General features: G+C 60.2%; 2 protein-coding genes across 3 annotated transcripts; both read left to right on the plus strand.

Moving 5' to 3' along the window:
• Nucleotides 1-15,832: 15,832 nt before the first annotated feature.
• KAZN (kazrin, periplakin interacting protein) lies at nucleotides 15,833-130,696 on the plus strand. 2 transcript variants are annotated; one of them, XM_062193098.1, is made up of 14 exons: nucleotides 37,704-37,895; nucleotides 78,584-78,720; nucleotides 80,116-80,286; nucleotides 83,441-83,630; nucleotides 86,396-86,526; nucleotides 90,024-90,074; nucleotides 90,991-91,114; nucleotides 113,292-113,497; nucleotides 113,898-114,016; nucleotides 119,239-119,470; nucleotides 120,767-120,868; nucleotides 121,282-121,448; nucleotides 128,890-129,004; nucleotides 130,447-130,696. In XM_062193098.1, the coding sequence occupies exons 1-14, from the start codon at nucleotides 37,760-37,762 to the stop codon at nucleotides 130,609-130,611; spliced, it is 2,046 nt and encodes a 681-aa protein (XP_062049082.1). In that variant the 5' UTR covers nucleotides 37,704-37,759; the 3' UTR covers nucleotides 130,612-130,696. The 2 variants fall into 2 exon arrangements, with proteins under 2 accessions (XP_062049083.1, XP_062049082.1); XM_062193099.1 differs by lacking the exons at nucleotides 113,292-113,497; nucleotides 113,898-114,016; nucleotides 119,239-119,470; ... (2 more) ...; nucleotides 128,890-129,004; nucleotides 130,447-130,696 and adding an exon at nucleotides 15,833-16,040 and having other exon boundaries at nucleotides 90,991-91,492.
• Nucleotides 130,697-219,081: 88,385 nt separating this feature from the next.
• Nucleotides 219,082-222,620, plus strand: TMEM51 (transmembrane protein 51). The gene is made up of 2 exons (XM_062193100.1): nucleotides 219,082-219,620; nucleotides 221,571-222,620. Exons 1-2 carry the CDS (start codon nucleotides 219,277-219,279, stop codon nucleotides 221,977-221,979), a joined length of 753 nt encoding a protein of 250 aa, XP_062049084.1. The 5' UTR covers nucleotides 219,082-219,276; the 3' UTR covers nucleotides 221,980-222,620.
• The last annotated feature ends 12,136 nt before the right edge of the window (nucleotides 222,621-234,756 follow it).

Below are 234,756 nucleotides of genomic sequence, written 5' to 3' on the forward strand. Positions count from 1 at the left end.
CGGGAGGTCAGCGCAAGCCAGGGAGGAGCTCCCACGGGCTGCCAGTCCCCGTGCCCTCTCTCCCCGGCGGCTGTGCGGCCAGCGTGCCGTGCAGTCCGGGGTCCGGCAGATCAAACCGAAGCATCATCCGGGTCCTGCAGCTTCTGGTCGGCAGATCGGGGCTGAGGACGGGAAGCTGAAAACTGTGGGTTTGGGAAGTCGTGGATGGACACGAGGAAGCCGAGGGGGCCTTGCTGCGTTGGGAGAAGGGACGGGAGCCTGCGGGCCTGCAACAGCACCTGCAGCTCACAGGGAGCAGCAGGGCCGTGCAGGGGTGCAGGTGCACGTGCACACGCAGGGGTGCAGGACTGGCAGGCAGGCCCGGGGGAAAAGCAGTGTTGGGAGAGGCTGGCTGGTGCTCCCAGCTCAGCGTCAGCTCCCAAAGCCTCAGACAGGGCAGGGGCTTAGCGCCCAGAGCGTGACACCTGGTGGCTTCTCGTAGCTCTTCGTTGGACGAATGACCCTGTATCCTCATCCCCCTAAAACCGCCTGGCAGCCGTCCATCCCGTGGGAAGACCAGGCCCGCGGGCCCCTGCCAAAGCGACCACAAGCAGCACTTGAAATTCAGGACATCCGCGGCAGGCTCGTTTTTAAGTGGCTAATTGTGAACGGGCCGCGGATGGTGTTAACAATATCCAAACAGCCCTGGCAGGAAGAGCTCCCCAGCCCCGCAACCACGAGCGCGTCCCAGAATGGCCCGTGTGTGAGCATCCTCACGGCATCTGCCAGATTGTCCCCCGAGCCCGAGCAAGGCACACAAGGCCGCCAACTGCTCTGGACCCCTCCCCAGATGCTGGTTTGCAGCCAATCACTGTCACCCGAGGCTCAGCTCTGTTCCCTGAGGGGCCATCACCGGGAACCCCCGAGCAGGTGTGCCGAATGAAAGGCTCAGGGACCCAAAGACCTCTGTGCCAAGGTCAGGAACGTGGAATGTTCCGCCAGGTCAGGTTCACAGATGTAGCCAGCAAGGCAGGTGGCCAAAAGCAAGGGTCAGGGAGCCTGGGGCCTCCGGGCCGCAGCCACGCCTGGTGATGTGTCCCCTCTGGTCCCCTCCTGCTGACAGAGGCCACAGCCCTCCCCGCCTGCGTTTCGCAGGAGATATGCCGCTGGTTGAGACTGTGAACCTGCAGCTGGGCCCTGAGCGAGGACTTGAGTGATGAAGTCCCCGGCCGTGGCTTCCGGTTCTGCACGTGGGATTTAGGGGCCAAGCCCCTGCCTCACGTCCTAGCTGGGCCCTGGCTCTGCACAGGTGGCTGTCCTCAGGCACCCGAGAAGACTCAGAGAGGAGATCGGCGTTTGTAGCCAAGATCGTGAAGCCCCTCCCCTTCCATTTGCTGCCCCAGGCTCCCCTCCCTCCGCTGTCTCCTCCCTAGGGTCCTCAGCCTTTAGCGGAAGGGCAGTGGCTGTAGGCAGGGGAGCCTTGTGCTCTGACTGGTCGTGCCTGTCAGTAGAGAGCGGACAGAGGTGGAGCCACACGGCCACGTGAGAATGGCTGTGGCTCACGCCACGGTAGTGGCACCTGGGGCACAAGACGCTGGCGCACTCAAGAACTGCTTGGAGGTGAGGCCCACAGGACACAGCAGGAGATGCCCCCCAGGCGGCGCACGGCCCAGGCGGGGTCGGGAGGGCTGTGAGCCCCGTGCCCGTGCCGCTGCCCTCAGGGGTGACCAGGGTGCCTCCTCTGTCTGTCTAGCAGGAGTCCAGAGTCAGGGGCTGACATGTTTAAGGAGACACTGGGAGGCCCCTCTCTTCCGGGGGGACTGCGAGGGTCTCCAGCAGGGGCCAGGCACTTTGCGCTACTAAAGCCGACACAGGAAATGTGCAAGGTGCGCAGGCACACATGGTGGGGGCCACCCCCCAGCTCCTTAGGGACACGCGGGGCCCGGCAACGGGTGACGCCCCTGGCGAGGTGACGCCCCTGGCAGCCGCGTGCATGCATTGCAAAACACCACTTCCCCGGGTCCGGGCTGGGGGCAGGCGAGCTCCGAAGACGCACTGTGACGGACAGGAGGCTTCGCGGGTGCAAAGATTCCTCTGGTCTGACAACTGCAATTTTTAAAGTTTCCGTGCTGCTTCCAAGGAGCGACTCATGTATAGCTGGGGCCAGGAAAATACAGGTCCTCTGGCCAGCTGGGCAGACGTTTGGGAAATGGCGCCGTGGCGGTGAGAGCAGTGGGCGGCAGGCCCAGGCCCCGGCAGGAAGGTGAGGCCAGGGAGGCCCAGGTGAGCCGGGCACAGCCGGGCCCTCGGAACGGACGGCGCCCGGTGTTCTGTGGTTCTTGCTGTAGTTTTCCAGAAGCTACACAAAACGATAAATAAGCCTTCACCCCGCCCCCTCCACGTCTCTGAACGCTGGTCTCTCCAGTCATCCACGAAGGACACTGGATATGGAAAAAAACAGAAAAAGACAAAAAAAGCACCAGGCCCACAGCATCTCCACGCTTGTCACCTCAAACGCTGGTCCGAGACCCGGTTTTTCAGGGCAAGCGATTGGGATGTGGTGCATTTTGTGCAGTGGCCCTGGGACCAGACAAGCAGCAGCCACGATGCCCACGCCCCTGCACGTGGGCACCCAGGGGCCCTGGAGGCCGGGCAGGCAGCCTGCTCCAGGCAGGTACCCAGGCTACTGCTCTCCGCCGGGTGCCCCGCCTTGGGCTTGGCCGTGGGTGGGGCACTTGGGAGACCCCAGTGCACCTGCCAGATGGGCAGAGACACAGGCGAGAATGGGAGCCTGGGGTCCACTCTGTTGTCCCTGTGGCTAAAGCACGGGATGGCCGGGGATGGCTTGACCGGCTCGCCACACCGCCCCTCTCTGGCACAGGCTTCATAACTTTGCTTTATAAATCGATTTGGAAACTTTCCATTAGAAACCAGGCTGAGTCTGACCACTCACAGTCCCCCTCCTCTGACATCGAGAAGTGCGGTGTACTGAATGCTAATTCTGTAGCAGGCATGTGTTCACTCACTTAGCAGGGAGAGGGAGGCGTCATTGTTCCATTTTACAGATAGGGCAAATAAAGCCCGGGCAATGCTAAGTACACTGCTGAAGGTCACACAGCTAGGGCAAGAGCCTGCCCCGGGCTCCTCCTGAGCAAGTTGGCTGGAGGTTGACTGGTCACCTGGTCGGGTAGTTGGGTGGTTAGCGCGGCTGGTCCGGCAGCATCACAGAATTGTTAGAGGCCTGATTTTGAGCTGTCACAACCAAGTCCCGACCTCAGCTCAGCCACTTCCTCGTTGCGTGGCCTCCCCGCAGGTGCCTCGTTCTTCCTCATTTACAAAAGGGGCTTAGCACTTCCCCCTCCCCCCACAGGGTCTGCACTGGGGATCGGAGGAGGGAAACACATCTAAAAACCTGGCACCGGATGGGTGCCAAGCAAGTGCCGTAATGCTGAGCTTTGGCCGTGGGCACGGCTCTGTGAAGCAGCTCCCACGGCAGAGACACCTGCTCCGGGGCGGCAGTCCCCAGGCCTGTCCCTGCCAGCTCCCCGGGCAGCAGCCCAGCCAGGCTCGCGTGCTGCCTGTCGCGTCCCCAGCTGGAGAGGCCGCGGCTCAGGTCCCTCCACCAGGTGCAAACTGAGTTATTTCCCAGCGTCTGGGATGGGGACCTCTTCCTTCCTGGTCCCCAGGGCGGCTCTTCTCTGTGGCACAGGAAAGGCATGCTGGGAAGAGAGACTCCGGCTGGCTTGTCTCGAAGGCACCTGGGAATGACCCACCCACCTTGGAGACGAGCCCCTGCAGCCCACACCCGGCACATCGTCCAGAGCCCACTAGCCCACGTTAGAAACAAGCATAGGCCAGCACTATACCAGCATTTCAACAGAAACCGCCCAGCACATGGGCTCAGCTCGCTGCCCAGTGCCCAATGAACCTGAACGTGAACGGTGAATGATTCAGCAGCACAGAGGGTTAGGTCGCAGCTCGTGGCACCTGCGTCACCTCCGAGGGCCAGTCTGAGTCCCAGCTGCTCCACTCCTACCCAGTGGCAGCCACACGGGAGACCCGGATGGAGTTCCAGGCTCCTGGCTTTGGCCTGACCCAGCTCCTGCTGTTGTGGCCATCTGGGGAGTGAACCAGCAAGTGGAAAATCTCTCCCTCTCTCTCTTTGGGACTCTGCCTTTCAAATAAATAAAAATAAATCTTGAAGAGAGAGAGAGGGAGAGAGAGGTGGGGGAGTGGAGGAAGGGAGGCAGATAAGGAAAATGAAATGCTCTGGACACAAAGACGCAGGCGTCATGAGGTTTCTGCCCGGCCTGCCCTCATCTGCTCCCGGAAGCCGTGTCCTCTGAGCTGGAGTGGAAGCGGAAAGAGCAAGGGCTCAAATGAGACGGCGACAAGGATGCTCCAGGCCGGCACAGAGTCCTGAGACATTTTTAAAGATTTATGTATTTATTTGAAAGTCAATGTTACATAGAGAGAGAGGAGAGGCAGAGAGAGAGAGAGAGAGAGAGAGAGAGAGAGAGAGAGAGAGAGAGAGAGGTCTTCCATCTGCTGGTTCACTCCCCAGTTGGCTGCAACGGCCGGAGCTGTGCCCATCCGCAGCCAGGAGCCAGGAGCTTCTTCCTGGTCTCCCACATGGGTGCAGGGGCCCAAGGACTTGGGCCATCTTCTACTGCTTTCCCAGGCCATAGCAGAGAGCTGGATTGGAAGTGGAGCAGCCAGGACTCAAACTGGCACAGATGGGACGCTGGAGCCACAGCCGGTGGCTTCACCCACTGTGCCACAGCGCCAGCCCTGTCCTGAGATATCGAAGAGCCTGAGGGGGTGGCCAGGGGCTCCAGAGAGGCATGTTGTGGGGGGGCACCTGCTCAGCTGTTTCTCGATGGCCTCCCCCACCCCCCGCCCCGGCTTTCACCAGTGCAGAGAGGCCTTTGCTGTGCCAGGCTGGGCTAGGACTGCAATGTGTAGCTTCTGGGCGCTGGCTGTGCTGGCACAGTGCGGGCGCCTCCCCCGTCGGCAGCCCTCTTCTGCGGTCACAGGCCCTCTGCCTCCACGGGTTCCTGCCACCTGCTGATGGCATCTGGTCTCCGTGCGTGCCTCTGACACTGTCGCTGCTACTGCATCTTGTGCCCTGTCCAGACGGCCTCGCTCGCATCTCTGCCGTTCTGGGTTGCGCCTGTCACAGGCCGGACCGCCTACTGTCTCTGCTCGGGAGACTGCAATGCTCTTGGCCTAACGAGACCCCTCTGTATCCCCAGGACCCCTTCTCTGCTGGTCCCCTCTGGGCCAGGGCCACGTCGTCCACACCCTCACTTTCTCCCACCACACTTCATGCCGCTTTGTATGCAGTTGGCGCTTAATAAATGCATGGTGCATGCATGCCCAACCCTGGCCTTATTCCAGCCACTCAGACCCTGGCACCCAGAGCAACGCTGAGGCCTGGGGCTGCCCAGACTGGCTGCGCCGCCCCCCCCCCCCCCAGTCTTCCTTGACCATCAGCCTGAGTGGCCGCCCCGCTGTCTGCTTTCCCAAGAGTGCCATCGAGAGGCTGCTCCGAGTCCTTCTCAGTCACCCGGGGGACTCCATCCGCAGGGCCAGCACCGAGGAAGCCCCCGCTGTGCAGCTGTCCCGTGCACTCTCAGAAGCTGAGCCAAGACCCTGGTCCCACCCACTGGGGTGCCAACAGCACCGGCCTCCCCAGCTGTCCCAACCACACTGTCCCCCCACCATGGCCCAGGGTCCCCTGGGCGGGAACTGCCCCTTGGTTGAGAATCACTGGGAGCTGGCGCTTATCTCACAAGGTTCGGGATGGGAGAGGCTGTGACTTTAGCCTTGGGGAGGCTGTCTGAGGGAGGGGTGGGCACAAAAGCAAGAGGAGCGGGGACAGGCAGTTACGCCGCAGCTCGGGACCCCGTGTCCCGTCTCGGAGGGCTGCATTCAAGTCCCGGCCGCAACCCCGCTGCCAGCTTCCCGCTCATGTGCGCCCCCGGGAGGCAGCAGGTGACAGCTCAAGGAGTGAGTGCCCGCCACCCACGTGGGCGACCTGGGTGGAGCTCCAGGCTCCTGGCTTGGGCTTGGCTCAGCCCTGGCTGCTGTGGGCATTTGTGGAGTAAGCCAGCGCTCGCTCGCTCTCTCTCTCTCTCTCTCTCTCCTCTCTCTCTCTCTCTCTCTCTGCATTCCAAATAAACCAGTAAATACAAGTGAGGGAAGGCCAAGCATGGTCAACGCCCCTGCCCCGCCAGTCGCTGCGGGGCAGAAGGTGTGGCCCAGCTCCTGTTAGCTCTTGAGGTCTTTATATTTTTCCCATTAGATGCCAGAAATGCTGACTTTGATGTGAGTTCTGACTCTCCCATGTTGGCAGCTCACGCACATTGTTAAAACCACTGCGGGAAAAACAACACGTATGGGCGAGCCAAGCTCGGGCTTCCAGCTGCCAGCTCTGCCACCTTGCCGGCAGCCCCACAGCAGCCCCGAGTCCGCGCCTCCCAGGGGTTTGTGTCCCTGGCACCCTGGACAAGCCCTGTCCGGGCCAGGCCTCCGAACTGGGCAGGCAGCCCGTGCCCACGTGGCCACCCCCACCCGCTTCTGAAGTCCAGTGCCAAGAAGTGGGCGGGATCTAAATTCCCAAAGGGAGAGAGAGAGCGAGAGCACGGGAAGTCCCCCCAGGAGGCAGCTCAGGAAGATGGAGTCTTGTCCAGCTCTGACGCTGACTTGCTGTGTGGCCTTGGAGAGCCGCTGCCCCTCTCAGGGCTGTGGAGGGCTCATCAGGGAAGACGGGGAGGCTGAGCGCCAGCTCTCCGTGTCCCTGGGACTGCGTGGTGGCACTGAGTCCTGGCTGGCTTGCCCAATGCCCGGCACACACTCTTTACCCCAGGCTGACCCGGACAGGGACGAGCCGGCTCCACCTCCCTGCTCCGGCACTTTTCATTTCTTACTAGAGCTTGGGTCATGCTCCAGGCAATTAGATTATTAGGGACCAGAGGCTGCTTCAAGGCTGAACCCCCCCTCCGCCCTGGTCGCTTGGCCTCCTGCTGGTGCCAATGGCAAAACTCTGGATCAGTGGGACAGGGAGGTCCCCCTGCCAGCCGGCCCTCGGGGCCACAGGACAGCTCTGGTGGACAGCCTGCCCGGCCTGTCCGGAACCCCTGCCTGTTTCCCAGGGGGCTCTGCAGCTGCCAGGAGCCTTGGTGAGGCCAATAGGAAGGAAAGGGGCGTGGCCATCTTTAGGCCACACCCCTAATTCTATAGGTGAGGGCCAGGGGAGAGGAAGTGTCCCCACAGGTCACCCAGCCACAGAACACCCACATCTGAGCCCCTGCCCAGGGCCCCTTCCCACCTGCTGCAGAGGGGGCTCCCAGGAGGGCGCACTGGCAACGTGCCCCGGACAGACGGGCAGACGGGCAGACGGATGGACCACAAAAACATCTAAAGATCTGAAACCTGGGGTGTATATTGGCATAGGATAAAAACGTGGCAGGGGCCAGCGTTGTGGCACAGGGGGTTGAGCCACTGTCTGCGACTCTGGCATCCCATGTGAGTGCCAGTTCATGTCCCAGGTGCTCCACTTCCAAGCCAGCTCCTTGCTAACATGCGTGCCTGCCTGGGACAGCCAAGGATGGCCCAAGTCCTTGGGCCCCTGCACCCATATGGGAGACTCAAGTGAGGCTGCTGGCTCCTGGCTTCGACCTGGCGCAGCCCCAGCCATTGTGGCCATTTGGGGAGTGAATCGGTGGATGAAAGATTTTTTCTCTCTCTCCCTCCCTCTCTTTCTCTCTCTCTCTGTAGCTCTGCCTTTCAAATAAATAAATGTAATCTTAAAAAAAAAGTTAGCAACTAGCTTTTAGAAAGCTTTTTTTAAATAGAGTTCTAGGAAACAAAAGAACATTCACAGGCCAGGTGAAGCCCTTAGGGCCACCAGGTCACAACCTTTGCTTGCCTTGCTCTTAACCTCAGTATACTCAGCTTTAAAATGGGTTTGAGATTAGCAACCACGTCAGATAGGGCGGTGAGAAATCACAGGAGACAGCGCGCCGAGGGCTTGCGGTGCCGACGGCTGCACAGCAGCCCCGAGCTGTTGCTATGGGCTCACACGCGAGATGCTGTTCTTGGGCGAAACAGGAAGGGGCTGGAGCCAGAGCAGGGGCTCGCTGAGGTCAACGCGGGGCGCGAGGACAGAGCATGTGCGCAAGTGCACGGCGTGTCCCCGGCGCTGTGGGCTTGTTCTTCACCCCAGGAGTCCCCACGCACGGCCTCCGCTGCGCCAGGGGCAGAGACACACATTCCACTCTCAAAGGTCAAGGGTAAAGACGAGAACACAGTCCCGCTTGCTTGCTAAGGGGCCCGTCAGGGGGCAGGTGCCCAGCCCCCCTCCAACGAATCTGCCTCCCGGAGCAGGTTCCAAAAATACCCAAAGGACAGTCGTGGGAAAAGAACGCAGGACCAGTTCTGATTGGGCCCCTGGGGACTGAGCTAGTGCCTGCCGGCTGCCTCGCTCCCTGGCCTGGACCCACGCAGACCCCTCCCCACCTCCCTGGGGGCCCCCGTGGCCCTGGACGCCCCGGTCTGCCTGTGCCGTGGAGGGCTGGGTTGGGACGAGGGCCGTTCGCGCTCTGCCTTTAGGGCCTTGGAAGCCGGGAGTGGCTCCGGCCGCTGTGCCTGGGTCCTGGTGGGCAGAGGGGCACAGCCGGTGACTGCCGAGAAAGCAGCCGTGCGCATGTGCGGACAGGTGGCCTGCTGGCCCCAGAGGGCCCCGGAGTGTGGGCTGTCGGGGCAGAGGAGGGGCGTTACGTAACTGTGACGCCCCCACCCCGCACCGCGACCCTGCCTGGTCCTCGGCTTCCCCAGCCCCACCTCTAATTCAGGAACGGCTGGGGGCGGTGAGACCCTGCGCCTCCCCACACGCAGCAGTCAGTCCTCCCGATCCCTGGGTTTGCTGTGTGTCCCCATGGGAAGTGTCTAAGCCTCTCAGAGGAGGAAAGCCAGCCCCATCCTCCAACAATGGAACCCACCCCGGTGTGGGGCACCTGAGCCCTCCCTGCAGGAGGCAACCAGGTTTCCCATGAAAAGCTCGCGCCTGATGGCACAGTGTCCAACGTGCCCTGGCCACTGGGGAGCACTTTGAGCCTTCAGGGAACCCGCCAGGCCGGCGTCTCAAGGCCCCATCACTCACCTGGCAAGAATCCGGAAGCAGGCAGGCCTTGGGGTCATTTTGTCTCCTTGGGGCGGTGAGTGGCAGAGGCTCAGCACAGCGCCGGTGGCAGGGTGACAGGGTGACAGGCACCCCTGCTCCGGGAGTGGGGACCCAAGTCACCATGTGCTAGTGTGTGTCCTTTCTCACCTGGACGTCCACTAGGACCATGAGCACCCCACACTCGGGGGTCTGCTCTCCCCTCCCCCCCGCCACATACAGGGCTCCTGGCGGAGGCCAAGGGCAAACTGACGGAGTAAAAGGACCAGCAGGCAAAGGAAGGATCCTAGGACGGGCCTGTTATCCGTGGGCCCGGCGCTCCACGCTTCTGTGGGTTTTCCACCCAGAACAATCCTCGGGGGGTGGGCAGGCAGCCTCAGCCCCCTCTTACACCTGGAGAGACAGGCCCGGGGGTGGCCAGCCTTGTCCCAGCCTGGCTGCGCCCCCAGACCCTCGGCCTCACCACAGCCTGCCAGCTCCATCAGCTACCCGTGGGCACCCTGGCAGGAGCCGCTCTGTGCCCTGCCCGGCCTGGAAGTAGGGAGGGGGAGAGGGGCGCAGGCCAGCAGGGAGCAGCCGAGCAGAGAGCAGGAATGGCAGGACTTCGGGGCGTGGCCCTGGGTCCTCCCGGCTCCACGTGCGCACAGGCACACCGCAGGTGCCGGCGGCCGCAGACTCCAGCGGCTGAGCTCTGGGGCACGGCTGGGGCACTGTCAGTGTGTGTTGAGTCAGCGGATGAATAAGCAAAGACAGACTTGGTTAAAGTACTGGGGGAAGAATACTAATTATTATTATGGTACTCACGCCATAGTAGTGAATAGACAGGCTCTGGGGCCCCAGCCACCTGTGTTTGAACCCAGCTTCTACGACCTGCGTGACCTGGGACAACATCCTGAACCGCTCCGTGCGCATAATCACCATATTTACAGAGTCTGCCTGGGCAACATGTGTGAGGCAGGTTATCTGATATAACGAATAACCCCCTCCAATTACGGCCCTGTGTCTGCGCTCCGATTCATCTAAGGGCCTGGCACCGAGGCGACAGCGCTCAGGACACGCCTCCCCCACCCCAGTCTCAGATCACCTGCGGGAAGTGGAGACGCCAGGCCCACCGCTGTGGCTGTGAACACAGCAGAGCCATTCCGAGTCTCTGGTTCTCCCCGGAAGGTGAAGTTCCGCTGTTGGACACCAGGGGCAGCAGAGTTCCTGAGTCCCGTCTTCAGGCTGGCCCAAGCAGTGACCTTTCGCCGCTGCCCACGGCGGGCATTCCCAGCGGTCCAGCGTGGGATGCAGCTGGCCAGAGCACCAGGCTCCCCCGAGAGCCAGACCCCCACCCCGGCACTTCCCACCGTCGTCATTTGGGCTCCCTGCACCTCTGTTTTCTCACCTGGGACGTTGGGGCTAGGGTGGTGTGCAGGGTTGAAGGGGCACAGAGCACAGTCTTGGGGTGATGGGGTGCCCGGCCAACCACGCCTGCCACTGGGGTGGCATCACGGCTGTCGCTGGGCCCTGTGGGTGTGGCTCCTGCCTCTGACTCACAGGCTGTGTGACTGTGGGTAGGAGACTTGGCCTCTCTGTATAACAGTGGCACACTTCTCTCTCAGCCCTGTCCGGAGGACTGGGCTCCTACGACAGTGTCTGGCCCATGGCACCTGCTGTCTGAATGTTGGCCCACGTTATTATACATTGTAGTATTTTTTTCTGTTACTGCTTTTGTTTTGAGTACGTTAGAACGTCGTAACTTTCTGACAACAAAAACCTCCCTTCTTTTTAATTAAGACTTATTTTATGATAAAAGCAGAGTGAGAGAGAAAGAGAGATCTTCCATCTGTTAGTTCACTCCCCAAATCCTGCAATAGCTGGAACTGGGCCTGGCTGAAACCAGGAGACAGAAATTCTATCTGGGTCTCTCATGTGGGTGATGGAGGCCCGAGTCCTTGGGTCATCACCTGCTGTCTCCCAGCCACATCAGCAGGAAGCTGGACCAGAAGCAGAGCAGCCGGGACTCGAACCAGCGCTCCAACATGGGCTCTGGGCGTCCCCAGTGGTGGCTTAACCAGCTGTGCCATGCCAGCCCCAACCTCCATGCTTTGAAATGAATTCCCCAAGAAAAAAGAGGCTTGGAGGACAAGGGCGAGATGTGGTCCCTGGATAAGGAAGAACTTGATCCTTTTGTTGCCTTAAAGAATGTGACGTGGGGCCCAAGGCTGCAGCAGGCAGGGCACGGAGGCCAGCTGCGCTCTGGGAGAATGCTGACTGCCCTGCTCGGCTCAAGGCCTGGGCTAAGCTCCTGCCTGAGGCGAGGCCCTTTGGAAGTCCCTGGAGGGGCTCAGGATCTCTGCCAGGCCACTGGGGTTCCCGGGAGGACTGTCAAAGGGGCCCGGCAAGCCAGTGACAGGCCCACAAAAGTGCCCAGCCTGGCCTGGCCAGATGGCAGGATGGACCTACCCCGAGGACAAAGGTCTAAGTAGCTGGGGAGGCAAATCCCACTCTAATCCTGCGTGCTGCACCTGCGCTCCAGAGTCCTACTGGGACGGGGGGGAGGAAGAGGAGTCAGCACTGAGCCTGCTGGGGTCCCGGCTGCAGAAGCAGCCCGGGCTCTGCCCAAGGGCCCAGAAGTCGCTTTGGAGTCCCCAGGAGCAGCCCAAGCACTGCAGGTTTCTATGGAGCTAGCAAGAAGTGCTCTCCTTTGCCAGGAGCCACGGGCGGGTCACCCTGGCCTCCCCCGAGAAGTCCCTGCAGCCTGGTTTTTGAGGGTTCACTCCATGCCAGGCTCTCCCACCCCAACCGGACAGGAAGGGGCCGTGGTCACTTCCACATCACAGAAGCACAAGCTGAAGCTGCCAGGAGTGAAATGATTTGCCCCAGATCACAGGCTAGTGAGTGTCGGAGCCAGGACTTGAGTGCCGGTCTCTCTGCCCTCAGAGACTGCACGCCCACCCCCCTAGGGCAGAGGCGGCATCCCAGACAGCCCCCCCCCCCGCCCCCGCTCTCCACCTGCGGGCGTCTGCACCCTCACTTAACCTTCCAGCCTCGAGTGTGCTGGGGACCTGGTAGGAACAAAGCAGGGAAACCGTGACACGGTGCCTTCCCCAAGGTTAGGTTGCCAGGAGGCCGTGCCTCCTGCCCTGCGCGCGCACCTGCTCCCTCTGGGCACCCCAAGTGGTGGCTTCAGTGACAGTGCCTGCCCCGGCCTTCCTGCTTTGAAGGGAGTTCTCCAAGACACACACTGCTTCTTGGAGCCTCCTTCCTGCCGCTTTGCCAGCAAATCCAACAGCCAAAGCGAAACAGAAGTTCCCACCCAGACCCCCTGGGAGGACTAAACCCACCCAGCACGGCACCTTTAGCTGTGCAGATACAGGAAGGCACTTCTCCGTGGCCACACGCGTGCTGGGGGCAGTGGGAGGCCTCGCGTTGCGGCTGAGGTCTCTAGACCGCCCCAGGAAGTCTTGCCCAGGAGTTCACAGGGGGTCACAGGGTCTTCAGAACCAAGACTCCCACCCCAGCTCTGCTCAAAGCATTCGGAGCCGGGCAGTCACATGCTGGCCGGAAGGGCTCAGTCATGTGTCTTCCACACGGGTTAAAGGCACAGCCCAGGGGGGAAAAAACCTGAAAAATTCCAGTAGGCTCAGGCAGCTGCCAGACAGGCTGGGAGCTCCTACTGCGATGACTCTGGTCTTTGTTCCTGCAGGCAAATGCGTCTTGTAGTCTTCTCCCGCGAGCTGGGGGATGCTCTCCTGGGAGCAGAGGGGCGCTGGCCCCTGTGCCCCGGCCTCCAGCCTCCTTTGTGTTTCCTGTGTGGCAGGCTGAGGTCAGGGTCAGGGGGACGCTGTCTGCCCACAGAGGCCAGAACTACAGCTGCCTCCCCGCCCCCACCTGGACTGCCCATCACCACCCGCCCCCGCCCGCCCCGAACTCCTGTGATGCCTCCGATGCCTCCGCTCTTCAGAATAAGCCGTGGGGAGGACTGAATGAGGGCACTTCCTGATGCCTCTCCTGACTCCCAAATCCTCCCTCCTGCCGCCCTGCAGAGGCTGGGCACATGCGCCCTGGGAAAGGACCCAGCGAGCTGAATCGGTTCCCAGGGGTCTTCTGGGAGCAGGCCTAGCTACATAGTTTGCAGGTCCCCAAGCAACGTGAAGGGCACAGTCCCTGGTTCCAAATAAATAAATAATAAAAATTTCCGAGCAATGACAGCACAGCATTAACCCAAGTGCAGCGTCCTTCTGAGCACAGGGCCCTGTGTGACTGCACAGGCCAAACCCTCTGGAGTCAGCCTTTGGGTAGAATCCGCCCCGAAAGCTGGGGAAGGTGGAGCCAGCTGGTATCTGAAGTCCTGATCTCAGTGTAGGGAAGAGAGAAAGAGAGAGAGAGAGAGAGAGAGAGAGCGACGAGAGAGAGAGAAAGAGAGAGAGAGAGAGAGAGAGCGAGCCAGGGATGAACTCTGCTGAGTAAGGAGAGCAGCAGAACTCCCCCAAGGCTGTGGGCTCAGGCACCAGCCTGGATCAGCAGGGGCCTTTGGAGAGGTCGCAGAGGGGCCGAGGAAGGCGGTCGTGGAATATGGGATGCACAGAAACTTCTAGAAGCGTTTACTTTGTGGCTCTTCCTCCTCTTCCTTTTCCTTTTTCTTACGTTCCCGAGTGTTGCCAACATTTCCAACTCAGGTTCCACCTAACAATCCCCTTGTCCATGTTCCTGCATGGGTCCCCCAGGGGTCTCAGGTGGAGACCCCTGGACTGCACGGTTCTGAGGTCCCAGCTTCAGCACGGGGAGTCAGGACGCCCCCACCGCTCTGCCGGTCACTGCAGCAGAGGTCCAAGTGGGGAGTCCCAGCCTCTCCCGTCACCCGGAGCAGGGTCACCGGCCTTCCTCCGAAGCAGTGTGGGTCTCTAGCCTGCCGGCCAGCTGGGACCACCACCAGGATTTGGCCTGGCCCTCTGCCCTCCACCAGGGAGTCAGGGCTTCCAGAAAGTCAGAGGCCGGAGCCAAAGGCAGCCCCAGTCCCTGGGAAGGTGGGCAGGAGGTGTGTGTGTGCGTGTGCGTGTACCTGTGTGTCTGTGTGTGTGCCTGTGTGTCTGTGTGTGTGCCTGTGTGTATATATGTGTGTGCCTGTGTGTGTATATGTGAGTGCCTGTGTGTCTGTGTGCATGTCTTTGTGTGTATGCGTGTGTCTGTGTGTGTATATGTGAGTGCCTGTGTGTCTGTGTGTGTGTCTCTGTGTGTGTGCGTGTGTCTGTGTGTGTATATGTGAGTGCCAGTGTGTCTGTGTGCATGTCTGTGTGTGTGCGTATGCATGTGTGTCTGTGTGTGTGCCTGTGTGTGTATATGTGTGTGCCTGTGTGTCTGTGTATATGCCTGTGTGTCTGTGTGTGTGCCTGTGTATATGTGAGTGCCTGTGTGTGCATGTCTGTGTGTCTGTGTGTGTGCCTGTGTGTATATGTGAGTGCCTGTGTGTGCATGTCTGTGTGTCTGTGTGTGTGCCTGTGTGTGCATATGTGTGTGCCTGTGTGTCTGTGTGTGTGGTTGGAAGCTGACAAGTCCATGGCCATTGGTGGCTAGGCCACTGTGGCCAGGGAAAGGCAGGGCTCCTTGCCCCGGGTGGGACAATGAGGAGGGGAGGTTCAGACCTGGGGAGACAGTCTGGTTTCACAGCTTGTCTGGGAGCTGCAGACACTCCCAGACCTCAGGCCTGGGCCAGGAAGAGGAATAAGTGGGGGGTGCAGGCTCGGTCGGGTGGGTGCCTGCTGCACTGGGGGTGAGTCCTCAGCGGCCTTGCCCTGGGGGTCCACAACAGAAGGGAGCCGAGCACAGGGGGTCACTGGTCACTGGGGGCGGGGGGGGGGGGGGCGCTAGGGCTGCGCACTCCCTGAGCCGGAGCACCGCAGGTGGATTGAGTCGCCCCGGCTTCCATGGCCCTCAGGCCTCTCCCCCACCTCCGCCGCCCACTCCCGGGGGTCCGGGCAGCACCCGCACAAGGCTGCCGTCATGGGGGGCTCCAAGCAACACTGAGGAGGGGCAGGGCGAGGACACTGAGGCTGGGGGAAGGAGGCGAAGCCGCAGGGTCTGCAGGCCCCCGCTCGCAGCCTCACTAGCGCGCGGCGCTCCATTCGCTCCAAGCACTCAAGGCTTAGGGTCACAGCCACCACGAGTGGCGGGCTGGGCCCGGGGCGGCCACCCGCTCCCGGCCGGGTCTGGGGAGCTTCAGCCCTCGGCCAGGGCTCGGGTGCCTGCACTTCCGGCTCTCGCGACCGCTGTTTTCCCAGCAAGGACTCCGCGAGGCGGTACCGGGCGACCGGGACCGGCGCTCCGCGATCCTCCGGGGCGGGCGGGGGAGCGGCGGAGAGCCAGGGGCGGGGCGTGGGCGGGGCCGGGGCGGGGCGAGCGGCCGCCCCTCGCCAGCCCGGAAGCAGCGGGAGGAGGAGCCGCGGGGCCCGGAGTCGTTCCCACGTGAGAGGCTCGGCGGCCGAATTCCTCGCGCGCGGCGGCAGCGGACGGCCAGCGTCCGGCCGCACCGAGAGCCCTGGTCCTGCGCGCGCGGGCAGCCGCGCCGGCGACGCGGACGGCGTTCGGCTGCGCCCCGATGCGGCGGCGGCCCCCGCGGCCGTGAGCCCCCCGCCCGCCGTGGGAGCCCCCCGCGCCGCCGCGGGCAGCGCCCCCCGGGCACGCGGCATGCGGGCGGCCGACGCGGGCTCCTGGGAGCGCGTCCGCCAGCTGGCGGCGCAGGGCGAGCCGGCGCCCTGCTGTGGGGCGGGGGCCGGGCCGGCGCGCGCCCCGGGGCCCGCAGCCTGCGAGCGGTGCGCGGACGCGGTGGGGCCCGGCGATGGGCCCCGCGCCGGGGCGTCCTCTCCGGGAGCCGATGGCGCCTGCAGCCAGCCGGGTAGGTGCGCGCTGGGCCGGGGAGTGGAGGCTCCGGGGCCGGGCGCGCGGGGGCGCTCGGGGCCGGGATCACGGAGCCGCCGGTGGCAAAGTTCTGGCGGCGCGCGGAGCCGCGGGCGGGGGATGGCGGGGCGACGCGCGGGGCGGGGGTCGCGGGGCTCCGCGGGGCTGGGGGCGGCACGGCCACGCCTGCGCTCAGCTCGGGGCGCGAGGCTGGGACGGCGCCCGCGCGTCTGCGCTGCCCCTCGGAGGAGAAGCCGGGGGCTGGCGTGAGCCGGGGGCCCCGGAGCTCCGAGCCCTGCGCGAGGAGCCGATGCAGTGCTAGGGACGCGCGCGGCGGGGTTAGATGTCCCCGGCGGGCGCGCCGGTGCCATCCCGTTTGGGTGAGGTCCCGGGGCGCAGACGCGAGTGGCTGTCCCCGTTCCTTTGAAGTTCTGAGTACTTCTCCAGAAAAACTGGGGGAGGGGCGCCAGTGGTGGGCTGTTCCTCCTGGCTGCTTGGTGTGTGGGGGTTAGTGCCACGGAGTTGGAGCGAGGCTGTGTCATCTCGCACAGCAAAGCCCCCAGGCCAGGCCGCTTGCCCTGGCTCCCAGGGCCGGCGGCCAGCGCTGGACCTGCAGCCTGTGTCCTGCTGGCCCAGGCCCTGGCCCCGGACTCCGGGTCCCAGGCGGCAGGCTCGCCAGCTGGGGTGCACATGGGCTTATTTACCTAGCAATTATTTCTTTCCTGTGAGAAACAGCCCAGAGCCGCCTGATTCTTGAGTTGCTTGCTGTGGTCTCCCTGGGAAACGGATGGCTCCGGGTCAGGGCAGGGTCCCATCCAGGCGTGCACGGTGGCCACCCTCTCCCAGACTTGTGCGAGCGGTTAGAATGCAGGACAGGTAGGCGCAGAGTCAGCAGCTGGGAGGGCCTGGGCATGTCGCATCCTCCTCGGGGACTCAGTTTACCCATCTGTAGAGTGGAAATAACCTTAGTGAGGAGTGGCGATCTGGGTGGGTACTTGATGGACATTCGTCCTGGGCTCCCTCCCAGGGGCCAGAGTGGCTGGATGCAGCTTCCCTCGAGGTGGGGACGGGATCTGCCCATCTCCACCCTGGGACCCAGAACCCTGCGGCTGATGACTCTTGTCTGTGAAGGGCTTAGGTGGGGGTGGAGCGTTGTCAGTGGAAGTTGTTATTATGTAAACACGTGCAGCCAGGGCTGTTTACTCTGGGTCCTGCAGACTCCATTCGTGTGTTCATAACAACAATACCCTGATGACCGGGTGCAGCTGGGGAAAGCCCGCTCTCAGGTCTGGGGGTGGTGGTTACCCTGCCGTGTCTCCCTGTGCGAGGCGGGGGGATCGGAGGTCTGTGCCGATTTTCGGGTGGTTCCCCTGGCCTGAGACAGCATCAAACCGGCAGCTAAAACCGGAAGTTTGTGTTTTTTTCCACCTCCACCCCACTACACTTCACTTTGCTGTCTCTGTTTATGAGAGACACAGAGAGAGACAGGACACGCTCTCATCTGCTGGTTCGCTGCCCCAAATGCCCACCATGGGCTGGGCCGGGCCAGGAACACCAATGACTGGAGCCGTCACCTGCTGCCTCCGGGCTGTGCGTTTGGCCGGGAGCTGGGGCCAGGAATCGGGCACAGCACTCCAGCGTGGGACCGTTAGGCTCCGCCGAATGCCTGCTCCCTGTCTGGGATTCTCAGCTTCCGCGTGGGTCGGATGTTGGGGACAGCCCATCCCGGAAATGGTTTCTCGGAATCTTTGCTGTTAGGAGGGCTTTTGCTCTGGGAAGGAAATGAGCACGCTCTGGCTTAGAACCACAAGCTGAGGTTATTGCTGAAATAAACATTTCGGCCTGACCGAGAGGTGAGAGTCTCAGCTGAATGTGGCACTCAGCGAGAAGCGCCCGGTTGGACAGGCGACTCTGGAACCCGGCCCTTTGGGGAAGAGAAAGGATGCTTGCTTGGCGGGATGCGAACCGGGACACCCTGAGACTGCCCAGGGAGGGGTCCTGGGAGCAGCAGGGTGACGGGCCCAGGATGGTGACAGCTCGGCAGGGTGGGTGACCCAAGGGCTGGAGCAGCAGGTGCAAATGTTGGGTGCTGCTGCAAACACTCCGCGCTGCTTCTGCCTCGATTCTGCTTGACCTTGACATTCTTTACCACGCGGCTTCCCGGTTGACACAGAGGGAATGACTGTTTGACGGGCAGCTCGCTCCAGAATGCCCCCGGAGGGAACCAGGGCCCACCGGCACCTCTGAAACTGGGGGCAGTGAGTTCTTCCAATCAGCCGTTGTCTGTCATTCACTCACATTTCTTGGGCACCTACTCCGGGCTGGGCAGTGTCGTAGCCGTCAGGGACACAGCAGCAAACAGACAACCGCGGCGCCGGTTTCCATGGAGCTTGTGTTCTGTGGGAGGAGCTTCCCAATAGGCAGATGTGCACCGGATATGTCCGGGGACGGTGAGTGCTGTGCAGAGAAATCGAGCCGTTAGGGGTCAGAAGGTGGGAGCAGGTGCTGGTGAGGATTTAGGTGGGGCCATGGGGGGAGGGGGTGGAAGCAGTAAGGTGTGTGGGTGCTTAGTCCCCAGGGCAAGGAGGTGTTGCCCAACAGCTAAAGGAACTAAGTCATTTTTTAAAAGGTAGCAGGAAATGAGAACCTTGTAGACGGAGCGCCGATCGATCTGACCGCAGCTGGAGCCTCTGAACTGGGTGCAGTAGCTGTGGCCCTGGACGCCTTTCTCCTAGCCCTCTGCTCAAGAGTCACGCACCTCTCCCTGCGTATTATTTATTATGTCACCGTCACTGGGGTTCTTAGAGCCTTTTATATAAAACCCGGGAGGCGGGGGGGCAGAGCGCGTGTGTGTCTGTGCGCTGGCTCCCGGCTCCGCACCCCCTGGAGGCCGGCATGGGGCTAACTGAGCAGGGCTGCTTCGTCTCAGTCTCAAGTCAGCCCCCCCTTCCACAAGCCAGGGCAGGCGAGTGGCTGATCCCACCCACGGATGGGGCAGCTGGTGCTAGGCGCAATGGAGGGACTTGCTCAAGTTCACGGTCACTGGGTCTGGCAGCCAGGAACCTCTCCCTGACTGTAGACCTCAGCCAGCTATTGCAAGACCTTGGACTGCTCTTAACCAAGCAGACCCCACCCCAAGTTTCAGGCCCGTTTTCCCCTTGACATTTTCTGCAGACGTGGTCTGTCCTGACCTTGACATTCTGTGTTGTGAGCAGCCCAAGCATTCGCTTGTCTCTGCTGGTGAGGGGTTTCAGCAGGAAGTCAGCTCTCGGAAGGGGCTTCCGCCGGGGTGGGGCCAAGATCCCAGCTCTGCAGAGTGGAATGAGCGATGCACTTGGACGAGGCCCCCGGGGGCCCATGGGTGCATTCCCGTGAGTGTCCTTCAGCCAGCAGGGTGGGCCGGACGGACAGAGGTCTCACTCTGAGACCTGGCCCCCTCCACGCTATGTTAGGAAATGGATGCTGGGCTGGCAGGTGGCATCCCGTCACGGGTACAGGGCACCAGCTTTGCAGTCAGACACAGCCCCGTTGGAATCTCCATCTCTGCTACTTACGAGCCACGTGCCCGCCCGCAAGTTACGGAACTTCCGAGCCTCAGCTTACCCTTCTGCGGCCGACGGCAGAGTTGTTGGAGGTTGGACCAGAGTCTGTGCGGTTCGCATCCTGCCTCTTGAGAGGGAGAGGAGGGAGTCCCGCGTACCTGCAAGTGCGTGCGTGTGCGATTGAGGTGGGAAACACTGGGCTTTGAGCGACAGGTGACTCTGGAGGACGCCGGCTGCCTCTATGGCCTTCTTGAGTTGTCGGGGGTCTCTGTGGTGGACAGCAGGCTCCTTTCTGGTCTCTGAGTTCACTGGGGGGTCGGCCAGGCCCCGTGGCCGCCCTGGAGGAGGAAGAGCTAGCTGTGCTCTGAGTCATCTCAAGAGCTGCACAGCGCGTGGCTCAGGGAAGACAGCGTCCGTCGCCCTGGAGTTAGCCTGTATCACCCAAACACAGCCGCTTGGCAGGCCTGGAGGATCGGCCTCATTTGCATGTAGACAGATTCCGGCCCCAGCAGAAAGGCACGGCCGAGCCGTTGTTAGTGCCGGCTGCTGTGTTTGCCGCGAGTCGCCAGGGCCGGAACTCTCCGGAGAGGCCAGCCCTGGGTCTAAGGTGTGCAGTTATGTTCGTGTGTCTGCGCTCCGTCAGTGCGCTGGGTGCTGGGTGCTGCAGATGAGCACCTGCCCGGGGGGGTCCGGGTCAGCTCTGCCGCTGTCTCACGAGGCCCAGCCCCTCGGCACCCCTTGTGGCGGCCTCCACGAAGATGGGGGCTTCAGGCTTTCTCTCGTCTGCTGTTTAAATGCCTTCAGGAGAGGCTACTTAGAGGGCGCAACCGATCGTGGCCGTTCCTCGGAGCCCTTGGCCAATGGCATTAGCGCACCAGGTGCCAAAGCAGCCCCAAGTTTGGAAGGAATTCCTGGCCAGGAGGGTGTCACAGGTAGGCAGGTCCTGCCTGAGGTCTTACCCTGGACCCTGGGCTCGGGACCGGGGGAGCTGTGGGTTCCGGGCGGTGACAGTCCTCGGTCTCCATGCTGAATTTGGGGGCCAGTGCCCAGGAACACCCACCACCACCTGGCACCTGGCGGCTGCCCTGCAGGTGCCAACGGCTCTGCCTTTTGTGGCTGCTTGGATTTGGAGGCTGGCTCAGGCTCCTCCGGTTTGGGCTGTGACTTTATCACAGGCATTGAGTGCCGCTCCAGAGAGCTGTCCCCGGGGGCTCGGGGAGGAGTGAAAACAACCTGTGCGGTCCCTGGCGAGCTTCAGCCTCTGCCTCTGGCATGGCGTTGCCACGGCGCTCTGGACTGTGGAGTCCCGTGTGCCGGGCGGGGGGTAGGGGGTTGGGATTCATCTCAGTTCACTCGGGCCCTGTTAATGACGAGCGCTCAGGAGCCAAGTGCTTGGCTGTGTGTTCCTGTTGATGCCCCTGTCTCTTGCGAGGCAGCCAGCTTTCTCCCCACCTTGCAGGCGGGATGCTAAGATTCGGAGAGGGTGGGCAGCTGACCTCCGTGGCTGTCCTAGGCTCCCCTCCCCAGGGCTGCCAGGGCCCAGAGCTGAGGTTGAGGTGCTGGGAGGGAAGCACGTTGGTCTCCCAGAGCCAGAGGTGGGTGGGGGTTGAGCCTTGGGGGCCCAGGACACCCCACCCTGACCATGTGGTCTAGCCAGAACCCAAAAGGTAAACTGGCAGGTGCTGGGCGACCCCATGCAGGCCGTTTGGGAACACAGAGCTCCAGATCCTTAGGAGGGGACTCTCGGTGGGCAGGGGGCCCCCACTCTGTCTGCCATCTGAGATCCTAAGGCCAGGGCAGGGAAGGGAGCCTGCTCCAAGATGCCACGTGGGGGTGCGTGCAGGCTTGGATGTGAAGACCGATAGAAGGCTCACGAGGGTCTTGGCAGTGCCGGGAGATTTTACCCATGGCCCTCTTCCCCATTCCTTTGGGGGTCACCGTAGCCTGGCCTGCTTGCTCGTCTGCAGAGTCTCAGGCTCCCCCACCCAGGAATCTGTGTGTGCCAGTGCTCTGGGCGATTTGGGCACAGAGCTCCTGTGAGCCGACTTTGAGGAGCTCTGCCCTTTGCCTTCCTAGACCCTGGCTAATTTTAGACACCACGCACTGCCTTTGGCCCCTGCATCCCAGCGCGAGTCTCAGCAGCGTCCTGGGCACGCCCACAGCTGTGATGCTGACGAAGGGGAGGTGGACATCCAATTAGGTCTCTCCGCTTCTTTTCTATTCCGATCTGCCCGGGCACGTGTTCCCAGGATCCCGCAGGAAGAGGCGCATGACCTCGCTCCTCCGTCTCGCGAGCTCACAAGACTGTCCTGTGATGAGAGCGGCCAGCGCCGGGCTGCGGTGCCGCTGCGCGGGCCACCCCAGCATTTGGTGCCTTCCACTCGGTTAACACGGCTTTATCCGGGAGGCCAAACTCCTGTGCAGTGACTCACCCACATTCTCAAGACTTGGGCCCCAAAGCTGCAGGGCAGGGGGAGGAGGCAGGGCTCCCGACCGGTCCCCACCTGCCCTATCCCCCAGGGGCCCCTGAGGATGTGCCCTTGGCCACTGGGGCGTTCGGCGGAGTGGCTTCACTGGGCTTCCTCCTGGCCTCTTGCCCCGGCATCGCCTTGCACAGGAGAGCAATGATTGACTTCATCCCCTCAGGGGTGGAAAACCCAGGGCTGTGTGATGGGGGGGGGGACCTGCCTGGGGCCCCCTGCCACGCCTGGACCCTGAGCTCAGTGGGCTCACATGCAGATTCCAGGCCCCCCACACTCCCCACCCCCAGAGATTGATTCAATAGGTCCAGGGTTCAGCCAGGACCCAGCACTGTCTTTTTATTGTGGCAAATTGTTAGCAACATGAAAGTTACCATTTCGCCCTTGAATACATCCATGTCCATTTCTAGAGCTGTCATCACCCAGGACCGGCTGCGCCCGTCCCACAGTAACACCCCGCCCACCCCTGGGGACCCCTGCTGACCCTCATCCAAGCAGGCTCTGTCCCTGTAGGGCCTGCACTTCTAGCACCCCGGGGTCCCAGAACCACTCCTCCCCAGTCCTGGATCCTCGGTGTTTCTTAGATTCCTTTAGAGCAGAGCCATGCGGGCGGGCGACCTGGTGGGGTGTGGGGGAGGGGCGCACGCTCCGCTCGCAGGTGCCTCTTCCCTGGGACTGAAACCGGGCATGCCATGGCTGTTCGGAGTTCGTCTTCCTGGGGTGTTTGTAGCCGCTGAGCCTAAAGACCCCTCCTTCCCCAGGGATCTGCGTGGAGCCCGAGGGCAGAGGAGGAGAGACTGTCTGGGAAGGGGCGCCCGCCCTGGGAGCAGGAGCTCTCCAGCTGTGGAGCCCCCCCTTCTCAATCCCGGGGGGGTTGCTCCGCTTTCCCTTCGTCTGTCTTCAGGGACCAGCAGGACAGCTGCCAGCTCCCAGAGTCCTCTGCTGTATCACACCTGTCCCGGTGGCCGGGAGAAGGATCGCTGGATCCATCAGCCTCCCGATTGTGAGCCCAGCGTGCCTGCTCACTCTAGGGCCTGCACAGATGCGCGCGCCCATGGCCAGCCTCCTGGCACTGCCAGGCACACTGAGGCCAGCAGCCGCAGCTGGCTCCTCGTGGCCTCCCCATCAGAGTCCCGTCTTCCGGTGTCTGGAGCGTGGCCATTGGCCCGGGAGATGACCAGAGGTGACTGGAGCTCGTACCCAGCAGGCAGGCAAGAGCAGCAGAGCAGGAGCGGGCAGCCCGAGAAGATAGGAATCTGGCACAAGGGCCAGGTGGGCTGGCCTCTGTGCTGGGTACCCGTTGGAGGAGCGAGCTCCCGTTGCTAAGTTAAAGCAGGTGCACAGGCTCAGGTCTCTGAATGTGGGGACAGGGGAGGCCCTGTACTGTGTGCTCAGGGTCACAGAGCCAGACGGCCTGGGTGCAGATCAGTGTTGGTTGGAGGAAGGGAGGAGGCCGTGAGCAAGCTACTTAACCCTTCTGAACCTCACTTCCCTCATCTGTGAATGGGGGGTGCTGTCCCTACCCAGTGTGGGTGTGTAGAGACTAAATGAGATAATATACGCACCATGCCCGGCACACATCTCTTGTATTAGTTCTGTACCCGGATGGGGGCTGGAGTGACAGGAGGCTCACTGGGGAGATGCCCAGGGCAGTCAAGTGCAGGGTCAGTGTCAGCGGGAGGGGGAGGTCAGGGCGGCTGGGAGCGAGCATCTGCCATCGGGGTGGCAAAGCCTCGTGCGCCACAGGAAGCCCACACTGGAGACCCCTGGGCAGGCAGCTGCCTCTCCGTGGGCCTCAGTGTCCTCACCTGTACAATGGAACGATGGTAGCCACCTGCGGGGCCGGTGTACCGCACAGGAAGGACTTCCTAGGGGAGCTGTCTGAAACGCTGCATGGGGTGTGCTGGGCTGCAGGTTACAAAGCCGTGCTTGTTAAGGGGTGGGCACTGGCCCCGGCAGTACAGGAGGTGCCTGTCTTAGGGTGGGTGGGATGGGGGTGGGTCTACACATACACACACACACTTCTGACCTTGGGAAGTCCAGAGCCTTGACCGTGGCTGAGCTTCTTACTGTGTTTGTGACACAGGCTCTGTGCCAGCAGAGAGAACAGGAGGTCCACACAGGGGGAGCCCAGGCTGCCTGTGAACCCCAAAGTCCCAGGGAGCCTGGGTTGGCCTTGGGGCAGTCACCCCTCCCAGCTTCCGGAGGGCGGGAGCCTTCCCCCAGTCCTGCCTCCTTCTGTGGCCCTGTAGCTCAGACTGCCTGGTCCCTGGCTGAGCGGTGGCTCGGCAGACCGTGGATCAGGTGCCCGTTCTGGTCCCATCGGCTGCACCTGTAAGTGTGGGCAGGGCCCTGGTCCCATCGGCTGCACCTGGAAGTGTGGGGCGGGCCCTGGTCCCATCGGCCGCACCTGGAATGGTGGGCAGGGCCCTGGTCCCAGAGAGCTGCCTCCTTCCAGGCTATGGGAGAGTCGGGAACTTGGGGATCTTGGGAACTCAGGATCCTTGCCGCTAGGCAGGGAAGATGCGTGATTGCCTTGTTCCTCCTAAGCGTGAACACCTGTGGGGGTTGGACATGCACTTCCTCCCCGGCAGCCCCCACAAGGTTTTGTGAGTTTTAAGTGTCTGTTCACTGTGGTGTGGAGCCCAGTGTGGCTCCCAGGGTGGCATCTGCCTGTTGGCCCGTGCTCTACTGCTTGAGGGTCTTACACATTGAATCTGCTTCCTGGACAGCACGGGTGCTGGGCCCCTGGGCCCCAGTGCCTCCCTGGACAGCGCCCCGGCATCCCTCCTCCAGGCAGGCCGTGTGGAGGGTTCTGGGTGGGCGGGAGGACAGGCCCTCCTGCCTTGATTGGCACCGTTTGACCACACTTAGCCCTCTCCGTCCCTCTGGGAGCCCTTGGGGAGGACGGATGAATTACTGGAGCCAGAATCTTCCCCACACAAGCCAGGAGGAATGTCTGCAGCTTGGTGTTTGTGTAGAGGACCCTAGAGACAGCAGGCAGGGAGAGAGGCCGGTGGGGGTGGCTGTGGAATGCTGTCCGGGCAGGTGGCGCACCTGAGCCAGGTGGGGCATGCAATGAGACACCATGCCCCTCTGCTGCCCACCTGCACCCCGACCCTCGGACCAAAGGAGCCCAAAGACGTTCAGTTCACCTCCTCCGGGGCCCACGAGCAGCATCCATGGCCGTCCGACCACCTCTTGGCAAGGAGGGGCCCCTGGATGTTTGCAAGCAACCAAGAGATTACAGAAAGAGGAGGGGGCAGGGAGGGAGAAAACAAAGCCTTCAGGGCCACCAGCTGCAATGGAGACTGCGCCTCCCCCACCTGGGAAGGTTCACCTGCCTCCCAAGCCCAGGCCAGCCCGAGGAGCGTTGCAGGGGCGTGTCCTGGCCTGCCCCCAACTTCCGCAAAACGAGCTCTTGCACGTGTGCCCGTGGAGGAACTGCTAACTCAGGGGATGCCTAGCCTTCTCCGAGGAGCCGCAGCCGGAGAGTTGCCAGGGCACCAGGGTTCTGCTGGGTGCCTGTGCACGGCCAAGGGGCTCTCAGCTGAAAACCCGTGGGTCCTGCCCGGAGTCGTGGTGCCCACGCGTCCACGGCAGGACCAGAGCCCGTGGCCTCCTGGGGTTGGGCTCTTTTGTCCCATGCATCAGGGCTGCAGACTACCCAGAGCTTGCCTTGTTTTGTTTGCTTGTTTTAAGGTTTGCTTATTGATTTGAAAGGCAGAGGTTCAGAGAGAGAGGAAGAAACACAGGGAGATCTTCCACCTGCTGGTTCACTCCCCAAAGGCCCACAACATCAGGACAGGGGCCAGGCTGAAGTCAGGAGCCTGGCATCCCATCTGGGTCTCCATATGGGTGCAGGGGCTTACGCACGTGAGCCGTATTCCACCGCCTTCCCAGGCGCAGCAGTGGGGAGCAGGAACAGAAGTGGAGTAGCTGGGACACGAAGACAGGCACGCGGGCTTTGCGGGAGGGGTCTTCACCTGCGACGCCACAGTTGCGGCCCCGCATTGTTTTTTCTTTGGCGTGCTGGGCTTTGGGCAGCCCTGAGCGGTCCCCCTGGGGAGGTGGGGTGGCCTCGCGGGCCTGGTTGGTAGCTGGTGACCAGCCTGTGATTCCAGTGTACAGCAGGGGCCAGGTTTGGCCGGCGCAGAATCAGCGTCTACAGCGCGGCAGCGAGCGCACAGCGCACAGGGCCTCTTCTCGTCCCACGCTGTGACAGCGCAGACACCTGCCCCGCTCGGGACGCCCGCTTCTTCGGCTGCCGTATCTTCTGTTGCTTTGCGATCGGCGGAAGCCCCGCGTGTTCGTGGTACATTCTCCGTGAACTTTCTCAAGGCCCTTTGTGTGCCTGGATTGGAACCTTGTTTTGCACCCAAAAACTCCCCTCTAAGTGCGTCTTCCATGAACTGTGGGAAGTGCCCTGGGGCGGTTTGAAGTCTGTGGAATGGGGAGAGGGAAGAGCAGAGACCCGGAGGCCCAGCCACAGAGAGAGGGGCAGGAGGAGGTGGATTTATGGGTAGGAAACGGAGGCTGCCGACTGTTGGTCCCCCGCGCCTCTGCTCACTCCGATCTTCCCGTCAGCCAGGCCCGACCCTGATTCTGCACCCGCCAAACTCGGCCCCTGCTGTCCTCTCTCTGGGGTGCTGCCTCCTTGTCCCTGCGCTCGTGGCCTCGGCTGGCTTTCGCTCCGCAGATGTTTCTGGGGCTTCGCACGGGTCAGCGCCGCGCCCCACCCCACGTACCTGGCTGCTCCTGCGGGGGGGGAGGGGGGGCAGGCCCAGGAGGACCTGGAAGGATGCCGTCCGCTGGGACTGTCGAGGACTGTCGGAGGTGGACAGCCTGGAAGCAGGTGCGGATTCTGTCCAGCCCCATCCTCCCCGCGCCTGCTTCCAAGGCCACGGTTCTGCGGCACCGCACCGGGTGTGAGCTGTGTGCAGGGTGGGGGCAGGGCGGAGAGCGGTGGTTTTTTTTCAGTTTACATTTTTCGCATAGTTTTCTCCTCTGCTCTCCCAAGAGGCTGCTCGCCGCTGGGGAAGCAGGCAGCCGGCGATGGCTGTGATACGCTGGTGGCGACCCACAGGGAGGTTTTCCATGGGAAGGAGCAGGAATGAGAGCCACCTTTTTCTGTGACCTGGAGAAAGCCAGCGTGTGTTTGTGACACTGAGTCAGGGGCCAGGCTGGGGGGAGGGGCGCCTGTGCTGGGGTCACCACCTCGGGATGACACAGGCGGCGTTCTCAGCCCCAGGCTGGAGACCACTCAGTAACAAGATGCCCAGCCCGCCATCTCCCAGGGAGCTTGGATCAGGAGCGTCCAGAATCCCTGGGACCTGCGTCCTTGGGGTGGGGGCGCGTGGCTGGGACCCGATCCCAGGCAGCCAGCCCTGGCGGCCTCCCACGCAGAAGCCAGGATGGCTGCGGCCCCTGCACACAGGACCTGCCGCCCTGGAACCGGGACCGTGAACAGACGGGGCGGCCCACAGAGGCCGAGCTGAGGCTGGACAGCGGGGTGGGCCTGGGCCGGGGGAGGAACCAGCGGATGGCCAGGCTCCCTGAGCACGCTGGGCCCTGGGCTCACGGCCCTTTCACAAGGACAGGCCAGCCCAGGCTGGTCTCATATTCCCCGCCCCGCCGTAGGACAAGGAACCTAAGAGGAGTGACGGTGCCCCGCACGGCCTCTGCCCTCCGAGGCTTGTCCTGTCTAGGCTGCTCGGCCTCCCCAGTAGCTACAGTTGTTAGGACTGGGATTGGTGCTGAAGTGCATCCTGGGAGAGAGTTCGCGGGGAGGCACCTGGCCGCCCAGATGAGCCTGGCCCACGCAGCCTTCTTAGTTTTTGTGCCTCAGTTTCCTTGTCTGTCCGGCAGGAATAACACAGCCTCCGGGGGCTGCACAGGATGTGTGCCCAGCCCAGGGTGCCTGGGGGGGTCCCTGGCACGCAGGGTGCAGCTGCAGGCCGACCAGCACCCTGGCGTTTCCTGCAAGCCGGTCCTCCCCGGCCTGGGCCTGCGCTTTCTCAGCCCAAGGTCATTTTTCAATTAACTTGATTGGCTGGAACCTGGGGTGCCCTGGAGTGTGGGAAAAGGTCCGCGGGCCGGAAGGGCCCTCCCCTCCGCCCCCACTCACGGGAGGCCTGGTTTCCAACGGGAGGATCCGGTTTCACTTCAGGACACCAGGATGTGGTCCCCGGTGCCCCTGGAAGAATCCCAGATGGCGCCTGCTGCAAGCCCCGGCAGCCGGCGCCCCACCTCCCCAGCCCTCGGCGGGAGCCTCGAACCCAGCTCATTAGCGACTTTGTTGCTAAACAATGTAGGAAGGAAGCCCGGCCAGTTTTCCTAAGTGAAACATTTCAAGCTCGCAGTGCGTGTTTGATTTCTCCCTGGAGCAGCTGCGGACAGCAGTGGTCAGTTATGGGGGCCTCTGAGCCACCCACCGAGGAGCCAGCATCCCCTGTATCCCCTGCCATCCCACAGGCCACGGAGTCTGAGGGTCCTAGGGTGGTCTCTGTGATGCAGGCGACACAGCAGCCCTGGGAGGTGCGGAGGCCTGCAGGGGGAAGCAGCCGCCCCGGGACAGAGCCGGCAGCTGAACCAGCTTGTCCGGTTCCGGCGCCACTGTGTGTCAGTCCTTGCTGTCACTTTGCAGGTGACCAAGGGAAGGGGCAGAGAGGTCCTGAGACAGTGCTGTTGTCCATGTCCCAGGCAGCAGCTGACTCACTGCCCCGGTGGGGTGGGACGTGCAGGGTCAGCTGGGCTCAGGTCGCCCCCTTGTCCCTGTGGCATTGTTAACCTATGGGGAGTGGGGGCGGGGCAGGCTGTACACACTGAGACCCGTCTAACCCGGAACTGGTGTCAAGACTGGCAGTCCGTGACAGCCAGCAGCCTCACAGCCAAGGCCCGAGCTTCCTCGGGACCTCAGTGTGTCGGTCTGGGAAATGGGAGAAGTGCCCGTTCTTTGCCCTGGTCCTCACCTGGAGCTGGACCCGGGAGAAGCTGCTCTCCACCAGGCGGAACCGGCAGCTCCGTCCTCTGGATGTGAATCCCGGTCCTGGGTGGAGGAGGAAGCAGGCACGGGGTGTCGCGCTGCTGACTCAGGCCCGGGGCGGGGTTAAAAGGTCACGCCGGTGCCCCTGGTTTTGGATTCGCGTTATACTGACTGTGGAGGGTTGTGTCTGGAGTCAGTGGCTTGTGGCTGATGTGCCGCCTTCTTTGTTGGTTTGTTTTTTTTCCTGGAGGGCGGAGTGGAGGGAGGAGGGGTGGAGGTAGTGCTGTTCCTCTCTGGTCACCTCCCTTTAGGAACCTGGCCTGGCGGAGGGAGGGAGAGGGTTGTTGCCAGAGCCAAGGCGACCCAGCCGTTCTTAGCAGAAGCCCAGGATGCCCAAGTTCAAAGAAAGGTGCAGGTTCAACGCTGGGCCGACTGGTCAGCCGTTCCAGCCTGGTGTTTGGTTCAGGAAATGAGCGTCGGGCCGGGAGCTTAGTTGGAGGGACACAAGCTGTGTGCCAGCCAGACTTCTGAGTCAGGTTCTGACTGTACCACCTGCAGCAGCTCTGTGACCTTGGACGAGGGAGGCCCCCCGCCCCGGCCTCCATCACTGCCTCTACAAAGTGGGCGGAGCATGGGCCAGCACGCTCCCGTGGGACTCCCGCAGGACTCCCGCAGGAGCTGGAGCCCTCGGCCACCCTGGTTAGTGCCTGAACCCCACCTCCCCCAGTAGGAGTAGAGGGGAGGGGCTGGGTGGGGCAGGAGCAGCTCAGACATCGCCGGGAGCCGCTGTGGGGAGGCGGGCACTGGACGCCGCGGCAGGTGCGCCCTGCTTCTGTGGGAGGGGAGGCTCTCGTCCGGTTCTGCTCATCTGGAGTCTGCGAGCAGAGTGGCAGCTGCTCAGCTGAGCGGTGTGGGGTGCAGGGCACCCGGGAGACGGTCCCGACAGCTCTTAGCAGGACTCTTCCACCCGCAAGGGACAGAAAAGGGAACTCAAACCGGCTTAGACACAGAAGGGAATGTGTGGGCTCGTGGGAGAGAAAGGCCAAGGTCAGGTCCCGGCTTCAGGTGTGGTGCTGGCTGGGACAGATATCACCTGCATCCTGCGTTTGTCCTGTTGGTGCTCCCCTCATGGTGCCAAGGAGGCTGCAGCGGCTCCAGGCTCTGTCTTCACAGCTCAAGACCATCAGTAAAGTGAGCACCTGGTTGGGCCGACTTGGAGGGTAGGACGTTCAGTGCTTTGATTGGCACGTTGAAGTCACGTGTCTGACCTTGAACCACAGGTGTTGATGGTGAGGGCTGCCCAGAGGGAGGGAGCACCGATGTCGATCAGACAGAACTGACCACTCCATCCCATGAGCAACCTGGGAAAGACCAGGCGGGAGGGGCGGCACTCAGTGGACTCTCATCATGATGGGCGTGCTGTGACCCCTCCTCATTCCTGGGGGGGGAGGTGCCGGGGCACCCCTGTGGCCCCACCAGCCTTGCCAGACTCACCATAGCTCCTGCTTCTGACCCCCAGCTGGCCAGGTCTCCTCCTGCCCAGGCTGGCACTCAGGAGGCCCCGGGGGGCTGGGCTGTGGGGCTGAGCCTCTGCTGCTGCCCGTCAGGGACCCGGCCCCACGGGGGGCAGGCAGGTGCCTGCCTCTCCCACCCCCGCGGGTCTCTGGAGCACCCCCTTCCTCCCGGTGCTGGGAGCACCTGCTGAGGGATCATTGCATCAGCCACTAAGGGGAGGCCCAAGCCTCCTCCAGGCCCAGGCGGGCCTTGGCCCACAGCGCCCATCCTCGCGTCAGATCGGCCTGATGCTGGGGCCCCATGTGCTGCGGGTTTGCCATCCTTGGCTTCCCAGGGCCCTCCGCTCTGGGGCCGTGACGCCCCCTGCCAAGGCGGGTCCTGTCTCCACTGCTGGTGCCCGCACCGGCCAGTGCTTGGTGAGGGGTGCGGGAGGTAGCAAGATGGAGGAAGGGCATCAGTTTGACTGTCTGGGGCCCCTTGACCCGGGAGGCTCTGGCTGTTGGGTCTGTTTGGGGAGCGGCTTCCACGGTGCCCAAAGGCGGGGAATTGTGTGAAATACGAGGGAAAGCCAAGTCCGCCCTGTGGCTCCCACACCCCTGGAGTAGGAACTGGAAATCAGTGCCCCCGCCCCCGAGAGGGCTTTGTTCTTCCAGAGGGGACTGGGGACTGCTGGGTCACCTCCTGTCACCCCCAGGGCTGGGACAGGCCAGAGAACAGGACATCTGCAGCCAGTGTAGCCCCAGCCGCTGCTGCCGGGCTGCCCTCCTGGGCCGCCCTCCTGGGCCCGTCTCCATGGCAGGGGCTGGGGCTCGGGACGGGGGCGGAGCCATGCAGGGCAGGAGCCAGCAGGGAGCCTGGACTGGGCCCCAGGGGTGGCCGGTGGCGGTGAGCCCTGGAGGCTGCGCTCCCCAAGGCGCTGTCTCTGCACACAGGCGGCTAGCTAGCGCGTCCACGTCCATCGGGAGGGGCCTTGCTGAGTTGGGGCCCTTAGGAGCTGGGGCTGCAGCGAAGGGGCGCCCGTTGCCCCTCCTGGGGCCCCGCTGGGAGATAGGGCCAGGGCGCAGGTCGTGGTGACGGCCCCGGGAAGCTGGGCGGGCTCTGCCCGGCTGGCGGGCGTGTAGGTCTGCCTCGGGGTGCACCTGGCGATGTGGCTGCTGTCCCCCCCCACCCCCCGGGAGGAGAGGCGTGGCTCGGTGATTGCTTGTGCCGGCCTGGCAGCCGTGCCACCTGGGTTTGACCATGCAAGTTTGTCTCCGTGGCTCAGTTTCTTTGTGAGATGCGGGGGCGTCCCCTAGGAGCCTGGAGAACTGCCGATCAGGGCCCGCGGAGACCCCCGGGGAAGACCCCTGAGGAAGACCCCCGCCGGCTCGGCCCTGGGTGGGGGGCTCTGCTTCGACCCTCCCCGAGGCCGTGCCCAGGTCCCCCTCCTCCCGGGGCGCCCGGCATCCACTCCTCAGAGCTCCAAGGTCATGGCCAGGAGGAGCCGCGTCTGACCCCCGTGGAGCCCTCAGGTTTCCGCTGAGACGTTGTTCGCTTTGTTTAGTGTTTACCGCAGGCTTGGGAGCCCGGCCTCGGCCTTGGCCCCGCCTGCAGACAGGCGAGCAGCCGGGAAATGGAGCAGCTGACCCGGCTGGCCGCTTCCAAACCTGCCTGACCTGTGTGTGCAGGTGCGGGGGGCCGGCGCCCGATCAGGGTCCCAGCCGCGTGGAACGGCCAGGCCGACTCCACGGCCACGCCTTTCTCCAGGAGCTGTGCTCCCTGGGATCCGTGCGGGCAACTGGAGCAGCTCCTCCTGCTGGGGAGGGGGCGTGCCTTCCCCCAGCCCCAGCCTGGTTAGGACCTGGGCTCTGCCCGGTCAGGCGACCTGTGTGTCACCCAGGGCCTTGGTGACAGGGGGCCGCGTGCCCTGTGACGTGCTGTCACCTGGTGCCGCCCGCCCCGTCTGTGCAGACACATCTTGGGATGTGCACCCCGTGGCAGGGTCACTGCGTGCCTGTGGGGTATAGACACGGACGGCGGGCCCTGGAGCTAGGCCACCTGGGTTCATGCGCTGGCCCCGCTCTTGGCTCTCTGTGACCTTGGCCAAGCCACTTCAATCCTCTTGGCCTCAGACAATGATGGCATCCGCTTCATGGGGTGACCCTGAAGACGTGAAGGCTGTGTGTGTGCAGCCTACAGTGTGTGCCCCCAGAGTGTTAGCAAGGGCGTATTGCTGCATTATAACCTGATGGTAGTATCACTGTTGGTCGCATAACGCATGATTGTCATATGATCGCTCTTTGGGCCTCGGCTGAGGGAGGCCAGACTTCTACACCCAGACCAAGAGCCTTTGGAGCCTAAGTTGCCTCCTTGTGACAAAGCGTCTGCTGCAGCTCCAGCCATTGAGTCCCCTCTCCAGACAAGAAGATGGGGAGAGGGCCAAGTCCTTTTGTCTGAAAGGACAGGTCTCTTCAGGACCTTTTTGTGCCTCACTGGCCAGGACTAAGTCACGTGGGCAACCCTGGAGGCCAGGAGGCTGGGAAGTCAGCCATGCTCTGAGAGAGTGGAACTGGGTGTTCTCGCAAACAATAAACAGTGGCCTGCAGAAAGACAGGGCCTGCCCAGCTGGCGTCGCCCTCCCGTGTGCACCCTTCCTCGGGTGGGTGCGTGGCTGCCCCGCGCCCTCGGTGAGGAAGCAGCCAGGGGCCTCTGGGCGCCCCACCGCCAGTCGCACAGTCGCCCCAGGGCAGCACTGGAGGTAACTGGCAGCTCCCCTGGGGCGGGAGAGCCGCGTCTCCCGGGCAACGCTCACCTCTGGCTCCAGGAGACCTCGGCGTGGGTGGGAAGGTACACAGCTGAGCTCTGCTGCTTTTGTCCTTGGCCAGGGGGCAGGACTGTGTCTCCAGGAGCAGCTCCTCCGCCTTTGGCCGTGGCCTCCAAGGCCGCGTTGCGGCAGGTGCATCCGAATCCCAGCCCTCCTCCGTCTCACGTCGCCGTGGGGACCCGCAGGGACCGGGAGCACCCCGCGCGCACCTGGCTCCTGGTCGTCCCTGCGGGTCCCCGCACCCTCGCCCCCAGCCACGGGTGTGCATTTGAAATACGGCTGGGGCAACGGGCACCCGCGTTCATCTTACTTCATTTTAATTGATTGGCGCTCAGAGGCTTCCGTCCTGAGCGGGGCAGCTGTAGGCTGGGGCGCTGGGCCTCTCTGTCCCCCGGGGAGGAAAGACACATTCGTCCAGGGTCGTCAAGAGTGGGTGCCTCCAAGGACACTAGCCTGAAGGCCCAGAGAAGGGCAGCGGCTCGCCCGAGGTCACACAGCAAGGCAGACGCTCAGGGCTTCCTGGTTCTGCCGACTGTGGCTGAGCGCGCACGCGGTGGTTGGCCTGCTGGGCGTCCACGTGGTGCTCTGTGTGTGGTTGTTGTTGCTCGTTGTGGTTTATGCTCCTTGCCCCCATTTCACAGGTGAGGTGGCTGAGGCCCAGGGAGCAAACGCGCCTGCCTTGGGTGTTGGAGCCTCCTCGGGCTTCCTGTGATGCAGAGCCGGGATTGCGTCTGCTCCTGGAAGGGCCTGGGCCTGGTGATCAGGGCCCCCCCCCCCGTCCCCCCAGCGGGGCAGGTGCAGTGCGGAAGCTCGGGGAAGGCCCTCTCTCCCCGTGGAAGCGTCTTTCTGGCCCGGCCTCCTAGGATTTGGCTCCCACAGGTGCCGCACCTGGCACCCTGCCCTCCCGGCTCCTGTGTTTTGCTCAGATCTCTGCTGTGGGGGAGGGGTACACGCCCTGGGTGTCAGGTACACCTGTTAGGAAGGTGAGTGTGGGAAAAAGCCTGCCTTTGCCACTGTTGGCCAGGGAGCGCCTGTGGCACGAGCCCCGCCTTCCTCTCTGCCTGCCTCCAAGTTCAAGGCAAGAAGAGACTGAGCCTCCCCCACCCCCCACCCCCCACCCCCCGGGATTGCCTCGTTCCAGAATCCCATGGGATGGGAGTGGTTTATGGAATAAATTCCAATTTCAGACCAATCCACCAGGAAAGAGTCAGTTTTCAGTGTAAGTGTCTCCCATGCCACGTTCGGGACACACTCATCCCCTGAGTGACCGCTGTCTGTCGGACATTCAAGTTTAACTCTGCGTCAGGGAAAGCAGTGGAGGATGGCCCAAGTCCTTGGGCCCCTGCACCTGCATGGGAGACCTGGAAGAAGCTCCTGGCTCCTGGCTTTGGATTGGCGCAGCTCCAGCTGTTGCAGCCAATTGGGGAGTGAACCAGCAGATGGAAGACCTACCTCTCTCTCTCTCTCTCTCTCTCTCTCTCTCTCTGCCTCTCCTTTTCTCTGTGTGTAACTCTGACTTTCAAATAGGTCTTCCGTCTGCTGGTTCACTCCCAAAATGGCTGCAATGGCCAGAGCTGGGGGCAGGACAAAGCCAGGAGCTCCATTCAGATCTCCCACATGGGTGCAGGGGCCCAAGGACTTGGGCCATCTTCTACTGCTTTCCCAGGCCATAGCAGAGAGCTGGATCGGAAGAGGAGCAACCGGGACTCGAACTAGTGCTCATGTGGGATGCCGGTGGCACAGGTAGAGGCTTAGCCCACTGTGCCACAGCTCTGACCGGGCTGAGGCCTTTTAGAATCAGGCCTCTCCAGCTTGTTCCTGCTCCGAGCACTGCCCATGTGCTGGAGGCTCGGGGCCACTTCGCAGCCCCCTGACCTCACGCTGCCCTCCCGTGCTCCCCGCAGCAGCCCCTCCGTGTGCAGCCCGCCTCGTGCACCTCCCCTCTCTGCAGGTTCTTGAGGCCAAAGCAGCTCCCTTCTCCCCCGCGGGAGCCCCTGCACGGGCTGGGGTGGGGACGGCCCGCCGTGTTTGTCTGGAATGAGGGCGAGGGAGGGGAGCCCCCGGAGCTCATCTGCTTTGATGTGTGGCTCAGAGATGTGGCTCAGGGGGCCTGGCTGTTTCTGAGCCCCCCTGCCCCTGCGTCCAGCAGTGGAGAGCAGCTTGGCGCTGCCTACACACGCCCTGCCTCCCAGGCTCAGGGCTTGGGGGTCTTTCCGATAGGTGGCGCAGAGGGGTCTGGGTTTCACCGAGCTGGGGGCAGGGCCTGTCTGCGACACTCCCCCAGAAGCCCCCACGCCTGGAGTGGCAGCTGGCAGGGGACCGGCACCTGCCAGCGTGTGCTGGGTGGACCGAGCCACTCGCAGGTGTCCCCGAGCACGTGTGGCGCGTCATCTGAGCATGCGCGGCCGGGCAGTGTGTGCGACGGTGCAGGTGCAGGACAGAGGCCGGGGCGCTGCTCTCCGGAAGCCTGCCGTGCCGGAAGGGGCTGGTTTGGGTTGGCTGATGTGCTGGCACAGCTGGCTGGGAGGGTGCCCGCCTCTCCTCAGGCTGAGGCCATCGGGCTACAAGGGCCATGCGAGGAAGGGCGGGAGCTGCCCCACAGGTGACGGCACTGCCCAGGCCCTGATGGGGTAGAGTCTGCCGCCTCAGGGAACTGAAAGGGGCCGGGGCCGGGGAGGCATCCATGGGACCCAGCAGGTGGCAAGTGCCCCTGGCGGGGTGGGGGCCTGGACCAGGGCCTCAGAAGAGGAGGTGGCAGGTGGATGAGGGCGCGGGCAGGACTCCTCACTTCCATTCCTCCAGGCCCCTGGGGGGTGGGGGGCGCCCTAACCCCCTGGACCTGGCCTTGCCTGGCTCAGCCTCGAGGCCAGAGGGTCCCCCAGGAGGGCGAGCGGGTGCTGACGGTGGATGGTGAGGTGCTGGAAGTGGTCCCGGCTGCCTTGATGGTGTGCAGAGGATGGCGCCCTCCTGGATGGCCTTGGTGCCCCGCCACCGCATGGCGTCACGCCCGATTTCCAGCCCGGGGGTCTGAGGCTTGGCCGGGGAGGGACTTGCTCGCTATCACTTGCCCGGCCTGAGACCGGGCAGCCCCAGTGCCGTGCCAGCCACGCCCCTTCTGGGACCCTCACCTGCCAGGACTGTACCCCCAGCTCCCGGGAGGATGTGCTACCCTCGGCAGCAGGGAGCCTGGCTGCTGTCACCACACATGTCCAGTGTGGCCAGAGCTGCCCCTGCCTTCCCCATGCCCCACCCTGGTGCCCTTGTTAGATTAGATGGCAGGGCCAGTGGGCAGGGAGAGGGAGCCGCCGGGTGGCCCAGCCCGAGTCGGGGAGCCGTGGCCGCTCAGTCAAGGCAGCTGGTGGCAGGTGCCGCCGTGGGCGTGGGGACCCGGCCCTCGTGGTCCTCTGCTGTGGCGAGTGGCTGAATGCACAGAGCTGAGGATTGAGGGAGACAGAGGGAGGAGGGGCCAGGGACACAGGGCCAAGTGCGCTGCGCTTGCTCCCCGCCACCTGCATTTCCCATACAGTGGGGAGCACTATGCAGGCAGGTGGGGCGCCTGGAGGAGCCGGGCGGGTGTTCCAGGCAGAGGCACCACTGGGGCCCTGTGTTTGTGGTTGCCCGGGAGCAGTGGCCTCCGGGCGTGACAGGGCCAAGGATACTTCCTGAGCGCACGTGGCCCTGCGGGCCAGCGGGGACTTCCCCAAGGCACTGCTGTTCTCCCAGCCTCCATCCGGGGGAGTCCTGCACACAGGGGCAGGTCTGAGTGGGGAGGAGACGCTGCCCGCGGTGTCGCTGCTGTCACCTCCCTCGGGCTCCGCTCTCCGGGACGGTCAGGCGTGGACATCCGGCCTCGGTGCCCACGGGGGCAGAGCTTGCAGGCTATGTGCTGTGAGCTGTGGGTTCAAGTTCTGCCTCTGCTGTCAACTGACTTTCTGGCCCGCTGGAGTTCAGTTCTCCGAACCTCCCCGTCCTAATCCGTAAAACGGGGCTGTGAGGGTCCGAGTCCCGGAGGGTCCTGGGCGTTACCTGAGCTCACGCCTGTCAAGCTTAACTCGGCTGGCTGCTGGCTCGTGGTGGAATCCAGACTCCTCGGCCTGCCGGCCATCAGGTGGACACTGTCCGAGCAGTGACATCGGAGGGAGGCCCTGAGAGTGTGGTGAGGGGGCCCTCGTGCAGTGCATCTGGGCGGGGCTCTTCGGAAGAACTTGGCGGTGGCTGGAGTTGGGGGCGGGGGTCTTTCCACGCACGCGGCCAGGGAAGGCTCTGAAGGCGAGCCTGGAAGGGGTGAGCGGCAGCCAGCGCCCCCGCCCTCTAACCGTGTGCCTCTCTCCCGCAGGGCTGCTGCGAGAAGAAGTGTCCCGGCTCCAGGAGGAAGTCCACCTTCTCCGGCAGATGAAGGACATGCTGGCCAAGGACCTGGAGGAGTCCCAGGGCGGCAGGGCCTCTGAGGTCCTCTCGGCCACCGAGCTCAGGGTCCAGCTGGCCCAGAAGGAGCAGGAGCTGGCCAGAGCCAAAGAAGCCTTGCAGGGTGAGTGATGAGTCAGCAGGCTGCGTGATGAGTCAGCAGGCTGTGTACTGAGTCAGCAAGATGAATGATGAGTCAGCAGGCTGAGTGATGAGTCAGCAAGATGAGTGATGAGTCAGCAGGCTGTGTGATGAGTCAGCAAGATGAATGATGAGTCAGCAGGCTGAGTGATGAGTCAGCAGGCTGAGTGATGAGTCAGCGGGCTGAGTACTGAGTCAGCAGGCTGCATGATGAGTCAGCAGGCTGAGTGATGAGCCAGCAGGCTGTGTGATGAGTCAGCACCGGCCTTCCGCCCAGGGCTCCGCTTGGCAGTGGTGATTCGGTGGGGGTCTGCGGATGGACTTGGGTCTCCCGGCACCCGCTCCAGCCAAGGCGGCCGTGTCCCCTGGGTGCAGCTCTCCTTCCATGTGACTGCTGTGTGTCGTCCATGGCGGTGTGAATGGCAGGTGGGCATCAGTGCTGGACCAACACTGGGTCCCTCTGTCTCCTGGCAGTCCCGGGCTGCATCCGTGGGGCAGTGTGATGCTCTGGTGTCTCTGCTCGTGATTCCTTGGTCCCATGTCACTCTCGCTCACTGTGGTGCCTGGCACAGGGCAGCCCCCTCCCCCCAGGAAGTCCAACATCCAGTGCCCGGAAGCAAGAGTTGGAAAACAACACGGTGTGGGTGCCCGCGTGCTCCCTTGGTGAGACAGACCGTGGCCCCACGACCACTCTGGCCAAGAATTGCTCGAGGCAGGAGGAAGCCAGGGGGCCACGTGCTCAGCCTGGTTCGCCTGCACTCAGCTTTGATTCTCTTGGGGGAAAAGGCACCGAAACCTCGCACAATGCTTTCGCCCTGCCGATTCCTAGAGCGACGAATGATTCCTTCTGAATGACGTCCTGAAGCCGAGCAGGTTCGTTAGTTGGGCGGATCCAAGCTGCTGTCCCCGAGGGGCCCCAAACAGCGTGGCTGGGGAGCCTGTGTCTGCCCCCCACCCGCTCCCGGTGAGCGGTTCCACAGCGGCAGGCGTCTCCCCTCCTCTGCGTCCGTGAGAGCCGGGGACAGAGCCACCCCCTCGGCCCCGAGACTTCCCGTGGCACCGGCTCCACCACGTGGCCATGCCTGGCTGCAGGGGGCTGGGCGCTGTCTTGGCTCTGTCAGGGAGGATCCAGGAGATCCAGAGATCCGCTCTGTGGGGGCAGGGTCCCCAGCCAGTGCGCCCTGGGAAGCCGGGCAGTGGTCGCGGAGGGTGGGCCGAGACCCAGAGCGCTCAGTAGCCTTTCTCAGTTCTCTGCAGCCACACGTGGGCGCCCAGAGGCGGGTGGCAGCCCTGTCCCGTTGAGGGTGGTGTTTCCATTGGCCTCGCCGAGACCGGACTCTGGGCGTGGGCAGTGGTGCGCGCCAGGGCTGAGCCTGGGAGGCCTGCCCAACACACTCACTTTTTCTTTGCACAGCCGTCCGGGGGTCTAGATAGACGTGGCTGAGCCGCGCTCACTCCGGCGTCGTCCAGACACCCTTCCCTTTCTCGGGAGTCTCCTGGGAGAAGGTCGGGGCCTGGGTCTCACTGAGCTTCCCTGGCACAGGAAGCAGCTGCCTTCCCCTACGTGTGTGCCAGGGACGAGAGAAGCCAGCCTTCCAGGTCCTCGGCCAGACAAAAAACGGACCCAGGTTTGCCCCGCTGTCCCCGTCAAGAGGAGAAAACCCTCTCCCCACTGCTCTCGGGCACGGAGGAAAAGGCAGGGGAACCGTGGAGGCTCCTTTGCCCCCTGCTCTTTGGACACAGCAGCCTTGCCTCTCCAGACCTCAGTTTGCTCATCCGAGTCATGGGACAGTAGTGCAGATGCCATAGGAGATTGTGAGAAGCCAAGAAGAGGGCGCAGGTCCTGCTGTCCTGCGTCTTTCTCCATGGTGCCCACGAGGCTCAGGGCCGCACGTAGCTGAAGCGGCAGCGCCTGTTCCACTCTGACCGCATCCCGTGCCTTTTCCTGAACGCAGCGTTTCATTCATAAATTAGGCCCAGGAAGAGGCTAACGGCAATAACCCATCATAAAAATAGAACGATGACAACCATATACTATTGTAGAAGTTATTTAAAATGTATGAGTTGTCTGTTTCTGGAATTTTCCATTCAATATCTGTGCACTGCGGTTGGCCATAAATAACAGGAACCACGGAAAGCGGACCGTGGGTGGGAGGGAACTGCTCGACTGTACGGGAATCCTTCTGACTCTGGGCTGTGAGTTCCTGTCTGTCACTAAAGCCCCCCCCCCCCCTTCCAAAAGGCAAGAGATGCGCCTTGTGGGGCCGCTCTTACGGAGGAGAGTAACCAAGGCGCCAAGGACCGGGCAGTGCCCAGGGGGAGCTTGGCTGAGCACCCGCCCTGGGCCAGCACTTCCCCACCCCCGTGCCCTGGTCCTGCTCGGAGCCGTGGGCCCTGTCACCGATGGGGACCCTGTGTGAGGTTCAGGGCCGGCAGGCAGCTCGGCTCGGGCACAGCGCCGGGCAGCACAGACACAGACGTTCCTGCTGCCCCAGACAGCTCAGCTTCCCTACGGTGTGCTCACCGGGAATGGAGTCGGGCTGGCTGTGAGATATCAGACGCCGTCTCAGCCCGGTCACTCGTGGGACGGTGGGCTGTGACGTCAGGGCTGGGCTGGCCCAGGTCTGCCACATCCCCGCTATGTGGCCTTTGGCAGATTCCTTGGCTGCGCCGAACCACAGTTCCTTTGCTAAGGGTAAAGAAGCCAGACTTCTTTTTCCTATAATTAGGGTTCATGATGGTAGCTGCTGCGTGGGGTTGTTGTGAGGGTTAAATGAGATGTGGCCCCTGCCTAGGACCCCGGGCACCGGTGTTGAGTGATCCTCAGACAGGAGGGGCGTTGCAGACATTCTCAGATCCGCTTGGAGACGTTGGTCACCTGATCCCGTTAGGGGTGGCCCAGGCCCCTGGAGCCCCACCAGGCTTCCAGCACATTCTGGTGGGCGACAGGATGAGCAAGTCAGGCAGACCCCGAAATCCCACGTGGGGAGCTCGGAGCCTGGCTGGTAGCTTTTTGGGGCCTGCAGATCCTCGCCGGCCGCCTCCAATTCGTGTTTCCCCAAGAAGTAAGGCATCGCACAAATGATGCTCATGAAAATTGGCTTCTCTCCTCTTTTAATCTCGTAACAGCGTGTTGAGGTGGTGCACACTTGCCCGTAACAGTACAAACTCTTCGGGAACATAATTTTAACGACCGCCTAATGTTGTAGCACGTGGAGGTGCCGTGATTTTTAGCCACTTTCCTGTAATTGGACATTTTGCCCTGTTCTGCTGCGTCCAGGCCGTGGCTGTGCCCCATCCGGTGAGCCTGTCTCAGACTTCCGGCCGCGGGGCCACTTTGCGCTCTTACAAAACTGAGGACCCCAGTGAGCGTCCGCCTCTGTGGTTTCATCTGTCTGTATTCACCATCTTAGAAATCAAAACGGGGAGAAAAGGCCTGAGTCTTCCACAGTGTACTTAAAACAGCAGCAGCTGCCCATGCTAACGGAAGGGGGCTTAGTTCTCTGTGGACAGTAACTGTTTTCCCAGAGGAGAGCGCGCGTGGCCGCCGTCTCCGTGCAGTCCCTGCGTCAGAGCGGTAGCCGCTGCTCCCACCCTGCATGCTGTGTTGTGGTCCGCGGCCTTGGGGGAGCCCTGGCCCATGCAGATGCGCAGCTGGAAGGAGGAGCAGCGTGGCCGCTGCCCAATCACATCCTTGGGGATTTGATATCAAATTTAAACTCACTATGCGGCAGTTTGGTTTTGTTAATTGATTGATTAATTGTTAGAGCAAGAGAGAGAGAGAGAGAGCACTCCCGTCCACTGGTTCCCTCTCCAAATGCCTGCAACAGTCAGGGCTGGGCCAGGCTGAAACCAAGAGCCCGGGACTGCATCCGGGTCTCCTCGAGGGGTGGCAGGGACCCAACCACGTGAGCTGGAATCGTGAGTGAGCTCAGTTGGTTCGATCGAGCACTCCAGTGGTGGGATTCGGGCATCCCAGCCCGCAGGCTACCCCCCAGGCCGGAAGCAGAGTAGCCGGGACGTGAACCAGCACTCGCCTATAGGATGCCGGCCTGGCAAGGGGTGGCTTAACCTGCTGCGCCACAGTGCTGGCCCCAAGGGCGTTTCTGAGTAACACCGCCCTTCCGTTGTTTCCTTTCCCCGTGCGTGTGTGGCGGACAGAACCTAGTGGCCACCACACGGCTCGATGCCCTGGCGTGATTTCTGCAAAGACACCAGCATTTTGTCCGCCATTGCTTTTGTACCGACATCGACCACTGCTGCCGTCCAAAAGACAAAGAAATAGCATCACGGTCTCCGTCGAAGCCGGTTTTCCTCAGGACCCCTTGGGTGGTATTGGTGGTGGCCGTGGCGGCCGCCAGCTCTTTGGTGTGTGCCTCCCCCACACACACACACACACACACAGAGCTTGAACTCCACTCACCCGCCCCGTGGCCCCCGGGAGGCCTCAATCTCCCTTGAGAGAGAAGCAGGAAAGCGTACAGCCCTTTGGGGATGCTGGTGAGCAGAGCGCGTCCACGCAGGGGCGGAACCCAATGCCGCCAGGAGAGCAGCGCATTGGGGCTGGGAAGGCACACCTGGCGTCCAGGCTTTGCCGTAGGGGACAGCGGGAGGTGACTGTGGTGACCCTTCAGGGCCACAGCCTGGAGCTCAGCAGCTAGAGGCTCAGGGCAGGAGTGGACGGCAGGAGCAGTGAGCGTCCCAGGCGGGCCCTGTGTCCCCCCAGGGCAGAACACTCCAGGCAGGCCCCGTGTCCCCCAGGGCTGGAGCAGTGAGCGTCCCAGGCGGGCCGTGTCTCTGTCCACCAGCACAGGGATGCTCTAGTACTCCTTCGCTGTGTTCCTGGCTGTGGCTGTCCCCCTCCCCCACCCAGAGCCGCTGCACTGTGCTCAGCCCTCCCCCAGGCCCCTGCTGGCCACTCTGCCTCTGTGTCCCAGCTCAGGCTCTGTGTCCTATGGGACACTTTCTGAGGCAGCGTCCCTGCCTGATGGGCTCAAGGCTTGTAGCTGCCGCCTCCTTCCTGGCACCTGTGAGTGGGTGGGGCAGGGGGTAATGGCAGAGGGGACTTAGGGTTGAGTGGCATTAGCCTGGGTCGTCCTATGGGCCCAGTGCAGTCACCTGGGTCCTTATAGCGGAAGAGCAGGAGGAGGAACTGTGGCGACAGAAGCAGCGGCCAGAGTGACCCCCAGTGAGGACGCTGCCCACTGTGCCTGGCTGTGAGGATGGAGGAAGGGGCTGCAAGCCAGGGGTGTGGGCAGCCTCTGGGAGCAGAGAAGCCAGGAGACGGATTCTCCCTTGAAGCCTCTGGAAGAGACGGGGCCCTGTCTACACCCAGATTCAGCCCAGTGAGACCATTTTGGACTTCTGACCTTGGAGCTACAAGGTCGTAAGTCTGAACGGTCGTGGGTTGCAGCTCCCCACGCAGAGCCGGCCCTGTGAGCAGCAGGGGGCAGAGGAGAGGTAACGCCTGGGGCTGTAGATTGGGTGTGTCCCCCGAAAGGTTGCTTTCAAGGCGATAGGCTGTTCACATTTTTCATTGCCGTGGTAAATGGACATAGGAGCGGGGTCCGTGCACCTGTGCCCCGTGTGATGACGCAGCCAGGGCCCTCGGCATGCCGTCAGCTTAAACACTGATGGTTGCTTCGCTGGGAGCATTGAGTCCTCTCTCAGCTACTGGGAAATGCACAGTGCATCGTGGTCCACGGTCTGCACCCTGCTGTGCAGTGGAACCCCAAGACTTGGCTCCGAGGGGCTCCGGGGGTAGTCACAGCAGCATAGAGGACCCGGTCAGAGCCCCCTGAGACCCTGGGTTTGTGGGTTTGGTCCCAGCCTCTGCTCTGCAAGCTGACCCCGGGAGTAAAGGCTTCCCAGCGTTCTCTCGGCCACGTGGGCCAGGGGCCTTCTCCTGCCCCCTCCCGCCCTGTCCACTCTCTGTCCGCAGCCGAGTGGCCACACACCAGCCCCAGGGAATGCCAGCACCCTTGGGGGCAGCCCAGGCTGAGGTTCAGGTGCGAGCCGAGGCAGTGACCTTGAGCCTGGCTGTCCGTTACTCCCAGCTCCCTTCCCAGGTGGGCTCAGAGAGACCCCTGGTGCTCCCGGTGGTGCCGCAGCCTCTGTGATGGGGCAGGCCGTGGCGCCCACCTTTTCATGCTGGGGTCAGGACATGACCTTGAAACCACAGCACAGAAAGGTGCTCTGTCCCAGGTGGCCTCTGTCCCAGGAGGGCCTTGGCGTGAGCCTGGGAGGCAGGTTACGGTCAGAGGTGGCCTCTGCGGTGGCAGCCAAGCATGGCTGAGCACTGACCCAAGGAGACCACGTGTGTCAGGAGTGGCCAGGCTCGGCCGGGCAGTTCTTCCATCTCACCTGGTGTCGGCGGGCACCCCTCACTGCTGTTCCCTGAGGTGATCCAAGGTGGCTTCACTCCTGTCTCTGGTACCTTGATGATATGATGGGCTCAGTGGGACCAACTGCCATGAGCCCACCTGAGGCCCTGCAGCGTGGAGGTGGTGGTGGTCTGATCTGGAGCCCAGAGCTCCCACGGAGAGAGTGCCAAGGTCAAGCAGGTGATGGCACGTCACTTCCAGTTTATAAAGACGCTCTTAAAAAGGTGCATAGCTCTCCTGGAGACAGTCTCGTCCCACAAGCCACATCACGTGCATACTGGGCTTTGCAGGTCCCAAAGCGGCTCCAGGCCCGGGTGGACAAAGCCCCTGGGTCAGGCTGGACATTCCAGAGTCTGCAGATTGATGTCCTGTCAAGAGGACCCAGCACCCAGGACGCCCAGGCTCGCGTTCCAGGAACGAGGGAGACCAGTGAGGCCGGCCCTGGCTATACTGTGGCCTGGGCTCCAGCCCAGCTTTTTAAATAGCTCCGCCCGCATGGACTGGCCAGTGGCTGAGACATGCTGCCGCACAGGCCCCGGTGCCCGGAGGCACGAGAGGCGTTTTTAGGCACTGAGTTAAAAACTTGGCCTGATTGAGAGTGGCGCCTTCTAATTCAGCCTGGGGCTGGGGACTGCGGCTGAGTACAGAGTGGGGTTGAAACGCATCGACTCCTCGAGTCTGGTATTTTAAAAATAATATTTATAATTAATGCATGGGTCATGAATCGAGTTTTTATATATATTTGTGGAATATTTTATAGCCCGGGCACGCACGGACTATAAATCCCATACATTTTCCCAGCAGCCCTGTGACTTATTCCCACTTTTCAGATGAGAGCATTGAGGCCCAGGTACTGCCCGACAGAGCGGAAAGTGGAATTTGGTTTTTTTAAGTTTTATTTATCTGAGAGAGAGTGAGCATCCATCTGCTGGTTGACATCACCAAGCGTCCACGATAGTCAGGGCTGGGCCAGGCCAGTGCCGAGAGCCAGAATCAATCCAGGTGTCCCATGTGGGCGGCAGGGACCAAAGAACTTGCGATGTCACTGTCTCCGAGTGTGCATTAGCAGGAAGCTGCAGGCAGCGCCAGGTGTGCAGCCCAGGTACTCTGCCATGGGACCCAGGGGGCCCAGCACCTGTCCTGGGGAGGTGGGATTTAAGCCGGGGAAAGCTGTACCTGGCTCAGGGACCTGCCTGGCGAGCCGGCATAGTCCATAGCCGTGGTGGGTAGAAGTGGTTAGCAGTTGTCCACGTGGTGACTTGCTTGCGCTGTGGCTCTTGGGGTGGGCGTGGCTTGTGGGCAGATGCTGTGGACACAGTGGAACGGGCAGTCGGGAGTCTGAAGCCCACAGCTGAGGGCGCCTCCAGCCTCCGCAGGCCTCATGGGAGCACCTGTTGTGGTGGTCTGGCCACACAGTTGCATGACTCAAAACGCCAGGGAGAAGATACCCTGGTGGGGAGACCCTCGCCCCCTCACGCCTCTCACCCACCCTCCGAGGAAGCCGGACAGCTGCTGAACGCTGCCAGCTCGCCAGAGACGTGGGAGGAGGCACGCCTGCACGGCAGCCTGCCTCTCACCGGGGCTCAGAGAGGACTGGGACCCAGCCGTCCTCCGCCCTGCGGCCCTCTGTCCACTGACCTTCCAGCCCCAGCACCCTGACAGGCTGCTCGTCCAGGAGCTCTGGACCAGGGAAGTCCGGAAGAACCAGGCGGGCCCTACGGCAGTGCACATTGCGAAAGCAAAGCATCTCCAGCAACCTAGGGCTGACACATGTGTGCAAGCCCAACAGCCCTGGCCCCGGCCCAGCGCCAGGGAGAGGCCAGCAGGTGCATATCTTGGTCGGTTCAGCTCCTTAGGGCTCAGCTGGATGCCGCGGGTGGTAGTAGCTCCTCTTTCCACCAGGCGCCCACACCGCCTGCACTCAGCAACTGGGCTCCCAGGGCAGGGGCTGCCCCCTGTTCAGTGAAGCCAAGTGTGCCTGGTGGCCAGATCTCAAGGGGCCTGCCTCTGTCTGGCCGCCCAGAAGCCAGCCAGGTCGGGGCAAGAGGCCTGGACAGAGGTGAGAGCTCCCAGGCCCTCAGGCCAGCAAGCAGCCGAGTGAGGGCTGGCAGGGTTCTGTGGCAGATGCAGGATCCCTGGGCCCTGTGGGACCTGTGGACACTGCCTGTAAAGGATTTTGATGTTTATGCACAGCTTTTTTTCATGATGCACATTCCCGTGAACTCTTTGAAGACCTTGTGTAGCTCCTAACTAGCCACTGTAACCATGCTGTTTGATGCTATTGCTACGCTTAGAGTCTCCGCAGGATTTGTTGTTGAAAATCGGAGAGTTTTGCAAGGGAGCGGACCAAGAGGAGCCACCTGGGACTGTCCAGACAGACGCATCTCTCGCCTTGCCAGCACTTGGCGTGTGAGGGGGCGATGGGGTCAGGCAGGTGTTTCGGGTTGGGACGGCGTGGAGGCTGGACACTCGTGCAGGCCACTTGTCCCCCTGAACAGGAGGAGCACCTGACGCCTGTGCCCAGACACGCACCCTCTGCTCTGCTCCGGGCTCGTCTGCCTGCTCCGAGTCCACCCAGCGTTGTAATTTACAAGGCAAGCAAGACTTGATCTTGACCATGACAGAGAGGAGGAGAGGCATGGGCTGTCTCAGAAGCCATCCCGAGCTGTGATAGACAGGAGGGTGTGGAAGTGGAGCCTTCGGCTGACTCGCGAGGAGCGATGCTTTCGGACGGTGGCTCCGAAGGAAGATGCGAGAAGCGGGAGAGGGAGGGGGGTGGCCGGAGGAGACTCCTGTCTTCCATGGAAACCTCAGCAAGCGAGGGGGCGTATCCAAGCAACCACCTCCACCTATCCCAGTCCCCCCCCCCCCCGGGTCTGCAGTGAGCACCGTGGTTATGGGGTCAGGTTCCCCAAGGGAGCAGTGCAGGGGGCCCCCAAGATACTGGGGAAGAACACAGCCTGGAGCTGGAGGCCTGGCCCTCTGGGGGACATGACAGCCGCAGCCCAGCTAGGAGCCACAATGCTTCCGGGCAGTGGGGGATGTCTGCTTTTTCTGTCTCTGTTCCTGAAACAGAATTGAAATTTTTTGACATTTATTTATTTATTTGAAAGAGTTAGAGGAGGAGAGACAGAGAGAGATCTTCATTCCTTGGTTCATTCTCCAAATGGCTTCAATGGCCAGGGCTGGGCCAGGCTGAAGCCAGGAGCTTCTTCCCGGTCTCCCATGTGGGTGCAGGGGCCCAAGCACTTGGGCCATCTGCTGCTGCTTTCCCAGGTGCATTAGCAGGGAGCTGGATTGGAAGTGGAGCAGCCAGGGCTCTATTCGGTGCCCACGTGGGGTGCCGGTCCTGCGGGTGGAGGCTCTACCCGCTACACCTCCACACCAGCCCGAGCTTTGGATTTTAAGTGGAATCTTTATGACCTGGTAGCACAGTTCTGTGCATGAAAGACCTTAGATCATAGAGCACAGGCCAAGCTGGTGTTGCAGATGCCTGGTTTCAGATGTTAACGGAGCGCCCACCACCCTGTCTGGAGTCTGTGTGCGAATTAGAAGAGGGCTCTCCCCTGCAGACGTGGAGAAGGCGCCCTCTTCCCACTGAGCGCAGACCCCCTGGCCCTGAGCCTGCTGCTGAGACAGTGGCAGCTGCACGCGACCCCATTTCTGCGGGTTGCAGCTCCGTCGCAAGGTTTGCCAGGAGAGCAGACAGGTGCCTGCTCCCCCAGCTGGCTGCAGCCCGCACAGCGTGACACACGCCAAATCCACCTGCATTTCAGCTCTCGCCTAGCTCACCCTCCGGGCCCATTTGGCTGACGCACAGGCTGTGCAGCTGCCCATAGCAGCCCTGGGTGCGAGGCACGGCAGCTTTGGTGTGACTGCGCAGGTGGGGCAATTGTCGCTTGATCTCACCTTAAGAATTTCAGGATGAAAAAGTTGCAGCAGTGTCTTTCCGTTAGCAGCGATGGGTGGGATGTGTTCTTGTCTTCACGCAAGAAAGAATTCAGGCGAGAGAGCAGTGGTAAGCAAGGTAGCAAGGTTTAATGGCGAGGCATCCGTCAGAACAGATGGGCACCTCTCCAGACAGAACCGGAGAGAGCTCAGACCGGGCCAAGCAAGGCTCCGCGGTTTAATGGAGAGAATGCACCTGGCAGGCCAGGCGGGCGGCTCAGGAGGGAGCCGAGAGCTGAGCGTGCAGTCAGTACTCAGACTGGGCTTAGGAGGGAGAGGGGTCCAGTCCACCATTTCTCCTCCCCACCCCCTCTTCCAGAACAAAAGGTTCGCTGAGCGTGAATTAGGTGCAGTTCCTCCCCAGGGCTGGCTGCTCAGTGCTGTCAGACTGGGGAGCCCACCTGGCCGGGTAGAGGCGCCTCCCCTAGGGTGCTGCCTTGGAGAAAGGATGGAAGGGTTTCACTGCTCGGTGTTACCAGGCCAGGCAACCCATTTGGTGCTGAGAAGAGAGGATTTCCCTGAGGGGGAAGCGCTGAGGCCACCTGGAAAGTGAACGGGGTCTGGGCCGGACTCTGCAGTGTGAGTCCTGGGCTGCTCCCAAGGGGGGCTTCTGCAGGCGCTTTGATTTTCCATGCCCCTCTCACCCGCACAGGCGAGTTTGTAACTTCCCACCTAACATTTCCACCGAGTTCTGCAGCATGCCCCCATGCGGGGCGTGCCAGCTCCAGGGTCCTTCTCACTTGGAAAGTGTGAGAGGGGAAGCCAGTCCCTGTGAGAAGAACTTGGCCTGGCCAGCCTGCTGCCCCTGTGTGTATGAAGTCGGCATTCACTCAGCACCTGCTGCGCGTGCAGGCTCTGCACACAGAGCTCCACTCGCTCCACGCGGCAGGTCTGGAGGTGGCTCCTGTTACCACCCCCACTCAGCCCAGACTCAGGGCTGGAAAGAACTCATACCAGACAGCAGTGGCAAGTGGGGGAGCCCCAGGGTCAGTGCCCCAGCCCATCCCGGCCCAAGTTCCCACACTCCTAACCATCACGCCATGGAGACCAAACATCTGGAGTTCCTCCGGGCCCTTAAATGCTTGAGCTGGGAGGGTTGGGGCAGGAACTCCCCCACGCATCCACTCGGAGTCAGCGCTGTGACTCCCACCTGGGGACAGCCAGACACTGGTACCCAGCAATGTCGGGGCACTGTCACATCTTCCCACGGCCTGGATCTCTAAGGATGCCTCTCTGTGGCCCGAGAGCCCAACGTGGGAAGTGCAGGTGCCGAGCCAGACAGCAGAGGCCCCTGTTGGTTATGGCAGCCCCTCCCCTGCCCATACCCCTGGCCTCGGACTCAGAGCCAAAGGCCAGACATGGCTTTTTGCCTGCTGAAGACAGCGGGGGGCTGGTGTATCCCAGAAATGAGAAGGGCATGGTTCTGAGGTCCCACAGATGCTGACAGCACTTTCCCCCGGGGCTGGATCAAGGTGGGTGGGTGGACAGTGAGGCCGTGTCCCCCACCCCAGCTGGGAGGCTCAGCACCCTCAAGATGAGCCCCACACCTGACCTCGGGGATGTGGGCACAGCAGATTAGAGGTTGTTGAGGCTACAAATGAAGCCAACTCTGATACCGTCGCTCACCTGGCAGGTTGGCAGAATTCCAGAAGCATACACCTGCCCGGATCACGGGCGAGTGCCGCAGAGGGGGAACACACTCACTCTCGGTGGGTGGACCTGCGTCGTGGTGGGACCCCGGCGGGGCCAAGTCACACCAGCAAGATCACATGGGCATTCACCCTGGACTCAGCAGTCCTACTCCCAGGGATCGCCTGGAGGATGACGCTTCACAAACACGAAGCGAGCTGCTGTGTTCTCTGTGTGTTGTAGACATTTTCTGAGGTCTAGCAGAACAGGAAGCAGGCCTGGCAGTTCATCCAGCACGCTGTGGCCAGCGCCCTGGGAGTCATCAGTCTGGAATTCTCTTGTTGTCAGAATAGAGCCAGGGAGGAAACGGACGCTGTCAGATGCCAGGGTGCTCACCGACCGTGTCAAATGGGGGCACGTGTGGGACTGGAGATGGGGACATCGGTGTCCCTTGGAGGGTACCTCTACGCCGTGGTCCCTCCGAATCCACAGGGCCTTGGATCCAGGACCCCTGCAGCTACCCAGATCTGGGGATGTTCAAGTCCCTTCTGGGAAAAGGCATGGTATTTGCATATAATCTGTATACGTCCTCCTCTTAAATCATCTCTAGGTTATACACACGTAATACGATGTAAACACTATGGAAGTAGTTGTCACCCCTCTTGTTTAGGGAATAATTTTTTTCCCAGCTAGGTTTGGTCCCTGTTTGGTTGAGTCGGAGGCTGCAGAACCCACAGATAAGGAACAGCACTGCACATATGGTTGCCAAGTGCTAACGATGGAACATGCTAGAAGCAGTGACATCCCCCTCCCCCAGTAGAATGCACATACCTGGGGCCTGCACTGCTGTGTTTCTCGAGGCTGTTCCCTGTGACGGGGACCAGGGCTCCTTGGACAAGTTGGGGAGCCAGGTGTGGGGCAGTGGGAAGTTGCCCAGTGGGGCTAAAACACCTTGACCTTGCAGGAGGCAAAGATGGTTTTAAAGACAGACAAGACCTCAGCGCCGGTGGCGTGAGGCTCCTGCTGGCCAAGATGGCACAGTTGAACGCCCAGCAGATGAGTAACAGCTGGGAAGAGGTGAGACGCGGTGCGTAGGTGTGGAAGGACGGAGGCGCAGGCGGCCTGGCGTCGTGGGCCTCCGGGTACTCCAGACGCATGCGGGTTAGTTGGCTTGATCGAGACGGGGACTAGCTTGGGCTCCTCCAACACTCCCACATCCTGAGAGGCCCGGGAGATGAGGGGATGGAGGGAGAGCGAGAAGCCGGGACATGGAGACCACTACGGAGACAATCGTGGACACTGTGACATCAGCAGTGGCCACGGAGAACCCGGTGCCCTCGGGGCCTCCTGGGGCCCGGGTGCTTGTCTGACTTTGCCAAGCTTCACCCACAGGCGCCCCGCGGGGAGCAGGCGTGGATCCTCTTTTGCCAATAGGACCCTCGTGCCCATGATTGTCCTTCTCCATATGACTATTTTAATGTAAAAGCAGCAAATCCCCAGCAGTGCTGAGCCACTGCTGTTCTTGGCTGGTGTGTTCCACGCCATCCGCTGGTCTGTGCGGTGCCGGCCCGTGCCGAGGCTGCCACAGGGGTGTGAGAGCCTCCTGTGGCTGGTGTGGGGCTCCCACAGGAGCCCCATCCATCCTGGAGTGCGACTCAGGACCTCGGCAACCTGTGTCGCTTTCGGAAAGCAGAGCTCAACTCAGAATCTGAGTGAAGGGGTTGGTTGGGGGCGGAGGGCCCTGGTGATCCAGCTGGCTGCCTTCCCAGGGGATCGCTCCGGGTCCTCGGATTAATTAGTAGGTCTCCAATGAGCAGTGAGTGGCGGCAGCTGTTTCTCTCCATGCGGTTTAATCAGATTCACAGTAGCAGGTCCTCGGTCGGGTGTCAGGAATACAGATAGTCACGCATTCCAGAAATAGCCGCTGACCCCTGCTGCAGACCCGGCCAGGGCTGGGGGGTCAGGTCGTGGTGAGAAGAGCAGGCTCAGCAGCCTCCTCCCAGCCCAGGCAAGGTTGTAAATCTGTCAACAGGCCAGGAAGGGAGGAACTTGTGGCCCAGGCCACAGAGCACCCACGTGGGAGTGGGAGGCGTGGAGGAGAGGGTGACGGGGCCGTGTCACACGTGGTGGCCATCGGAGGCGTCTCCAGGACAGGACCTTGAACTCTGAACCCAAGACTGATGGGGAGGAGCCTGCCAAGGGCGGGCGACACAGGGTCAGGGGTAGCCCATGTAGCTGGCAGCAAAGGATGGGGAGGGAGCTGGAGGCCAGAGGAGGGGCGGTGCCTCATGGGGCCCTGAGATCTATTGGGGGTTGAGTGAGGAGTGTGGGTTTTATGTCGGGCACAGGGAAGCGACCCCATGAGATCTGCAGCGTAGAGTCGGGGTGGAAGAGGGGAGGCCGTCACAGCAGTCCTGCAGGACGGGTGGCAGAGAACCAGAGAGCGCACCGGACTTGCTGGCAGGTTAGATGGAAAGAGGAGAGGGAATAGACAGCACGGAGGAGTCGAACTTGAGCCCCTGGGGCAGGTGGGGCAGGGAGCCCTGGTTCGCTTTAGGCAGGGAGGGTTGGGGCTTTGGGAAGATGGCCCCGGGGTATAGTGTGGAAACAGGGAAACCCACCCTGAGCTGGACCGCCTGGGCTGGAGGAGGGAGGCGAGGAGGGCAGGTGGGGACACTGTCCCGAAAGAGGAAGTAGGGCCTGCAAGCAGGGCCTGTTCCCCCGCGCCTCTGGCCTCGGCCCCCACCTCGGCCCCAGCTGCTCCATCCCAGCCATCTCTTCCTCCACCTCCCCGCGTCCCCCAGGGCCCGCAGAGTGCTCCCCTCCCCCGCAGGCAGCCGGCCAGGGCACGTTCCCAGGCAGAGGTGGAGTCCCCTCGGGATCTCCATTTTCCTTGCCCGCCCTGCTGCTCAGCCTGAGCAGGACCCCGACTGACAGAAGGGAGGAGGGCTCCCGCCCAGCCCCGCCGGAGGGAGTTGTAATTAAAGGCCGGGCGGCTGCTCTTCCTCTTCGGGTAAGAACAGGCTGCTCTCCGAATTGCGCTCCTGGCTGTGCCTTCTGCATGCCAGAAACCCAGGAATGCGGCCCCGGTTGGCAGGCAGGACGTGGTGCTCACAGGTCCCTGGGGCCGTCCAGCCCGTCTCTGTTCTTACGCCGGGGTGGGGGCTCTCACCCAGCTGAGAGCCGAGTTCCCAAGGGTCGCCCTTGGCCTGGTCAGATGCACAGCTCAGCAGTGGGGGCAGGGGGTTGGGCCAGGCCACAGGGCAAGGGGAAGGGCACCAGGGACAGACTTGGTGGCAGCTCCCAACCTTCAGGGGCCTCCCAGGCCTGGCAGTACTGGGTGTGCTTGTCTTGTGGCCTGCAAGACCACCTGTCTCTGCCTGGGCTCCTTGTTGGGGCGGGGGGGGGGGTCCTGTGCTGGTAGTTGGGGTTCGCCTTCCATCTGCCGCACTGTGCGTGAACCCCTTCAGCAGGGGTTCATGGGGGTCTGTTCCCAGGTGCTGGGGTGATCACGCTTCCATGTGGCACCTGCAGCAGTGAGCGTTCCTGAGACGACCGGCCCACAGGTGCGCGGGTTAGCGTTTCTCGGAGATTCGGAATATTCGTCTCGGGACTTGACCAAATGGACTGTTGCTAGTCTCTGTCATCGTGTGCCCTTCTCTGGTCACTGGCGGAAGCAGTAGCTTGCAGAGGTTGACACCCCGGGCTCTGAGTTCCGATCCTCACCCTAGTTCATCATGTCCACGGGAGCCTGGGCCAGTCCCTCAGCCCCTCTGAGACTCAGTTTGTCTGTAGAGTGGGGATAGAATTCAGAGCTGCCTGGTGAGAGGGCTGTGAAGAGCCACTGAGGTCATGCACCCCCTCCTTGTCTGTCTCCCCCAGAAGGTGTGAGAATTGTGGGTAGATGGGACCCGCTGCAGAGGGACCTTGGCATTGGAGCCAGAGGCGGCAGGAATGAATGTGGAACCATTAATGTGGGCTGGGGGTCAGCGTGCTGTCCCTCACCTCATGGCACAGCCCGGGGATGGGTGCTGCCCCCTGCTGTGCAGGTGGAACTCCTGCAGCCAGAGACAGCCTGCTCACAGCCAGGCCACTGGAGTCCAGACGCGGCCTGTGCGTGGCCCCCAAGAGCAGGCCAAGCCCGGCTGAGCACCTGGGTTTTTTTGTAGAATAAGACTGGAGCCAAGTGACACCCATTGGTGTGCACGCCCAGGGACTCCCAGCAGTTTGTGAGAAGACGGGACTAAGTGTGTTCTGGTCCCTCCCAAGTATGCTCGCATACGGGGGGCTGCCAGAGGCCAGGGGGTCTGTGTGTAAGTAAAGAAGTGCGTGTAGATTTCAAAAACGTTTTGCGTTAAAACGAACTCGTCTTTGGTTCCATTCTCCACGAGCGTTTTGAAGCGCGCTGCTGTTTCTAAGGTTGCTTTGGAGCCGCAGAAACCACGTGGCCCCTGAATGTCGACCGCCCGACTCTTAGGGGCAGACGAGTGCCGGCCGTGCCCAAGGTCAGCGGCTGCCTGGGTGCCGCGGGCTCTGTCCTGTCCCCGGACTCTCACAGGTTGGAGTCCTAACCCCCGGGACCCCCAGATGAGACCTCGCGTGGAAGGGGCCTGGCGGGCAGAGTGAAAGCCGAGCTCCCACTGGAGCAGGGATCCAGTCTGAGCTACGTCCCTAGAAGGGGGAGGGGTGGGTTGAAACACAGCCACGCCCCCAGAGCCCACCGGCTGAAGATGAAGGCCGAAGATGGGCAGCAGCGCACGGAGCTGGGGGAGAGGCGCAGAGCCGCGTCTTCCTCCGGCCTGCAGGCCTGAGCCCACAGCTTTCTAAGCCCCAGGCCCTGCGCTTTGTGTGCAGGCGCTGCTGGCAGCCCTGTCTGCTTCCTTCGTGGGACTCAGAGGAACGTGGCTGCAGGAAGTCTCCCCGGTGGCTGGGATGCCCTTTCCCGCGGAGCCTGCCAGCTTCTTGTTTGTGACAGCTCCAGGTCCCGTGTCCCTCCGTCTGGGGAGCCGTGAACCTGGCTGTACACACCCAGGTGCACCTGATCGCCGGCTGGAGGGGTCAGGCCAGGCCTGGGGCCCTCCGAACAAAGGGTGCCCCAAGCAGCCAGAGCCTGGTCCCGAGCGCTTTGGCCTCAGCTCCTGCTAGGATTCATGGGTGCTCTGAGCCCCCAACTTCCTGGAGGAGGTGGGGGACCCACAAGTACCACCGCTCCAACAGTGGAACAGCACAAGCCAAGCACAGCAGCCTTGTCCCGGCAGGTCCCCCGGGACTTCCTCTGATGGCCTGACTCAGGGCGGACGTGTCACCCTCTCGGTGGCCTCCCAGATGCAGCCATCTGCCTGACACCTGCGGCTTTTGACTTCAGTTGTTGCTGCTCAGGCGTGGTTGGGCTGTGCACAGGCTGCACGGTGTTTATCCACGGCAGAGTCCCCGGTACCTAGAAGGTTCTTTCTCCTGCCCGCAGTGCGTGTGCGAGTAGCTGCCCGGCATGAGCTCCTGAGGGTGGAAGGGGGAGGAGGCTCTGAGGGAGGCTGCCGGGTCTGTGTCCTCCGGGAACCAGGTCCCCTGCAGGAGTTGTGCGGGCCACCTCTGTGCCCGGAGAGCCTGGAGTCCCAGCCCTCCCCCGCTGTGAGCATTGAGCCGGCACAGAGGAACGCTGCAGACACAACAGGTGCAGCCTCTGTCGCCCAGTGAGGATCTGGGGTCCACATCGAAAGCCACCCTTGGAGGCCCGAAAGCCAGCGGCCATTCCCCCAGTGCTGTTGGGCTTGGCTTGTGGGTTTGGACTTAACAAGAGCAGGTCTGGGGTGGGTGCTTCTTCGTGTATTTGAGACACCTGTGTCCCGTATCGGAGCCCCTGGGTGTTCACTCCCTGACTGCGCTCTTGGCTGCAGCGTCCTGCTAATGCAGACCCCAGGAGGCAGCGGGTGATGGCTAAAGCAGTCGGGTCCCGGTCACCCACGTGGGAGACCCAGAGTGAGTTCCTGGCTCCAGGCCTGGCCCAGCCACTGTCATTGCAGGCATAGGTGGGGGTGGGGGTCATGGGGGAAGGGGAAGCAAGGTGTCTTGGAACAGCCCGAGCACCTACCTCGGGGCAAGGCTTGAAGGGTGGGGTGGGAGGGAGTGGGGGGCCTTGCTCTGTCATCTTACCAGTATGGTGAGCACAGTGGTTGGCACATGATTGTGACGTGCTGGGGGTGTGGCCGCTTCCCATGTGTCACCGCGGGTGGGACTGTGGCTTCCTCATTACCAGATCATCACACCTGGTACAGGGCCTGGCCCAGAGCAGGTGCCCCGGGATGAAAGAGGGGCCCAGCTCCCCTCTGCGACTCGGAGAGAGGCCAGGGTCCCCAGCCACACCTGCCATGGGCTGGGCAGAAGTCCCGGGGCCCCAGGTTTCTGTCACCAGCACCCACCAGCGGGTGTGCCAATCGGTCCCTGCTGCCCGAGGGGTGTGACCAGGAGCTGGGTGTGCCTGGCCCCCTGTCATCTGCTCATCTCTGGCGTCCTGTGCGCAGGGCCCAGGGCCAGCCCTCCCTCACCACTGGCCTCTCCCAGTCCCTGGAGGGAGGGCTGATCTCCCGAAGGGCATTCTGGCAGTGTGGCCTCGCCCCTCCCAGCACCCGGGGGCCTCAGTGCAGGGCGCAGGGGGGCGGTGCCTCTGCCTGCATCCCGGGTGATCATCACCAGTCCTCTCCCCAAGGGGCTCGGTCACTGTCCTTTCCCCTTCAGTTCCCTGAACACCCTGAGGCCATTGGCTCCCCCAGGACCTTTGTGCTTCGCTGTCCCTGGGCCTGGAACGCTCTTTCCCAGCCACTGGGCCCCTCCTCACCCATCATAGCCTTGGCCCACACATCACCTGCTCAGAGAGGCCATCCGGGACCTTCTCTCCCCCGGGGAACGCAGCCCTGTGCCCACCTCCCACTCCCCATTCAGCCCAGCTCTGACATACGCGTGTCATTTTCAGAGCCCCTTGCTCTGGTAGACATGTCCCCAGCACCCAGCATACTCCGGGATCAGCGTGGGGTCTCGGGAGAACTGTGCTGGAAGGGGGGTATATGGACACCCCTGTGAGGGGCGGGCCAGGGGCTGGGCTGCTCCGGACCCAAGCACCTGGCAGAAGCGAGCCCAGCTTAATCGCTGGCCGGCTTCATGGCCTTGGCTGTCACTCAACCTCGCTTGGTCCCGGCTTCCCCATCTGTAAATGGGTGTGGTCCCTTCTAACCCTCAAGGTCATTACTGAGATAACGCAGGTGGGGTGTGGGGGACAGGGCCCTGGACAGGCCACGCACGCAGCAAGTTATTAGCTGGCAGTGAGCCAGGCTCCCAGTGGAAGAGGCAGACAGGAAGTGGAAAGTGGGTCTGTGCCCAGGAGTGAGAGCAGCCTTGGACATTCTGCAACCTTTTTCTTTTCTGATCGACAGACAAGGAATTGCACTTGCCGGGTGCAGCGCGTTCTGATGCGTGTATACGTTGAGCGTACCCATCACCTCAAGTGGTCACCGTTTCTGTGTGTAAGAATAGTCTTTGAGTTCCATGACATGCCTGGGACCTGCCCCCGAGAGCTCGGTGGGAGCGGGGAGGCAGGTGGGCGCTCCCCGGGCTGGCGGCTCTCACGGTTTTGTATAAAAGATGCTGCAGAGATTGTCCTGCGTGGGTTAGGGGTTGGTCTGCAGGGTGGGGACCCAGAGATAGGAGAGGGTGCTGTTCCCCTCTACTCAGAAGAAACCAGAGCGAGCCCACCAGGGGAGGGGGCATTGGGGTGGGCAGGAAGCGGCTTCCTCTGGGTGTGGCACCTCCATTAACTCTGCCCCATGAGACAAGTGGGGAAACTGAGGCACAGGGCCTAGGGGAGGCTGGGTCCAGACCCAGGCCCTCAGGCCCAGGGACTCCCACTGTCAGCCACCTGGACATCTGGCTGAGAGCCACAGCCCACGAGGGTGTGACAGGTGCACCTGTTGAACCTGGTGGTAGTTTGGCCTTGGAAACAGGGAGACCTGGCTGGAATGCAGGGTGCTGGGCTACCCTGGGAGAGTGACCCCACCTGTCTGAGCGCCACAGTGGACATGGCAGGGCTGTGTGGAGGACGAGGCCAGGGCAGAGGCGGAGGCCCCTCCCCCAGGTGCCGGGCCAGTGTTTGCTTCCTCCCGGCCTGTGCCTTCAGCTCCAGGCATTGGCCCCTGGCCAGAGCCTGACCTTGGCCTTGAGTTCCGCAAGGACTTGGAGAACAACTGTGGCCGCCCCGGCCGCTCGCACATCAGAGTCCGGGCGCCTCTTGCCAGGCCTTTCATGTTGCTGCCGTATTTCACAAGAGCCCCGGTGTTTGTTTAGCAGCCGGGAGGTATTTTTAGAACTTAAAAGCAATTCTGCTCTTCGAGGAACGAGCCTGGGGGTGCAGCCTGGACCGGAGGCGTGGGGGCGCATGGCCCTGGATTGTCACCATGCTCCTGCGGGATGCCAGCACCATCAGTCTACCCTGCCTGATTGAAATTCTTTGTGCCTGGGGCACTGGCGAGGTGGGCACAGCAGTCCAGCCGGTGGGCATCCCCAAAGCTGTCCATGTTGCAACCCTGGGACCCTGAACGTGGGACTTCGTATGGCTGAGGACTTCACAGATGGGATGAGGACCCTGAGACAGGGAGGTGACCTGGGGTGGTCCAGGGGAGGCCGGTGTAGTCCCAGGGGTCCTTGGAAGAGGGGGACAGGCAGGCGATGGTCAGGGAGAGCTTTGCGGGTGCTACATGGATGACTGTGAAGGTGGAGGAAGGGGCCACAAGCCAAGGGGTACAGGTGCCCAAAGAAGCCAAAAAAAGCAAGAAAATAGGTTCTCTGCTGGAGCCCAGCCCAGGGACACCTGAGGCTGGCCCTGTGACACCCTTCAGACTCGCGACCCCAGAGCTCTGAGGTCATACACTGTGTTGGTTTTGCTGACAGCACAGAAACCTAAGCACAGCCCCATACGCCCACCCTTCCTGGAGCACCTCACTCCCAGTGGGCCCCAGGGACTCCCTGGAGGGACCGGCAGGGGTGACGGAAGGGACCAGTGGAGCGCACCATTCACCCGAGAGCCCCCAGCTGCCCATCTGTCAAGCACCCGTCTTTCCTCCTAGAATGACCAGGAAGACTTCCTGAGAAGGTGCAGCCGCTGGCCGGCCCCGCGTGTGGCCAGCACCACCCTCTGACTGGGCATGAGTCAATGCCAGCGCCCTTGGGTTCACGTCCCAGCGTCCCCAAACCCAGGGGAGTTGCAGGTGCAGTTTGCGGGTCAAGCCTCCCAAGTGGCTGCTGCCTCCGGGCCTCCATCCACTGCCAAGGGGAAGAGCAGCGGCCCTGTCCCTGGACTTGGCAGGAAGCCTGGCGCATGGCACGCCCTGCCCCATAAACAGAGCCGCCAGGCAGTGGGTCAGCGGGACGGGCTCCCTGCCCCCGCTCTCGGACGCTCACCCCTTTAACCGATAGCGCCTCCTGGCCTCTGGCACAGGCGGGTTTTCCCGCCGGAGGAGGGACGAGAATCCCTCTGTCCAGGGGTGAGTGGCTGAGGGTGGCAGGTGGTTTTCCTGGCAGCTCCCCACTGGATCCTGCATGCGGGAACCCTAACCCCATCCCACCAGGCCTCTGGAGGTGGTCTGCCCAGCTCACAGCCCCTGGGAGAGGCCCCCAGTGGAGCTGCCAGTGGCACATTTGGGGTTGGAACACCATCACAGACATGGCAGCCTGGAGCATTTCCTGTGCCAGGTGCCGGGCAGCAGGGAGGCAGGGGACCAGGAATGAGATCTGTGGGTAGAGAGCCCAGGCTGTCCACGCCCGATGACAAGGGACAGGCTGCTGATCCCAGCCACTGGGCAATTGCACCGGCACCAGCCGGGCTGCACCCAGCAGCAAGAACCCCTCCTCGCCTGCGGCTCTGAGTTGCTAGTGCCCTCTAGGGGGCAGCACTGAGGTCAGGACCCTGGCTTGGAATCCAGCAGGGGCACAGCCTGGGTTGACCAGTTGTTCTCTGAGCGACTTGCGTCAGCTTCCTACAGCCCAAGTCTCCCGGGTCAGACAAGTCAGCGTCGTCCTTGTGGTCAGCTGGCTGTTAGCTCTTCACTCCTCCCCAGACCTGAGGGGCACAGAGGGCTGAGGGACGCACGGGCCGCATGGGTCACATCGCCCGTGTCAGCTCTCCTGGCCCAGGGGTGGCGAGAGCGTGTTGGAGGTGGGGTCGTGCTTGTGCCACACGCGAGCACGTGGTCTCGGCTGTTCCATTTCTGCCGTTCTGGCCGCAGAGGCGCTGGGACCGTGTGCTTGGGGTGTAGGTCAAGTCCACTTGCGCCCCAGGGCCGCCGCCGCCGTCTGGTTCCTGGCACTGTAATGGAACACCCGAGGCCGGCGCTCGGCACAGGAAGGTTTAGTGTCGCTCCCTGTTTTGAGGCAGGGCGCGGGACCCAGCTGCGCGCAGGTGGTGGGGTGCGGGGAGGAGGGAGCCCGGGGCAGGCAGGGCCAGCTCGCTGTCCTGTAACAGCTCACTCTTGCTGATGTAGCCGGGTCCCCGAGAGCGCCCTCCATCCCTTCAAGGACGGCCCCCAGGGAGCTAAGGACGCCACCGGCCCCTCCCCCACCCCAGTCCCCCTGCCTCCCACTGAGAACAGGGACACTCAGGCCACCTCCAAACAGTGGCGAGGGCCCTGAGTGCCTTTATGGCCTCCACGTGCCTCTGAGCACCCGCGGAGTCACGCGCAGGTCAGTCTGTGCCGTTTCTACCTCGGTAAATGCCTTTAGAAAAATGAAGCAGAAGTCAATCAACGGAACCGAGACCGGCTCGTCCCCACGGTCTGGCCCAGCGATGGCGCCTCCTAAGGACGGCCTGGGGTTCAGGCAGCAGCCTCTCTACTCGGGCTCTGGTCACCAGGGGGCTGGGGCAGTGGGCGGGGGGATTCTTTCCCATGGGCGTGGCCCGGTCCTCACCCCATCTCAGACCCCCAGCCCTCACATGGGATCCCGGTCTCCAGGTGTGTCACAGAGCACAGTCACCCCCTACCCCAGGTGCCACTCAGGCTGTGCCCACCACACACACGCACACACACACGTACACGCGCATGCCTGCTCGGCTCCGGGAGGGGCCTGTGGGTGTCCCACACCCTGTCTTCCACCTTGGCCGCTGGCATCGGCTAACGAGTGGCAGGCACAGGCCCCGGGCCTGCTGGGGAAAGCAGCCCGCCCTGATCTTTCCCTTCTTGTCTCCCTTTAAGGGATGTTTCTTCTGAATCTGTCGCGTTCTAGGCAGGGTGGGAGGTGCCAGGCATATTGAGGTCTGGGACGCAGCTGAGTGGACGGACCTGGGGGCTCAGGTGCCAGCCCCTGGCGCCTTGTGTGAGTGCGTGACCCTTACTCGGCTCTGCCTGTGCCCCTTCACCCACAGCCGGGTACAGATCGTGAGAAAGCACACGGCCGCGGTGAGACTCCGCACAAAACATCCGTGTTTCGTCAGCTCTGATGTGGACACCCCTCGCATTTCAGCGCCTCTGAAATCGGGGTGTGCCCCCAAACGCGGCACTGTTCTTCCTCCCAGAGGTCCCCCTGGGTCAGTGGCTGGGCACTGTGCAGAGGCCTGGGGGTCTGCATGGAACATTCCAGAGCCCACAGCTGTCACCTCGTCTCAGCTCTGCCGCCTGCTCGCAGTTAGGACCTCAGACACGTGACCTTGCCCTTCAGCACTGGGGCCTCGCCCTGTGCACGGGGACAGGGAGTTTACTTCCCGACGCTTTGAGAATCAGATCAGAAGCTGCGTGTAAACCCCGGCGTGGGCCACACGGCTGGCCGGTGTCTGCTGATTTTGCTCACCATCTTTGCGGAGACGGGATGGTCTGTTTTCAAAGTCAGTCTCTGGGGACACTAAACTTGGGGTCACAGGTGCTGCTGGCATTGCCCTCTATGGCCCCTGGCCCCATTCCTGGGGGTCTAAGTGCCTCTAGCATTCTTAGGCTGTGTGACCTTGGGCAAGTCACTCAGATCCTGTGCCTAGTTTTTTCATCTGTGAAATGGACGGAATGATAGCACCCACCACCTTATCGGGGTTCACCGAAGCGAGAGTCCTGGCCTTTAGAACACACGCATTGCAGGGCTCGAGCCAGGCCCTGGGGATCCAGTTTTCGTTATCGCCGTTGTTAAAGGCGATTGCTTCTCCGAGCGGAGGATGGGAGGATGCAGGCCACTCCCTGGAGGCCTCGCTGCTTCGTCTCAGTTGGGCAGAGAACGGGGAGCAAACACAACCCGGGAGCACATGCCCAGGCGCAGGCGGTGCCCAGGCTCGAGCCGCGGGCCTGGCAGGTGCGCTGGGCTGCTCGGTCCTCACTGGCGTTACTGGGCTATAGCACGTTTCTCATCTGTTCCTGAGACTTTGCCTCTGTGGGTTGCTGGGCACGGGCCAGGCCCCTAGGGACCCAGCCTGACTCCTGGCGGTGCCCAGGCCGGTGTTGGTGGTGCACGCACGGGGCCAGCTGCCCGTGCTGGGTGTGTCCCCAGCAGGGTTCCCCCTGCCCCTTGTCAGACTTTATCTGGGCCCCAGATCTCCCAGGGTCGAGCCGACACCTTCCCGCCCTTGAGTTGTAACCTGCAGGCTCAGTATTGGCCCTCCAGTGGCAACGGGGCCACCGTCCCCTGCCCTGTCCCCTCTGCGGTGAGGCTCACGCCCCGGGGGACCCTGGTGGCACCTCCCTGTGTGTTTCCTGGTTCTTTGCCACATAACTGGGCCCTGGGCAGATGTCCAGGCTGCGGGAGTGACCGTCAGAACTCAGGCGGGGTCTGAGCCTTGAGCCCTGGGCCTCTGGGCTGGGGTGCTGGGGTGCCCTGCCAGACCCACTTGGGGCCAGCCTGGGGCCCCACTGAACCCTCATGGGTACAAAGCAAAGGCCAAGCCCTCTGGAGTCAGCCAAACACCTCTGCATCCCCATCTTGTGGGAGCCAGGCCCAGGGTGTGGTGGGCGGGGCTCGGGCGGGGGAGGGAGGAGCCCAGTCTGCCATAGGAGGTGCCTTCCACACCATAGCTCGGATCTGATTGCGGGTTCAGCTCCTTGTGGGAGGTGGGGCTCCTCCCCTCCCTTCTCCCTTTCCTGTTTCGCCCCCGCGCAGGGCTGACTGCCCAGGGGGTCGCTGCACCCAGAGCTTGAGAGCGCTGAGGGCTGATGGGCCGCTCGGTTATTATACAGATAGTTCCTGAGCGCCTGCTCCCTTCCAGCATCTGTTCCAGGCACCAGGCACACAGCAGTTGTCAAAGCAAACGATAAACCAGAGACATAAGTAGGACACATGGCCTGGCGGCCGGCGGCCAGCACCCTATGCTAAGGAGGGAAGAGGGGCTGCAGGTTCAGGGACTGATCTTGATGCCGTCCTTCCTCGGCAGCTTTGAGGGCAGCCTCAGGAGCGAGACCAGCGGAGGTGGGGCCGGGCGGGGGCAGGGTGCTCCCCAGGCCGGCCATGCACAGGCAGCGCCCGGCTCCCGTAACTATGCGATGGAAGGGACAGCGGCACCGCCTGCTCCTGTGGGAGTTAGGTGAGCTGACACCTGCAGGGTGCCTGAAACAGCCTGGCCCGTAGCACAAACCATGATGTGCGTGATTATCCCCAGTCCAGCTGCAGCGTCAGGATTTGAACCCAGAACCGGCACTGCAACCCTGGCCGGGTGGGTGGCTGGCTGCCTGGCTTCACAGCAGATGTGGAAGTGGCTAATCCCACGGCGGGGAGACTTGGGGAACAGCGGGCACACCCGCGCAGGCAGCTGCTTGTTCACAACCTGATTGCTGCTGCCAAGGCTCTCATTTGCATAACGAGTCCCTCCCTGATAGATTCACCCCACCCGTTCAGGGCAGAGGGCTCCGGTCCCCCGCAGGTGGCATGGGTAGGGAGCCATGCGGTGGCCCAGTCTCGGGCACAGGTGGCCGGCCAAGCAGCAGGAGAGTCGCCTCCTCGCCTTCCTTCCCAGTAAAGTAACTTCCGCCCAGGAACCCTAAGAGGATCCCGGAGCTTGGAGGGCCCTGAGGTGTGGCCTGGGGAAGTGGGTCCCTGCCTCCACCCGCTCAGCAGTACTCACTCCCAGCACCCACAGGCCAGTGCTGGGCCCAGCTGTGGCTGTGGCTCTGGGGTCGCGAATGCCCTGAGGAAGGGGCTTTCCCAAGCTGGTGAGCCTCGGGGGTTACGGTGGCTCCTGTTGGGCTACATAGGCCCCGGCGAGTCTGAGAGGAGGCCTGGGCTCCCACTCACTGTGTGCCCAAGGACGAGTCATTTTGCCCCCAAGCCTCCCTTTGCCCATCTGTGAAATGGGCATACTCGTCCTCGCTAGGCTGGATGGGGACGAGTGAGTTCTCAGTGCTGGGGAGTGGCAAGGCCCCCACATCTGCAGAGCACTTTGCTTCATGGAGGTCACTTCATGTACACCTTAAAACCACCCTGTGCATAGGCAGGGTCAAAGGTCAGAGGTTACGTGAGTTTGTAGCCCTGGGATCCAGCTCTAAGCCCAAGCCGCCTTCTCCCTCATCCCGTCTGCCTTCCAAGTTCAGGGTCTGTGTGAGGCGCTGCCGCCGTGCTGAGAGTCAGCGTGGGTCCTCGGTGGTCCCTGCAGGGCCGGAGCCTGGGGAGGGTGGTGGCCGGGGACACGGAGAAGCCTCGCGGCGCAGTCCATCAAGGCTGCTACCAGCTCAGTTCCTGTTATTCCCCGCCATGATCCGGCAGGAAATTCTTCACTTTTGTTTCCTTCAAGAGGTCAAGTGTGGTTCTCTCCTGCAGAAGTAAATAAATCCTGCGCGCCGAGTCAGCAGCCTCCCCCAGGACCTGCAGGGCCCCTCCCTCCAGCCGCAGCCCGCCTGACCCCGCGGGCCCTTTGGGTAGGGACGGCTTCCGGCCGGGGCCCAGGGTGGGGTGCATGCGCGGGGACTGCGCCTGTTCTCGCTGGCTGCAGCCGCTCTCCCTCCGCACCCAGAACCCTGAGTGGAGGAGCCTGGTGACATCACCGGGTGGAGAACCCAGGCCCCTGGCCATCCCCGCTCTCCAGGGCACAGCAAGCCCCTCCCCCGGCCAGGAGCAGGAAAAGCCCGAGCCACAGGGCGGGCGCCTTGGCACGTGAGCAGCGCTTGCCCGGGCCGGCACGGCGGGGCCTTTCCGCCCAGCTCAGACGAGCCCGGGCACGATGAGAGGGACTCTGAGCTCGCGGGCAGGCCAGGCCTCAGTGCACAGGCCTCCTGGGAAAAGCTGGCTGAGGTGGGGGGACGGGGGCTGCAGGCTCCATGGCACAGGACAGGGGAAGTCCGCAGAACCGGCACCGAACGCCAAGCTCTGGGTGGAGGCACTGGCTGCCCCCTGCCGTGTCCCATGGCAGTATTTCACAGAGGACACCTTCAGTAACGCAGAAGTCAGTAGAATCCCGTAGTGCATCCTGGGTACTCATGCGTTGTCTCATGTCCACTCATGTCCACCACCCCATGGCCAGTCCTGCCCCCCACGTCCTCTGTTCCCTCTCCACCATATTTTGGGGCAAATCGCAGATGCCTCTTGTCATCTGCGAATCTTTTAGGGGACAAGGGGACTTCACAAAGTCTATGGGAAAATGGGAGTGAAAGTTCAGTTTATTTGGGACAAAACGTGTTGAAATCCAGGCGTAGCTTTCTCGGGATGCACAGCTTCCGTGGGCTCGCTGAAGGCCCTCGGTGCGTGCATTTCCAACTGTTTGGTCCCAAAATAAACTAATCTATGCATTCCGTTTTCCATGAACTTTTGGGGTAACCTCTATCTCCAAAAGATAAGGTATTCTTTTCAAGAAACCTAACCTTGGCGCCGCTGTGGCAGAGCCGCCGGGGAAGCCCACCGCTGGCCTCCCACGTGAGCACAGCTTCGAGTCCCGGCTGCTCCACTTCCCATCCGGCTCCCTGCTCATGCACCTGGGAAAGCAGCAGAGGATGGCCCAAGTGCTTGGGCCCCTCTACCCACAGGAGACCCCAGGATGGAGCCCCTGGCTCCTGGCTTCGGACTGGCCCAGCCCTGGCCATTGAGGCCTTTTGGGGAGTGAACCGGTGGATAGAAGGTACCACTGGCTCTCTGTCACTCTGCCTTTCAAATCAGTAAATAAATCTTTTCAAAAAGGAAAGAAGCCTGAACTCCAAACTGTTGTCCCGCTGACAACCAAGCTCAGATCAGCCCGTCCGTGACTCACTTTCCCGCTGGCTCACGGGTCCCTGCGCTGTGTAGCCGTGGGAGGCACGAGCCCAGTGACAGCCACACCGTGTGATGGGCAGAGACGTCCCTTGCAGTCTCTCTCCGTCTGGAAGTTCTTCTTGGTGTCGGTATTTTTCTCGAAGGAGCTGTGCTGTCCTGGAGACCCGCCAAGGCCTGGAGTGTGCTGATGGCGTCCGTGTGTCCTGCGTCCTCTGGTCTAGAGCAGGGGCCAGCAGTGTCCTTCCAGCTGGGGCCGTTTGGGGATTTAGCCTGTGCAAACTGAGCCACTTGAGAAGGAGCCTGCCATAGCCACGCTGACTTGAGCGCCCATGTGGTGGCCTTGGCAGGGCCAGACCCAGACTTCGCGGCCCTCGTACGGCCCGCGGGCCAGGCGTTCCCCGCCACTGACCTGGAGGCCGAGGCAGAGCCAGACTGAGAGAGTTACTTACTTTTCCTGAGACTCCTTGGGGGGAGGTGTTGGGTCCCCCCGACTCGGGAGGCCCGGGCTGTGTGGCCGCCTTGCTGTGCTGAGGTCGGGAGCCTGTGTGTGTGGCATCAGCACGCGTGGAGACCCGGAGGGGTCTCATTGTCCCAGCTGGGGTCCTTCTGTAGAGACTTGTGTCGCCTCCTGCGTGGCTGCCTGCAGCGTGGTGTCGGGAAGCCCTGATGCCCTTTGCCCGTCTTTCCCCGCTGTCCCAGGAACAAGTTAGCACCTCCGCTGGGTGTTAGGAGCCCAGGTCATCGGGAGATGCTTCCAACAATGCCCCTGTTACTATCTGGGGGTGGACGCTGTGGTGCAGCAGGTTAAGCTGGTGCCCGGAACACCCGCATCCCCAGTCGGGGTGCCTGGTCAAGTCCAGCTGCTCTGCTTGGGATCTGGCTTCCCACCCTGCGTCTGCGAGGCAGCAGAAGGTGGCCTGAGTGCTTGGGTTTCTGCCACCCACATGGGAGACCCGGATGGAGTTCCAGGCTCCTGGCTTTGGCCTGGCCCAGCCCTGTGGACATTTGGGGAATGAACCAGCATATATATGGAAGACCTTTCTCTCTCTGTCTCACTCTCTCTCTCTCGCTGTGCCTTTCAAATAACTAAATAAATCTTTAAAGCAGAAGAATTTGACGCGTCAAAGGTTCCCCTATTCAGAAAACTCAGATAAGCACACTGATGGGTTCGCTGAGCCAGCCAGGGCACTGAGCAAGCGTGAGTTGTTGACTGACGCACGGAGCGGGCTCAGGCTGGCCTGCTGCTTGGAGACACTTTGTTGATGAGAACACCAAGCCCCGGGGCCTGGGACCCGCCCAGTACATGGAGCCCAGAGGCCACGTCCGTGCCCACTCACAGGTGCAGAGGCACAGAGCTCACGTGCTCGTGGCCTCCCTGGGACCCAGCACTCCTGACTGGTCTTTGAGGGGGCTTCTCTGCACCTCCAGGGGCTGGCAGGAGCCCCGCCCTGAGGGGGTGGAGGGCCAGCCCCCAGCGCCTGCAGCCCGGGAGGGGGCCCGATCCGTCGGCTGAGGCTTGGGGCGGCCTTCCAGGGTCTCCGTCTGCCCCCGTTCCCCAGCCCCACCCTGCATCCTCCGGATTCGTGGCCTCTGCTCACTCCTTGGGTTGTTTTAAAAGCTTTAGCTGTCTTTGCTTCTACGCTAAGGTAGCGCCAGGCCTAGGGTGGGTCATAAAGTTTCCTGAGTGAATGGATGGCAGGGAGAATTGACGTGCCTCTGATCCGCTTGTGTCTGGGCCTGTCTCCCTGAACTGGCCATGAGGCCCATGGAAGCTGGACTGTTCTGTTGTGTGCGTGGCCCCCTGGGTGAAGGTCGAGGGGCATCTTTAGGTTCAGAGCAGGAAGGGTGGGTGTTAGCAGGAAGCTGGAGTCAGAAGAAGAGTTGGGACCCAAACTCAAAATCCCCTGTGGGGTGTGGGCATCTCCACCAGCGTCCCAACCTCTGCTCCACACGCCCTGCCCAGTTTACTGCGGCTTTTTGTTTGGCTTTTAAAGATGTGTTTTATCTATGGGGAGGAGAGAGAGAGAGAGAGAGAGAGAGAGAGAGAGAGAAACTTCCATCTACTGGTTCACTCCCCAAATGGCTGCAATGGCTAGAGCTGGGCCAGGCCGAAGCCAGGAGCCTGGAGCTCTATCCAGGTCTCCCATATGGGTGCATTAGTGGGGAGCTGGATGGGAAGTGGAGCAGCTCAAACAGGCTCCCCTATAGGACGCTGGCATTGTAGATGGCGGCTTCATCCACTACACCACAGCGCCTGCCTCCGCAGTGTATTGTTTGAAAGCAACTTTCCCAGGGGCTGGCTCGTGGCACAGCAGGTTAAGCTGCCACCAGCATCCCAGATCAGAACACCAAGTTCATGCGCCGGCTGCTCCCTCCCTACGCTCCTGGGAAGGTGGTCCAAGTGCTTGGGTCTCTGCCACCCATGTGGGAGACCCGGATGGGGCTCCAGGCTGCTGGCTTTGACCTGGCCGAGCCCTGGCTGCAGCAGCCATTTGAGGAGTGAATCCTTAAAAGAAACGAATTTTTCAGATGCCGTGGCCTCACTCCTGTCACGTGACGGAAGTGAAGGCCTCGGGGCTCTGGGGAGACCGCAGGGTCGCCCTGTGAGCCTGGCTCCTGGACGTGGTCGTGAGAGCAGAACCCAGCCTGGGCGTGGTCCCCACCCCCACCCCCGTCTTCTCTTTCCTCCCCCAGCCTGAGAGCTCACTTTCTGGGCCAGCCTTTGAGCTTCCTTCCCACAGGACAGCCAAAGCCCACTGAGCCTCAGAGTGTGCACCTGCTCCCAGCGCGAGTCTGCCGTGCGGGTCTATCAGTCCTGAAAGTGTAGTTAGTGACAGGCTTGGCAACCTCTCCTCTAATTGTACTCATTAGCATGTAAGTGTGTAGTCATGATCTGAGCAAGGCGGGCTAAATATCCATACAGGTTGCAGTGGGCTTCCGGTCTTGGCCGTCGTACACGCACGCCCCTCCAGGTAAAGGGACAGCGTCAGGCGGCCCCAGACCCCTGCCTGGCTGGGGTCTCCACTGTTCAGCGGCTGACAGAGGGAAAAGATGAGGAAATGGTGCTCTTGCCGCCACAGTTCTGTCGGGGCAATCACGGGGCCTCCTTGGAAGAAGGGGAAAGTCAAAGGCAGGATCGCAAAGATGAAAAATGGTAACTGAGGCTTCAAGGGGTCCATCACAAACCTTGCTTCCTGTGCCAAGTCGGGAAGCAGCCCGGGGTCTCCTAGGCAGCAGATGAAGAGCAGGATGTGGGTTTTGTGGCTACGAAAGCCGATGTGGGGCTGGCTCCGGTGAAGACACAGCCATGGCCGCTGTGGCTGGCTTTAACACTAACACCCGCGGTGGAGTCCGCTCTGCCTGCACTGGCACAGGCGGGCCGCCCGCCACAGCCCCCAGCATTGTCCCACTCTTCAGGAGGCCACAGATTACAGAGCTGTCTCCACCCGTCCATTCAGCCGGGGAGGTGAGGGTGCTGGGGTTTTATTGTGCCCAGACGCTGGACGTGGCACTGAGGGCCTTGCACAGATCAAACCAGGCCTAGGCAGGGGCCGCTGCCTTTAAAGCCCATTTCGAGCCGGCGCCGTGGCTTAACAGGTTAATCCTCTGCCTTGCGGCGCCGGCACACCGGGTTCTAGTCCCGGTTGGGGCGCCAGATTCTATCCCGGTTGCCCCTCTTCCAGGCCAGCTCTCTGCTATGGCCCGGGAAGGCAGTGGAGGATGGCCCACGTGCTTGGGCCCTGCACCCGCATGGGAGACCGGGAGAAGCACCTGGCTCCTGGCTTCGGATCAGCGCAATGTGCCGGCCGCAGCGGCCATTGGAGGGTGAACCAACGGCAAAAGGAAGACCTTTCTCTCTGTCTCTCTCTCTCACTATCCACTCTGCCTGTCAAAAAAAAATAAAAATAAAAAATTTTTTTTAAAAAAGCACATTTCGGAAGCTGTGCATGAAACTTGAAGCTCAAGTTCAGGTCTGGGTGAGTTTTCACAGCCTGACCCCAGCTGTGCGACCTCGATCAGGGAACAGACCTTCTCTCCTTCCCGCTTGTCCCTGTGCCCCTCCGGAGGGGCACAGCTCGTCTCGCCGGCTGTGGGATGCAGACGCTGCCCCTGTGCGTGCCATCCGAGAGCCCGGTGTCCAGCACGTGCTCCCGTGCTCCGGCTCGGGGAGCCCCACGCTGTCTGTGGGGCCCCCGCACCTCGGGGGTGGGAGTGGCTGTGACTCGCTCAGCCTCACCGGATCAAATCAGCCGCCGTGGGCAGGAGCCGCGGACGGTGTGGCCGCTCTCCTGCGGGTTTCCAGTGTGGGGCTTTCACGTGCCGAGCTGTCGTGCGTGTTCCGGTGTAGGTGGACATCGGAGGCCTGGCCATCAGACCTAAGTTCTATGTTGGTGCAGAAGATCGCTTGAAATCCCTGTATGCATGCGGTCTTTAGAGAGTTCACGAAACGCACGCCAGGAAGAAGCTGCGCGTGGCGGTGGGCGTTTGGCACGGAGACTCACGTCGCCGCCTGGGCACCCGCATCCCACGTCACAGGGCCTGGTTTGAGTCTGGCTCTTCCGCTTCCGATCCAGCTGCCTGCTGTTGGGCACCCTAGGAGGCAGCGGCTGATGGTTCCAGGACTGAGCCTCTGCCACCCACACGGGAGAGCCGGGTACAGTTCCTGGCTCCTGGCTTTGACCTGGCCCAGCCCCAGCTGATGCAGGCATTTGAGGGAATGAACCAGAAGGTGGAAGATGGCGAATTTCAAAATTGCTTTGCACGAAAAGAAAGTTAGCCTTGGTTCCCATTTTCCACCGACTTTTGGAGGTGCCCTCCTGTACCCAGATAGGAACTCTCTCTCCCCCTGAAGAGGCAGAGGCCGGCAGGATGTGACTTGCTCTGGGCCGCACAGCGAGCGAGTGGCGGAGCCGGGGCCGGAGTCTGGGGGGGTCTGGCTCCAGCGCCTCCCACGTGAGCCCTGTTCCCTGCAGCCTCTCTGCTCTCTTCTGAGCTTGCCTGGGAAGAGACCGACTGCAGCTACCAGGCCGCTGTCTGCATCTGACCTCGAACCTACCTGCTGGGTCTGTGAGGAGGCGGGGGTGGTGAGACAGTCCCCAGGCTTATACCACCAGGCTCAGAGAGGGCGCTTGAGTTCCGGAGGCCACACAGCCTGCAGGTTAGCACCTGGTGTCCTGTCTTCCTCCCAGGGGGGTGGGGGTGGGGGAGTTCCCGGAATGAACCTGCTCCTCCTCTCTCTCGGGACTGAGCCGGGCCTCCCTGCCTTGCGTCCCCGCCTTGCCTGACAATGGCCTTACACACCAACACGGACCTTTAAAAATAGCTTTCCTTGCGTGGGGCGGGCCTGGATGCTGCATTTCCAGAAACCCCTGCCCGCTCCCGTCTGGGGAATGTCGGTGTTCCGGTCGCGTCCCCCACTGCTATTTTCAGTGGGGCTTTGGAGGAAGGAAGACTTTTCCTGGACTCCCCTTCGGAGCCTGCAAAACAACTGCCCCCCCCCCCCCCACCTCGCGTTTCCCTCCCACTGGTGCTCGAGGGAGGAGCAGGAAGCAGGGCCTGGCCAGGCTTGGGGCTGAGCTCTGAGCTCCTGCAGGGCCGGTACGTGGGGCGGGTGACAGCCACAGCGAGGACCAGGAGCAGCTTGCAAGGCCCCCTCGGCTCCCTGCACCCTGTGCTGTCCCCTGCTCACCCCTGGGACCTGGCCTCGCCCTCCCCTGCGGAAGACGTGTCCCAGCCGCGAGTCCTGGCCACTGAGCATCCATGGCCGAGGCCAAGGTGCTCCAGGTGGCCGGTTGTGGTCCTGCATCCCCGCCCACCTCTCAGCGCTGCCCAGGCTCCAAGGCCGCCTCCCAGCCTCTGCTGGGAACCTGGCGTGGGGCTGAATCCTCAAAGCCCTACCTGGGTCACGCCGTCCACGGCGGCCCTGCCTGTCTCTCAGCCTGGCGGTCATCGGCAGGTGCACTGCAGAGCCTTGGTTTTCTGTGCTCACAGCAGCGGGATGAGGCGGGAACGCTTATCCCTGTTTTACACATGAAGAAAAAAGACACAGAGAGGTGAAGGGACTTCCCCAAAGGCACACAGCTATGGAGCCAGGCTTTGTACCCAGGTCTCAGCCTGCAGAGCGCGGGCCCCAGTCTCCTCCACCTTCCACGGACTCCTGTTCGTCTCGCCATCAGCGAGTGCAGGCCCACGATGACCTGCCAAAGCCAAATAATCCAGAGGTGCCTGAGACATCAGGGACACGAATCTGAAGTTCGGAATTGTCTGGAAGGGGGGTGTGGCGTCGCCGGTGCCTCCGTGGTGTAGTGGCCCTGCACCCCTGAGCTGGAGCCTCAGGGCGGCGGGCGTGTTTGGGAATTGTGAGCACAGAGCCTCCTGCGCCCCCCCCCCCCGAAGCCCCCAAGGCACCTGCTGCCGGCTGTGCACGATGCCCGCTGAGGCCCAGGCCCCGCCGCCAGGGGCTTCCAGGCTGGTCTGGGAGGGTGATGGGGCCTGAGCTGTTGGTCTGCATCCCAGCCGCTGGTGCAGAGCGCTGTGGGGTGGGACCGTGAGCACCCATGCAGCTGAGAGCCGCAGAGGTGGGCGTGCAAATGCAGGCAGAAGCTGCCTTGGATTCTGAGTTCGGGAGAGGGATTTAAAGGACTGTTTCCACACAGACAGCCTAGGTAGAGATGGGGCTGGGCCAGGGAGACGGGGCGGGGCCGGGGAGATGGGGCGTGGCCAGGGGAGGGGAGGGGCAGGCTGCCTGGGGGGCGGGGCTCGGAGGGGTGTTCCAGGCAGAGGGCAGCACTGTGCAAGGCCCTGGGGAGGAGCACTTCCTTGTGACCTCAGCAAGGAGGCCAGGGTGGCCATGCAGAAGGGGGGCAGGGGGGATGAGCTCAGTGCAGCCTGGGGGCAGTGGTGGAAGGGCCCGCGTGGGCTCTGGGAGGCCTTGGTGCTCACCGGCAGACAAGCAGGGAGCAGCAGTACTAGCCCCACCCTAGGGGGACCATGCCCGACTTCAGAGATCCGGGGCGGTGGTGACCAGGGGTGAGGGGGCCCGGATGTGAGAAGGGACAAGTGGCAGGGCTCACCGATGAACCGGGTGTGGGGTTCCAGAGAATGGGGTCAAGGAAGATTCCAGACGTCGGGGCCAGAGCATTGGCAAGGCTGGGACCAAGGAGAGCGGGCCGTTGGGGGCTGGGTGAGGATGTCCTCATGGCTGGGGCCATGGCCATGGCTGCTCCAAGATGCTTACTGAATGCCCCCAGCTCTCAGCTCTGAGTCAGGAGCAAGGTCCAGGCTCCGGGGGGTAGGGACAGGCGGCCAGGGTTGGGTTGACAGCCGTGAGGCCCCGTGATGGTGTCAGGAGGTCATCCAGGCACGGAAGCCGCTGCAGGCGGGCAGTGCTCAGGAAGGAGGCCACGGGGAAGAGCGGAGGACGGGAGACTCGGGAGCGAGGGCCTGGAGGCCGGGGGAGCTCCTCTGGTGGGGCTGTGGGGTCAGTGCCGACGGTATCCGTGACCTTGGGAAGACTGAGCGTGGAGAAGTCAGGGTGGGTCCAGGAAGGGATGGGAGGCCGTGATGGGCACCGGGCTCCTGAGCTCTCTGCTCCCCAGTGCAGAGGAGACGTGGGACAGGAGCTGGACGGGGAGATGGGGCCAAGGGCAGCTGCCTCTGTTAAACACACGAGCGAGAGTCACAGGTCCCTGTGGCTCCTGGAACGCCCAGCGGCGGGCACGAGCCCAGTGCCAGGCACGAGCCCAGTGCAGGGAACGCCCCCCGCCTCCCATGGGACTGCTGGAAAGAGGGAGAGACCTCCGTTTCCAGAGGGAGGGAGGGCCCCGCAGCGGTGGCCTCGCTGATGGCAGGGCAGCCCCGCAGGAGAGCAGGGGCCCCCGCTCCTGGGCACTGTGGGAGGCACGGTGTCTGGGGTCTGCCTCCAGCCCTGGGGCAGCAGGAGCTGGGCCGCTTGAGTCCTCGGAGGTCCTGCCCGGCTGCGTCCACAGTTCCATTTCCCATGGCAATTGGACAAGAGCCCCAGTGGTCAGCTCCCAGAGTCCCATCAGGAGGCCCAGGGGACATCAGTGTGGCCGGTCCTGCTCCCAGGCTGAATGCTCCCTGCCTCTCCAGCACAGGCGCCACCTCCCCCAGGCAGCCCACCTTGGTCTTAGCTCATGTGCGTCAGCCAGTCCTGCGCGATGGCCTGAGCACTTGCTATGTGCTGGGCGCTGCCCCAGACGCAAGGGGACCCAGCAGAGAGCAGGGCAGGCCAGCTCCCCAGCTCCCCCAGGGACTGGTTGGGGTGGACACGGAAACATGTCAGCAAACCTAGGACTCGTTCCCTGACCTTTGACCCAGCTGAAGGACATAAAACCTGCTTTCTGGCCTGTAAACTTGCAGGCCAGAGTTGCTTTGCCACTGTTGTCCATGGGGTAAATGAGCTGGTGTCCCACCAGCTGAGAGAAGTGCTTCTCCCTGTCTTGGCCTTGGGTCCCTGGAGTATGATGATGATTGGCACAACACTGACGCAGACAAGGGCCACCTTATCATCCTCAACATGCTGGCTCTCATCAGTCACCCCACTGTCCATGGCAGTGCTGACACGTCTACCCGTGCTTCCCTCCCGTGCCATGGCAGACATCACTAATCCACCCAGGTTCCCTGTTGGATTAGTAATGTCTGCCATGGCCTCAGGACTGGAAGATTAGGACCTAGTCCTGGTGTTTGCCTTTCCTGCCCTGGGCAGGGAGTTGGAAAGGTCAGCTGACCTGCTGTCCAGGGTGCACGTGGAGAGAGGCTCTGAGGGACCTCTGGGAAGATCGTGGGCCTGAACATCCAATGCTGGGCTCTGGTGCCAGGCGCCAGGCCTGCCCCCCGCTGGCTATGTGGACAGTGAGAAGAAAGGGATTGAGGTTCATGAGCAGAGCTGCCCCGAGCAGGCCTGCCTCAGGGGACGGCCCTCTCACCGGTGGCTCCGCCTGCCCCCGGGAAACAGCCTTCCTACCCTTGATAAAGGCGGCTGAACTCCACCCGCGTCTGGACTCACCTGCTCGTTTCTCAAGCAGGAAAAGCCCAAGGCCACTGGTGTCCACCGTCGCCGGGGCCCCAAGTCTGCGGGCCCTGAACGCACTGCCCCCAGGGGTGCCCTTCTGTCTCCCCATCTGGGTCTCTTCCCCCAGGCACTCTGCCCAGAAACAGCGCCTCGGTCATGCCAAGCCGCCTTGCCCGGGGCCTCGTGGGGCCTGAGCACGCTGACCTGGAAGGTGTAGGACATTGAGGACAGGAAGAGAAGGCAGCATTTAATGAGCACCTGCTGTATTCAGCCAGGCTCTGTGCTGGGTCGTGTAGCACCACACCTGGCGAGGGCGAGGCGACCTCACGCAGGTGAGAATGGACACTCACAGAGGTGCCCATGCTGTCTCAGGCCGCCCAGCTAATGAGCGGCTCTGGCGGGCCTGGGATCCCCGGCTCCCTGCCTCTGAGCTGGGTCTTTCTGGGGCTTGCTTCTCCCCGAGCGCTCCTGGTCTGCACCCCGTAGCTCACTCAGCCCCAGATGGCCTGTCCCTACGAGGCAGGAGTGGTGCTACCTTCCGTCCCCTCCCATTTTACGGATGAAGAGACTGAGGCTTAGTTAAACTCGGGCAGGTTCCTGCTGTAACGGGCAGTTGAGCTGGAAGAGCCCTGAGGGCCTCACGTTTGTCCAGAGTTTGTCAGAGCCCACAGATCTCGCCCTGGGGCCCCTGGCTGCCCAGCCGGAGTCAGGGACACAGAGTGGCAGAGAAAGGGGGCCCTGCTGGCAGTGGCCGGGCTCATCCCGGGCTGCTGTCCGCCTCTCTCTGCGGCCACCTCTCTGCCCTCTGACCCTCGGTGGCTGGCGTCTGCCGAGGCGGGAAGTTCTGACCAGGGCTCCTGGCCTTGGAGACCCGTCGTCTTCTGGGCATTGCAGACGGTGTGCGTGGGATGAGACTGGGGCGGGCTGAGGATCCGCAAACCGGAAGGAGTGGCTGGCGAGGCTTCGTAAAGAGCTGCTGATGTGCATGTGCGTGTGTGCATGTGTGTAGACACGCACACGAACATACACACAAGTGTGTGTGTGCACACACACACACAGCCTCCTGCCAGCAGCTCGGAGCAGTAGCGGGATACAAAGCCTCGAAAAGCCACAGAGACGCTTCCGGCATCAGCGTGCGCGCCGTCCGCTGGTTTGTGGACGGAGGCAGTGGCCGTGCTGTTTACAAGGTTACACTTTCCTAACAGCAAAGGTGAAAGGACTATGGGGGCGGGGCGGGGTGGGGGGAGGTCGGCTACCCTCAGTGTAAGTCCTGGCTCCGCCACTGTGGCCACGTGGCTCTTGGTGAGTAAGTTAACCCCAACAACCTCAGTTTCTCCCTCCATAAAATGGGCACAGCCCCACTCAGTGGTGCAAGGGTCCTTAGTGAGCAGACGAGGGCAGTGTGGGGTCACCAGTGTGCTGTGCAGAGTGGCCTGGGGCTGGCGACCTGGGAGGCAGCAGAACAGCACTGGGCTGTTCCCTGTCAGTAGGTGAGGTGACTTCGTAGCTGCCCCACAGCTGCATGTGTAGACATCACAGTATTTCCCGGCAGTGTTTGGGGCCGCTCTCTCGGTCTGCACCGAGTTACACCGTGAGCATCCACCGCCGGGGGCTCCTGTCTGATGGGGGGGGGGGGGAGGCTGCACCTGCTGTGGGCTTTGACGGGGAAAGCACGGGCCCACTTTCCCACCCCGCTCCAGCCCAGGGGTCCCCAGGCACTCCCAGGCTGCTCCTCTGGCCGAGTCTCCTGTGTGGGCCTCAGGTGGCGCCGACAGATGGGCTGTGCCGGGAACAGATGGCGCGGCCGTGGGCAGACAATGCCGGCCCCGCATCGTTCCAGTTGCTCATTCCCAGGAGTGCAGCTCTCAGGTTTTCAGGGCCCACAGGAGTCAGGCAGAGCGAGGACCCCCGCGGAATCCTGCTGGTGGGAAGCAGCCAGGAAGTGAGGGCTTCCGCGTGGAGGTGACGGCACCTGTCACAGCCTGGCCCTGGGGACAGTTTGGCGGACACTGGGCTGCACGTCCCCAGAAACGCCGTGCACGCTGGGGTTTGCGTGTTCTCCTGTTCTGAGAATCCCGGCCCTGGCGGTGCCCTGGCGGTGCCCTGGCGAGACTCACATGCCCCGGCTCCCAGCCTTAGCTCCCAGCTTCCGTCCTCATCCTCACGGGCTCGGGGAGGGAACAGTCACCCCGGGTGGGCGTCTGTGTCCATCACCATGGCCAGCGCTGCGGTGTGTGCCCCTCTCGCTGCAAGGGCGCCTGGGAAATTGAGTCTTTTCGCTGGACACATGCAGCATTGGGGTTCTCTTGGAGGGTGGGGGTGTTTAACCCCGATTATGGGGGGTTGGCCTCCTCCGTCGGATTACCAACCACCCAAAGGAAGGGTCGGGTGTCAGCTCATTCCTGCTCCCACTGCAGCAAGCGTGGAGCCTGGCGCATAGTAGGTGCTTAACTGGGCCACGAAGGGCAGCTCCAGCTCTGATCGGATGGCAGAGGTCCAGCCTTGCTCACAGGGCGGCCCCTGGTCAGATGGGAGAGGCAGTCACCATGCTGCACACAGACGAGGGGCTGCCCATCGCGCCCTCGAGTTCACATGCAGTCAGGCAGGCCCAGAAGTGCCAGGTGTGGAGGGGGCGCCCCTCCCAGAACCTCCAGGGGCCCCGAGCAGAGGCTGGAGTCTCGTCCCATTAGCCTCATGAAGAAATCGGAGCCCACAGGGTTTATTTCCAACCAAAGGGCAGAGGTGCGATTCCCTAGCCAGCCAGAGGGTGGAGGTGGAAACTCCCATGGGATTCCATGCCCCAGGCTCCACGTCAGCTCCTGTCCCCATGCGGGGCTCCCTGGGACGCCATAGCTCTTGCTGGGGTTGGCAGCCCCCCAAGGACCCTCTCCTGGGACTCCTCGGCACTTCCCCACCTGCCTCGCACCCACTGCTGTGCAAACAACCAGGACCACGTCGGCACCAGCTCACCCCAGCTGCTGACTGGCCGGCCGGCCTTGTGTCCTCTGAAAGACAGGAGGTCAAAGCCCACGCCCGGCCGCTCTCCCAGGTGTGCGGCCAGCAGCGGGGGGAGGGTGCACCTGGAAGTTTCCCACACCAGCGCCACCGGGCGGCCTCTCCTGCAGGTTGCCTCCTGCCCAGGGACTGCTGCAAAGCCGGCCTTTCTGCCCCTGAGGCCGCTGGGACTGTGGCTGCCCCAGCTGGTGGCAGGGCCCAAAATAGCCCAGCCGTGCCCCACCCCCACACCCCACACTGGCACTGGGCCCTGGTGCCCTGAGCTGCTGCTGCTGCTGCAGCAGGGGTCCAGCCGCCTGCGACCCGGGGTCCCCCTGCCCCCCTGCCTGGCCTGGCTGCCTGCTTGGCCCCAAGACCTGAGCCGGGAGAAGAGGGGCCGTGGGAGCTCGGGTTTCTCACCGGTGACAGTGGCCATGGCCTTGGGGCCCCTCGTGAGCATCTCCAGCTCCGGGACTGACTGCCCCTCTCTGTCGCCCCCAGCCATGAAAGCCGACCGGAAGCGCTTGAAGGGCGAGAAGACGGACCTGCTGAGCCAGATGCAGCAGCTGTACGCCACGCTGGAGAGCCGCGAGGAGCAGCTGCGGGACTTCATCCGCAACTACGAGCAGCACCGCAAGGTGGCGCTGCCGCCCCAGCCCGCGCCCCCAGCCCCGCGCCCCCAGCCCCGCGCAGGGTCCGCCTCTGGATCCCAGCACCCGGAGGGCACCGGGGCACACAGGCGTCGCTGCCGGTTGGGGTCCCCCTGTCTCCTGGGCAGACAGACGGGGACCCGACGGCTCAGTCAGGATGGTGGTGACTCGGGTCTGGCCGGCTCCCACGTGCGTGCCCTTGGGCATTGCTCTTAGCCCTGCAGAGCCGCGACGTGGGTTATCAGCAAAGGGCTCTGTGGGGCTGGGGAGTTATTTTCTCTCTGGGCCTCACTTTGCGCAGCTGTTAAATGGCAATAATCCTAGTCCCTGCCGCCCGCGTGGCTGTGAGGTTTACGTGGAAGAACGCAGCTGAAACCTTGTGCGCCCGCCCAGCCAATCCTGGCTGCTTTGAGTCTTATCCCGGGGAGGGGGCGGGGCCTGGCAAGCTCCTGAGGGCCCCCCCCCCCCCCGTGCAGAGGCCGAGGGCGCCCCAGACAGCTGGCACAGACAGGGACCCAGAAACCCACCCTGAAGGGCCTCATGGGTCTTCCTCCTGAAGCTGGGCTGGTCCCTAAGCGGCGCCTCGCACACCTGCTGGCTCTCAGGGGGCGCCCCTTGCCCCAGTCCCACGCCAGTGCAGATTCTCAGAGAAAGTTCCGTGAGAGCAGGGCTCCTTGCCTGGTTTTGTGCCTGCTGATGGTGTCGTGGCGTGTCGGCTGAGTAAGAGACGTGGGGCGGAGAGGGCCCAGGGCTGCCCTCTTACCTGGGTGGTCTGGGAAGGCTTCTCGGAGGAGGAGACATTTGAGCAGGGACCTGAGTCAAACAAACAAGCACCTGCTGGCTGCCCCCACGGTAGCACCCCAGGGTCCATGGGGAACCTGAGTGGTGATCGTGGCCAACCCTGCAGACCAGGGCCGCGTGGATTCCCTCTGGGGCCTCTGGGAGTCAGGCTCCGGGACAGGTGGTGGCCCCTCTCAATGGTCCCAGCGGGGCGAGTAGCAGAGGCTGGGACATAGCAGCTGGCCGGAGCGGGAGTCGCGAGTGCTTGCTCGCCGCTGTCCCCACCGCTGTGGGAAGCTCGCGGTTCACCCCACAGCCCCGTGGCAGCCTGGCGTGGCAGAGCCGCGTCCACCGTCTCCCTCCCAGGACGCCACGCGGTCCTTGCACGGCGCTCACTCAGCATCCATTTGTGCTCACTCACTCATTCATTCACTGGAAAGACCGTTAGCACGCAGCTTCTCAGGGCTGGTCTCAGGCCCCGTCTCCAGGATTCGAACCCCGGGCCAGAGCTCCCGGCCACCTTGTCAGAGGCCTTCACGCTGTCCCAGGCTCGTCTCCGGCCCCTGGTGGTGACGCCACGCCTGTGTCCCCGCCCGCCTGCAGGAGAGCGAGGAGGCGGTCCGAGCGCTGGCCAAGGAGAAGGACCTGCTGGAGCGGGAGAAGTGGGAGCTGCGGCGCCAGGCCAAGGAGGCCACGGACCACGCCGCGGCGCTGCGCTCCCAGCTCGACCTCAAGGACAACCGCATGAAGGAGCTGGAGGCCGAGCTGGCCATGGTGAGCGCGGGGCGCTGGCCTGGGCACCTGAAGGGCTGGGGGTGGGGCCGCGGGGCACTGGCCTGGGCATCCGAGGGGCTGGGGACGGGGTCGCCGGGCACTGGCCTGGGCACCCCAGAGTCCCGAGGAGGCTGGGGGGCAGTGTCCACTCCGGGGTGGGGCTGCCAGGGTGCTGGCCTGGGCACCCCAGAGTCCCCAGGGGCTGGGGGGGTGCACTGTCCACTCGGCGCGGGGCCGCGGGGCGTTGGCCTGGGCACCCGAGGGGCTGGGGGCGGGGCCACCGGGGCGCTGGCCTGGGCACCCCAGAGTCCCCAGGGACTGGGGGGCGGGCTGGGGGCCCTCCGGGTCCACCTGGGCCCTGGCAACCCCCGGAGCAGCCTTGCCCCTGCCTGGGGCCTGGGAGGAGTGGGCGTGCAGGGCCCAGTCTTCCACACCCCACAGCCACTGCTCAGAAAGAAAAATATGCGGTGTTTGTTGGAAGCAGGAGAGCAGTTCAAAACGCTCATGGGAAACGCGTTCTAGGGAAAGATTATGGATGCATTTCGATTTTTTGCATCAAAATAAACATCATTTAACTCTTTTCCCATGAATTTTTTGAGGCACCCACGTATATTTATGTATTTATTTTTAAAATATTTATTTATTTGAAAGGCAGAGTTACAGAGAGGCAGCGAGAGAGAGAGAGAGAGAGAGAGGTCTTCCATCTGTTGGTTCACTCCCCAATTGGCTGCAACAGCTGGAGCTGTGCCGATCTGAAGCCAGGAGCCAGGAGCTTCTTCTGGGTCTCCCGCACAGGTGCAGGGGCTCAAGGACTTGGGCCATCCTCCACTGCTTTCCCAGGTCATAGCAAAGAGCTGGATCAGAAGTGGAGCAGCCAGGACTCGAACCTGCGCCCATATGGGATGCCGGCACTGCAGGCGGTGGCTTTACCTGCTACGCCACAGCGCTGGCCCCAATACATATATTTATTTATTTAAATACTTGGGAACAAATATACCACAGGACTCGCACCAGCTGTCCCAGGGTGGTAATATTACCCAAAATGGGCTTTCTTTGTCATGTGTCAAATGTAGCAAGCACAAGTGTCTATCTCCTGTCCTCAAGGGGAGAACGCTCCTCACTGCTGCCGTGCGCCGTGCGCTGCGGGCCGAGGGCCAGCGAGCTGGCGGGAGGGGCCGGGGCCGGGGCCCCAGAGTGGGCTCTGCTGGCTGCAGTGCGCATGACGCGTCACGGTGCAGCGTTGGGGTCGGCGTCCCCGCCGTCACCCCGCCAACTGGCTGGGGAGAGCCGCAGAGTGTGGCCAGGAGGGCCTCGCACAGGAGCCGGGGCTGCACGGGGCTGGTGTCCAGCAGGAGGGTGTGCCTGGGCCTCCCGGGATGTGAGAGGCCCTTGTGGGCCCTGGAGGCCCCAGAGCCTGGGGCTGGCTCCCGGCGGGGGGTGCAGCCCCCATCACATGCTTGCTGTGTGACCCCCGGGCAGGACACTCGCCCACTCTGGGCCTCAGCTCGTCACTCTATAGAAGGGTGGCTCCTGAGGCTCCTGAGGCTCCTCCTCTGTGGATAAAGCCAGGGGAGCACCCCGCCCGCCCGGTGCCTGGACCAGGCGCGCTGTGACACTAAGGTCGCCTGTTCCAGGAGACCCTGAGGGCAGGTCCGGGGCTTGGGCCTCTCCCTGTCCAATGCTGACCCCTAGTGGTGGACACTCTGGCCGCAGGGGTCCTGCCCCAGGGGGCTTCCCAGGGGCAGAAGCATCCACGTTGCAAACCAGGGAAGGGTTGCAGGGGAGGCCCTGTCCCCCAAGGCCGCCCAGTGCCCTGCGCATCTGCGCACAGGCAGACCTTGCCTTGGTCAACCCCCGCTGTGTTACGGCCCACAGGACTCAAGCCTTTGTCTCCTCCTCCTGGCAGGCATCAGAACCCTCTGCGGGGAGTGGGGGGTGGGGGGGGTGGGCTTGCGGCGGGGGACAGCTCAGGGTGACAGGTTTGCTGTAACACAGGCCCAAGCCAGATCTTCCCCGGGCTCAGAGGCCGGGGGATTCCCTTAGAGCCCCCGTCCTGTTGGAGCGCCCCCTGACTGCACGGCCTACGCCCTCAGACTCTCACAGCCAGGGCTGCCGGTGCTTGGCTGGCCCAGCTCCCCCCTGCAGAGCTGATGAGGACGAGATGTGGGGAGGGGCCTTCCCTGGCTGTGCCCTGGGTCCTGGGGTTGCAGACAGCAGAGGGCGCCCTGGAGGGAAGACGGGGCCCTCGGGTGCAGCGGGAAGGTGCAGTGGCAGGCTGAGAAATGGGCCGAGGCCAAGGCTGCCGTGGCTCATCCCTGTGGCTCAGCCCCATGGTTTATGGCCCGTGGCTCAGCCCGCCTCTCCCGTGCTGGTTTCCAGGCCCCTGGGAGGGGGGGTTGGGTAGAAACCACACTGGGTTCTCAGTCAGGCAACTTGGATGCTGTGCATTTGTGGAGCAGTCGCTTAACCTCTCTGAGTGGACGACCCCATTCTCACTACTTGCAGGGAGCACGTGAGGGCAGTGGACTACAGCTAAGGGTTTGCTGAGCCAGAGGGGACAGGGTTGCCTGGTTTGGGGGAGCAGGGCCGACACCATCAGCTCAGCCTCCATCTGCGGACGGACCTGAGTTCCCAGAGGCTGGGGTAGGAGGGCACTGGTCTCACAGGCTCCGAGGGTGCGTGAGCCGGGGGGGTCCCTGAGCGTCCCTGGGTAAAGGCGTTTCGTGGTACACATGGAGAAACTGAGGCTCGGGGGAAGCAGGGACCTGCTGCAGATCGGAGCCGCTCAGTGCGGGGGAGGGTGCCTGAGGCTTTAGGCCAGGGCTGTCCACTTCTCTGCCAGGAAGCGCGCAGGGCTGGGGGCAAGGTCTGGAAAGTTCTAGAACCAGGAGAGATGTGACGTCGGCTTCACCGTAGCAGTGTCCACAGCAGGCAGAGCCGGCCGTCAGGGCGCCCCCTTTCTCTCTGCATCACTGCGGTCACGTTGCTCTCGGCGGGAACTGAGGGGAGACCCCGAAGTGAGCCCCCAGGTGCTTGGCCTGGGGACCAACCAGCAGGGCGGGGCGGGGAGTCAGGGCCTCCCCGTCGTGGCGGTGGGCGGTGCCGAGCCGCAGCCACCAGATGCCCTGGGTCACGCCGCCGGCTCTCCCTCCAGGCCAAGCAGTCCTTAGCCACCCTGACCAAGGACGTCCCCAAGAGGCATTCCCTCGCCATGCCGGGCGAGACGGTGCTCAACGGCAACCAGGAGTGGGTGGTGCAGGCCGACCTCCCGCTGACCGCAGCCATCCGGCAGAGCCAGCAGACGCTGTACCACTCCCACCCCCCGCACCCTGCAGACCGCCAAGGTGAGTCCTGGCTCCCAGAGGCCCGGGTGGGGGTGGGGCAGAGCCTGCAGGTGGGCACTTGTGACCGATCCGTCTAAGAGATGGACTTCAGGCACAGCTGGATCCAGAAGTTCAGCCCACAGCTGGGTCTCTGTCTCCGATTGTGCCTGCCTCCGTGTGGCCTCATCTTCAGGCCGTATCTTCCTGCAGCAAAACAGGCCCCAGCAGTTCCAGTTCCAGAGAGAGAAGAGAGATCTGTTCGCTGGTTCACTCCCCAAATGGCCACAACAGCTGGGGCAGGGCCAGGCCACAGCCAGGAGCTTCTTCTGGGTGTTCCATGCAGCTGCAGCGGCCCAAGCACTTGGGCCATCCTCTGCTGCTTTCCCAGGCACATTAGCAGGGGCCTAGAAAGGAAGTAGAGCAGCCGGGACTTGAACCGATGTCCATGTGAGATGCTGGCAGTGTAGACGCCGTCTTTACCTGCTACGCCGCAGTGCCGGCCCCAGTTCCAGAATTTAAAAGCCTTTACAGCACAAAAATCTTGGGAAAGAGAAATCATCCCTTCCCCATGTATCCCTAGCCAGTCCTAAAGAATGACTCTGATTGGCCACCCTGGGTCACCTGCCCACTTGGAACCAATCACTATGGCTAGGGGCGGAGCAAGTTCCCTGATTGGCCAGCCTGGGTCACATGGGCATTCATTGGCAGGGAAGGCCACAGAGCTCCTGGATTGACAGCTCAGCTGACCACAGGAAATGCAGGAGAGGCAGGCGTGGTCAGGGCTGTTTGATCCACGCTTTGACGGAGGTCGGCTGTCCGTGGTAACAGCTCTGGACTCCCCGCTGGCCCTCGCACATCTGCAGGGCGCCTGGCGCCCTTCTCTGCGTCTCCCCTTGTGTGGCCGGTGCAGGCTGGGGAGAGGCAGCTGGCAGCAGCCGCTGTGCCCTTGGGGACCCTGACCCTTGGGCCTTCCTCACCCACATCGGCAGTGGGCGTGGGCAGAGCTGGCCCTTGGAGCCAGCAGGAGATGAGCCAGCCCTGGCCTCCAGGGGGCTGGCGGCCGGCGAGGGAAGAGCCGTGGGTGCTGGCCCTGCCTGTCGGGGGTGCAGGTGGGTGGGAACGCAGACTGCTGGGGTCCGATCCTGGCCCGGCTGCCTACTGGCGACGTGACCTGTGCCCTTGCCCACGGTCCTTAGTTCCTTACCGTGTGCGGGGGGCATGTGCGGGGCACACTGAGTGTGTCTGCGCTGGGGCCGGGGGGTGTAGCAGCGGCCACTCTCGTCATCCTCACCATTGTCACCCTCCATGGGGACACCCAGGGCTGTCAGATCCCTGGCAGCCAACAGATCCCCTGTCCCCCTTTCCCACACAAAGGGAGCAGCGGCCCTCTTGGCCATCTGGCCCGAGGGGAGGTGACTTTCCTGGGACAAGCCTGGGGCGCGCAGAGCCTGAGACCCAGGGAGACTGCCACCTGCCCAGTCTCAGAGCAGGTGTGCCGCCAGCGCTCCTGGCTCCTGGTGCAGACCCGGACGGCTGCGTGGCAGAGGTGCCATGTGAGAGCAGTCGGGGCTTGGGGCAGTTTCTGAATCACTGGGCAGCGGCAGGCCCCTCCCCCGTGGAGCTGGGAAGGTGTGGACAGGCTGACGCATCCATCCTCTGGGCCCCTCCTCTTCAGCACAGTACCTGCCTCACCTACGCCCATCAGACACCCCCTCCTCCAGGAAGCCTTCTTTCCTCTCTTCCCCAGCTCGGTCCCCCATGACCTCCACACTCCCATGCATCGTGGCATTTGCCCTGCCCTGTCCTCGCTGTAGCATTAATCACAACCCCTCCCACCTGTCCCGTCCCGGCATTGTGCTAGGCTTGGCGTGCACACAGCCGCTCTGCGGGGCGGGCACCACCCTCCGCCCCGTTTCCTGGGAGACATGCCTGCCTCAAAGGGGCCGAGGGGCGTGCTCACGGCCACCAGCCTGTAGTGCGGGCTCACCCAGATTGGAAAGGACTTCAGACCAGTGTCCTGCCAGCCACCCGCGCCATCCGACAGACCGTGTGGCCACTGATAGTGGGGACTTTCCTTGTCAAGCTCACTGGCTTGTCCCCTCCATCCGTGCTAGCGCTACAGAGAGAGGAAAGTCAGAGGAGGGCGAGCTGGTGGCTGGGGAAGGCAGGGAGCACCCCTGGGTGGGCAGCGGGGGCAGCAGAGGCCAAGGTGGGGGCGGGGGGTGGTGTAGCTCGGGCATGGTCAGGAGGCCCCGTGTGACCTGAGAGCGGTGACAGTGACAAGGGCCACATCACTGGGCTGAGGCTGCCTGCTAGGCGGGGCCATGACACAATGGACCTCTGAGGGAAAGGAAGGGTGGGTGTCCCCCCAGGGGAAGGAGGTGCCTGGAAGTGTGGAGGCAGCCAGGGGCCCCAGGGGCTGCCGTGGTCTGGCAGGTGAGAGCCAGCGGTGGCTGCTGGGGAGGGGGCGAGGCTGGGTGTCCTGTCTGTCCGGGAAATTGTCGGGAAGGGCAGGACAGCTCCAGGCGTAGGCAGTGTCCCAAGGGAGCAGAGCTGCATGGTACCTGCAAGTCTACAAGTGAGGAGGGGGCTTCACTGGACCCAGGGGCTGAGGGAGGGTCTCCCCGCCAGGGGCTGCACGGAGGGGAGGAGCGCTGGGCACGTCTCTCCCCTTCCCTATGCGCAGCGTCCTTATCTGTGCCGTGGGGGGCGGGCGGGACCCCCACGAGGCTGTGCAGGCCAGGAGGTCCCTGTGGCCCCGCTCACCGGCTGCCCCTGCTTTCCAGCGGTCAGGGTGAGCCCCTGCCACTCCCGGCAGCCCTCCGTCATCTCCGACGCCTCCGCCGCCGAGGGCGACCGGTCATCCACGCCCAGCGACATCAACTCCCCGCGACACCGGACGCACTCCCTCTGCAACGTAAGGCCAGCAGCAGCGGGGCCGGACGCCGCAGGGCGGGGCGGGCAGCGGCTGGGATGCACCTGCTCTTTCCTCTCGCCCACCCAGGGAGCACTGTGGCGGAGGCAGTCCTGTTCCGTTCTTGCCTATGGCGAGCGGCCGTGGATGTGGGGAGAGAGATGAGGCCCGATTGCTCCTTGTGACCGGGCGGGCGCACGTATCCAGGGTCTGTGCAGCCTACATGTCCCCGCCCCTGTCACGGGCCCAGTCGGGGATGGTGGCTTCTCCTCCCAGCCGGTGGCCCTCGGCGCTCAGGGCCTCGCCGCCACCACCCTCTCCAGGCAGCCCTCGGTCCTCCATCCAGGGTGGAGTCAGGATTTCGGGTTTTTTGAGTGTCCAGTGGTCTCGCACGCATTGGCCTGGAGAGGCGTCCCGTCGAGTTTCAGTTTCTTTGCTCATTTAATCGACACTTGGTGATGGCGTCCCTGGCACCAGCTACCAGGAGGCTCCCGTCCCGAGGCACGGAAGGGTAGCTGACCGTCCGGGCAGGCAGGAAAAGAGGTTTCCTGGGCTAAGAGTTCCGGAGGCTGCAAACCCAAGCGGCAGGTGGCTGGCTCGGGCGGGGGTGGCCCGGCTGTGTCACCCCCACCCCCGCCGAGGCCGTCCTGGCCAGAGCATGCGCAAGTCAGGAAGTGGGGCAGTGGGCATGGCCGGCCTTGCTCTCTGCTCACTGCCCTTTGGCAAGAGCTGAGGACAGTCCCTTCCTAAGGCAGCGCCCCCACCGACCTCCCACCTGCTCCACCTCTGCAGGCTCCCACCAGCCCTGACCATCGCCACTCAGGGACCAGGGTTCCAACACGTGAACCTTAGGAGGACACCCGCACACGGCGCCCAAACCCTCCCGTGCTCCGGGGCAGTGCTGGGGAGGGAGTGGGTCCTGACACGCCACCGTGAGGCCCCGGGTCAGGGGACAGGGCCCCTTTTGCAGTTTTGTCCCATGACGCCATCGGTCGTGGGGAGGGGACCCCTGCTGTGACGACAGAGACACCACAGGCTGAAGCCTACAGATGCATAGCTGATGGAGAGAAAAGGAAATGATGGGAAGACATTGGCCAACAGACCTAGCGGAGCCTGGCTGACGTCAAGACCCTCTGTCTGGGAGACTGAAGGGAATAGGTTGAGAAGCTGCAGGAACTTACTGATGAGCCAGTCTGTAACAGCACTGGCCCAAAACCAACTTCTCAACAGCGCTAACTTGCCCACGTGTGAGTGATCGGGACAGAAGCGGTGTTTTTCATTCCCTAGTAACGATAAGAAGTGCTCACAAGAAGTGCAAAGGCTACAGTGCGTCCCAGGAGCCGCCTCAGCCTGGTGCCGTGGGCAGGGGGATTTGCTGGCCCGGGGCCGTGTCCAGCCCGCATCAGGTCGGGAGAGGGTCACCCGTACTCCAGGGACCTGCTCAGTGCCCAGTGTTTTCTTCCCCACTGGGGCTCCCTGGAAACCATGTTCTTGTCTCCGGGAGAGAAGGCTCGTAACCAAGGCGACCTTGACTCAGCACCAAGACGAGGCGCGGGGGGGAGGGGCCCTAGGGGGCCTTTGACAACCGCGCTTGGGTCCTGAGGGACCACTGTGGAGTTAGATGGGCAGCCAGCAGTGCTCCCCAGGCAGAGAGCCCGCCCATACCCTGGCCAGGTGAGAACACCTTCCCCAGGCCCGTATCTTGTCAGCTCATGGGGGGCCCGGGGCAGCCGTCATGCAGAACCAGCTCTCTGAAAGTCCCTGGGCTACCGCAGCCCCAGGCCCAGCCTTTCCCCCACTTGGCCTTGGCACACAGCTGCTGCCAGAGACGTGGCTCCTGCGTGCTGATCTCCGAGCTCACTGGACACTTGGCCAAGAGACAGGTGCTTCACCGAGCCAGTGGTCCACGCACGCGCGCGCACACACACACACACACACGTGTCAGTGGCCAACTGGTCTCCTTCTCTTACCCGTGAACTTGGCAAAGGTGGCCCTACCCAGAGGAGAGCTGTCTATTTTTAAAAAGAATTATTTTATTTATTTGAAAGCCAGAGAGACAGAGATCTTCCATCTGCTGGTTCACTCCCCAAATGGCCGTGATGGCCAGAGCTGGGCGAGGCGGGAGCCAGGAGCTTCATCTGGGTCTCCCACATGGGTGCAGAAGCCCAAGGACTTGGGCCATCTTCTGCTGCTTTCCCAGATGCACTAGCAGGGAGCTAGATGGGAAGTGGAGCAGCCAGGACTCCAACCAGTGCCCATATGGGAAGCTGGTGTTGTAGGTGGAGGCTTTACCCAATATGCCACAGCCCCAGCCCGAGGGCGAACTATCTTGGCTGCCTGCAGAATCCATTCTGTTTGCAAACTCGAGATGAGTAAAGACAACTGCCTTTTGCTACATTTCCTCCCTCCCTCAACCCCTTTATATCCACACAGGTAAGCCAGGAAGAGCCTGAAAATAATTCCAGGTAACCCTCTGTTCTCCGGCATTTGGCCTGGCCCAGCAACAGCAGCACAGCCTAAGCTAGGACCACGTCATCCTCTCCCACCCTGGGCACTCATTTAGAGCAGAGGTGTGGACTCAGTACAGAGAGGATGGACATCGCTGTTTCTCTGTGGGCATCGCTGTTTCTCTATGGGCATTATGCCTGCAATTCCAGAAACCACCACCAGGAGTCTCCCTAGGAATGACTTCCATGACCAGGCCACCTGCCTCCAGGCAGGGCAGACTGATGCTGGGATGTAGTGAAGGTTGTTGTGTGCCCACAGGCTGCTCAGGGTCCCCTCACCACCCGCCTGGGACAGGACTGGCAACACAGTGGCGATGTCCTGCGTCTCCAGGCCTGTGTGATTCTCCCAGGCAGACAGAGCCTGTGGGGGGCGGCCCTGAGCCGCCCCAGGGCTCAGCACCGGGGCTGAGTCTGTAGCTGCCCTGCCAGGAAGGAGCACTGGAATCCGTCTTGGTGCGGCCTCCGCTTTAAGGAGCTCTGTGATGCTGACCCCAGGAGCCGCTCCTGTTCCTGAACACGGGGTTAATCAGAGAGGCTGCCCTGTGCGACATAAGAGAGTCCTTGTGCTGGTCGCAGGGGCAGTTGGAGCCTGCGCAGCCTCCCGAGTCTGTCTCTCTGGATTCTTGGTCACTGTGATTTCTGCACAAGAACGTTTTTATGAAACGCACCAAGATCACACCCTGCAGGTCTAACAGGAGCCCAGGCCTTGGAGGGCTAGTCTGTTGGTCAGAGCACACTGGGAGGCCGGAGCAGGCGGGACAGCCCTCGCCCCAGGCCTCTGTCCAGGACCCCTGGTGCAGGCAGCACCTTGATGAGCCCCAGGTCCCTCAGCAAGCCCCCTGGGAGTGTCTGTGTCGGGAGATGGGGGCGGGCTCCCCACAGCAGAGGCAGGGGTGCCCCGGGGGATGGCTGGCTTCCGCCACGCTGGCCACCCCTGTGCTCACGTGTCTTGTGTCTCTGCTGTCTCATTGTCCTTTTCTCCTTTGGCTTCAGGGCGACAGTCCCGGCCCCGTTCAGAAGAGCCTGCACAGCCCTATTGTACAGGTAGGTGAGCCTGCCCTGGCCACGCGGGCCCCGCTCCTCCCCATGGCCATCCCTGCGGCTCCCGGGCGGGGAGGGGTGTGGTCCTCCCCATGGCCATCCCTGGGGCTCCCCGGGCGGGAAGGGGTGTGGCTGGGTGCCTGAGCTGGGCTCAGCTCCTCTCCTGGGGTCATCTCTGCTGGACACGTGGACCTACTTGGTGCACCCGTGTGTCCTGCTGCCCTGGCCCGTGTCTTCCCTGGCACCCAAGGTTTTGAAGTCATCATTATTATTCCAGGGCATTTTGTGTTTTACCCGTTTTTAGCATTTTCAATGTTCCATCCTAAGAGTGAGGAGGCGGCCGTGGGGAAGAAAGCAGGGGCCATCGGTCTCTTCTAGGGGTTGCCCCCTGCTGGTCTGTGTGCTGCCCGCCTACATCCGGGTCCCACCAGGCAAGAGAGCCCACGTGCAGATTCCCAGGCCCTTGGCCCTGTAGATTCTGACCCAGCAAGCGCAGGGTGGGGCTTGAAACCAAAGGGGCGCTCAAGGGTTTGGGGGCTGTGAGTCTGGTCTAAGCCCCCCAGCCCCGGGTCTGCACAGCTCTCCTGCAGACTCTGAATCCCGACCACCACCACCCCCCCCCCATTCACCCAGCAGGAAGACAGGGCAGCTCTCATCATAGCCACGCCCACATCACAGGAGCGACAGCTGGGCGTGGCCGGCCCCGCCCCCTGCCCGGGGCCTGCACCTGCTGCTTCTCAGCCCCGGGTTTCCAGGCGACCCTAGGGTGCAGCAGGCATGGCCAGCCCCGCGCCCAGAGCTGACCTCCGGCGGGGCGGGTCCTGCTTTGGGGGTGGGGGCCCCTGGCCTGCGCACTGCCCTGTGCCCAGCTAACTGCCTGCTTCTCCCCCCGCCCGGGCCCCGGCTACCGCTCGCGCAGTCACTAGAGGATCTTGAAGACCAAAAGCGGAAGAAGAAGAAAGAGAAGATGGGATTCGGCTCCATCTCGCGCGTCTTCGCCAGAGGGAAGCAGCGGAAGTCCCTCGACCCCGGCCTCTTTGATGGTACCGCCCCCGATTATTACATAGAGGAGGACGCGGACTGGTGATAGCCGGCGCCCTGGGCCGGTGCGCGGGGCCGTGCGTGCGTGCGTGCGTGCGAGCGTGGGCGTGCGCGTGTGGCCGTGCGTGGGTGCGCCCTCTGTCACGGATGTACATAGCGCGCGCCGTGTGTGACGCCGTCCCTGTCTCCGGAGCCACACCGCTGTGTTGTTAACCCGGTTCCCCCGTTTGTGTTCTCGATGTCCGGGTCCTTTGGTCCCCTCCCGTTTTTGTTCCGTTCGCTGTCTCCACGTCCCCCCCCCCCCCCCCTCCGTGTGATGAAATGTGGGAACTTGAAAGACTGCTGTCTATTTGTAAATACCGCGAGGGTCGCGTCCCGGAGCGCGGCTGGCCGAGTGCGGGCGGCTCCCGCGCACCTGCGGGTCTCTGCCCCGGGTCCGTGCACCTGCGGGCCGCCCCGGGGTCTCTGCCCCGGGCCCAGGTCCCCCGCCCTGGGCTGCCCCGGGAGAGGTCAGCCGGGCCGCCACTGACGCCTGCCAGTTTTTACATTGCGTGGCCGTTTGTCTCTTTATGGAAAAAGAAAAAAAAAAAAACCTGTTCTGTTTAATTTATTTGCACAAATGCAGAAAACTTATTCTATCTAAATTATTACGTACATGACGGAATGTATATTTTTCCACGGGGTGGGGCGGGAGGCGGGGTTTCTGCCGACATGTCTGTCTGTCTGCCTTGCCGGGTGCGGCTTAGGCGGCCGCCTGGGGCCGTTGGCTTTCTCAGCTTGCTCTCTCTGTCTCTCTCTCTCTCTCCCGGTCTCCCCTGCTCTCCCGCCCCTGCACGAAAGGGACCTGCCCCTTCTCACGGCCTCTCTCTGTATGCGTTTATGTGCCTGGCATACACGGCACGCCCCACCCGGCTCTGCCTCTTGAGACGGTGAAAAGCTGGGGCAGGACAGCCCACCTCCCCTCCAGGTGCGACCCCGGGACCCCCGGCCTGAGCTGCTTCCCCAGGGGGCCTGGAGCAGCACCACCCCCACCCCCGCCCCCACCCCCCGGTTTATTCTGCACCCAGGCCTGGCAGGTGTCCCTGGGGGATGGCTGTTGGGGACGCAGCTCCCACTCTGGCTTGTCCCTTGGGCCACACTTAGACTCTCTCGGGGCCCTGCCCACCCACTGGTCACACCTGGAGTCCGCTGTCCCCAGGCGGGCAGGGAACGCTGGTGGGAACACCTGCCCGCTGGGGGAACTGTGTCGGCCAGGGAGCCGTGTGCATCCTGGCGCCAGGAGAGGGGGGACACGCCAACTTCTCAGCCAGGGCCTTCCAAAGCCTAACGCGCCCCTGCCCTGCCCCTGCCCTGCGGACCCCGTGCTGTTGCCCCTAACCACTGACCGCCCAGCCCCACTCCAGGCGCCCCTGCAGTGCTCACGGAGCCTCCCTGGGGAAACGGGTGGGACCTTTGCTGCCAAGTCTGGAACACATGGAGCAGGCGGGGGCCCCAGGGTGGCCTCTGTGTGACCCCAGCCGAGCGGGCACCTTCCCTACCGAGAGCCGTTCTAGAAAATGCTTTTCTCCCCCATGAATTTTATTTTTCGGTTGATTTTCATCCCCCGCCTTTTACCGGCGCACAAATCAGATCGCAGCCACTCCCGGTAATGACGCCGTAGTTCCTTTTCATTTCGGTTTTTGTAAATTAGGAGATAGTTCTCAGAGTCACTAAGGAGGATTTATTTAAGAGAACTGCATCAAATAGCGAATGAGTTATGGGTAACATTAGATGAAGCGAGCCTTTCCCCTGGAGAAAGGTCCCTCTTGAAGGCATGGATGCAAATATAAAATATTAAAAAAAAATCTAAATAAAGCTTATTTTAAAATATGATCGAATTCTATGTGATTTGATTGCTTCTCTGTTGCTCCGGGCGGGAGACTGTGCCCGCTGGGAGGCGCAGCCCGGCGTCGCCTGCTCCCTGCAGCGCCAGGGCTGGGGCCCGGGGCGGTGGCGCGAGGGGCAGAGGAAAGCTGGCCGGCTTCTGGGCCCGGGGAGCCCCCCCTGACGTCTCTGATTTGGAGGAGCTGCCAGCATGCAGGGCTGCCCTGGGGGCCTCACGCACCCCTCCGCGCCTGGCACCTGCCTTCGGAGCTCAGCGGCCCCGTCAGCTTTCGTCTGCTTCCTCCTCCCCCCAGGGCCCCCTCCCGACACCCACAGGTGGAGCCTGTCACTTTGGGACGTGTAGCTTCCCCCTCCCCTCTCCCTGCAGGCTGAGTGGCGTAAGAGAAACAGCAAGGGAGCCACGGGGCTTCCTTGGTGGAAGCTGTGGGGGGCCAGGCTTTTCCGGGCCCCCAGAGAGTCCCCCGGGTGCACCGTCCAGGCCTTCCCTGGGGAGACTGCACTGTGGGGCCCCACGATGAGACCTGGGGTTTTGATGCCTCCAGTGATTCTAAGGGGCAGCAGGGACTGAGACCCCCTGGGCTGATCCCTGGAGGGCAGCTGTGTCAACACACATGCCACTGCCCTCTCTCCCTGGCCCTGTGTAGACATCAAGATCAATCCAAGAGCCCTTCCCACCCATCCCAAAGTGGCTCCTGATTTCTCACTTTACAAAGCCACTGCCAATCAACGGGAGTCGGCAGATGTCTAGAAACTAACCCAGCTCCTCACACTGGACACATGGTGGCCGGCGGTGGGGGTGAGGAGAGACTTTGGCCCAGAGAGAAGCGGCTTGGCCAGGCTCCTAGCTTTCCTACCTACCACTGCCAGGCTCCAGGGCCGATGCACACCGTGTTCAAATCTTTGGAGGTCCACCCCAAACCACAGGACCTCCTTGGTTAAAAGAATACAGGAGACCTTGCTCCAAATGGTCCATCTCCAAGTGGTACCTGTTAGTTGGAAATTAGGGCTACCCAGGTGTGTCCAGGGCCAGGCCCCCACCGCACAGGTTGTGCACTGCATTCAGACTACCTCGAGAATGGTGCCCTGTGTTGTGCAGTGCACAACCTGCCCGACTGTTCTGTGGTCCTTTTGCGTGTGCTTTCACCCGTGCTGGCAGGCTGCGACGGGTAACTAATAACAGTAACAACAATAATAATACTTAACATTTAGTAAGCATTTACGCTAGACTGGGCTCCATGCTACACACTCTCCATGTATTAACTTGGTTAACTCTCCCAGCAGCCTGTGTTGCCGATGAGAAAACAGAGACTGAGTGTATCCAGGGTCACAGTGGAGTGGGCGTCCTCCTTGGGAGTCTGGCTGCAGAGTTGGTGCTGGGCTGGGAGCGGGCAGGTGCGCTCGCCCCCTAGAGGAAGTCTTTGGTACTGCAGCCGGGTCCACCAGTGGCCCCTGGCATGTCCTCCATCTGCCTTACTTTTGTGACTTATTTCCCATCAGCCTTCCCCCCACCTAGGCCCAGAAAACCCCCAAGTGGAACTGGGGGGGGGGGCAGCAGAGCAGAACCACACTGACAGCCACGCTCTGAGCCAGAGCCCTCACAACACGGCCTGTGGCTCCTTTGCATTTCTGGGTGCCGGGTTTTGGAAATCCCTGCCTGCTTTCTTAGCAGATTACTGAGAAGTAGCAGGTGATCAGTTGCCTTTGAAGCAGGGAACATGTGACGTGGTATGCCACGCTCCCAGAATCCTCCGAGGAAAGATCTGCCTTTGGGAAGTCACGCGTGCCCCTCTAGCGGTCCCTTGTAGCCCGCCGGGGGGTCCAGATCATGCCTGCATCGCTGCCTCCTGGCCTGGCCTTGCAGCTGATTTCAAGCAGGCTGTTCCATGAACCTCAGTATTCTCATCCACAAAATGGGCGTAGCAGTCCTGCCCTCCTCGTAGGCTCAGAGCAAGCATTGAGTGTGTTTGGAAGACTGGGCGGGACTGGCTCCATGCTGGTGTTCCCTGGGGTTTGTAACCTGTGGGTTTAGTTAGGGAAGCTGCGTGGAAACTGCCTGTGCCGTCTTGAGCCCAGAGGTGACGCCATCAAAACGCGCCCCCGGGCTTGAGGTCGGGGCCCTGAGCCGTGAGAAGCTGCAGTCCCTCCAGCCGCCGGGTTCTGTGAGCGCCGGGCCCCAGGGTCCAAGTTCAGGTCCAGTGCGGTTGTGGAAGAGGAGCTGGGCTCCCATGCATGGGGCAGGGACAGCCCAAGGCCTTTGCCCCTGGACGCTACCGGCCCTGATGGCATATGTCCTCTCTGGGCTCCCAGGAGACACGTGGGGACGTCGGACCGAGGGCCCAGCCTGGGGAGGGGTGTGTGCAGGGCCAGGGCCGGCCTGGGCTGGCAGCAGGCTGTGCGTGTCCCTTAGCATCCCCTTTGTGCCAGGCACTGTTCTCTTTCCCAGTGGTCACTCCTGTCATCCTTCCAACATCGTGTCCATTGTACAGGTGGGCAGACCAAGGCACAGAGAGGCGCGGCTCTTGCCCAGAGGCACACAGTGAAGAGCTTCAACTCCATCAGTCCGGCTTCCAAGTGTGTGTCCTTGGTGCCTTTGCTACGCAGTGCTGGGGTCGCCCCCAGAGAGAAAGCCTCGCTGAGTGGAAGGGGCCGAGCCCCAAGCAGGACGCTCTCTGGGACTTGGTTCCTCGGCCCCAAAGGGGAAGAGATTGGAAGAAATAGGAGGTTTGCAAACTGCGTACCTGGCTCAGGGGGCAGCCGTCGATGGGGAGGGAACACTCCTGTCCATTACACCCGAGCTGCCACGTGGGCATCCACTTGAAGGAGCCCATGACGGACAGCGAGCAAGTGAGAAAAAGAGGAGCCTTGAAACCCACAGGTGGATCCATGGCTGCCTCGCTCCTGCTGAGGGCCAGGGACCGGGGGTTGGCAAGTACCCAGGGGACACGGGGCAGACTGAGGGCGGTGGCACCGTGTCCGTGTGCTGTGAACCATGCTTGCCGCAAGCTGGGACCGCCATGGGCTCCCCCAGTGAGGGAGGGACCCGAGCCAGACCCTCGGCGAGGGGCGGGGCTGAGCAGAGAGCAGGGGGGGTGGAGCCGGCCTCAGAAGCCTGCCGCCCCCCACTAGAAGGGGTTCCCTGTGTTTCCTGCAGGCACACGGGGCAGGAGGTGCGGACGGGAGCTGCCCCCGGACAAGTCCACGTTCTGAGTGTGGTGTCCCCCATCTCAGACTCCTCCCAACCGACGGCCAACTGAGACTTTGCCAAGCCCTGGGCGGCCCTGTGACCTTGACCTGGAGTCTGTGGCACCCCACGGACGCCAGATGTTGAACCCGAAATCCGGAGCAAGCCCACCCAAGCCGAGCTCAAACAGGAGCCTGGGATGTGACGCTACACCCAGACCGTGGCCCCCACCCCCCACCTCACAGTCAGGACCTTGGAGCCTGGCTCTGGATCCCCGGCTCCCAGCTCGCTCAGAGACTCCCTGTGTGACCTCGGCTGAGTCCGGCTCCCTCCTGGGGCTTCGGGTTTGCTCTAAAATACACGCGGGCCATGGCGATTTCCCTGGGGGCCGTGGGCTCTTCAGGGGCCCCGGAGGAACCGTGGGCAAGGGGCGGAGGCAGCAGCCCTATTCTTGGCCACCCCCCCGCACCCAGGCGCTGCCCTTCAAGCCTGGACTCTAATTTTTTAAGGTTTATTTTATTTATTTGAAAGAGTTACAGAGAGAGAGAGAGAGAGAGAGAGAGAAAGGTCTTCCATCTGCTGCTTTACTCCCCAAGTGGCTACAAAGGCCAGGGCTGGGCCAGGCTGAAGCCAGGAGCCAGGAGCTTCTTCCGGGTCTCCCATCTGGGTACAGGGCCCAGGGGCTTGGCTCATCCTCCACTGCTTTCCCAGGCACATTAACAGGGAGCTGGATCGGAAGTGGAGCACCTAGGACTCCAGCCAGCACCACAGCGCCTGCCCCCCAAATTCTGCTTTATTTAGCTTTTAGATGCAATTTAATTTGCATCAGGGGAGTGTGACACCCCCTTAGGCCCCTTCCAAGGGCATCCAGGATGGGAGGAGGGTGTGGGTACCTGTGGATAAATCACTCCCTCACAGGGGCCCCAGGCTTCCCGCCTACAGCCCCTCCATAAGTGGGAGGCATACAGGCCCCTCCTTCACCCTGGAAGAGCAAAAAAAGTAGGGCCCCCAAGCCTCTGCGAGTCTGCAAAGCAAAGCCAGAGACCCTGCTTGGGAGGCCACACACACCCCCAGATGAACCACTGAGATGGTGTGGCCCGGCATCGCCCCCCGACATGGCCCTCTCCAGTTTGTAATGGGTTGAGAGGGTAGATTCTGGGCAGACTCCCTGGGTTTTCTCCTCGGTCCCAACGCTTGCTGCCTGGGGGCCCCAGCCCCTTGCTTACCCTGCTGTGCCTCAGTGGGGCTGACGGCGTCCCAGGTGAGCTGCAAGGCTGAGGTGAACTGAGCCGTGGATGAGGCTCAGCTCAGGGAGGGAGGCACGTGAGACAGGAGGGTGTTGCTGATGGCGACGGTGGCCTTGTCACAGCCTCTGGGCAGCACAGGCCCCTGACACAGCTGAGACCGGGCCCAGGTAAGTTCAGCCACCTGCCCCAGCTGCCGGCCCAGCCCACGTGTAGACCCGGAGGAATCAAATTTGGAGCCGAGAGGGCTCTCGGGGGCCTCTGGCCCACTCCCCCACATTGTGCACAGCAGGGACTCGCCTCACCCAGCAGCAGCATCTGAGCCATTCTGGGGCCCGGGGCTCCCCACTCCCAGGCCTCAAGTTGCCCCAGACCCTAAGGTTCAGCTGGGGAAATTTTTTCTGGGTGCCAGTGCTGTACACAGTGGGTAAAGCCACTGCCTACAGTGCCAGCATCCCGTAGGGGCACCAGTGTGGGTCCCGGCTTCTCCACTTCCGGTCCAGCTCCCTGCTGATGCGCTTGGGAAAGCAGCAGAAAATAGCTCAAGTCCTTGGGCCCCTGCACCCACGTGGGTGAAGAAGCTCCTGGCTCCTGCTTTGGCCTGGCCAGCTCTGGCTGTTGCAGTCATTTGGGGAGGGAACCAGTGGATGGAAGACCTCTCTCTCTCTCTCTCTCTCTCTCTCTCTCTCTTCCTCTCTCTCTCTCTCTCTGCCTTTCAAATAAATAAAATAAAACCTGTTTAAAAAGTGGGAAAAACAGTCTCTGGCCAGCAAGCCTTGGCCACGCGGCCTTGTGTCTGTTCCATGCATGTCTGACAACACGTCTTTCTTATCAAGGCTCTGACAAGTTATGCAATGGAGAAAATAGTTAATTTGCCATCTGCGTGTCTAAGGTCCTGGCCCCAGTTTGTCTCCAGACCAAGGCGCTGCCACCCGCAGGCTGGATTCCCACTCGGGGCTCACTCAGCTCCAACAGGTGTGGACTTGCCCTTGTTTGCAGGGTTCCTGGGCCAGGGCAGCAGGGGACAAGGGGACAGCACTTGCTTCGGAACCCAGAGCAGTGCCCCCAGGCTTGGGGGAATCTGGGAGCAGTCGTGGAGGAGGGGAATGGGGTCTCACCCAGGGCTGCCCTCGGAAGCCTTGAGTCATCGCAGGATCTTGAGACCCCCAGGCTCCTCCCCCAGCCCGTGGTCTAGGGCAAGCAGGGAGACTCCGGGCCGGCGTCAGGGCGCCTGCAGCCGAGACTCAGGTGTGCGTCCTGGGCTCTGCCGGGGGTCGGTAGGGTTTCTGATGAAGGCACGGGTGACCCCGTATTTCCCAGACAACCTGGAGGCCCAGGATGTGGAGGGGGTGTCAGAGAACTGAGGACAAGGACTGGCTTCGGGGAGAACGGGACAGAACTGGGAGAGAGCGGTATAGGATTTGCTGATGTTTATCGAGTACCTACTGGACTAGGCGTGTGCCGGGCACCAAACATGCGCTCATTAAGTCGTTCAGCAAACACTAACAGAACAGTTCCTTTATGCTAAGCTTAGGCCTGAGAACCGAGCATGCAGTGACCGATTGTCCTAGGTCACCCTCCCCCAGGTCACAGGCTCTGGGTGACCGTCTCCACAGGCGAGGACGCTGGGGCTCCCAGAGGTGACATACAGAGCCCGAGGAGACATGAGAGAGGGGACCGGGACAGGAATGGGTGCGGAGCCACTGCTCGGGCAGACTCGATGGAAGACGCTGAAGCGATCGGCTATTAGGATAGGGCTCGGCTCTCCCAGTTCCTAGTGTTCGGAGCTGCAGGGGGGGCTGACGGGCAGCCGTTAACACAAGGGGCAGCCGCGCCCCGGGGTCCTGGGCCCCGTGCTGCAGCTCTGATAATTTGTGGGCTCTAGGATGCCTCGTGCTGTGACCCTGGTGCTTCCTGCTATCCCAGCTCGGGGGCGCCCTGGGAACAGCCAACGCGCCTTGGCCGAGGGTGGGCAGTTTGCCCTCCCTAACTAAGAGAACCTCATGCGAGGCGGGGACTCCCAGTGGTGCCTGGGGCCATAGGCTCAGGTCTGGGGGCCCCGACCCTTTGAGCAAAGGGACAAGGATGCACCCAGCCCTGTCCCAAGGCCCTGGGGCTCAGGGAGGCTCAGGCAGAAGGCATCTGAGATGTCCCCAGGCCCCTAGAGACATGGGAGGGACAGGTAGGCATCGGTGACGCCCAAGAGGTGTTTGGGATTCCAGCTAGGAGCCCCGGGCACAGCTGGGGGCCTCTCCTCACACCGCCGCCCGGTGCTCCCAGCGTGGCCCCAGGCTGAGCACACACAGCTCGCAGGGGCCCCACGCGGGCCGTGGACAAGGAGCTCTTGCTGCCCACGCCCTGTGCTCAGAGGTCCACTCCAGCTTCCTGTGGGCTCTGCGTTCCAGGGCACCCTCCCCCACACCCACCCAGCCCCTGGGACAGAAGTTTACCAGGAAAAAAGGTCAGAAAAGAGGGTCAGGGGCGAGCGTGCCCAGGGAGGCGGGCAGCTGGGAAAGACGGGCTTCGTCGCCAATCAGACTCTAGGAGGGACTTCCCAGGGGAGGCGCTGTTCCCGCAGTGGACAGCCTAGCGGGAGGGAAGCTGGTGGTGCGTATTTTTACAAGCGTGAATGGTTGTCCTGGGTTAACTGTGTTCGCCCTCCCCGGGCCCCCTCTCAGCAGCTTTCCCTTGAGTCCCCAGCATCAGGAAGCACCTGCCAAGCTTCCCCCTGGGGACGGAGAGCTGGGTGGGGCGGAGCTGCCACCTGCAGGAAACCTGTCCCCGGCCCCCTGGGAAATTCTCAGCAGTGGGCGGAGGGGCCGAGGGAGGAGCGGTTGCTGGGAGGCTGGGGGCAGCTGCAGCCAATGCAGCAGGACCCGAAATGAAGGCAGAGGGCCAAAAACAGAAACAGCACAGAGTCGTGATTGTGGGGCGAGGCAGGGCTGTGCCGGGCTGTCCTGCTCAGAGCATGCCGGGAGGGAGGCACGTGGGTCTGTGGGGGGCGGGTTAAGATTGATTAACTTATTTATTTAAAAGTCAGAATTGGGGCCGGCGCCATGGCGCAGTGGGTTAATCCTTCGCCTGCAGCGCCGGCATCCCATATGGGCACTGGTTCTAGTCCCGGCTACTCCTCTTCTGATCCAGCTCTCTGCTGTGGCCTGGGAGAGCAGTGGAGGATGACCCAAGTGCTTGGGCCCCTGCATCCACATGGGAGACCCAGAAGAAGCTCCTGGCTCCTGGCTTCGGATTGGCACAGCTCCTGCCGTTGTGGCCATCTGGGGAGTGAACCAGCGGATGGAAGACCTCTCTCTCTGTCTCTCCCTCTCACTGTAACTCTACCTCTCAAATAAATAAATAAAATCTTTAAAAAAAATAGAAAAAAAAAAAAGGAATTGCAGAGAAGGTGAGAGAGAGAGAGAGAGAGAGAGAGAGAGAGAGAGAGAGCTGCTAGTTCATTCCCCAGATGGCCACAACAGCCGGGGCAGAGCCAGGAGCCAGGAGCTTCTTCTGGACCTCCACATGGATTCAGGGTCCGCTGCTTTCCCGGGTGCATTAGCAGGGAGCTGGATCAGAAGTGGAGCAGCTGGGACTCCAACAGGAGCCCCTATGCGATGCTGGCGTCATAGGCCACAGCTTTAGTCACTTTGCCACAGCACCGGCCCCAGTGCTCAGGGTTTTAGCCCGGGCCCTCCACAGGGTCCTCCTGGCGCTGGAGCTGGGGTGCTGTGGGGTGGTGACAGGGCCCAGGTCCCCCTGCTGCCCGCATTCAAGGCACCCCATGCAGCTCTGCTGGGTTGGCAGGACATGAACTAAGGAGGGAGACCCCTCCCTCCCTGCCTGCCTTCCTCCCAAGAGCCAGCACTTAAGGGGCTCATTCTGTCCCAGGCAGCGGTGGGCTGGAGCCGGCTCCCACGGGCCCCAAGCTGACTGTGGCCATGGCATCCGCAGGGACAGTCTCCCCACCACGGACCCCAGCAAGCAAATGCTCCCACATAGTGTGCTTTCTAAACAATGAGAGCACTTAGGCTGCTTAGGTAGGAGAAGCACCTGTGAACAAAACCACGCCCATTTCCTGCCCACGTGGTGTTCAGTCTAGGGGAGACATAGACATTCATCAAAGAATTACACAAGCTCTGGTTACTTGTAGCTGTGAGAAGGGCCATGCAGGAAAAGTGCCTGAAATTAAAGAGCTTTGTGAGCATGTGTGTGTGTGTGTGTGTGTAGGGTCAGGGGCAGGTCCACCCCTTTAAGTGACCAGGGAAGGATTCCCTGAAAAGGACAACATAGGAACAGGGTCTTGAAGGCTGCCTAGGAGTTCGCCAAGCAGAGGAGAGAGCTGTGGCCACCGCCAGGCAGGCGGAGAGAACAGCAGGTGCAGTGGGCAGTTAGGAGCATCGGGACATGCAGGTGGCACAAGGTGAGGCTGGCATGATGGATGGGGCTGGGTCATCCAGAACCTGTCAGTCACGGTCAGGAACTTGAACTGCGCCAGGGAGCCACAGAATTTTGATCTCCTATCCCAAGATTTTTGAAAAATCACTCTGGGCCCAAGGAGGATGGAGGGTGGAGGGCGAGGCAGGGCTCTGGGCCGTGGCTGAATTCTCAGGGTGGGAGACAGTGGAGCCGAGCAGAGCTGGACATCCAACAGCGGGTAGAGACTCTGGAAGGGCAGAGCTTCGCAGGGGAACTTTGAACTTGGCCTGACCCCACCGCGCTCACCGTTTGAGGCTGGGGCTTTGCTGGGACAGCGGCAGCCCCAGCAGGTGCAGGGACACACCTGGCCCCTCCCCCTCCAGGGCAGCCCCTGTCATGGCGCCATCCCCAGCTCGGGCAGCCAGGACGCCTCTCGCATTCATGACGAACGCTTCCGCCCAGGCTCCTGTGAAATCTCCTGGTTCCGTGGGTTTACCCCAAGGAAGTTGATGCCGGGGGCATCCTGTCTGATTCCATGAGCATCACAAGGAGCCTCTGAAGTCCAGGGGATGTCACCCAGCCCGCAGCTGGGCAGAGGCTAAAAGGTCAATGGTAAAATAAGAAAGCATTCTCTTTTTTTAAAGATTTTATTTGAGAGGTAGAGTTACAGACAGTGCGAGGAAGAGACAAAGAGAAAGGTCTTCCTTCCGTTGGTTCACTCCCCAAACGGCTGCAATGGCTGGAGCTGCGCCAGTCTGAAGCCAGGAGCCAGGAGCTTCACCCAGGTCTCCCACATGGGTACAGGAGCCCAAGGACTTGGGCCATCTTCTGCTGCTTTCCCAGACCACAGCAGAGAGCTGGATTGGAAGTGGAGCAGCTGGGACTAGAACTGGCGCCGATATGGAATGCTGGCGCCGCAGGGGGATTAACCTACTGTGCCATGGCGCTGGCCCAAGAAAGCATTGTTAATTAAGTGTTAGAGCACTAGGTCCTTCCCAGGGCTCTGCCAGGGGCGTCTCTCATGAGGCATGGGGTACCAGGGTTAGAAATGTTCTCTCCATGTCATCAACATTGTTGTATAGCTGGTTAAGCCACTGCCTACGCTGCTAGAATCCCATACGGGCGCGGGTTTGAGTCCCGGCTGCTCCGCTTCCCATCCAGCTCCCTGCTAATGCACCTGGGAAGGCAGCAGAAGATGGCCTAAGTGCTTGGGCCTTGCACCCGAGTGGGAGACCCTGATGGAGCTCTGGACTCCTGGCTTTGGGCTGGCCCAGCATGGCCGTTGCAGCAGTCTAGGGAGTAAACCAGTGGGTGGAAGATCTCTCCCTCTCTCTCTCTCCGCCCCTCTTGCTCTGTAACTTTGACTTTCAAATAAATAAATAACTTTTTTAAAAAAGCAAAAACAAAGAAGAATTCCAGGCCTAGAAGGGGCCAAGGAGGCCGCCTGGTCCACCCCTGTGTCTTGAGCAGAACTGTGCTGGGGGTGGGGCATGGTCTGTGTCTCAGTGAGATCCCGGATCCAGGGCAGCAATCCCACAGAGGCTCTGGGACACCTGCCCACCCTCTGCAAGTGGGGAGCAGCCGCTGTGAGTTGGGCCACCTGGGCCTCTTACCCGTGAGAGCCAGAACCCCAAGTCTATGGGGCTGGCGCTGTGGTGTAGCGGGTAAAATCACAGGTGGTGGTCTTACCCGCTACACCAGCATCCCATATGGATACTGGTTCAAGTCCCAGCTGCTCCACTTCTGACCCAGCTCCCTGCTAATGCACCCGGGAAAAAGCAGCAGAAGATGGTCCGAATGTTTGGGCCCCTGCCACCCCTGTGGGAGACCCAGGTGAAGCTCCTGGCTCCTGGCTTCAGCCTGGCCCAGCCCTGGCCGTTGTGGACATCTGGGGATTGAAGGAGCAGAGTGACCTTCTCTCTCTCAGTAACTCTGACTTTCAAATAAATAAACAAAATTTTCTTTAAAAAAAAAAAAGTTCCCACCAGGAGTGAGGGCTGCCCCCTCCCCACGCAGGGCGGGGAGCAGGAGGGTCTCCCAGTCAAGTTCCTCTCCGCAGAGCCTCTGTGTTTCTAAACAAAGTTTTATTCATATATTTATTTGAGAGAGAGAGAGAGAGAAACCTCCTGCTGGTTCATTTCCCAAATATTCACAACAGCTAGGGTTGGGGCCTGGAGCTCCATCCGGGTCTCCTGCGTGGGTGGCAGGAACTCAAACTTGAGCCGTCATCTGCTGCCTCCCGGGGCGCATGAGCAGGGAGCTGGATCAGAATCAAGGGCTCTGATGGGGATGTTGGCATTGCAAACTGCGGTTGAACTCACTGTTTAACCCCAACACCAGCCCCTGTTTTTGTTAGGGTTGATCTAGTGGTTCCATCTTGATTCTAGAACTTCATCAGTCCACAAAGACAGGCAGGCAGAAGTACAGAGCCCTGGGTTACGTGTGCACCAGTCCCCCCAACCCCATGTCCACCTCGACCTGTCCGTCGCCATCAGATGTCCCTGGATCCCATGAAGTCGTGTCTTGGTGATGTGGCCTCATTGTCTCTGTGTGTGTGTCTCACTCTGACCCATGTCAGGGCTCCTAGCTCCTCAGCCACCTCCCAGCCCCAGAGAGCAGGTCTCCACATCCCCTCACCTGCCCATCTCTTGCCGGTTCTACCCGTGCCTGCCAATAACCTCTAGTAACAAAGCCGAGGTATCTCAGAACAGGGAGAGGCTCTTCCTACCCTGGGAGGTGGGAGACGTAGACGGCGGCCCAGCCCCCACACGAACTCGCTGCAAATGTCAGGTGACCTCTCTGAGCCTTGGGTTCCCGTGGGAAGTGTGCCCTTTGCCCTTTTAGCCCTGGGCAAGAGCAAGATAACCTGAACCTTCTCATGAGAATAGCCAGGTGCTTCGTGATTGCATCTGTCTTGGGTACAAAACCAAATAGAACCAGAAAGGGCTGGGCTGGGAAGATAATGGTGTGGTTGGTCCAGTTCCCATAAGCCGGGCTTTTGCCATCACTAACAACACTGAGCATCACGGGGTGCCTGGCCCGGGTAAGGAAGACCCAGGGAGATGTGGCTGCTGACCTCAGAGATCGTGGCAGTGCAGGGGGACAGAGCCTTACCCAGCTGTGGCAGCCCAACATGCAGAGTGGCAAGGGGACGGCACTACGGCCAGGGGACATCCACCCGGAGCTGTGGCAGAGAAAGGCAGACTGAGAAGGGCCCCCTCTGCAAAGCCACCACATCAAAACTCAGGCAGACATTTCAATACATTGCCAGCCTCACAAAACTCAAGGGCAGTCCCCAAGACGTCCACAAGAAGACTTGAAAAAGTTCACAGAAAAATGGAATGCAAAGCCAAGTTTATTTTAGTGCAAAAGAAATGTTGAACTCCACGCCTAGCTTTGCCATCATGTGAATGTTCCGCAGGCTTTTTGAAGATTCCCCCTCGTAGGCATGGATCTGGAAAAAATGTTGCACCAAACTAAACGCGTGTTTTCATTCCATTTTCCATAGCATTTTGGAGTATCTTCACACAGATAAGACAGAGAGCTGTGAGCTGTCGCTGTTCCAGGAAGCTCGGGCCCCTGTCCCTGGTGCTGAACCAAAAAATAAGGACATAGTTTGAGAGTAGAGGAAAGTTGAGTCCGCAGACAGATGAGGACGCGAGCAGACCTCGGGGTCTTCACCCACAGTGAGGATGGTCTGAAGGCGGCTGGTCTCACAGCAGATGCAGAAGGAGCGGCAAGTCTTTCTGGGGTGGCTGTGATGAGGTCTAAAACCCGCCATCCAGGTGCTCAGTTTGCCACAAGGTTGCCACTCAGTCCTAGAGCTGGCCTGCAGGTGGCCAGATGGACGCTGCCTCGGCTGGGGTGCTCTGCTCTGGCTGCCCAGAAGTGCAGTGGAGAGAGGGGTTCAAGCATTCCTGGGGTCTGGGTGGAAACAGTGTAGCCTTGAAGCCTAACATAGCCTGCTGCTTAGTGAGAGCCACCTGGAAAACATCAGGTGGCGAGAATTCACGAGAGTAAAGCTGCTCGCTGCGCGACTTTGCTGCCTTGCACTGATCACGCTGCGGACCGGCTCCTGTAACTGTTACATCATCCTGTGCCTGGTTACACCACCAGAGCACGGGCAATGAGTGACGCCCAACTGCAAAACGTGGCGCAGTCCCAGGCAACAATGCTGATGTCAGGGCATGGAGCCAAGGGAGAGACGGAGGGTCTTCACTCAGCCAAAGTCACTCGGACAGGAAGGAAGCAGTCCCTGGTCCCTGGTCCCTGGTCCCTGGTCCCTGGTCCCGCCTCCTCCTCTCCTCTGAACCCGCAGGAAATAAGCGTATTCTCCTGGGGGGAGAGCGTGTAGGCCTGAGGATTCCCACAAGTTGAGATCAAAGATGAGTTCAGCGTGAGTGAGAGTCAGCAAAACCAGGCGGCAAATCGGGAGCTCCAGGGGCTTTGCTGATGTAATATTTATCAGAATCAACAATGACTGGCAGTTTTTAAAATTCACCAAACGCTAAAAGGAATTTAGGATGGGGCCAGTGTTGGGGCGGTGCAGGTAAAGCCACTGCCTGTGATGCTAGCATCCCATATGGGTGCTGGTTCGAGTCCGGGCTGCTCCACTTCCCATCCAGCTCCCTGCTGACAGCCTGGGGAAAGCAAGGGAGGATGACCCAAGTGTCTGGGCCCCTGCTACCCTCATGGGAGACCTGGAAGAAGCTCCTGGCTTGCAGTCATCTGGGGAGTGAACCACACATGGAAGATCTTTCTCTCTCCCTCTCTGTAAACTCTTTCAAATAAAGAAATAAATCTTTTAAAAAAAAGAAATTAAGAGAAATCATAGGCAAAAGTCAACAAGAAACTGTATGCAAAGACCAAGCAAACTTGAAAAGGAACCAAATAGAACTCTTTAGAAATAAACACAGTGGATGACATTTTGAACAAATACATGAGTGCCTGGATTCAACAGCAGACTAAATAAAAGAAGAGGCGATCTTAGAAATGGAAAATGGGTCTAGGGAAGTTACCAGGAGAGATAAGGAGATGAGAAACACAGAGCAGAAGTTAGAGCCGACCCAGCTGATAGGCAAGTGTTGTCGTGGGCACTTGAGTTAGAACTGGAACTCAGGCCCTCAGGTGCACCGGCCGGATGTGAACGCCCACGGCCACGTGTGGCTCACAGCTGTAGCACATTTCCATCATCACAGACGGCTCCATTGGAAAACTCCAGACCGTAAAATAGGAGAACTAGGAAATCCATCGCACGTCTAACTGGGCTCCCAGGCGGAGCAAACAGCGAGAAGGGAGGAGAGGTTGTATATTAAGAGAAGCTGAGAATATTCAGAAAACGAACCTCTAGACCCAGGAAGCTCGATTTATATCAGTCGGAGGGAAATCCACATCTGGCCACATTGTTTTGAAACTGCAGACAATAAAGCAAAAGGAAAGCTTAAATGTCGCTAACAAAAGAGCGATTAGACTGGCAGCTGACTGCTCTTCGGCAGAAAAACAAGGGGGCGGAGAGACAGAAAATAACCGAGCCCTGACTTCAAAGTGCACAAAGGAGACCACTAGGCATCAACTGCCCAGCAAAGCCCCCTGAAGAAGGGAGGTGATAGACGGACTTCTTCCAATCAACAGGAGTTTGAAGAACTTATTACCAAAGCGCTCTCAATCAAAGGGATTTGTAAATCATATTTTTCAGAAGGAAAGTCTGGGATACAAGAAAAAAAATCATGAACAAAGAAATTGGTAAATATATAGGCAAATTATTTTAAGAATATATCAGTACGGGGGTCGGCACTGTGGCATAGCAGGTAAAGCTGCCGCCGCCTGCAGTGCCAGGATCCCATATGGGCACCGGTTCTGGTCCTGGCTGCTCCACTTCTGATCCAGCTCTCTGCTGTGGCCTGGAAAAGCAGTGGAGGATGACCCAGGTGCTTGGGCCTCTGCACCCATGTGGGAGACCCAGAAGAAGCTCCTGGCTCCTGGCTTCGGATCGGCGCAGCTCCAGCTTTAGGCCATTTGGGGAGTGAACCAGTGGATGGAAGACCTCTCTCTCTCTCTCTCTCTCTCTCTCTCTCTCTCTCTCTCTCTCTTTCTCTCTGCCTCTGCAACTCTGCCTTTCAAAAAAATAAATAAATTTTTTTTAAAAAGAATATGTTGATAGAGAATAATTGTTTATCTGAAAGGCAGAGTTGGAGAGAGAAAGAGATAAAGAGAGAGGTCTTCCATCCATGGTTCACTCCCCAGATGGGAGTGACTAAACCCCCTGTGCCACAGTGCCAGCCCCATTGGGTGGTTTAAAAAAAAAAACACAGGCCTCAGATACTGGACACGGTAGCAGGAGACCAATGAGCGCCATCAGAGTTAATATGTTTTATGTAATTCTTACTGTTTAGGACAGGACATTCACATATCAGTCAACCCTAGGTGGTTCATTAAACACGTGTAGTAAGTTTCCAAGGGTTCCAAGAACCACAGCCTGCAGCTGAATCCCTGAGGGCGCTGGGCCTGCACCCCCACCTCTGCTCCAAGGCTCCCAGGATGCTCACGTCTAACCAATCCCCAGCTGTGTCTGATGCTGCTGGCCCAGCGGACATGCCGTGTGAGCGAGTGCACCAAAAACAAGGAAGTGGAGAACTCAACTTCCACTCCAGAGGGGGAAAAATGGAATGAGAAAAGGAACATTTATTAAAAACTCTTCAAAGTCTCCCTCCATCTAAAACAGCTCCATCCATTAGAAATGTACACGCTCCACGTGTAACACAACTTTTGGAACTTGTAGTAACCACATTAAAGAAAGCAAAAGCAAATACATTTCATTTAACCCAACATGCCCATAATATTATTTTACTATGTGATCAATCTTGGATCCTACCAGATACAAAAGTTACTGTTGAGACAGGATACATTTTTTGGTATTCCTACCGTTAAAAATCAGTGCTTTGTGCCCAAGGCGTTTTGCAAATCAAGGTAGCCACACTGCAATGCCCAGGTGGCACCATGGCCTGCAGCCATCACGATGGACAGAGCAGCTCTGGGTTGTCTGTGATGCAAGCCCGAGGAGGACACGGGCGCCCACCCATCTCTGAGTGTTCCCAGCCCACCAGCCACGGGCCCAAGCGCCTCCCACACGCCATCTCATCGTGGCATAAGATTGGGTGTTGTCGCTGTCCCCATGGCACAGGTGAGGAACTGAAAACACGTTCCCAAGGTCACTTGGCTGGGAACCAGCAGGCCTGGGAGCCAAGCCCAGGTCCCTTGTAATCCACGGCCAACCTCGGACCCTCCACATGTGGGCTTTCTGTCTCTTTTAAAGATTATTTATGTACTTGAAAGACACAGTTACTGAAAGAGAGAGAGAGAGAATCTTCCATCTGCTGGTTCACTCCCCAAATGGCTGCAATGGCCAGGGCTGTGCCAAGCCAAAGCCAGGAGCCAGGAGCTTCTTCCAGGTGTCCTACACAGGTGCAGGGGCCCAAGGATTTGGGCCATCTTCCACTGCTTTCTCAGGCACATTAGCAGGGAGCTGCATCAGAAGTGGAGCAGCTGGGACTTGAACTGACGCTCTGGTAAGAGATGCCGGCCTCACAAGTGCGTTGTGGCTCATTGCGCCACGTCAGTCTCTAGGGCTTTCTCTAAAGGGTTTTCCTAACAGGTCTGATGGTAGCCGTTTCCAGCTCCCTAGACCAGAAGTCTCTGCCACACTCAGCTCTGCCACTGGGCCCCGGGAGCAGCTCCTCCCCTAAACACAGGAGCGTGGCTGTGGCTCAGTGAACACTGGGTCTAGAGACCACAGGCGCAGGGGCCAGTGCTGTGGTGTAGCTGCTAAAGATGCCGCTGGCAGTGCTGGCATCCCACATGGGCATCCTGGCTGCTCCACTTCCGATCCAGCTCTCTGCTGTGGCCTGGGAAAGCAGTGGAAGACGGCCCAAGTGCTTGGGCCCTTGTACCCCCATGGGAGACCTGGAGGAAGCTCCTGGCTCCTGGTTCCTGGCTTCGGATCGGCGCAGTTCTGGCCATTGCAGTCAACTGGGGAGTGAACTAGCGGATGGATGACCTCTTCTCTGCCTCTCCTTCTCTCTCTAACTCTTTCAAATAAATCTAAAAAAAAAAAAAAGGAAGGAAGGGAGGGAGGGAGGGAGGGAGGAAGGGAGGAAGGGAGGAAGGAAGGAAGGAAGGAAAAAAAAACCACGAGCACAGTGAGGGAAGGTTTGGACTGAGGCCGACCTAGCACCTCTGCGGTCCCCATTTGAGGGACTCCTAAGGCTTTTTTTTTTTTTAAAGACTTTATTTATCTGAAAGAGACAGAGAGAGAGGTCGAAACACACAGAGAGAGAGGTCTTCCATCTACTGGTTCACTCCCCAAATGACCACAACAGCCGGAGCTGAGCCAATCGGAAGCCAGGAGCCAGAAGCTTCTTCAAGGTCTCCCACATGGGTGCAGGTGCAAAGCCTAAGGACTTGGGCCATCTTCCGCTGCCTTCCCAGGTGCATTGCCAGGGAGCTGGATTGGAAGTAGAGCAGCTGGGAATTGAACGGCACCCATACGGTATGGCGGCACTGTAGGCCAGGGGCTTTAACCTGCTGCACCATAGCACCAGCCCCTTCAGGCCTTATCATGACTAGTGACACCCCGATGCCAGACTCCGTGGTTCAGCACTGATAAAGCATGGTGTCTGCATGTGCTACATGTGTGTGCATGTGTGTATGTATGTGCACATGTGTGTGCATGTGTGGAAGCAGGTGGGGCAATGTGGTGCCTCTGACTCCTAAGTCCCCACAGTCCTCTGGGCATGTGCAAGGTGGTTCCTGGAGTCTCTCTACCCTGTAGGTTCTCCGCGCTCTCTCTCTCTCTCTCTCTCTCTCTCTCTCTCTCTCAGTGGCCTAACAATGCCCAAGCCCCAGGGGAGGGGCCCTGTGTGCCCTCTAAAAGCTCCCCTTGACTGAGGGCCTGCGGTGGCTCCCCATTCAGACTGAGCAATATTTGAATCAACCTAAGAGGTAGAGAGTAGCATTATACCCATTCTGTAGATGGAAAAACAGAGTCTGCAGAATCCACGACCTAGGTCTGTACAACTCCAAAGCCCAGTCTAAATGCATGGCAAGGACCTCATGTCTGGGGTTGGGTGCTCTGATTTGACCATGCGTCACCTCTCATCTCAGAAGCATGTCACAGAGGTCGGGCTCAGCGACAGGAAGAAGACGGGGGGGAAGCCAGCCAAGCTGAAGCTGCCCAGGGGCTGCTCAGGTCTCTCCAAGCCTGGGGACCTGGACTTCATCAGCAAGACTCCCCAGCAGGCTGAGCCACTGTTCCCTGGGAGCCTGACTCCACATGGGGGCACTGGGCCCCTGTCCCTGGCCGGGCAGCCCTCTCCCCAGGAGAAACCTGGGTTACAGAGGCAGCTACTGCTGCCCTCTGGTTCTCCCAGGCACAGGGCAGCCCTGTGCTCCAGCCGGCCACGCCCCCAGGACAATGAGACCTGTGACCCAGCCAAGAAGGGACATGCAGTAACACGGGCAGTGGCCTGTCCAGGCACAGACAGCCTCAGCACACTCACTGCCACTAAGTCTCCACTCTACAGAGTGGGAGACTGAGGCACAGGTTGGGGGGGGGGGCATGGAGAGACAGACTGAGGCGGGGGGAGGCACGGGGAGACGGACTGAGATGGGAGTGTGTGGTTCCCCCGAGCCGTGCAGCCACCTTCAGAGGCCCCTCCGAGAGTTTAGGCTGGGAAGGGCAGGAGCTTTGTCACTGGACACAGTAAGATTTCTGGCCTTCGCTTTTTCAGTCTCAAACCTAAACCCTCATCTAAAGATCTAGAATCCACAGTCCCTCCAAAGCCCGAAACTTTTTGAACCCAGCCATGCTAGGAAAGTCCACATTGTGAAACTTTGTTTCATTAACAAAACTGTTAGAAATATTGCATAAGATTTCCGGTTATGTGTTATGGAATACAAATGAATTTACTATCTAAGCTTGGGGCCATCTGCAAGGTAGCTCATTATGTATATGCAAATATTCCAAAATTTAAAAAACAAAGTGAAACACTTCTGGTCTCACGCATCTCAGATGAGGACTACTTCACCTGCAGAGTCCATGTAGACAAGTCAGGAGTCAAAAGCGTGCACGCTCAGATTCTCTTGCACACTCACCCACACGTGTTCACACGCGTGCACCCTGACCCCCTGGCCCTTTCCAGAGACTTTTCCCACGGGCCCCTCGAATAGGGAATCTGTGCTATTTGTATTCACGGACACAGAGTTGTACATGTTTTATGTGCGTATAGTTTTAGTGGGAGCGGCACCGGACCTCCTGTTCTGTCCCTTGTCACTCGGCTATGGACAGTGCCTGCTTTCCCACACCGAAAAAAAAAAAAAGTGACTCTCTGGGGCCTGATTCTTAGCAATGGCACGTCGCTCACCCTGGTGAACACCAAACACTCGCCATTGACAACCTTCCCAGCGTTGTTTTCCAATTTCTTCTTTATGAAACGATACATATCTATTCCGGGATTTTGAGGCTGGGTGAAGGTGTAGCAAGGAGAAAAACTGTTCTCCAGAACCAGTGACTGGGCACCCTTGTCTGTGGTTCTAGCCAGGCGCCCTCCTGGTGTCGGTGCGTAAGCATCTGTGACATCGTTGGGATGACTTACACCTCACGGTGGCCACGGGGTCATTCTGATCAGGCTCACATGCAACACGTGGCGTTTCTCGCGGAGTGGAATTTGCCTGTTCGGTTTGATTTAACTCTGTTTTCAAGAGACTGCTCAGACTGAACGCTGCAGGTTCACAGGTGTTGATGCTCATCCTGGAAGGGGAATGGGTGGGAAATGGGGGGAGGGGTGGCCGTGTCCTGTTTGCGAGGGCCGCTGCCCAAGTCACGTTCCAGGTGACAGGAAATGGAACTGGGGCTCTGTGCATGCTAAGAAATCCCCGGGTAGCCCAAAGAGGATTCCTGCCCCACTGCTCACCATGGGGAAGAGTGGGAAAGGACCCGCAGGTGTGTCAGTAGCAGGCAAGTGGAGCAAATTACAGGGCACCTGTCAGGGGAACCCCAGGCGGCCTGCAGGTACTGAGTTCCTGAGAGGCAGCCACCCCGGCACCTAAGGGAGAGAGCGGCTTCAGGGCGCGTGCAGTATGTGAGCGCATGGGGCTGTACATTTGTGGCCGTGAGTGTTTGCTGCTGTCTGGGGCCAACATTATTCAATGTTTCAATTCCTCCCTGGAAGAAGTTAGTTCTTTTCCTTAGAAGCGGTAGAGATTGCTTTTGCAATGGGGAGAGAGGCGGCAAAAGAAAACAACAAGCCATTTTGACTTTGAAGAGCAGAGATGCGTGATGGGGGTGGGGCAGGAAGCCATCCCTGGGCTCCTCCTGCGGCCACAGCCTCCCCTGCCCCCGCCCCCCTGCCCCAGCTGCCTCATCCCCCCCCCCCAGCACACGTGTGTGCTTGTGTGTTGCAGACTCGGACAGCCAGTGCAGCCCCACGCGGCAGAGCCTCAGCCTGTCGGAGGGCGAGGAGCAGACGGACCGGCTGCAGCATGTGGAGCTGGTCAGGACCACGCCCATGTCCCACTGGAAGGCTGGCACCGTGCAGGCCTGGCTGGAGGTGGTCATGGCCATGCCCATGTACGTCAAGGCCTGTGCGGAGAACGTGAAGAGTGGGAAGGTAGGTGGCTCCTGCCGCGGTGGGACGCCCCCCACGCACCTCGGCCTGCCCCTCCTCACCCCTACCCTGGGAGCAAGCTGGGAGGTTGGGCACTGATGTTCCCACCACATCATTATGTCCTAGCAAGGCTCACAGCCCTTCTGGGCCGTCGCTGCGTCACCTGAGACATGGGGCCAGCCCCCTACCTGGCTGGGGGGGACAGGCTCTTCCGGCCTGGCCGGGGATTCCGCCCGACCTCATGGGGCACAGATGGGTTGTGAGATGCTCAGGGACATGCCCTGACAGTCTGGAAACTGAGCAGGGAGAGGGGAGAGGAGCCCACGGGCGCAGACCCTGTGGGGGCAGGGCCTGGGAGGCCCCTCCCAGCACTCAGTCTCCGCCCACCCCTGCCCGGGAGCAGGTGCTGCTGAGCCTGAGCGATGAGGACCTGGAACTGGGCCTGGGTGTGTGCAGCTCCCTGCACCGGCGGAAGCTTCGCCTGGCCATTGAGGACTACCGGGACGCCGAGGCGGGCAGGAGGTGAGCCCACCGTGCCGGGCCCTGGCAGGAAGTGCCCGCGTCCTCCCAAGGCCTCCAGGGCATACAGAGAGGTGGACGGGGCGCTGTGGGCCGGGCCAGGGGCAGGGGACACTGGGCATGACGAAGATGGCCCCTGTCCTGCTCCGGCCCGCCCCCTCCCAATAGTGAGATGGACACACAGGGAAGACATGAGCCCTCCCCCCTCCCCAAGCACCTCGTCCTCACGCAGCCAACCCAAGCCGGTCTGCAGGCTGGGCCAAAGTGTCCGCCCACCCACGTCACCTCCATCTCGGCTCTTACCATTCCTGGGTGAGGGAAGCCGGCGCAAAGCAGGGAGCAGCAGCCGCAGGCAGACACTGGGCGCACGTGAGCCCACATCTTCCATGGAGGAGCAGGCTGGGTGGGAGGGGCTCCTGTTAGCAGCTCACCTGGGAAGGGCCGGAGTCTGTCCCTCAGGTGGGTCCCCGCCAGGCCACCTCCCCCCACCCTACCTCCTCTAGTCTCTACTGACCCCTTGTGGGCAGAATCTACTGGGGGGGGCTCATTCACCTGGGAAAGGGAGGGAGCCGCCACGCCCACCTGCCCAGGCCTCCACGTGCAGCGGGGGGAGGAAGACGCTCTGTGAACCTGACCCTCGGCTTCTGCACAGTCGCTCGCCCATCCCCCTGTGCGGCTAATCGACCTGGCGTGGGCTGTTATGGCAGAAGCAGCTCTGTGGATTAAGGGAGGGGTGGGGATCAGGCTGGTTTGGAAGCAAGGAAGCCACATCCGCCTGTGGGCGGGAGCGAGTCCTCAACGTGATGGCGGGTGCAGCAGACACCGACCAGAGACCCGGTCAGGAGCATGGGCAGCAATGGGGTCCCGGCGGCAGGGGACAGGGCTGGGGGACAGGGAGGAGGGGCGGGGCACCCTGCTGGGCGTCTCTCCTGGGGGTCCCTCCTGCAGCTCACTCCCCTCCCACTTCCTAACCAGCACGCCCACCCCGCCAGACCTCCTAAAAGCCCTCATCATCCAGCTGCCCCAAGGCGAGGGCCCCTCTGCTCCCCAACCCCAGGCCCAGCGGGGTCTGCAAAGGCTGCCAGCTGTCTGAAAAACACGAGGCACCCCGGCCGCTGCCCCAGCACCCCTCGCTCCGGCGTCTTGCTGTGCTCAGGCCACCATAAAATACCAGGGCTGGGCCCTCGCGGCCCAAATGCGCTCCTCACAGCTGCGGAGGCTGAAGTCCAAGGATGTGGATGAGGGGTCCCTTCCCGGCTGAGCCCTCAGAGAGCGGAGGGAGAGACAGAGGCGGAGCTCCAACCCTCTGCCGTCTCTTCTCCTACGGGCACCGATCCCATCCTCATGCCTGAGTCGCCCTGCCCCCGCAGGCCCCACCTCCCAGTGCCGTCACACTGGGGTCAGGGCTTCAACATGACGATTTCCAGGGGACGAATACTGAGTCCCTAACCGTGGCTAAAACAGTGGCCTGAGACCTCCAGGAACACGAGTCTGGGGTCAGGCCAGTGTTCGCAGGCCTTGCAAGCCCCCAAGAGCCGTGAGCAGGGTTGTCCTGGGGGCCGGGGAGCCCCAGCGTCAGAGCCCCCCCCCGGGGAAGCAGAGGCCCCGTTCTGAGCTGCCTTGTGTCAGGTGCCCTGTGTGGGAGACTACCTCCCTCCTGTGAAGGGCGGGGTTGAGTTAGAGCCTGGTTCTTAGGCTCTGAGAGATGACAGCCACCCTGAGACTCTAAGAAGAGCTCTTGATGCCGTCCCGGGAGGAGACACACAAGCTGTCATGGCCACACGCGCCAGGACCCTCCACCCCACCCCAGGAGCCTTTGAGAGTATTTCCAGTCCTGACCTCTGTGTGTCCCTGTCTGGGCGTGGTTCTCCTTATCTACAAAATACTGACAGCAAAGCCCACCCACCCCTGGGCAGCCCCCGTGACACCATCAGTGCAGGAGATAGAGGTTCTCACCCCATTTTAAAGATGCGAGAGGTGAGGTGCCCCAGCTCAATGCAGAGCCACACTACAGGACATCGGGGTGCAAGTCTATGGCTTCCACCACCCCCACGCCACCTTCCTACTGAGAGCAGCACATCCTGCTACTGTGAACTGGGGAGCTCTGGGTGCCTCCCAGATCCGTGCTAAGGGGCCTTTTGGGCCTCACAACTCCACGAAGGAAGCACGATTGTCCCATTTTACAGACGGGGACACTGAGTCCCGGGGAGCGATGTCCCACAGCTAAGGGCAACAGCTTCCTGTTTCCGGGGCTGAATGCGACCCAGGCCACATCCACTTCCCAGGCTCTGGTGTGGCCCCAGCACGAGGAGGGGTGATGGCAGATTTGTCTAAAGCATCCGAATTACTGTTAAAGCTGCGCCACTTGGGCTCCGACGAGCGCTCAAACCCACAGCTGGGAAAGTGTGGCCCAGCCGAGGCCGCACGGGGATAACTGTGATGAAGAGAACATTCTAGAAGGGCAGGAACGCATTAACTGTAGACACTCAGATGCTGCTGCTGGTTATAGATGAGCCTCGCAAGGAGGGTAAGCGGGGTGCCCCCCCAGCCGCCACCCCAGATCTGGGGCCACCACTGGGCCAACCCCTGTCCAGACAGGAGAGGAGGCCACCCCGCCTGCTCTCAGGATCCAGCATGGCTCTCTAGCATCTGATAGCATCAGAGAGCCACTTCCTGCCCTGGCAAGAGAGCCCTGAGGCTGGACCCGGGGCCACGCCCCTCTGTGACAAGCTGGCCTGGCCCTGGAGGGGCAAGAGGGCATCTGCCCTGGGGTTTTTCATTCTCAATAGGGGTTTGTCATGACCGGAAGGTTCCAGTTCAGGAGCCCCCAGGGCCGGACTGGAACCAAAGCCCGGCTCACTGCGCCCCTGCCACAGCGCCATCCCCCTGTTTGGTTATAAAGTGAACTGTGGTGGGGACCCTGGGGGTTCATAGACAAGACAAACCCAGGCCTGCCCTCCAGGGGCTCATGCTCCTGTTGGGAAGATCAGCAATGAGCCTTGGCTGGCAGGTGCACCCATGGGGACTCCCGGGAGCACTGGGCATGGAGCAGGAACCCCGCCCAGCACAAAATCCCTGAAGGCTTCTGGCACTCAGACGTTTTGGCAGAGTCTGCAGGCATGAGCCGGGTGGAGAGGCTGTGTGGGGTGGAGAGCCGGCTGTGGAAGCCGGGTGGAGAGGCTGCGTGGGGTGGAGAGGCTGCGTTGGGTAGAGAGCCGGTTGTGGGAGCCGGGTGGAGAGGCTGCGTGGGGTGGAGAGCCGGTTGTGGAAGCCGGGTGGAGAGGCTGTGTGGGGTGGAGAGGCTGCATGGGGTGGAGAGCTGGCCGTGGGCAGGAGCCGTGCAGCAGGCATCGTGGAGCTGGGAACCCATCCTGCCCTTAGCCTCTCTCCCAGCGAGTGGTCAGTGCATGCTGTCCGTGCGGCCCTGCGCTGAGTGTTAAGCTGTGAACGCAGCCCCTGTCCTGAGGGACCTCATAGGCTAGGGCTGGGGGGAGGGAGAAGCTGAGCCAGCAGCAAAGCCATTTCTGACGTTCATTGTACAGGGAGAACTCAGGCCGGGTTGGGGGTGGGGCTGGGGTTGGACACCCCAGGGAGCAGAAGGGCTGAGCCACAGCGGGGCTGCAGGGAGCCGGGGAAGGATGCCATGGGCTCAGTGGGTCCCGGGAAATGCCACTCTCCCCCCATGATTCCCCACCACCCACAAAGTGCAGAGGGGGAGGGGAGGGCCAGCATGCGCAGGGCCGCGTGGTTCCTCCAGGGACTTGGGGTTTTGTCCTGAGAAAGGAAGCCAGCGAGAGCGTTCCACGGGGAGTGACAGGATCTGACGGATGACTGTAGAGAGAGGACCAGCTGGCAACCGTGGGGAGCATGGATTCAAAAGGGGCGGTGGTTGGAAAGTGGGGGCAGAGTCAAAGGTGGTGGCAGAACCCCACGCTGGGGACAGGTGTGGCTTGGGACAGGAGAGAAGGAGAGCGAGAGAGGACACAGGGGCCAGGGATGGAGTGCCGGGGCAGGGCGGTGAGAACAGGGCTCTCTGAGGAGCTCAGATGGTGGTGGGGAGGCAGCCGGGACCCTGGGGAGCGGGGGATGCCCGAGACAGCCAGCAGGTGCCGAGAGGGTTGCTAGTTAAGAGCTGGGAGAAGAACAGGTGCTCAGAAGGAACTCTGAAGAAGCCTAGAGCTGTGGACACAGCCTGGTGCAGGGAGAGGCATGTGTGGACCAAGATGAGGCCCCTGCCCAGGAGCTGCTCAGCCACCATACTTGGAAGAAAGGGGGGCACCGTGCGGAGCCATTTAGGGCCGTCCACAGAGGTTGGTGCCATCAGCTCTCTGGCTGCTGCCCTGGGGAGCGGGAGCCCACCACATCCCTGTCGCTCAGTGATCTCATCCTGGTCCCAGTGGCTCCCACTCGGGCATCCCTGCTCGCCCACCTGGAGGTGGCCCAGGTGTGGCTGCAGGGTCTCCATCCTTCTGCAAGGCTGCCACCGTGTGGCTGACAGGAGAATGACAGCCAGGGGGCCACCCTCAGCAGGTGCATGCACACCTTGACCCACTCAGAAAGCATCCATGGCACACCCACAGAGAAGACTGAGATGTGGCAGCGAGACAGAAAACTAAGCAAGAAGTAGGCTTCATTCGGATTCCACGAGGCGCCGCTGTGTGAGTGTGTGCAGTCTGAGCACGGTCACCTGTGCGGGGAGAGAGCGACTCCTCCTCACGCTGCGTCTGAGTGTCAGGACGTCCCTGGCACACAAGAGTGGACGCCCGATGAGGCCATCACACGGACGCTTCTCCAGAAAACCAGGCCGGAAGGCGGGCCGTGGGAGGGAACCGACAGGACAACCAATGACAGGGGCCGGGCCAGGCTTCCTGGGTCTCAGGGACCCTGCAGAGCCCCCTGGCAGTGAGGATGGCCCGAGGCAGGCAGGCGGGTCCCCAGGGGGGCGGCTCCTGCTGCGCTGTCACCACGTCTGGCACCGATATGGACACTTCTCTTTTTGTTCCCTTTGTCTCAATTGCTTTCTGCTCTTTGTCTCTCTCTCCTGTCCCTCTGCCTCCGCCCCCGTCTGTGCTTTCCCCACCTCCCTCTTCCTCTCTGTCCTCCCCTCCACCCCTGCCCTGTCTCTGTGGCTTTCTTGTCCCCCTCCCCAACCCTGCGGATGTCCTTCTCCCGTCACCTCTGCCACCTCTCTTCACCGTGCCTCTCTCCGGCTGTGTCTTCCTCAGCTTATCCAAAGCGGCCGACCTGGACCATCACTGGGTGGCCAAGGCCTGGCTGAATGACATCGGCCTGTCCCAGTACTCCCAGGCCTTCCAAAACCACCTGGTTGATGGGCGCATGCTGAACTCGCTGATGAAGCGGGACCTGGAGAAGCACCTGAACGTGTCCAAGAAGTTCCACCAGGTCAGCATCCTGCTGGGGATCGAGCTGCTCTACCAAGTGAACTTCAGCCGGGAGGTGAGCTCTGGGCCTGGGGCAGGGGCGAGGGGCCCTTCGATACCCTCTGGAATCTACCGGCTGTCCCTCCAGCGCCTGCCCATCTGTCCGTCCATCCATCCATCCATCCATCCATGCATCCATTCACCCCTGCCTCCTTCCAACAGCTGCGTGTCGGCCTGGCGCGGGACTGTGCTCAGCTCAGGGCGAGGGCGGACCCTCACTCTGTAAGGGCTCACTCTAGTCAGGGAGACCACAGGAACCAGGGGTGGTCGCACTGTGGGAAATTGTCCCAGTGGACGTCACTTCCAGGAGGGGTTGGGGAGAACTTCCAGAGACAGGGTCAGCTAGGCCGAGCCGGGGGAGGAACTGCAGGGGCACAGCCGACACGAGCGAGGGGGAGCACACAAAGGGGCAGGGGCCGCCTGCACAGCAGCAGAGAACTGGGCGCCCTGAGGGTGGGTGCTGGGCAGGGAGCCGGGGGGCGTGGCAAAGAGTCGGGACTCTGAGTGCCCCCCTGATGCTGAGCTCTGCCAAACTCCAGCTCCCAGGGCCCAGCCAAGCCATCTCCCCCTGCGCTCCCCATGCATTCTCCAAGGTTTGGGGAGAGGATCAGGGGGCCTGTGTTCAATGTGGCTGCTGGGCGCCGTGGGGCTGGGTCCAGACAGGTGGTTTATCTGAGTGTGATGTCAGAGCAGAGTCAGGAGAAGAGAAGCTGCCTGATCCTTCATCCCCTGTCACATGTCCTGCGCCCCGTACCCACCCACCACCCTACAGGGCCTGGACACAGCGGGGAGCATGAGGACACAGGCCCCGGGCTGACAAAGGGGGCAGATGTGGGTGATCGTGGTAGTTCCACGTGGAGAGGAGGGGGGTGTCGGGCTGGGGAGCGGATGGGGAGCCCTGGCGAGGCTGCGCCCATGTGTGCTGCAGGAGCTTTGTCCGGGAGGCAGCCCCAGGGCGGCCCCCATGAGCAGGCAGCGGCCCGACCCTCCTGCAGGGCGCCAGGGGGTATCCTGTACTGGGGTGACACTCGCAGTCCCCGAGGCCTCAACAGTCGCTGAGCACCTGCTGCAGGGGGTGGGAGGCCGGGAGGCGGAGCCAGGAGGCCGCCCTCCAATCACGCAGCTTCACCGCCCCTCCCAGAGAGCCTGCACCACGTGATGACGTGGCTCAAGCAGCCATGGGTGGCCTGGCTGGGACTCCTCACCCAGGCTCGCGGAGGCTCCTGCCCAGGGCACCAGGGGCCCTCGCTCTGCTTGTGACCTCCGTGTGTCCCTCCCCACCGCCAACCCGGACCCCTGTCTCCCCGTCCAGGCCCTCCAGGAGCGCCGGGCCCGTTGCGAGACGCAGAACACGGACCCCGTGGTGTGGACCAACCAGCGGGTGCTCAAGTGGGTGCGAGACATCGACCTGAAGGTGAGGGGCGGGGCACAGCGGGGGGTGGTTCCCAGGCATATGCAAATTCTGTGCCCATCTGAATACAAATTAAAGGCAGGATAACTCCCTGTCTGTCCCTCACCCCATCTCCTCACCCCCCACCACAGGACCCCCGTGACGCCATGCCCTTCCCACCAGTGCTGAGCAGCAGGTGTGAGCAGGTGCAGCTGCCACTCCTCACTTGTCTGGGGGCTGCCAGCCGGGGTCAGGGCTGTGCCACTGACCTGAGGCGCCTGCCCTCGGGGTTCTAAAAGAGTGTGTGAGGAGGGGTCCCCCCTTCATGACGATGCGAACCCCAGAAACAGGGTCAAGCCCTTGCTGTTGGGGACAGAGCCCCCCCACGGGCAGGCCCCCCACCCCCAGGCTCACCAGCCTCACGTCCCTGCCCTCAGGAGTACGCGGACAACCTGACCAACAGTGGCGTGCACGGCGCCGTGCTGGTGCTGGAGCCCACGTTCAACGCCGAGGCCATGGCCACCGCCCTGGGCATCCCCAGCGGGAAGCACATCCTGCGAAGACATCTGGCAGAGGAGATGAGCGCCATCTTCCACCCGGCCAAGTGAGTGCGGGTGCTGAGTGCAGCGTGGGGGCTTCCGGGTCAGGGGCTCCAGGCTTTCCTGTCCCCACTGCACCCCAGGTAGGGAAACTGAGGCTCAGAAGAGCAGCAGGCTCTGGACGGAGAGGTCAGAGAAAAGAAAGACAGAAGAGCAAGCAGGTGTCGAATAAAGCGTGCGTTACATCAGAAAGCACGTAGGCTAGCTGGACACAAGGTGTGGGCACGGATACGGGCGCGCGAATGGTGCTCGTGGCCGGGGGAGCAGAGCGCATCTGCTCATCTGGACATCTGGACGGATGCACGGGGGATTCCCTCCGGAGGACGACACACTCAGGGTTAGGTGACCACTCGCTGTGTGCTTGTTTCACTTTCCTGACAATGCGAGGTCGGCATCGCTCCCCGCCTTCACAGAGATCTGGTCAAAGGGCCAAGCTCCAGCCACGGTCACCCAGCTGATAAGGGGCAGAGCCCAAGTTCACGTTCAGTTCTGCTAACCCGGCAGGTGACGCTGACCGCCTTCCCTCCGTGAAACCAACCTTGCCTTCCCGGGGTGAATCCCACTGGGTCACGGAGCCTAACCCTGGGCGTGGGTCGCCGGAGCGGCTTTGCTGGTGTTTTGTTGAGGATTTTCATGCCTGTGTTGACCAGGGCCGTTGGTCTGTAGTTTCTTTGTGATGTGTTTGTCTGGTTTCAGCCTCAGGGCGATGCTGACCTCCTAGAATGAGTAGGGGAGTGTTCCCTCTACTTCCGGTTTGGGGAGGGTTGGGAGAAGCCCCGAGGGCAGCCCGCGGGTCCCAGGCTGTCCACTGTGGGCCGCTCACTGATTACAAAGAGGAATCCTGCCTGATGCAGCCCTGCTCGGGCCTGCGTTTCCCCAGGGCCGTCTCCCCCGTGGGCCTCTGGCTGGGAATTCGAGCATCTCCCCGAGGCCGGCTCACTCACTGGCTGTGCCCTCAGCCCTCCTCCTCACCCCGCTCTCCCACTCTCAGCAGTGTGACGCTGCTCCCTTTCTCAGCTAAGCATTTATTGATTGCGCTGACAGAGCCCAGATCTGAACTTCAGACCCTCTCACTCCAGCCCACGCCCTGAACTACCCCCCACCCCCACCAAAAAACACACAGGGCCTGGGGCAGCCGCTGGGCCACGCCCTGCATCGTGCAGGTGGAGAAACTGAGGCTTGGGGGTGCGTCGGAGGCAGGGTCCAGCTGCCCTGGCCTGCCCGTGCCCCCACCAAGCTGATGTCCAAAGCTGCCTGTAGCAGAATCTCTGGGACTCTTACGAAGTTCACGTGCCCTGGCCCCAGACCTGTGCAGGGCCCAGGAGTCTGCTTTTTGAGCATCTCCAGGGGTTCTCATGGACCCCAATGTTAGAGAGCCGGGGCTCGGCTGGCTCAGGACAAAAGCTTTTGATTCTACACCTTCCCTGACCTCCCAGCCATAGCCACGGGATCTGTAAGAGGCTCAAAGTGTCCAGAGCCCTGGACAGGCGGCCACAGCGACACGTGAGCAGGTATGAGCCAGTGTGAGCAGGTGTTCACACCCTGATTACTCCCGTACACCATGGGGGAGCAGGGCTGTGCAGGGCAGTCTGGGACGAGCAGGTGAGCACTGGGAAGGTCCCGGCTGCGGCACACAGGGCACAGCCTTGTGTTTGATGATGAACTAGGAGGAAGGAAATGAACCTGGGCCGGGCTCCTCATCTGACGCACGGTGAAGCCGAGGCTGGCCGGCTGGGGACCAAGAGGCCCACAGTGCCGGCCCTGGGCCCGGGCTCAGCCCCAGCCCCGTTACCACCTCCATCTGTGACGCTGCTTCCTCTCCACGTGCACGCACAGCTCGGGTGCCATGCCCCCACGTGGGATCTCAGAGCACTGGACCATTTGCCGAGATCCTGCCGAAAGCTGGGGTACTGAAGGGACCCAGAACTAATGGGCTTCTTGGGACAGCCAGAGACCCCCTCTGTCCCTGTAGGAGCCCCCAGGGAAGCAAAACACCAGGGAGAGGCTGGGGAGGCATTGACATTGATGTTTGTATTAACCAAGCTCTTGGGACCTGGCCCAGGTCAGCCCCATGGCAGGGAGGGGTTAGGGGCTAGGGGTCCCTTCCTCCCCTCCTGCCAGAGGCTCACCTCCTTCTGTCGCTGCCCTCAGTTCTCCTGAGAGAGGTAGACAAGCAATGGGGTGAGGCAGTGGGCTGGCCCTCCAAGGTGAGTCCTAGAATGTTCTAGTTTGAGAAGCAACCCTAGGCCATTGAAGAAGCAACAGGGGCTAAGCCATGCTCCACCCATGGGTGAATCCCAGGCTGGGGGACCGTGGGGGAAGCAGTGAGAGCAGCTCTGTGTGTCGCTGGCGGATCGCATCGCCACCGGAGCACCAAGGGTACTTCCACTCGAACCTCCCCTCACTCCAGTGGGGTGAGTGAGAAGGGGGCACTGCCCCACTTTATGGATGAGAAAACTGAGGCTGCACAGAGGTGCCGTGACCCACAAAAGCAGCACCAGCGTCAGAAGGAGCACCAGCACCAGCCCGCAAGTCCTCCTTGTCCAAGGCTTTCCACTGTGATAGGAGCTCCAGGTTGCCTCCCTCACAGCTGTGACCCTGCAAGTCCCTCAGAGCATCCTGGGAGATTCTGGTCATTGTGTGTTCATGGCCCCTGGGCAGGAGGTTGGGGGAGATGGGCGGCCGAGGCTGACCCCGGGAGAAGCACACGTACTTCCCAAGGGTTTGTGGGTCCCAACAAGATGTCAGCTTCTCCAGCCTCCTCCCATCACCATGGCAATGCCTGTGGCCAGGAGGGCGAGGAGGAGAAGGTTCTGGCATTGTCTCATGGACTCTGCGTCGATCTGCACTGGCTTCCGGCTTCTCGTGATGCACCCTGGCCCCCCGCCAGCCCTGTGTCCCTCGCAGGACCTCGCAGGATCAGGCATCAGAGCTGCAGGGGGAGGAGACCATGGGACAGAAGTGTCGTGATGGCCCTGCGGATGCTAAGTCCATCGGCAGCGTCAAGTCCACCTTCCTCACTGGGGTTGTCTGAACATCAGGCCTGCGAAGCAGCAGAAAACCTTGGCCCCTCGCTCCTCAGCACTGCTCCCCATCCTGGGCCTCATGGCCAGGGGCCCCCAAGGGTCCCCGTTTTGTTTCCAAGAACGGAAGAGCTGTCCAGCCTCATCCTCTCTGCCTTCTGCCTTCCCACTCCAGGAGCAGCCCCCCCCCCCCCCAGCAACAGAAAGGAGTCTGGCCCTTGACCTTCAGAACCATGACCTTGACCCCTGCGTCCACAGCAGAGTCCAGATTCCCTGGCGTTTTATCAGAGCTTTCTCAGCCTTAGCCACCATCTGCCTTCACTCAGCAAAGCTCCCTAAACCCTGCACAGGCCACCCCCGGCCCGGCCATGGCCCTCTGTGGGGACCCGGACAGCCTGCCCCGGGCCAGCAGCTTCCTTCCGGCCGCAGCAAGTGCTGGACTTGTGTCTTCCGGGCCTCCCCTTGCTCGTGTGAGCTGCTGCAGCTGCGGGGGCCCTGGGAGGTCTTGCCCCACTCCCTTCGTTACACGTGAGGACCAATATCTGCAAAGCCAGATGCTCCACCCAGAATTCCCTGCAGCTCTCTGCATCCAGGCAAGCTGGGATCAAACCCCGCAGCACCAATTCCTGGCTGTGCGGCCTTGGGCAGGTCGCTGAGCTTCCGTGAGCCACGCCTTCCCCACCTGCACAATGGCACCATAGCCTATCTGCCAACCTGAGGGTTGACGGAAAGATGCGGTGAAATCCGGTAAAGCCATCGGCACCGGAACCAGCTCTTTTTAAGGCGCCCAGTAGCAAATATGAGCAGCCGTGACCCCAAGCCCACCGCAGCCCTGCCGCTGTCTCCTGTTCCTCCCCCACAGAGCAATGGCTGAAGTGTGGCTCCATGCTGAACACGAGCCTCTGGCTTCGCCTCTGGCAGCCTCCGTTTCCTCATCTGTAATATGGGAATACGATTCACATCGACCTCATGACTGGTGTGAAGATCCGGGGAGGTGACAGTGCGCAGCCTGCCCGACGACGCCCGGCACGGACGGGCAGCTCCTGTCCCCGCTTTTACACGGACAGCGAAGCAGGCCACTTCCTTCCGAGCCGGCCTCCTGCTGGCGCCTTCCCCTCAGTTCGCTCCGGGTCCCTCCTTCACACCCAGTGGGGAAGGTGGACGCGGCCCTCAAACACACAGACCGGGGGCCTGGAGGCCTGCCCCACGTCCGCACCTCCCCAAGCCTGCGTTCCTCAGGCACAGACAGCTGGCAGAGACGGAACGCGCTCGGGTCCCTCACTGCGCCGGGGGCACCCACTAGGAGACTGTGGTTCTGTAAGAGTCTGCCCCACCCCCTTCCCTGAACAGGCCTGGGATGTGTGCCCAGGGACCGGCACAGGCTGGGCTCAGCATCCGGAGCCTGCTCCGTGCAGCGCGGGACCCCAGCACGCAGCACAGCCCGTGGCGCTGGATGCTGGCACTTCCACCATCAGCCGTGTGACTTTAGCGAGAAACTTGCCCTCTCAGAGCTTGGTTTTCTCATCGTGTGGTAGAAAGGAGTCCTTCTGCTTTCCAGGGCCTCGGAGGGGGCCGGGTGCCCCCGTGGGTGCAGGAGCCGGCAGCTGCCCAGGGCACAGCACGTGGCCCCCGAGCACTCTCCTCCCCTCCCCCAAGACACCACCACGGCACCCCAGGTCTCGGGCCTCGCAAGTCCTTGTGTGATCGCTGTCGCTCAGCCCCCAGACGGGCACAGCTAACCAAGCCCGTGTCTCACCCCTGAGCTGCCTTCTGCACCGCAGGCCCTCCTCTTCCCAGGATGCCCTGCATTGGCTCAGGGGACCCCCTGCTGTGCCCCATCCTCCAGGACTTCCCTGCAACAGAGCTCACCCCTCCCACTTAGCACTTCTGCGAGGTCTAAGCCACGAGAGAGTTCATGACCAATTCCGGGCTCCGGAGACCTGGATCTTATGTTTGGGTGATCCCAGAGTCCCCATGGGTTTTAACCCAAAGGAGGAGCTGACACGGGGTTTGCAGCCCCGGTGGCCACGCGGGAAGGGAAGGTTGTGGAGCACAGCAGGGACCACCCTGTGCTCGATCCTCTGTGGCACCCAGGCAGCCCCTTCTCTCCAGGTAACGGCTCCTTAGGCCCAAAGCTGCCGCCTCGGCTCCATTGCACTGATAAGGAGACTGAGGCCTAGCCAGGCAACGCACTTGCACAAGGACAGCCAGGGAGTGGTTGAGCAGGGACTCGAACCAGGTGCTCAAAAGCTGTGTCTCGTGTCGGCCACTGCGTCCTCGTGACGGCCTCGTGCGAGCAGGTCCCTTGTTAGCCCCACTCTGCAGAGCACCCAGCCCAGGGGACCCAGCTGCTAAAGGGGACGGAGCCAGGCCACCCATGCGGAGCCCACGCCGGCTGTCCCTGCCCCCTAGATCCCCACCACACAGCCCACGTTCAGTGTCCACGCTGGACATCACGTGTCTTGTGCATCCTTGGGCCAGACACGCCCCCTCCCCTCTGGGGACTTCGGTCTCTTCTTCCATGAGAACAGAAGAAACCTCAGGGCTCTCCCAGGCGCGTCTGACCACTGATGTCCCGTGATCTGGGTTTTAACGCACTTCCAAGAGAGAGCAGACAAAGCTGGCTCCCTGGTTTCTGTGGCTTCTACAGTGAGAGCTGCCCCCTACCCCACCTGCCGCTGGCTGATCCCGGGGAAATTTGGGTGGAGTGGGAAGGGCCTTCGTGACCCCCCCGCCCAGCGTGAGCCTCCCCGGGACATACGTGCTCCTGGCCATGTGCCCTTCCGTCAGCCGGCGCCGGTGCCTGCTCACCGCCTGCCACCCCACCCCCAGAAGCCATGCGCAAACCATCAGCAGGTTCCTTTCTCTGCACTGGACCATCTCCACAGTGACCCAAACCACGCGTGGCTCCCAGCTCCTGCACAGGCGACCCCTGCCAACCCGCCAGCCGGCGCCAATTCCCGGGATGCATTGCAAATGTCCACCTGCGTTCTCACTCCAGCCCTCGAGCGGGCCCTGCTGCGCTCCCTGCCGGCAGCTTGGTGAGGCTGGCACCGCTGGGTCCCGGTTGGGCAGACACAGAAGCCAAGCTTTAGGGAACGGAAGTGACTTGCTCAAGGGCACTCAGCCAGGCAGCCGCAGATGCGGGCTTCGGCCACCCCCGCCTGGAGACAGCCCTGGAGTGCAGGGGTCCCCCTTCCCCACTGGGACCCCCCGTGGGTGTCAGAAACGGCAGACTCCATGTGGCGCTTCTGCCTGCACACACGATCCTCTGGTAGTCTAATTCATAATTTAGGCATGATAACTAATAACAGTAATAACTAATAACAGTGATAACTAATAACAGTAATAACTAATAGGGCCACCTTTAAGTTTGGTTGATTTGAAAGGCAGAGCGACAGAAAAAGGAGAGAGAGACAGACAGACAGACAGAGAGAGGAGAGAGATCGTCCATCCACTGTTCACTCCCCAAGTGGCCACAATGGCCGAGGCTCATCCCGGGCACTACTCGGAATGGATGCCAATAGAACTCGAAATTGTTTATCTCTGGAATCTTCCACTGACTATCTTTGGATTGCCCTTGATGGCAGGTGACTGAGACACAGACAGCAAAGCCACAGTTGTAGGCGGGACTTCCTGTGTCACACGTTTGTTGAGGCAGCCTGGGGTGCAGAAGGCTCCCTGCCAGGGCTGGGCCCACCCAACAGTCAGAGAAAGGCCGGAGGCCGTGGGAGACCGTGGCGTGGCCAAGGTGGACCGGAGGGAGAGGGCAGCTGGCAGCACCGAGGCTCAGGACTCGGCTCGGAGCCAGCTTCTGGCCCAGCCGTGCGTGTCCACCGGATGTCCACATGTGAACAAGTGGGCGTGGCTGAGCGCCAATCAAACTTGATTCACAAAACCCGACAGCTGGCTAGACTCCGTCTGCAGGCTGTGATGGCCAAATGCTACCAGGACCGAAGCTTTTCCAGAAAGAAGGGAGGGAGGGGTAACTTCTGGCGGGGGACACGTCGCAAGTGCGGGGAGGGGGTGAGAGGGGACCCGCCTGATGCTTCTCAGAGCGCACGGGCTCAGCCACACGTGGGGACCCTCCTGCTCGGCTGCCCTTACCTGAAGAAGCTTGGTATGCTGAGGGGTGACAATGAGACTTGGGCGGCACGGGGCTCGGAGCGGGGTCTTGGCTGTGCCGCAGTGTAACCGTGGGCAAACTGCTTGGTGCCCTGTGCCTCACTTCCCTCACCTGGGAGGCAGGGAGGGCACCCCGACGTCCAGGCCCACAACGGGGACCAGACTCGCAGTGCCCAGCGCAGTGCCGGCCACAGGCGGCCCCACGGCTCTCAGCATTCGCAGTCCTCGGCACGGCGGGAGGGTGGGGGTGCCTGGCTCTGCCCGAGGCCCCCTGCTGACTAGACAGGTGTCTCCCCAGCTCCGCAGGAATCCGGGAAACTGAGCGCTTCGGGACGCCCCCCGGGAGGGCCCCCAGCATCACCCGGGCAGGGAAGGAAGAAAACAGCGGCGGCATCAAGTACAAGGCCGGCCGGGTAAGTGGCTCACAGGTTCACCCGGGCAGGGCCTTGGTGTCCCCAGGCAGGGTGCCGGCTCCCGGCTGCACCCACAGGGCTCCTGCGGGGGCCTGTGGGTGGAGCCGGGTGGCAGGGAGGATGTCCCGGCTGCCACCTTCGAGGACCTGCATGACGTTTTGGGCCGGGGCAAAGCCCCTCTCCCCTCCCCGCCCCCCAAGGCTCACCGTGGGGTCGCTGGAACTGCGGTTCTCTCCTGCTTGTGTTGGAAGCACTCGGGGTGGTGGGCAGGGTTGCAGATTCTGGGCCCCTAAGGCAAAAGGGCTCGGGTGCCAGTGCACCTGCCTGCAGCCCCGATGCCCAGATGGTGCAGGTGCCCCCCAGCTCGGGGAACCACACACTGAGATTTTTCAGTCCTGTGAGCAGACAGGGAGCGGGACCCGAACCTCTGGTGACCCCAGCAAAGCTGTAAAACACAGGCAAGGGGTCCGATCACGGGGACTCCAGGGGGCAGGTTCCTAAACGGGAACGTGCAGACCCGATGGCAGAGCTGGAGAAGGCGACAGTTCTTCCATTCGCTCAGCAAACACGGTCTGGGTGCCGACTGTGTCCCAGCGCTGTCCCAGGCACGGGCAGTGGTGGTGGCATAGGCAGGAATAAGCGGCTCCCTCTGCCCTGAAGATGCTCCCGTGTAGGACATGCGCTCTGTTGGAGCCACCCTGCTAGGGGAAAAACGATCTGAAAATGTGGATCTCCTGAGCGAAGCAGTGATTCAGAAAGGCTGAGAAACGCTGGTCTAAAAAGAAAGGCAGCCCGGCAAATAATCGCGGAGCGTTAGTGTGGCTCCCGCCAGCAGAGCGGTGCCCCGCATCAGACAGCGACGCCTGCGAGGGCCTACTGTGTGTGGTGACAGCTGCCTACTGCGCGCCACGCCGGCCGTGGGCTTTGAAGATGGGACTCCTCCTCTTTACAGTCCCATTTTATAGCTCCGAAAGCTGAGGCTCAGAGAGGGGAGGCGGCCTGTCTGAGACCACACAGCTGAGGTGTGGCACAGCGAGGATCCAGACCTCAGCCTGTGCGTTCCCGGATCCCACACTTACCAGAACATTCCTCCCCGACGTGGGAGCTCGGCCTGGCCTGGGCTCCTGCTTGGCATTCTCACAGGTGCCCCGGGTGCACCTGCTCTCAGCTGGGGCGGGAGGGAGGAGGGAGGGGACTGCGTGGATTATCAGAGCGACGATGTCTGGCCTCACTCTGGTAGCCAACCAAGTGCTTCCGGGTGGGAACAGGAGACGCTCTCGGTGTCTCCAAGCACAGGGCTGTTGCCGCTGATAAAAACAAGCACAGAGAGGTTAGCAGGCTGCTCCAGGTCACACAGCAATTGGCACTGCAGCGCCCACAGAGCCCAGATCTGCAAACGTTCAGTTCTCGTCTCTCCTCGCCCTCCCCCTCTCTCTTCTCAGCTGCCCCTGGGGAAGATAGGAAGGGGCTTCAGCAGCAAAGACCCCGACTTCCACGATGACTACGGCTCCCTTCAAAATGAAGACTGTGGGGATGATGACCCCCAGGGCGGGCCTGAGCAATGCCGTCTGGAAGGCTACAACGGCCTGGAGGTCACCAACGTGTGAGGACCCAGGGGCTCCACCAGGTGCCACGCGGGGAGACCCAGGGAGGGAGCAGCAGACGCCCGGGCCTGCCCCACCCCTGTACACAGCGCCCTGGCTGCCGATGCCCCCCTACTCCTGGGCAAATCCCAGCAGCCTTCAGAGAGCTGGCAATGCAGGCTGCCTGCCTTGGGCAGCCACGGACTTGCCTGCTTAACCAGAGCCCGGCCCAGAGGACCCGTCCCGGGAGGCAGCCTCTCCGGAAGCCAAGGTGTGCAGGCTCCAGCCCCGAGCGGTCAGCCACCGAGCAGCCCACGTGTCCCGGAGCCTTGAACTGAGCCGCCCGGGAGGCCAGAGGCTCACGGTTTCCCCAGCAGCCCCCTAGGAGGAGGGGACTCCACCCCGTGCCCCCAGAGCCCGTGCACCTGCCGATGCTGGGCGCAAGCGGAGCCGGCGTGTGGCAGGAAGCGCTGCCTCTTGCTGAGATGACGGCAGCGAGGTCTCCTAGCCGCCGCCGAGTCCCTGCACTGAGAACTTGGGTTTGGACTCAGGTCACTGAGGGGCCGTCCCTCCCTCCCCCTACCCCCGCCCAAGCTCTGTGTCACACTGGGTGGGAGTGCTGGCTCCACTGGAGGCTTGGCAGCAGCACTCCCTGGGTCTGCAGACACCCTGTCCTCAGAGTGAAAGGCACAGTGGTGACGAGGCCACGGGCGACTGTGCCATGTGTGGCCGTGGGTTTGGAACATGAGATGGGGAAGTGCTTGTTGTCGGACCCCCCTGAACTTTTGTCCCCGTATCTCTGTCACCTGAAGCAGGTGCACGCCCCAACGCCCTAACCGAGCTACAAATCCTACAGAGTCAGGGGTGTTGGTGGTCTCGTCCTGCCACTGTTTTGCTGTGTGGCTTCTTCCTGGTGGCCTCACCTCTCTGTGCCTCAACGTCTTCATCTACCACACTTCTGGATCCCTCCCAGGGTCGTTGTGCAGATTAACACTTGCTAATGTCTGTAACACACTTTTGTAACCACTCAGGAGACAGCAGGAAGGGACCGGAAGGCCGTGGGGTGGGGGGCACATCTGATGTCGCCTGGACAGCACGGGACAGACACTGAACTGCTCCTCGCCGAGGCTGCTGTGGTCCGAGCACCGTGCGGAGAGTGGACCCGGAGCATTCCACGTCCCACTCTCCAAGAGCCGTCACCAGCCCTGGGCAACCGAAGGCGGGCGATCCCAGGAGCCCAGCCCTGGAAGCCAGGTCGGCTCCATGCTTGAGCTTGTGTGGTGACCAAGGGACCTTGCTGATGATGGCTGGGGAAGGAGCAGACGCGTGGGGTTCGACTTATGTCTCGGTTCTCACACTGAAGCTCCGGTGCTCGGCTTCCTTCAAAGCCATTTACGCTGGACTCCGAGGGAGGCTTGACCGCCAGAGGCTGCGGTGGGCCGTGCCCGGCCGAAAGCTTCCCCTCACAGGAAAAGCACAAACTGGGCCCTGATGAACTTGAACCTGTCCTCCCCGGGCTGAAGCCCATGGCTCGCTCGGTCCCCTTAACATGAGCGCAGTCTCACTTCCTGCCCGACACCGGGGCCTCGAGGGTGCCCGGGTAGACGTCGCCCTTTCCTCCAAAGTGTGGCCACCCAGGGACACGTCCCGGCCCCAGACCCGAGCCAGGGTGACGTCAGCCACACGACGAGGCCTTGGTGAGGTCCCAAAGCCAGGATCTTCATGATGGTCAGCCCCGTCTGCGTCTGTATCTGTCAGCTGGAGCCTACCTGCCCCCAGGAGCCACCTGCTCTGTTCTCAGACTGGGTCCCGTTGGGCTCAAGATGGACAAGCGGACAGCTGGCCGGGGGCCACTGGCGGCAGCTGTTATCCAAAACGTGTGTCGCGTTAGAGCAGGCCTGGGGCCACCTGGCCACGCCGAGGGCTCCTTTGGGTGGCAGTGGTGCTGCTACTGCGCACTGGCTCGGCCATGAGGCTCCTGAGCCCCAGCAGCCGGAGGGGACCGGGCTGACTTCCAACTCGAGCCGGGGCGGCCGATCGAGGAACAGGCTCTGGGATAGGATCCGGGGAGCTTGGCCGGCTGGGCAAAGCATCAGGGTCAGCTCTGCTTACTGGCTGGGCTGGAAGAGACTTGACAGAGACTCTGGTCGCCGATGGGCAAAGCTGCCCCGGTCCTGTCCACGTGGCTGAGTAGTGGTCCTGGTCCCTTTATAAAGGGAGGCGTGGCACCCGGCTTCGGCTGCTGTAGCTATGCCCATGGTTACTGCCCCCTGGGATGGGGCAAGGAGGATGGTGCCAGGGGTTAGGGAGCATCGGGGGGAGGGACTCCCCCAGAGAGGGCCCCCTGCCCCAGCAGGCCCCGAAAGACCCCTTGTCCTTGGCCTCACAGGGCCTCTCTCTGCAGTGTTGCTATGATCTGACTCCAGGCTGCAGGAGGCAGGGAGACACCACACACACACCTGGACGGAGGAAGTAACGAGGACAGAGACACAGCCCAGCCAGCCCGGGGTGGGGGACACAGCTGGGGCTCAGGCGGGAGGTCATGGACAAGGCTGGCTGAGTCGTGGCAGAGCAGGGAGATGTGGCAAGACGTGACTTCAGCATTAGTTGATGGCCACCTGGGATCCCCTCCAGCCCAGGACCCTCTGCGGTGGGGAGAAGAGCTGCCACCCCCAGGCCTAGCGCCCTGCCGCATCAGAGTTCGTCTGTCCAGGGCACTGGCGCTCGACCTCTGCGTTCCTGGCCCCCAGCAGGTTGAGTGGCAGGGAATAGAAACCCAGCAGGAGACAGCTACTTCTGGGAGCAGGCGGCCGCCGAGCCGGCTTTCTGAGCCCTGGCCACCAGGGGGCGTCGTGGCTGCCGGGGAAATGAGTTCTCCTGAATGTCTTCCCAGAAGCTAACACTGTAACAATAAACACCAGGCACAGCATCGTGGGTGTGTGCGTGGGTGTGTTCCTGTGTTCATGTGTGTTGTGTGTGTTCATGTGTGTGCTCGTGTGCGGGTGTTCGTGTGTTTATGTGTGTTCACGTGTGTTCATGGGGTGTCCATGTGTTCATATGTGGGTGTTCATGTGTGTGCTCGTGTGTGGGGGTGTTTGTGTGTTCATGTGTGTGCTTGTGTGTGGGTGTTCTGTGTTCACGTGTGTTCATATGTGGGTGTTCGGGTATTCATGTGTGTGCTCGTGGGTGTGGGTGTGTTCGTGTGTTCATGTATGTGTTGTAACCTTGTCCAGAGGGGAGGTTAGGAACCCATTTCCAAGGTGGAGTCGGAGACCGGACAGGATGAGGGGCTTGCTCCCCGACCCTGGCCTCAGTGCACGCTGGAGGCCCCCCCCTTCCTCTCCCTCTCCCCCTCCCCTTCCCCTCCCTCCCCCTCCCCCTCCCATCCTCACCAGGTAGCATCACTCAAAATGCCCTTCCTCAGGCACAGACCGCGTGGGGACTCTGCCTCCTGCCCCGGAACCCACGATCACGAGGGGCACACCTGACGAGGCCTCCCCTCCCCGAGAGCCCTTGGCCCTCTGGGCTGCTCCCCCCGAAGCCCCGGCACGGGCCTCTTCCGACCCTCAGTGGTGGGGGTCCCTGCCCATGCGCACTGATCAGTGGGGGCGGGGAGGTGCCTTTCGAATTCAGGTGCTGACCCTGGATCTTCAACAAGCTCCCAGGTGCCCCTGGTGCAGGGACCGCAGGTCGGCGGGTCCCAAGGTCAAGGGCAGGCAGATGGACCTTCTTAGCAAAGCCCTGACCACAGGGGGCTGGCTGGGCTAGAGGCTCCACCCAGCTGTCCAAATGGCCCAGGTGGCGCCCTGGCTTCCCAAAGTGGCCTGTGGGGTTCTCGGCGACGGCACCCAGCCTGCGTCGCTGGCTCATCGCTGAGCGTGCACCGGCTGGGGAGGAGACTGGCCTGGCACAGCCAGCGTCTGCCGCTGGCCCCAAGTCTGCATCTGCCGAGCCCCTCTGGGGATGCCCTAGCGGACCTGGCATCACGCAGAGGAGACAGGCGACACGTGAGGGCCCAGGGCGGCGCACTTCACACGTGTGAGCGTGGCTAGTTCACTTCTGAGCAGCGAACCCCGCCGAGATCCGGAGAGCTCGCTCTAGGCAGCCAGAGCCTGAGCCAGCGGCTGAGGCCATCACCGTGCGGACGAGCCGAACCCAGCCGCCATTCTCAGAGCTTCCCGGCAGTGGAAGACGGCCACGAATCAGACTCCCGCAGCGGTGGGCGTGGCTGCGACAAGTCTGGGCGCGGAGGTAGCTGGCATTCCGAGGGCTTCTGTGGGAATTCAATGCAGACGAAAGGTGAGGCCTGGGCGGAGTGGAGTTCAGCACATGGAGAGGAGAGGGAGGAGGATTCCGGACAGCCGAGACGGCAGGTGTAAAGGCCCTGGGGTAGAGCAAGTGGGGTGGGGCTGAAAGAGCCTGACATGGCTGGGTTGCAGGGAGGGGGTTCATTTTGGGACAACCCCGGGGGTGCGGCAGGGAGCAGCACCTCTGCTGGACCTCTGCTCTCCCACAGGGTCCCCAGCCTGGCCCCTGCCCATCGCTCATCCCTAATGCAATTAGCACTTCCCGCGCGGTCCGACTGGACACAAAGCCCTGCCTTCTGCCCGCACGGTCCTCTCTCCCTCTGCTGTCTCGTGGCCACAGACTGATGTGGGGGCACAGGAGGTGGTGCCGGGGATGCCAGGACATGGCTGATTTGGAGCCACAAAGGTGTTGGGTGTGTCTTCCGTGGCCGCATAGAGAGCCAGAGGTGCCCGTTCTCAGCGCCGCTGTGGCCGCTGCTCTCCGAAGGCAGCGAGTGGGCCTCTGTGCAGTTCTGCCAAAGCCAAGGTCAAGACCTGGCTCCCCCCTGCCGGGCATCTCCGGGAAAGGAAGGGCGGAGCCTAACACAGGGCCATGGCGCGGCCGGGCCTCTCTGAGTCTCCCTCTAGGCTCGGAGGAGAGGGGCCACGTTCCCACGATAATTAATACTGGGCTTCCGTGTTTGTTCTAGCCACTCACTGTGTGCCCGGGGCTTTGTACAGACATCTGTAGCACCATCCCGGGGGGCCTGTCACTAACTCCATCTCACTGACAGCACAGACAGAGGGAGGGGCTGCCCCGAGTCTTCCCGGCTGGCAGAACCACAACTTGAACTTCAGTCCCATTAAAGCTGTTCTCCCGGACCCCGCCCCCTCCAGAGCTAGAAGGCTCCCCTATAGAGCACAGGTGGATTGGTTCATCTCAGCATTTGATTAATCATCCTGGGGTAGCCCTGCGCACTGAGCACCCCCACCCCCTCCACCCCCCGGCCTCCCCCTGACTGCGATGGGCCTCTCAACTCAGCCGTGGGGCTGGAGGTGTGGGGCCGTGGAGAATGTGACTTCTCACAGACTGCATCCCCTACGCACCGGCCAGTGCTGTCTCCTGGCCTGTGAAAGAAATGAACAGATAAATGAATTAATTAAAAGAATCCACAGGACACCAGCAGGGCCCCCGAGGGGCAGGCGTTGTGGCACAGCAGGTCAAACTGCCTCTGGGGGACACCTGCACCCCTTACCCTAGTGCCTGGGGTCTAGTCCCACCTCGGCTTCCCTCCAGCTTCCTGCTCGTGCACACCCTGGGAGGCAGCAGGTGATGGCTCAAGGACCTGGGTCCCTGCCACCCACATGGGGGCCCAGCTGGGCTTCCTGCCTCCCGGGTTTGGCCTGGCTCAGCCCCCACTGTGGTGAGTGTGGGGAGGTAAACCCACAGATGGCTGATGTCTCTCTCTGTGTGTCCCTCTGCCTTCCTAAATAAATAAACAAGCCATTGAGAAGTCACACTGTCCAATACGGCAGCCACAAGCCACAGGCGGGTTTTTTAACGATTAATTAATTAATTAAAATGAAATCAAGTTCAGGATCCCGCCTCTCGGGGGCTCTAGGGCGCGTCAAGCCCCCACAGCTGCCTGCGGCTCGAGGAGAGCACGCATCCGGGACAGCGTCGGGACAGAGACGGTTCGTGGCCAGCGCGGCTGACGGCGTGTGGCGGGAGCTGGTACAGCGCTCTGGGGCAAGCCTCCCCTCCGGAAGCGAACAGTTTGGCAGAAGAGGGAAAATCAAGGCTCTAGAGAAATCCAGATGGGAAGGGAAAGTCTCTGGGGCAGGCGGCACTTCTGTACCACGGTGAGCAGCGACAGAAACCCACCGCGGAGGCTGGCTCACGGCGCAGGAGGGGCCTACTGGCTGCGGAAAGACCCGCCCAGGACAAAGACCGGCTCTGCCAGGGCGGGATGCCCAGGCTCTCCAGCCTCCTCCGTCTCTTGGATTCGTGTCCCCTTCCCCCTCAGGTCGTTCTCAGACTGGCCCCCATAGTTGGCAAAACGGCCACCAGACGTCGCTGGGCGACGGCTGCACAAGGGACAGCCCCGCACCTGTCATTCCAGGTCTCGGGTGGGGTCTCACGGCTCTGGCTCCCTCAGATAGTCACGCAAGCCCACTGTGGGGGGTGAGGTGGGCAGGGATGAGGGGGTCAGCCCAAGGGGACGGCACAGGCAGGCATTGCAGCCACGGAGAGCTGAAAGAACGGGGTCCCAGGAGCCAGGAAAGCTCTAGCGAGCCAAGAGGCACCTGCTCTGACAAATCTCCCCCCGCCTCCCCCAGACCCAGGGACCAGGAGCCACCTGCTACTCAGAGAGGGAACGAAACTGGGGCCCAGCTGCCCCGTGGCTCAAGATGCGCCAGGAGCAGAAGTGAGAATTCAGGCACACCCAGCCCAGAGGTTCAGGACTTGGGACGGCCAGCGTGGAGGCCACTGTCTGTCCTCCATGGCGGGGCTCCTCCTCCCAGGCGCTGCGGTCAGTCCAGGCCACATCATCCTTCCTCGCACCCTGCCTCTCCTCGCCAGATGCCCCTGCCCCACCCCCCAGTCTTGACACAGCCAAGCGTCCCCTGGTCAGGGAAGGGGGCAGAGGTGTCCCCCGCTGGGACCACGGCTCTGTGTGGTTTTGCCCATTCCGTCCCCATGGCAACTCTCTCTGGTAGGCATTGGGTTTTCACCAGACAGACCGGGAAACCGAGGCACGGGGCAGGAGTTGGGTGGGCAGTGTCGGCCCCCTGTGGAGTCCGGGCTCCTGCCCGCTGGCCACACCCAGCTGTTCACAGCAAAAACTCATGAAGCCACAGATTCCCAGGGCGGGAGAGACCTCGAATTGTCCAGGGCAGCCTTGTTGGAGCTGGGCCCACTCCCTCCACCTGGGAGGAAATGGGAAGCCGGCGCCACCAGCCCCGGGAGACCCCAACTCACAGCAAGGCGGTTACTTACAGGGATGGGGAGGAGGTCTGGTTCAGCGCCCGCTCAGGACAGCTCAGCTCACGCCACACCTCCATCATCCCCAGCTTAGAGCAGTTCTAATCGGACAACGGGAAACAGGACACTGCACTTGCCCAAGGCCTCGCAGAAAATTAGCAGTGCAGCCCAGCCGGCCTGGCCTCCCAGCCAAGTTCAGAGTGGGGAGACCCGGTGGGGGCTGACGTCATCCCCCACCCCCCACGCCATGTGCGCAGGGCTGTGACGCGGGGCCACACCACGACCCCGTCTGGGCTCTGTGGAGCCGCAGACATGTTCTCCAAGGCCTCGTTCCGGCCCTGAAGCCAGAGCCAGACCTGGGCCATGGAGTCGTGTGGACAGAGCGGCCAAGCCATGAGGGGTATCCCTTGCTTCCAGGTCCCAACACCCCGACTGCGTGTGGCACCGCCTGCCACCCACTCTGCACACCCACCTGCACTGCGCAGGCTGGGTTTTGTGGGGACCACAGGGTGGATGCACCAGCGCAGCAAGGGACAGGGTCTCTACCACGCCCACCCCTCCTCTCCTACGGCCCCGCAGAAAACTGCTGGGCCCCACACCGTGATGTCCTGGGGGGCAGGGCTGCTGGTGACCACAGTGCCTCCCTCCATCAGCACCCCAGCCCTGCCCGCAGGAGGACGCAAGCTCCTGGCTGGACCCAGCCCAGCCGCCCCAGCCCAGCCCCAGGAGCAGCTCCAAGCCCTGAGAGAGATCGGACTCCGTGGAGCCGTCCAGAGCGCTGGGCTCTGCTCAGAGCCAGCCCTGCCTTCCGCGGTTCCCTCAAGGGATGCCCGATCCCCCCACTGTTTACGGAGTTGCTAGGCCATCAGCACCAAGGAGCACGGGCTGGGGGCTTCAACACAGGACTCGCGGTGTGGGCGGGGCTCCCCGGGACTCTCTAGCTCCTCCTGTGGTCTCCACTCCGTGTGTGTCTCTGTCTCACTCTCCTCTTAGAAGGACACCAACTGGGCCGGTGCCGCGGCTCACAAGGCTAATCCTCTGCCTGTGGTGCCGGCACCCCGGGTTCTAGTCCCGGTTGGGGCACCGGATTCTGTCTCGGTTGCCCCTCTTCCAGGCCAGCTCTCTGCTGTGGCCCAGGAGTGCAGTGGAGGATGGCCCAAGTGCTTGGGCCCTGCACCCCATGGGAGACCAGGAGAAGCACTGGCTCCTGCCTTCGGGTCAGCACGGTGCGCCGGCCGCAGCGGCCATTGGAGGGTGAACCAACGGCAAAGGAAGACCTTTCTCTCTGTCTCTCTCTCACTGTCCACTCTGCCTGTCAAAAAAAAAAAAAAAAGAAGAAGAAGGACACCAGTTGGAGCTGGGCCCATGCTAGTGACCGCGTTGTAACCAGATCAAACGCCGGGCACTTCGAACTCTGAAAACCCCTCATAGCCAAGCACAGATCTGGATCTGGGCTTGCACCCAACATTGACGTATCCAATTCCGTTGTCCACACATTGCCGCAGTGCCCTCCTGCGCCCCTGGGTACGGGGGCTGGCACCTCAGCATCTGGATTTTGGAGGATGTGAGTCACACTGTCACAGTCCCACTCCCCCCTCCCCCACCCGCTTGCGTCACTTTGAACTTGATTTCAATGGTGTGACCCAAGGAGTCCTGGGTAAGTCTGTGCTTGACCCAACCAAGGGGGCTGCGAGCTCCAGCAAGGCACATCCGTGTGTGTGCGTACACACACACACACACAACCTTCTCCTGCATTTCCAGGGCTCGCTCTACGTGCACCACACAGAGACTTGGAAGGATGCAATACTCTAAATTCCTTGTCCAAAGCATGTGTGCTGGATTTTGACCCTGGGGTAACCTGCCATGCTCGTGCGTGTTTATGGGGTACAGGGCCCTGGTTCAACCAAGCACACAGCAGGAAGAGCTGGGAGCAGCGGCCGGCCGTGCGGTTTCCTCGTCCCTTCGTTGCTGTTGGAGCCTGCCTGTTCCCCTCTCCCGGCTCGCTCTGCAGTGGGTGTCTCGTGTGTGCGCTTCACGGGCCCCATCTTGCTGCTGGGCACGCCCTCCCCTGCAGCCGTGAGGTTTCACAGTCAGAGAATCCCAACCCCCTTTCAAGGGACGGAGTCGCCCGTGGCTCCCCGATGCCGGGCAGCCACCCGGAAACACAAGGAACACCGCCCCCCTTCCAGTTTCCTGGCTGCATTTGCACATGGCCGTCCAGGTCAGGCCCTCCTCTGGGACAGCTCCGGTCCTAGCTCACGACGAGGGCCAGCTCAGAGGTCACCAGGACACCCGGCTCAAAAGCTCTTCCAGGAGCCTCAGCGGTGGGCATGACACACACCTCAAAGCGACTTCAGCCAGTCTCACCAAAGTCACTTTCCATCGCTTATTCAGTCAACAGACCCCGGCTGGGTGACCACCTTGTGCCAGCCCTGTATCGGAGCCACGGGCCAAACCAGGCCAGGGCCTCCAGGGATGGACACAGTGGACAGAGAAGTGCAGCAGAGACACACAAACAGGGCAGGGGGAGCTGCCGTGCTGGTTTCGGGGCGACGTTCCCAGCAAAAGCCAGGGTTCAGGTCGGTGGGGGCCTACACTGGAGGGGAGCCCCCTGGGGTCTGGTTCCTGGTGGGGAAAACCCCACGCAGTGTCCCCATGCTTGACGCACACCCCACAGCAGGTGGCTCCCCGAGACCCCCTGACTCTCCCGCCACGGCCACGGCCACGGCCACTTCTGCCTCCATCGACTTAGCAGATGCATACTTTCAGTGGGGCCCAGGCCTGACAGTGCCAGCCACGTCCGTGATGCTGCAGGCCTGAGACACCGGCTGTCTGTCCCCAGTGCACACGAAGCAGCGGGCACACACACGCCGTCTGCAGCGCCGTTACAGCAAACGCTCACCAGGTGGCGCTCGGGAAGGGGTCCCGCTGCTGCTCCGTGAGCTGCCTGAGAGTTCTGCACCTGCCGGGAGCATTGCTGGGCGTCCACCGCGTCCTTAGCTCAGTGACTCAAACCTGCTTCCCCACGGGCACTGCCCGCCACTCTACGTCCCGACCTCTGTGCCCGTCAGCCTCGCTCTTCCAGTATTTGTTCAGTTCTTTATTTGCTCATTGGCTGGAGAGAGAGAGGGACAGACAGGGAGAGCTCCCACCCACTGGTTCAGTCCCCACACGCCTGCAAGGGTCAGGCCCCGTGCTGGGTGCTTCCTGCGTGAGCTCACTGAGTCCTCGCGCCAACCCGAACTCACAGGTATCTGACAGAGGCAGGAAGAAGTTGAGAGAGATCACCCAGGGCCCAGCGCTGTGGCATAGTGGGCTAAGCCTCCACCTGTGGCGCCTGCATCCCATTTGGCACTGGTTTGAGTCCCAGCTGCTCCTCTTCTGATCCAGCTCTCTGCTATTGTGCCTGGGAAAGCAGCGGAGGGTGGCCCAGTGCCTGGACCCCTGCACCCATGTGGGAGACCCAGAAGAAGCTCCTGGCTCCTGGCTTTGGATCAGCCTGGTTCTGGCTGTTGTGACCGCTTGGGGAGTGAGCCAACTGATGGAAGACCTATTTCTGCCTCTCCCTCTCTCTATCTGTAAATCTGCTTTTCAAATAAATAAATCTTGAGAGAGAGAGATCACACAGCCAGCAGTAGCCACAGTAGGATCCCAACCCAGCTGGTTTTAACCACTATATTACATCCTCCCTTAGCCTGGACACTCTACTCCTAGCAATAAAGCCAAAAGTAGCAACATGACTTTGAAAGAAAATCCTACACTCCACAGCTGGCTCATTTACCTTGTGATGCTCAGGTCAAGCTGATCTGATTCGGGGTGGGTCTCACGCGTGAGTATTTTTTAAAACCTCCCCCGAGTTACTCTACTGCACACCCAGGCATTTGGGACCACAGCCCCAGGACAACCTACTCCCACACAGACCGTGAATGGTCCACACGCACTACCACCTGTCGCCACTAGATGGCGAGGCAGCGCGTTCTTCGCCAGCCCAGCCCTGCTCAGCCCAGGGAGGTGCTAGGCTGCCCCTCTCTGCCCCAGAGGGTGGCTCCGGTGGAGAAAGATCTTTTGCTTCCCACCCCCACCCCACCCCGCCGAGGGCAAGAAACGCGTGCAATGTGGAGGGCCGGGCATGGCCGGGGGCTCACCCAGCCTGTCCCAGGCCCAGCCCCTGGCGCCTTGCCGGGACGGCTCCAGGGTGAGGCTCCGGGTGTTGAGGACACAGGCAGGTGGTGTGGCAGCTGGGAAGCAGTGAGAGGGCGCTGTCTGGCCCTGGCTCCCAGGACACAGGGCTTTCAGAATACCCCCGGCGCACCAGCGGGCGTGCGGGCAGCCCGGAGGGAGTCGTCATGGGCGGAGCCGGAAGGACCTTGTCCTGCCAGCCGCCTCCCCTTCCTGACTCTGCACGACCAGTGAGCCTTGCTCTGGCCCTGGGCAGCCTGGGGTGGGGGTGGGGCTCTCCCTGCAGGGTGATCGGTCCCCGAGCTCCGGAGCCAGCCCCACCTGCCACTTTTCAGCTGTGGGACCTCAGGCTTAAATTCTCAGGCCTCAGTCTTCCCATCCATCAGATGGGGGTGACAGTCGCTGTTGGCAGGGCTGTGGGGAGACTGAAGAGGCACTGGGCTGGGGCATGGTGTGCGGTTGATGGTTTCTAAGTGAGAGCCCTTGGCATCCTCATGTGACCCAATGAGAGTCAATTCCAAGACACATTGAGATTCTTGGCAGAGAGAACTGCTCTCTTATCCGCTTCTCCCATGGATACCGAGAGCTGAGAGTAGCCAGGGCCATGATGGAGAGAGAGAGAGAGAGAGAGAGAGAGAGAGAGAGAGAGAAAGGGGAGCTGCCTGAGAATGAGACAATGGAACGAAGCAGACAGAAACAAGAGCTGGAAGTGGCCATCAGATGCTGCCACCCACTTGCTGGATGCAGCCACTCCTGAAGCTGTGCAGCCCCAGACTTTGCAGCGTTCCCTTCCCTGCTTAAGATCATTTGAGATTGGTTTTCTGGGACTTGAGCTGACAGCCGCCCTTCCACATTTCCTTGGACCACACCCGTGCTGGCCACCAGCCTGGCCCCGAGGCACTGCCAGTAACTGGGCTTTTTTTTTTTTTTTTTTACCTGACTAGGAGTTCCCGGATGCCTTGCCCTGCCTGGCCACGTCCGTTCTCCCCCAGTGAGCTCGGCTCACGTGACAGAGCACCCTTCTGGGTCATCTGGGATTAGGGACACCAACTGTCCTAGTTTGCCCAGTGCAGAGGGGCGTGCCTTTTCAGTGCGGAAGCCAGCAACGTCGCAGACAAACCAGGACGAGTCCGTCTCCCTCTCTGCGGCTGCGGCTGAGTTGGAAGCAGCACCTGCTGAACTGGGCGCCGAGGGCAACGGCGGGAGCTGGGGGCGACCCGCCCCGTGGGAGGGGAAAGGGTCAGGGCCTCCATCCACCCACCTGGCCCGCAGCCGACGCCCCCGAAAGCCTGACCCAGGCAGGACAGGGGGCAGATGGGACGGCATCCATGTCCAAGAGGGCACCTGGCTTTTTGGGGAAAAGAAATATAAGATCTGAATAAAGCCCACGAGGTCACGTGTGAGATGTCGGCACAGTGCCTGACGTGCCGGGAGCCCCTGAGAAAGAAGGTGGCTGGGTCGGGGGCTGGCACGGTTAAGCTGCCACCTACGACGCCGGCATGGGCGCCGGTTCAAGTCCAGGCTGTTCCTCTTCCAATCCAGCTCCCTGCTAACGCACCTGGGAAAGCATAGAATGAGCCAGCAGATGGAAGATCTCTCTATCATTCTTTCAAATAAAATGAATAAATAAATAAATCTTTTTTTAAAAAAAGCCACCTTCAGGACCATTACTGTGGCACAGAGGGTTAAGCTGCTGCCTGCAGCACCAGCTACCAATACGAGTGCAGGTTCAAGTCCCGGCTGCTCCACTTCCGATCCAGCTCCCTGCAATTGTGCCTGGGAAAGCAGCAGAAGATGGCCCAAGTGCTTGGGCCCCTGCAGCCACTTGGGAGACCCGGATGAAGCTCCTGGCTCCTGGCTTCAGCCTGGCCCAGCCTTGGCCATTGTGGCTATTTGGGAAGTGAACCAATGGATGGAAGATCTCTCTTTTTCTTTATGTCTCTCACTCTTTCTCCGTAACTGTACCTTTCAAATAAGCAAACAAATCTTTAAGAAAAAACAAGCCACCTACACAGAAAGATGTGAACTGTGAAGCAGCCTTGAGAAGGGGCGTGGCGCTCGGTGTCCCGTGGCCCTCGGCACTGGCTATTGAGCGTCTATTACGTGGTCCATAGCAGAAGCCATAGCTGATGCCCACACAGGGCTCCCCGCGTGCTGAGCCCTGTTCAAGCTGCTCAAGTCCTACTTCTACTTACTCATTCACTCATTCGCTCAGCTCAGTGGAGCAGGCATAAGTCCCATTTTACAGAGAGGCAGCCAAGGCAGAGAGGCTAAGGAGTTATCCCCAGTCCCAGCACAGGTGAGTGGAGGGAGCGAGAGCTGGCCGCAGGTGCTCTGGCTCAGAGCCTGCTTCATCAGACCCCCCCCCCCCCCGTGTCAATCCAGGCTCAGAGAAACAGAAGCAGGAGATGAGTCCATGTGTCTGTACGAAGGCACCGCTGTCGCCTCCTCCACCACGCACAATCTGCCGGACTCACAGAGCCAGGCCTCTCTGAGGGGCAGGGCACTGCCCGGGGGGTGGGGTCTCCCCCAGACGCCTGTCTGCTCCCCTCAACGCTGTGCAGTGGCCCTCAACAAGGCCAGCTCGCGCCCTGCCCTTTGCACACCTTACGGCAATAATGGTGCAAGCAAAGAAGTCCCTGCAGGTTGTCCTCAGTGGAGTGAGGAAGGCATAGAGGCACCGGGGCGCCTGACGGACAGGGAGGCCCTCCCCGAGGGCGTGATGTAAGAGCAGGGCCAACAGCAAGTGCAAAGGCCCAGCGGCAGAAGAGTGCCAACCCAAAGGCAAGGAGGCTGGCACGTCCGAGGGGCTGAGGAGGAAGGCGAGCAGGCGGCGCACGACGCAGCACAGGGTGGTTTGGGGCCCTGAGCGAGGGTGAGCTGGAGGGGCCGGCCAGGGCGCAGCAGGGTGAGCTGACGCCCTTGACGCCGGCATCCTGTACGCCCCGCTTCCGCTGCAGATCCCAGCTTCTGCACCTGGGAAAGAAGCCCAAGGCGGCCCGGGTGCTTGGGCCCCCGCCGTGCCGACCTGGATGGGGCTCCGGCCGGGCTTCCCCCGGACCAGCCCCAGCTGCCCCGGCTGTCTGCGGAGTGAACAAGCAACGGAGGAGCTCGCTCGCTCACTCCCTCTCTCACTCGCTCTCTCTCTCTCCCTCTCTCGCTCTCTCCCTCTCTAGCTCGCTCCCTCTCTTGCTCGCTCTCTCCCTCTCTCCCTCTCTAGCTCGCTCCCTCTCTCGCTCTCGCTCTCTCCCTCTGTTGCTCTCTCGCTAGCTCTCTCGCTCTCCCTCTCTCTGTAACTGCCTTCTTTCAAATAAACAAATAAATTGTAAAAAAAGTCTCCTGGAGAAGGAAGTGGAGGGGCGGGGAAAGGGGCCAATGAGGAAGAATCAGCGCCTCGTCTACTCCGCGTACACTCAGCCGAACACACACACCCGCACACGCCTGCACACGCACACCACACACACCCGCACATGCCTGCACACGCACACCCGCACACGCATGCACACACCCGCACACACACACCTGCACATGCCTGCACACACACCCGCACACGCACACACCGCACACTTGCACACGCCTGCACACGCACACCACAGACACCCGCACATGCCTGAACACGCACACACCCGCACACACCTGAACATGCACACCCCACACACACCCACACACGCCTGCACACACCTGCACACACACCTGCACACCCACACATACCTGCACACACATACCTGCACACACCCACACACACCTGAACATGCACACACCACACACACTCACACACATACACCTGCTTGCACACAAATACCTGAACATATACATGCACACACCTTCATATCCACACATATCTAGACACACACAGCTACACACACACCTGCACACACACATACCTGCACACACGCATCTGTACACAGACATCTGCACACACACCCGCACACACACACCTGCACGCACACATCAGCACGCGTGCGCACACACACACACACACACTGTATTCCAGGGCTGGCCCCAGGACACCTTTTCCAGGGCTGACTTTGGTGCAGGGAACCTGAGGGAGGGACCTGGGACAGCAAGGGCGGCCTCCTCCCTGAGCCCTGAGCCCGAGGGCCTTTGCACACAGCGCACCTGCCTTGCCCTCGCAGCGGTCACGTGTCAGGGCCAACGTCAGCCCGCCAGGAAGTCCCGCTGGCCCCAGAGCAGACGTCACCCGACGGTTCCCCTCGTCTCCGCCTGGTCCAGGCCCCATCGTCTGTCACAGGGTTACCACCACGGCCTTGTCCACGGGCTCCGCTTCTGTCCTTGGCCCCGTGTATCCGCCACAGAGCAGCCACAGGGGCCTCCAGAGACCTCAGTCAGGTCTTGTCAGCCCGCCTGAAGGACCCGAGCCCACGTCGTTAACCTCCACGGCCCTGCAGCTGCCCCGGCCCCTCACCCGTCTCACCTCCCTTACACACCCCCCACCCGGTGCTCCCCAAGCCCCCCCGGGCAGGCTCCTGCCCAGGGTCCTTGCACTCTTTAAGTCATTGTTGGTCTGCGTGCCCCTCCTTGTTGACCCCCTGCTGCCTGCCCAGAGCCTACAACAGGGCCCGGCCCGGCCGTAGGAGCTGTTTGTGCGGGTTTCTGGAATGTTCCAGAGAGTAACGACTAGAAGCCCCTGGGTGCTGGGGACAATATCACTGGGCTGGATTAACGAATGTGCGTCCTCCCTTCCCACTTAGGGACGAAGCCCCCAGAGGCCAGAACACCAGCTGTGTGGCCGGTAACTGGACCTCGGCTTCCCCGTGTAACACGGGAAGACGGGGCGCGATCATCGCCGACGTCAGCAGGCACCATCAGGCGGGAAAGGGGAACTTCTCCCCCGGCCCAGCGAATCCCTGGTGCGGGCGCCCAGACTTCACTTCCCGAAGGGGAGGTGCTGCAGGAAGTGGGGATTTCCATCTGCCTCTGGCCACAGCTGCTGCGCGCGGTGCCCCTCGCCTCCTTTCTGCTCCCTGGCTCCCAGCCCTGCAGCCCAGAGCCTGCAGCCGAGGGAGGCAGCCCCGCTCCCTCTTCCTGACCCGGGAGCAGCATTCCTGCCTGGTGACGGAAAGCAGTGCCCCTCGGGCTGCTCTTGTCACATGGCAGGTTAAGCCACCGCCCACACGGGAGCACAGGTTCGAGTCCGGGCTGCTCCACTTCCAACCCAGCTCCCTGTGAATGCACCTGCGAAAGCAGTAGAAGACGGCCTGAGTGCTTGGGCCCCTGCACCCACCTGGGAGACCCGGATGGAGCTCCTGGCTCCCGGCTTCAGCCTGGCCCAGCCCTGACAGTTGCTGGGAGTGAGCCAGCGGATGAAAGATCTTTTTTTTTCTGTCTCTCTCTCTCTCTGCTGCCCTGCCTTTCACATCAATAAAAATCAATCATTTTGTAAAAGTTAACAGTGCTCCTGGGTCCCAAAAGACAGACATGGCCACGGTAGCCTCAGAAGTGGACCTAAAACGAGCCTCAAGTCCACCGGAGGAAGAATGGGACCAAATTGTGGGATAGCCGCACGGGGGAATATTATGCAACAGTGAAGAAGGCTGAAGGCCAGTCACACCATGGCGCACGGCACCCCGGTGAGCCTCCCAGACCCGGGTGAATGAGACAGACAGAGGACACACGCCACACACTCCTGGCTCACCCAGGCTTCAGACTCGGGCAAAACCTTTATGCAGATGAAGGTGAGAACCGAGGTTACTTCTAGAGGGTGTGGGCTGGGAGAGGCCACAGGGAAGCTTCCGTGGGTCCTAGGAATGTTCTAGATCTTCATCTGGGCGGTGACCACATAGCTATGCTTAAAAATTCATCAAGCTGTCCGTCTAAGGTGTTTGCACCTCACTGACTAGAAATTACGCCTTGATTTTAAGAAGAAAAAAACTGTAAAAGCCTGGAGCCAGGGGCGAGCCCAGCACGGGCGTGCTCTCTGCCGGCTGTCCTCGGGGGATTTCCATGGCTGGGGAACAGTTCCCACGTCCCCGGCCACCCGCAAGGTCATTCACTCAGAGCCTGCGCCGACTTCCTCCTTCCGAGCGGCCTGCAGAACACAGGGCAGGGCTGCTCTCAGCCGAGCGAGCGCAGCCTGGGCCCCTCAGCCCCGCCCACCGCCACCTGCCCACCCCTCCCTGAGCGCCAAGGCCTGCACCCCACGCGCCTCCACCCTTTGCCCACCTCCCCTGCAGTCTTCCATGATCCCAGATGAGGTACACAGGAAACCCCACTCTCTCCCGTCTCTGGGTGAATCCCACGCCCGCACCTGCCCCACCCAACCACCAGGACCAGGTCCTTGGCATTAAATCGGGGGGTGCTGAGCCCAGCAACCGCACTCCAGAGCAGCGACCCCAGCACCCCAATCCCCCCGACCCAGCACCGTTCCACTCAGCTTAGGAGTTTTTCTCCCAGAACCACAGCACCAGCGGCTTCTGCTTCTTACTCTTTTTCTGTTTTTAAGAGACACAGAGAGAGAAAGAGCTCCTTTCTTCTGGTTCATTCCCCAAATGCCGACAACAGGTGCAGCTGGGCCAGGCCGATGCCCGGAGCCAGGAGCTCCATCCCCGGCTCCCTCATGGCTAAGCAGGGCCCACATGAGCAGGAAGCTGGAGTCCCAGGCCACAGCCAGGAGGCAAACCCAGGCACTGGGATGTGGACACAGGCGTCCTGGCCACAGCCTCAAGTTCTAAACCCAAAGCCCGCTCCAGGGGCTTCTCACAATACAATAACTTGTCACAAGCCACTCGCGGCTCCCAGACACCCACTTCATCAGGACAGATTATTACCAGCCCATCCTACAGATGCGCAGCTGAGGCTGCCACAAGGTTAAATGACTCACCCACTGAGCCATGCATAGCACGCGGCAGAGCCAGGTTTGAACCCTACAGACAGTCACCCCACCACCACGTGCCTGAGCACCAGGCTAGACTACCGTGTATTCACACAGCTCTAAATAGAAGCCCAGGGCTGTGAATGGTGCCCAAGAGTAGCCAAAAGACAAGTGAGGGGGCCAGCGCCGTGGTGCAGTGGGTTAATCCTCCGCTGGGCCAGGTCAAAGCCAGGAGCCAGGAGTTTCCTCTGGGTCCCCCACATGGGTGCAGGGGCCCAAGGACTAGGGCCATCTTCCACTGCTTTCCCAGGCCATAGCAGAGAGCTGGATTGGAAGTGGAGCAGCCGGGACTCGAACTGGCACCCACATGGGATGCCAGTGTCACAGGCAGCGGCTTTACCTGCTATGCCACAGCACTAGTCCCCCAACTTTAAAACTTTGAATGACATTGAATTAAAAAAAAAACAACTTTCCCCTTTCTGGCCAACCGGAGGCCACTTGCCAGGGGTGCTGTTTAAGCCACACCCTGATGTCCTGTAGGTCCCAAGCCACCGGAAGCAAACCCAAAGGCAATAGGGCAGGTGTCCCAGCCAGGGGGCTGTTCCGGCTCAGCCAGTTCCCAGCTGGGCTGGCTGTGTAGACACCGGGTGACCCAGGCTCCAAGCAAAGCCCTGCACGGAGCAGAGGGCCGACCAGACAGCAGCTTCTCCGGGGCTCCTGCCTTCCACCGTGGTGGCACAGTGGCCATGGGCTTAGAGACAACAGCTGTCAGGGAACCCGTGCCTAGCAGGCTCGGCCTTTGCCAGGGTGGTTGGGGGAGGCTCTGCAGGGAGCCAAGCAGAAAACCCAGAAGGGCTCTCCCCCCATTTCCCAACCCCGGGGGCTCTGGATTATAATTGGATTTTCCGAGAAATGGCCGCGGCCAGCGTGCGAGGCGGGCACGGCTGTGTCTGCTCCCCGGCCCCTAACTAGATTTGCCAGCGCTGTGACTCAGTCTCCTGTTTCTCCCTTCCAAGCCAACCCTGCCTTCTCCGGGCTGTCCTGTCTTGACCCTCAGGCTGGGGTCAAAGATCGACCCGCACCTGCCCATTAGCAGGGCAGGCAGGGTTTAGGACCGGCTGCACCAACAGCCTTTCGCTTGCACTCAGGTACAGGATGTGGCCATCCCTGGCCTGCAGAGCCGTGTGCTCAGAGGCCAGAGCGGGTGGCCATGAAACCGGGTCAGGAGGCTGTGTGCGGTCCAGAGCCACGAGGCCAGGCCCCGCACTCGCCGTCAGCTCCAGGCACCCGTGAAGCTGCGCCCTGAGCCTCACGTCCTCTTTGAGGCTGCAATGACACGGTGCCCGCGAGGTGCTCACCCCGGCCCGGCCCGGGACGGTGCCAAGGAGAAGGCGGAGTTTTCTTAGTAAATAGGCATGATTGGCGTTCTCGGATTTGCGTGTTGCTCCAAGATCCTGCCCACCGGTAAAATGCAAGCGGCCTTAGCCCCTTGCCCCCAGAAAGAAGGGAAGGAGACTGCGTGGAGGTCAAAGGCTAGGAGGAGAGGGGACTCGCAAGGCCCTGGGGCAGTGGACACACAGGGCACGGAGCTGGCCCTGGGGACAATGGGACGTCAGACCTCCTGACTCCAAATAGAAGTCCCCAGGTTGGGAGAACGGCAGAGCCTGACAGCGGGGCCCTGTGCTGTGGCCCCCTGCGGCCCTTTCCTGCATGGAACCGGGGAAGCCCCGGGCGCAGCCAGACCCAGAGGAATGGCCCCTGGGGGTCCCGAGCCGGCGGGCTGGAGACAGCCCCGTGAAGTCTCCCTGCACCCCAGCGAGGCACAGGCAGACGGGAACAAGCTCCAGAGACCCCAAAGCAGGGCAGCAGTGGGGGAGTGGGAGCTGCCGGACGCCAGTGTCCTGGGGCCGGGCTGGATTTTCATGAATGATGAATCCAGCTGCGTGTGGCCGCCGGCAATGGTGGGGGCTGGGGAGCCCCGAGGAGGCGCCCTCCGGCTAAAGGGGAGGCCACTTCACAGTCCCGCTGGGATGTGCGCTCAAAGCAAGTAGCCACTAGGGGTGAAGGCGAAAGCGACTGTGGCAAATGTTGGCCACGCATGACTTAAAATCCCTCCCCGGGGCCGGCGCTGTGGTGCAGTGGGCTAAGCCTCTGCCTGCAGTGCCTGCATCCCCTATGGGCGCCGGTTCATGCCCCAGCTGCTCCTCTTCCGATCCAGCTCCCTGCTATGGCCTGGGAAAGCAGTGGAAGATGGCCCAGGTGCTAGGGCCCCTGCACCCATGGGAGACCCAGAAGCTCCTGGCTCCTGGCTTCAGATCAGCCCAGCTCTGGCCATTGCTGTCATTTAGGGAGTGAACCAGCAGAGGGAAGACCTCTCTCTCTGTCTCCCTCTCTCTGCCTGCAACTCTGCCTCTTAGATAAATAAATAGATCTTTTAAATAAATCCTATATTGGCCAAACAAAGCACGCTGGATGGTGCACTGAACTGCGGTCCTGCCAGGGGTCCCGGGGCCCACCCAGCCCACTGTGGGAGTTGGGGGTGGAGTATGGCTCACCGTGGACTGAACTGGCCAGCTGCCAGCAGGGGGACAGGGAGCAGGTGTCCCCCTGGGGACCGTGGGACCCCCCCACCCAGGCCCTCAGCATATAGATGTCATCCCAGCAAGGGAGAGAGGCGACCTCTGTGCCACCTGGCAGAATGGGGCCTCCAAGATGGATGAGGCTGGGCCGCGGGGAGACTGTTGATTTCCTGCCCACCTGAATCTGCCCTGTGTCTCCTGTGTCTCTGTGTCCTCTGGGACGTGGGGCAGTTAACTCTTTCTGTGCTGTGCTGCTCCTGGTAGCGCTCTTTCCCCTACTCCCTGATGCACGTGGGCTTTTCTTCACTTGCAGTAGATTCTCTCCCCGCTCAAATCCGGTGCTTTCCAAGACCCCTACGGATGCCAGAGACTGTGGATTTTTTTTTAAAAAGATTTATTTATTTATTTGACAGAGTTACACAGAGAGAGAAGGAGAGGCAGAGAGACAGAGAGATCTTCCATCTTCTGGTTCACTCCCCAATTGGCTGCAACAGCCGGAGTTGGATTGATCTGAAGCCAGGAGCCTGGAGCTTCTTCCAGGTCTCCCACATGGGTGCTGGGGCCCAAGGACTTGGGCCATCCTCCACTGCTTTCCCAGGCCATAGCAGAGAGCTGGATAGGAAGTGGAGCTGCTGAGTCTCGAACCGACGGCCATATGGGATGCCGGCACTGCAGGTGGCGACTTTACCCGCTATGCCACAGTGCCAGCCCCAGAGACTGGATTGACAGAACTCTAGACATCCTACGCTTTTTCCCATGCATCCCTTTGATAAAGTTTAATTTAAAAATCAGGAGAGTGAGAGATAGACAATAGTAGGAAATGGGACAATTCTAACGTGCACCTGCACGAGTCACGTGAACCAGTGTCCTTCCTGTTCTCATGCTTCTTCCCGTGGAGACGGGTGAGTCCTGTGCACTCATGATGGGAGGAGGTGGGGAGAGTGACGCAGGCCTGGTCAGAGGGAAGACGGCCTGGGACACGGGTGCCACGACCACGCCGGACGGGCAGCGCACACACCGCAGACACGGGCGCCACGACCACGCTGGGCGGGCAGCGTACACGCCACGGACACGGGCGCCACGACCACACCAGGTGGGCAGCACACACACCACAGACACGGGCGCCACGACCACGCCGGGCGGGCAGCGCACACACCGCAGACACGGGCGCCACGACCACACCGGGCGGGCAGCACACACACCGCAGACACGGGCACCACGACCACGCCGGGCGGGCAGCGCACACGCCACGGACACGGAGAGGACGCTCACCCTGGGCCGCAGATTTCACCCCTCTCTGCACTGAGCAGTGTGTGCCTTAACACTTGTGTGTTGTTTACTTCTGGAATTTTCCATTTAACATTTTCAGGGTCACTGAAACCGTGGAAAGGAAAACCGCTGATAAGGGGACCTCTGTGCTATGGAGGTTAAAGTATTTATGTTGGAATAATTACTGAGCCACAGGAAACTGAAACAAGATATTCACAATGGCTCCTAAGGACGCTTCCCCGGCAGCAACGTCTGGGATGCTTCCAGGACGGCAGCCGGGGAGCTGACCGCGGATCAGCCACAGGGCTCTCTCAGGCTTCTGCTTCCCGCGCGTGCCTCTGTGTGTTGGGGGGCGGGGCTTCCACACAGTTTGATTCACACGTGCGGATTTGTGTAACCGGAACCACAAGCCCCTCGCGCTACCCCACCGTGACCCCACCAACCCCAGAGCCAAGCAAGGGCCTGCAGCGTGACGATTCGGCTATTTCCAGAAGATTCTACAGACAGAGCCACAGAGTAGGCAGCCTTCTTTTTTTATGATTTATTTATTTATTTGAAAGTCAGAGTTACACAGAGAGAGAAGGAGAGGCAGAGAGAGAGAGAGAGAGAGAGAGAGAGAGAAAGAGAGAGGTCTTCCATCTGCTGGTTCACTCCCCAGATGACCGCAATGACTGGAGCTACGCTGAACTGAAGCCAGGAGCTTCTTCCGGGTCTGACACAAGAGTTCAGGGGCCCAAGGACTTGGGCCATCTTCTACTGCTTTCCCAGGCCACAGCAGAGAGCTGGATCAGAAGTGGAGCAGCCAGGACTCAAACCAGTGCCCATATGGGATACCAGCACTGCAGGCGGCGGCTTTACCTGCTACGCCACAACGCTGGCCTCGCAGCCTCTTGAGATTGGCTTTATCTTGCACTCAGCAGGATTCCCTCTGAATCACCCACCAGTGATCTGTTCCTCTTTTAGCTCCGTAGCGTGTGCTGGCATGGGTACCCAGCCAGGATGTCTGTCAGTAGTGCCGAGGGAGCAAAACTGACTTAAAGAGCCCGAGCCGTGGACAAAGACCATCGCTCCCCAGATAACCAGAGCTCTCATCCAATAGATGCGGCCATCAGCACCCTGGGAATGGTCGGTGCAGGTGCGTCGCTGGCTTGGGACCATAGGGTCACAAGGAGATGGAGTGGGTGTGGCTTAACCACTCGACCACCGAAAGATATTCAGGTTGCATCCAAGTTTGAGCTATTATACATTCCTATGCTTATAAGCTTGATTTGGAAAATGTCACCCAGTGGCAGCTGTGTTCTGAGTTCAGAGGTGGGTGCAGTATTTTCGGTGGCCCCTTGGTCATGGACGTTGTCCCAGACTTTTCATTTGAGCCCCGTGGAAGCCCTGGGAGGACACCCTTTGCACAGTCACTACACTTTTGTTGAGCACATACTATATGCCATGCCTGATTCTAGGTACTGGGAATGCCACAGTGAACAAAGCAGGTGAAATCTCTCTCCTCATTTATCATCCCAAAACACAGACAGGGAAAATGAGGCCCCGAGGATCTGTACGCCTGGCTCAAGGTCACACAGAGGAAGAAGCAGAACAGGAATCTGAGGCCAGGCCTTCTGACCCCCTGGCCACCACGTCTCTGACTGTACGAGAGGCCGCATAATTCACTGTCTACTCTCACTGCAGGGCAGAAGACTATCCCGGGGGCCCTGTGTTCAAAGCAGCGGTCCTTAACTGGGGGGGGAGCCTCCCCAGGGACATGCGGCCACGTCTGGGGCCATTGTGGTTGTTAGAGCTGGGAAACGAGGTGCTCCTGGCATTTGGACGGAGAGAGGCCAAGGTAACTGCCCAGCACCCTACAAAGCCCAGGACGGCCCCACCACAGAGACTTACCCAGCCTGGCATCAACAGTGCCGGGGTGCAAACCGGATTTAAAGATCTGAGAGCCACGGACCAAGACCAGCCACGCAACGCAGTGCTGAACCTCCACCCAAGCAGACACGGCGAGGTTAGGGCCCCACAGGCGAGGTTAGCGCAGGTGCGACCCCAGCCAGGGGCTGATGGGGCTGTTGTGAAGCAGGTGCAAAGACCCAGCTCTGCCCTGTCACCACAGGGAGGCTCTTCTGCGGATGAGGGGAGGAAGACGGGGAGGGGAGGAGAGGGGGGCTGGCAGGGTGTTCACAGCAGGGGGCGTCACCCTGCTCCATGCCCTGCCGAGTGTCTTGTCCCCAGAGGACCCCGGTGACTGCCTTGCTTGGTGCACATCCATGCTAGAGAGCAGAGCAGGACACGCAGAGCCCTGGGAGGAGCCGCGGGGAAGGAGGAGTACTGTCCACCCACGCCCCGGAGTGTGCAAGGACGGCGACTTCAGCTTCAAGACTGGACCTCATTTGCCTTTCAAGTCCCCGTTCTGCCTGGTGGAGGACACTCACCCACGATGACACAGGGTCCCTGGCTGCGTCTATACCTGCTGGTGGGGGAAGGGCGGCTCGCGGCGGGCCAAGGCCTGGGCATCCTGGCCAGGGGCAGAGCCTGGTCCCCTCTGGCACCTGCTGAGATGGCCTCATTTTTGTACTCCAGATGGCAGGACAGGACACCTTCCGGAAGCCTCTCTGTGCCCAGCTCTCCTTTCCTCGGCTTCTGTCTTCCTCTTGGGCACAGAGGGGGACGTTGGCAGGGCCTGGCCACCCTTCACCTGGCATCTCTGCCCTCCATCAATCACTCCACGGGGCCACCCCTGCCCCACTGCTCCTGGGCCTTGCAGGGGAAGGGGCAGGCATTCTCCAGAGCCTGCCCACAACCCACACCCACTCAGGAAACCAACGCGGGCTGCCCTTGAGCCACACGCACCTCCCTGCAGACCCCATAAGCATCAGCCCTGCCCTGTGCCCCTCTGCCTGGACCCCCAGCCCAGGACACTCAGCCTCCTCCAGGTCAGGGGCAAACGGAACTTTGATCTCCCTGACCTTTTGCTGATGACGTCAATGCTAGGCCTTGCCAAGCCCAAGCCTTGGTTCTTGGAATTCAAAAGACCCCCCCACCTTGGGGCTGGCTCTGTGGCATAGCGGGTAAAGCCGCCGCCTGCAGTGCCTGCATCCCATATGGGCACCGGTTCAAGTCCTCACTGCTCCACTTCCGATCCAGCTCTCTGCTGTGCCTGGGAAAGCAGTGGAAGGTGGCCCAAGTCCTTGGGTCCTGCACCCACGTGGGTGACCTGGAAGCATCTCCCTGGCTCCTGGTTTCAGATCAGCCCAGTTCCAGCTGTTGCAGCCATTTGGGGAGTGAGCCAGCAGATGGAAGACCTCTCTTTCTCTCTCTCTCTCTCTCTCTCTCTCTCTCTCTCTCTATGCCTCTGCCTTTCAGATAAATAAATCTTACAAAAAAAAAAAAAAAGAATTCGCTGCTTTTCCGCTGGATCAGTGCCCCCAACGTAAGAGCACCGCCTGGGAAAGCAAAGCGGGGCGTGGGGGATCTTTTACCAAGATCGCAAACAGGGGTTCCGCACATGGCACCGTGGGTAAGCTGCTGCTGGTGACGCTGACGGAGAGCTGGTCTGGGCCTTGGTTGATTCATTTCTGACTCACCTCCCTGCTAATACGCCTGGCGAGGCAGCAGGTGGGAGGAGACCCAGAAGAAGCTCCTGGCTCCTGGCTTCCACCTGGCCTGGCTCTGGCTGTTGTGGCCATCTGGGGAGTGGAACCAGCAGACGGGAGATGTCTGTCTCTCTTTCTCTGTCCCTCTGCGCTTCAAATCAGTCGATCAGTCAATCAGACTGTTCGATAGTGCCCCACTCCAGCGGCACGTGCAGCGTGGCTGGGCTGGCTGAGCTTGGCAGTGTGGGGGCCCCTGTTGTGCTCCTTCTTTGGGGGGGGGCCCTCAACCCCTCTGCCCCCAGCTTCGTCTCTCATCTCTCAAACCTGGATCGAGGCGCCTTGTCTTGAGGGTACCACAAGCACAGCTCCCACGAAAGCCAGGGAGGAAAAGAGCTGGGAGCCCAGACTCCTGGGTTCACCCCAGACCCCAGCACTCACCAGCCGCCTGCTCTCGGTCAAGGCCTTTTCCCTGTCTCATTTCCTCACCTGTAAAGTGGGGGACGGACTACCTTGCAGTTATGAGGATGCCTAACCGAGTCAGCCCTGGGGCCGTGTGTAGAGCAATGCCTGGCGCGTGGTCAGCGCTGCGTGGGTGTCGCTGCTGTCACACTTGTTGCCACTGACCAGTGAGGAGGGGACTGGATTCCCCGGATGGCAAATCCCATGGGGTCTTGTGCTGGCTGCTGTTGCCTTCCCGGCAGACAGGTGATGGGCAGAGGGTCAGGGCGTCTGCACCTGAGCCCCAGCACTGCCGCTGGGTGCTTGTCAATGCTGCAAAGGGACTCTGTTAGGGGCCTTGTGTTGGAAGGAAGGGAAACTCATAGACACGGTTAGGCCAGAAAGCATACTCGGGGAAGACAGGACACTGCTCAGGATGCAGGACCGGGACGGCCAGCAGCGACCCAGGTGGCTCCTCTCCCCTGCGCTCTCGGCCACTGGCCTCCCTGCTTCTGCGTGCACCTGCCCTACGCAGTCCCTGACCGGAGGGGGCCTGCTGGGAGCTTCTTCTCATTGGCAGAGCCTCAGGGATCTGCCCTGACCCCCAGGGTGACTCCAGGTGTATCCAGAGGGTCCACACCAAGCCCAGCATTGGTCACTGGGTTGTGTGACCCAGCTCTGTCTAGGGAGGTACCAGGGACGTGTCCGGGGAGCATCTGGGCAAGGTGATGTCACTGATGGTGAAGAGACCCACAGGAACGGGGCGTGCCAGGGCACAGAACCCGAGGCAGCGGTGAGTAAGGGGCCGAGCCCATCAGAAGGGCCCACCACGAGACAAGGCCCTTGTGCCCTGGATGCCAGGGCTCAGATCTGTGCACACTGCTGACTTTGCATCAAGGAGCCCAGAGGACAGGGGGCGGCTGGGATGAACTGCAAGGGTGACGAGGCTTGGGGGAAGCTTCTAGAAGCTGGGACACAGAAGCGGGGTGACACGGAGACAGAGTCGCTGTGCTCAGGGGTCCCCTAATGCTGTGATAGCCCCGCTCCCTTCCTTCGGGGCTGCTTGTCCCATAGGCCCAGATCCAGGGGCAGCTCAGGTAGGGACGCGTGCTGGAGTTAAAACTATTCAGGAAGTGGGGTGAGCCCCGTTTCATCAAACGAACGGCCGGGTGATCCAACGTTGCTTTGTACCCAAGAGCGCAGTTTCTCTGCCACGTGGACCTGATTCGGACTTCGGAGAGGCTGGGCCAGGGTGTTGCGGGTGAAACCACGCACCCTTCCCTGCTGACTCACGGGAACAGTTCCAGACAAGGGCAGGTTGCAAGCAACACAGATGGGACTGATGGCCGACTTTGGCAGGAGTCACGCGGCAGAGGCCTTGCTCAGCCCCTCGCGGGTTTAGAAAAGAGTGCTCTGCTCAGAACCAAGCCGGGGAGGAGCGTGGCAGAGGACAGAGCGCAAGCGTGCAGCGGGAGACGCCGGCAGACAATGGGAGGACATGCAGGTGGCTCCCGGCCGTCTCAAAAAATTATCATGAATTTAGCACACTTTTACCAACAAACAATAACGACCCGACCACCCACAGAAACACACATTTGCGAAGGACAGCCCGTTCGGTTTGAGCCTGCCCGTGCACTGCCTTGTGCATAGGTTCCTGCATGTTGAAAGGCAGGTGCGTAGCCCAGGAATGCAGGGTCTGGCCTGTCTCAGCCAGCGACACACCTCGGACATTCTTCTCCATCAGAGAGCTCCACTCCACTCTTTCTCGTCACTGCCTGGGATTCCGGCGGGAGCCCACACTGTCCACTCCGCACGTCTGCGAGGAGTCGCCCTGAGGTTCCTAACACTTTCTCACCATTAGAAATAGCCAGCAGCAAGTCCTTGAGCGCGCGTCCCTGAGCACACGCAGGCGCCGTTCGGCATTCCTGCCGGGAGTTTCCCAGCTGCACTCCCACGGGGACGGCTGCAGAGTCGTGGCACAGCACACTGGGATCTAGTCACCGACCGGGGACAACCTAATGGCTTTAAAAAAAAAACTGGATTTTTAAAGAAGTATTTATTTATTTATTTATTTGAGAGAGAGAGAGAGAGAGAGAGAGAATCTTCCATCCATTGGTTCACTCCCCAAATAGCTACAATGAGAGGAGTTGAGCCAATCTGAAACCAGGAGCCAGGAGCTTCTTCCGGTTCTCCCATGAAGGTGCAGGGGCCCAAGGACTTGGGCCATCTTCTACTGCTTTCCCAGGCTCTAGCAAGGAGCTGGATCAGAAGAGGAGCAGCCAAGACATGAACTGGTGCCCATATGGGATGCTGACACTGCAGATGGAGGCTTAGTCTAGTATGCCACATTGCTGGTTCCAAAAAAATACATTTTTTAAAAATATATATTTATTTGTTCGAAAGGAAGAGCTACAGAGAGAGGAAAAGAGATAGTCCATCTGTTGGTTCACTCCCCAAACGACCACAGTGGCTGGAGCCTGAACTTCATCCCTGTCTCCCATGTGGGTGGCAGGGGTCCAAATACTTGGGCCATCATCTGCTGCTTTCCCAGGCACATAAGGAGGGAGCCGGGTTGGAACAAGGACTTGAACCAGAGCTCATATTGGATGCGTCGCAGGCAGCAGCTTAACCTGCTGTGCCACAACACCGCCCCATCCTAATGCTTTTAAATAATGACTTGTTCAGTCATCCACATCAAGTGCAGGTACACGCCAGGGTTGCTCCTCCTACTCCTGAAAGCCAGGCCTTCAGAGCTGCGCAGGCTCAGGGCCCCTGGGAACACACGGCCCGACAGCACCGCACCGTTATCGGGCCACTGTCACACCTGGTTCCCCAGTCCTCGCGTTGGTCCTGCAGGGCGGGGTTGTTAGCATCACTGTTTCTACAGAAGAGGAGACCGAGGCTCAGACAGGACAGGACAGGGCCAGCGCTGTGGCGCAGTGCATTGAGCCACTGCTTGCGCTGCTACCAGCCCATGTCAGACTGCTGGTTCGAATCCCAGCTCTTCCTTTTCTAATCCAGCTCCCTGCTAATGGCCTGGGAAAGCAGCGGCAGATGGCCAAGTGGCCAAGTGCTGGGGCCTCGGCTACCCACACAGGAGGCCTGGATGGAGTTCCAGGATCCTGCCTTCCGCCTGGCCCAGCCCTGGCCATTGCAGCCACTTGGGAAGTGAACAAGCAATGAAAGCTCTCTCTCTCTCTCTCTCTGCCTTTTAAGTAAATAAATCTTGAGAGAGAGAGAGGGAGGGAGAGAAAGAGAGAGAGGACGAGATAGCAGCCTAAGGTCACCCGGCTCACAAACGGCCAGGACATTCAGAAACCGTGGGAACCCACGGCGAAGTGGGCTGAAAAGGCAAGTGAAATCAAGCACTCCGGTAACAGATCACCTTCAACTGCATGACTCAGAGCAACACAAACTCACTCCCTGCAGCCCCGAACATCCAGAACAGGCCTTGCTGGGCTGGGGCTGAGGCCTGCCGAGCTGTGCTCTTTCCGGATACGGCAGCCGGGAACCCGTTCCTCACCGGTCCCGCTCCCGGGGGCGGCCCCCACCCCTTGGCTCACAGCCCCGACTTGGCGATCACATCGTTCTGACCTCTGCTCCCATCCCCACGTCTCCTTCTCCGACTCGGACCCTCCCGCCCCTTCATATCAGAACCCCAGCGACCACACCACGTGGGGCGCGGCTGGTCAATCCATGCGCCCCCCACACCTTAAGATCCTCAGCTGGACCCCAGCTGCCCAGCCGCCTTGGCCAGGCGAGGGGTCAGGCTCTGAGGACCAGAGCGTGAACAGTTCGGGGCAGTTACGCTTCTGCCAACCACACGGAGACTCCAAGCACAGCGCGTCACAGCGAGCGACCCGCAAAGCCCTCAGCTCAGAATGGGGCTCCAGCAGATCCAGGATCATAACATCTGAGTCTTAGCGGCCTCTCCTGAAAAACTGGCCTGCTGGACTCCTTCTTTTAAGGCTGTCACAGAGATGAAATAACACAGTGGATGCCGTGCACCTGAGCCACAGAGCTCAGGATGAGGTCACTGCCCCCCCCCCCCCAAGCATATTAGGATAGCAAAAGAAACTCCACCATTCCAGACGCATTTCTTTGGCTCTTTTTCCAGGCCCCTATCAGCTCACACCGAGTGAGATAAGTTGGCAGGGAACCTAAGTCCGGCTCCTCAACAGGACAAGGGGAACCTGGGAAGCCTCAGAGAAACTGACCCCAGAGTGGGGAGGGTTGAGGAGGGGAGGGTGATAAGGAGAAGCAGGTGCCTTGGCCGGCGTCTCAGTTTTGCCTGACTCCGTGCAGCCTCTACCCAGCTCCGCCAGGGTGAACACCGTGCAGACGGCTGTCTGAGATAGACATGACCTGCCTGGTTGGCTTTGCGGCAGAGGCCGGGGCGGGTCCGGCTCAGATCCTGGCATGGAAAAGTACCAGGGAGCCTTCCGAGATGATGGTGCCCAGCCCGGGCCTTTCAGAGTGCAATCAAAGCCAGGCTCCTGGCCTTATCGGAGAGCTGCATGCCGGCTTCCTGTCACCCCACAGAGCCGGGGAAGGCCCCCAAATTCCTTGTCCGAACTTCGGGAGGGATTCACACAGCCCTCAAACGGGAGCCTGCTGTTACAGGTCCTTGCCTCCAGGACGCGGTCCCCCACCTGCTGGAATAAGGTGTCACACAGTACTGGGGCTTCCACGCAGCCAGCGCATGCTTGTCCCCGCAAAGGGGGCAGGGGGCTTTCCAGGTGGAAGACCCCAGCTCTGGACTGGAGATCCTGACGCTGCCCAGGTGAGACATTCCAAAATGACCAGCACCTCCTGAGGTCTGGAAGCGAAGCTTAACCAACGCCACCTCCCCGGTTCTGGGCAGGATTTAAGGAGAAGGTTTAGGGGAAGTCGAGGCAAGCCCACTCCCAGCTGGTGGGCAGGCACGTTTTCCCCCAACGCCCTCCCCACCCCCTAAATCACAAGACCGCCCCAAGTTTGCCTTTTTGAGCACCGGAAGGGCTCCGCTGAACTGGCACTGTTCAAGAAGCACACAGGGGCGAGCACCCTCCGGTGACACCTAGGGACACACACACGGGCACCACGTGGACCCGGGAATGGGCCCTGGGTCGGGACTGCAGCTGACTGGCAGGTGCGCACCGGGCTGTTTCCGCCTGGGCGGCGGCGGGTCCCCAGGAGGAGGCGCCTACGGTCCTCAGCGCCCTCACCCGGGCCTCGCCTCTCCGCTGGGACACGCGCCCAGCACCGCGCCCCTGTCCTGACCCGTCTCGGACCTCAGAACCAGCTCGGGTTGACGGGGGTTGGGGGGGGCAGCTCTTCCCTCCGGGTTTAGCATCCACTGTGTGTGTGTGTGTGTGTGTGTGTAGATCCGGCTGAGACCAGCCCACGCTCGTTCGGGCGCCAGAGCAGGCGGTTCCCGGACAAACGCGCAGGCCAGGGGCGGAGCCGCAGGTAAGAGGCGCCCGCCCCGAGGGCAGGTTCACTGTTTCGAGAGCCTGGGCTCCGCGGCGCCCGGGGTCGCCGGGCTGGGGGTCGCTGAGAATGCGCGCCCAGGAGGGGACGCGCGGGAGCCAGGGCACCCCCGTCCCGTGCGCGGGCGCAGGATCCCGGAGCGAGCTACCCCGGGCCAGGCTCCGGCGAGCGACCCGGGGGGCGCGCAGGCCAGCCCCGAGCCGGTGGGGAGCCGGGCCGAGGACGCGAGCGGACTCCTTCCCTATCCGCGCCCGGCACTCACCCCGCAGGGCTCCAGCCCCGGCAGTGCGCGTGGGCCCGGCCGCCCCGAGCCCTGCGGGAAGGAGGGGAGGGGAGGGTCCCGCAGGGTGCACCCGCGCCTGATGTGGGAAGGAGTGGGGGGCGTCTCCCACAAGGATCGAAACCCGCAAGTGCCCTGGACTCCTTGCCCGAGGCTCCAGATCCCCCCCCCACGCACCCAGTTTCCCGGCCCCTGGGGGCGGGGGTGTCGAGGCTCGGACCCCTGCCCAGCCCAGGCCCACCCGCTCTGCGCGCCCGCCGCGCGGGCCGGCCCCAGGCTCGGCGCCCCCGCCCCACGCGCTCGGCGGACTCGCTGGTGCCCGCCCTTCGTGGCCTGGGTCCCGTGCCGCGGGCAGCGGGGTGGCGCGGAGGCCGGGGAGGGAGGGTCCACGGGTGGGCGGCGCCTCCCGGGGCTGGAGGCCGCTGCGGCCCGGCGCCGCCCTCCGTCGCCCGCGGTCCCTCCCTCTCTCCCGCTCTCCGGCACTCCCAGGCCGCGCGCGCTTCCTGCGCCCCCATCCCGGTGCCCTCCCCGCCGCCGCGATCCAGACTCCCCGGAGCCCCCCGGCCGCGCGAGCTCGCCGCGTTCCCGGAGGAGGAGGCAGCCCGGGGTGGGGGGCGGGGGTCGCGGAGCCCCCAGCCCCGGGCCGCCCGGCTGAGCCGCAGCCGGACCCACCGCCGCCGCCGCCCGGTGAGTCTTAACGCCGCTTCGCCTTCGGTCCGCGGGGAGCCGAGGGCCGCCCGCAGAGGCGCCCCCTGCCCCACCTGCCGCGGCCTGCCTCCGGGGCGCGCGCGGGGTCAGCGGCCGGCCGCGGGGGCCCCCTGTCGGCCGGGACGGCTGCCTTCCGCCCATCGGGGTGCGACCGGGCGGGCGCCGGGGCGCAGAGAATTTGGGTCCCGGGAAGGCAGGCTGGGGCCGTCCGCCCGCGCCCTCCTCCCCGACCCTCACTTCTTTTGGGAAAGTGAGGCTTTGGCGGGGCGGGGGCGTGGGGGTCAGATTCTTGTGCGTTTTACGTGTGAAAACCAGAAGGGTGAAGAATCGGGGGTGAGCGAAGTCGGGGGAAACTCGCTTGCTTGCCCCCTGCGCCTTGGTTTTTTCTGTAAAATGGGAGTAACAGCGCCATGGGACTTGGTGAAGAGTGGAGCCCAGGGCGCACCTGCCGACTGCCCCAGCTTCTCTGAGGAGGGGCTCCTTCCCCGCCATTGACGCCCACTCCACACGGTTTCCCTGGGAGCAGCGCTGGGTGCCCTGGCACCCTGGGCAGGGTCCCTCCAGAACGCCAGGGTGTGGGCACGGTGGATGGGACCTGCCCAGGGGAGGTAGAAGGGTTGGTGGCCCACCTGGGCAGGCTCTGGTTTTTGTTTGCATCGGGTTACCTGGAGGATGGCTTGGCTGTGGAGAGGGCTGCCCTGGGACCTGTGAGCCCCTGGCCTAGAGGGGGCCCCTTCCGGCTTGCCAGAGACACCTCCTTGGAGGGGAGGGGCCCGGACCGGTGGTGAGTCTGTGTCCTCTGCCCCCAGGGACTGAGCCCTGGGCTGGGAGGGGCTGGCAGCCCAGGGAGGGAGTCGGGGCTGCTGGGGCTCCGCCGGTCCCCGGTCCCCTTTCTGATCCTGTTGCTTGGGCTGGGTCCCAGGCATGATGGCGTCCTAAGGCAAGATAGGGCACAGAGCAGGTGCTCTTTAGTAGGTTTTGCTGCAGGACCCAGAGGGGAACAGAAGAAAAAAACTCGCTGAGGAGGTTTGGGGAAGGAGAGAGCGTCGCGTGTTAGTCCCTGGGGCAGGGCGCACGGGTGCGGGGCAGGCGGGCTGTCCCAGCTAAGGTGTGGGGATGTGAACCAGCCGCGATCTGGGCTGGGGAGGCGGGCAGGGGGTGGGGGCAGGGAAGGGCAGTGGAGGGGCTGGGCTGAGCTGGCCTGGACTGCGGGGTGGGGGGTGCAATTTCGGACCACCCAGCAGGTGCTGACCAGGCGCCTCCTGCCGGTTAAGATGCTAATACTGGCCACAGGGAAGTTGGCAGGGGTTTCTGAGCAGGCTGCTAGAGGGGGACCCGGCTGGGGGCTGTGGGGGCCAGTCGGGACAGAGAGCGGGGGAGCCCTGGGTGATGATGGGGCCTCCTCACATGACCTCTGGGCAAGGAGCAGCGTCGTGGATTCGGTGTGAGGCCCTGCCTGCTGCCGGAGGGAGGTGGTGAGGGCCTGAGCCAGGGGTGGCAGCCCAGGCCCTGCCACGGAGGCTTTGTGGCTCCCCAAGGCAGGTGTTGCGAGGCCTAGAGGTGTCTGTGCGGGGTGGGGGGGGGTACTGCAAAGCCGGAGGCAGAGCCGGCAGCTGGGCCCCTGCCGACGTCCGCCCCGGCCGCCTGCCTCCCGGGGCTCCCGGTGAACCAGGTCACCATTCTGCTCAGTGCAGGGCTGGAGGAGTGAGAAGTGCTGCCTCTGGGAGCCTCCTGGGGGGGCAGGCAGTGGGGGGCCTGCCTCTGGCCACTGCCCTTTGCTTTCCCTTTTGTCCTCTCTGCTCAGGACCCCTGGGACCCTTTCTTGCATCCGGCGTCCCTGGTCTCTCTCCACATTTGTCTCCTTTTGCTTGGAAGCGGCAGAAGATCCTAGGCTGTCTCCAAAGGGCTCCTTGAGGTCATCAAAGCTGCCCTTCCCATTTGACCAAGGAGCTCAGAGAGGGCAAGGGACTGGCCCAACACCACCCAGCAGGTCAGCAGAACTGGGAGCTGGCACCCTGGCCCCTCGACTCCCCCTCTAGGGTCCTTTGCATTGTCCCAGGTGGCCCAGCCGCGTTCACGGCAGACTTGTCGCAAGCCTTAGTGGAGTCCAGGTTGGATGCTTTCTCAACGGCCGGTCTCTGCGAGTAGCTGCCCAGCCTGGCCAGGGGCCCCAGCCTCACCTGGCAGTGTCTTGGTGCCGTGGCCACCCCTTGTTGGGAGCTCCTGCTCCCTGCAGACACAGAGCCCTGTTTGGCTTTCCTGAGTTCAAGCCAGGTTGCCCTGCCCCTGGGCGCAGCGGCCAGAGCGAGCGCTCCGAGGGAGCCTGCGAAGCTGCGCCTCCCTTGGCAGCCCCGGGCCGACTGCACCCCTCCCTCCCCTCACACTGCAGGGTAGGCCTCGCCCTCTGTCCGGTGTTGTTTTCTTGGGCTGGGCAGACCCACATCTCTTGGTTCTCCCTCTCGCCTGGGATTGATCAGCCTTAGAGGCTCTCCAGCCCCGAAGTTGGCAGCCAGCGGGGACCAGGGCCATCAGAGCGTCCCATCTGCTCATTTCACAAACAGAGCGGCCGAGGCCAGGGAAGCACAGAGCCCTGCCCGCGCTCAGAGCCAGGCTGGACCCAGGCTCCTGGATTCTGGGTTGAGTCGGAGGGTGATTCTCAGAAGACAAAGCAGAGCCTTCCCCTTCGCGAGAGAGGGCGCGCTTCCCCGCGCGGATTCCGAGCCGGCACTACGTGGTGCTCCCTTAACCAGACTACGGAGCGTGCCTCTGGGCAGACAGATGGCTAACGTGGTTTCCTTCCCCTGCCTACAGAAGAGGCACGCGGGGGAGGAAAGCTCGCGGGATGCTGGCCAGGCCGTTAGGGGTGGCGGGCGACGGTGGTCCCGGTGGGTGCGCTCAGAACTGTTCTGCTGGCTCCTGTCCTGATCTTCCGTCTCCTCGCCCCACGTGACGAGTTTTTTCCCACGAGCTCTAACCTGCCAGTCTCACGTGCTCCTCTCACCTGCTGGCCAGCAGGTATTCAGGAAGCCAGGGTTGGCTCAGCCAGGTCACTGCCCTGGCCACAGTCCTGTGATGTCACAACGGACTTTCTGATCACTGCCGTGGGACACCAGGGGACCATTTTTGTGTATTTCTGTGAGTGTTCGGAAGAGGGTTCCTGGACGTGTGTTTATGCTTATATGAAAGTATCTGTATTACATATGTAATATATATCCCAGATTTTTTTAATGATGGACACAGAATTTACATATTCATGAGGTAGCGCATGATGTGTGAGCCTCACATTAGGCTCATTAGCATATCATTTGCATATCCATCCCCTCAAATCGGGTGTTTCTTGGCGTTGAGAACATCCAAGTTTTCCCTTCCGGTCATTTTGAAATCTGCAATCCAAGGCAAGGGCTGTGTTCGCAAACTCTTCTCACCGGGATTCCTCGGCGTGGAAGGGGTGAGGCGTCCACGTGGCCTGAGCGTGGCCCAGGTGTTACACAGAGGGAAGCAGACCCAGTTTCTTCCAGTTTTTTTTTGCTGTGTTTTTGTTTTCCCCCAGCCCCCTGTCCCCACCAACCATCACACCCTCACCCCAAGTCTCCCTGGGGTGGCAAGAGGGGATCCCTAGAAAAATCAGGGTTTGAATGACTCGACGGGGGGGGGGGGGTGGTGGGAAGTAGGTGTCTCCATGGCAACCACACGCAGAGAATTTGTTTCTGAGTCAGGTGGTCGGTGGGGCTGCTGGCACCGCACCGTGTGGCCAGGGATCTCCAGGACCAGGGTCTGCCGTCCTCTGCCGGGATCACGGTTTGGTCAATGCTGTACATTGCCAGTGCTCCCAGTAGTTCTAGAAGCGAGGAGAACCTTGGAGACTTTCTAGGCTGACTTTGCGAGACTACGGGCAGCCCCTTGTTAGTGGGTTTGCACATCAGTTACGTAGTTTTCCACGGGCTTTTAGAGGGAGCTGCAGGAGAAGGCAGGCTGGAAGGCAGGAGTGCCCAGGCTGTCGGGGGAAGCATTCTTTAATTAACCTCGCCATAATCTGTTTGACGTGGGTGTGCACTGAGTCACCAGATGAAATATATTTTTGACCAGCACTGCCCTGGTCCACTGGTTTTTATGCTGCGACCTGACCCTCAGAAACTTAGGATTCCTTGGACTGAGCCCAGAGCACCCAGTGGGGGGGGGTTGCTGGATCAGAGCTGAGTGGTAGGAGGCGGGGCCGGCAGGAAGGCAGCTCTGCTTACACACATTCTAGATGTTGGGGTGCACACGACACCCTTAAAAACGCTGGGATTTAAGCACAAGGACAACAGAAAGTTGGCAGCCACTGTTCGCCTGGCCACCTCGGTTCTTGGAAGAAGAAGCTAGGCGCGGGGTCTTTGCAGCAGGCAGGCGGCGCTCAGGCCTCACACTGGCTGGGGTCTCTGTTGGCCTTTGACATCTGCTCCCAGTGAGACGACGGAGCCAGCGTTGGGGCACCGCACACGTGCCTGCGCCCCAGGGGCCGCACCATCGGATGCACCGTCGGATGCGACAGCAGCCCGGCCCCACGGCCGCGGTGCAGCAGACATCGGTTCATTTGCTCAGTGCCGGCATCCAGGCCCCGCTGCCTCATTTCTTCTTTCTCTCGTCTTTCTTTTCCTATCCCTTCAGCTTTTACCAGGCTGGTGTCCTGGTCCGAGAGGCCAGGTGGGGGGCAACGGCCCCGGGCCACCTGAGTCCAGGCAGAGTGGGATGAGGGCTCAGCGCGGTGGGCGAGTTCTGAGAGACCACGAGCTCCGTGTGACTGTGGTCTCTCATGATGTGTGGTTCTATTTCCAGAAGGTTCTGCCGTGTGCTGTAGTCAACAGGTAGAACCAGGTGGCTCTGAGTCTCAGTGATCACTCGTGGCATGTGGTCCCCAGAGAGAGAGGCCGAGGGTGTGCTTGCCTGACCCCGATTCTCCCAGGCGGGCTTGTGTGTGTCAGGGTGTGGGCGTGGCTTGTTGCTATTTGATGGGGGTACTGTGATTAGAAAAAAGAAACTAAACAGAGTGGACTTTCCTGTCTCAAGGTGCCATAGGGGGCCTCGGCTGTCATGGATGGATCAGCTGTGTTTTGGAGGGTGCAGTCTTTGCTTTGGGATAATTGCTGTTTTCTTTTTTGAGTGACAGATGCAAATTCTCCTACGGGGGTTGGGAACTCTTTGTTCCCACCTGACACTGTCGCTGGACTTAAATGCAGTAGAATTAACACTGCCTGTGGTCACCAGGAGAGAGGCAGCTTCAACCCATGCTGGAGCCGCGCATCCCGGCGGGAGACAGGAATGTTCCAGAATGTAACCCGTGATAAGGGAGTCAGGACTGGGAGGGAGGAGGTCCAGTCCTAACTTGGGAAACTGAGAAGGATGGGGTGGGAAAAGCCTTTTATGACATTTCCTCCTTAAAGTTATTTTGAGCATGGCTGTTCCTCAAAAAATTGAACTAGGATTACCATAGAGTTCAGAGTGTCCCTGTGGGTCCAGGCTCAGAAGCTTTGGGGGCAGGGTCTTCAAGAGGCCGCGTCCTTCACAATAATGAAAGTGTGGACTCGGCTCGAGTGCCCGGCAGGGGAATGGACAAGCAAAATGCCATCTCTGTCTACTGTGATGCTACTTACGTGAGGTTAAGTTCATGGAGACAGGAAGTAGAATGGTGGGAGCCAGGGGCTGGGGGAAGGGAAGAAAGAGGGGGTTGTGTTTGGAGACAGTTTTGCAAGGCACCAAGTGTCCTCTGGGTGGCCAGTGGCCGTGGCTGTGAATTCACTTCGTGCTGATGCACTGTGCACCTGAGTTGGTGACGGGTAAATTTGATGTCCCGTAGATGCCACCGCAGTTAAACAAGTCAGTTTGTAAACGAGATTCAGTTATTTATCCAACCAGTGTTCACAGAGTGCTCACTGCAGGCCAGGTGTTCGTCCAGTGCCCAAGAGAAACTCAGATCCGGCCGCAGGGAACTCAGATCCGCAGCAGGTCCGCCAAGCAGTCCGTCACCGTCACCGCGTCACTCACCAAGCCGACCGCTGCTTCCCCACCGCCGGCACCATCCAGTGTGGGCCAAGCTCCTTAGCTGCCAGGGCCCCGGAGACGGCCCCGCTGGCGTCAGCCCCAGTTAATCAGACCCAGGACTGCCGCGCGGCACCCCCACCCCCCACCCCGCACCCCACACCGGTCACAAGGAGCTGCTTCCACCGCCTCCCCCGCCCGCAGCCCCGAGCTCAGATGGCGCTGCCCTTCCTGTTCAAGCCGCTCCCTGCCCAGACTGCTCAAAAGCTTTGAAACCTCCATGGTCTCAATGCTAGCGTTTTCTCCAGGGGGAAGCAGCCCGTGATTGTGTGAGGTATAGCATTGCCCTGTCGCTGCTTTAATAAACCCGTTCTGTGTCAGGCAGCGCTCCCAGACGGTTTAAAGCAGGAGCCGTTTTACTTCGGGGTAATTTCAGATTCATAGAAAATTTGAGAAACAGCCTGGAGAGGCTCACCTGACGTCCCCTAACACTAACGTCTCCCAGGGCCCTGGTGGGGGATCGCCCCTGAGGACCCGCCGTGGACACCCAAATCTGAAGTTCAAGTTCCATTTGCAGGGCGGTGTGGTATTTGCACAGAAGCTACGCCGTCGTCCTGCGCACTTGAAGTCAGCTCTGGGTGGCTGCTGCTACCAATACGACGTGGAGGCTACAGAAATAGTTGCGATGCAATAGTGGTGAGGATGTGAGCCTGTGTGTGTGGAGCTTTGAGATTTGATTTGCTTTTGTTTGTTTGATAGCCAGAGAGACAGAGACAAGAGGAAAAAATCCCATCCATTGGTTCATTCCCCAAATGACTATTACAGCCAGGGCTGGGCCAGGCCAAAGCTGATAACCCAGAACTCAGTGGGGGTCTCCCCTGTGAGTGGCAGGAGCTCAGTGCCTTGAGCCACCACCTGCTGCCTCTCGGGGTCTGCATTAAAGCTGGGCTCAGGAGCAGAGCGAGACCCCGCATCCAGGTGATCCCGCGCGGGAGGCTGGTGACCCCGAGAGATGTTGGTGACCCCAAGAGATGCCGGCGACCCTGAGAGATGCCGACCCCGAGAGAAGCCGGTGACCCCGAGAGATGCCAGCGACCCCGGGAGATGCTGGTGACCCCAAGAGATGCCGGCGACCCTGGGAGATGCTGGCAACCCCAGGAGATGCCGGCGACCCAGAGAGTTGTCGGCAACCCTGAGAAATACGAGTGAACCTGAGAGGTGCCAGCGATTGCGGAAGATGTTGGTGACCCTGAGAGACGCCTTCACGGCTGCACCGGACACTCACCCTGAGGCACTTGTTTTGTTTTGTTTTTTGGATCCGCAGTTGGTTGAGTCTCTGCATACGGAGACCACGGGTAGTGAGGCCCCCTGCATCCCCAGACTCGGAGGTCGGCATGGCTGTAACTAAACACAGATTTCACTTGGATCCCACCGGTTCTCGCCGCTTTTGCGATTCAGGATCTACTCTGAGACGCCGCATGGCCTCAGCTATTAAACCTCCTTGGTCGCTTCGTGTCTGGCGGTTTCTCAGTCTGTCCTTGAACTTCATGACCTGAGAGCTTTGAGGAGTACTGGTCAGTGCTGTGTAGACCGTCCCCAAAACCGTGGGGTTTGTCGGTGCCTCCTCTTGTTCATGTTCACTGCGTTGTGGGGGGGACCCTGCAGGGGTGCGCCTAGCAGCATGGCTCACTGGGGGATGGTGGACCTTGTTCTCTCGAGGAAGGTACTCTCTGAAAAATTTCTTCGTTGTACAGAGACTATAGCCCTTTTTGGAAAGAGATTTTTTTAGTATGTTGGTAAAAGGAAAAAATTTTAAAGATTTATTTATTTATTTATTTATTTATTTGAAAGGCAGAGTTACAGAGAGAGAGAGAGAGAGGTCTTCCATCCACTGGTTCACTCCCCAGATGGCTGCAACAGCTGAAACTGAGCAGATCTGAAGCCAGGAGCCAGAAGCTTCTTTCTGGTCTCCCACATGGGTGCAGGGGCCCCAGCACTTGGGCCACTTTCTACTGCTTTCCCAGGTCATAGCAGAGAGCTGGGTAGGAAGTGGAGCAGCCAGGACTCCAACTGGCGCCCCTGTGAGATGCTGGTGCCACCGCCAGCGGCTTTACTCACTGCACCCTGGCACTGGCCCCAAAAGGTAAATTTTTTTTTTTTTTAAATTTATTTGGAAAGCAAAGAGAAAGACATAGAGATGTTCCATCCACTGGTTCGCTCCCCAGATGCCTGTAGCAGCCAAGGCTGGACCAGTCCAAAACCAGGAAGCCCAGAACCCAATCCTGGTCTCCCACATGGTTGGTGGGGACCCAGGTACTTGAGCCATCGTCTGTTACCTCCCGGGGCGTGCATTAGCAGGGAGCTGGATTGGAAGTGGCGAAGTGGGGACAGGAAGCAGGGGCTCCATGTGGGACAGGAGGCATCCCAGACGCAGCTTCACTGCTGTGCCAGCCTGCCCAGCGCAGGGAAGATCAGGAAAGAAGCTATGGAGAGCGACACGGCCCGTCGCAGGGTGAAGTTCCTGGAGCTACCGGGCACCGTAGGGTGCCGCAGCTCGCCAGAGCTTGTGAGATATTTTGTGAGCAAATGGAAGAGCTCCAGGGCGCCAATCATCCAAGAAAGGGGAACGCTGAGTCCATGGATGTGATCGTATTGATCCTATTGGAATGTTGCACCGTAGCCCATAAATAGTTACAGCTACGCTTAGTGAAAAGCGTTAACGAGGAGAAAATGACCAACGAGGCTCCTCCGATTAAAAGACTCTGCCCTTCGCACGATAAACTGGGGCGATATTTGCAGCCAACGGCGGCTAGGGGATTATTTTCTGAAAACAACCAGCAGCTTTCCGAGGCAACCGGGAAAAGCCGCCTGCCCCACATGTCCAGAAATGGAATCCAGCGGCGACGTGAGCCTAATGCCCGCGTGACTCAGAGGATGAGACCTGGCCGCCTCCTTGTCGGGAAGAGGTGCCGATCAGAACCAGACTGCCTTCGCCCAGGAAATGTGCAGTGTGTGTAGGGTTTTACATTTGCAAGTTAGAAAAGGAACGCTGGTACTTTCCCAGGCTCGTGGGAGGCGCGGCAGCTGCAGGAATGTTCCAGAACACACCTCAAGACTGTTCGAGCTCAGCAAGTTCAGTGCCTCGGTTTTATCCTGCGGGGACAACTCGCAGTTGGGTCAGGAGTTCATTTCACCCTGTTATTATTTAGAACAATAAGAAAATTAGACGCCAAGTGCACGTGTTGTAGGAGGCGATGGACCGCTCCAAGTACTGGAACACCCACCAATCATTCAGAAGTATGGGTAGATGCACATCGGTGATTTGAAAGATGTTATCAGCTGTTTACAAATTAGACCCCAAGTCCTATTGCGGTAATGTCCCATCTTTGGTGCAAAACAAAGAAGTGTTAGTTTGCACAACAGCAAAGGAATTCTGGAGATGCCAGAGACACTGAGGATTGGAGGTGCTGGGGTCAAAGGTGGTTGGGTTTATTCTGCTAATCTAGGTTTGCTAATTTGTGTTTTAAAAACAGTTGTTTTTTATTTTTCTAAGAGAAACTATCCTCCAAGATATTTTAGATTTTTTTTTTTTTTTTGACAGGCAGAGTGGACAGTGAGAGAGACAGAGAGAAAGGTCCTCCTTTTGCCGTTGGTTCACCCTCCAATGGCCGCCGCGGTAGCGCGCTGTGGCCGGCGCACCGCGCTGCTCCGATGGCAGGAGCCAGGTGCTTCTCCTGGTCTCCCATGGGGTGCAGGACCCAAGGACTTGGGCCATCCTCCACTGCACTCCCTAGCCACAGCAGAGAGCTGGCCTGGAAGCGGGGCAACCGGGACAGGATCGGTGCCCCGACCGGGACTAGAACCCGGTGTGCCGGCGCCGCAAGGTGGAGGATTAGCCTGTTGAGCCATGGCGCCGGCCGATATTTTAGATTTTTTAAAGCATGATTTATTTATTTATTTGAAAGGCAGAGTTACAGAGAGAGGGAAAGGGAGAGACAGACATCTCCCATCTGCTAGTTTGGCCAATCCAAAGCCAGGATCCAGGAGTTTCTTCTGGGTCTCCCATGTGGGTGCAGGGGCTAAGGGACTTGGGCCATCTTCCACTGCTTTTCCAGGCACATTAGCAGGGAACGTGGATCGGAAATGGAGCAGCCGGGACTTGAACCTGCACCTGTATGGGATGCCGGCATCACAGGTGGCGGCTTTACCCGCTACACCACAGCGCCGGCCCCAACAGTTGTTTTTTTTGTTTGTTTGTTTTGTTTTGTTTTGACAGGCAGAGTTAGACAGTGAGAGAGAGAGAGAGAGAGAGAGTGAGAGAGAGAGAGAGAGAAAGGTCTTCCTTTTTTCCATTGGTTCACCCCCCAAATGGCCGCTACGGCTGGCACACTGCGCCAATCCGAAGCCAGGAGCCAGGTGCTTCCTCCTGGTCTCCCATGTGGGTGCAGGGCCCAAGCACTTGGGCCATCCTCCACTGCCTTCCCGGGCTACAGCAGAGAGCTAGACTTGAAGAGGAGCATCCCGGACTAGAACCCAGTGCCCCAACTGGGACTAGAACCCTGGGTGCTGGCGCCGCAGGTGGAGGATTAGCCAAGTGAGCCATGGTGCTGGCCAGCCAGCCCCAAGAGTTGTTTTTAACAAGAGAAAAATCGCTTCTCGGCCTTTTGGCTACAATCAAGTGTAGTAACAAGAGAAAAGGTTTTCTTTCTTTTCTTTCTTTCTTTTTTTTTTTTTTTTAATTTTTTGACAGGCAGAGTGGACAGTGAGAGAGAGAGACAGAGAGAAAGGTCTTCCTTTGCCGTTGGTTCACCCTCCAATGGCCGCTGCGGCCGGCGCACCGCACTGATCCGAAGCCAGGAGCTTCTCCTGGTCTCCCATGGGGTGCAGGGCCCAAGCACTTGGGCCATCCTCCACTGCCTTCCCGGGCCATAGCAGAGAGCTGGCCTGGAAGAGGAGCAACCGGGACAGAATCCGGCGCCCCGACCGGGACTAGAACCTGGTGGGCCGGCGCCGCAAGGCGGAGGATTAGCCAAGTGAGCCGCGGCGCCGGCCCAGAAAAGGTTTTCTAATCCCATGCATTTGGTGGGGGTCCCACGGGGGTCACTCCAGTCTCGTAGGAGGTTTGGGGAGTATTGGCCACTGTGTCCCTGGTGCTGGCTTGGAGCCCCTGGGCCTCCCTCCGAGGTTAGGAGACTGAGCCCCAGGCTCCCAGCTCGGGTTTTATGCGCAGGTGATGCAGGCACAGTGAAAGTCCCCCTCTCCAGCGTCCCCACACGGCTCCGTGAGCAGTCTGGTGGCCCTGCACCCCCAGGGTCTCTCCCGCCGCCCAGAGCCCCTGCTCTGTCCTCTGTCCCTTCGCTCCAGGTCACGCAGGTGCAGTCCTGCAGGAAGCTCCTGGAGGCCGCCTTCTTGGACTCGGGGCCCACGAGCTTCGCCCACGTGGCGCGTGGCGTGGGTTCCGTTGCGTGGAAGGGCTGTCTGGCAGTGACGACTCTGGCTGCCGTGGACATGCATGTTCAGGTCCTAGTATCAACCTAGGTATTAATTTTCCTTGGGGAAACAGCGAGGAGTGAAGTCACGGGGCATGCGTGGTGAGTGCGTGTCTGGCTTTATCATGGGCCAAACTTAGAAGGTTTGGGCCAGTCCCTCCCGCCATCACCATGGCTACCCTGGGACCTCATGGAATATGGAGAATCCCTCCCCTCACACCTGGAACTGGAATGCCAGGGGCTGAAGACCGGCAGCTGCAGGCTCAGTCTTGCTGGGGAGGGAGGGGGGCAGGGGCGGAGTTGACACCCCCCCACTTCCTCCCCATTGGCAACTTCTCCCTCCCCACGTCACAGGCATGAGAGTGACAATTGGCTGTGTATAGTTCTTAAGGAACCTTAAGGCCCCTGATGGAGCCATGGATTTGCCGGTGCTGTCTGGGGCCAAGGGGGCAGAGAGGACGTTGCTGGGTGCTTTGGCCCCACCTGACTGTGCTGATTCATCACACGCAAGGAAGTCGTGGGCCGCTCGCTCAGGCTGAGCCGGTTCCCGGGGACTCCTCCCGGAGGGGAGCAGGCTGCCGACTGTTCAGGAAGAGTTCAGGGGAATCCTGGGAGGCAGAGCCACCTCCGGTTGGTGATGAAAGGCCGGGAAGAGGAGGTTTGGGGGCTGTCTCGGCTGGGGTCATTGCGTGGAGGAGGGGTGGGCTCGGGGAAGAACCGCCAAGCTTTCCCGTCGCCCTGGGAAGGAGTTCTGCGACAGATGGGGAAACTGAGGCTAGCTCCTGCACAAAGAGCCCCACATCGCGAGAACACTGGGCGTGCAGGGTGGTGTGCGGGGTGGAGAGGGAGGGTCTCAGCCCCACAGGGTCATCCGGGGACCCAGGCTTCCACCACTGTCAGGCTTAGGAGGCAGTAATCGGGACCCACAGCTGGTGAGAGGTGGAGCTGGGATTTGACCCGGAGTCTGTAGCCGTAGCTTTCCCTGTGGTGGGAGACAGGCTGTTAGCTCGAATACTTGGTGTGTGCCTCAGACCCGGGCCACGGGCCTTCTGCCCAAAAGCCGGCTCTTCGCTAAGCCGTGAGGTGGGTGAGTCTGAGGGCCGCCGTGCCTTTGTGTTTCGGTGAGAACTTCCGTGTTTGGCACCTGATGGGGTACACGGCAGCCACCTTGCTGCCGGCTGCCCCACGGCTCTGCTCCTTGTCAGGGAGGCATTGATGTGTGTTAGCACCCTGCTAAAATGCATTTCCCAGGGGTCAGTGCTGTGGCGTAGTGGGTAACACTGTTGCCTGCACTGCCGGTATTCCATATGGACACTGGTTCAAGTCCCTGCCAGTCCACTTCCAATCCAGCTCTCTGCCATGGCCTGGGAAAGCAGTGGAGGATGGCCCAAGTCCTTGGGCCCCTGTACCCATGTGGGAGACCTGGAAGAAGCTCCTGGCTCCTGGCTTCGGTCTGGCCCAGCCCTGGCCATTACGGCCATTTGGGGAGTGAGCCAGAGGATGGAAGACCTCTCTCTCTGCCTCTGCCTCTCCCTCTCTGTAACTCCACCTTTCAAATAAATAAATAAACCTTTTGAAAAATGTATTTTCCAATGTAAGCATCTTCTGGTGGAGAAACAGCCCAAATACCCAATATAAAGGCCTGGACACTGACCATGGCATAGGCAGGCAGCAGGGCATCACAGGGCCACTAAAAGGTGGCGATGGGGATGACCTTGTGTGACCTGGAAAGATGATCTGACCCCGGAATGTCTGTGCGGAAAGACACAGAATAACCATTGAAGATCAATGTTCCCGAGATATCGCTAATGCACTACCAGCGATTTTTATTCTCTTTCCCTCCCCCCTCCCCCGACCTGTATGTTCCAAAATTCCTACAGAGATTGCATTATCTGTATTAAAGTGACAAACAGACCTAGGGAGCTGCATTGTGGCACGGTTCAAGTCCCAGCTGCTCCACTTCCAATCCAGCTTCCTGCTACTGCGCTCAGGAAGGCAGCCTATGATGGCGCAAGTACGCAGGCCCCTGCCACCCACGTGGAAGACCTGGATGGAGGTTTTGGCTCCTGGCTTTGGCCTGGCCCATGTATTTGAGGAGTGGATCAGCACATGGAAGATTGATATCTTGATCTTGATATCTCTCTCTCTCTTTCTCTCTCTTATTAAAAAATCCATAAAGCCACAGGTTTATTCAAGTCCTGGTCCTGTGACCTCAGTAGCCTTGGCTATTACTTAATTATCCAAATGGGGAGAAAAATATTAGGGTTTGTGCGGATTCAATGAGCAGCCTGTGAAAAGTAAGGTACTTAGGAGCTAGTCAGCGCCCGGTGTGTTTTCTTGTATGGATCCTATCATCATCACACAGACCACACCTGCCGCCCGTGGGGCTCTATCTCAGGAGGCCTGGGGTGACGGCCGGCGAGCAAGCCTGGGCCCCTGGCCTCCGCTGCCCTCTGACAGTGCTGTGGGGCGTCGGTGCCGGGCTGCCCCAGCTGCTGCCGGGTTTCTGTCCTCCACACAAAGAAATGATGCAGTGTCCTGAGCATCCTGGTGTGGGGTGAAAAGCATGGACTGCCTGGGATCCACACTCATTGACAGGCAACCATGACGGCGCCTTCCTGGGATGGCAAGGACGAAGCCTCACGGTGCTGGTGACGTCAGCACGGCGCCTCCGTCAGTGCCAACTCGCAGACGTAGGATGTCGAGCCTCAGAAATGCAGCTGAACCTTTTTTTTTTTTTAAAGATTCATTTGAAAGGCAAAGTTGAGAGAGAAAGAGAGAGAGATCTTCCATCCACTGATTTCACTCCCCAAATGGCCACAACAGCCGGGATTGGGCCAGGCCAAAGCCAGGAGCCAGGAGCTTCTTCTGGGTCTCCCACATGGGTGCAGGGGCCCAAGCGCTTGGGCCATGCTTTGCTGCTTTCCCAGGTGCATTAGAAGTGAGCTGGATCGGAAGTGGAGCACCTGGAGCAGGAACAGGTACTCATATAGGATGCCGGTGCTGCAGGCAGTAGCTTTATCTGAGGTGTCACAACGCTGGCCCCAGATTAACCATCTTAAAGACAACCATTTGGTGGCACCTAGTATATACATTCACAGTGTTAGGCCACCAGCAGTTCTGGCTAGTTCCGGAATGTTCTAGCACTCCACGTGGAAGCTCCATACCCGGTGAGCAGTCACTTCCCACTCCTCTTTCCCTTCAGTTGCTGGCAAACCCTTATCAGCGTCCTGCCTTTCTGGACGTTTCCTATCAGTGGACTCACACAAGGTGTAACCTGGTGTGGCTCCTGAGGGTACGTGTGCATTTCAGTGGCATTAGGCAGCTGCGTCACCAAGGGTGGTCACGCAGTCACCACTGTCTTTACCCAGAGCTGCTGCTAAGGGAGAAGGGCTGTTTAAAAGTTATTATTTGGATAAGCACCTGGCTCCTGGCTTCGGATCAACGCGGTGCGCCGGCCACAGCGCGCCGGCCGTGGCGGCCATTGGAGGGTGAACCAACGGCAAAGGAAGACTTTTCTCTCTGTCTCTCTCTCTCACTGTCCACTCTGCCTGTTTAAAAAAAAAAAAGTTATTATTTGGGAGACAAAGATAAAGACAGAGGGAGCCTCCACCCTCTGGTTCACTCTCCAGATGGCCACAGGGGCCAGGGCTGGGCCAGGTCAAAGCTGGGAACTCGGCTCAGATCTCTTCTGGAGCCATCACCTGCGGCCTCCCAGGGTCGGCACTAAGCAGGAATCTGGAATTGGGGGCAGAGCTGGGACTCAAACCCAGGCGCTCCAGGAAGGGATCCCAGCATCTTAGCCTGCGCCTGCACCAGGAGGCCAGCGCCCGCCCTGAGGACAGCTTGTACGGGCCTGCACGAGTGGGCTCAAGCTTCCGCGTGTGTCAGAATTCCTAGTTAGGAGCTGGATCACGGGAAACCACGGGCGGCAGCAGAGATGTCGGTGGAAGTGCTCCACTGCCGGATCCCCGGAAGCCAGAACGTGCAGGTTGGGTGGCTGTGGCCTGCAGCGTAGTGGGAGCCGCATTTCTCGGGAAAGGGGTGGCAGGCTCCTCGGTGTGTCAGGCCCTGCGGCCCGGGCCAGGCGTTTCATAAGTGGAGCATTCACGACACTCACAAGTGCGCCCTTGAAGAAGCTGTTACTCCCAACGCCCGCAAGGGCCGCAGTAAAAACAGAGATTTGCCCTTCAGCTGGAAGGGGTGGGGAGGGAAGGAGGATTTTAGTGGTCAGAAATCTGGGAGCAGCTCTCAGCATTGGCCAGAGGCCCAGAGACAAACGTGCGTGCGTGGGCAATCTCTGATAAAAGGCGGGGGCGGGGGCGGGCTTAGGGCGCCACGAGTGGGACCCCTGCGTCTCCTGTCAGCGTCCCGGCCACAGACCTGGCTACTCTGCTCCTGCTAACACACCTGGGGAGGCGCCCATGCTGGCCCCGATCGCTCGGGCTCCCGCCACCCGCGTAGGAGCCCCAGATGGAGTTCCTGGCCCCTGGCTGTTGTATTTGGGGGTGTGTCCGCTGGGGCTCCCGCAACAGGTACCACGGACTGGGGGGAGGGGGGGAACGCAGACAGCAGAAACTGTTTTCTCGCCGTCCTGTGTGCTGGTGGGCCTGGGCGCTGCCTCGCACACGGCCTCCTGCCCACTGTGCTCGTGTGGATTTTCCTTGGCGCACGCGTGGAGAGAGCGTGAGTAAGCTCAGTGGCACTGATCCCTGGGCCCAGGCCGCACCTTCACGACCTCATCCAACCCCTGCCGCCTTCCCCAGCCCCGCCCCTAATACTGTTGCACGGAGGATTAGGGCTTCCGCATGTGAATTTCGGGTACACACGAGCATTCAGTCTGTCACAGGGCTCGGTTGCTGAGGCTCAAATCCTCCGACCCCCTCGTCTTCCAGTCCTAAGTACAAATCCAACCACAAAGTCATATCCACTTGTCAGCCTTGACCCTGGGCTCGGGCGGTAAGCTCCTAACCGGCTCCCTGCTGCCCCCCTGCCTTGCCCATCTCCAAGTTATTTATGCCCCAGGGCCTTTGCACGACTGGGACTCTCCCACGCCCCACATCTGCTGTGCTGCCACCTGGTTGCCGTCTGTGAGGGGTCTCCCTCGGCCCCCGTCCCCCACTCCGACACTGCTCTGCTGCCGGTCTGGCCGTCTCGCCGTGCTTGTGTGTCTCTCCGGTGAAGAGCAGCTCCAGGAGAGCAGGCCGTTCTCTCATTCCGCCCCTGTGCTCAGTGGGGACCTCGGGGACCCTCCTGGGTGTCAGCACCCAGGAGCTCAGAGCAACCCGGCCTTCGTCTCGTTGACTCCGTGTTCAGGGCACCCAGTAGTTGCTCAGGAAACGTCCGTGGAGATGAGGGATGCGTGAAGTCCACAGAGATGAGCTGACCTTGTGAGCTCAGCGTTGGGGGAGCCGCAGAGAAGCCTGGGGTGGCAGCAAGAAGCCCTGGTGTGCGGCTCTGCCTGCTTCGCTTAGGCTTCCGGGACCGGGACGGTTGGCTGAGGCACGTGGCTGCGCCGTCAGGGCCCAGGGGAGACCAGAGGCCTCTGAGAGAAGACACAGGGAGGGCCGGATGGGGGAGGAGGAGGACGGAGCGGGTCTGCGTCCCTGACGGGGCTCTGGTCTCCCTCCCTGGAGAGCTCTGGGGTCCTTGGTGCCCGGCCCAGGGCCCTGCACACGGCACCCTAGCATGGGGGCTGGGCAGGACCCTCCCCAGGAGCTGAGACTTAATCCTGGTGCCCTGAGTGACTCCTCTGGCGTTGAGACAGACATGGAAGCCGGAGGTTTGGTGTTGCTGGGGCTGGGGCTGGGGAGGGCTCAGAGAAGCTGGCCGTCATCCCCACCCACCAGAAGTGGGAGCGGTGGTGGGCGGGGCCAGGAAGAATCCCTGGGAGAATTCCTGGCTTTGGGGAGAAGCTGCCTGCGTGCATTTGGAAACCCAGTGAGTGTGGAAGTGGGCGGGGAAGGCACGCACCCTCCAAGGAGCCCGCAGGGGAGGCATGAGGCAGCAGGGAGCGGTGGTGACTGTGGCAAAACCAACAGCACCAGAGTTACCAGGTTGTCGGGTCCTGTGCGTGCAGTTACTCACGCTGTCAGAAGCAGCGCCCCTCCTTATCGCATGACACAAAGGCCACCTCGAAGGCCAGGGCCACTTCAATGCTGTCCTCGGGCTGCCAGTTGGAGACCAGGGAGCAGGTGGCACGGTGGGGTGGAGGGGGAAGAGGAGAGAGCACCCCAGGTTCCGGAGCATTCACTGTGGGCAGCCCCGGGCCTCCTGGCTTACCTGGTGTCCCCATAGCCCCACAGCGCTGCGCTGAGGGAGCTCCGGCCCAGGTCCTCCCTTTACAGAGGGGGAAACCGAGCCTGGGGGTGGGGAAGTCGCTTGCTTCCCTCTCCCCCTCCTTTGGGTTGCAGAGTGGGGGCCGCCCGCGGACCCCGCTGTGTGCCATACAGAGCTGGGCGAGGAGGCCCACCCAGAGCATCCTGGAGGAGAGGGATGGGGTTGAAGAGAGGGAGGGAGGACCACCGAGGGGGGCTGACCAGGAGCCACCTGCTCCCTCCTCGAAGCAGCAGAGGACGCGAGATCAAGTGTGGCACGGTGGTAGTAATAACCCCGCCCACGCTGAGTACGCCGCCCCCCGGCCTCCTGGTCCCCCCCACCCCGGCAGCCCCAGGAGGGGGACCCTACTGAGCACCCCCACAGCGCTGGACCCGGCCATGTGCACTCCTGCCCGGGACCTCGCACTGCTCCAGCTGCCGCCTCCCTTGCCACGGGTGTTAGCGCTCTGCTGAGTCGACCAGGAGCCCACGCGAGGCCTGCGTGGCTGGAGACCCGCGTGGCTGGAGGCCCGTGTGGCTGGGCTCGGGGCTAGCTGAGCAGGGCCGGGAAGGGCTTCCAGGGGCAAGCGATGGGGTGGGCGGGGTTCTGCTCGTCCCTGTTCCCCATGGCGGCTCTCCGCTGTAACTCCCTTCTCGATCCTCTCGCCCCAGCCCCTCTGCTCAGACCCTGCCCGGGCCTCTCCAGGGTCCTTGCTCTGGGGTGAGGGCTCCACAGCTTAGGGAGCATCGGGGCGGCAGATCCCCATTCTCTGAATCCCCGGTAGGGCCCGAGAATCTGGATCCTTAGCAAACCCCACTGCCGGGGGCTACAAGGGTCCTCCACTAAACAGCAGGGCCTCAGGTGCTGCCTCCCTCCGCCTCCCGACCCCATCTGCTGCGCGGCCTGCCTTTCTACACCTCATAGACAGCAGCATCATTCAGTCGTACGGGGAGCGTGCCCATTTGACAGATGAAGAAACTGAGGCTCAGAAAGGTAAAACAGCCCAGAGCCACTGGATTTGTGTCAGCACCTGGCTGTATTGCTTCTGTCAGATTGTCCCAGGTAGGGGGGACGCTGAGGGGTGTGTTTGAACGGCACAGTCAGCCCGTAGACCGGAGGATAAGGGGCCTGAAAGCTGCTGGAAGCCCTGGCGGCCAGCGCACTGCGTTTCGCCCTGGGAGGAGCAGCTGATACCATTAGTCAGAACAAACCACCCGCTGCCAGCCCAGCTCCGCCAGCTGAATGTGAATCCCAGCGGGGGTGACTCAAGGGCCTGTCATTAGGAAGCCCCCGTCCTCGGTGACCCAGAGCAGGGCTTGGCACCTCCAGGGGCTGCTCACCCAGACAGAGGCCTTCCAACGGGGCGGACTGAGGATCCGCACCCGGCCTGGGAGGCGGCAGCGCCGGGCAGAGGGCTGCTGGAGCCGCTTCCTCCTGTGGCCCGGCTGTCCTGGCCCTGGGTGTTTAAGGAGAGAAGAGCCGGCGTCTGCTCGCGGACGGGGTGCAGGTCGTCTCTGCAGCCCCCGGGAGCCGGCCCGGAGAGCCTGTTTGTCAGCAGGTGAACGGGCCGACACCCCGCCCGGTAACCGCACAGTGAACTTCAGGAAGAAGGGGAGCAAAGGAGCTTGCACAGCCCACCCCGGGTGAGCAGGGGCAAACCCAGGAGCCCGGACTGCAGGATTCCACTGGCCTGGACTAGACCGACAGCAGCAGAGAGCAGGGGTGAGCGTGGAGGCAAGGGGGCGCACGGTCAGGACTTTCCTGGGGCCAGGATCAGTTTATACCTTGGTGCGTGCGGTGGCTACGTGGACAAATCCGGTTGTCAAAACCCATCGGCTATGTGCTAAGATCTGTGCGTGTTGCTGCGGACAAATCATTCATTAATGTGAGCAGAGAGCCCCGGCCACTCACAGCCAGCAGGCTGGGGCGGGGCCGCTGGGCGTCTGCCTATGGGGCATGCCACAGGCAACCCGCTGCCCGGCCCAGGCTGGCCACGGCCAGATTCTCAGTGCTGAAGCCACTTCTGGCCCGGACATCTGAGTCTTTGAAGATGCCAGGCACTCAACTGTGGGTCCTTTTTTTTTTTTTTTTCAAAAGCGTAAGCCTAATTGGGTCAGCGCTGGCCCCAGGGCTGTCTCCTGACCCTCCGTGAGACCAGCTCTAAGCCAGAGACAAAGCACCCTCAGTCAGCAGGCAGATCCCGGCCGCGTGGCGGGCAGCCCAGGGCCTGCAGTGCTGGGGCGGGGGCGGGGCGCCCTCACTGCCTGCACCGGGCACCGGGCACCGGGCATCAGGTGGAACTGGGCTTCTGCCCCCGGCTGCCTCCGGAGAGTGACGGTTCAGGCCTTATTATGTTGAAGAGCTGGTGTGCTACAGACAGCACGCTGGTGGTTTGGAGTATGTGTTTGTTTATTTTTAAGCCTGATTCATTTATTTGTAAGGCAGAGTAACAGAGAGGGAGATCTGTCTGCTGACTCACCCTCCAAATGGCCACAACAGCCAGGGCTGGGCCAGGCTGAAGCCAGGAGCCAGGAGTTCCAGCCAGGTCTCCCATGGTGGGGTGGCAGGGACCCAAGCACCTGGGCCATCCTCCACTGCCTCCCAGGCACACTGGCAGGGAGCTGGATCGGAAGTGGAGCAGCAGAGACGTGAACCAGTGCTCCAGGATGGTTGCAGGAGTCCCAGGCGGCGGCTGAACCCGCCTGTGGGTGTGTGTTTAGTCCTAGGACAAGATGCAGTGTGTGGTTCCTACGCACTCAGCGTCCCTCACCTCCACGATTAGCTGTGCATCTTTGTGGGAGTCACTTAGCCTCTCTGAACTCAGCCCTTCATCTGTTTGATGAAGAAGATGGCCCTCCCTCCTCCCTCCTCCCTCCCAGAACTTTGACCACGGAAGTGCTCAGCGAGATTTTGGGATATCTGCATGTACCCGTACATGATGAGATATTTTGAGGAGGGGACACAAACGTCATCATGAAATTCATTCCCGCGTCTTAGACAGTTTCTCCCGAGAGCCTGAGGGTGATATCCTACCGTGTTCTCAGTGCACCTGCGTCCCGAGTGCGCCCTGTCGGGGAGGTCGGGTGTGTGGGAGTCTCGGCTCGGGCCACCTCGGCAGTGATCAGGAAGTTTGGAATTTTGGGGTGTTTGGCCTTTCCGATGGTCAGCTTAGGGGGGCTCAGCCCGAATTACCTAAATTAATCCTCATTTAAACCCTGTGGGCGAGGTGCTCATTTATCCTCATTTCCAGAGCAAACGCCAGAGGCTCAGAAGGGCCAACCCGCTCGCCAAGGTCACGCCGCTCACTCGACAGAGGAGGAGCTGGAAGGAACAGGGCCTGGTGCACCTGCCGCTCCCGGGGGTGTGGGGCAGTACAGAGGGGAAGGAGACCCGCCCTGCTTCAGGAGGGCCGGCCATGCTCCTGGTCCTCCTCTGTAACGTGGAGGCGGCTGCTGCCTGCAGAGGCCGTCTTGTGAGGGTGAGTGGGGTCAGCAGCACCCCGCACGCCGCGAGCCTGGCAACCTTGTCACCTGCTCTGTCTGTGACCCTGCTGGGCGGGGCTCCCGGCTGCCCTCCAGGGAGTGCCGGGCCGGCTCCCAGCAGGTGTTGCAGACCAGCCTTTCTGAACCCTGTCCAGGAAACCCGAAGGCCCACTGCGAAGTGATTTCTTGGATTCCCTCGTGTAAAACCCTCAGAGCCTTGCTCCCAGGCGCCGCTTCCTAGCCGTCCTGTTTTGCTCCACGCCAGGAGCCCCGGGTCGGCCACCGGGCTGTGTCTGAGCGAGCTGTGGGCTTCGCGGCACTGACCCCGCCTGCAGGTTAGAGGCTGGCGCGGCGGCAGGAGCCGGACGAGGCTGGGCTCAAGGTGAACAAACATCCCTTATGTTTGCTTAGTTTGTGTTTGTTTTCTTTTTGGCCTGCGTCTTGAGAGCCACAGTGTGGATTTTTCAAGCTGCTCTGTTGCCTTTGGGTTGGAAACATCAATAAAGGGCGAACCATCAAACCATGCCGTGCAGCTGCCTGCCCGAAACTCCACAGGGGCCAGTTTGTGAGTTAAAAACGTGTGGCGGAAGCCGGAGAGTGTCCCTTCTGCAGTCAAATCCCTGCTCTTGTCGTGGCTGTGGAACCTTGAGGGTGTGCCATTCTGTGAGCCTCAGTTTTCTCATCCACAAAATGGGCACAGTGGTGGCGCCCACCCCGGTGGGGCTGTTGAGATCAAGCAGGCCAGGTGTTAGCACAGTTGAGGGTACACCGTTCGCACTCAGGGAGCATCAGTGCACGGGGTCCTTGGTGTGCCAGCACCACGCTGAGTTGCAGAGTTCCAGGGTCTTCTCTGATCCGCTGTGTGACTTCTGCTTCACCCCTCTGAGCTTCAGCTTTGCAAAGTTGAAACCCCCAACCCCCCCTTCCCTTTGTAAAGGACAAAATCCAGGGAGGCGACTTCCTGTACAGCTCGGAGTGGAGGCTGGGGGCAGACAGGCAGGAAGTGCTGTGGAGACAAAGCAGCAGATCCCAGGGGTGGCAGATATTTGCCTGGTGGCTGTGAGGCTGGAGCTGTGCCAGCCCGACAGAGGCACAGAGATGCGGGCCGATTCCTGAGTGGAGTAACCCCTGTGCCACCCCCGTCTGCCGGAGGACGGTTCCCATCAGCGATCTGCGAGCAGATGGACCCACAGGCCTCGCTTACGGATTCCCAACACAAAGATGTCACTTAGCGACGAAACGTGCCAAGGGTTCACTGTTCCCCAAGGCAGAAGTCTGTGTTTTGTAGGCTCGTTCAGTGTGGAGCATCCCTTGAGCGCATACTATGCTGATTGGTTTACACGTAAGAAGGTGGCACTGTGCAGAGGTCAAGGCTGTAGTCCCAGGAGCAAGGTCACAGCCAGCCAGGCCCTTGGCACTTCCCTTACTGTGTCTGTTCCCAGCGATAAACCGACTTTGATGAACCTGGCTTTGGATAGGCCCAGCTCCGGCTGTTATGGCCGTTTGGGTGGTGAACCAGCAGATGGAAGGCCTCTCTGTCTCTCCCTCTGTAACTCTACCTCTCAAAGAAATGAATGAAATCTTTTAAAAAGAAAGAAAGAGTAACAAAGAGGGAAAGACAGAGAGAGATTGATTTACCATCCACTGGTTCACTCTCCAAATGACCACAATGAAGCCAGGAATCAGAACTCCATCTGGGCCTCCTATGCGGGTGCGGGGGCCCAAGCACTTGGTCCATCCTCCACTGCTTTCCCAGGCCACAGCAGAGAGCTGGATCGGAAGAGGAGCAGCCAGGATTCGAACTGGTGTCCACATGGGATGCTAGCATCGCAGGTGGTGGCTTTACCCGCCCCACCACAGTGCCAGCCCCTGGTACTGATGCCTTCTGTGTGCCTGGCACCATCTGTCCTGTACCAGGCCCCACTGAGCTGACCTCTGGGATGGGCCATTGGCGGTGGGGGAGAGAAGCAAACATAAAATCAGCAAACAAGATGATTGCCAGGTGCGACACAGCTGTGGAGGGTGCCAAGAAGGGGTTGCATGAGGTGACTGCAGGTGTTGGTTTGAAAGCCTCCAAGGGGAAGTGACATTTAAGTGACAGGTGTGCAGGAGCCAATGATGATGGGGCGTGAGCTAGAGCAGCCCTTCCCAGACTCACAGGTGCAAAGCCCTCGCCCCCAAACGCAGAGAAATTCCAGGGCGGTCCTAGTGGCAGGCAGCTCCCAAGACGGCCGAGGCTGCTGATCCCAGGACACCCTGTGCAGGGCCCAGGGGCTGGAAGAAGGCAGAGAGGGCAGAGCCAGGGCCCAGATGGCAGAGCTGGGGTTAGGGTTTGATTCTCGGGGCAGTTGGAAGCCAGGCCGAGGAGCGACAGACGGACGGACAGTTTTAGAAACCTGGTGGGCTGCTGTGTGCTGGGCCCAGGGCAGCAGCTGGGACACCCGGTAGGAAACGGAGGTAGTCGCCCACGTGACGGTGGCTTGGACAAGGGTGGCAGTGATAGCAGAGGCAGGAAGTGGGTGGATTTGAGATCCGTGGGCAGGTAAAACTGGCCACACCTGCTGAGATGGTACATACAGATAACTTGAATGATATTAATTATTAAGTGTGCTTCTCTTAACTTTCGTAAGCCATTATCAGAGTTCATTAGTAGTTCTCACAGGGCTATTGTGCCCTCCCAGAGAACACTGGGCAAGATTCGTGGCCCTAACTGGGGACACACTTCCCCGGCCACTGGCAGGTGGAGGCCAGAGACGCTGCTAGCTGCCCACTGTGCCCGGATGTAGAATGGGGTTCTATGGAGGCCGGGGACAGGGAGAGAATTTAATGAGATTGTGCACGGAAGGTGCCCAGGCCTAAGGGGAGTGCTGGCCAGGCAGCAGGACTCTGAAAGGCTTGCTCCCGGCGGGGACGGAGCCGGGGAGGGATCTTCCCCGAGGGTGGGTGGGCACCTTTTCCTTTTGTGAAGAGCCGTCTGAGCAGCATAGAGAGAGCAGGCTGGAGGCAGGGAGACTGCCCGAGAGGCCTCTGCTGTCCGTGTCCAGGGGAGGTTGCCCTGCACCCACGGCGGGAGCAGAGCCCTCCTGGGGCGTGTCCTCCCCAGCCCTGCTTGCTTGCCTGCCTCCCCTCTGTGTCTGGGGAAGCTCAGCAGTGACTGTTGAGGGGCAGGCCTGTGTCTGGGAACCTCCTCCTGTGGCTGTTGGCCTTTCCAGGTGCACAGACTACTCTGGACAACCAACACCCCCGTCCCCCTGGCCCCTGACAGCTACCACTCAGCAAAAACCCTGCTGTTGGGCCAGAGAGAGCAGCTCCTGGTGGGAGTCCGGCACCCAGATCCTGACTCATCTGCCCCGTCCAGCAAGACACCCTGCCCCCCAGTGCCGCCCCTCTGTCCCCAGCCACTGCCTAGCCTCCTGCAGGACAGGGTCAGTTTCTCCTGTGCCGCCGCCGCGCCCATCCACGCCTCCTCTGTTTCTGCTGGCTCTCCTCTGCTTTGGGCCCTTCGCGTCTCCTCCTGCCCGTCCTCCCTCCCCCCTTGTCGCCTCGCTGTGTTTCCGCCTCTCTTTGGCCCATCTTGGGTGTGTGACAGGCAGGGTCCCCTCGCGTGTCAGCCTGCCCCGACATGCCTGCACATGCATCGCCTTCGCCCTCCCCCGTCTCCTGTTTGTGTGTCTGTTTGCTACATGTGTGTTATAACCTTGACATTGACACTCCAGGGGCAAGCCTGGCTCGTCCGCTCTCTGTTTCCCACTGACAGACTGGCGACCGATGACAGCGTCTGTGGGTGGCAAGTTCCAGAGCAGTGGCCTGGGGACAGGTTTTCAGCTCAGCTCCCTGGGCCTGTGTTCTTCCTGGGTCACTTCCACGGCCACTGCCACAGCCACAGGCGTCTCCTAGCAAGCAGCCTGAACGGCATCCTCACGGCATCCTGGCCATAGAGGAGAGATCCCGCAACCCTGGGATTCGGGCCTTGGGCTCCAGAACATGCGCTTTGCGGGTGTGTGCGAGCTGAGTGCACAGGCCGAGGCCACACCAAGGGGGAGGGGGGGTGGCACCAGCTGCTTGTATGTTCAGCACTAAGCCAGCCTGGGGCAAGGAGCTTGAGGACAAATGGTACGTTTTGTTTGGGTTTTGGGGTTTTTTAAAGTGATTTTTAAAACTGTCTTTACTAAAGCTAAGAGGGTCTTTCTTGGTTCATGCAATTGAAATAGAAATACCGGGCACTGCAGCTGGGTCCCTGGACTCAGGGCACATCTCCCGCGCGCTCAGCTGGGCTGTCAGGAGCCTGACTCCTGGTCACCGGCAGCTCCAGGCTGCATCGGGTGCTTCCTAAGGAATTGGGGTTCTGCTGTCTGGGAAACAAGATGAACTGATTGGCTAGGTCTGGCCCCACCCACTGGAAAATAATAGGAACCAATTGGCTGGGGCTAGACACACCCTCTAAGAAGCAGAACCAGCTGATTGGCTAGGTCTGGCCCCACCCACTGTGAAATAGGAGGAACTAATTGGCTGGCCTCAGACACTCCCAGTTTTAGAACCAGAAGGACGGGATCTGGATCCTAGGCAGGCATATATCTGACCCAGGTAACCCAGAGCAGCCAGGCCATCCCCTGGGGGCCCCCAAGACCTCCAGGTACTCATGCAACAGCTTGAGTAGCTTCACACCTGGGACAAGTAGCATCCTCGTTGAAGGATCCTGCAGTGACTCCTTTTCCTGGGAACAAGACTCGTCCCTCATGTTAGCTGTTTGGGATTTTTTCCTGTTTGGTGTCAAAACTTTGCAAAGAGCAGGCATAGCCATGGGTACCTGGCATGCGTTGTTTTCTCTGCATGTTTGTTGCCATGTCACCCAGTACCTGACGGCTGCAGGGAGGTGTGGCAGCCAGAGTGCAGCTTTGTTCCTGGCCACCCCCCACCCCTTCCCCCTAGGCCCCCTCCCTCACCTGGCGGCTCCATCTCCCCCCCCCCCCCCCCAGCTCAGAGAGGACACTCAGGACATGGCAGCCGCTGCCGTGATGGTCGTGGTCGCTGTCTGTCCAGGCTCAGGAAGAGTCCTGACGCTGGCAGACCCTCAGCCCCGGGGGCCTTTGCTCCCTTGATTCCTCTACACCGGATGCTTGCAGGTGCAGTTCTGGGCGCACCTTCCGGATCCGGACACCCTGAGGGGTGGGTGTGAGGCTGGCATAGCTCCTGGCCTGCGCGGAAGGGGTCCTAAGAGGAACACCACGGATGCACCCATGATGCACTGGGGATCCTGGCTCCTCTGTGGGGCTCTCAGGGGCAGGATCTGGGCTCAAATGTGGGCAGTGCTGGTTAGGAGCGGGTGGCCTCGTCCTCCCTGCCGTCATGCATTGCGGACAAGAGAGCAGCTAGGGAGTCTGTGCTGATTTGCTTTACAAAGCTGTGCAAAGCTTGGGGGTTGAGTCTTAACCCCGACACGGTGCCGTGGCAGCTCAGGGAGGGCAGAGTCCTCGGACACGGGACAAGGCTTCAGGCAATCCGTGAGGCCTAGACTGCGGGGGCTGAGCCAGGCTGGCGCAGAGGCTGGGGTTCCACATTCCGCCTGGACTTTTGCCTTCTAAGTCAGGTGAATTTAGACCTTGGTGTCCTTCCTGGCCGCTGATGGTCTGGCACAAACGCACACTGCCTGTGTTACCAGCAAACCTCTGCTTCTGATGCTCACGGTGCAGCGTGGAGAGGGTTCAAGCCTCCTTCTCTAAGGCATGGCTGGGGGCAGGTGAGAGGCAGGATTTTCCAAGGGCCGGGAAGGTAGACTCTGGACCCAGGCTGTATGGTTCACAGCCTCGCCCTGCTACTTATTAACAGGAGACCGGGCAAGTTAAGGAACCTGTGTGGCCTTGGCTTCTGCACCTGCGGCATGGGGACAGTGGCAGCACCTTGTTCTTGGAGGGTAAATGCTATCACCATGCTCAGAGGCAGCGTTTGATGCATGCTTTGGAAAAGAAGACCCTCTGGGAAAATGTGCAATCCTCCCAATTTGCTGTCTGCACCTGAAGCTCCAAGAGCCATGTGTTAGAAACCGGGGGGGGGGGGGGGGGGTGCCATGGCTCACTTGGCTAATCCTCAGCCTGCGGCGCCGGCATTCCATATGGGCACCGGGTTCTAGTCCTGGCTGCTCCTCTTCCAGTCCAGCTCTCTGCTGTGGCCCGGGAGGGCAGTGGAGGATGGCCCAAGTGCTTGGGCCCTGCACCCACATGGGAGACCAGGAGGAAGCACCTGGCTCCTGGCTTCGGATCGGCGTAGCTCCGGCCGTTCGGCCATTTGGGGAGTGAACCTACGGAAGGAAGATCTTTCTCTCTCTCTAACTCTACCTGTCAAATAAATTAAAAAAAAAAAAAGAGTAGGGCATTTTATTCCAGGGGCCGTCCCAGGAAAGCCAGTGAGCCCATGAATCTGAACCAGCTTGTTGCTCAGGGCCCCTGGGGCAGGCTGAGTCATGCCCCTTGCCCCTGTCCCCAGAACAAGACATGTGTCCCCTAACCCCAGAGCCTGTGACTGCGCCTTTTCATGGTAAAGGGGTCTTTGCAGGGCTTGTCCTGGGTTCGCCAGGTGGGCATGATGTGTCGCAAGTACCTATGAGAGAGGCAGGTGGGTTGGAGGCAGAGAGGGAGACGTGACGGGAGCCGGGGGCGGGGCCTGGGGAGGAGCACTTCGAAGAGAGAGGAAGCCAAGGGATGCAGACCGAGTAGACAAGGAAACGGATCCTCCCCAGAAGCCCCCAGAAGGACGGCAGCGCTGACCACAGCTTGAGTGTGGACTTCGAAGCTCCAGGACTGTTTGGGGGAGGAGCTGACGTTGCTTTAAGCCATAACACGTGTGGTCATTTGTCGCCGCGGCCGTCGGAGACTCCCACAGCCCTTCCCAGGGAGCACCTGCAGCTGGTTAGCAGGTTGTCACCTGTGTTGATGAGTGGCCCAGAGTGTCCCTGGAGACCCCTGCTTGGGGTCACCATGGCCCTCTACCCCGCCCCCTCCTCCTCCTCCTCTCCCTCCTCCTCCTGGGCCCCTGAGTTCCTGTGTGGTGCATCCAGAATGCAGGTGTGTTTTTCAGCAGCGGTTTCTTCTCTGGAGGGGAGTCTGAGCCCATGGAACAGCGTGTCGCTCTGGGGATTCCTAAGTCAGGGCCCTTGCCACGTGCCGCCCCGGGCCCTCAGTCACGCCGGACACCGGCCCTCGGTCTCCGTCTCCAAGCTGCCGCTGCCGTCATGAAGGGGACGCTGGCTACAGCTCCGGCAGTGGGATGGATAGGGATAGGCACTTGTGTTCGGCGATCAACCTCCCAGCGCTGCTCCAGGTCGCAGGCTGGCACTGGACTTGGGTTTCTCATGCACGGAGGCCTTCAGCCCAGGCCTGTGCCCTCCCCCAGCCCCCCCCCAGTCTTCCCACAGCAGATGACAGCTGTGGCAAGCAGCGTACCTGCCCTGCACCAGGCTAGGACCTCAGAAGTGGCCGGGGAAGTAGGCGGCCCTTTCTTTCCCAGAGGGCAAACGAATTAAACCCAGGTCCCACAGACTCCACAGGCTGTGTGTTTTCCTCTATAGAGTAGCCCTCCCTTTAAAAAAAAAAAGATTTATTTTATTATTTATTTGAAAGGCAGAGTTACAGAGAGAGAGAGAGGGAGGGAGGGAGAGACGGAGAGAAAGAGGTCTTCCATCTGCTGGTTCACTCCCCAAATGGCCACAACAGCCAGGGCTTGACCTGGCCAGAGCCAGGAGCCAGGAGCTTCCTCCTGGTCTCTCACATGGGTGCAGGAGCCCAAGCACTTGGGCCATCCTCCACTGCCCTCCCGGGCCACAGCAAAGAGCTAGATTGGAAGAGGAACAACCGGGACTAGAACCCAGCGCCCATATGGGATGCTGGCACTGCAGGTGGAGGATTAACCAAGTGAGCCACGGCGCCGGCTCCCCCAAGTAGTGTTCTAAGCCCCTCAGCGGACAACTGATACACGGATAGCACCAAACTCTACAGATGCTATGCTTTTTCCTGTAGACGAATACAGAACCGTAATCAAGTTTAACCTACAAACTAGGCACGCTAACAGGTGAACAATAACCAATATACTATAATAAAACAGCCAGCACCTTGGGGCCAAATAAGAATGACCTGGACACAGCACTGTGACACCACAGCAGTCGGTGTGATAATGAGACAGCTGCTGGCGGGCAGGTGGGGACCACGGCATGGCTACGTGGACCAGAGGGATGGCTCTCATCCCGGGCAGAACGGGATGGCCTGAGAGTTCTTCACATGACTCCGAATGGCATGTGCTTAGAGATTTATGACTTGCTTATTTCTGGAATTTTCCATGTAGTATTTTTGTACCAGGGTTGACCGTGGGCAACAAGCCACGGAAAGTTGAAGCCATGGGTGAGGGAGATCTATGGTGCTGCGACGCCAACTACTCGGTCACTCAGCAGTCGCTAAGTAAGCACCTCCTGCACGCCCCGGGCTTGTTCTGGGACTGGAGGAAGAGCTGTGAACAAGCAAGGCGAGCCCCCGTGCCTTGGCGAGCCTGCACTCCGCACAGTGCATTCCTGCGGGGACAGAATGGGAGCCCCGTCTAGAAGTCTCCTGCTAACTACATCATCTTTTCAATACACAGACAGAAGTCCTTTGAATACCATATTTCACTCAACCTGTCCAAAGCAAGTCATTTCACCGTAGAATGAATGTAGAATGAATGTAGAAATATTGGTGAGCTGTTCTTTTTGTCTCGGAACGCTGATGTGTGTTTTAACCCCTTCACAGCACAGCTCAGTGCAAACTCACCATGCTTCAAGCTCTGCGGAGCCACGCGTGGCTGCTCTAGTGGCTCCTGTCATCTGAAGCAAATTTACTCTGGCTGGCTGTCACCGGTGGGCTCAGCAGCCGTACTGTCTGTCCATCCATCCACCCACCCACCCGCTTCGGCCTCTTCCGTGCCAGGTTTGCACTGGCCACAGTGGGGGCTCCGTGGCTCCGTGGCTCCGTGAGGCTGCTGATATGTGGCACTGGGGAAGCAGCATTTCTCTGCGCAGTGGGGGGGGTGGGGGGGCCTCAGAGGGGTGCGTTAATCCCACCCCCGGTTTGTGCCCCATCACCCTCAGCGTCCCCTGCAGGCCGCTCTCTCGCTTTTTTTTTGTCGTCCCTTTTTGAGCTCTCCCTTCCTCCCCCCCCCCCCCCCCCGAACTTCCCGTTCCTCTCCAGGGACACCCGTCCTGGTGGTTGCCTCTTGTGGCTTTGTGGGAGTGTCTTTCCCACTCCCATGGGGCGTACTGGATGTGTCACCGGAGCCCCTAGAGCACCAGTCTCAATCGCTCGCTTCCTGCATAACTCACTCCCCGCCTTCCTTCTGCTTTTTAAATATTTGTTTTATTTATTTGAAAGGCAGAGTGACAGGGAAAGAGAGAGAGAGAAAGAGGGGTCTTCCATCCCCTGGTTCACTCCCTAATTGGCCACAACAGCAGGGTCTGGACCAGGCCAAGGCCAGGAGCCGGGAGCTTCCTCTGGGTCTCCCACATGGGCGCAGGGGCCCAAGCATCTGGGCCACCCTCTGCTGCTTTCCCAGGCGCATGAGCAGGGAGCTGGGTCGGAAGTGGAAGCTGGGACTCACACCGGAGCTCACGTGGGATGCTGGCACCACGGGCAGCGGCGTAGCCCTCTGTTCTTCGGTTTTCCTGATCATACTGGGACTCGCTTGTCCCTACAGTTTGTTTCACACACCCCCACCTGATTCAGTGCTTGTGGACACCTTTGGGGTTTTCCTTCCTGCTCTGGAATGTTCTAGCACAAGCTCTGCTTGAGCGATGAGCCTGCCACGTCCTGGATCTGGTCACAGCACAGGTCACGTCGTCCTCACAGTCTGAGTCTGGGGGTGGAGCTTGCCCAGGGCCACGCACTGGTAGATGCAGACCCCAAACCTGAGCTCCGGCAGTCCCAGGGCTCCCACATCTCAGCCTTGACCCTGGGTGGGGGGGTGGAGGAGGGAGTGCAGGAGGCGTGGCTTGCGGCAGCGACCCCCAGCAGGCCTGGCTGAACCACTTTTCCTGAGATGTGATAAGAGGTCTGAATACTTGTGGGTCCCCTGGCTTCACCCCGACAGGCGCTCCTGTCACCCTCGCTGGAGGCAGCCGTCAGCCTGGAGCTGTGAATGCCATCACTCGGCTGTAGACATAGAATCCATGGCTTCCGAGGGCTGCGCCCCACCCCCGCCCCCAGCCAGGTGTGTGTCCACCTTGCCCGCCCCTCCATTCTGCACCCGCAGACTCCACGCAGCTCCTCGCCTGCCACCCTAAACATGGCGCCCCACAGCGCCCCTGCTGGGTCGGGAGTGCAGGGGCCGGTCTCTGCACCGGCCGGAGCTGGCTGTGCCTTTCCCAAGAGCCAGCCGGTCGTGTCCCTGTCTTGCCAGCTCTGAGTTCAGGGCCACTGTGTCGGCAGCTTGGGAGTATGGATGCCACAGGACCTGGCAGTGCTGGCACAATGCTGGTCACTCCAGACGGACTGTGTGTGTGTGTGTGCGTGTGTGAGCGAGAGAGAGAGAGAGGAGAGAGAGAGAGGGAGGCAGCCCACTGTCATGGGTCTGTGAAGACTGACTTTGATCAAACTAAGTGCCCCCCATCCGGTAGCCAGAATAACCACCCACACATAATCACTGAAAAAAAAAAAAAAAAAGCCCTGTGTTCTCTGTTTCAAAGAGACGTGTGAGAAAGGTGAACGTGTGTCATGAGAGTGACAATGGAATATTGTAACTCCCCGCTGGGCGCATCCAGTGGCCCCCGGGGAGGGGAGCCGTGCTGTGGTCAGAGCGCGGCTGCTGGTCCTGGCCCTCTTTTTTATTACAGTGGGAGGGAGCACCCTCTGGGCTGCCAGGGGCAGAAGCCCCCACAGAGAACCTTCCGGGGCTGTGGGTTGGCAGGCGGCACCGTCAGAACTCACTCTTCCCACCTCTTGACTCCGCCTGTGCCTTGGGCAAGTTTGCTTCTCCACAGCTCCCAGCTCGCCTGTGCCTCTCTCTCTCTCTCTCTCTCTCTCACCAATTCCAGTGACAGCGCAGAAATGTGAAGCTTATTGGCCCACTTGGGTCACCTGCCCTTCTGATTGGCCAGACCTGGGGCGTAGCCCCGCCCCAGATCCAGAGCCAGGGGCAACCAGGTGAACCGAGAGTGGGGAGGGCCCGGATGAGGGACAGTCAGATGCTGTTCTGGGCGGGTGGGAGTGGCGTCCTCCAGCTCCTGGGGCACTGGAGGCTGCCTGCGGCCCCTCCCTGTTGGAGCTCACCCCCTGAACCCGCGGCCCCTCCCTGTTGGAGCTCACCCCCTGAACCCGCGGCCCCTCCCTGTTGGAGCTCACCCCCTGAACCCGCGGCCCCACCTCTGTGACCTGGGGACCTTCTCAGCTTCCTTCCTGGGCCTGCTCGCTCTGCCTCCGGCTCGGGCCCTGCCGAGAGCCCGCCTTGACTGTGTCTGCGCCCCAGCTGACCGGCCCTCCGTGGATGGGTGCTAAGTGCGCAGCCGGCCCCAGGCGTCCTCCCGGGATGGGTCCCGGGACCCCCTCCCCGTCCGGGACCCAGATCTGCAGGTGGCGCCATGGGTGCCCAGAGCCTGCGTGCGCTCCTGTTCTCTTTAAGTGGTCTCTGGATGGCTCAGAGCGCCGTGGGTGGAGTGGCCACTGGGACAAGCAGAAGCCAGCCGCCGGCTCGGCACAGGGGCAGGCTTTTCCGAACGTTTTGCTGGTGGTTGGTGGGTTCCATGGAGGAGAGGGCCGGCTGCATTTTCTCTGCAGGAGAGTGCCGGATTGCCATCTTACAGATGAGCGACCTGAGGCTCCCGGGGTGCAGGGAGCAGCTCGTGAGCTGAGAAGCCAAGGCTCGGGCCAGAGCCCTCGTCTGCACATGGCCGCTCTCCGTGTGCTTCGGCAGGGCCGCCCTGGCTCTGGGATTCCGTGCCTTTGTCTGTGGCATCTGCCCACAGCGGCCTCCGTCCGGCCTCGGCCCTTGCAGCTGCCCACCCCCTTCCCCCCACAGTCCTCCCCCACCCCCTCTCCCACCCTGCCTCTCCCCTGCCCTCATTCTCTGTTGCCTCCGCTTCCTGAAGCTGCCGTCTGCAACCAGCGCAGTGTAGTCGTTCCCTACCGCTCAGCGGTGCAGAGTAACACGTTTATTATTTCACGGTCTGCCTCATCCCTAGCAGAGCTGCTGGAGCTCCTGCCATCACATTTGCCTTACAGCCAGTGGGAAGGACGAAAAGGCCAAAAACGATGTGTCCCTTTCATGGAGGAGCCCTTGCTGGATGTCCCCTACCCTTGTACACACGTCTGCACGCATCCCACTGGCCAGAACTCACACGGAGCAGCAGCCTGGCTGCCTGCGAGGCTGGGGGAGCTGTCTTCACCCTGGAAAACCCCAGAAAGCTCAGCACCATTTCCTTCCTTACTGAGGAGGACGGGGATACCGGGAACCACAGACAGGCAAAAGGAAGCCCCCGTTGACCAAATGCGAGCGTCGGGTGGGTGCATCGGGCAGGTGCGTCGGCCCCATCTGCTTTTCTTTCTGCCTCCAGCACAGGTGGGAGAGGAACCCTCGGCAGGCTCCCTGCTTGGCGGTGAGCTGTGCCCTACAGGTGGCGTGTGGCACCTCGCTGGTCCTGACACCGTTTTCAGATCGCCTTGGCATAGAGGAAGGGCAAAGACAGGCGGCTGTCCAGCTCAGGGCTGTCACCTGTGGCCGCCGAGGCCACCTCTGTTCCGTTCTCAGCAGAATTTTTTTTTAAAAAAACAGATAGACAGTGAGAGAGAGAGACAGAGAGAAAGGTCTTCCTTCCGTTGGTTCACCCCCCAAATGGCTGCTATGGCTGGCGCGCTTGCCGATCTGAAGCCAGGAGCCAGGTGCTTCTCCTGGTCTCCCATGCAGGTGCAGGGCCCAAGGACCCGGGCCATCCTCCACTGCCTTCCCAGGCCACAGCAGAGAGCTGGCCTGGAAGAGGAGCAACCGGGACAGAATCCGGCGCCCCGACCGGGTCTAGAACCCAGGGTGCCGGCGCCGCAGGCGGAGGATTAGCAGCCTATTGAGCCGCGGCCCCCGGCCAGTTCCCAGCAAACTTAAGACTTGGGGAGAGAGAGTGGGGGTGAGGGTGGGCCAGCATCATGCTGTAGGAATCTGAAAGTCACTCTTCCCCTGGCGCACAGTCTTGGCGCCTACTGCATACCCAGCATTCTGCCCTGGCACGGATCAGGCATTTGTTCCTCAACCCCATGAGCTCGGCGGGTGGCTCTTGATGGATGGAGGTGGGGTTCCCTCCCGCCCAGGTGCCCACTGTGCCGCCGCGGCGGCGGCGGTGGCGGCGGCAGCGGTGACCTGCAGGTTGTGAGCTCTCGGCTGAGGCTGAGGGCAGTGCTGGCCCCGCTGGACGAACCCCTCCCTGGGGTGGTTCTCGAGGCGGAACCGCGTCCCTCCCTAAGTCCACCTATGGAAGTCCTGCCCAGATGAAACTGGGTTTGGAGATGGAGCCTTTTAAATAGAAGATTAAGGTAAATAAAGTCACCCGGGCGGGCCCTAATCCGCCATGACTGGAGTCCTTACAAGAGGGCGAGGGCTCAGAGATGCACCGAGGGACGCCAGGGGAGGACGTGGAGGAGGGTGCCCAGGCAGAGCCGAGGACGGGGCCACCCCCGGCTCCTGCACCCTGAGCAAATGCGCCTGTGGTGTTGGAGCCCGAGTCAGCGGTGCTGGGTAGAGCAGCCCCCGCCAGCGAGCCCGGGCGGCCCCGTGTTCACCTTAATTCCAGTGTTATGATTAAACATCCCGCCATCAATTATTTACAACACATCCAGATGATATCAGGGCCACAGGCGCCCGGGGTGACTCACGCGGGGGAAGTTGGTTTTGATGAAGGGGGAACGATACCAAGGGAAACCAGGAATTTTACCTCCTGACCACGGAGACCAGAGACCGAGGTCAACCCAGGGAGGGTTTCCGGCAGCCGGAGCGGAGGAGAGAGACTGGGAGGCAGCGGGTGGTGGGCGCACGCATGCATGTCTGGTTTCAACCTGTGTGATTTGAGCAGTTTCTTAGCATCTCTGATGGCCAAGCTGGCCATCTGTGAAATGAGGATTATTCCAGAAACTTTGTCCTGAGGCTCATAAGTAGTAACCCATCCATTGAAGTGTGGTCGCACGGCTCGAAGATTCCTTATCTGAATTTCTTGGGACCAGAAGTGTTTCAGATTTCAGAGTTTTTGGAGCTCAAAAGTTTTGGGGCATTTCAAACTTTGGGCTTTGGGATAAGGGGTGTTCAATCTGCATTAAATAATTAATAGTAAGTTATTAATCAACAAGTGGAGATGTGATTATAATATGAGTTACATAAATAAAATAGGATACATTAGCATCATTGTCATTAGTGAATAATGAATGCGGCCTGGCACCCAGCTCGCACCTGGGAGGACGCTCGCTGTTGCTGTGGTCACAGAACGGAATCGTCGGGAGACTCAATGTGACAAGTGGCTTCCTCCGAACCGGAGACAGGAAGAAGCCAGCAGGCTCACAGGAGGAGCTCTGGCTAAAATGCTTCAAGGTGGAAAGTGGAGGAAGAGGGGTGGAGGGAGAGGGGGCACGGCCAGACCCCCCTCAGCCGGAGACCCAGAGAGCTCTGGGCAGGCGCTTTGGGAACCGCTTCTGTGGACACAGCGTGGCTGTGGCCAGAAAGGAATGTGTCCCGCTGTGGGTAGGACCCTCGGCCCCCAGGCGCGGGCTGGTCTCCTGCATCCGGGCTGGGAGAGCAGAGGGCTGGGGCTACGGTGGGAAGGCCATGTCTGCCGGCCCAGTAGGTCCGCGCAGGGCTGGCTCCTCCAGCTCCCGCTGGTTTGGGTCAAAAATTCCTCCTGCAGTGAGCGCTTCAACTTGGGCCCTGTGTGGTCCAGAGGCTGTGCCCTTCAGGGCCACAGGAGAGCTGCGCGCCCGTGACCGCGGGTGAGATCGCCCCTGCTTTTCGCCCCTTGCAAAGGAGAACAGGTGCACGCTTGGCTCCTGAGCGGCCTCCTGGGTTAAAATGCAAACCCAGGGAGGGGAGGGGGAGGAGGAGGCGGCCCCAGGTGCTGAGCCTCCTTGCACACTGGTGATGGGACAGAATTCGCCAAGTGATTGTTGTGTGCAGGGTTAAGGCCCCACACCTAACCAGACCAACTCTTGGGTAAGTGGACAGCCTTGGCCTGGGATGGAGTGGGCAGGACTGCAGACCCCAGACCTGGCAATGGGAAGCAGCTCACGTTTGCCCGCTTGCAGTGCTGTAGGGCAGAAGTCCAAAACCAGGGGCCAGAGTCAGCCCGTGGTCACCTGTGTCCCTGGGCTGTGACCTGTTCCTGGCATCACCCCAGCTCCTTCCTCCTGCTTCTCCCTCCCTGCCTCCCTCTGGAAGGAGCCTGTGGTAGGAGTGGATCCACCCGGCAACACAGGCCACTCAGGACCCTTGACTTGTTTTTTTTAAAGATTTATTTATTTATTTAAAAGGCAGAGTTACTGAGAGGCAGAGTGAGAGAGAGAGAGAGAGAGAGAGGTCTTCCATCCACTGGTTGCCTCCCCAGATGACTGCAGTGGCCAGAGCTGGGCCAATCTGAAGCCAGCAGCCAGGAGCTTCTTCCGGGTCTCCCACACTGGTGCAGGGGCCCAAGGACTTGGGCCATCCTCCACTGCTTTCCCAGGCCATAGCAGAGAGCTGGATCAGAAGTGGAGCAGCCGGGAGTTGAACCTGCGACCATATGGGATGCTGGCACTGCAAGCGCCACAGTGCCGGCCCCAGGGACCCTTGACTTAATCCCAGCCCAGCAGGCCCTCTGGCCATATAAGGTCATGGTCACAGATTCCAGGGCCCTGATGCAGCCTGCCACGTGCCTTTCCCCAGACTCTGAGAACCACCGGTGCGCAGGAAAGTAGCCCTGCGCCCGACCCCAGCCCTCTGCCTCTGACTTCAGTGGCCTTGTCTTGGTTAGAGCCTCTCTGGACCCAGCCTCTGGAAAGCTGGCTGAGGGCTCGCCTGCTCCAGCGGCCTGCCCAGGGTGACTCACACACTTACCTCTGTTGTTCTTAAGATTGACTCATTTATTTGAAAAGCGGAATGACAAAGAGAGGGATCAGTCTTCTATCTGCTGGTTCAGTCCCCAAATGGCCACAGTGGCTGGGGCTGGGCCAGGCCGAAGCCAGGAACTCCTTCCAGGTCTGCCACGTGGGTGGCAGGGGCCGAGCACATGGACCATCCTCTATGCGTTCGCAGGAAGGGATGCTGGTGTCGCAGGTGGCAGCCTGACCCTGGCACGGCCCAGATAACTCACGTTCAGAGCCTTCCTCTCCACCGGGCCGGGCTCAGGCCGTCCTGTGTTAACCCGTCGATTTTTTACCTCTTATGGTCCCTGGAGACTGGCACGCAGGCTCCTGCCTCAGGGCCTTTGTTCGACTCTCCCTCTCCTTGGAATGTCCTTCCCCGGCCGGCCAGGTTGTCCCTCCCTCTCCTCCATCAAATCTTGGTGGTCTTGGGGACTGGGTGCGCTGCACTTCTGCCTCCCGTTAGCTCCCGGGGTTCCCTGGCCTTTGCCCTGCTGGCGTGGCTGGCAGTGAACCCCACGGGGAACTTCCTCTCTCCGAAGCACGCAGCAGGCCCGCCCCAGGTTGGGGGCTCAGTTACTGTTTTGTTGGGTGAGTGAATACTTAACCCATATCTCGGCTCACTGAGCTCCTGAGCCCCAGCAAGATGGGCCCACCCCGTGGATTCGCTGCCTTCTCACTGAGACTGAGAGCCGAGAGGTCTCTTTGGGTCACCAGTACTTAGCCGAGCTGGTGGAGGTGGGGAGCCTGGCCTGGGGTCCCGCCCGCAGGAGGTGCGTGAGCGCTGGAAGACAGCCCGCAGGCCCTGACCTCATCAGCTCTGCCCTCCCCTGCAGAGGCCCCCTGGGGGGCAGAGTCCAGAGAATCCCGCCTGTGTCTCGTGGGCTACGTGCTCCACGCGGTCACATGCCGTGTCCGGGACAGCCAGGTTCACACGGGACGCTGATGGGAAGAAGTGGAGAATCAGGTCGGGCCCCACTCCTGGCCGCTCCTGGCTTCCAAGCGTTTGGCTTTCACTTCCTCCTGGCTGTCAGCGGCCATGACCATGGAGCCAGCCCGTTAGCAGGAATGTGGCCCGGCCGTGGGCTCCTGCATCGGGCTCAGCCCATGGGCTGGGTTTCTGCAGCCCAGTGGATGAGGAAGGCCTGAACCGAGGGGTCTGTGCACAGGGACCCCCGCTCACTAAGCTATGAGACCCCGGGCCAGTTTCTCAACCTCTCTGCGGGGTCAGATGGACAGCAACGATGTGTAATAGTGAACCCCCTGCTGTGGAGTGGATGTGGCTCAGGGGGTGTCCCCCAGAGCTTCGTGTGCTGGAGCTGGGGCCCTGGTGTGGGAGTGGTGGGGTCTGTAAGAGGTGGGGGTGCCCAGTGGAGGCACCACCCTTGGGAGGGATGGATGTTGTCCTCGCAAGATCCTGTCTGGCTCCCGTCGGAGCAGGCTGCCATGAAAAGGGAGCCTGGCCCTGCGCCTGCGGCTTCCTCTCCATCACATGCTGTCTCCCTCTTGTCACCCCCCCCCATGCTGTGATGCAGCGAGAAGGCCCTCCCCAGGACCCTGCGGAGGCCAGGGCCAGCCCTTCGGCCTCCGGAACCGTGAGCGCCGTAAACTCTCTCCCTTCTGAAAGACCCAGCCTCGGGTGCTCTGGGAAGGGGACCAAGTCCCTGCCTCGTCCGGTTGTCTTGCAGGGATAAACGAGCTAAATCGTGTGGAGGCTGTCTCTGTGGGCTGCGGGGTAATGGCTGGGAGCCGGCACCTGCACTTGGCCTTGTCTGCCGTGGACGGAGGCTACCCCTGGTGGCTTATCCCCAGGGACACCAATGGCCAAAGCCTGGGGCCGGCCCAAAGCGTCAGGTTCGCTGTGAGCGGAGGGTGACGGGAGGGCCGGCTACTGCTCTGCGCCCCTGCCCTGTCCCAGCACAGGAGGGCCCAGAGATGTCACCTTTCCTGAGAAATGGTGAAGATTGGGCCCCTGAGACAGGGTCTCCAGTGCCAGCCTCCCCAGCGGGGACACACGCCGGCCACCGCCTGTAAAGACATTGCGTCAGGCCCCCTAAGAGCAGACACGTGGTCCTTTTTTTTTTTTTTTTTTTTTTTTTTGACAGGCAGAGTGGACAGTGAGAGAGACAGAGAGAAAAGTCTTCCTTTTCCTGTTGGTTCACCCTCCAATGGCCGCTGTGGCCAGCGCACTACGCTGATCCAAAGCCGGGAGCCAGGTGCTTCCTCCTGGTCTCCCATGGGGTGCAGGGCCCAAGCACTTGGGCCATCCTCCACTGCACTCCCGGGCCACAGCAGAGAACTGGCCTGGAAGAGGGGCAACCGGGACAGAATCTGGCGCCCCAACCAGGACTAGAACCCAGTGTGACGGCGCCGCAGGCGGAGGATTAGCCTATTGAGCTGCGGCACCAGCCAAGACACGTGGTCCTTGAACTTGCTCCTGGGAGTCGTCAGAATGAACCTGTCTTCCTCCGTTTCTTTCTTTCTTTTTTTTTTTTTTAATGTATGAGTCCAAGACACCATTTATTTTTCAAGATTTACTTATTTATTTGAAAGTCAGAGTTACACAGAGAGAAGGAGAGAGAAGAGGTCTTCTATCCGTTGGTTCACTCCCCAGTTGGCTGCAACGGCCAGAGCTGGACTAATCTGAAGCCAGGAGCTTCTTCTGGGTCTCCCACGTGGGTGCAGGGGCCCAAGGACTTGGGCCATCTTCTACTGCTTTCCCAGGCCATAGCAGAGAGCTGGATTGGAAGTGGAGCAGCCGGGACTCGAACCGGCACCCATGTGGGATGCTGGCACTGCAGGCAGCGGCTTTACCTGTACGCCACAGCGCCGGCCCCTTCCTCAATTTCACCAGCACTTAGATGGATGAGCGAGGAGCCTGGTGATGTCGGATCTGATCCAAATTCCCAGACTTCTTGTGGGAGTCGGGAGAGGGAAACGGCCCCTTGTCTCTGCCAGCCGTGGGGTGTTCTGAAGACGCCCACGTTCTCATCTCAAGCTGAACCTCTCCCTAGAATCCCCCAATTCCCCCAGCCCCAGATTCCGCAGAGAGAAGCCTGCAGGCCCCCGCCCCCGGGCCCAGGCGAGCTGCTGCCCTGTCCTCCTCCTCTCCGCCCTCCGCAGACTGACCGCTCGCTCTCGCCTTAGGCTTCTTCTCCGTGCCCTGTCAACAGCACTGCTTGGTGCTGTGGGTTCCGGGGTCAGACTTGTGTTTCCCTGCCTCGCACTAGCCGTGTGGCCTTGGGAAAATCACGTTCCCACTCTGAAACTCCTGATCCTCATCTATAAAATGGAACCAGTAACTGTTTTTTAAGATTTCTTTTATTTGAAACAGAATCACAGGGTAGGGGGAGAGAGTGAGAGAGGGAGGGAGGGAGGGAGGTCTTCCTTCTGCGGGTTCACTCCCCAGATAGCCATAATGACTGGAGTTGAGCCAGTCTGGAGCCAGGAGCCTCCCCTGGGTCTCCCATTTGGCCATAAGGTGCTTTGCCAGGCACCTTAGCAGGGAGCTGGATCGGAAGTGGAGCAGCTGGACCCATATGGATGTAGACACTGCGGGCGGCAGCTTTACCCGCTACGCTGCAGCACCGGCTCCAAGAACCAGTGACTATGCAGTGGTTATCCATGGAAGGCGCTCCCGAGAGGGCCGGCAGGGAGCCGCAGCCAGCACGCTTTTACCCTTCCTCACATGTTAACTTCTCTTCCTGCAGGGTTCTAGAATAGTCCCCCACAGCCCCTGGCACGTAGCAGGGGCCCAGGGATTGGTTAAAGGAAAATCTTCAGGGGAAGGCTATTGGCCTTGCCATTAAGACACCTGTATCCTGCAGCCTCGTGCCCGGGTTCAAGTTCAGGCTCCACCCACCCCCACCAGTCCCCCACCCTCAGTGCATACCCTGGGAGACAGCAGCAGCAGGTGGTGACCTAAGCGAATGGTTCCCCGCCACACGAATGGGAGATCTGAATGTAGTTCCTGGCCCCGGCTTCAGCCTGGCCCAGCCCTGACTGTGGTAGCCATCTGGGGAATGAACCAGTGGAAGGGAGTTCTCTCGGCTCCTTGCCTCTCTGTTTTCTCTGTTTCTCAAATTTAAAAAAAAAAAGAATGACAAAAATCTTTTTCAAAGAAACAGTCACCTGTCACCCCTCGTGCTTTTGTGATGACGTGGTGCTGTGGAACCTGTCTGCCCGGCCTGGGACGTGGCCCCAGCCACCGGCCTCCTGAGAGCCTCTGCAGGACGAGGAGTTGGCGTCAAGATCAGCTGGGTCTGACAGTGCGTCCTAGCTGTGTGACCCAGGGCAGGTGGCGCACCCTCTCTGAGAGGAAGGCTCGGCCTTGCCTGCAGGTGCAGGGAGGAGGCTCAGGGTAGAAAGGCGCCCGGCCCCTGCTGAGTACCGGCCCCTCCTGTGATTTCCCTGGCTGCAGACCTCACCACCGGCCTCTCCTCCCCCTGGGCGCAGTCCGGCTCTGCAGGCACCTTCCCTCCTCTGTGACTCACTCCCAGAGCACACACACACACAGGATCTGCGAGCTGAAACAGGACCCCGCCCCCTTTGACCTTAATCCACGGTGGGGAGTGGGGGTGGGGTGGGGGGGTGACCTGAAACTGCCTCCCCGGTGGACAGAGCAGCAACAGTGGCTCCGAGGCTTTGCCCCCTCCCCTACCATGGGACTGGAAACTTGGTGACAAACGTGTGTGAGCTTAAACTTGGCCTCCAGGCCCTCCTTTGTGCTGCGAATGTAGCCCGGCCTGGCTCCTGCAGGGGAGCTCAGATCCTTTTCCCAGCTCAAGGAGCCTCTTTGTCCTGGGGTTGTGAGCGCTGCCAGCCGCCGCCTCCAGGGCGCTTCTCGGTCTGCGGCACAGAGCCCGGGGCCAGGTGCGGGTCTGGAGCAGGCCCCCGGTTTCTGAGCTGTGAGTGCAGAGCTTCTAGGATTCAGCAGGAAGGCTCAGGCACCAACGTGGGGCCCCTTCTCCGAGCCCTCTGCCTTGCTTCCATTGATCTTTGTGTCAATCATTGCCTTGGCATTCAAGGTCACGGAGACCCAATCCAGGTGTGGACTAACAGTGATGGCCCCACCAAGCTGTCCCAAGCAGGGACCACTGCCCTGGGCACAGCCCCTCCTGCAGGCTCCGCTTGCCCAGGGATGCACATCAGGGGGAGGAGCCCAGCTCGGGACTCCTGCAGTGTCGCTGCCCTGCTGCTGGCCAGCTGGAGAGACCAGGAAACTGCTGACCTCGCCAGCCCACCTGGGAACACCGGGGCAGTCACGTCAGGTCACAGAGCAAATCACGTTTCATCTGGGCAGCTTTCCCGTGTTGCATGTCATTTGCATACTGATATAAGTTGCAGGTACCCGAGTACCCACACAGTTAACTCCTCCTGATCTTACCTGCCCCAGCACCAGCCTGGCCTGGCAATTTCCCTGAACTGATACGGGCCGTTTGTTAGAGCTTTAAACTCGCCAGATGTTTATTTTTCCATCCACAAATATTTATGAAGCACCCGGCAAGTTCCTGGCCCACTGCACTGGGTGCTGGGCACACAGCAGGAAAGCGAGGCAGACCAGGAACTTCTGTCGGGGAGCGTCCGCCTCTGTGAGGCACAGGGCACTGACCGGGAGGCAGAAACGGGGCTGTCGTGCCATAGACTGGGGTGCATCGCCATGCACCCCTAGGAAAGATGATCACCAAGGAGCTAAGTGGGGGCTCACAGGGGCTCTAACAAAGGACAGTCAGGGAAATCCTTCCAGGCATGGTGGTGTCTGAGCTGAGAGACAGAAGTGGCCAAACAAAAGAGAATGGTGGAAGAGTCTTCAAGTGCTGGTGGCATAGCCCGTGCAAAGGCCCTGTGGCAGGAGGTGCTTGGTGTGAACAGAGACACGAAGTCTGCTGAGGCCTGGTGAGCCAGAGACGAGAGTCCAGTCTAAGCTGGGGGGATTTGAAGGCTGCAGAAAAGGAGTTTGGGTTTTATGCTAAGAATAACAAAAAGTCTTTATTGGATTTGGGGATTTTTATTACTAAATATTTCATTCAGGGGCAGTGCTGTGGTGCATTGGGTTAGGCCGCCACCTGCAATGCCAGCCTCCCATATGGGCGCAGGTTCAAATCCTGGCTGCTCCACTTCCAATCTAGCTCCCTGCTGATGCGCCTGGGAAGGCAGTGGAGGATGGCCCACGTGCTTGGGCCTCTGCACCCAGGTAGGAGACCTGGATGGAGTTCCAGGCTCCTGGTTTTGGCCTGGCCCAGCCCTGGCTATCGTGACCATTTGGGGAGTGAATGAGAGGATGGAAGTCTCTCTCTGTCACTTTGCCCCACCCCATTCTGCATTCCTCCAAGGGGCCGCTTTGTTGTGAATTCGGTTTCTAAGCTTTGCCTTTCTTCTGCTTCTACAAAGCTGGAGCAGTGGGTTGGTCGGCTTGGGGTGGTTTTGAGCTTCATCTGAATGCAGTCACGTGGTGGTCGTCCCCCCGCTGATAGCAGTCACGCTGTGGTCGTCCCCCCGGTGGCAGTCATGCCGTGGACGTCCCCCCATGGCAGGTGGCAGCCACGTGGTGGACGTCCCCCCCCCCCCGGCAGTAGCAGTCATGCCGTGGTCGTCCCCCCCAGCAGGTGGCAGTCATGCCATGGTCGTCCCCACGCAGGTGGCAGTCACGTGGTGGTCGTCCCCCCCGGCAGGTGGCAGTCACGTGGTGGTTGTCCCCCCCGGCAGGTGGCAGTCATGCCGTGGTCGTCCCCCCAGCAGGTGGCAGTCATGCCATGGTCGTCCCCACGCAGGTGGCAGTCACGCTGTGGTCGTCCCCCCCCCCCGGTGGCAGTCATGCCGTGGACATCCCCCCATGGCAGGTGGCAGCCACGTGGTGGACGTCCCCCCACCCGGCAGGTGGCAGTCACGTGGTGGTCATCCCCCCCGGCAGGTGGCAGTCACGTGGTGGTTGTCCCCCCCGGCAGGTGGCAGTCATGCCATGGTCGTCCCCCCCGGCAGGTGGCAGCCATGCTGTGGTCGTCCCCCCCGGCAGGTGGCAGTCACGTGGTGGTCGTCCCCCCCGGCAGGTGGCAGCCATGCTGTGGTCATCCCCCCCGGCAGGTGGCAGTCACGTGGTGGTCGTCCCCCCCGGCAGGTGGCAGCCATGCTGTGGTCGTCCCCCCCGGCAGGTGGCAGCCATGCTGTGGTCATCCCCCCCGGCAGGTGGCAGTCACGTGGTGGTCGTCCCCCCCGGCAGGTGGCAGTCATGCCGTGGTCGTCCCCCCCGGCAGGTGGCAGTCACGTGGTGGTCGTCCCCCCCGGCAGGTGGCAGCCATGCTGTGGTCATCCCCCCCGGCAGGTGGCAGTCACGTGGTGGTCTTCCCCCCTGGCAGGTGGCAGTCATGCCGTGGTCGTCCCCCCCGGCAGGTGGCAGCCATGCTGTGGTCGTCCCCCCCGGCAGGTGGCAGTCACGTGGTGGTCGTCCCCCCCGGCAGGTGGCAGTCACGTGGTGGTCTTCCCCCCCGGCAGGTGGCAGTCATGTGGTGGTCTTCCCCCCCGGCAGGTGGCAGTCATGCCGTGGTCGTCCCCCCATGGCAGGTGGCAGCCATGCTGTGGTCGTCCCCCGCAGGTGACAGTCATGCCGTGCACGTCCCCCACAGGTGGCCTTCCTGGCCAATGCCCTTGCTATAGCGCCCTCCTTTTCACTGCCGTCTACTACTCCGTGGCGACACTGGCCTGGCTTCGCTCGTCTCCTGGGCCGTGAATTTGGTTTCCTAGTGTTGAGCCGACCCTGGGAGCCCGAGCATGGTCGCTGTCTGCCCAAGAGCGTTGCTGAGGCTGGTCTGGGATGCCCAGTGTGGGCTGGGGATTCGGAGCAGCCGCTCGTGTCCCCGCTGCCTTGTCCATTTCGGGTTTCTGTTCGGAGGTCCTGCTTCCTGGATGACGTGACCTGGGCACACTTCCTGTTTCCCTTGGGAGGTGCTTGTGTGCGATGAGTCGCAGTCCCCGCGGGGCTCGGTGACTTGGGCGCCGGCTGCACAGCTGGGTTCATGGGGGCTTTTGGTAGCATCTGTCTCGCACCTGCACCTGCACCTGCCTCCCTGACAGGCACCTCACAGCTCGCCTTGAGCCCTGCGTCTCTGTGGGTTTTGTCAGGAGCCGCTCACAGGCCGGCCCTCGCTCCCAGGAACAAACATGTAGGCACCACTCTTAACTAGCTAACACGTTTTCTCATCAGCTTATAACGATTACTTTTGTAAACATTTCTTTTTTTTTTTTTTCATCATTTCCTTTCAGTATTTTATTTTGTTGCTTTTATTTTTTTTTTAACTTTTATTTAATGAATATAAATTTCCAGTGTACAGCTTATGGATTACAATGGCTTCCCCCCCCCATAACTTCCCTCCCACCCGCAACCCTCTCCCCTTCCATTTGCATCAAGATTCATTTTCAATTCTCTTTATATACAGAAGATCAATTTAGTATAAAGATTTCAACAGTTTGCACCCACATAGAAACACAAAGTGAAACATACTGTTTGAGTACTAGTTATAGCATTAAATCACAATGGACAGCACATTAAGGACAGAGATCCCACATGGGGAGCAAGTGCACAGTGGCTCCTGTTGTTGACCCAACAAATTGACACTCTAGTTTATGGCGCCAATAACCATCCTAGGCTGTCGTCATGAGTTGCCAAGGCTATGGAAGCCTTCCAAGTTTGCCGACTCTGATCATATTTAGACAAGGTCATAAAAGACAGAGTGAGGATAGTAACCAATGATCCTAAGAGTGGCATTTACCAGGTTTGAACAATTATACAGCATTAAGTGGGGAAGAGGACCATCAGTACACACAGGTTGGGAGTAGAGCCATTGGTGGTAGAGTAGAGGTTATGGTTACAAAGGAATGAGGCCCAAGTGCACTAGACAGGGCCTAGAACAAAGGACAGAGTCATTATTAGAGGAGCTAAGAAAGGTGCTGTCTAAGCTACAATTAAGTTTTCTGATTGAGAGGCAAATAGAACCTGATAGAAGGGGCTTGATAATAATCTGGTGGGCTTTAGGCCTTGTAAATTCAGAGGCCCAGACCTATCTATCTCTTCACATGGGGTATATCCTAAGGGAGGTGTGAACCTCCTAGGGGAAGGCACTCTGTTGACTTTCATTACTTGGCTGGCCTGGGAGGAGAGCTGGCCAGGTAAAGGCAGGGGGCATCTCTAACAAGAAATTTACAGTTCTGCCTGCAATGTTGCTGACCCTACTTGACCATCCCCTCAGCTGCAGTGGTCACTTTGGAAGTTGGGCTGAGTGAAGGGCTTTTCAGCTTAGAGCCAATAAGATCTGTGGCTCTGACCTGGGCATCCTTCGACTCCAGGGCAGGTCCATTTCCAGTGATCCAACTCTTGGCAGAGCTGCCAGGGCTCTTCACAAGCTGACTTCTGCTGAAGCCCAGGCTTACCACATTGAAAGCCACTGCAGTGGACTGGTCTGTTGGGTCTCCTTGAGGGCAGATCACTGCACAGATCAGCCATTAATAGGCCTGCCTCCCATTGCTTCTGATGCCGAGCTTTCTTTTCCTCCTGGTTTGTGTTAAAGCAGACCAGAGGATGCAAGTCAAGGGAGTGCCCGTTTCCCATCTCTAATCTTCGGTGGCCTGAACTACAAGTCTATAGTCACAGGCATGTTCTGTAGTAGTTTTTCTAAGGTAGACAATGCCCATGAGGAAAATTATATTCTCACTTTAAAACTTTCTTTCCCTTTGGTCTGAAAGGGAGGTTTTTTCTACTTACTGTATACTTCGCTGATGGCGAAGTGAATCTAGCTATGAGATTATTATTTGAGTTCTTATTTTGGCTATGCTATTACAGAAAAATGTTAGCCATCTCTTTTATAAGGTCTAAAGATTAAATTGTGCATCCTACAGATTCCTTCATAATAGAATTAGTTTCCTACCTTGAAGAGAATAGAGAAATGAAAGAACAAGTTGGGCTTAGAATAGAGAAATGAGGGAGCAAGTCCTAGATCGCTTGCTGACAATAGCAATATCACATGAATACTTAGCAAACCGTTTCAACCATTAGATAACAACTTAAGAAAACATTTACCAGAAGGTCCAATGCCTTCTATAAATTTTAAGAATCATGTATTTGAAAACACCTCTTAAATATCTAACATGGTGTAGTTTGTTTAGCCAGTAAACTTAAGCACAACCATCTAAAATGTTTTTAGTTTCTTTCTACCAACAAGTCTAAAACATATGATACATAGATTCAGGTCCCACAAATTAAAATGTATCTTTGATTGATTTTAGCAGCTTAAATTTATGGACAATCTTATCTATAAGCCATTTAAAATAAAACTCTTAATAAAATTTCCCCATGTGGACATACAATATGTACACACATATAATATAGCATAATAGACCAATATAGCAATTTTAATAATAGCTTTTAAAATCTTTAACTCTTTTTGTAGATTGCCAATTGATTTGAATTGCTTTTTCTTCTTAGTAACCTCAGTTAACCATACTTTCTCTCAGTTGGTACTGTTAATACATTATTGGCTTCATCTGTTTACAGAGCCATCCCAAAGTACTGAATACAATAAAAGTGGCTGGAAAAAGTCCATAGGAACCTATAGGAGGACAGCTAAACACAGAACCAACAACGCTTTAGTTTTATGAGCAGCAGATCATATATAACTGTGGATGACAAAAGACTTTAAGTCGCCATGTTTAAAATTATAAACTCATCAACCAACAAGAGACACTTGCTTACTTCACAGTATTTTTGAAAGCACCTGTAGGATTTTACAAGTATTTAACCCTTTAAGCCTATGGGGCTTTCTCATTAAGATAACTATCATGTCTAGTAACACAAGATCATTAGACTTTTTAATTCTCAAACATTTGTATTAATAGCATTTTCCATTATAGAAATTTAAAGTCTGGTACCACATCACATCTTGACAGTACTTCTAATATAATCCAAATAGACTGATTAGTTGGTGTCTCTATAAGATGAGAGACATAGGTCCTTCGATTTTTTCAGTTGGGCCCAAACTGGAAAAACCAAAGTCCTGGATTTACTGGAAATTTTAGAGACCAGATTGTTTGAAACTTTGATTTTTTGAATGCCTGTCAAGAATGCCAAGAAGGCTCAAAATCCAAAATATCTGGTTGAAATAAGATTTCTTAAAATCATGACATAACATAGACCAAATTTGATCATTGTTACAAGGTGATTATTCAAATTTTTGAAAAAAGCACATATTTAAATAACCCATAGCTCTTAATAAAAGTTCAGCTGTTTTTGAACAATTAGAATTTAACAGACATCAAGAGAACATAATAGATTACTTTAACACATTGCTTTAACAGAGCATCAGAGTTTAATTCTATGTCAAAGAGAAATTGAGCTTCCTGTGATCTTTTGCTGTGAGGTTTCCTTCCTTTACCTTCTTTCATATTGGTGACCATGTTTCTGTGTTTCTGTGTGTAACACATCTTTAAGCATCTTTTGCAGGGCAGGATGAGTGGCAACAAATTCTTTCAGTTTCTGTTTGCTATGAAAAGTCTTAATTTCACCTTCATTCACAAATGAGAGCTTTGCAGGATATAGTATTCTGGGCTGGCAGTTTTTCTCTCTTAGTACCTGGGCTATGTCTCGCCATTCCCTTCTAGCTTGTAGGGTTTCTGATGAGAAGTCTGCTGTGAGTCTAATTGGAGATCCTCTAAGAGTGATCTGACGTTTCTCTCTTGCACCTTTTAGGATCTTTTCTTTATGTTTCACTGTGGTGAGTTTGATTACAACATGTGGTGGTGAGGATCTCTTTTGGTCATGTTTATTAGGGGTTCTATAAGCTTCCTGTACTAAGATGCCTCTGTCCTTCTCCAAACCTGGGAAATTTTCTGCTAGTATCTCACTGAAAATGCCTTCTAATCCTTTCTCCCTCTCCATGCCTTCAGGAACTCCTAGAACCCGAATGTTGGGTTTTTTAATAGTATCCTGTAGATTCCCGACAATATTTTTTAGATTTCTAATTTCTTCTTCTTTTCTTTGGTTTGCCTGTTTCCTTTCCTGTTCTCTGTCTTCTAAGTCTGATATTCTCTCTTCTGCTTCGCCCATTCTGTTTTTAAGGCTCTCTAATGTGTTTGTCATTTGATCTATTGAGTTCTTCATTTCATTATGATTTCTAGTCACTATCACCGTTTCTTGTTCCACTAGTTGTTTCATTTCATTTTGATTCCTCCTTAATATTTCACTTTCACGAGAGAGATTTTCTATCTTGTCCATGAAGGATTTCTGTAGTTCAAGAATTTGTTTTTGAGAACTTCTTAATGTTCTTATCAATTTTTTGAGATCCGCTTCTTGCATTTCTTCGATCTCATCATCTTTATAATCTTGAATTGGGGTGTCTTTTTCATTTGGGGGTGTCATAGTGTCTTCCTTGTTCTTGTTAGCTTGGTTTTTGCGTTTGTTGTTTGGCATGTTGGAGATATTTGGTTTCTTCACTGTGGTGCTTTTTCTTGTTACACTATGGCTCTATATTAAGTGGACTGTCTGCTTTCAGTGGAGCCTTAGAGGCTTGAGATGAGTGTGGACTGAGAGCTGTGTTTGGTTCCTCAGGGTTGAGGGTGTGTCAAAGATGACACTCCCAGGTTAGGTGTGGTAAATCTCTCTTTCTTTTTTTGATTTAAAAGGGAAGTAATTCCGCACAGCTGAACGTAATTGGAGGTAGTTAGCAGGCAAATGATATACCCACAGGAGCCAGAGATCAGAAGCTCTTTCCCAAGGACCACACAGGGAATCTCTGCTGCCCTCAGTGTGAGCTCCAATTCTCCTGCAGTCTCCCACTGGGTTGCCAAGTTAGATGCTAATCTCCTGTTATTTCACCCCTCCCCCCAGAGTCAGGTTTTTCTGCTAGGCTCAGGGCCGGTGCAGACCTGAGGTCGCCCTGCTTATGACGTATGTCAAAATGGCGCCTGCTCTGTCTTGCTCGCCTTTGAGAGGTGAGCGGAGAGAGAGAAACTTGTGTCCGTATCAGTCACTTTTTTTATTTTTTTTTTTTTCTCTCTCTTCTAGTTAGCCTGGTGAACTTTTCCCCACGGAGTTTCATGCCTCGTTCCCTCTAGCCTCCTCTTTCCGCTTGCCCGCTGGTGTCTCGGGCTATGGAGGTTCGGCTCACCTCGCGTTCCAGCGCTGGTGTGTTGAGTCTGCCGCTGGTGTCCCGAACTTGGGCTCCCACGCTCTCCACGCAGGTCCACTGTGAATCACTAGTTCCGGAAGAGTTTCCTCTGCTGTTTCATCCCCTACTCTTCCTTGACCCTGCAGTATCTCCACTTATATTAAACTTTCTCTCGCCCCGGACTAAGTGTGCTCCCTGCCTATTCCGCCATCTTGCCGCCTCTGCTTTTGTAAACATTTCTTAAGAGTTAATTGTTCACTTTAAACTCATAGTTACAGAGAGAGAGAGAGAGAGAGAGAGAGAGAGAGATCTTTCATCCTCTGGTCCGCTCCCCAGATGGCCACAATGGCCAGGGCTCAGCCAGCAGCAAAGCCAGGAGCCAAGGATTTTACCTTTAAATTCCATTTTCTATGGACGTTTTGAAGCACCCTGATACTGTACCTCATAAATAAATACAAATATATCAAAATCTGGGCTGGCGTTGTGGTGCCGCGGGTTAAGCCACCACCGATGACACCCGCGTCCCCCATGCCCGATGGGTTTTATCCACTTCCGACCCAGCTCCTCGTGAACGTGGGAAGGCAGCAGGAGGTGGCCCGAGTGCTTTGGGCCCCTGCTCACCCGTGTAGGAGACCAGGTGGAGCTCCAGGCTCCTGGCTTCAGCCTGGCCAAGTCCTGGGCATTGCAGCCATTTGGGGACTGAACAAGCAGATGGAAGTTTTTTTTTTGCTCACCCTCCGATTCTACCTTTCAAATAAATAAAGAAATCTTATTTAAAAACTTAAATTTTAAGATAAAACATTAACTTTTTTCCCTGCCTTAAAAATCCAGAAACAAGTCAGTCGCGTGTCCCCCAGGGCTTTCTTAACCGTGAGCAGTGACGGCTCCGGCTCCGTGAGTCTGGCCAAGCTGGGACCCCACGCGGTCCCCCAAGGCTGCTGGGGACACATTGGAAACTATGTGGCCCGAATCCTCTAAGCACAGAATTAGCTTCTTTCCATCGCTTTCCAAGGGAAAGAACACCGTGCTAAATATAACACGGGTGCCATCCAGGGTCAAGGAGGCAGAAACCAGGGCCACAGCTGGCCAGCTGGGCCTGATGTCACAGCCCAGGCAGTCCAGACCCAGCTCCGAGCCCGCTGATGCCCCCGGTGGACACACAGCCCTGCCGCAAGCCCAGGGGCCAGGCCTGCGTCTCACCTCGGGTGTGAAAGCAACACTTTCCTCTTTTCCAATTCTAGTCTCTCGTAAAAAAAAGACAATGGGAACGCCTCTGGGAGCAGACCTTAGCTGCTAAGACGCCCGTGTGCCATGTCACCAGGAGAGGCGACCGCGATGGCCCAGGCAGGCAGCTGGGTTCCTCACCCACAGGGGAGACTGGACTGCGTCCCTGGCTTCAGCTGGACCCAGTCCTGGCCATTAGAGACAGCAGGGGGCTGACCCTGCAGATCAGCAGATGAGAGCTGGTTCTTTATGTATTTTTATTTATTTATTTATTTATTTTTTGACAGGCAGAGTGGACAGTGAGAGAGAGACAGAGAGAAAGGTCTTCCTTTGCCGTTGGTTCACCCTCCAATGGCCGCCGCGGCTGGCGCGCTGCGGCCGGCGCACCGCGCTGATCCGATGGCAGGAGCCAGGTGCTTCTCCTGGTCTCCCATGGGGTGCAGGGCCCAAGGACTTGGGCCATCCTCCACTGCACTCCCGGGCCACAGCAGAGAGCTGGCCTGGAAGAGGGGCAACGAGAGCTGGTTCTTGCGCTCTCTCGCTTGCCCCGCCCCCCAATACATTTGTTAAAAATGTTTCAGATCACCCTGATCGTCAGACCACACAGAAAATCCACTTGTCACCGTGGCAGCAGATGCCCTGAGAGGGCTTCAGATCTCAGCTGGAGTCGCTAAACAGTGTTTCTCAGCCTTGTTCTCTCCCACGCCCTCCCCACGAGAGTTTTTTTCGACTTCTCCTTCTGGGCTGCTCCCGCCATGGCCAGGAAGTTTTAATGCCAAGGCTGTGCTGAGTGGTTTCCTGTGTACTGTGCCCTGAGGCAGGCCACAGGCGACGATAATACCTAAGATTTTTTTTTAAGGTTTTATTTATTTATTTGAGAGGTAGAGTTAGAGAGAGATAGAGAGAGGTCTTCCATCTGCTGGTTCACCCCCCAAGTGAGCTGGGCCAATCCAAAGCCAGGAGCTTCTTCCAGGTCTCTTGCCTGGGTGCAGGGGCCCAAGGACTTGGGGCATCTTCCACTGCTTTCCCAGGCCATAGTAGAGAGCTGGATCGGAAGAGCAGCTGGGGCTCGAACTGGTGCCCATATGGGATGCCGATGGCAGCGGCTTAGCCTGCTACACAACAGCACTGGCCCCTATCCAAGATTTTTTTTCCCAAAAAATCCAGCTTTTGTCCCCCTGCGTGATCTCAATCCACTGCGAACACCGGCTTTGAGGTCTATTAAATGACAAGCCCTTCGGAAGCCCTTGCTGCGTGCTGGTCCCGTTCTGGTCCGGGTGCCTTGTGTACTGTTTCTTGTGTCCTGGTCGTGACTCCCCTATGAAGTGGGCATCTCACAGCTGTGGAGGTGAAGCCCAAGGCTGCACGGCTGGGAAGGCACAGAGCGAGGAGCTGAGCCCAGGCTGCCTGGCTCCAGAGTTCCGCCTCAACCAGCCGCGCTGCCGTGCACCCACGCGTCCCCACTGAAAAAGTCCAAGCTGGAGAGAGAGGATAGAGGGTCCGCTTCCCACGCTCCCTGCATCCCCACAAGCGGTCGTGGGTACGAGTCTGGAGTTTTACACGCGTGTTTACATGCTTGGAAGCGTATCGTCTCTTTTTTATTTGAGCCAAAGTCCGCTCACCCGGTCTTTTTCCCTGTACATTGGTAGCTAGCTGTGTGTGTATAGAACCGCACAGGACACGCTGCTGCCTCACTCTGTCATTCCTGCTGGGCGACTGTCTGGTACACGAGGGCACCGTCATTTATCCGACCCGATCAGGACCTCGGGCCGTCGCAGTGGCTTCCAGCCGCGATGCTTTTGCACATCACCCTCGGAGGAATTGCTGGGCCAACGGTGTGACCAGTTTTTAAACTTTTGATTCCCAGATGCCAGAACATGTCACCCAAAACCCTGCACGGCTTTCAGAATGTGTTTGCTCCAAACTAAATGTATCTTTTCACTGTGTTTTCCACGAACTATTGGAAGTATCTTCATACACACACAGGTGCACATGCACACACACGTGTGCATATACACACATGTGCCCATGCGCACACACATGTGCCTATACACACATGTGCCCTGTGCTCATGGTATTGTGCATGCGGGGTGCAGGCCCTAGTTTGACAGAGGGGCTTCGTCGCTGAGGTTTGCCCCGAGCCCCTGCTGTTTAATTCCTTTGTTTCCATCCTTTCTTCCCTTCCTCCTCATAGGTCATTGTTTTTTAAAGATTTATTTTGTTATTTGATAGAATTACAAAGAGAGGTAGAGACAGAGAGAGAGAGGTCTTCCATCTGCTGGTTCACTCCCCAGCTGGCTGCAATGGCCAGAGCTGCGCTGATCCGGAGCCAGGAGCCAGGAGCTTCTTCCAGGTCTCCCACGTGGGTGCAGGGGCCCAAGGACTTGGGCCATCTTCCACTGCTTTCCCAGGCCATAGCAGAGAGCTGGATTGGAAGTGGAGCAGCCGGGACTCAAACCGGTGCCCATATGGGATGCCAGCACTGCAGGTGGCAGCTTCACCTACTCCGCCACAGCACCAGCCCCGGGCTGGAGCCCCAGGCGTCCCCGACCTCCCCTGCCATCCTCCTCCAGTCTCTGCTGCGCTTCTGGGCTGCCGGTGCGATGCGGGAGAAGTACTTGCTGAGTTCGAACGAAAAAAGGAGGCCCAGACCCCACGCTGACGCGGATGTTGTCCCAGATATTTTTAGAGCAGCCTTTGACAGTGGGGTCGCCTTCACAGGAATCCTGGGCCTGGACAAGAAAACAGCTCTGCGGCCTCAGGTTTCAGGCAGCGGGCAGAGCCCGGAAAGAATGCAACACGGACCGCAGGGCCCTGCCCATCCAAACACTGCGTCCTGCTGTCTCGCAGTCTCCTGCTGCAGGGATCCCTTGGGAGGAGGGGGCTGCCAGGGCACTGTGCCCCCACCCCGGCTCCCTGCAGTGTAACCTACACATCCCATCCCTGGCTTCCTGCCCCCTGGTGGCCCGGGTCCGCTTGGGGCTATGGAACCCCAGGGTCCCTGGCTGCCCCAGTTAGCACCGCGTCTCCAAGCTGCTTTACAGGCAGAGAGCTAAGATAGGGAACAGGCAGGCTTCTGCCTACTTTAAGAAAAGGAAAACTCGGGGCCGGTGCTGTGGGTTAAGCCACCACCTGCAACACCAGCGTCCCATATGGGTGCCAGTTCACGTCCCAGCTGCTCCGCTTCCAGTCCAGCTCCTGCTAATGCGCCTGGGAAAGCAGCGGAAGATGGCCCACGTGCTTGGGGCCCTGCACTCACGTGGGAGATCTGGAAGACCCTCCTGGCTCCTGGCTTCAGCCTGGTCCAGTCCTGGCCATTGCAGCCATTGGGAGAGTGAACCAGTGGATGGAAGCTCGCTCTCTCTCTCTCTCTCTCTCTCTCTCTCTTTTCAAACAGATAAATCTTTTTTAAAAGAAAGGGAAACTCAATGTGGCTGAGGAGCCGCTGGCTTGCCGGGTGGCACGGGCGCCTCTGCTGGTTTCACAGACGTTTTCCGCGTCTCTGCCGATCACCAGGCTCAGAGACTGTGAGTGCTTGGTCTTGGCAGGAGACAGCCATGCCACAACTGTTGGTGCCAGTGAACAGAGAGCTGCCCAGCTGCCGGAGGGGCTGTGCGATGGAGGGCTGGGAGAGAGGCCAGGCCAGCCGAAGGCAGCCCAGCCCGCAGCATCGTGGTGGGGAGCTGGATTTCTCCTGCAGGAAGTGGAGAGCCACTGAGGGTGGTGAACCGACCACGGGAGGCCCAGACGGGGCCATCACACAGGTGGCTCTGCCACGCGGCTGGGCCACAGCGCACGCTTGCCTTCCCCTCTCCCTGCTGTCTCCGGGGAGAGCTGAGGTCCTAGCTGCTCTTCAGTGAATCCCACAAAAGGTCAGAAGGCCCTGGGCCCTCACCGCCCGGCCCCCTGCAGGCCTCCTGCTTGGCTTGTGCTTTGCAGGCTCACGCTGGGGCTGTGAGCGTGCAGACATGGGGAGCGCACCACAGGCGAGGCCGCGCCAGGCCACCGGCTCAGGGCTCGCTGCTACTTCCCGACGTGCTGCTGTGTGCCCAAAAGCATCTTGAATCGGAACTGATCGATCTCCCCACTCTCTGCTTCCCTTCCAGAGCCCCGGCCGCAGCTGTCCACGCGGGATGCCTTGAGCTTGCTGGGAGACTACAGCAGACTTTTTTCTGAGCGTGGTGCTATAGATTTTCCTCGGTGCATTTAAGGGGCTGCTGCCGCACCCGCTGTTGCCACTGCTGCCACCTTTATTTATTTCTCTTTTTTTTTTGGCACGGGGCCCAGCCCTTCTCCCGCTGCCATGATGGCCCAGTCCAAAGCCAATGGCTCGCACTACGCGCTGACGGCCATCGGCCTGGGGATGCTGGTCCTCGGGGTCATCATGGCCATGTGGAACCTGGTGCCCGGGTTCAGCACTGCCGACAAGCCCACAGCTCAGGGCAACAACAAGACCGAGATAGGCAGCGGCATCCTCAAGAGCAAGTCCTTCTCCGTGGCCTACGTGCTGGTCGGGGCCGGCGTGATGCTGCTGCTGCTGTCCATCTGCCTGAGCATCCGGGACAAGCGGAAGCAGCGGCAGAGCGACGAGATAGCCCGTATGCAGCAGCAGGCGGGTGCCGAGCCGCACGCCCAGGAGGAAGACAGGTGAGGACGGCCCGGCCCCGCCCCTCCTCCCAGCCCCGCCCCCGCTCAAGTCTGCGAGGCTCTGCCTCCCCACCCACCTGCACACACCTGTCATTTCCCAGATAACTTTGCCCTCCTCTGTATCAGAGTTGCCTGAGAGATCGGATGAGATTACAGCCCTGGGGAAACAGACGGGAACCCGGTGGGGGCCTGGAGGGGGCAGGGCCTCCTGTGTTGCTTCTCTGTTCCCCCAGTGTACTTGGTAAGCTCGCTTCACTGTGCGAAGGTTGGGAAGCAGGATTCTGTTTGACCAGCGGTGGCAGGAGTGGAAGGGATAAGTGACACACGGGGTGACCCACGGCGGGGGCGGGGGACACACAGTGAGGGTAGATAGCTCTGTTAGTTAAGGAGCCCTTGCAAGCGAATATGACAGACGGACAGACAGGAGAGAGAGGGACAGAGGTGAATGCATTTCATCGATGCCCAGCCAGCGAGGCCCGAGCTCACTAGCCGTGAGATGCAAACTCGGGGCAGCTGTCAATTTCCTGTGTCCGTCATACTGGCCGGGAGAGGCAGCCCAGGGCGTGGGAGGAGCCGCAGGGAAGCCACGTAGCTGGTGGGCTGGTGACCGGGGCCCCGTATGTTCACCAGGTCATCGTTTAGGGAGCAGACACTCCCGGCCCACCCAAGGGTCTTTCTGTGAGCTGAATCACGGATTCTGCACGGCCATTGCGGATCTGTGGTCGGGGAGGGACCTTGGAGATGACGTTGAGAGGCGGTCGTGCGACACAGCATCCGTTGGGAGGTCCCTGGGACGTCCCATGCTGTAGCTGGGGGCACGGAGAGGTGCCCACCCCAGGGGTTATCCCGAGGGAAAGGAGCCAAGATGCTTATCTTTCCCTCAGCAGACTTCTCTATGTTGGTGGGATTTTCTAGAAGCATTGGTAATTTTGATCCTAGAAAAATTTAACGCACTTTCTGATAATACAAGATGCCGCGTGCTGTGTGAGGAGTGCTCCCCAGAGACTGGAACCAGTGGGGTAGCACGGTCCTGGTCCCCAGTGGACTGGGTGATGCCCACCAGGTGGGAAGGGCCATCTCCTGGGTCCACGGTAGCTGACCTCGGCTGGGAACCCCCTCCCAGCACACCCAGAGGGGACGTGCAGTGTGGACGCCCCGTGGCCGGTCAAGTGGACCCAGACACTTGGGCCCCACACACACTTATTGTAGAAAAGGAGGAAGAAGGAGAATCAGCTGCTCGGCCTTGAGCACACACAGGTTCACTCCTGCAGGTGGGGCGGGAGGGAGGTTCTGGACACAGACCCCCGCCCAGGCCCAGGGGCACCTTGGAAAGTGGCTGTTGGCCTCACTCCTTGTAATTGGGTGAAAAACACCCTAACATGTTGGTTCCCATGGCGACAGCCAAATAAGAGTGAGGCTTAGAACCCGATCTTCTCAAGCCTCGGGAGAACCCCAGAGGACAAAGTGAGGTCCAGGTCGGCGTCAGAGTCCAGGCGTTCCTTGTCCCGCTGCGGGCAGCTGCTCTGCTTCAGGTCAGTGGCTGTTTCACACCTTGCTGTGTCGCCTTTGGCCAGAGGAGCCAGCTGCACGTTGGCCTGGCCCATGGGGCTCATTGCAAAGTGGGAAAGGCTTCAAGGCCAGGGAGCAGAACTCCCCAGTGGTGCAGTTTTGTGGTTCACAAAGTGAACCTTCTAACGAGGTGAGCTTTAACCTTGCCGTATCAGTTTTCCCTATCCCGAAAATGGGTGTAACACTAGTACTTAGCTCGCAGAGTTGTTAGGAATACGAAATGGGTTCATAGATGTTAGATAGCGTGTTCGCCATGAACAGTTGAAGCATTCGTGTGTGTGTGCGCCCAGGGCCAGTGTGGGGCCTGGGGCCCATCTCTTTGTGACTGCACCGACGCCAGTGCCTGCTAACCCTCTCCGTGTCTGTGTCTGTCGCCTTCAGCCAGGAGGAAGAGGAGGAGACGTCCTCGAGGTACTATGTCCCCAGCTACGAGGAGGTCATGAACACCAACTACTCGGAAGGCGGGGACGCGGGGCAGAACCCAGCGATGAGCATCTCCCTCCCCTCCTACGAGTCGATGACGGGGCTCGACGAGGCCACCCCCACCAGCAGCAGGGCCACCGCAGAGCCTGGCCCGGGGCACGCCCCCGACAGACAGAACTCCAAGTTGGCCAAACACCTGAAGCCGCTCAAAGTGCGGAGGATCAAATCTGAGAAGCTGCACCTCAAAGACTTCAGGATCAGCCTCCCGGACAAAAACGTCGCCCCGCCCTCCATCGAGCCTTTGACACCCCCACCCCAGTACGACGAGGTCCAGGACAAGGCCCCTGACGCCCGGCCACCTGACTGACCCGGCCCTCACATCCTCTGCACCCCCAGACTCCGAGGAAGCCACCTGAGCCACGGCCGAGAAGCAGGGGGACCAGAGGCGCACTTGGCCATCTGGGCGGGCGGAGAGGCCTCTCGCGTACCAGGAGTGACATTCGCAGAACCGCATGGAGCAGGTGCATCCGGAAGCCGTGCTGCCCAAGAGCACAGCCCGCCTGTAACACAGGCGTCTCCCCCGTCTTTCCCCACCCCGAGGTGGTGGCGACACATGCCCCTCCCCAGCCAGGACACACGCCCCTCCCCAGCCGCTGGGTTGGGAGGTGATGCTGGTTTCATTTTGCTTCTACTAGGACTGGAAACTCGTTTTTGCCTCTGCTTTCTTCCCTGGAGTCCTGGCGTGTGGGTCAGAAACAGGCCTGGCTTTGTCCGGAGACACAGGGCTGCTTTGTGAATTCAGCGATGATGGGGAGGTGGGGGCCCAGGTGGCGGCTCTCGGAGCCCCCGATGCTGTCAGTTCTTTGAGGGCCTCGGCCTGATGAACCCGGGCATATGACGCGTAAAATGAGTCTTCACCGGCCCCCGGGCCGGGCTCTTACGCGCACCGGCTGTTCTGTTCCTTCTGCAGCGCCGTGCGGGTGAGCTTTTTATAATAAATGATTTTATATGGTGTGCGTCCGGGTGCTGAGTTACAGAGCAGCTCTCAGGGCTCCGGAGCAGGAGCAGTGACAACAGCTGATGTGACCAGATGAGCCAGGGCCACACGCCGTGCAGGGTTGCACATGTGCCAGGCCAGGTCGTCTATTCCCGCTCCCGGCACCACTGCCGTTCTGTCGCGAGGCTCACTCAAGCGCCCTGTGTCACCTCACTGGCAAGTGGCGGGGCCTGTGTCACCTCGCTGGCAAGTGGCGGGGCAGGCTCCGGGGCCCCCGGTCTCCCGAGCCATAACCAGCCTCTCCTGACTTCGCCCTTCCCGAGAGCTGTCCCCAACAACCCATGGCCCCAAAAGAACTTCAGACAGCTTCAGACAGCTCTCTGCCTGAGCATCTGTCCTACGTTCCTCTCCCCTGGGGGGAGCTTGGCACAGAGTGGCGTGTGAGTGCGTGCCGTGGCTGGGCCCCGTGTTCTCCTGGAGAAACGCCCAGGGGGTGGCGGACTGATGAGGCTGGGACACGGGAACAGGGGTGTCCGTGGTCAGGATCCTGACTCTGGCGGGCGTCTGGGAGGCGGACCCGAGTCCCAAGAACACCTTCGCAGAATTGGAGGGTCTGGAGCCAGCCTGCTGGGGCAGCGGGGGTGATCAGGAGCCTGGTGAGAAGGGTAACTTCTCCCACGCGCACAAGGGGAAGTGAATTGGCTTCGAATCTCAGGCCTGGCAGCAGAGGATGAAGTTGTAAACTTTCGCTTTGCTTATGCAAATTTATTGTAACTAGGGGAGAGGTCGGAACTGGCTTGCTCTGCTTGCCCAGCCCACTCCCGGACCAACTGTGGCTCTCTGTGTCTGTATGCTGTGTCCGTGCTGTGTCTGTGTCTGTGCTGTGTCTGTCTGTGCTGTGTCCATGTCTGTGTCTGTGTCCGTGTCTGTGCTGTGTCTGTGTCCGTGGCTGTGTCTGTGCTGTGTCTGTGTCCGTGTCTGTGCTGTGTCCATGTCTGTGCTGTGTCTGTGTCTGTATGCTGTGTCCGTGCTGTGTCTGTCTGTGCTGTGTCTGTCTGTGTCTGTGTCCGTGTCTGTGCTGTGTCTGTGTCTGTGTCCGTGTCTGTGCTGTGTCTGTGTCTCTTTGTCTCGTCTGTGCTGGCCTCGCTCTTCCCTCACTCTGCTTCTCCCTGGCCGCAGGACAAACAGGAGGGAAAATAAGATGGGGTCAGCCAGGTCCTAGACGAGGAAGGTCTTTCTGGACAGTTCCTCAGTCTGGCTTCTGGTTGACACACCTTTGCAGGCCCCTCCTGGGGCGGGCTGAACGGTGGCCCGCAGGGTACCATTTCCTCATAGGATGGTGACTGAATTAAAGGGATGTGAGCGATCGCTCCCGGATTGGCTAGAGGGATGCCAGCTCCCTGTGTCTGCCCCAGCCGGAGGCAGCGAGGTGCACACACAGAGGAGGAGCTGTGTGATCTTGCACGGGAGTTTGAGCGAGCCCAGGCGAGCAGCAGCCGCCAGAGGCGGCCGGAGGCGAGGGAGGGGTGGAGCCCTTCCCGGAGCCTCTGCCAGGGGCACCGCCCTGCTGACACCTGTGCTTCTGCCCAGTTCCGGCTGACTGGGGATGGCTGGCCCCCAGACCCGTGGGAGAAGGAGCTTCAGGTGTTTGTCATCATTTGTTACAGCCCCCGTAGGAAACCAACACCAGGCTGCTCCCCCCCCCCACCATGACCTGAACATCCTTTCCCCCTCCAGCAGGCAAAGGAGCATTAGAAATTACATGTGAGCCCTGCTGGTTTTGTATGCGTGGAAATGATCCAGGAGAAAAGCATACACGGGTACTGCCAAAAGTCTGTGGGAAAGTGGAATTAAAAGATAAGTTTAGGGGCCGGTGCTGTGGCATAGCAGGTAGAGCCGCCACCTGCAGTGCCCACATCCCATATGGGCGCAGGTTTGCGACCCGGCTCCTTCACTTCCAATCCAGCTCTCTGCTCTGGTCTGGGAAAGCAGGAGAAGATGGCCCAAGTGCTTGGGCCCCTGCACCTGCGTGGGAGACCCGGATGGAGCTCCTGGCTCCTGGCTTTGGTCTGGCCCAATCCTGGCCATTGCAACCATTTGGGGAGTGAATCAGTGGGTGGAAGATCTTTCTCTCTGTATCTCTCCTTCTCTCTCTGTAACTCTGACTTTCAAATTGGAAAAAAAAAAAAAAAAAAAAAAGATACGCTCGGAGTGGGCATTAAGCCTAGGACTCGGGCTGCCGGTGGGACACCCACATCCCTTACCAGAGCCCCTGGCTTCAACTTCCAGCTGCTTCCCTGCTGGCACTTCCTGCTATTGCACGACGTTGGAGACACCAGGTGATGGCTCACGCAGTTGGGTCCCCGCCACCCACGTGGGAGACGCGGACTGAGTTCCTGGCTCCCGGCGTCCGCCCCCAGCCTGGGATATTGTGCATTGGGGGCGTGACCCAGCACATTGGAGCTCTCTGTCTCTGCTTCTCAGTGAAACACACTCTGAAACAGCAAGGTTTATTTTGGTGAAAGTTATTTTTTAAACCCATGCGTGGTTTTCTCATGTACACATATTTCCCGTGAACCTTTTGAGACCCTGTGTATAATGGGTATTTGACATCTGTCTGCAGTGAAGGCAGGGGCCTGAACCGTGCCGGAGAGGCAGGGAAGTTGTCTGAAATACTATGTTAAAAACACCTGTCCAGCCGGCGCCGTGGCACAATAGGCTAATCCTCCGCCTTGCGGCGCTGGCACACCGGGTTCTAGTCCCGGTCGGGGCACCGGATTCTGTCCCGGTTGCCCCTCTTCCAGGCCAGCTCTCTGCTGTGGCCAGGGAGTACAGTGGAGGATGGCCCAAGTGCTTGGGCCCTGCACCCCATGGGAGACCAGGAGGAGACACCTGGCTCCTGCCATCGGATCAGCGCGGTGCGCCGGCCGCAGGGCGCCGGCCGCGGCACACCGGCCGCGGCAGCCATTGGAGAGTGAACCAACGGTAAAGGAAGACCTTTCTCTCTGTCTCTCTCTCTCTCACTATCCACTCTGGCTGTCAAAAAAATAAAAAATAAATAAATAAAAATAAAAATAAAACACTGTCTAGGCAGGGGACCAGGCACATTCGGCCTGTCAGCTCCCTGGCCCAGACCTGGCCAAGACATGGCACTTCCACCCTCCAGGATCTCAGCTCTGAATTCTGACTACCAAAAAAAGAATAAAGAAAAAAAAAAAAGAACTAGAAAGATAAAACCCAGAATGAAGACCTCCGTCCTTTGCTCCCTGTCTCCTTTTTGTCTTAGGTGCACACAAGTGTGAGGACAGAGGCGGGAGATGACACCAAAAGCCACCCCATGTTCTAGGGCCTTAAATGGCCCCATCGGCTCCTGGAGGTTAAGTGCGGCCGGGGGCGGGGGCGCTGCTGGCACCAGGAGGCCAGGGATGCTCTGCACATCCTGGATCGCCCAGGGCAGTCCCCGCGAGAATGCATGCTTCTGCCCCAGGTACCAGGAGCGCCAAGCTCCAGAAGCCCTGTTCTGCTGGGCGCTGGGGACTCCAGGCCTGGCTGCCGGGCACCCCGTGTCCACGCCAGCAGAAACAGCAGGACGCTGGCATCCTTGCAGACCAGGCTGAGTGTGTACCTTGTCATTCTTTGTCTAGGAACCGTCACTTGGGGCTGGTGCTGTGGCACAGCGGGTTGGTTAAGATGCAGCCTGCAACGCCAGCTTCCTATAGGAGCGCTGGTTCTAGTCGTGGCTGCTCCTCTTCCCATCCAGCTCTCTGCTAATGCACTTTGGAAAACAGTGGAGGATGGCCCAAGTCCTTGGGCCCCTGGGAGACCTGGACTTCGACCCACAAGGGAGACCTGGAAGAAGTACCTGGCTCCTGGCTTTGAATTGGCCCAGCTCTGACCACTGCAGCCATCTGGGGAGACAGGTGGTTGGGAGACCCCTCTCTGTCTCTCCTCTCTCTCTCTGTAACTCTACCTTTCAAATAAATAAATAAATCTTTAGGGAAAAAAAAACCTGTCACTTACGCAAGAACTGTTTTCCCATTACTCCTCTCTTCCAGAGCTGCACGTTGAATTCCCAGGCACAACATAAGCAGATCTGTCTTCCCTCTCTCCTTTCCCCTCTCCGGTCCCAGCCTCACCCCCTGAGCATGCAAGCCTGGAGTTCGTTTTGTTTTAAGATTTATTTATTTATTTTGAAAATCAGAGATACAGAGCAAGAGGGAGAGCCAGAGAGAAAGGTCTTCCATTCACTGGTTCCCTCTCCAGATGGCCACAATGGCCGGGGCTGGGCCAGGCCGAAACCAGGAGCCGGGAGTTTTATCTGGGTCTTCCACGTGGGTAGCAGAGGCCCAAGCATTTGGGCCATGTTCTGCTGCTTTTCCCAGGCCATTAGCAGGGAGCTGGACTGGAGGTAGAGCAGCTGAGCCACACACCAGTGCCCACATGGGATACTGACATCACAGGAGGTGGCTTTACCTGCTGTGCCACAACTCTGGCCCCCAACCTTGGGAGCTGTTAACTCCAAGGTGAAGGATATGAGACAGGTAATGGTCAGTGGAGCTTAACAGACTCAAACAGACTGAGCAATTGTGGATTAGCTAGAAGTGATGGGACAAGGACATAAGAATCAGCCATTCGCGCTCATTGCCCAAGAGGCAGATTAACACTGGGGTGTAGTCCCAAAAGACAGATAAACACTGGGGTGTATTCCTAGCCCTTGAATCGCAGTTGGGTCTCACACCCTTGGCCTGCACACCCCACCCCGCATTCTTTCCAGGGTCCCAAGGCCCCACCCAGTCCCAGGAATTCTTCTCTGCTGCTGCCCCCTACCCCCACCCCAGCCCCAGCCCTCCTTAAAAAGGCCAGGCCCCTGGGGGTCAGGGCCTTCTGCCACGTGCTCCATCCTGTACACGCGGGCAGTGGGTCACCCACCTCTGCGGATTTATTTTCTCTGAATGAATTCGGTCTGGCTGAAAATCCGTGCACTGCCTCCTCTCTATTCTACGCCTTTTTTCCCTAACATTTTGGTGCCCTGTGTGGGGAGGCACCGATCTGCAACTGTTTTTCTAACAAAAAGCACGCTCAGAAGCAGTGGAAGGCAAGCATAGAACAAAACAAAACTGAACACAATTTCGGAAGCAAAGAGTGCACACGGCATAACTTCTTCTGGTTATGAATCTTCTTGGAGAAAACAGCCCCAGAGACCACAGCGTGCTTCCCTGAGGTGAGCCGGGCTCAGCACCGGGCCGAGTCCAGGAGGCGCGCGCGCCGGAACTCCGAAACAAGCAGATGTCTCAGGATCTATCCGCCAGGTGTCTGATGTCAGGAGCTGTCCTTAGTGATTGCATCCAGCCAAGAAAAATCATTTGCATCTGCTTTAACAAAGTACAAAAGAGAAAAAAAAAATCAGGTACTAAAGGGGTAGCAAAGTGCTTTTACTTTCTGGATAAAATCTGACAAGCCATGAGTATATGGTTCACAGGAGAAACCGTGTGATCTGACCTAAGCAGGTGCACCTGCCCTATCCAAATGGCTGCCTCCGGGGACAGGCACTGGGCCTAGCAATTCAGACACGGCTCGGGACCCCGCAACTCAGAGTGCCTGGCTTTGTTTTTTGTTTTTTTGTTTTTTTGGTTTTTTTTGACAGGCAGAGTGGATAGTGAGAGAGTCAGAGAGAAAGGTCTTCCTTTTTGCCGTTGGTTCACCCTCCAGTGGCCACTACGGCCAGCGCATCTCGCTGATCCAAAGCCAGGAGCCAGGTGCTTCTCCTGGTCTCCCATGCGGGTGCAGGGCCCAAGGACTTGGGCCATCCTCCACTGCCTTCCCGGGCCATAGCAGAGAGCTGGCCTGGAAGAGAGGCAACCGGGATAGAATCCAGCGCCCCAACTGGGACTAGAACCCGGTGTGCCGGCGCCGCAAGGCGGAGGATTAGCCTGTTAAGCCACGGTGCCGGCCAAGTGCCTGGCTTTGAGTCCCAGTTCTGCTTCTGACTGCAGCTTCCCGCTGACGCACACCCTGGGAGGCAGCAGCAAGTGTTCGGTCCCTGTGCCCCGTGTGGGTGACCTGGATTCAGTTTCTGGCTCCTGGCTTTGGCTCGGCCCAGCCCCAGCCATTACAGGCTTTGGGGAGTGAACCAGTGGATGGGAACACTCACTTTCTGTGTGTGTGTGTGTGTGTGTCTGCCTCTCAACAATTTTTTTTTTAATTTCTTGAATTAAAATGCTGCCTCAATGGGCATCTGGTCTGGAGGTAAGACAGCTGCCTCCGTGTGAGAATGCGAGTTCAGTGCTTGGGTCTGGCTCCTGACACCTGACTCCTGCTCACGCAGATCCCAGAAGACCCTGGTGATGGCTCAAGTGGCTGAAAATCACCACCCCAGGGGGACCTGGCTGAGCTCCAGGATCCTGGCTTCAGCCTGGCCCAGCCCCGCTATTGCAGGCATTTGGAGAATCAACTGGAACATAGGAGCATCTCTCCTCCTCCTCCTCCTCTCTCTCTCTCTCTCTCTTTCTCTTTCTCTCTCTCTCCCCCCTCCCCCCTCCCTCTCAAAATATATCTTAAGATGTTTAAAGACTAAATTAAATTTAGTGCCTCTTTTGAACAAAACAGGAAGAGGGAGAGAGAGAGAGAAGTGAGTTTTTGTTTGTTTGTTTCCAACAAACCAGTTGTCTGATTCAAAACTCAGATTCAAAGCACTAGTCCACAAATTGACTTCAATTATTTTATTATTATTTAAAAGGCAGAGAGATAGAGACAGAGATCTCCCATCACTGACTGCTTCACCCCCTGAATTCCCACAACCTGGGCCAGGCCAAAGTCAGGAGCCTGGGATTCCATCCAGGTCTCCCAGGTGGGTGGCAGGGACCCAGCTACCAGAGCCGCCACCTGCTGCCTCCCAGGGTGAATTAGCGGGAAGACAGAATCAGGAGCAGAGCCGGGACTCGAACCCAAGCACTCTGATACGAGGTATGAGCATCCCAGGCAGCATCTTAGCCACCCTCACTTCTGTGCCAAAAGCCTGCCCCCCAGAGGACAGGACATGCCATTCTAGCCGTTGCCATGGGAAATTCATTTTTAGCAACATCTGGTCCGCGTTAGTCCGTGAACTTGCAGCAGAGTAGAAGATACAGGAACACACGTCTCCCAGAAGAAGCTATAAAAGGTAAGGCCTGCGTTTATTGAAAATATCCATCTAATAAATCAAATGGCAAAGAAGAATTGGGATAAAAAAACTCTAACTGCTCTTTGGGATAAAATTTGATTTTGATGTTTATTTTCCAAGATAAAAAAAATGCTTTAAAATTTTTCCATTGCAGGAGAGCAGTAAAAACTGTCCATTAATCTTTCCTTAGGCCAATAATAGAAAGGGCTCGGGGCACAGAACAGGAGCCAGGAATCAGACTGGGAAGGGGGGGGAGGGGCGCCAAAGACACTCAGGTGGCCAAGTGCACGGATGTGATGACAATGCTCTCTCCTGTGGTTCTGCTTCACGGAGGTCGAAGTCTGAGCTGTGCACGCTTTCCACATCCCCTCGTTAAACAAACATTGAATTAAGCGCCATACGATTTTCTCCCTACAGATTCGTGGCCCCCGACACTCCTGTCATTTTGAACTGGGTAGCGCTGGCTTTGGGTGGGGGTAGGGGGGAGGTCGGGGCTGCTGTGTGCGTTGCAGCGTCCCTGGCCTCCACCTGTCATGTGCCAGGGGCACCTGTGAGGTGTGGCCATCAACAACGACTCGGGGTGCCAGTGTCACGGCTCAGCGAGTTAAGCCGCCGTCTGTGATGCGATGCTCACACCCCATGTGAGCGCCAGCTCAATTCTCAGCTGTTCTGCTTCCGATCCAGCTCCCAGCGAATGCACTTGGGAAAGCAGCGGAGGATGGCCCAAGTGTTTGGGCCCCTGCACCCACATGGGAGACTCAGATGGATTTCTGGACTCCTGGCTTCAGCCTGACCCAGCCCTGGCTGTTGTAGCCATTTGGAAGAGTGAACCAGCAGACGAAGATCCCTCTTTCTCTCTCTCTTGCTCTCTCTCTTCCTTCCTTCCCCCTTCTCTCCCTCTCAAAATAAATCTTTAAAAAAAAATGTGTCCAGATATTGTCGAACTCCGCTGGGGAATACACCGCCCCCAGTTAAAGCTACAGCTCTAAGATCCCTGCGGCCGGAGGGGCAGAATCCAGTATGAAGAAGCATAAAAAGATTGAGTGGTGACTGCCATGTGTGTCACTGCATTAGGTCACCAGGCCGAGAGAACCAGCCGGGTGAAGGATTCGTGGAAAAGCCACGGAGAACAGACGTGGACAGGAGCAGCTGCACACAGAGGCCTGGCCAGCTCTCTGTGCAAGCAAAGGGAACCGCAGCCGGGAGATGTTTGCCTAAAGACCACGCCAACGCCACACAAATAGGCTTGTGATCAGACACTGGGCGATCCCACCTGGAAAAACAAAGGCCACAGGAGCCACGCTCGGTGGCCCCTGAGCCCCGCAGTGGCGACAGCTGACACACGCCCACCCGTGTTTAGCCAGAGACTCCCAGTGATGCTCTCAACACTTGGCGGGCGCCCTTGGCAGTGGCTTCCGACCCCAGTACTGATGCATCCAGGGCAGGAATCCATCGTTCCCTCTGCTTTTCCTGAAGGTTGGGATAAGTAAACAGTGAGGGGAACATTCTTCGTGGAATTCTGACACCTGCTACATGATAAACCCCGAGGAGGTTCTGCTAAGTGAAACAGGCAGGCCCCAAAAAGCCCCATACGGGAGGATTCTCCTTATAAATGAGAAGGCACCTGCACAACCAGCTTTTACTATGCCTTTATTATCCATTGTACTAGTGCTATCATTATTTCAATGTAACCTAAAGTGTAACCACGTTAGCTTGTTAGGCAACCATTAGTAAAAAGAAGCAATGCTAGACTTTATAATATGTATTATGTTAGATGATGAGCTAAGTAATCCAGTAACTATATTAAGTTGATTATTGTACGACCCGAACCGCTGCCCATTCCTGGCACTCGCTATTGTACACTCCCCTTCCCTCCCTCTGGCCAGATGTGACCCTACCCTGACCCAGGCCCAGGAATGTAAAGTAATTATCTATACCTATAGGGTTCAAAGCTTTAGATAACAACCAGCCACTACCCCGGAGTCAGCAGCTGCGATGTTGGGACTTACCAGAAGTGTCAACTTGATCTACAGCATCCCCTTAACACTTGCTTGTACATGGTAATAAAAACTCTGTAACAATTAGGCTCGGGGCTTCTCGGGGGGCTTCCTCTCCTGGAGGCACTGAGAGGCCCGAGTTCGAACTCGAAATAAAAACGACCCTGCTTATTAGCTTCAACTTCGGTCTCTGGTGGTGTGATTTTCGGGGGACCACGGACTTGGGGCATAACATAAAGAGGATCAGTCATAGGAACAGAAAGAAGGGCACAGAGTTCAGAGGCTGCCTGGGACAAGCGCACTCCACACCGAGTGCCTGGGGTCAAGTTCCCTGCTCCTCTTCCAGTCCCGATTCCTGCTAATGCACAGCCTGGGAGGTGGCAAGTGGTGGCCCAAGTACTTGGCTTCTGGCCGTGTACCTGGGAGACCAGGATTGAGTTCCAGGCTCCTTGACTTTGGCCTGGCCAAGTCAGCTGTTGCAAACATCTGGGGAGTAAACCAGCAAGTGGAAACTTGTTTCTCTCTCTCTCTCTCCTCCCTTTCAAATAAATACAAAGAAATTTACATTTTAAGAGATTTATTCTATATTTTTTAAGGCAGAATAAGAGAGATAGGGAGAGTCAAAGAGAGAGAGATCTTCTATCCACTGGTTCAACCCCGAAATGGCTGCAGCGGCCAGGGCTGGGCCAGGCTGAAGCAAGGAGCCTGGAGCTCCGTCCAGGTCTCCCCCGGAGGAGGCAGGGCCCATGTCTGTGGGCCAGCTTCTGCTGCCTTCCCAGGAGCACTGGGGACTGGATGGGAAGCGGAAGAGCCGGGACTTGAACTGGTGCCCTGCCGCGGGTTGCCGGTGTCTCAGGCAGCTGCTTAACCCGCTGCACCACAACCCTGGCCCCAGAAACTAAAGTTTTTAAAAAATGGAAAGTGGAGTGGTGGCTGCCAGGGCCTGGGAGGAAGGGCAACCGGGGCATTCGTGTCCAGTGGGGGCTGAGTTTCAGCTTTGATGGGGGAACAAGGGCTGTAGATCGGGTGCACAGCCACACAAAGATGCTGAACTACTGAGCTGCACCCTAAAAACGCCAGCGTCCTAGACGCGTCGTGTGGATTTCACCACGGGCAAACATAAATCTTTTTCAAACGTGGGGAGAAAGGAAGCTGACGGCTCAGCCTGTTAGAGCTGACACCGCAGAGCCATCGCAGCAGCGGTAAAAATGGGCCGAGCGGGAAGTCAGACGGAACATCCTCATCTCACCACAGCACCTGAGCGCCAGCACCGGCGGCTCGCGCAGACCCCAGGGGCGGTGGTGACCGCTGAGGTCACTGGGCCCTGCCTGCCACTCACACAGGGGCCCGGATGGGGTCCCAGCTCCCGGCTTCAGCCTGGCCCAGCCCCAGCATCGCTGGCACTTAATAGAGACCTCTCTCTCTCTCTCTCTCTCCCCCTCTTCTCCCCTCCTTTCCTCCCTCTCTCTCCCAACATTTCAAATAAGTGTTTTAAACATCACTAGACGTCCAAGCAGCCAGTGGATATGGACAGGAGTGAGTGAGCCGAGAGCCCCCCCCCCAACCCCCCAAGGACTGCATTGAGCAGACGCACAAGCTAAAATAACTCCTTGTTATTTTTGGAAAGATTTTTAAATGAGCAAGGAATGAGCTGATCAACAATGGCCAGCATTTGACCTCAGGAGTTTGCGGGACCTCAGGGAGAGCGCCCTTGGACTTCTGTATTTTGGGCAACTTCCATTCTGGTGGGAGAAACGGATTTATCTACGTGGAACAACCCGGGGCGGGACCCAAACGCTACCGAAACGCATGCGCGAGAAGCGGTGGGATGCACAGGGGAGCGAGGGCTACATCCAAAGAGCTTCTCAGCCCAGCAGGGTGTGGCTGGAGACGCAGAAACAGAGCCCCGGGAGCGCCCCATGAGCCAGGTTTCCACCAAAGGACATCAATCCAAACGGTAGACTAAAAGGATTTGCACACATTGGCTCCCGTGGGGGGCGCCCGACATTTCCCCGCCCCACACTGACACCTGTCTTCTGGAATGTTCTGGGTCACCATTCCCCTTTGGGGACCACCCCTTCCTCCCAGGCTCCCCCCAGCTTGGCTGGCGCCTCCTCACACTGCAAAGATGAGCATGTGACGTAAGCTTGGCCAACCAGAGCAGAGAAAACCCCTGGGCCTTAGCAATTGGCTTGCAAATGGGCCTACGACCCAGTCTTTTAGAGAATCTCAGGATAAAGACTCTTCTTCCTGGGATTCAAAGCTGACAGGATCTAAGGGCTGGGGCTGGGGCAACCATTTTGTGACCATTTTATGGAGATTCTGTTGAGGCTGGATCCACATGGTCGACAACGCTGCTGAGAGCTGGACAGAGGCTGAGGCACGGCTTAGGCCCTATTGGCTTTTCACCTTTAGTGACCAGTGAATTTGCTGTCATGGTGAAGCCAGTCTGACTCACTCTGCAGAAAGAGCCTGTGTCCCCCCAGTAACTCATGGAAAGTCTGCAATGCACTGTGAAAGACACAGACAGGAGGGCGGGCCAAGCACCTGCAGGTGGCGGCTCAGCGCCTGGCCCCTCTGCCTCGCACTTTACTTATTTATGTATTTATGTATTTATTTGGAGAGGCAGAGTTATAGAGAGGTCTTCCATCCATTGGTTCACTCCCCAAATGGCCACAACTGTCAGAGCTGGGCCGATCCGAAGCCAGGAGCTTCTTCCGGGTCTCCCACCCGGGTGCAGGGCCCCAAGCTCCTGGGCCATCTTCCACTGCTTTCCCAGGCCACAGCAGAGAGCTGGACTGGAAGAGGAGCAGCTGGGGCATGAACCGGCGCCCACAGGGGATGCCCGCACGCAGGCGATGGCTTTGCTGGCTACACCATGGCACCACCACCCCCCCCCTTGTGCTTAGCCTTCCTTCTTACCTCTTTCCCAGCCTCTATTCCCTCGCTCGTTCCTCCCCACGCCCACCCCCCTCACCCTCCCACCCCACC

Source organism: Lepus europaeus, chromosome 5 (genome assembly GCF_033115175.1).
Source record: "Lepus europaeus isolate LE1 chromosome 5, mLepTim1.pri, whole genome shotgun sequence".
Lineage (NCBI taxonomy): Eukaryota > Metazoa > Chordata > Mammalia > Lagomorpha > Leporidae > Lepus > Lepus europaeus.

Excerpts from the sequence above, each read along its gene's own strand:
- KAZN (XM_062193098.1), top strand. The coding sequence starts at position 37,760 with ATGAAGGACATGCTGGCCAAGGACCTGGAGGAGTCCCAGGGCGGCAGG. Across the intron at positions 83,631-86,395 it reads GCACCCTGCAGACCGCCAAG|CGGTCAGGGTGAGCCCCTGC; the intron begins GTGAGTCCTGGC and ends CCTGCTTTCCAG. Across the intron at positions 119,471-120,766 it reads AAGTGAACTTCAGCCGGGAG|GCCCTCCAGGAGCGCCGGGC; the intron begins GTGAGCTCTGGG and ends CTCCCCGTCCAG.
- TMEM51 (XM_062193100.1), top strand. The coding sequence starts at position 219,277 with ATGATGGCCCAGTCCAAAGCCAATGGCTCGCACTACGCGCTGACGGCC. Across the intron at positions 219,621-221,570 it reads CACGCCCAGGAGGAAGACAG|CCAGGAGGAAGAGGAGGAGA; the intron begins GTGAGGACGGCC and ends TGTCGCCTTCAG.